The sequence below is a fragment of the Oncorhynchus keta genome, chromosome 11 (assembly GCF_023373465.1).
Source record: "Oncorhynchus keta strain PuntledgeMale-10-30-2019 chromosome 11, Oket_V2, whole genome shotgun sequence".
NCBI classification, from domain to species: Eukaryota; Metazoa; Chordata; class Actinopteri; order Salmoniformes; family Salmonidae; genus Oncorhynchus; species Oncorhynchus keta.
This window is the reverse complement of record NC_068431.1, coordinates 24491227-24703844: the sequence shown is the minus strand read 5'-3', so window position 1 is coordinate 24703844 and position 212618 is coordinate 24491227. Positions and strand designations below refer to the sequence as shown.

General features: G+C 42.8%; 2 protein-coding genes across 4 annotated transcripts; one reads left to right on the top strand and one right to left on the bottom strand.

Moving 5' to 3' along the window:
• The first annotated feature begins 24092 nt into the window (after positions 1-24092).
• Positions 24093-157936, top strand: LOC118389964 (roundabout homolog 3). Its single transcript, XM_035780018.2, has 27 exons — positions 24093-24659; positions 53602-53928; positions 94726-94883; positions 97030-97150; positions 97340-97478; positions 97612-97739; positions 109860-109984; positions 114075-114246; positions 126938-127140; positions 133865-133946; positions 135517-135685; positions 138505-138671; positions 138965-139086; positions 139568-139784; positions 140411-140535; positions 141200-141377; positions 141896-142132; positions 143065-143104; positions 143488-143627; positions 151293-151580; positions 151932-152082; positions 153714-153938; positions 154329-154525; positions 154816-154932; positions 155169-155315; positions 155689-155837; positions 157154-157936. The coding sequence occupies exons 1-27, from the start codon at positions 24596-24598 to the stop codon at positions 157163-157165; spliced, it is 4200 nt and encodes a 1399-aa protein (XP_035635911.1). The 5' UTR covers positions 24093-24595; the 3' UTR covers positions 157166-157936.
• Positions 157937-162918: 4982 nt separating this feature from the next.
• Positions 162919-206830, bottom strand: LOC118390663 (roundabout homolog 1-like). Of its 3 annotated transcripts, none has more exons than XM_052529789.1 (19): positions 206409-206830; positions 185892-186224; positions 183483-183640; positions 182921-183041; positions 182493-182631; positions 181796-181923; positions 181211-181326; positions 179597-179828; positions 179228-179349; positions 178688-178859; positions 173836-174036; positions 172103-172145; positions 171809-171924; positions 171077-171379; positions 170872-170973; positions 170411-170558; positions 168009-168233; positions 167333-167714; positions 162919-164597 (listed from the first exon to the last, which is right to left on the bottom strand). In XM_052529789.1, the coding sequence occupies exons 1-19, from the start codon at positions 206608-206610 to the stop codon at positions 164097-164099; spliced, it is 3744 nt and encodes a 1247-aa protein (XP_052385749.1). In that variant the 5' UTR covers positions 206611-206830; the 3' UTR covers positions 162919-164096. The 3 variants fall into 3 exon arrangements, with proteins under 3 accessions (XP_052385749.1, XP_052385750.1, XP_052385751.1); XM_052529790.1 differs by lacking the exon at positions 206409-206830 and adding an exon at positions 201858-202270; XM_052529791.1 differs by having other exon boundaries at positions 164210-164597; positions 167353-167714.
• Between the last annotated feature and the right edge of the window lie 5788 nt (positions 206831-212618).

Sequence of the window (212618 nt, the reverse complement as noted above, 5' to 3'; positions counted from 1 at the left end):
TGTATTTTCTCTGAAAGAGACAGCACACATTTTTATGATAGAAGACAAAAGCCTACTCCTATGAAAATGTTGTTAATCAGTAGTCCGAACATGTTCCCAAATGAAAGGGAACCAGATTCTTTGTCATCTGTCGCTCCATAGACCACTGAAATCAGACAAAAGGAGCTCAATAACTCAATGCATGCACATAGTCCTATTGAATATGAATTCACCTGTATTGTGAATAGGCTTATGCCAACTTGATTTAACCAGTTGATCAAGAGATTTACCAGTCAAATAAATTATTACCATTATGTTGTTGTGTAGTTAGCTAGCTAATAATATTCACTTATACAAATGTTTTACTTGAACCCAAAATGGTTCTCAGGTAGATTACTAAGAAATGCTCATCCTTTGTTTAAAAGTTCTGGTATTGCCCTAGAAATAGCATTGTTAGGAGATTTGGAGAGACCTGGTCAGTCAATTACTAATATACTAATACTCTTAGTAAAAGTACTTATCTTCAACTCTCAATCTGCGGATTCTATTCAATTAGATAGATTCAAATTGTATGGTAAACATCACAGCATCATTATCTACCTAGAGATATCATCTGTATTTTTCGGAGCTGTCTACATACCACCACAGTTTCACGGTTTTCATATGGTGAAGGAGAGTCGGACCAAACTGCAGCGTGTCGATTGCGTTCCATGTTTATTTAAACAACGTAAACACGAATAAACACAAACACTACAAAACAAACGAAAATCGAAAACAGCCCATACTTGTGTCAACTAACACAGCACAAGGACATCAAGACACTCAGGACAATCACCCACCATACAACCAAAGAATATGGCTGCCTAAATATGGTTCCCAATCAGAGACAACGATAAACACCTGCCTCTGATTGAGAACCACTTCAGACAGTCATAGACTCTCCTAGAACACCCCACTAAGCTACAATCCCACTAAGCTACGCACCACATACAAAAACCCATGTCACACCCTGGCCTGCCCAAATACATAAAGAAAAACACAAAATACTTCGACCAGGGCGTGACAGAACCCCCCCCCCCCCTAAGGTGCGGACTCCCGAACGCACCTCAAATCAATAGGGAGGGTCCAGGTGGGCGTCTGTCCATGGTGGCGGCTCCGGCGCGGGACGTGGACCCCACTCAGTAAATGTCTTAGTCCCCTCTCCTTGCGTCCCTAGATCGTCCACACTTGCCGCCAACCATGGCCTAGTATTCCTCACCCAGAACCCACTAGACTGAGGAGCAGATCGGGACTGAGGTGAAGCTCGGGACTGAGGGGAAGCTCGGGACTGAGGGGAAGCTCGGGACTGAGGGGAAGCTCAGGAGTGAAAGGAAGCTCAGGAGTGAAAGGAAGCTCAGGAGTGAAAAGAAGCTCAGGAGTGAAAAGAAGCTCAGGACAGAGGGGCTCTGGCGCCTCTGGGCTGAGGGGCTCTGGCGCCTCTGGGCTGAGGGGCAGCGGCGCCGGACAGGCGGGAGACTCCGGCAGCGGCGCCGGACAGGCGGGAGAGTCCGGCAGCGGCGCCGGACAGGCGGGAGACTCCGGCAGCGGCGCCGGACAGGCGGGAGACTCCGGCAGCGGCGCCGGACAGGCGGGAGACTCCGGCAGCACAGGAGAGGCGAGGCGCACTATAGGCCTGATGCGTGGTGCTGGCACTGGTGGTACTGGGCCGAGGATACGCACAGGAAGCCTGGTGCGGGGAGCTGCTACCGGAGGGCTGGGGTGTGGAGGTGGTACTGGATAGACCGGACCGTGCAGGCGCACTGGAGCTCTTGAGCACCGAGCCTGCCCAACCTTACCTGGTTGAATACTCTCGGTCGCCCTGCCAGTGCGGCGAGGTGGAATAGCCCGTACTGGGCTATGTAGGCGAACCGGAGACACCGAGCGCAAGGCTGGTGCCATGTAAGCCGGCCCAAGGAGACGCACTGGGGACCAGATGCGTAGAGCCGGCTTCAGGGCATTTGGCTCGACGCTCAATCTAGCCCGGCCGATACGTGGAGGTGGAATATACCGCACCGGGCTATGCACCCGCACTGGGGACACCTTGCACACCACTGCATAACACGGTGCCTGCCCGGTCTCTCTAGCCCCCCGGTAAGCACAGGGAGTTTGCGCAGGTCTCCTACCTGGCGTTGCCATACTCCCTGTAAAAACACAAAATACTTCGACCAGGGCGTGACACACAGACCGATGCTGGCACTAAAACCGCACTCAATGAGATGTATACTCCCTGTTCACTCATGACTGCACGACCAGGCACGACTCCAACACCATCATTAAGTTTACCAATGACACAACAGTGGTAGGCCTGATCATTGATAAAGATGAGATAGTGTATAGGGAGGAGGTCAGAGACCTGACCTTGTGGTGCAAGGACAACAACCTCTCCCTCAATGTGATCAAGACAAAGGAGATGATAGTGTACTACAGGAAAAGGAGGACCGAGCACGTCCCCATTCTCATCGACGGGGCTGTAGTGGAGCAGGTTTGGAGCTTCAAGTTCCTTGGTGTCCACATCACCAACAAACTAACATGGTCCAAGCACACCAACCCAGTCGTGAAGAGGAGATGACCCAACAGGTAACGAGTTCAAACAGGTGCAGTTAATACAGGTAATGAGTGGAGAACAGGAGGGCTTCTTAAAGAAAAACTAACAGGTCTGTGAGAGCCGGAATTCTTACTGGTTGGTAGGTGATCAAATGCTTATGTCATGCAATAAAATGCAAATTAATTACTTAAAAATCATACAATGTGATTTTCTGGATTTTTTTTTGTTTTAGATTCCGTCTCTCACTGTTGAAGTGTACCTATGATACAAAATTTGAGACCTCTAGATGCTTTGTAAGTAGGAAAACCTGCAAAATCGGCAGTGTATCAAATACTTGTTCTCCCCACTGTACATGTACATATTACCTCAATTACCTCGACACTGGTACCCCCTCTATATAGCCCCGCTATTGTTATTTACTGCTGCTCTTTAATTACTTGTTATTCTTTCTTATCTCTTACTTTTTTGGTATTTTCTTAAAACTGCATTGTTGGTTAAGAGCTTGTAAGTAAGCATTTCACGGCACATGTGACAAATAAAATTTTAATTTGTTTTATTTGATCGTTGATAGAAATCTGAAGAGGGTGGCCAGCAAAGATAGGTGGAATGGGCTGAGGTAAACTGAGGGTTGGAAGGTGGAACAGGAGACAAGTGGGAGTGAAGTTGCTGGGCGGGGGGTAGGATGACGGTTAAAGGTATATAAAATGCATTCGGAAAGTATTCAAACCCCTTGACTTTTTCCACTTTTTCGTTATGTTACAGACTTATTCTAAAATGGATTAAGTACTTTTTTCACCTCATCAAACTACACACAATACCCCACAACGAAAAAGCGAATAAAAAACAGAAATATCTTATTTACTCAAGTACTCAGACCAGTTGCTATGAGACTCGAAATTGAGATCAGGTTTCCATTGATCATCCTTGAGATGTTTCTACAACTTGATTGGAGTCCACCTGTCGTAAATTCAGTTGATTGGATATTATTTGGAAAGGCACACACCTGTCTATAATATGGAACCGAGGACAACTAGACCCTTTCTGTATAGACCTGGTTGGATCCGGACCTAGTCCGATCCGAGTGAGGAAAGCAACATTAACCAGAGCTGATAAAGTGTGAGAGGAGGGAGAGACATGGGGAGGAGGGAGGGAGAGACAGCAACTAACAAAGCCGACTTGCTGCCATAGCTGCCAAAGCTAGGTTATTTATCATCAAATATGATTATGCAGTACCTGTCTTAACTGCATCAAACCAGGAGAAGCGGATTACTTAGTTCCTGTCTTGACTGCTTCCAACCAGGAGAAGCGGATTACTTAGTACCTGTCTTGACTGCTTCAAACTGGGATATCTACTTAAGCTAGCTAACATTAGCTAGCTAGGCTAACTGAGGCTGCAGTGCATGCACTTTCTCTTCCTACTGTTACAAATAACTACAACTCCATTCAGAATATTAAGTAGCAGCCTGACTCCCTGTTGGCTCTTGGTCATTGTAGTCTATCCTTTTCCTTTAACTTTTAATTCTGTTTATTCCATCTTCCATTGATTGTGAGGCTCTATTTCTGTACCCTATTGCCACTTTGATTACTTACAATGCATTTGAAAAATATTCTGACCCCTTGACTTCTCCACATTTTGTTAAATTACAGCCTTATTCTAAAATATATATATACTGTATATACAGTGCCTTGCGAAAGTATTCGGCCCCCTTGGACTTTGCGACCTTTTGCCACATTTCAGGCTTCAAACATAAAGATATAAAACTGTATTTTTTGTGAAGAATCAACAACAAGTGGGACACAATCATGAAGTGGAACGACATTTATTGGATATTTCAAACTTTTTTAACAAATCAAAAACTGAAAAATTGGGCGTGCAAAATTATTCAGCCCCTTTACTTTCAGTGCAGCAAACTCTCTCCAGAAGTTCAGTGAGGATCTCTGAATGATCCAATGTTGACCTAAATGACTAATGATGATAAATACAATCCACCTGTGTGTAATCAAGTCTCCGTATCAATGCACCTGCACTGTGATAGTCTCAGAGGTCCGTTAAAAGCGCAGAGAGCATCATGAAGAACAAGGAACACACCAGGCAGGTCCGAGATACTGTTGTGAAGAAGTTTAAAGCCGGATTTGACCAATAACCTGATGGTCATTCTGACAGAGCTCCAGAGTGCCTCTGCGGAGATGGGAGAACCTTCCAGAAGGACAACCATCTCTGCAGCACAACACTAATCAGGGCTTTATGGTAGAGTGGCCAGACAGAAGCCACTCCTCCGTAAAAGGCACATGACAGCTCGCTTGGAGTTTGCCAAAAGGCACCTAAAGGACACTCAGACCATGAGAAACAAGATTCTCTGGTCTGATGAAACCAAGAATGAACTCTTCGGCCTGGCACCATCTCCATGGTGAAGCATGGTGGTGGTAGCATCATGCTGTGGGGATGTTTTTCAGCGGCAGGGACTGGGAGACTAGTCAGGATCGAGGGAAAGATGAACGGAGCAAAGTACTGAGAGATCCTTGATGAAAATTGGCTCCAGAGCGTTCAGGACCTCAGACTGGGGGTGACGATTCACCTTCAAACTGGAGAGCAACCCTAAGCATACAGCCAAGACAACGCAGGAGTGGCTTAATGGCAAGTCTTTGAATGTCCTTGAGTGGCCCAGCCAGAGCCCGGACTTGAACCCGATCGAACATCTCTGGTGAGACCTTAAAATAGCTGTGCAGCGACGCTACGCATCCAACCAGACAGATCTTGAGAGGATCCGCAGAGAAGAATGAGAGAATCTCCTCAAATACAGGTGTGCCATGCGTAGTGTCATACCCAAGAAAACTCGAGGCTGTAATTGCTGGTAAAGGTGCTTCAACAAAGTACCGAGTAAAGGGTCTGAATACCTATGTCAATGTGATATTTTGTTTTTTTGTTTTTAATGCATTTGAAAAACATTTCGAAAACATTTCGAAAAACCTGTTTTTGCTTTGTCATTATTGGGTATTGTGTGTAGATTATTCTAAGATTTAATCAATCTTAGAATAATGCTGTAACGTAATAAAATGTGAAAAAAAGTCAAGGGGTCTGAATACTTTCTCAATGCACTGCACTTTCTCAATGCACTGCTCAAAAAAATAAAGGGAACACTAAAATAACACATCCTAGATCTGAATGAATGAAATATTGTTATTAAATTCTTTTTTCTTTACATAGTTGAATGTGCTGACAACAAAATCACACAAAAATGATCAATGGAAATCAAATTTATCAACACATGGAGGTCTGGATTTGGAGTCACACTCAAAATTAAAGTGGAAAACCACACTATAGGCTGATCCAACTTTGATGTAATGTCCTTAAAACAAGTCAAAATGAGGCTCAGTAGTGTGTGTGGCCTCCACGTGCCTGTATGACCTCCCTACAACGCCTGGGCATGCTCCTGATGAGGTGTCGGATGGTCTCCTGAGGGATCTCCTTCCAGACCTGGACTAAAGCATCCGCCAACTCCTGGACAGTCTGTGGTGCAACGTGGCGTTGGTGGATGGAGCGAGACATGATGTCCCAGATGTGCTCAATTGGATTCAGGTCTGGGTAACGGGCGGGCCAGTCCATAGCATCAATGCCTTCCTCTTGCAGGAACTGCTGACACACTCCAGCCACATGAGGTCTAGCATTGTCTTGCATTAGGAGGAACCCAGGGCCAACCGCACCAGCATATGGTCTCACTAGGGGTCTGAGGATCTCATCTCGGTACCTAATGGCAGTCAGGCTACCTCTGGCAAGCACATGGAGGACTGTGCGCCCCCCCCCCCAAAAAAAATGCCACCCCACACCATGACTGACCCACCGCCAAACCGGTCATGCTGGAGGATGTTGCAGGCAGCAGAACGTTCTCCACGGTGTCTCCAGACTCTGTCACGTCTGGCACGTGCTCAGTGTGAACCTGCTTTAATACGGGAAGAGCACAGGGCGCCAGTGGCGAATTTGCCAATCTTGGTGTTCTCTGGCAAATGCCAAACGTCCTGCATGGTGTTGGGCTGTAAGCACAACCCCCACCTGTGGACGTCGGGCCCTCATACCACCCTCATGGAGTCTGTTTCTGACCGTTTGAGCAGACACATGCACATTTTTGCAGGGCTCTGGCAGTGTTCCTCCTGCTCCTCCTTGCACAAAGGCGGAGGCAGCGGTACTGCTGCTGGGTTGTTGCCCTCCTACGGCCTCCTCCACGTCTCCTGATGTACTGGCCTGTCTCTTGGTAGTGCCTCCATGCTCTGGACACTACGCTGACAGACACAGCAAACCTTCTTGCCACAGCTCGCATTGATGTGCCATCCTGGATGAGCTGCACTACCTGAGCCACTTGACAGACTGACAGACTCTGTCTCATGCTACCACTAGAGTGAAAGCACTGCCAGCATTCAAAAGTGACCAAAACATCAGCCAGGAAGCATAGGAACTGAGAAGTGGTCTGTGTTCACCACCTGCAGAACCACTCCTTTATTGGGGGTGTCTTGCTAATTGCCTATTATATCCATCTGTTGTCTATTCCATTTGCACAACAGAATGTGAAATTTATTGTCAATCAGTGTTGATTCCTAAGTGGACAGTTTGATTTCACAGAAGTGTGATTGACTTGGAGTTACATTGTGTTGTTTAAGTGTTCCCTTTATTTTTTTGAGCAGTGTAGTTGCAGAGAGTCCCTGTAGTCCTAGATTCAGTTCATTCAGGCGAGAAAAAACATCACCCAGATAGGCCAGTCATGTGGGAAACTCATCATCATGCAAGCGGTCAGAAAATTGTCATTAAAGAAAAGGTTAATCTCGTCTCTCAATTAAAAAAAAAACGTGTCAATACTTTGCCCCTTGATAACCAAAGCGTTACATGGTCATTGACCATATCATTGCATAATGCAGAAAATATACCCGGGTTCAGGGGCCTTGCTTCAACAAAGTGAACCATTTTCACTGTACAGTTGTGTCCAAAATGTAATTCAACCTGTCAGGCATTCCCTTGGCAGCAAGAGACTCGGTGGATGCTGCAGTGTACCCAAGTGGCGTCGGGAGAAACTGCTTGCACATGTGTTACCACTCCACTATATCTCCCTGTCTTGGCTTTTGCACCATCAGTACAGATACCAACACATCTTGACTGCCAAAGTCCATTTTATATCAAAAAGCTGTCCAGTAGTTTAAAAATATCCTCTCCTGTTGTCCTGGTTTCCAGTGGTTTGCAGAAGAGGATGTCTTTCTTAATTGACCCCCCCATAAACGTAATGGACATATACCAGGAACTGTGCCAGGCCCACCATGTCTGTTGACTGATCCAGCTATAACGCATGGAATTCACTGGCAGGTATGCGAAGCAGTAATTATTTCAAAACATCTCCTGCCATGTCACTGATGCGTCGTGAAACAATGTTGTTTGATGAAGACATTGTCTGTATAGTTATTTTGGCCTTTTCCCCCAGCATTGTCAGAGCCATATCTGGGGCAGCAGGAATAATTAAGTCCTCCGCAATAGTGTGGGGCTTGCCTGTCCTAGCCACTCGGTAGCTCACCATATAAGACGCTTCTAGGTCGTTCTTATTAATTAACCTGTCTAGGACACAGGTTCCGGTAACGGAACCCCCCCCAACATTCCGCTGAAACGGCAGTGTGGGAAATTCAAAAATATTTTTTTGAAATATTTTACTTTCACGCATTAACAAGTCCAATAAAGCAAATGATAAATAAAAATCTTGTTAATCTACCCATCGTGTCCGATTTTTAAAATGTTATACAGAGAAAACACAACATACAGTATATTTATGTTAGATCACCACCAAATCCAAAAAAACACACAGCCATTTTTCCCAGCCAAAGATAGAGTCACAAAAGGTGAATTAGAGATAAAATTAATCACTAACCTTTGATAATCTTCATCAGATGATACTCATATGACATCATGTTACACAATACATTTATGTTTTGTTCGATAAAATGCATATTTATATCCACAAATCTCAGTTTACATTGGCTCCATGTTCAGAAATGCCTCCAATATATCCGGAGTAATTACAGAGAGCAGATAACAGAAATAGTCATCATAAACTTTGACGAAAGATACATGTTTTACATATAATTATAGATACACGGGTTCTTAATGCAACCGCTGTGTCATATTTTTTTAAAACTTTACGAAAAAAGCATACCATGCAATAATCTGAGACGGCGCTCAGACGTAAATATATTTCTCCACCATGTTGGAGTCAACAGAAATACGAAATTACGTCATAAATATTCCCTTACCTTTGATGATCTTTCATCAGAATGCAGTGCAAGGAATCCTAGTTCCACAATAAATCGTTGTTTTGTTCGATAATGTCCATTACTAGTGTCCAATTAGCTACTTTTGCTAGCACGTTTAGCTCACATGTCCAAAAGCTGGCGCCGGTCCAGGCGAACTCGGACGAAAACTTAAAAAAGTTATATTCCAGGTCGAATAAACTGGTCAAACCTAGTAGAGAATCAATCTCCAGGATGTTATTATCATATATATCCAATAACAGCATTCGTTTTTGTCTAGAGTAATGGAACGCAAGGCGGTATAATAAGTACTGTGTGTAACCAGGAACTGGCATTCTGCCAGACCAGTCACTCAAATAGCTGCCATCCGGTCCCACATCAAACTAGAGGCTTCATTCCACGTTCTACTGACTGTTGATATCTAGTGGAAGGCGTAGGAAGTGCGAACAGATCCATATCTTATTTGGATGTGAATAGGCAATGAGTTGAAAATCAACCAGCCCCAGAATTTACATTTCCTGTTTGGAAGTTTGCCTGCCCTATGAGTTCTGTTATACTCACAGACATAATTCAAACAGTTTTAGAAACTTCAGAGTGTTTTCTATCCAATAGTAATAATAATATGCATATATTAGCATCTGGGGCAGAGTAGGAGGCAGTTCACTATGGGCACGCAATTCATCCAAAGTGAAAATGCTGCCCCCTTGGTATCTGTTGTTTTATACATGTCTTACTAGTCAAAAGTCATCTTATTTCTGCTCAAAAAACTCCTGTGGCTTGCTTGGCTACATACGGACCGTTAGTGGAATTCCCACGAGAGAGTAACGGTTAATGTGATCGGACGTTAATTATTTGACTTGACTACCTGTATTTGACATTGTGTTGTTAATTCGCTTAACACAAGATGGTTTCATTTTATTTTTGGCAGTGAAGCTAGGCTACCTAGGTGAGAAAAAAACTTCACCCAAATGTATAGCCCTGTTGGAAAATATAAATGGACTGTTTGAAAATGTGAAGAAAAAATGTTTTTGAAATGTTATTATTATTTTAGACTTTAAAAAAGTGTGGATCACATTTGTATTTGGCGTACCTACAACGGAATTGCGAGGAACCCCATGAAGAGCACACTTCTCCAGCATGCCTGTGGTCATCGAAGGGGAGTATTTGCCCACTGGAGTTGGTGACGACGCCAAACTGCAGTCAGGTCATGACTGGTGAGGACAACGAGCACGCAGATGAGCTTCCCTGAGACGGTTTCTGACAGTTTGTGCAGAAATGATTTGGTTGTGCAAACCCACAGTTTCATCAGCTTTCTGGGTGGCTGGTTTCAGATGATCCCGCAGGGGAAAAAGACGGATGTGGGGGTCCTGGGCTGGAAGGATTACACGTGGTCTGTGCTTGTGAGGCCGGTTGGACGTACTTCTCTAAAATGGCTTATAGTATAGAAATTAACATTCAATTCTCCGCAGAACAGCTCTGGTGGACATTCCTGCAGTCAGCATGCTAATTGCACGGTCTGAGGGACTTGAGGCATCTGTGGCATTGTGCTGTGTGGAAAAACTGCACATTTTAGAGTGGCCTTTTATTGTCCCCAGCACAAGGTGCACCTGTGTAATGATCATGCTATTTAATCAGCTTCTTGATGTGCCACACCTGTCAGGATTATCATGGCAAAATTTGAGAGAAATAAGCTTTTTGTGCTGATGGAACAATTCTGGGATCTATTATTTCAGCTCATAAAACATGGGACCAACACTTTACATGTTGTGTTCATATTTTTGTTCAGTATAGTTTCTACTTGACTATTGCTTTTCAAATCACCTAGCAGTGCTATTTGAGGTTAGTTTAAGGTAAATGTTGTGATTTTTCAGCCATTCCTGAACCTTCAACCAAAAAAATCTACATATGGGCAGTACCAAAATATCTAATGATTCTGCCTCTTCACAGCAAAGTCTGCAGAGCTGGGATGATTTTATCCCCCATAACATTCTAATTGAAAAACTAAGTTTTTAATCAGGTGTTGTTTTCTGTGTCCGTTCATAAACCATGTGCCATGGAATCGGCACATCGAAAAACTCTTCCCAACTATTTTACAACCGTTATGGCGCTGCTGTCAATTTTTTGGTCCATAAATGGAACTGGTATAATTTTTTATTTATGTTACTTACTTCATGTTTACTTATTAATGTTAGATGTGGACTGGGTCTGGTTATTTTTGGGCTCATTGTGGTTTGATTACTTAGTATTAAAACATTGCATGGTTCGAAATTAAAATATATCTCGATTCATTCCTTAATTTTTGTTTTTTACAATGAAGGTGAATTCATCAGCATTAATAAACAATCAGAGTTCATAGGGAAACCATGTACAAGCCTAGGCTGAGATGACTATTGCTGTGTCATCAATACACTTTTAATTGCCTTGTGGACTGGACTGCAAGACCAAGATGTTTAACATGCTGATTTATGATTTATTAGCAGTAATTAAAGATTCAGGACCGAAGTAGCTCTCTACCAAAGTGCAGAGCTGACTTTTGGTCCAGGACATGAGGAGGGAACATGGGATTTGACGCTTTCCCCTGTGTGGAGGCCTATAGGGAGGAGGTCAGAAACCTGGCAGTGTGGTACCAGGACAATAACCTCTCTCCCTCAACGTCAGCAAGACAAAGGAGCTGATCGTGGACTACAGGACACAGAGGGCCTAGCACGCCCCCATTCACATTGACCGGGCTGTAGTGGATTGGGTCGACAGCTTCATGTTCCTTAGTGTCCACATCACTAAAGACCAATCATGGTCCACATACATCAACACAGTCGTGAAGAGGGCACGGCAATGCCTTTTCCCCCTCAGGAGGCTGAAAAGATTTGGACAAAAGGCCCTCAGACCCTTAAGAAGTTCTACAGCTGCACCATTGACTGACTGCATCACCACTTGGTATGGTAACTGCTTGGCATCCGACCGCAAGGCACAACAGAGGATAGTGCGTACGGCCCAGTACATCACAGGGGCCGAGCTCCTTGCCATCCAGGACCTCTATACCAGGCCGTGTCAGAGGAAGGCCCTAAAAACTGTCAAAGACTCCAGCCACCCTCTCTGCTACCATAAGGCAAGTGCTACTGATGCAAGTCTGGAACCAACAGCACCCTGAACAGCTTTTACCCCCAAGACATAAGACTGCTAAATAGTAGGTCTGGTTAGCTATTTGGTTAACTATTTAACTATCTGCATTGACCCTTTTTGCACTAACTTTTTGGACTCATCACATACGCTACTGCTACTGTTTATTATCTATCCTGTTGCCTAGTCACTTTATTCCTAGTCATATGTGCATATCTACATATCTACATATCAGATAAGATGCACACACAGATGCACACACAGATGCTTACTATATCTTTATCTTTAGTAAATTTATCTTTAGCAGATTTGGTCAAACAGATTTTGACCATTTAATTGTGTCTTGTCAATGAGAATAATTGATTGAAATAAAATACACAGTGTGTCCCTCATTTGTCAATGCAGGTCAGGCTCTCCAGAAAACATAACCCATGTCTAGTGGTTCATTCCATGACCTTCATCACTTGAGCAAAATTCCCCTATGTGCACATACTCATAATGATGAAATGACAGCAATAATTCTAGAGTTTAGGGGGAGATGATGGAGTGGTCTGCACAACAGTTGATAGAACAGGGCAGCTGAAAAGTTAATTTACATCTATGACAAGGCCATTGGTGTTCCACAGGGTTCTGTTCTGGGCCCTACTGGATTTGCCCAGTACTCCACAACAACTACTCCCTAGCGATTGATCTCTATGAACTCTGGCCTGATAGACGCTGACCTTTGATCTCAAGGTTGTACACCTGCTCTAAAACACAGCAAAACAGGTGTGGGGGCCAGTTAGTGTTGCAGCCACTGACAGTCTGTCTGGGTTACAACTCCAATACCCTATTACCTGTTAGACCTTTGCTAGGTACATATCCAAACTTACTAACATATACATTTTTTACTTGCAGTTGCTCTATCATAATATTGTAAATATGTCTGGTGTTTGTTTTTGATATATATCCCATTATCCACCCTGTTGACCATTCATTCAAATCGACAGATGGCGCAAATATTTTAACAAGCATTTATTTCTCACATCATGTTTGATCGGAAGTTAATCCCTCTATCCTCTAACTCAATCAGGAGTACAGACATCCTGCTTTGAGGAACCATTAGTGGTATATATCCCAACAACACCACAGAACAACAATACCCAACATTTGACGCATCCCTGAGGGACTGTGTCAGACAAGCTAGCAACGCTCATTGTCATGCTCAGTGGGCCAACCCTCATGCCCCCAGCCCAGAATGTAACCATTATTCAGTTGAAAGTCCTGATAGACCTTGTGTGCTTTCTCATGATAGACCCATTCACCCTAGGTTCAACCCAGCTGACTCCCTCAGAGTGATAGGCAGGGGCCATTGTCTCCTGAGCAGCCGAAGCCGCGACGCGCTAACCGCTATCCGCTAACTCTGCCTTGGGTTCCCTCCAGGGAGAGACTTTCCCTCTGTCTCCCAAGCCAAGACTGTTCCCTCGGGCACCACACATCCCTGGCTGAGCTGAAGGTATCATAAATACTTCCCCCATCTCCCCCCCTCGTTTCCATTCCTCCCCATAGGCCACTGGGGCCATTGTAAATCAGGGACAAACCCGAGCCGAGGGGAAAAGAAAGGCAAAGCGACATTAAAGTGGGAACCAGGCCCAAGACCTGATGTAATGATTAAAAGGACAGGGGCAAGGACATGGGGAGTGTGGGAGACAAAGGCAGGAAAGGACAAGGATTAAGAGGGAGAGAGAAAGGGATACATATATGTGCACGCACACAGACCTGACAGTCTCAGCTGGGGGTAGGTTTAGCTATGACAACACTAGCACAAAAATTTGGGGAGAAAGGCTAATGAACAGGTGATCTTTTTCATTTCCCCCTGTTGCAGAGGAAACGCAAAGTTATTTGCAGGGACTTTCTGACTATGTGCCATTTCATAGCAACCCCTTACTGTACCTACCCCCACCCACCAACATCCTTGTATTCACAGAAATAAAGGCCCCTCACTCTCCTGCAGTACAATGACAGAAAAATGTATACAAGAGGTGATATGTGAGGTGAAACAGTGATGAGGAATGCTTTGCTATTCTTCTGTGTGTGTGCGTGTGTGACTTATTGGACTCTCCCTGTCCCTCGCTAAGGGATTGTCATACCCTCCATGCACAATTAGCAGTTACACACAAGACTACTGCATGTGTGTGTGTGTGTGTGTGTGTGTGTGTGTGTGTGTGTGTGTGTGTGTGTGTGTGTGTGTGTGTGTGTGTGTGTGTGTGTGTGTGTGTGTGTGTGTGTGTGTGTGTGTGTGTGTGTAAAAACACCAGCCTGCAACATAATTGGCCCAACCGTACCCAGGTGTCCCCTGGTACGCTGTTATCCTAAAACCCTGTTGGACTGGTACAGTATATATACAGTGCCTTTGGAAAGAACTCTTGACTTTTTCCACATTTTGTTACATTACAGCCTTATTCTAAAATGGATTTCATTAAAATCCTCAGCAATCTGCATAGAAAATAAAACATTTGCAAAGCGGAAACAGGTTTTTAGAAATTATTGCAAATATATAAAAAGTTCAAAATAGAAATATCTTATTTACATAAGTATTCAGACCCTTCGCTATGAGACTCAAAATTAAGCTCAGGTGCATCCTGTTTCCATTGACCATCTTTGAGATGTTTCACACACCTGTCACACACCTGTCTATATAAGGTCCCACAGTTGAAAGTGCATGTCGGAGCAAAAACAAAGCCATGAGTTCGAAGGAATTGTCCGTAGAACTCCGAGACAGGATTGTGTCGAGGCACAGATCTGTGGAAGGGTACCAAAACTGTTCTGCAGCAGTAAATGTCCCCAAAAACACAGTGACGTTTGGAACCACAAGACTCTTCCGAGAGCTGGCCGCCCGGCCAATCTGACCAATCAGGGGGGAAGGGCCTTGATCAGGGAGCTGACCAATAACCTCATGGTCACTCTGACAGAGCTCTATTGTTCCTCTGTTGAGATGGGAGAACCTTCCAGAAGGACAACCATCTCTACAGCACTCCACCAATCACCCCGTTATCATAGAGTGGCCAGAGTTTGCCAAAAGGCACAACACGACTCTCTGGTCTAATGAAACAAAGATTGAACACACACACCTAAAGACTGACGTCTGGAGGAAACCTGGCACCATCCCTGCGGTGAAGCATGGTGGTGGCAGCATCATGCTGTGGGATGTTTTTCAGCAGCAGGAACTGGGAGGCTAGTCAGGATCAAGGGAAAGATGAACAGAGCCAAGCATAGAGAGATCCTTGATGAAAACCTGCACCAGAGTGCTCAGGACCTCAGACTGTGGAGAAGTATCACCTTCCAACAGGAAAATGAGCCTAAGCATACAGCCAAGACAATGCAGTAGTGGCTTCGGGACAAGTCTCTGAATGTCCTTGAGTTGCCCAGCCAGAGCCTGAACTTGAACCCGATCGAACATCTCTGGAGAGACCTGAAAATAGCTGTGCAGCAATGCTCCCCATCCAACCTTACAGAGCTTGAGAGGATCTGCAGAGAAGAATGGAAGAAACTCCCCAAGTACAGGTGTGCCACGTTTCTAGCGTCATACCCAAGAAATCTCGATCCTGTAATCGCTGCCAAAGGTGTTCAACAAAGTATTGAGTAAAGGGTCTGAATACTTATGTAAATGTGATATTTAAGTTTGTTCTTGCTTTATGACTATAGGGTATTGTGTGTAGGTTGATGAGAGGAAAAATAACAATTTAATACATTTTAGAATAAATCTGTAACGTAACAAAATGTGAATAAAATCAAGGGGTCTGAATACTTTCCGAAGGCACTGTATATAGCCTAACCTCTCCTCTCACGTTATTAATCCATTCTGCCATGGCAGTTTGACTTAGTAGTAGCTTACTATGCTTTCGCTCTCTCTCTGTGACATTGTTTACCGTCTCTATGATGGTCTCACACACCACTAAACAAGCTTTTGCTATGTTTTGTCCTCCACCCCGGAACAATTCTTACTCGCTCACCCATTATTATTATTATCATCTCACTCATCATCTCACATTTTCCCCCTGAGCGGTTGAAGGGGAATGTTGACAGCCTCAAAAAGAGGTAAGGAGGAGAAATTGTAGTGTTGCTTTCAGAAGACTTGCCACATTCCTACACCTGACATTCAAGTAGAGGGAATGCACTGAGATACCTTTGAAGAATATAGTAGAATAGTTGAAATGATATTCAATTCAATACATAAACCTTGTATGAAAGGGATTTCCCTGTTTGTGCCGAACCCACCCTTTTCAGTGTCCTGTTAAAGATTTGACAATCTCAAAATTCATGAATAGCCTGATAGAACCATCACTGTGTTCACCATAGCCTCCATAAGGGTAATTTACAAAAGCAATGTATTGCTAAAGCAACGGTTTCAAACTATGGTTTGAAATTGCCAGTATTAAAGCCAATGCCAAAAGAAAGACACTTTAAAGGGACCATCTGAGATTGGACAAAGCAAGGCTCCCCTCCACTTGTTTTGGTAAACAGCTGAGGGATGGTGCTGTAGAAATGTACCCGCTTTTAGATGTATAGATACTGTATGTAGAGTTATGGATGCAAGAACTTTCCACCCATGAGACCAAAATTATAGTTTCAAACATGATTTAAAGTTATACAGTGTTGGTTCACAATGACATTATTTACAAACCATGGAGTAAAACCAGCTTATATTTTGGGTTCTGACAGGGTACAACAGTTGAACTCAGTTCATAAGGCATTTCACAATGTGAATTCTTCCAGAATCAATGGCTATACTGTATAGCCTATCATTAATCATTAACCTTGCCATCTTTTTGGAAGGGTTTAAATGACAAAAGTTTAGAGGAAATTGGAGATAAATTAACAGCTATTCCAGTTGATAAAAGCGCTCATTAACTCCTATTGCCTCTTTTTTTTGTATTGAATGGAAAAAAACAGGGTAAGTTTTAATTGAATGCTTAATCACAAAAGCCAGGGTTATGTGCCTGATTCATTTAAGAAACACTTTTATACAAGCAGTATCTAAGAATCATGCAGAGAACAGCTTTGCAGTGGTTTACTACCGAGAGTTCAATAGTTTGGTTTCTATATACTGTTATATACTGTTTTCAATAACCTTTCAAATTCTCCTGGCAAACTCGATGAATGAATTCACGAAAACACTCATTATTCTTTCACACAAATTCCCAAGCATAACTTGTTTTTGTTTATGATAGATTTTCATAAGAAATATCAATGGACAATTTGCATTATTGAGCGTGGCTGAAGTAATAACCGGAATAACCAACATTAGCTCTCTTTCTGCAGTGCGTTAAGAAATGAAAGGGGCTAAATTCAATGTGGGAGAATGCAGCCTCGGTTGCTCGCTTCCAACAATCAGAGCCCAAAACATTCAATTGCCAGATCCACGTGCAGATAATTACTCGCCAAGTGATTGTAATGAACACCAGTGTGTGGGGATGAGTCATGGCTATATGTAATTTCCACTCCGATTTCAGCCTCTTACTGACTGTCTACGTCCCAAATTGCACTCTGTTCCCTATTTAGTGCACTACTTTTGATCAGGGCTATTAGCGCTCTGGTCAAAAGTAGTGCACTACAGTATGTAGGGAATAGGGTACCATTTGCAGCCTCTGTTTGCATATTTCATACTGCTTGACCTGGACCTGAAAATGGTCAGAGATCTACTTTTACTCAAAGTTATCCATAGGAAGCATTGTTGTATAAATTATTGAAAATACTAGTATTAGGTGCAGACATTAGATAAATAGGTGTTGTATGTTATTCTTTGGTGATACTCATGTATACATAATATTATGGAACATTGACATTAGTGCTACATGTACACATTACATATGTGTTGTGGTGACAGAGTGGGTTAGATATAGAAGAATACTCCATATCACTGCTTTTAAAAAAAGGCTACGTTGAGCACCAGCATGCTTTCCTATAGCCTATAGCCCTGTTAAAGGTCTTGAAAGGGCCAACCATCTTGAATGGCTGTGCCCGAATCGCACCCGACATCCCATAATCAGAAGCCTAGGAAACCAGGGCAGCCTGGTTTCAAAATCAAGTCAGGGCCTCAGTGTAGCAGTCAGACAAAACACAGGCAGCTTTGTGGGAGCAACTTTCCCCCATCACTGTTAGGATAGTGTGGGGCTATAATTGCTGTCATCTCGCCTTTCGGAGCCCAGGCACAGACTGTGGGAATTGGAAGAGTCATTTAATCACCAAGGAAACAAAATGATGGGAGCTCCAATTTGGCCAGCAGAAGTTGAGGGAGGGAAAGAGGGGATGTGGAGCGCATCATTAGAGCCTAGGACCTGCACACAGTCTGAGGCCAAATTACTGAGCATGCAGGCGCTTGCTTTGGTCCGAATACCCTCTGTGACTGTGGAACCAGGCAAGGCGTCCATCTTGAGATAGATTGACATTCAGGCTTGACCATCACTGACGTCAAACACAATATAATCAACAACACATGTACTTCCTGTAACCTCAAATACTTTCTGAGGGATATGCACATCTTGAATGGTCTGCTCAGTCATGTACAATCACAAATTAACCAACGCTGTGTTTGCATGCCAAAATGAATCCTTCATTATACAATTAGCAGTTGAAATCAGTTTAATTTCTGCCCTTTTAATGGTTAAATCCCATTGGATCCCATTGAAAGACAAAGACTTAATGTCGCCTTTGGCTCTCAGGTCGTCTGCCATATCATTGTTTGGGTGTCAAACAGAAGGCTGGGGTCTCAGCACCTTTTCTATACACCAATTTCCTTCCTATTCACAGAGAGCACGGGAGAACAGAGGGATGTTCTCGCTTCACAGCCCAACAATTAACGTTGGGGCCTCACAAAAAAGGCTCAAAAAGAGAGCGAGATAAGGAGAGAGAGAGAAAGAGAGAGAGAGACAGAGAGACCAAATCAAGAGAAACAGGAAATTGGACGTCCCCAGAACAGCATCCCTTGCTTTCTCTTATTCTCTACCTCTCCCTTTCTCTCCCTCCCTTAGGGTGGTTGGGTAGCAGCCAATCTAATTGAAAGGCAGATCAATGAAGAGATATATTGTCATTTTCCAGCGCCACCTTCGTAATCAATTAATCTATAATAGAATCCGAGGAGCCCCTTAAAGGGCCAGCGGCTCCATTAACAGGTGCTGACAGATATGGGCTTGATTATTAGAGATGGAATAGTGAGAAACAGAGAGTAAGAGATTTGCACGGGATTCATTTCAAGAAATTTCCATAAATGACCTGGAAATATGTGACTTACAAAACAATACGCTTTGTTATTTTCGTCTTTTACATTGTCCGGTCAATCAGATACTGCACTTAAGAAAAATGACTGGGATTGGTTAATGGCAACATACAGTAGAGGCTTGATGTACTTACTATATGTTGCTGACGTTATCTTAATGCACTTGCAATTTTGTGTTTCCAAGCCATTTAGAGTAGTGCGGTGGCTAAAATAACCACATAATAGACTTCCCATTATGATCTGGAATGCCAGTAGTTTAAAGCTACTTTAAAATAAGAGTCATAAAGCGATAAACTCACTCACACAATAAAATGTGTGTTTGTGAGGAAGAATGGATAAATCAAGGCAACAGCTGGGCGAGTGTCGACTTCCGACCAGGGATCTGTACCTTAAAGGCACTGTGTTCTCTCTGAGGAACCACAGTTCAAAAATAACTACACTTCACAGAGAGATGCTAACTTTACCTCAGAAATGTTGAATAGATGTGCAGTTACCACCTAAAATACAGGTTATTAAGTGTATGTGTGCTTTTGTCCTAAACCACACCAATGTAGGCTCAATTAAAACTTGTATTGTAGTATTTATGCAGTAGCAGTAGCATTTGGACATACCTATTCCCAGAAGTAACATCAAATCCATGAACAGTTTTTTGGTGCTATAAAAACAGCTGGAAGAATCCTCTCACATGCAAAAGCTTTTCAGTTTTCAATATATGACAAGTAGCTAGCATGAAGCGATGGTGTAAACAAAACATTTGTTATATACATGTTACCCTTGCAGAGTCATGTAGTAAACACATAAAGAAAATGGCAGGTCATTTGGAAAATGAAACACTGAAGAGTGGCTCATGACATTTGCATATAATATACTTAACTCAATGGCCTTAACAGCATTTCCAGCAAACGTTTAGAGCAGTTTGTGAAATGCAGTCAAGTACTATTCAGAGGCAGCGTTTTTGATCAGTCTCCATGGCAATCACAGTTTGATTTCTCTGCAATATGTGTGGACACTTGAGTTGTTGGATAGCAGTGAAAAAAATATGAAATGGCAAGGCTTGACAGAGGCAGATTTGCAGTATAAACAACAATGAGGCCCATTGTGTCAACGGGTGTATAAGAGGCGAAGGCAGGTGCAAGAGAGTAGCGTGAGGTAAACAGGCACACTTTTATTTTAGTTCCAAAACGAGAGCATTACATAAATCAAATGCGCTCAAAACACGGAACATTAACAAAAGTAAAGCGCGTAATAAGACACCACAATAACATGACACAATTACACACAAAAAATGATGGGAAACAGAGGGTTAAATACAAGTAGATTGATTGGGGAAATGAAAACTAGGTGTGTATGGAAACAAGACAAGGCAAATTGATAAATGAAAAACGGAGCGGCGATGGCTAGAAAGCCGGTGACGTCGATCACCGAACCCTGCCCGAACAAGGAGAGGAGCGACTTCGGCGGAAGTCGTGACACTTTGTGAAAGGGTGAACATTTGCAAGCTAAAAAGACACAGCTCAAATGAAGATGAAATAGATTGTGCAACAGAACTTCAATAATTAGAATAATTCTGTATTATTGCTGTGTCATGCAAAACAGCTATTTTCCACATTCCACATAGCATGTGATCTTGCTTTGGAGTGCCACAACCAAGGGGCTATATGCTCGAAAGACTTGCTTGGCCAAAGTCCAATTGGAGCTGTCAGCTTTAATGGTGAGTGGTTGATCTGGGGCAATAAATCATGATACACTGGCACATGTTGAAACCCAGTCCACAGTCATTGGATTAATTAGCCATATTAGCCATATTGTTGTAACGGCGTTCTTCGTTTGTCGAAAGAGAGTCGGACCGAAATGCAGCGTGGTGGTTACTCATGACTTTAATGAAAAAAGCGATACATGAAATAACTATACAAATACAAAACAACAAACGGAACGTGAAACCTAATTACAGCCTATCTGGTGAACACTACACAGAGACGGGAACAATCACCCACGAAAAACACAGTGAAACTCCGGCTACCTAAATACGGTTCCCCATCAGAGACAACAAGAATCACCCGACTCTGATTGAGAACCGCCTCAGGCAGCCAAGCCTATACTAGACATACCCCTAATCAACCACAATCCCAATGCCTACAAAAAACCCAATACGACAATACAATAAACCCATGTCACACCCTGGCCTGAACAAATAATTAAAGAAAACACAAAATACTAAGACCAAGGCGTGACAATTGTCACTTCTGAGCCGGGCCATGTGATGGTCATGTGTGTTGTGTGATGTCCTGGGGGTTGTATGGATGGTTCATGTATACGGTTCCAAGTTCTTGTTGACGATGTCTGTCTTTCCAGCAATCATTATGTATGGCTAACCGTGTTGCGCAAAGTAATTAACATTAGTTAAGCTATTTGCATTCTGATCACAGTTGACAATATTCTGAGAAGATCTTTTCCAGTTTACACTTTCAAGGTTAGAATGAACTTTCAACCAGATCTCAGGGCAATTTGTAGGATTTGGTATGTATGACATATATGTTAGGTTAGGATACATCATGAATGGAATAGTGGTTGGACAATATCATACGAATTGGATTACGTAACGTATCATACATCTTGGAGGATGTATAGTATTATTCGTCTAACTCTGTTGCGTCTTTCTCTGTTACCAACAAGAGAGAATTACTGGGAGAATTGGTGGTTTGGAGAACTAACGACAAAGGTTAGGAGAATTTCCATAAAAGGTTAGGAGAATTTCCGTAAAAGGTTAGGAGAATTTCCGTAAAAGGTTAGGAGAATTTCCGTAAAAGGTTAGGAGAATTTCCGTAAAAAGGATGCTAATGGCGAAAAGAAAGGAGAGGAGAGAGAGAGAACCCCCAAAGGCGTCTCGTCAAATATTCCAAAAAGGTCATGCTCATCCGTTTTAGCATTTGTAATCCACAATGATAATTTACTTCAAACAGCAAGGCGTGACAAATGAAGCAGAGGCACAGCAATAGAAAGATCACCCGCTAAAAACTGAAGTACCTCTAGGGCCGAGACACAGCATCCAACCATGTTGATAAGCTGTCAGCCATAATACGACATCTAATGCCGGATAATTCATCTAAATTCATTGACTGCACCATTTCGCTGACAGCTTGGCCAAATGTTTGATGGGGTCCCCAAACTAGCGGCATCCGTCACAGATGAGCTGAAATGTATTTAGGGACTGCATCATCATGTTTTATTCAATTACGCACTGGAGCTCAATGAATCAGTTTTTGCAATTAAGTTAAACATGCACATGCATGAAACATGAGGGCGATATCAAGGGTATTCAAAGTTAGGGTTGCTTTCCTTGGTTTTGTTGTGCTTTAGGAGAAGGATGCATTTCAAGCTAAATGTTGTTAGATTGTTTAGATTGTGTTTGAATGCATGGATTTGTAAGTTAGGAATTTACAACAGAAACACCTTTTTGAGAAATCTACAATGGTGGCCTACACCAGAATAGCAAGGAATCCTGATAACATCGCAGTCCCTATGCACAGGCAGATCAGTAAATGCCATCTCCAGAAGCATTTCTATGAATGTCAAGCACCGCGTTTACTTGGGTATTTTGCAATAAGTCATATTTATTTGGCCAAGCGGCACTCTATCAAATCACTCCGTATTATTGCCCACTGCGGCACTTGATGGGTCCTACTATGTCCTGCTCTGTTGAGTCTTATACTCTGCAGTTTCCCCCTGTTCAAGCACATGTAATATTGCCTTTCGCATTCCATCAAGTCAAGACACAGCCCTCGTTCAGATAGGTATAGTGACATTTTCTCAGCACGGTGGGGTTTGTTAAGATTCTAGAATGGTCTATTTTATTCCCTGCTCTGTGTAAATAACATCACATCGGCCTAATGCCTACTCAATGTGATTGTGAAGCCTGGTGTGTGTCTTTTCATATAAGGCATATGATACGTTTACATTTTAATTCATTCCATGATCACGTGATCATGTTATGGCAGGCTAAATGAAATGCACATGTTGAATAATGTATGCATTTTCATAGGAATATTTTGAATCAACATACCCCATATAGATAGAAAACTATGATTATAGGCCTAGCATTCTGAAAGCATCTTATTTGAACCCTCTAACTGGCAATACAAAATCTCCCTACAACCTTATTAATTAACACAAATTGTTCGACTGATATATGACATTCATAAAATTTCAAGTGAAAATATTATCCTGACACTAACTGACCTATTTTTGTGAAATTAGTTGAGACCAGTACACTCTACTGATCTGTAGACCATATTTTAAAGGTGCAATATGCAGAAATCACTCTGCCATTTCTTGGTTGCTAAAATGTTAATAGTTCACCTAATTTCAGTTTATGTGACAAAACAAGCAGTCATTGTGTAGAGAATCATTGCACCATCTAAACCGCTGTATTTTTAGCTGTTTGAAGCTGGTATACAAAACTGAAAGTAAAAGAAAGTCAAATGTAGACCGGGAAGCACAAAATACTGCACATAGAACAGATATACAGCTTCTTAGACTTGCTTTCAAGTCTGGTTGGGTCATGGAACAGTTTTAAGGTTTTTATTTCCCATACCTGATTGATTTGTATACACTGAATTTTCTTATACAACTATTTGGTCTATTTATTGAAACATTTTTATATAAATGTAGATTGAAGTAAAGGAATTGGCGTAATTATACCTACAGTCTCGAAATGCGCAACATGGTGTGTGCAATTTGTGTGTAATTTTGGTCAGTTCTAAAAAAAGTTATACAAAAAATATTTATTCACTGTCTCTTTAAGTGTTCACTGTTTCGACTACTATACACAGGAGCTAGGGGGTGGGCTTTAGCCACGAGAGCGTTTTGCAGATAACAGGACTTCTGTTCATTCAAGAGTGATGAGGAAATGGGAAACAGAGAAAGGATGAAAGTCTCAATCAATAATTAAGCTGCACATACTCTATCAGAAGAATACCTTTTTTGGTGAGGAAGTTGACTCTCAATACAGAGGGACGGAGTTATGAAAAATTCCCATCAACAATACGGTGACAGTGGCTGAGAAAACTAAGAAAATAGCGCCGACCATATCCAGACGCGTAATTTTGCCATCATTCCGCGCCTGTTGCAGGACATTATCAGAGGAATACATGATATAAGTAGAAGCCGAAAGGAACGAATTCTTCAGAATGTATTATGTAGTTTTTTTTAATCAGTTGTGATGCTGCGAGTGGTTAGGTGGTGGAAATTGTTCGAAAATGTGGGGCTGACTTTCCAAAGTTGTCGGATGCCACTTCTGTAGACTTGACCGACCATACCCACATTTGGATAATTTAGATTTTTGGGGGGATACCTTTGAAGACAACTTTATCATACACCAGAGGGTAATGGAGTTTCGCCTCACGTTGGATACCCTATTGGTTTTTATTGTGCTTATTGGTTTGGTTTTTGGTAAGTTCAATGCATGATACAATTCTACTGTTTCTTATATGTTATGCTCAATGTGTTTGACTATAAATTTGTTATCCATTGTGACGCATTTGTTTTTGGTGACACTCTCGGTCCATTAACCAATTAAATGAAATGTGGGTTTTATTTTTGCGCGCAAGCCTTCTGTGACAGACGCGCATTCACTTACACTCCTCTCGGTATAGGCCAAGTAAAAAAAATATTATGGAGTGATCTTGAATACGAAGATAATATGACAAATTGGTGTATTTTGCTCAAAACATTGACAATTGAGAAAGTTTATTAAGACGTTATAAACAATGCCCTTTGATGCGCATCCGTTTCTCAGCTAAACGCAGACTACTGGCTGTACCTATAAATGAGGGAAATATATCAGTGTACCTTTTTAAATGAGGAAAATATATCAGTGTACATTTTTAAACGAGGAAAAGATATCAGTGTACCTTTTTAAATGAGGAAAATATATCAGTGTACCTTTTTAAATGAGGAAAAGATATCCGTGAGGGGAAAAATGTTTAGGTCTCTGAGGCCACCTTGACAATGCTTGAGCAATCACAGAAATAACTATTCAGTGATGCCACTGGGTTCGACACCACTTTAAATTATGCAAACGAGTTTAAGAGAGGAAAATTGGATGGCATGGGGACCTTGGCAACATGTTGACCTCTGTTGTGACTGTGTCTTCTTGAATAACTAATGAGAGGAGATAGGGCCAGAATTCGAACAGCTGAATGTTGCAGTTGTAAGTAATACAGATAGTAACAGTGTGTCCCAATCACAGTATAATTTCTTATTCGAAGTTTCACTGAGTTTTGTAACAGAAGGTGGATTGTTCTCAAGGGAACTCAGCCTGTTGATTAATACAACTAAGTTACCATAACTCGCTATCCCCATTGCATGTCCTATGGCCACAGGGAGGATTCCCGGTCGTATGCTGGTGCCAATTTAACAGGAATTACTGGGATTTTGTCATTTTCCGACAGCATGGTGTCTGGGACCCTGCCCTATACTGCTGAGCTGGCTTTTACGAGGCTGTAAACATAGGCTATGAACCCAGACCGTGACAGCATCTGCGAAAGCACTCCTTCAATGACTCTAGATGCTCCAATGCGGCCACAAGGCTACATTGAATGCACACTCGTTCACAGCTTTGTCAAATCTTCCTAATTCAATGTTCCCATAACCTCAAATCGAATCAATGTCATTTTCCACCAGATTTTCCAAGTCCAAATATATTTTTTATCCTATGTGTCCATGTTAAGATGCAAGCTGTTTCCCACTGTACATATCACCTTTCAACAAAAAGTCTCGACCAACCATTCCCGCTATGCTCCCATAACCTCAAATCGAATCAATGTCATTTTCCACCAGATTTTCCTCTCTAAGTCCAAATATAATGTTTATCCTATGTGTCCATGTTAAGATGCAAGCTGTTTTCCACTGTACATATCACCTTTCAACAAAAAGTCTCGACCAACCATTCCCGCTATGCGGTAAAGGTCCATCCTGCTATCGCCCATTACTTTTTCACACCTGATAAGAGCCTTAAATGGGGGCCAGGGTTGAGTTTCAAGGTCTGGCTTCAGTTTGTCAGTAAGGTGATGTTCAATCAACCCAGTTGCTAGTTTGTCCACCCTGTTTTCAGTCTCCTGAATGACCGAATGGGAGAGGGCCATGTGTTTGCTCAGCTCCTTTTAAAGTCACTGGAAAATGGCCTCAGAACAGCTGTCAGTTTTCTCATGACTGTCCCCAAACAGGCCTTTAATGAGGCCAAAAAGCCAGGATGAAACCTTTGACGTAATTACAGTACACACATCCCAGAACAGGCCTGGGTGGAGAATGGCTTATGTTATTGGTCTAGAGTGCGTGCAGCTACAATAGAAACCACTAGCTAAGCTATGCATCTCTCTGTCATCACCATTACTCAGTGAGTAATTTCCTAAACGGTGACGTGAATAATGGAGACGTTTGATGGGTAACAGGGATCCCTCACTAGGCTACCATAGACCAGGCTTTTCCTGTTTGTCTGTTGTAAACACTGTCTAAGACGTCTGACTGCCACCAGCCCATAAAACATACAGTAGACAGAGAGCTGCATCCCCAAGTGAGGACACCATACACCTTAATCATCTCGGTTCTGATCTAAAATCGTCACTTTGATAAGATCTAAAAAAAATGTACAGACAGCGAGACACACCAGAGAGACAGACAGACAGACAAACAGGCAGAGAAGACAGAGGGAGAATGTTAGGTAAGACACAGGCAGAACCCTCTCTGTCAGAGGCGTCATGCCCATAGGGCAGGGCACGTGCCCCTCAGATTATTAATATTATATTTTATTTTTGCTTTTGTTGTTTCTCTGTAATAGTACTAGCCACCTAGCAATTTTATGAAGTTGGCTTTAGCTAGCCCAGATAGGTTCTCAATCTCCCAACCTCATAACTAGCTGGCATGCCTGCTGGCAAGGTTGGTAGACTTTAGAAAAGCAAGACATGACTAAATGTACTGAATAAAACTCGCAATCGTTTCAATCTTTTACCCAAGTCAGGAGTAAACAGACAGCTCAAGATGTATGCTTAGATATGCAGACAAATATACTTTTTTTCCCTTCTTTTTCTTACATAGAAATAAGTATAATGATTAAGGCTGTAGATTGCAGGAAAAAGAAAAGCTGTTTCAGGTGTTTGAAAAATGCAACATTCTCCAACTAGGACCGCCCCCCAACCATCCTCACATACTTTGTGCCCCGTTAGATTTTTGCGGTGAATGGCGCCCTTGCTCTCTGTTGCCTCTCAGATAACACACACGCACAAACACACACACACACACCCACACACAGGGTAGTGCGAGAAGGTAGTGCGTACGGCCCAGGTCATCACTGGGGCCAAGCTTCCTTCCATCCAGGACGTCTATACCAGGCAGTGTCAGAGGAAGGCCCCAAAAATTGTCTCCAGCCACCCTAGTCATAGACTGTTCTCTCTGATCCCGCACGGCAAGTGGTACCGGAGCTTCAAGTCCAAAAGGCTCCTTTACAGCTTCTACCCTCAAGCCATTAGACTGCTGAACAGTTCATCAAATGGCTACCTGGATTATTTGCAATGACCCTGCTTTTTTTTACGCTGCTGCTACTCGCTGTTAATTATCTATTCATAGTCACTTTATCCCTACCTACATGTACTGCACATATTACCTCAATTACCTTGACTAATCTGTACCCCAACCCATTGCCTTGGTACCGGGACCCCCTGCATATAACCTCCTTATTGCACACTAAAATACCCATGAAGAGGCACAAAGTAATTTGAAGGTCGGACACATTCTTATTCCGAGGGCTAAAAAGAGGCACCCTAACCTGTTTGCCACTGCCAGATAGGGCTGAGGTATCCAGTTCATCCGGTCATCAAAAGAAACAAACCAAAGCACAGGGGACATTTTTTTAACAGTGACTGCTGACAACACCTCTCTCCAGACTTTGAAGAGTTCCAGCGCGGCTGTCCGAAGTGAAAAGGGGCCACAGGGCCCTCAACAATACCAGCGTGGCATAAATCTGACGGGCCCCTGGGCCCCAAGTCGCAGACGGCTTAATGGCCGGGGGCATTAGTTCCAGTAGTCCAGTGGTTGTATAGAAGTTGATAAAACGTTGCGTGGACGCTGACCCCTAGCGCTGGTCACGCACTAAAATGGACAGAGAAAGAGAGGGAAAAAAAGAGAGCAAAAGTGACAATGTATGACTGTTACGGCTTTGTGTTTCTGTGTTTTTTTTTCAGTTTTACCATAAAATATATTCTATGCATTGTATTTCTATGGCCTGTTGCTGTCGGCATAGGAATATAATTAATAGAATGTATTTTTATCCTGTCACTGTCAACACAAGCTGTCAACAACATTTTCTGCATATTCCGTTAAACTTCTGCTACTCTAAACCTACACCTATAACCCCTAACCTATACCATATGCCCATAACCAATGCAATTTTTCCCCATAGGAGTTGACTTCTCTGTGCCCTTGTTGCCACATCCTTAATGCACTGGCATGTAACACCAAGTGTTTTGAAAATGCCCTTTTATAAGAAAGTGTGTGTGTGTGTGTGTGTGAGCATATGTGAGACACAGGGGGAGTGACATGTGTGGCTGCGCGGCGCTGTGTTGATGAAGACAGTGTGGGCACTGGAACATAGTAGATGAGCTATCCTACTCCTCTCAGGCATCCTGTTCACACAGCCCCCCATTGCCCTGCCCAGACCTCACAAGGTCCCCCTGTCTGCCTGTCTGTCTGTCTGTCTGTCTGTCTGTCTGTCTGTCTGTCTGTCTGTCTGTCTGTCTGTCTGTCTGTCAGGAAGTCACACAAAGAGGCAGCATGTCTAGGGTAGTCAAATGGAAGACAGTTTGTTTGGTGTAGATGTGTCTGAATGCACTGTGTGTTTGCTCTATATGTGTTTGTCCATGAGTGTATGTATGCCAATTTTATGTGGTGTTGTGTGTTTCAAATTCAATCAATACTCTTGGTGTGTTTCAAGTTTTAATGTCACGTGCACAAGTACAGTGAAATTCCTTTCTTGCAAGCTCCAAACCCAACAATGTGGTAATCAATATCAATGTAGCACTAACAATAACATAAGGTAGAACAAAAACACACAAGAAATAGAAATAAGAAGAACACGAGAAGTAAGAAGCCATTTCCAATACCATATTTACAATGTGTAGGGATACTGGAGTGATAGAGGTAGATATGTTTTGGGATAAGGTGACTAGGCATCAGGATATATGATAAACAGCGTACCAGTAGCGTGAATGATGATTGTATGTGACTGTGTGTAGAGTCAGTATAAATGTGTGTGCATGTTATGTGTGTGCTGGAGTGTCAGCATGCATAAGTGTGTAGAGCCTTCTGAGTGTGCAAAGAGAAAGTGCAAAAATAAAATACAAGGGTGAACTCTGATAGTCCGTGTAGCCATTCTGTTAGCTATTTATCATCCTGATGTGTTTGTGTGTGTGGGGTTGTGTTGTCCACCACTTCAGCCCGATATCATCCTGATGTGTTTGTGTATGTGGGGTTGTGTTGTCCACCACTTCAGCCCGATATCATCCTGATGTGTTTGTGTGTGTGGGGTTGTGTTGTCCACCACTTCAGCCCGATATCATCCTGATGTGTTTGTGTGTGTGTGTGTTGTGTGTGTGGGGTTGTGTTGTCCACCACTTCAGCCCGATATCATCCTGATGTGTTTGTGTGTGTGGGGTTGTGTTGTCCACCACTTCAGCCCGATATCATCCTGATGTGTTTGTGTGTGTGGGGTTGTGTTGTCCACCACTTCAGCCCGATATCATCCTGATGTGTTTGTGTATGTGGGGTTGTGTTGTCCACCACTTCAGCCCGATATCATCCTGATGTGTTTGTGTGTGTGGGGTTGTGTTGTCCACCACTTCAGCCCGATATCATCCTGATGTGTTTGTGTGTGTGGGGTTGTGTTGTCCACCACTTCAGCCCGATATCATCCTGATGTGTTTGTGTGTGTGGGGTTGTGTTGTCCACCACTGATGTGTTTGTGTGTGTGGGGTTGTGTTGTCCACCACTTCAGCCCGATATCTTCCTGATGTTATCTCGTGAATTTAATAACTTTGTGAATGTGGGTTCCACTCTTACAAAGAAAATCAGAAGAATATATGGAAATCCCTGTGATCACGTTAAGGGACATTTCCCTTCTGCTTCAGTTTGATCCACCTATTGTAATGGAGGTGATGGAGGTAATTGATCATTTAAAGAGGCAGGTCATGATGAGACTGGTACCTCTTTGGTGAATTCAGTGTGTTCCTCGATTAAAGTACAGAATATCTTCACCAAATCAATGCAAACTGATATCGTTCCTCAAGATTTAAAAAAGAATGCCAAAGTTAACCTCACTATACATCTGGGGATCCAAGATCTTTTACAAATGATTGACTAATATCTGTACTACCATGTTTTTGAGAAACTGGTGTTTGTAAAAAAAACTACACTGATATGGCTCTTTTACAACTTGTAAATAGACCTTTCTCGATGCATCCAAAGTGTTCGACATTGTTGATCATGAAATATTACTTGCTAAATTGCATTATTATTATGATTATACATATAAATGGCTACGTAATTATGTTTATGATTGAGAACAATTTGTATACGCAAATGGTCCTGCATCTACCAGTGCATCTACCATCTACTAAGATATCCTGTGGAGTTCCACAGGGTTAAATCATTGGACCTTTGTTATTCCTAATCTCCCCACTGCCACACCTCACATAGTCAATTCTCTATCAGATACAGAGGATCTATACTCTGGAATTCCTACCTTCATATTGCCAAAACATGATCATCCCTCAATAACTTCAAGCGTAGACTAGGGCCTGATGAACCAAACAACCCAGTAGTCTCCTCCATGTAACCTAACTCTTACACTCACACACAACATGCGCACACACACATATAAAAACACATGTTTTCGGCATTCAGATTTTCATATCGTCATACCGTCCGTCTCACCCTGGAATTTACGGTATTACCTACTTAGTACACAAGGGCGCCAGAAAACACAAAAAAGACCATTGGGCGTCTATTATCAGAATGCTAACAAAAGTAGCGCAAGTATGAGCAAATGTCCATAGAGGCTGCTAGCTACAGTTGAAGTCGGAAGTTTACATACACTTAGGTTGGAGTCATTGGAACTCGTTTTTCAACCACTCCACACATTTCTTGTTAACAAACTATAGTTTTGGCAAGTCAGTTAGGACATCTCCTTTGTGCATGACCCAAGTCATTTTTCCAACATATGTTTACAGACAGATTATTTCACTTATAATTCACTGTATCACAATTCCAGTGGGTCAGAAGTGTACATACACTAAGTTGACTGTGCCTTTAAACAACTTGGAAAATTCCAGAAAATGATGTCATGGCTTTAGAAGCTTCTGACAGGCCAATTGATTAACTCAGTGCCTCTGCTTGACATCATGGGAAAATCAAAAGAAATATTGTAGACCTCCACAATTCTGGTTCATCCTTGGGAGCAATTTCCAAACGCCTGAAGGTACCACATTCATCTGTACAAACAATAGTACGCAAGTTTAAACACCATGGGACCACACAGTCGTCAACCTGCTCAGGAAGGAGACACGTTCTGTCTCCTATAGATGAATGTACGTTGGTGTGAAAAGTGCAAATCAATCCCAGAACAACAGCAAAGGTCCTTGTGAAGATGCTGGACGAAACCGGTACAAAAGTATCTATATCCATAGTAAAATGAGTCCTATATCGACATAACCTGAAAGGCCGCTCAGCAAGGAAGAAGCCACTGCTCCAAAATCGCCATAAAAATTCCAGACTACCGTTTGCAATTGCACATGGGGATAAAGATCATACTTCTTTGAGAAATGTCCTCTGGTCTGATGAAACAAAAATAGAACTGTTTGGCAGTAATGACCATCGTTATGTTTGGAGGAAAAAGGGGGAGGCTTGCAAGCCAAAGAACACCAACCCAACTGTAAAGCATGGATATATTGAAGCAACATCTCAAGTCAGGAAGTTAAAGCTTGGTCGCAAATGGGTCTTCCAAATGGACAATGACCCCAAGCATACTTCCAAAGTTGTGGTTAAAATAGCTGAAGGACCACAAAGTCAAGGTATTGGAGTGGCCATCACAAAGCCCTGACCTCAATCCTATAGAACATTTGTGGGCAGAACTGAAAAAGAATGTGTGAGCACGGAGGCCTACAAACCTGACTCAGTTACACCAGCTCTGCCAGGAGGAATGGGTCAAAATTCACTCAACTTATTGTGGGAAGCTTGTGGAAGCCTACCCAAAACATTTGACCCAAGTTAAACAATTTAAAGGCAATGCTGCCAAATACTAATTGAGTGTATGTAAACCTCTGACCCACTGGGAATGCGATGAAAGAAATAAAAGCTGAAATAAATCTTTCTCTCTACTATTATTTGGACATTTCACATTGTTAAAATAAAGTGGTGATCCTAACTAACCTAAGAAAGGGCATTTTTACTAGGATTAAATGTCAGGAATTGTGAAAAACTGTATTTGACTAAGGTGTATTTAAACTTCCAACTTCAACTGTATTTGCACGTCTCTGATAACTCTATTGAAGGAAAAAAGCACGGTTGACTTTCAATATAAACCGCGACCACTGTCAATACACAGCTGGACTCACCTGCTCCCGCTTTCTCCGGTTGTGCTATTTATAAACAAATATGTGACTGGCTCAACTGCTCTGGGGAATATTTAACCTCTTGGGGCTAGGGGGATGAATTTTCACTTTTGGATAAATAGCATGCCCAATTTCAACTTCCTGCTTCTCATGCCAAGAATATAAGATATGCATATTATTCATAGATTTGGATTGAAAACACTCTGAAGTTTCTAAAACAGTTTGAATCATGTCTGTGAGTATAACAGAACTTATGTAGCAGGCAAAACCCTGAGGACTAACTATTCAGATTTTATTTTGCCTCTCTCTGTTCCCTGGTTTGTCATTGCCAAGGGATATTTCTTAGGGACCTGTTTTCAGTTCCTACCGCTTCCACTGGATGTCACCAATCTTTGGAATTTGGTTGAGGTTATTCCTTTGTGCAATGAAGAAGTAGGCCAACTAGGAACTGGGTACACTTTAGTGAGTTGCGCAAGACGTGAAAAGTGGCGCTGGTTTGTTTTCATTCCTCTATTGAACACAGAAAGACCCGTCTACAATTTGATCGATTATTAACGTTTATAAATACCTAAAGTTGTATTACAAAAGTAGTTTGAACAAACTTTTTTTAAATTACAGTATATTTGTATATTGGTTTTCGTGTCATAGTTTTCATATTATTATTCCAAGATGGCGTAGCAGTCAGACGTCTTTGTCCTTCGTCTTGTCATGTCCCATGTACAGTGGGGCAAAAAAGTATTTAGTCTGCCACCAATTGTGCAAGTTCTCCCACTTAAAAAGATGAGAGAGGCCTATAATTTTCATCATAGGTACACTTCAACTATGACAGACAAAATGAAAAAAAAAATCCAGAAAATCACATTGTAGGATTTTTAATGAATTTATTTTCAAATTATGGTGGAAAATAAGTAGCTTGCTAGCCCCGGTCTGCTAGCTGTCTGAATCGCCGTGTCTCCAACCAGCCCAACCACTCACTGGACCCCTATGATCACTCGGCTACGCATGCCTCTCCCTAATATCAATATGCCTTGTCCATTACTGTCCTGGTTAGTGATTGTTGTCTTATTTCACTGTACAGCCTCTAGCCCTGCTCAATATGCCTTAACCTGTAGTGACACCCAGCCCGTGAATGGGACCGTTATCATCATCTGACACTAATTAGCATAACGCCACGGACATAAATCTTCCTAGAAAATCATCCTATTCATGAAAATCACAAGTGAAATATATTGGAACACAGCTTAGCCTTTTGTTAATCACCCTGTCATCTCAGATTTTCAAAATATGCTTTGGATGAGAAATCGCCCGGAAATTGCGGTCACCACAACGCCGAAAAATATTCCAAATTAGCTCCATAATATCGACAGAAACATGGCAAACGTTGTTTAGAATCCATCCTCAAGGTGTTTTTCTAATATCTATTCGGTGATATATCCGTCGGGACAATTACTTTTTTCTCTAGGACCGATTGGAGTAATGGCTACCTCTGTACTTTACGCGAGAATCTCTCTCGGAGCCACCATGTGACCACTTACGCAATGTGCCCCCATACGGCTATTCTTCAACAGAAATGCATAAAACGTGCACAGTGCTGTAGACACCTTGGGGAATATGTAGAAAGCGTAAGCTCGTTGATGGTACATTCACAGCCATATAGGGAGTCATTGGAACGCAGCGCTTTCAAAACCTGGGGCACCTCCGGATTGGATTTTTCTCAGGCTTTCGCTTGCAACATCAGTTCTGTTATACTCACAGACAATATCTTTACAGTTTTTGAAACGTTAGAATGTTTTCTATCGAAAGCTGTCAATTATATGCATATTCTAGCATCTTTTCCTGACAAAATATCCCGTTTAAAACGGGAACGTTTTTTTTCCCCAAAAATGACAATACTGCCCCTAGAGTTCCAAGAGGATATTATTAAATACATTTTGAAAAATAAATAAATAAATATAAGCCCTTTTGGGTTTCAACCTCACCTGCAGACTGTTTTTTAAATTTTTTTTTATCTGTTCTGATTTGTCTTACATTTGTTTTCTTTGGTGCAAATAAATACAACCTAATCATGGTCTTCTTATATGGTGTTGTATTTGGATAGTTCGCCGCTAAGTAAACTAGTTGCCAACTTAGACCCCTCTGAATGACACTTCAAAAGTGCTAAGCATTGGCCCACTGCCATGTGTACACTCCCATCAGGAGATCTCAGTCTAATGACTTTGAGCACAGACACACTTCCTCACCTCCACTGTTGACTTTGTCATTTAACTAAACTCATACTTTCTATCTCCTTTCACTCTATTACTACTACTACTACTACTATTAGGGAATAGACTCCTAGCTAGTCTTACTTGCCAAGAACAGTAGTCTGTATGTTGTACTGGTAGTAGCTTTATCTTAGTTCCATTTCCATTAACAGCATAGTATTCAGTGGACAGTTATAATTGCTCAGCATTCTGGTGAAGGTCAGATGAAAATGTTACAAATAAACAATACATATATGGCATATGGTAAAGAGGATTGGAGATGAAGTGAAGTTATCAAGCTTCTGTTTCTCTCTTCCCCCTTAGCCATCCTCTGAATTCTGACAACAGAGATTTGGTTTTCATTAGATGAGACAATTTACTTGCGAAAAAGTGTCTATTCATTGACGGACTTGTCTGCCTGTCACGCAGCTTTGAAGCAGCTCAGGTAGTGGTTCCACAAAAGTGCAGCTAAATTTTCAAATTGACTGTCAACAACCAAAATGATATGCGTAGTAAAAGTGTGCGCCCTCCCAAAGTCTAATTGTCACCCGAAGCAGCTGGCAGAATTCTACAAATTGGCAGGGAGACCATTTGATATTTCTCAGGTGCCAGATATTGCAGACTTGAGCACTTCGAAAGGCTCAGGCAATCGTTTGATGATTCATAATTTACCGTCCTCTGTTTCTCAAGGTGACTGGTTTCCTGTCAGTGTAGGGGATAATTTGTCAGCTGCTGTCATCGATTTCTTGACTTTGGCATCTGTCATTAGGATAAGTTCCTGTCAGATTTCCACTGAATATTCCTGTCGTCTCAAATAGGAATGTCAATATGGGAGAGGTAGTGAGAAGTAGGTACAGACTAGAAGGGAAGATCTTTCTCCACATAGAATTCCTCCGCTGGTTGTTTGCTCCATTTCCTGTTGTGTCCTTCCCTTATCACACTAGGACACATCCCTAGTGCCTTGTATTGCCTTCGTTTTGTAAAGCAGTATTGCCAGTTTATAAGAAACTCTAAGGAGTACATCTCTAATGTGAATTTTGCAGAGTGAGTTTAAAACTAGCGATGTTGCATACTTTGCCTTGTTACCTTTTCTTTTGTTGTTCAGGCAGGCGTTAAGCGCCAAATGCACAAAGAGAGGCCTCTGACTGAGCATAGGGATGTTAGCCTGACTTAATCTGCTACGGATAGCAGGAACAGGCTCTGCAGCCAGACATTTGATATCCCCCCTACTACACCATTCAACATATGCCTTGATAATATCCACCAAGTTCACTTTGGGCCCCTTTCCTCTTCTGTGGTGATATGTGGGGTCTGTGGGTCAGACAAGATATGAGTTAGGGGCAGTTTGTGTGTGAACACGTGTATGTCTGTGTCTTCAGTTCCGGTGGGGTCTCTAATCCAGAAGAATGCTGAGACTGTGCCAAATCAAATCAAATCAAATTTATTTATATAGCCCTTCGTACATCAGCTGATATCTCAAAGTGCTGTACAGAAACCCAGCCTAAAACCCCAAACAGCAAACAATGCAGGTGTAAAAGCACGGTGGCTAGGAAAAACTCCCTAGAAAGGCCAAAACCTAGGAAGAAACCTAGAGAGGAACCGGGCTATGTGGGGTGGCCAGTCCTCTTCTGGCTGTGCCGGGTAGAGATTATAACAGAACATGACCAAGATGTTCAAATGTTCATAAATGACCAGCATGGTCGAATAATAATAAGGCAGAACAGTTGAAACTGGAGCAGCAGCACAGTCAGGTGGACTGGGGACAGCAAGGAGCCATCATGTCAGGTAGTCCTGGGGCACGGTCCTAGGGCTCAGGTCCTCCGAGAGAGAGAAAGAAAGAGAGAATTAGAGAGAGCATATGTGGGGTGGCCAGTCCTCTTCTGGCTGTGCCGGGTGGAGATTATAACAGAACGTGGCCAAGATGTTCAAATGTTCATAAATGACCAGCATGGTTGAATAATAGTAAGGCAGAACAGTTGAAACTGGAGCAGGAGCATGGCCAGGTGGACTGGGGACAGCAAGGAGTCCTCATGTCAGGTAGTCCTGGGACATGGTCCTAGGGCCCAGGCCAGTTGAAACAGGAGCAGCAGCATGGCCAGGTGGACTGGGGACAGCAAGGAGTCATCATGTCAGGTAGTCCTGGGGCATGGTCCTAGGGCTCAGGTCCTCCGAGAGAGAGAAAGAGAGAGAAGGAGAGAATTAGAGAACGCACACTTAGATTCACACAGGACACCGAATAGGACAGGAGAAGTACTCCAGATATAACAAACTGACCCTAGCCCCCTGACACATAAACTACTGCAGCATAAATACTGGAGGCTGAGACAGGAGGGGTCAGGAGACACTGTGGCCCCATCCGAGGACACCCCGGACAGGGCCAAACAGGAAGGATATAACCCCACCCACTTTGCCAAAGCACAGCCCCCACACCACTAGAGGGATATCTTCAACCACCAACTTACCATCCTGAGACAAGGCCGAGTATAGCCCACAAAGATCTCCGCCAAGGTACAACCCAAGGGGGGCAACCCAGACAGGCCGACCACAACAGTGAATCAACCCACCCAGGTGACGCACCCCCAGGGACGGCACGAGAGAGCCCCAGCAAGCCAGTGACTCAGCCCCGTAACAGGGTTAGAGGCAGAGAATCCCAGTGGAAAGAGGGGAACCGGCCAGGCAGAGACAGCAAGGGCGGTTCGTTGCTCCAGAGCCTTTCCGTTCACCTTCCCACTCCTGGGCCAGACTACACTCAATCATATGACCCACTGAAGAGATGAGTCTTCAGTAAAGACTTAAAGGTTGAGACCGAGTTTGCGTCTCTGACATGGGTAGGCAGACCGTTCCATAAAAATGGAGCTCTATAGGAGAAAGCCCTGCCTCCAGCTGTTTGCTTAGAAATTCTAGGGACAATTAGGAGGCCTGCGTCTTGTGACCGTAGCGTACGTGTAGGTATGTACGGCAGGACCAAATCAGAGAGGTAGGTAGGAGCAAGCCCATGTAATGCTTTGTAGGTTAGCAGTAAAACCTTGAAATCAGCCCTTGCTTTGACAGGAAGCCAGTGTAGAGAGGCTAGCACTGGAGTAATATGATCAAATTTTTTGGTTCTAGTCAGGATTCTAGCAGCCGTATTTAGCACTAACTGAAGTTTATTTAGTGCTTTATCCGGGTAGCCGGAAAATAGAGCATTGCAGTAGTCTAACCTAGAAGTGACAAAAGCATGGATTAATTTTTCTGCATCATTTTTGGACAGAAAGTTTCTGATTTTTGCAATGTTACGTAGATGGAAAAAGCTGTCCTCGAAATGGTCTTGATATGTTCTTCAAAAGAGAGATCAGGGTCCAGAGTAACGCCGAGGTCCTTCACAGTTTTATTTGAGACGACTGTACAACCATTAAGATTAATTGTCAGATTCAACAGAAGATCTCTTTGTTTCTTGGGACCTAGAACAAGCATCTCTGTTTTGTCCGAGTTTAATAGTAGAAAGTTTGCAGCCATCCACTTCCTTATGTCTGAAACACATGCTTCTAGCGAGGGCAATTTTGGGGCTTCACCATGTTTCATTGAAATGTACAGCTGTGTGTCATCCGCATAGCAGTGAAAGTTTACATTATGTTTTCGAATAACATCCCCAAGAGGTAAAATATATAGTGAAAACAATAGTGGTCCTAAAACAGAACCTTGAGGAACACCGAAATGTACAGTTGATTTGTCAGAGGACAAACCATTCACAGAGACAAACTGATATCTTTCCGACAGATAAGACCTAAACCAGGCCAGAACATGTCCGTGTAGGCCAATTTGGGTTTCCAATCTCTCCAAAAGAATGTGGTGATCGATGGTATCAAAAGCAGCACTAAGGTCTAGGAGCACGAGGACAGATGCAGAGCTCGGTCCGATGCCATTAAAATGTCATTTACCACGTTCACAAGTGCCGTCTCAGTGCTATGATGGGGTCTAAAACCAGACTGAAGCATTTCGTATACATTGTTTGTCTTCAGGAAGGCAGTGAGTTGCTGCGCAACAGCCTTCTCTAAAATCTTTGAGAGGAATGGAAGATTCGATATAGGCCGATAGTTTTTATATTTTCTGGGTCAAGGTTTGGCTTTTTCAAGAGGGCTTTATTACTGCCACTTTTAGTGAGTTTGGTACACATCCAGTGGATAGAGAGCCGTTTATTATGTTCAACATAGGAGGGCCAAGCACAGGAAGCAGCTCTTTCAGTAGTTTAGTTGGAATAGGGTCCAGTATACAGCTTGAAGGTTTAGAGGCCATGATTATTTTCATCATTGTGTCAAGAGATATAGTACTAAAACACTTGAGCGTCTCTCTTGATCCTAGGTCCTGGCAGAGTTGTGCAGACTCAGGACAACTGAGGTTTGGAGGAATACGCAGGTTTAAAGAGGAGTCCGTAATTTGCTTTCTAATAATCATAATCTTTTCCTCAAAGAAGTTCATGAATTTATCACTGCTAAAGTGAAAGTCATCCTCTCTTGGGGAATGCTGCTTTTAGTTAGCTTTGCCACAGTATCAAAAAGGAATTTCGGATTGTTCTTATTTTCCTCAATTAAGTTAGAAAAATAGGACGATCGAGCAGCAGTAAGGGCTCTTCGGTACTGCACGGTACCGTCCTTCCAAGCTAGTCGGAAGACTTCCAGTTTGGTGTGGCGCCATTTCCGTTCCAATTTTCTGGAAGCTTGCTTCAGAGCTCGGGTATTTTCTGTGTACCAGGGAGCTAGTTTCTTATGAGACATTTTTTTTTAGTTTTTAGGGGTGCAACTGCATCTAGGGTATTGCGCAAGGTTAAATTGAGATCCTCAGTTAGGTGGTTAACGGATTTTTGTCCTCTGGCGTCCTTGGGTAGGCAGAGGGAGTCTGGAAGGGCATCAAGGAATCTTTGTGTTGTCTGTGAATTTATAGCACGACTTTTGATGTTCCTTGGTTGGGGTCTGAGCAGATTATTTGTTGCAATTGCAAACGTAATAAAATGGTGGTCCGATAGTCCAGGATTATGAGGAAAACATTAAGATCCACAACATTTATTCCATGGGACAAAACTAGGTCCAGCGTATGACTGTGACAGTGAGTGGGTCCAGAGACATGTTGGACAAAACCCACTGAGTCGATGATGGCTCCAAAAGCCTTTTGGAGTGGGTCTGTGGACTTTTCCATGTGAATATTAAAGTCACCAAAGATTAGAATATTATCTGCAATGACTACAAGGTCTGATAGGAATTCAGGGAACTCAGTGAAACGCTGTATATGGCCCAGGAGGCCTGTAAACAGTAGCTATAAAAAGTGATTGAGTAGGCTGCATAGATTTCATGACTAGAAGCTCAAAAGACAAAACGTCATTTTTTTTTTTTTGTAAATTGAAATTTGCTATCGTAAATGTTAGCAACACCTCCGCCTTTGCGGGATGCACGGGGGGATATGGTCACTAGTGTAGCCAGGAGGTGAGGCCTCATTTAACACAGTAAATTCATCAGGCTTAAGCCATGTTTCAGTCAGGCCAATCACATCAAGATTATGATCAGTGATTAGTTCATTGACTATAATTGCCTTTGAAGTAAGGGATCTAACATTAAGTAGCCCTATTTTGAGATGTGAGGTATCATGATCTCTTTCAGTAATGACAGGAATGGAGGTGGTCTTTATCCTAGTGAGATTGCTAAGGCGAACACCGCCATGTTTAGTTTTGCCCAACCTAGGTCGAGGCACAGACACGGTCTCAATGGTGATAGCTGAGCTGACTACACTGACTATGCTAGTGGCAGACTCCACTATGCTGGCAGGCTGGCTAATAGCCTGCTGCCTGGCCTGCACCCTATTTCATTGTGGAGCTAGAGGAGTTAGAGCCCTGTCTATGTTGGCAGATAAGATGAGAGCACCCCTCCAGCTAGGATGGAGTCCGTCACTCCTCAGCAGGTCAGGCTTGGTCCTGTTTGTGGGTGAGTCCCAGAAAGAGGGCCAATTATCTACAAATTCTATCTTTTGGAGGGGCAGAAAACAGTTTTCAACCAGCGATTGAGTTGTGAGACTCTGCTGTAGAGCTCATCACTCCCCTAACTGGGAGGGGGCCAGAGACAATTACTCGATGCCGACACATCTTTCTAGCTGATATGCACGCAGAAGCTATGTTGCGCTTGGTGATCTCTGACTGTTTCATCCTAACATCGTTGGTGCCGACGTGGATAACAATATCTCTATACTCTACACTCGCCAGTTTTAGCTTTAGCCAGCACCATCTTCAGATTAGCCTTAACGTCGGTAGCCCTGCCCCGGGTAAACAGTGTATGATCGCTGGATGATTCGCTTTAAGTCTAATACTGCGGGTAATGGAGTCGCCAATGACTAGAGTTTTCAATTTGTCAGAGCTAATGGTGGGAAGCTTCGGCGTCTCAGACCCCGTAACGGGAGGAGTAGAGACCAGAGAAGACTCGGCCTCTGACACCGACCCGCTGCTTAATGGGGAGAACCGGTTGAAAGTTTCTGTCTGCTGAATGAGCGACACCGGTTGAGCGTTCCTACAGCATTTCCTTCCAGAAACCGTGAGAAAGTTGTCCGGCTGCGGGGACTGTGCCAGGGGATTTATACTACTATCTGTACTTACTGGTGGCACAGACGCTGTTTCATCCTTTCCTACACTGAAATTACCCTTGCCTAACGATTGCGTCTGAAGCTGGGCTTGCAGTACAGCTATCCTCGCCGTAAGGCGAGCACAGCGGCTGCAATTAGAAGGCATCATGTTAATGTTACTACTTAGCTTCGGATGTTGGAGGTCCTGACGAATCGCGTCCGGAGTGAAAAAGTTGAGGAAAAAATAAATAAATATATGAACGGTAATTAAAAAGTGAAACCCGTAAAGTTGTCAGGTAGCAAAATAGGTTGGCAACAAAACGCACAGCAATTCGAAAACAAGTGCCACTGTGTGTAAACTGCTGCTATCTCCCCCAGCTGTGGTGGTGGGCTGGCCTCAGTGGAACCCCCAAACCAGGAACTCATTCTGGGATACAGTCTCACACGCCCCAGTGATATGATACAGCTAATGTAACAGTATGACTTTTAAACCGTCCCCTCGCCCATACCCGGGCGCGAACCAGGGACCCTCTGCACACATCAACAACAGTCATCCACGAAGCATCGTTACCCATCGCTCCACAAGAGCCGCGGCCCTTGCAGAGCAAGGGGAAATACTACTTCAAGGTCTCAGAGCAAGTGACGTAACCGATTGAAACGCTATTTAGCGCACACCGCTAACTAAGCTAGCCGTTTCACATCCGTTACACTAAGCAGGGGCTCCACTGTTGCACTCACTGACAATTTATTAGTGATCTGCCTTTTACACCCCTGCCTCTACGCTAAGTAAAATTACTGCCTGTAGTCTGAAACCGACCGCTCTTTGTGAAACGTGATCGGTTGCAAAGTTGTTTTCCAGATGTCGCTGTTGTTTGGTTAATGATTATAAAGAAATAAGAAAATACTTGTTAGCATCTCTCTGAATTAGTTTTCAGTGGGATCAAATGTAGAAAGAGTTAAGCACAGGTAAAACTTGAGGGTGGCTTGTGCATCGCTGTAGCCTTCATGCAAAGTGACAACCCCTGGAAAACTCAGCACATGAAGCATCAATATCTCTCTTATGATTCCACTCTCTATTCTCCCACACCTCCTCCTCCTTTCCCTCTCTCATGTACAATTGACAGTGTTAGTAGGGGAGAGTGGGGCATGTTGACCCATTTCTTTTTAACATTCGGCATCACTACTTCAAGGAAAATATAGTATTATTTCTAACAAAGCTGTCTACGTATATTTCAGGATATAATCAGAATTCATGTAAACATTACTGAAAACAAAGTGGTCCCACAACTTACCCCAGGTATGGGGTAAATTGAGAATAAGGATAGGGTAAGTTGAGCCCCCTTGGGGTAACATGTTATACTTCTACTGATTTCTGTACTGAATTGTGTTTATTTCACAAACACAATCACAATAACATTTTTGGCTTTTAGGCAGTGACCCTTGCCAAGGATGTGGCCTGTGGTGTCCAACATGATAGATGTTGCTGTTTCTTGAAAAACTTGAACCAATAAAGCCCTAGAAAAAGGATGATGAGTTTAATTCATGGATGGGGTTGTGGTATATTGTACATCTTAAATGTATGCCTACATTCATATTCTTGCTGTTCAATATCACTTACCCACTCCAATTCGTAGGCAAGCTCTCTGCATTTGAGGCTTCTAAAGGTACGGTAGTGTTGGTAATGCTGGTAGTGTTTGCCGGCCGAGAGTACTTAGCACCTCTGAACAGAGTGCAGGTAATTTGCAAACCAAGTACAAACCGATTCTACATGTCTCTGTGAACGAACAGCAGATGAACGGTAGACCGTCATTAGGTGCAATGTGTTTTCTCCTTAATACTAGAACCGCTGAGCCTCGAGGGACCCCCCCTTCAAGCTAGTGAGCAGTCCTTCTTACTGCAACATTCTAACAATGTAATTAATACATGTAATATTTGCTATCGCAAAAAAATATAATTTGTAAATGTTTAGAATACGATTTGTTATGTTGTTCAACACAATAGTATTTGCCTTAGTTTATGTTACTGTAGGCTATATGTAAAAACAAAACAAAAAATATATAAGTTCAAGTGTTCAATCAATTGTATCCATGGAGTGCATTTGGTACAACTTTGAAACAGAAAGCATATGTTAGAACATGGTAACAGCTTATTTTTTATAATTACAAAATAAAATAAATACCCCAACCACCAATATGCACTGTCAGCAAGACGTGAGGTCAAATTATGCATACGGTAAACTAGTCTTGCTAGCTACATTTTCAGATATTACACATTTCTAATTTTGACAGAAAGTTGTTTTCATTTCAAGTGTACTGTTAGCTCACTAGCTAACATTATGTGTATGATCTTATTATTCGTATCTCAGAGCCATTTTCTTGGCTAGTTATAGCCTAATGTTAGCTAGCTAATATTGAACCTGGTTGGTTAGCTACCTGCAGATTCATGCAGGTTATGGTTCATTGTTTACCTATGTCTTGACGAAAGACTCCACTATGCAAGTAACCATTTCAATAGAATGTCACTGGGACAGCTGTTGATAGACGTAGCTAGTAAATTCGCCCTGTAAATTGTTGCCAGCAGCACAGTTGCAGTCAACAACGCGCTGAATAACATAAAAACAGCCTAACCAGCTCTGCTAGTGTGAGTAAAATGTTAATTGATCTGTTCTCTCATTTGTGTCTGGAAGTAGATAGCAAGCTGTCCAACATTGGCCAGTTAGCTTTGGTACTTGACTGCTGTTGTTAGGACAGAATGCTCAGATCAACCCTTAAAGAGATGGGTGGGGCTAAAGCTTAAGAGGGTGTGAACGAATGGGTCCATTTTCTCAAAATGTGTTACTCAAATGCAGTGTATGATATGCCATTTTGTGTCTCTGCTTTTATCCAATGTAAAAAACACTTTTTCAAATTTTTCGACATAAGACCGAATCAAGGCGTACACTTCCTCAAAATAGTCAGAAGTAATCTAAGATAACTCAAGAAATCTGTCAGTTAATTTTTCCTGAAGAGATCTTAGTCACACAATTTTACATCTAAGTAAGATGTTTGGTGCAGTATTTCTCAAGTGCAAATTTTGGCATGAAAACTGAGTTGTCTATCGTTGAATGAAAACAAACACTTCATTGAAGAAACCCTACTGTTGACCAATGACCAACAAAGGGGAGTATACTTCGGCTACTGACTTCGGCTACCGACTTCGGCTTGCCTCGAAAAAATGTGTGCACGAACAACCCTTGCTGAAGACCAAAACAAACATAACGTCACAAAATGTTTTCATAATAATATGCACAAACTATTTGGAACTGTTTCGGATGGGAAGCATGCAGATGCCTTGCGAAGTCCCCTCTCAAAGACAGAGAGAGAGCCTCCGGTCATGATCCCTCTAGCCCCAAGAGCGAGAAGGGAGAAGGAAACACCAGAGCAATTTCCTTTCCAGAGTTGACCCTGGCTTATTTAGTCACTCACAACCAACAGAAGCTCAATTTTGAAGACCACTTTTTGTTGTACCCCGGGTCAAAGAGTAGGCGGTTGGAGAGAAAGCACCTACTCTCCGCCCCCTTCCCTCTCCCAATTTAACATAGGGAAAGGATTGCCCATTTGCAAATAAATTCCCAGGCTTTGGCGAAAGAGAAGAGGAGGAGGTGGAGGAGGGCTGCTGTAAAACAACACACTTCAGTGTAGAGGGAGGGGAGGGCAGTCTGGTAAAAAGAATTGCAGATGAGGGAGGAATAAGAATGTTGGTGGTTTTCTCTTTCTCTTTCCCCTCATGCCTCTCCTCTTGTCCTAATACCTCTGGTTGATAACCCCCTTTAAACTCTCATATGGCGGTCACTTCTATAGTAGCCACTGTACTGGAATTACAATGTGAATGGCTCCTTCCAGCCATGGAGACTTGAAGTCAGAAGTTTTATTTGAGATAGTTGCGGGGCTGAGTTGAAGCAGGGGGTTGACTTAGCTGTGATTTCAAATGGTAAGCCAGTGCATGGATTAATCTTCTCTTTTTAGACTCACAGTGTGATAAGGATTTGAGGTGCTATGTTCTGATAGGCATCCCATGCCTGATTAAATCTCAAGTTCCTCAGGTGGAAATTAAAGAGATTTTTCACGGTGTCAAAATGTCTGACTCCGACTCAGCTAAGATGTCATCAGTGTTTTATGCTCAGGTTTGCCCCGCAGGGAGATGAAAGCAGGGTCTTCTCACATACTTTACCTCATGTGTCATAACTGCCATGAGAGTACTTTGGAGGTATGTGGGGTGGTGGTTAGCAAGCTAGCTAGTTGTGTGGGGGGATGTTTAGCAAGCTAGCTGTATCAATTAGTCTTCTGTACGTTGGTGAGTGTTGACCTCAAGGATTTCTCATGTGCTTGAATGAAGAAGACAATTATTCAATTGACCTCTAATGTCTTAGGGGGGTTGAGCCTGTTGAAATGAAGATTTGAATTTGAACTTTTTTCCCAGGTCAAACCAAGACAGAATTGCCAAATGCCTCCAGGGACCACATGTTAGTTGATGTGGTGAATTTGTGTGGTAAAAATAGTGTTAATCCATTATTTAATTATATTTTGACTACTAGAAAACACAAAGAAAAGGTTTAATATGATCTTCATTCCATTTGTGAGAAGTTGCGCTAAATTGCTAGTGTCTCTTTTAAATCTTGAACAATGTTAGCCCCGTGCAAATGATTTGTCCCCCTCGGCCCGTCTTTCATCAGAATGTCAGTCAAGTCAGTACTTAAGTGATTTGTGGGAGTTGGGTGACGTGCAGATTGAGTTAACTTCCCCAGAGAAGTTGATCAATCTGCTTAGCGGGTAAAAGCCCACCAGGATAGACATTGTGAAATAAATAGTGGGGGGAGATGGCATGGAGATGGAATCCACTATGGATGCTGGTACTGTCTCTTTTTTCAGATGACAAGGTCAAACCAATCCACTCGCTAACTTGAAGAAGAGAAAAACGCACAGCCACAGCAGTTTTTCATTCTCCAGTATAGAATGATATTTGAAGTCTGAACAAGATTATGTTCCCGTACTAAGGCCATTGTGTTACTTTCTTTCTCTCTCAATTCACTTTATTGGCATGGGAAACATGAAATGGATGTGAAATGGATAAACAAAAGTGAAATAAACAATAAAAAGTTACAAGTAAATATTACACTCACACAAGTTCCAAAAGAATAAAGACATTTCAAATGTCGTATTATGTCTATATACATTGTTGTAGTGATGGGAAAATTCTCTCACTCTCACTCTCACTCACTTAGACTTAGATCTACTCTCCAGCTATGAAAGGTCTGTCTAAGATTTGGAATGAAGTATTTTTTTCTTGTGACTGTGCATTTATGCCTATTTACTCTAATAACATTGACACAGTCCTAATGTTTCGTGCTGATGCTGATCGTGCATCAGTTTATTAGTTTAGCATTTGTCCCTGTCATTTTGAGGCTTACCCGACGAACATGTAATACTCAAATTTACTCTCATCCTTTGCTGTTAATCAGCCATGATAGCTTGCTGTGGAGTCTTAGTGGGTATGACAATATTGTATAGCATGTTCTTCTCATGAGGCTATTTGTATGTTTAAAAAAAAAAGTTTAAAAAAAACAATACACATAGCCTACTTTGCAGTAGCCTACATTGCACTTCAAATGCTCCTCAGGTCAGTTAAGGAAACCCAAACCATTGCACATCTTTCTGCCTTTGGACTAGGGCTGTAGCGGTGACATAAGTCATGACCGCAGTCAAATTCAATGTGACAGTTGAGTCACCGTAATATATATATATATTTTTAATTTTACCTTTATTTAACCAGGCAAGTCAGTTAAGAACATATTCTTATTTTCAATGACGGCCTGGGAACAGTGGGTTAACTGCCTGTTCAGGGGCAGAACGACAGATTTGTACCTTGTCAGCTCGGGGGTTTGAACTCGCAACCTTCCGGTTACTAGTCCAACTGCTCTTACCACTAGGCTACACTGCCGCCCCAAATATATATATCCTATCCTTATATCCTCTTATACACTCTGGACATGCGTTGGTAGTACGCAACTTGCTAATGACGTTGCTAATGGCCTGGTACTAAGCACTCTAATGTCCCTCTAACCACTCTGACATCAATGCAAATGCGATCAAAAATCACATCTAACACTTATCATCAAAACAGAATCATGCTTTTAAAACTCACCTCACTGTGATGATCAATTTGAAGAAAGAAGTTCAACACCAGGTTAAAACTGAGTGGAATAAGCATAGGGCTATATGAGCCCAAGCTCCCCCAAAACAGAAGTGAAATAATGATTGTGTTGTTATACAATACATAGCCTAATAGCCTACAGCATATAATGCATGGCAGAAAAACAAACAAACAACTGATTTAAGATGTCTTTGGTACACAACTGGTATATAATCAAAAATGTAACAAATTCTAGTTGTAGCCTTTGAGTGTGGACTGTATTATTAGGCATACAGGATGGACTGTTACCTTGTGCTACGCTCCAAACTGTCTTTCCTTGAGTCTGGGGGAGAATGTATAAGCCTAGGTGATGCTGTTGGTTCATTGATTGTGCAGGGCGGCTCACAGAGTTAGCCTATCATTATAGTGAGTTTGTACTTGATTTTGAATAGCCTAGTAATAGGGCCTTTTTATATTTTCATAATGAATAGGCTGTCATATTACCGTTAGCTACAGAATATCTCACCACTGTGTGTTTCCTTCGCTTCTCTTCTCTCTCCTCTTCATTCCTTTCTTGAGAGAGGGGCTGTCAACAGTTTAATGAAATATGTTTAGTTGTGACAACATGTTACTTTTGATGTTCCTGAACAGATTTCACTTGGTTTCCCAAATTAAGCACAGTTAGCTGCAGGAACAGGTTTGGCGAGCCCATGTCATACAGAGTTTGGATGGAATATCACCTGCCGCGCAGAGAGAGGCTGCATGTTCCTCAAACAGTGGTTGATTCATGGGGTGAAATATTCAAATTATGATCAAGTTTATTGGTCGCGTACACAGATTTGCAGATGTTATTGCAGAGGCGCATGACAGCCTGCTTGGAGTTTGCCAAAAGGCACCTAAAGGATTACCAGACCATGAGAAACAAGATTCTCTGATCTGATGAAACTCTTTGGCCTGAATGCCAAGTGCCACGTCTGGAGGAAATCTGGCACCATGCCTACGGTGAAGCATGGTAGTGGCAGCATCATGCTGTGGTGATGTTTGTCAGCGGCAGGGACTGGAAGACTATTCAGGATCAAGGGAAAGATGAATGGAGCGGAGAAATCCTTGATGAAAATTTTCACCAGAGCGCTCAGGACCTCAGACTGGGGCGAAGGTTCACCTTCCAACAGGACAACAACAACAACAACACACAGCCAAGACAATTGGGACACGTCTCTGAATGTCCTTGAGTGGTCCAGCCAGAGCCCAGACTTGAACCCGATTGAACATCTCTGGAGAGACCTGAAAATAGCTGTGCAGCGACTCTCCCTATCCGACCTCACAGAGCTTGAGAGGATCTACTGAGAAGAATGGCAGAAACACCCCAAATACAGGTGTGTACTGGCAAAAGGGTCTCATTACTTATGTAAACGTATATTTCAGTTTATTCTTTTTAATAAATTGTCAAACATTTCTAAAAACCAGTTTTTTATTTTTCCATTATGTGTAGATTGATGAGGACAATTAAAAATAAAATGTTGAGTAAGGTTGTAACGTAACTAAATGTGGATAAAGTCAAGGGGTCTGAGTACTTTCTGAATGCACTGTATGTTTAGATTTTTTGACATTCTAAGATTCGTATCATTCAAAACTAAGGTTGCCAGATAACTCTAAATCTAGTGTATAGGACCTATTTCAACATATCACTTTTATGGTCAACATAGCCACATCACATGCGCACTCGCTCTGGAATGTGAAAAATATCCTTTCTGTTTTATTCAGCAATGTTAAATTACGTTTTTCTTACTATAAAATCAAATAATATATACCGTAATATATACTGAACAAAAATATAACGCAAAATGTATAGTCTTGGTCCCATGTTTCATGAGGTGAAATGAAAGATCCCAGAAATGTTCCATAAGCACAAAAAGTGTATTTCTCATGTCTCTTTATACCTGCCTAAAATAAATGATGGATTCATTGTGATTCATTGTGGTGTAATTTTTTTTAGTTAGTGATTTAGTAGACTTTTTTAAATGGAGTTATTCCAAAGGAGAGCATCATCAACTTGTATGTGAAGAGGCCTGGAGATGCTAAACATGTTTATGCTAATTAACAGTCAATTACAGCACTACTACACAAATACAATGCCAGCATAACGTTCAGCCACACAAACACTATCTAGATACTAATACTTTTTTCCCTCACTGTAGCTAATTTAGCTTAATCAACAACCTGACTCAAAAGAGGAATGCTATTTATGATAGCTAGTTGGCTAAGGCTATCCAACATTGGAACTCTTCCAAGTCAAGGTATGCTTTCAGTTTTATTAAAGTATGTGGACACCTGCTTGTCGAAATCATGGACATTAATATGGAGTTGGTACCCCCTTAGCTGCTATAACAGCCTCCACTCTTCCGGGAAAGCTTTCCACTAGGTGTTGGAACATTGCTGCGAGGACTTGCTTCCTTTCAGCCACATGAGCATTAGTTAGGTCGGGTGCTGACGTTGTGCGATTAGGGCTGGCTTGCAGTTGGTGTTCCAAATCATTCCAAAGGTGTTCGATGGGGTTGAGGTCAGGGCTCTGTGTAGGCCAGTCAAGTTTTTTCACACCGATCTCGACGAATGATATCTGTATGGATCTCGCTTTGTATACGGGGCATTGTCATGCTGAAACAGGAAAAGGCATTCCCCAAACTGTTGCCACAAAGTTGGAAGCACATAATCATCTAGAATGTCATTGTATGCTGTAGTTTTAAGATTTCCCTTCACTGGAACTAAGGGGCCTCGCCCGAACCATGAACAGCCCAATACCACTATTCCTCCTCCACCAAACATTACAGTTGGCACTATGCATTGAGGCAGGTAGTTGTCATTGCAGCCGCCAAACCCAGATTCATCCGTCGGACTGCCAGATGGTGAAGGGTGATTCATCACTCCAGAAAACACATTTCCACTGCTCTAGAGTCCAATGGAGGTGAGCTTTACACCACTCAAGCCAACGATTGGTATTGCGCATGGTGATCTTAGGCTTGTGTGCGGCTGCTTGGCCATTGAAACCCATTTCATGAAGCTCCCGAAGAACAGTTATTGTGCTGAAGTTGCTTCCAGAGGCAGTTTGGAACTTGGTAGTGAGTTTTGCAATCGAGACAGACGATCTTTACGTGCTACACACTTCAGCACATTTCCACCTCACAATAACAGCACTTACAGTTGACTGGGGCAGCTTTAGCAGGGCAGAAGTTTGACTCACTAACTTGTTGGAAAGGTGGCATCTTATGACGGTGCCACGTTGAAAGTCACTGAGCTCTTCATTCTACTGCCAATGTTTGTCTATGGAGATAGCATGGAAGTGTGCTCCATTTTATACACCTGTCAGCAACGAGTGTAGCTGAATTAGCCGAAGGGGTGTCCACATACTATATAAGGTGTAGCTATGTTGACTATGATGGTAACAACAATGTAGGCTGTGTGTAGCGGTTAGTGGTTATGGTATGAAGGTTTGGGTTACCAACTCAGTGGCCTCAGCGGTTAGAGTATCCACTCTGAGATTGGAAGCCTGTAAAGATGGGACCTGATGTGTCTCTGCTTGGCAATCAACATTTAGGAGATAGATTGGGGGTAAGACCCTGCGATAGACTAGCGTCCTGTCCAGGGTGTGTATTTCTATGTCAAGCTGCCTCACGCTACAGAAACAAAAGATAGGCTCCTGCCCTATGATTAGTTCCGGATCGCACAAGGGAAGGCTACTTAGGAAGGTTTGGAGAGGTTTTTTCACCTGGTCACAGACTGCACTGAAGTCCACAAGCAAAGGGAAAATGTGAGAGGAGGAGGACGCATAGATGCAAGAAGGAATTTTACAACGAGCAATGTGATGATGCTGTTTGTATGTGGCTGCTATGAAAGTGAACTGTGTGTGCGGGTGATCAGGTGTGTGTTCATTCTGATTCCGATTCTGTTGGAAAAGGTTTCTTAAGTGGTGCAGTGGTCTAAAGCACTACAGACACCCTGGTTCGAATCCAGGTTGTATCACATTTGCCTAATATTTAGCTAATTTCAAGTTGAGCAAAATAATGTATTCTTCTCCTTTAAAAACCTTTGCATAACATTTTGCTCCATTTCCTGTTAGGTGCTTGGTTGCTTTAAAAATGCCCACATAACATTAGCTCAGTCTCAGACCACAGTCCCTTCCCCTTTAAAAACCTTTGCTTAACGTTCCCACATGGGCTGCTCTGACAGGCCCGGCCTGTAATATTTATGAAGGAGCTCTTAAAGCCCGGTCATGCTGGGTTTCCCGACAACCTTCCACCAACCCCCTCAACGTAAATCTGTCCAGCTTTTCTACACCCTAAAAGCTATTAGCTGAGTATCAGTTGGTCCTATACTGTTCTTCTGCAGAGTCTGCCCTAGAGGGAAGACAACTAACACAAACAAATGGAGAGTAGTTTCTTGTTTAGTAGACCGTCAGATTCTGTGTTATACTTGGTTATAGGCATGAGTAGACCAAGCTCTGCTGGAATACGGGTTATTTGTGCTCGTCAAGAGACAGTATTCAAGTTATGATTTAGCAACCAGTTCAAGGATTTGCTTAGAAAGGCTTATCATTCTCTATGATAACGATCCATGATACTCTAAGATATTAGACACTAAATAAGGTCAAGCTATCACATTTGCTGTTTAACATATGATTTGAAATTCCATCTACCAGTTAGTGCATACTTTACATCAAGATTCCACACATTGCTTCCATAAGAAAGTAATAGGTTTGAGCGAGGGTCCATCACTCAACACAATCATCATGTATCGCCTCCATCAACTAAAAGCCATCTACCTTTGACTTGTTAATCCTATAACCCTGGAGGATTCGACCGTGGAGGGAAAGGCATTCGTCCAGTGGATACGAAGCCGCCCTCTTATCGGACATAATTTGAGCCTACATTCTCACACCTAGCTCTGCGGAGAGGTCTTGAGAGCCTCCTCCTCCATCTTGGTTTGCTGACAAGTCAACTCGGCTCAAAAAACTTGGGGCTTCATCAAAAATCGGCATCGGGATGCATCTCCGTAATTATTCTGACAAATACCGTGAGAAAAACACTAAAAATAAAAAATAAACACTCTCGTGCTAGTGTTTCTGCTCCTGTTGCTATTCATCCATAATTGTCCCCTTCAACACACTGTTATTAAAACTTGGGGGAATGACAAGGAAGCCATTTCTAAGCACTACAGCATCAAAACCTGCTGGAGTTATATTCTCTCTCTCTCTCTCTCTCTCTCTCTCTCTCTCTCTCTCTCTCTCTCTCTCTCTCTCTCTCTCTCTCTCTCTCTCTCTCTCTCTCTCTCTCTCTAAAAACCCTTGGCGGTAAATTCTACATATAGAGCATGTAATTTCTCAGCCATCAAGTTGATATGATTACGGAATAGTATCACGAGAACAATAACTCAACATGTCCAGTTTCCTCGGGACCTATGTTGTTGTTGTTTTTTTGGGGGGAAAAATGTTGTTGACATTTGTTTGAGCCAGAATTTAATGTTTATGTTGACTTGTTTATTCTGTTGTTTGCAACCCTCTTCCATCCTCTCCTGTAGGCGTGTGCATACTGATGGAGCCCTATCCCCTCTCCCCTACAGAAAGTTAGTGCATATTCACAACATAGTAGAGTATTCACCCTCTTCACTCTCTCTCCTGCTTTTTCCTACTTACTGACAACAAGTCACACAACACTGTACACTTTTAACCCGTTACCCCCTCTCTTTCTGTTCCAGGATCCCGGCCCAGGTTAGAGGATGCCCCCCCGCGGATTGTGGAGCACCCCTCTGACCTGATCGTGTCCAAGGGCGAACCAGCCACCCTCAACTGCAAGGCCGAGGGGCGTCCCAGCCCCATGGTGGAGTGGTACAAAGATGGCGAACGAGTGGAGACAGACAGGGAAGACCCGCGCTCCCACCGTATGCTGCTGCCCAGCGGCTCCCTCTTCTTCCTGCGTATTGTCCACGGTCGACGGAGCAAGCCTGACGAGGGGGTCTATGTGTGCGTGGCACGCAACTACCTAGGCGAGGCCGTCAGTCGCAATGCATCGCTGGAGGTGGCAAGTAAGTGCCTTTGCTTTTGTCTGCCATTTTGGCTCTTGGTGTCAGCCAAAATGGAAGAGATGGCTGGAGAATAGCACTGTATAGCACTGATAGAAAATAGAGGCAATCTTCCTGGACTGGGTTCATTATTGCGAATAAGTGACAGCTCAAGCGAATAAGTGCCATTGGAAAGGGAAAGTGTAGCAAGAACAGCCAATGGTTCCTGTTTCCAGGTGTTAGCCCCCGAAATCATCTCACACACACGCACCCACTATAGAAAACCCTGTAAGAATGGAAAGCAATGGAAGTTGGCGCCTAGCAACTTTTCACAATAGGACACTGCTGATATCTGTTCTGCTGTAATGAAATGTGGACGGGCCAATTTGATTTCACTATTAGATTAGCCAATGCGCTATTGCATTAGGATTTCATTATGTAATTCCGTTCTACAACAACACGGGTCATTTGAGTATTTCAGTACTTAAGCACTTTTATTACGTACTTCAGTACTTTTATTACGTTTTTCCTGATATGAGTTGAGGATGGTTTCTTTGTATGTATTGTTGCCTGTGAGGCTACAGTTACCCAATTCCTCAGAATCTGTTATAGGATGATGTAAGCAGTTGGTTGTATACAGTATTGATAGCAACATACACATATCTATTAGAGCTAAATTCTTGTGAAGGCTGTCTTTACCCCATGACTAACTGTCCCCCCTCAAATTAGCCCTGAAACACAGAAACTGTTTTTACTAAGGTAGCAGTGAATGTCCAACGCTTTCATCCATCCTTTTGTGGAGTGTATATTGGAGCCAATATTGCTCACCTTAAAACTTGCATACATCTCAGGAATTTCTAAATTCTTCTGCCCTTTGCTCACACCCCCCATAACATGAAACTCACCTCCCGATGCAGTAATAAGAAACAGCTGAAGAGAAGAGTCGATGAAACTCTAGACCCTCTTACAACACCTCAGGTCCTGCGTCCTGTTTTGGAAGGCTCCAGCCCTATAACCTAATCTTCAAGCCTAATTTCACCCTGACTGCTTCCACGGAAACAGTAACATAAATTAGTCCAATGCTTGTTCTTTGGCGGGGTCGTTAAGGCTTACGTCGGTCACCTGAACTGAGAGCATAGCTCCAAGGATTATCTTTTTACTTTGTCTTGCTCTCATATCCCGATGCCTCAAATAGCTACATGTTTTATGGGATTAGCTGTGAGCAAGCAGATTGGAGTTGTGTTCTTGGCCGTTCAGAAGGGTGTACTTTCAGCAGTAAAGCCTGAGGAGGTAATCGTTTGAGCTAGGGGAAATGGAGTAGGCTGCAGAACACAGGACACTTTGGGAGCTGAGGAATAAGGCAATGTGTAGTGGAAATGTTTTTGTTGGAATCATGATTTGTCTGACTAGTATTTTCAGCCTTATATGCCATGATGGTATTTTTGAGGTGGGCTGCTTATGTTAGCTCTAAGACTGGTGCTGGTTTTACAGAAGACATACCCTTCTTTTACCAGGGTAAGTTGATTGAGAAGACATTCTCATTTACACTGTATGGTCTAAGGAAGAGTTGCAATGGAAAGTGGTTGACTGAGCCACAGATGGCTCTCAACTTCTCTCGTCTCTATTTGATGCTGGTCTGGTTTCACTAAGTCAGTGCTATACAGGTTTCTCTCTTGCTTCACTGAGTCACTCCTAATCCAATGGCCCTGAGGTACTGGCATCCTGACCTAGTCTCTGGAGCCCAGTGTCTCCGCTGGTCTCTGAAGCTAGTATCTCTGAGACCAATGCACCCTGCAGCTGGCTTTCGACTGAGAAACACACACACACACACGCAACGAACGCCTGCTCCGACCCTTAGGGAGAGGACACCCCTCCCCCTCACCAACACACACATCCCTTACTATAACACACACCCCCACACACTGCCCATTGTGGATCAGTCGCTCTGCTCATACCTCCCATCTCCTCTCCCCAGAAGATAAGGATCCTATGTTTCCTTTTTCTCTCAGTCTGCAACCTCATGGTTATATGAGTGTGTGTGCGCACACATCTGACTTTTGGATCATTGTCCCCAGGGCTGGCTCATGGCTGGGGTCGCCTAGAGAGGAACTGCTCATCTCCATCAGTGGGCGTGTGCCAATGGTGCCTGCATGATGATGGTGATGCTTGAAATACAACCCTGGATGCCAGGACCCTCTGTGCCGCTTTGCCCATGCCAGGGGCACAGCATGGCATCGGTGTGGCGCGGGTATGGGGCAGGCATGGCAGTAGCCTTTCAATGGCTCTTTTCTAGTTAGTGAGCTGGGGGTAGGAACCAGATTGCTCGGTGGGACGGCTCACTCACAGGTTCAGGGGGTTTAACCTCTAGTTGCTCCATCTGCTACCAGCGGAGAGGCACTGAGCAGCACAGATGAGCGGTGGTCTAGAGACCAGACAGGCACTGTTCATACTGTGAGTGTGTGTGTATGTGTCATTGTATATATAGTACATTAGTGTGTCTGTGTTGAATGTGTTCGCCTGTGTGTGTGTTTCGTGGATGGCATCCACATCAAAGACCATATCACATTTTACGGCTAAAAATGCAAAGTAATAGCCATCGCTGTACAATAGACCCAACTGAAAAGAAACTGTTTGAAATTCAGACTGCCTTTCCCCAGGTCGCCAGTCCATTGTTTGGGGTTTTATATTGCTCTGAAGGTTTTATGACCCTGTCTCTGTCTCTACCGCTGCTTTTATGGTTCATGAATATGTTTGAGGAGACGAGGCATGGAGGTGTACCGGAGGGGGACAGGGTCAGTCCCTGAGATACATTTCAAATAGGATTGCCTGGGGTAACTTGGGAGAGAGGGGGGTCCAAAAAAGAGCCTGAAGGTCATGTGGAGGTCAGCTGTGGTTTCCAGGGGAACTGGTGGGGGCAGGATGGAAGCTGCCGGGGGAATTCTGGGATTCCACAGGTGAGGGGAGGATCTGACGACACTGTCCTCTCTCCTCTATCTGGTGTGTGTGTGGTTCGGTGTGTGTGTGTGTGTGTTTCTGTTTTTTATGTTTGTGTGAGTGTCTGTGTTTGTATGTGTGTGGCAGGAGCAGGGCCAACTTTATCACCCGTCCTAATCCAGGACGGCAGTGTCTGAGAAGCAGCTGAAGCACACACACACACACACACGCACACAAACACACACCCCCACCCATCCTCCAGAAAAAAATATTGAGGTTTTAGGGGATTAGGAACTGGGAGGAAGGGGGGACTTGGCAGATAAGAGTGTCTGAGTTGCCTCCCTCCATTTTGAAATGGCCAAGCTGCTACAGGGCACGCTCTCCTCAGGCAGCTCCAGGATGGTTTCCCTCTTTGTTATTAACCCTGGTCAGGGCCAATATGGGGCACGTTTCTCCATAACTGCTTCACACTCCTGACTGAGCTTTTTCCAACCTCATGTCAAGCTAGGAACAGAAATCCTGAAATATAGGCCTGGGCCCATAGTCGCCAGCAGAGATTAGGGACATCAGTGGTTCCAAGGGAATTTGCCACTGTATTTGAGTCAGACTGTCTCTGAGTTGATCTCTCTTTGAGTTGGTCGGTCTCTGAGTTGGGCAGTCTCTGAGTTGACCTCTCTCTGAGTTGGTCAGTCTCTGAGTTGGTCAGTCTCTGAGTTGACCTCTCTGAGTTGACCTCTCTGAGTTGACCTCTCTGAGTTGACCTCTTTGAGTTGCCCTCTCTGAGTTGACCTCTCTGAGTTGATCTCTCAGAGTTGGACTCTCTCTGAGCCCTCCTGTGTGTCCAGGCTTCACTAATGAGATCAGTGGGCTGGCGACCAGGCTTGTGCAGGCTGAGGACGGGGCAGAGGACAGGACCAAGGGGGCTAAACACAAAAGATGGGGTCAGATGGCCCGAGGTGAGGCTGGGACTCTGGCTGGCCACTCTTGTCCCCCTTCCCTCTGGTGGTCATCGAGCCGGCCTCAACGGCCAAATCTGACCTCCTCATAGGATCATGAATTAATTAGACCAGTTAGGGGCCAAGACCTGTACTGGTGGCCTGGGGCCAGTGATGTGTGTGTTGTGTAGAGAGAGGGATGATGGGGGTCAAGAGGAGATGACAACAGGGGTCTCTCTCTCTATCTCTCTATCTCTCTATCTGCCCCATGCTAATGAGCAGTGGGGCATCTGAAGGGCCATTGTGTGCCCTGGGTTATGGCAGAACCACGCAGACCAATAAAAGCCCGCTCCGACCGTTGTGACTAATCACACTACATAATGTCTCATGGCTACAGATCACTAGCACCGTCGGCTACACCGCCACACTGTCAAATCCACCAGACCCTCCCACTGACCTCCACCGTCTGTCAGATTCTGTTAGTTCCCAAACTGTTATGCAATAGTAGGAGTGCTAATTGGAGTCCTGTAACCTTGTTATACTGTGATCACAGAATTCCTCAAATTAGTTTGGATATATTTCAAAAGCATGTTGTTCGGGAATAAGATGCGGTTCAAAAATAGATAAACTCCCATTCTTGTCCCCAAGGTGACTCCTGTGGGGTCAGGCTCGGTGAATATATTGCTGTTTTTAGGTTCTACCAACGGCTGCTTTATTATTCCGTTCATTTTGTTGCATCGTCCTCTTCCCCGGGAGCCTTCTGCCTGCCAGACGAGAGGCTGATTCAAAGTCAAGTTTTCGCTTAATTGACTCTGTTTTTAACCCACCACAAATGGTAAATGACCGTTTAAACTCTCTAATCTGAAATTCACCTTAAGTTGACCACCGCTTCAGAGTTGGAAAGGTCAGAGAAGAGCTTAAGTCATTCGACTGGATCTAAATGGATTTCATCTCAGATCCATTTTCTTTGGAGTTTGTTGACGTGGGGAAAATGGGTGCATTTGAACTCCACACCCTCCTTTATCTGCCACGCTTGAGCGAGTTGTTTGGGAGTTTTCATGAGCAGGGCACATGAATGGGCACTGGATAAACGACACCCAACACATTTGACAGAGCACTGGGCACCGCGGTTTGCAGAAAGTCAGTAAAAAAAAACCCTCGCCATCTGTTCCTGGACCAATTGTTCATCGGGAGCTCCCACACTGCCCCTACGTCATGAATGGACAGACACAGTTGGACACTTGTCCGCTTAAACACACAGTCTTGACCGTCTCCGAGATGAGACAGAAGTGTCAGCAACCGACAACAACCACACAATGCACAAAATCAGGAAAGTTGACATTGCCAAACTGACTGACCGCCATGTGGGCAGTGAGGACACATGCAATCGTACCCTGTCAAACTCACCGTCCCCAGCCAGAATGAGACAGAAGTGACCGAGGCGTGTATGTGTGTGTTCTCTGTGGAGATTGCTGACACCGAACACACACAAACCGCCTCCTATTCAATTGGCCTCCTATCCTATCTCTATCCAATATAAAGAGCTGATAACATGACTTGTACCTCGATTACAGCAATAGCACAAAAGTGAGAAGGAACCAACAGTGTAATAGTTGGCGCATGCCAGTAGATGCTAGAACAATGTGGTGTCTGGCATTGTCTCCGGCCTTGCCGTGTTTGAGTAAGCATCTATTCTAAATCTCCCGACTTTTCTCCTCTTGTCCAAGACAAGTAAAAAAAAATTGTCAGACAAGAAGAATATAGATTTAATAAGCTGTCCGAATTTACAATTTTGATAAAATCTGACAAATCACAATATCAAACAATTAAGGACTATTCCGATCAGAATTGGATGTTGGTGTTGGTGATGTTGGTTGAGCGAGCAGTGTGTCGAGCAGTGTGTCAAGCAGTGTGTCAAGAAACAGCGCAGGTCATGTTTCAGAGCAAGCAAGACTGTTGGGGAGTTGCAGCGATGAGACAAGATCGTAACTACCAATTAGATGTCACGAAATTGGGGAGAAAAGTGCTTAAAAATATATATATATATTTTTCCATGTACCTCAATTTAAAAAAACACGTGTCAAAGTGTAGGTGATATGCATATTGTCTACAGCCTCATGTCCAGACCGATCCTGTCATGAGGGAGACGCCAGAAAATGTAGCCAAACTTAAATGAGACTTTTAATTTCATAAATATAGGCAAAACGCCAGTCATGTTTGACAAATTGATAATTAGCACCTAAAGACTTGATTCTGTTGACATAGCCTACTGAGGCAACGTTCACCCAGATCAACTGGTCACAAGACCAGAGAGTGAAGGGCCGTCCGTGCCTGTTGCGCACCGCACATCACCCACTTTGAATCTGAGCGGAGGCGGTCAGTATTTTGAAACTATTTAATCATAAACGTAATTGTTTAAAACCTGGACATTTTATGTAATTTTATAAAGCATGTCTTACCTTGTTTCAAAGTAGCCTAGCCAATATATGACCATATAAACACTTAATAGGCCATTGAAACCAGAATTCTTCTCATGTTCTATTGGTTTTCAAATCAACATTATTTTATTGTCTAGCAGCCAAAGACATAATCATAGTGATTTGAGCTTTTGGACAAGTACAAAATCTGTCCTACATGTCCAAAGGACATGGACCTGGAAATCAGCACCAATAAACAGATTGAAAACGGGCCTGGTTTTTATCACCGATGTGTGCACCCAATACAACTCTCTCTCGCTCTTGCTCATTGCCCAGTCCCAGTCCAGAGTTCTGCATTTCAGTCATGTCTCTCTGCTGTTGTGTGTGCATGAGTCATTTCGACTATGTTCAGAACTAACCCCGCATTGGCTCCTGAGGGAAGGTGGATAAAGAGGCGTATGGGATTTGGCAAGCTGTCCCACATTCTAAGGTGGGCACCAATAAAGCTTTTGAGGTGCAAAATAGAATATTTCTCTTCAGGATACTAGATACTAGATAATATATCTACCATTTTGTTTTTTGGCAATGCTGCTGCAAAATTCAATCTTTGTTCAATTAAGCTTTTTATGTTTTGTTATTGTCCATTTTATGGTAATTTTATTGTCATACAGCTTTTAGAGAAAAGGCTGAGATATTTTTATGTTTGACCACTCATCAACTCCTTGTTTGTGTGGAACGACAATGCCTCCGGGCTGCATTCTCAAACTAAACATCACACCGGCTGAACCCTAGCCCCCCTATACCTATTTTACACCATATCTATCCCCAGGCTGTGATGGTTGGTTGGTTGGATGGTTGGTCGTTTTTTTATAAAGCCATAAAACACTCTTCAAGAGATCAGTTGGGAATCTTACTCTTAAGCACCTTTTGAAACCTAATTTTCAATTATTCATCAGACTTCGCTTAGTATTCAGAGATCTTCATTATCGTACTGAGATACGGTACCTTAAAGAGAGGGGTTGGGGGAGGTGGAACCAGAACTACCCATTCTAATTTTCCATTCTCATCTCATTGTGATAGTATGGGGACATAACAGTTTCTCCAGATGGCTGGCGTACAGTAGACAGAATAGAGAGGGTCAGTGGGGGGAATTTGGGAGAATGGCAGGACTCTCCCCCCGTCAGCCCTGCCATCAATACTGCCCAGTCCCCTCGTTCTTCTTGTCCCTCCTCCCTCTCACCATGCTTCCTCTCTTTGTTTTCACCATTCAGTTATTTTGGGTCAGACCTTTATTCCAGTGGCGAAGGGGTGTATACACCGCTCGCAAACATCAAGTGGTATTTTAATATGGCCCCTCTTGACTTGAAGTACTGTATGGCTGTGTTTCAATCAAACTGGCCCACTATGACTGTTGGGGTGGGGTGGAGATGCACGCAAAAGAGGGTGGAGGCCAAGCCAGCCCCTGTATAAACGACCCTCCCCTTCCTCCCTCCAACTCACTGTTATGAAGGAGTTTACTGGCTTTCTCTACACACATATACTGTAGGCTGCACGTTAGGAATTGTATTCATTTTCCACTCTTTGCTGGCCTTTATATAACATAGTCACTCATAAGGAGCTGTTATGAAACAAAGTGTTTTCATTGTTATTCATTGTGGAAAGAAAATATATTATATAAGTTAAGATACTTTTCTTGGACCTATTAGTTATTTAGGTAACATCTAGCCCTCCGTTGGTGTTGTTTTCACATTCTCAGACAGAGACATAGTATGCATCCCAAATGGCACCCTTTTTCCTTTATAGTGCACAACTTTTTATTAGGGCCCATTTGGAACATGGCTTCAAAACTGGCTTCAGTCAGAATGCTCCAGTGTGACGGCAGAGATGTTGGAGAGGGCTTCTTGGCTGGCAGCAGACATGTTTCCCTATCGTACTCTCCTTGAATTATGGTGCTCAGCTAAGCCTAGCTGCCTGGGGGACTGTAGCCCAAATACATACATATGCACACAGGCACCCCCCCCCCCCCCCCCAAAAAAGACACATACAGGAAAGGTGTGTGTGGGGGATTAACCTCTTGCTCCTGGTCGGATGAGCACAGCCAGAGCAGGACCACCGTTATAGGAGATGGGAATGGGCCATGAAGCGAGACACTAGGTGAACACTTCCCATGGTATGGGGGTTTGGAAGGATTTTACACCCCAATGAGGTGTGTGTGTGTCCACAGGCTGCTTCCCAAGGCTGAAAGAGACCAGTGATGCTTTTGTGGGAAGAGGGCTAAGGAGAAGGGGAGCGAGGAAAAGAAAGCTTGAAAAGGCAGAGGGGAGTGTGATAGTGTGATGGTTAGAAGTAGTGGGTCGGACTGGTGTCAGAACATTCCAGCTGTCCAGTATTTTAATAACGCCCCTCTTGACTTGAAATATGTTTGTGTTTCAATCAAACTGGCCCAGTAGGCCTGAGACATGGGGCAGACCTTTGGGGGGCGGAGGTGCATGGAGGAGAGGGTGAAGACCAAGCCAACTACCACATAAACTAACCTCCCTCCCTCCAACTCACTGTTACAAAGGAGTTTACTGGCCTTCCCAACACATATACTGTAGGCTACACATACAGCGGGGAGAACAAGTATTTGATACACTGCCGATTTTGCAGGTTTTCCTACTTACAAAGCATGTAGAGGTCTGTAATTCTTATCATGGGTACACTTCAACTGTGAGAGAAGTCATCTAAAACAAAAATCCAGCAAATCACATTGTATGATATTTAAGTAATTCATTTGCATTATATTGCATGACATAAGTATTTGATACATCAGAAAAGCAGAACTTAATATTTGGTACAGAAACCTTTGTTTGCAATTACAGAGATCATACGTTTCCTGAAGTTCTTGACCAGGTTTGCACACACTGCAGCAGGGATCCTTCTCCTGATCCTTCAGGTTTCAGGGCTGTCGCTGGGCAATACGGACTTTCAGCTCCCTCCAAAGATTTTCTATTGGGTTCAGGTCTGGAGACTGGCTAGGCCACTCCAGGACCTTGAGACGCTTCTTACGGAGCCACTCCTTAGTTGCCCTGGCTGTGTGTTTTGGGTCGTTGTCATGCTGGAAGACCCAGCAATGACCCATCTTCAATGCTCTTACTGAGGGAAGGAGGTTGTTGGGCAAGATCTCGCGATACATGGCCCCATCCATCCTCCCCTCAATACGGCGCAGTCGTCCTGTTCACTTTGCAGAAAAGCATCCCCAAAGAATGATGTTTCCAACTCCATGCTTCACGGTTGGGATGGTGTTCTTGGGGTTGTACTCATCCTTCTTCTTCCTCCAAACACGGCGAGTGGAGTTTAGACCAAAAAGCTCTTTGTCTCATCAGACCACATGACCTTCTCCCATTCCTCCTCTGGATCATCCAGATGGTCATTGGCAAACTTCAGACGGGCCTGGACATGCGCTTGCTTGAGCAGGGGGGGGACCTTGCGTGCGCTGCAGGATTTTAATCCATGACGGCGTAATGTGTTACTAATGGTTTTCTTTGAGACTGTTGTCCCAGCTCTCTTCGGGTCATTGACCAGGTCCTGCCGTGTAGTTCTCGGCTGATCCCTCACCTTCGTCATGATCATTGATGCCGCACGAGGTGAGATCTTGCATGGAGCCCCAGACCAAGGGTGATTGACCGTCAACTTGAACTTCTTCCATTTTCTAATAATTGCGCCAACAGTTGTTGCCTTCTCACCAAGATGCTTGCCTATTGTCCTGTAGCCCATCCCAGCCTTGTGCAGGTCTACAATTTTATCCCTTACACAGCTCTCTGGTATTGGCCATTGTGGAGAGGTTGGAGTCTGTTTGATTGAGTGTGTGGACAGGTGTCTTTTATACAGGTAACGAGTTCAAACAGGTGCAGTTAATACAGGTAATGAGTGGAGAACAGGTGGGCTTCTTAAATAAAAACTAACAGGTCTGTGAGAGCTGGAATTATTACTGGTTGGTAGGTGATCAAATACTTACATGTATGTCATGCAATAAAATGCTAATTAATTACTTAAAAATCATACAATGTGATTTTCTGGATATTTGTTTTAGATTCTGTCTCTCACAGTTGAAGTGTACCTCTGATCAAAATTACAGACCTCTACATGCTTTGTAAGTAGGAAAACCTGCAAAATCGGCAGTGTATCAAATACTTGTTCTCCCCACTGTATACACATACCTATACATGTACAAATATGAACACACACAGGCAAGGTTTCACTCGCTCTCATATGAGGCCCTGCAGGTCACAGTCACCCTCCACATTGAGTAGTGCGGTCGCCACACACTCATTTATTACTCCAATTTGTACCCTGGCACTTCTGTCTGTGAAAGGCTGCTGAGGAGGGCCAGGCATGGCCATTTATGACCACTTAAAAAGGCCTGAAATGTTGCACCTTGACAGCTCACCTCGTCTATCTGTCCCTCCACGTCTATGCTGGCCTCCCCTAACTATTTTCATGGCTGTCTGAGATTTTTATGTCATTTAAGGTTGAATTACGAACGTTACAGTATTTCTACATTGCGTTGTTATGAGTCGTGCTATGAGTTTTTATGAGGTGCTTCGACCAAAGATGATGAGTTTTGAGAAGCTTTAAATAAGTGTATGTTTTCTGTCATGCATCCCTGGGTAGAGTTGGAAAATGGAAGTGAAACCTTATTTGTAAACAATATTACCTCATATAGTTGCCCAAACTGACACACTACTTTAGCAGACATGCAAACATTGTTTGTTTTATTGTTTTATAAAAAATACATTTAATGCAACGCAACAAAGAACAAAGGAAGAATGCTTAAAAAGCAGTATTATAATACATGGTGGTGTATCAGAACTCCAATCAACCTGGAGAGTCCTATGCATTTTCTTTGTCATAAAGGAAATAATTTTCAATGCCCTGTCACCACCACGGTGGGGCCAGCTGCCTTTCACCCATCAGTCGCCCAAAGGCCAGAGAGGTTGGCCTAGAGATGGGGGTCTGTGAGGCGAAGGGGAGGAACCCCCAGCTGTTGTGTGTTAACAGGACTCAGGTGACAGGCCTAACCAGGGGAGACAGCTTCTAAATGAGTGGTGCAACAAGGACAAACACGCATCATAAACAAAAGAGGGGGAGAAAATTAGGAGAAATGAGGGAAGGGGAGAAAGGAGAGGAGAAAACACGCCATCAGGGTCATATGGCTGGGGGGGGGGTGGAACCCTCCTGGACTGTACCCTCCTCCCCCCAACCTCCCCTGCTCCCCCCTTCTCATTTCCCTATCATCCCCAAGGCAATATCTGTCTGGGTCCGTCAGTGGTTGCCTCACCATACCAGTCCCAGTCTTCCCTACCACCATCAACCAGTCTCATTATCCAGAGTGGGCCTTTCTTTGATCCCTATCGGGAGTTTGGAGATGATGAAACGTCAAGGAGAGAGCGTGGAGGGAGGGGTGGGTGTGTGTGTGAGGGGGCTCTGGGTGGGACAGATGTCCTGGCCGCAGGTGTCTCTAAGCACCAAACACCTCCCTCCTCTCTTCGTACACACACACTCACACACAAACCTCCCCTCAAACCACCCGTCCAGCTCATGCCACCAACCCCCCCAACACCAAACACAACACACACACCCTCCATGACAGCTGTGGTTCCAGCAGTAGGACAGACAGTGCTGTCTGTCTGAGTCCCAACACTAATACCCTCTACATTATGAGTATGAGGGGTAACTAGAGATCATCTGCCCCTCAGGTACACATTCTAACACACATGCGTGTGTGTTTTTGTCAATGTCACTCAATGTGTGTATGTGTGGCCACATGTGTGTTCGTGTTTTAAGCGAGAATTTATAGGCCAAACCACAATTTTCTTATCCTAGTCTCATCCTAGGGAAAGTATGGGGCCCCCATGGAGAGGCCCCAAAGGCATACCTCCTCCATCCCCCTACCTCCCCTCCCCTCTGCCAAAAATGAACTTTTATTGATCACCAATTTGGGGACCCACCAAGACACTCAATCCCCCACCCCCTATACATCTGCCTATACATCTGGTGTCCAAGGCAAAATAAATATACAGTCGTGGCCAAAAGTTTTGAGAATGACACAAATATTCATTTTCACAAATTCTGCTGCCTCAGTTTGTATGATGGCAATTTGCATATACTCCAGAATGTTATGAAGAGTGATCAGATGAATTGCAATTAATTGAAAAGTCCCTCTTTGCCATTCAAATTAACTGAATCACCCCAAAATATTTCCACTGCATTTCAGCCCTGCCACAAAAGGACCAGCTGACATCATGTCAGTGATTCTCCCGTGTTGACGAGGACAAGGCTGGAGATCACTCTGTCATGCTGATAGAGGTCGAATAACAGACTGAAAGCTTCAAAGAAGGGTGGTGCTTGGAATCATTCTTCTTCCTCTGTCAACCATGGTTACCAGCAAGAAAACACGTGCTGTCATCATTGCTTTGCACAAAAAGGGCTTCACAGGCAAGGATATTGCTGCCAGTAAGATTGCACCTAAATCTTCCGTTTATCAGATCATCAAGAACTTCAAGGAGAGCGGTTCAATTGTGGTGAAGAAGGCTTTAGGGCGACCAAGAAAGTCCAGCCAGCGCCAGGACCGTCTCCTAAAGTTGATTCAGCTGCGGGATCGGGGCACCACCAGTACAAAGCTTGCTCAGGAATGGCAGCAGGCAGGTGTGAGTGCATCTGCATGCATAGTGAGGCAAAGACTTTTGGAGGATGGCCTGGTGTCAAGAAGGGCAGCAAAGAAGCCACTTCTCTCCAGGAAAAACATCAGGGACAGACTGATATTCTGTAAAACGTACAGGGATTGGACTGCTGAGGACTGGGGTAAAGTCATTTTCTCTGATGAATCCCCTTTCCGATTGTTTGGTCATCCGGAAAAAACCTTGTCCGGAGAAGACAAGGTGAGCGCTACCATCAGTCCTGTGTCATGCCAACAGTAAAGCATCCTGAGACCATTCATGTGTGGGGTTGTGTCTCAGCCAAGGGTCACTCAAAATTTTGCCTAAGAACACAGCCATGAATAAAGAATGGTTCCAACACATCCTCCGAGAGCAACTTCTCCCAACCATCCAGGAACAGCTTGGTGATGAACAATGCCTTTTCCAGCATGATGGAGCACCTTGCCATAAGGCAAAAGTGATAACTAAGTGGCTCGGGGAACAAAACATCGATATTTTGGAAACTCCCCAGACCTTAATCCCATTGAGGACTTGTGTTCAATCATCAAGTGGCGGGTGGACAAACAAAAACCCACAAATTCTGACAAACTCCAAGCATTGATTATGCAAGAATGGGCTGACATCAGTCAGGATGTGGCCCAGAAGTAAATTGACAGCATGCCAGGGCAGATTGCAGAGGTCTTGAAAAAGAAAGGTCAACACTGCAAATATTGACTCTTTGCATCCACTTCGTGTAATTGTCAAATAAAGCCTTTGACACTTATGAAATGCTTGTAATAATACTTCAGTATTCCATAGTAACATTCTACAAAAATATCTGAAGACACTGAAGCAGCAAACTTTGTGGAAATTAATATTTGGCAAAACTTTTGGCCACGACTGTACAACTTCCTCATACAGAAAACGGATATGCAAAACCATAAGGGGGGCTAGGCCTACCTAATACAACACACAGGAGATGAGGCATAGATTGCATACATTGACCTTATCATCATAGGCACTGGCCGCTTTCATTGAATGTCAAACACACGCCATCAATACAGCACACATTCATATTCAGCTATGAATAAATTCAAATTAAATTCTATTTACATAAGTATTCACACCTCTGAGTCAATACATGTTAGAATCACCGTTGGCAGTGATTACAGCTGTGAGTCTTTTGGGGGTAAGTCTAAAAGCTTTGCACACCTGGATTGTACAATATTTTCCCATTATTATTTATACAATTCTTCAAGCTCCGTTATATTGGTGGTTGGTCATTGCTAGACAGCCATTTTCAAGTCTTGTCATAGATTTTCATGCAAATTTAAGTCAAAACTGTAACTAGGCCACTTAGGAACATTCAATGTCACCTTGGTAAGCAACTCCAGTGTATATGTGGCCTTGTGTATTAGGTTATTGCCCTGATGAAAGGTACATTTGTCTCCCAGTGTCTGTTGGAAAGCAAACTGAACCAGGTTTTCCTCTATGATTTTGCATGCACTTTTCTGTTTCTCTTTTATCCTAGAAAATATCCCTAGTCCTTGCTGATGACAAGCAAACCCATAACATGATGCAGCCACCACCACCATATTTTCTATTCCGTACAAGCTTCCTTCTTTTCACTCTGTTATTTAGGAGTAACTACAACGTTGTTGACCGATCCTCAGTTTTCTCCTATCACAGCCATTTTTAACAATGTAACTGTTTTAAAACCTCATGGTGAAATCCCTAAGTGGTTTCCTTCCTCTCTGGCAACTGAGTTAGGAAGGACGCCTGTATGTTTGTAGTGACTGGGTGTATTGATAACCATCCAATGTGTAATTAATAACTACAACATGCTCAAAGAGATATGCAATGTCTGTTTTTACCATCTACCAATAAGTGCTCTTCTGAGGCATTGGGAAACCTCTGTGGTCATTGTGATTGAATCTGTGTTTGAAATTCCCTGCTCGACTTCGGGACCAGAACGATAATGGTCCTGCTTTAAATTATGTTCAGCTTATAAAGGCTTCATAAAGCCTTCATAATGCCTTCATAAGCACTACATAAATGTGTTACAAAGTATCTATGACCATATGTCATGCTTTACAGAGATGTGGACTCAAATCACGTGTCTTGGATGCAAATTGTGCAACTTGAGACTTGACTTGGCAAAAAGAAAAAACACTTGCGACTCGACTTAACCATCTATGACTCGTGACTTAACTTGGACTCGTTTTGTCAACTAGCGCACTATGTACGCCTGTCTGTCTTTTATATCAGCGCTGTAGGTTCTGTGCGTTCTGTATCTTGACCAATCTCATTCATGGAAATCACAGGTTGTGCTGGCATGGCAAATGCATGTCATCTAGCAAAGCGCAAAGTGCGCGCCATGCCACTGTCCTCTGGTATTTATTTAGCAAACTTGATAATACATCACTCCAGACATACAGTATACCAGCAAGAACTCTTTACAGAAATGTTGCAGCAGCCTACACCTAAACTGTATTGAACTTCTCAGTCTGATCAACTAGGCTACTGATAACAACCGTAGCCCACAGCTGCATAGGCTACAGCCAATGCGCCCTGTCCTCTCTTGCCCTCTGGCCAGGGTAATGTTAATAATGCTAATAATGTTATGTAGCCTATTTATAGCACATTTATTTATGTTAGGGGAAAATGTGATAAAATGTAATTTGGCTATATTCAATTTTGGCTGGCTAGGGCTACCTTGACCTTTTCAATCCAAAATTACTGAAATTACTCAAACAATACCGATTACATAAATATACTGTGTGTGTTACTTTTTAATTGCAGTTGCATAGGCCTATACAATGCAAACCTGCATAATGCAAGCTCAGCCCTGTGAGTTATATTGTCCAATTGCAGTGGTTGTGTCTGTGTAAAGGAAAGTCTAGTTTTAAAATATAATTAATATTAACACGTACTAGGTTGCTGCAGTTTGACAGGGTTTTCACCCTCCCTAGAGCCAGATGTTTTACCAGAATAAAAAAAACAACATGTTACCTGTTTAGAAAATATCTGTATACCAGGTAGCCTAGTGGTTAAGAGCGTTCAGCCAGTAACTGAAAGGTCAATGGTTTGAATCCCCGAGCCGACAAGGTCTGTGTTCCCTTGAGCAATGCACTTAACCCCATGAATCTGGTCCCACTCCCACCATTGCCAATATAAATACCATTTTACAACTAGTAACGAATCACTGTCAGACCCAATAGGGTCCTGATTTATACCTGGTAAGGTTACCAAATTAGGAAAAGCTCTGGGCCCCAGGGAAAATAATTTGCCCCACCACTCTGGGACCTGTGGTGTCACCTCTGTATCAGGGCATCATCTGATCCAAAAATCATTGCTATCGGTTTCAATTTCAATGAAATTGGCATAAAACACTTAACAATTGACTTGAGGACTCGAAACACAAAATTACGCACTTCTGACTTGACTCGACCTGAGCTGTGGAACTTAGGACTTTACTTGAGACTTGCCCATTATTACATGGGACTTGAATCGAGACTCGAAGGTTAAGACTTATAAAGGGTTACATGTTGTGTTGAAGGATGACATATAAAGAGTCATACCATGGTGGGCTGGGCCCAGTGGCGTCATCAGGACTTGGTTTCCGGGGCTTCAGCCAGATGTTTTTAATCCAGCACCGAATCTTTTGATGTTATTTGTTTGTTCTTACATTTCAGTCTGATATGATTTTCCATAATCACACATCGCAAGCTGGATTGACCTGCTTGTTAACTTTCTTCCTCTTGAAAAGCTCACTTATGACCTCCACAAGAGACAGCCCAAGTTTGATAGACTCTGGTCTCCACTACTCCATTGCACAAATTGGAAAGAGTGAATGGGCAGATGCATGTGCCACCCTAGTCATAGACTGTTCTCTCTGCTACTGAACGGCAAGCGGTTCCGGAGCGCCAAGTTGCTACTCTCTGTTGTTATTATCTATGCATAGTCCATATTACCTCTATTATCTCAACACCGGTGCCCTCGCACATTGACTCTGTACCGGTACCCCCTGTATATAGCCTCCACATTGACTCTGTACCGGTACCCCCTGTATATAGCCCCCACATTGACTCTGTACCGGTACCCCCTGTATATAGCCTCCACATTGACTCTGTACCGGTACCCACTGTATATAGCCCCCACATTGACTCTGTACCGGTACCCCTGTATATAGCCCTGCTATTGTTATTTACTCCTGCTCTTGAATTATTTGTTATTCTTATCTCTTACTTTTTTTTAAGGTATTTTCTTAAAACTACATTGTTTGTTAAGGGCTTGTAAGTAAGCATTTCACTGTAAGGTGAACCTGTTATATTTGGCGCGTGTGACAAATACAATTTAATTTGATTTACGACTGCACTTGAAGAAACTTTTCAATGTTCTTGACATTTTCCGGATTGACTGACCTTCATGTCTTAAAGTATTGATGGACTGTCATTTCCCTTTGCTTATTTGAGCTGTTCTTCCATAATATGGACTTAGTCTTTTACCAAATAGGGCTATCTTCTGTAGACCACCCCTACCTTGTCACAACACATCTGATTGGCTCGCATTAAGGAGAGAAATTCCACAAATGAACTTTTAACAAGGTACATCTGTTAATTGAAATGCATTCCAGGTGACTACCCCATGAAGCTGGTTGAGAGAATGCCAAGATTGTGCAAAGCTGTGAAGAATCTCAAATATGATTTGTTTGACACTTTTTGGTTACTGCATGATTCCATATGTGTTATTTCATAGTTTTGATGTCTTCACTATTACTCTACAATGTAGAAAATAGTCAAAATAAAGAAAACCCCTTGAATGAGTAGGTGTGTCCAAACTCTTCACTGGTACTGTAAACAAAAGCATTCACTGTGATAGTTGATAGGCTACATGTAGGCCGTTCATATATAGCTTATTCACAGCACTTAGTTAAATTTCTCGAATGAGTTATTGTTTTTATACGCAAACAGAGAGCAACACCTGTCAAACTCAGACATTTCTCTTAAAACAGGATGTCGATTCGCACGGGACTAGTATTATCAGATGACTTTGGAGTTTGCCAAAAAACAGTAGGTTATTGTGGTTGGAATTGTTACACTCCTGCCATTTAAAAAATTACTGAAATGGCATGTTCGGACGGGACAAAAATGACAGATGTAAAACTGATCCCGTCCGAATAGGGCACAATAGGGCTTGACCTATAGTCAGGGTCACTCTTTGCCGTTCTGCTGCCATAGACGAGACCAAAAATGCTGCCCCCCAGCAAAACTAGAATAGTCCCAGTAAGTAAAATTACATTGGAAAGAAGTCTAAAATACGTATTTTCCAGACATTTAAGTTCGGTTCAATTTAGGTTCTGAATGGAAGGTGAAAAGGTATTTTCCGTATGTTTAAAATATATATTTTCCAGGACACTGAACATGCATATTTTCCGGACGTTGAAAAATACGTATTTTCTGGATGTTGAAATCAGGGTCATTTTGTGTTCTGAATAAAAGTTGGAAAGAAGTCATATATAGACATTTATGTTTTTACCAAATGTTTTTACCAGATTAAGGCTGGTCCAGTCCGGATCGGACCAAAAACCAATGTCCGTGGATGTGGAAATCAAGTCCGGATCTGCACCAAAAAAATACGTCTAAAAGGCTTTGGCGTCGGTCCTTGCTTACTGAGGTGTAGCCTACAGTGTTGCCTTAAATTGAATTTTATGAAAGCCCATCTATGTGGTAGGCCTACCGTTTGTAAAACACCAAAAAACTACGCCAGGACAGGACCAAAAAACACGTCCAAAAGACATTGGCTCGTGCTTACTAGGGTGTAGCCTACCATGTCCGCCTGCAATGGGATTTTATGAATGCCCCTGTACAGTATGTGGTAGGCCCACCATTTGTAAAACAGGCCATTGCATTGTCTTTATTAGTCCTGATTCCTGTGACTAATCAATTTGGCTATTTATGCTCTGAATATCAGTTACCCAACTTTATCAGGAGCTATTGCGAGAGTATGTGTTTACACAGTGGGAAATCCAAAAGTATTAACTTTTTCGCTCTATATGATCAGCTTGTGAAAAAATGGTAGGATACAAACTTTCCTTAAGAAAAAAGATGCAGTAAAGGTGCAGTAACTGCAGTTGACCGATGTCAGCACCTTTCAGATGTATTTTTTTGGTGCAGTTCCGGACAGGCCTTTATTTGGATGCAGTAATTGCGGAATAACTGCAGTGTACTGTAGTTGTATTGCACTTTAACTGCAGTTACACTGATAAATTACTCCTGTGAAAAAAACAATGTTATTTTGGATGAAGTATTTTCAGGATACTGCAGTTATATAGCACCCTAACTGGAGTTATACTGCAGTGTACTGCAGTTATACTGCATTTTGACTGCAATCTTTATCGCAAGGGTTGAAACCACTGATCATGACAATGGGTTGAAACTCCTGGATAGCAGTTGTGATTGTCCATCTTACTTTGACCTGTCCTGTTTGAAGGATATGTTGCTTTTCTAACATGACAGCTCCTTTTTTATTTGATTGAGTGGCATTTGGGTTGGGCTATTTGAAACCTGCATGATGTAAAAAGTGTCCATCTCATTACATTGTCATACATTTTATCTCCAGCCTGTAGGCTTCAGAAAAGGCCACATACTCTTTCTACCATATCCTATATCTGTTACATGATGTATGTTAGATATTTTTTTGGGACTGAATGTTGGTGGAGCACTGCAGAAATGCATCTTTCCAACAGCACCCTGGAGAGGAACGCTGGGAATGGACAAGCAAAATATTTTGCAGCCCTGCCTTTGACAAATGGAGCACCTTAAATTTAATTTTGGGCAAAAAGGAAATCTCCTGTCCATCGTTCATTGAATCAGATGGCTCATTCATCACCAAACCTACTGATATTGTCAACTTTCTTTGGCAAGATAAGCTAACTTAGGCATGATATGCCTGCAAAAAACGCTGACACTACACCTCCAAGTATGTCTGACCAAATTATGAAAGATAAGCATTGTAATTTTGAATTCCGTAAAGTAAGTTTGGGAAAGGTGAAAAAAATGATTGTTGTCTATCAACAATGACAAGCCACCGGAGTCTGATGACTTGGATGTAAAATTACTGAGGATAATAGAGGATGATATTGTCACTCCTGTTTGCCATATCTTCAATTTAAGCCTACTAGAAAGTGTGTGCCCTCTGGCCTGGAGGGAAGCCAAAGTTATTCCCCTACCTAAGGATACGTAAAGCCCCCTTTACTGGCTCAAATAGCCGACCAATCAGCCTGTAACCAACCCTTTGTAAACGTTTGGAAAACATTTTTTTGACCAGATATAATGCTATTTTACAGTAAACTAATTGACAACAGACTTTCAGCACACTTATAGAGAAGGACATTCTACAAGCACAGCACACACATGACAGATGATTGGCTGAGAGGAATTGATGATAAAAAGATGTGGGTGATTATTTTGTTCAGGGCGGATTTTGACATTATCGATCATAGTCTGTTGCTGGAAAACATGTGTCATACCTTTACACCCTCTGCTATATTGTGGTGAGCGTACATTTCTTTTTATTAAGAATGTTGCCAACAGAAATAACCACCACGACGACCATGACGCTTACTAGGGCTATACAGGCCACCAAAAAAGTCAACTACCCACTAAGGTGAAAAAAACAGGCTACTTAAGTATGATTCCCAATCAGAGACAACCATAGACAGCTGTCCCTGATTGAGAACCATACCTGGCCAAAACATAGAAACAGAAAACATAGGAATAAAGAAACTAGAATGCCCACCCAAGTCACACCCTGGCCTAACCAAAATAGAGAATAAAAGCCTCTCTATGGCCAGGGCGTGACAGACTGAAATGACTGCAACACTTAACAAACAGCTGCAGTTAGTTTCAGAATGGGTGGCAAGGAATAAGTTAGTCCTAAATATTTCAAAAGCTAAAAGCATTGTATTTGGGACAGATCATTCACTAAATCCTAAACCTCAACTAAAACTTGTAATGAATAATGCGGTAATGTCATGCCCTGACCTGAGTATTTTTTGTTTTCTTTATATATTTTGGTTAGGTCAGTGTGTGACATGGGTGATGTATGTGTTTTTGTACTGTCTAGGTTTATGGGGTTGTTTACCATCTAGGTGTTTATGTATGTCTATGGTTGCTTAGATTGGTTCTCAATTAGAGGCAGCTGTTTATCGTTGTCTCTGATTGGGAACCATATTTAGGCAGCCATCTTCTTTGGGTATTTCGTGGGTCATTGTCTATGTGATGTTGCGTGTTTTTTAAATTTTATAATATGTTTATTATTTTACAATAAAAAATCAAATAAAAAAGACAGTAATACTAACAATGACATTCATTGTACTGTTGAATGGGATGGCCAATTTAGAGGACAAAACAAAACTTAACTCACACATACACAAAATAAAACTAAATCCTATTAGGTGGTGCATGTATAATAAGACAGCATAAAGGCATTACAAGCAGTGTAGTTAAGCCAAAAATAAATATTGAGTGGAGTACAACACAGAGTAGCAGCAGATCGTCAACCCAGTTATGAAGTGGGACTAGACCATTTATCCAGTATCGGCTGCCGTATTTTGTAAAACATTGAACTTCTATTGGAGGTATTGTATCGAATCTTTTCCATATGTATTACATTCCCTAAATCCCGTAACCACATTTCAAAGGTAGGTACACTCTCCAATTTCCAAAATTGCAAAATTGAGCCTTTTGGCTAATAGAGTACAAAGAGAGAGAGCTTTCCCTTCGTGGTTATTCCCATCAACTGTACCAAACAGAGTGGTCAATGGGTGTGGGGCTAGAACTCTATCAAAGGCTCTAGGTAAGTAATCAAAAACGAGAGCCCAGTAAACATGTAACTTGGGACATGTCCAGAATAAGTGGGTCAACGTCCCCTCATCCTGCTTGCACCTCACACACAGTGGTGAGGTGTCCGGGAATATTTTATGCAGTTTCACTTTTGAGTAATGTAACCTGTGTATCACCTTAAACTGTACAAGGTTGTGTCTGGCATTCACTGAACTGTGGTTTATATTCCTGAGAGCTTCTACCCAGTCCTCATCTGAGATTTCTGACCCAAGTTCTTGTTCCCAAGCCCTTTTAATGGTGTCTGTGGATACCTCTATGTGGGCCTGTAGCACATCATACAGTCTAGAGCAGGGGTGTCAAACTCATTTCGCATCGTGGGCCACATACGGCCTAGGGAGATGTCAAGTGGGCCGGACCATTAAAATTATACCATACTCTGCTATAAATAACCAAAATATCATGTCTTTCCTTTGTTTTGGTGTAAAGAAGCACAAGAACATTAGGAAAATATTGAAATTTAATGAACTATCCTTTTACAAAACATTTCATGAAACACCTCATATTTCCTTAGACAAATGTGCAATTTACTTTTATCATTCACAAATATGCATTGCAACTGATCCCACTGATTGTACAAAGGCACAAAACTTTAATTGGTACTGAAAAATATAGTAATGCACTTTAAGATTAAATGAGACTTTTAAAGAAAGGAATTTTTAAACCACTTACACATACGCATATAAAATCTAAATGTAATCCCTGCGTACACCTTACAAACTAAGGAGAGTGATTTTAAATGTGTAATGAAGAAAGTGTTCGCCTGTCCTGTAAATCTGTAAACTTCATACATGAAACATACATACACATACAATACATACTGAAAATTTATGGAGTTGTATGAACAGTAGAATTCCATCACACAACTTTTGTTTTGAAGCTGCTGACTAACATTAAAGTGCACATTTTTTAAATCACCACAGTAAGGATTCATCTTCACAGAGCTGTATTCTTTCAATGCAAACAGTATCTAAGGCAGCATTTTAAGGGTGTTAGTCTAGTCTGGACTTGTATTTGTACCTGAAACTTGGCATCTTTTGGCCTGTACAAGTGCATCAACACCAGGTGTCATGTCCTGACTAGCTGTCACTTTCAGAATGTCATTTAAGTGCTTGTTTGTGAGCCTTGAACACATTTTTGTTTTATTGATATTCATCACTGAGAAAATTTGTTCACAAAGGTAGGTTGTCCCAAACATGCACAAAATTTTAGCAGCCAGGGCTGTTAATTTGGGGTACCCTGGTAGTAGATACTGATAAAATCTGTCCAGACCTACAGAGGCAAATTTGCCCTTCAAATCTGCATCACACTGCAAATCAATTATCTCTAGCTGAATTTCGACCGGCAGATCAGAAGCTTTAACTGTGAAAGGTGAGCGAAAAACTGAAAATTCTGTCTCAAGTTCACCAAATACCTGAAAACGTTTCTCAAACTCCCGCAGTAGTCCTGCAATTTTGTCTTTGTACCGTTTCATGTCCGCATCAGGTCTGGTCACACACACATCTCTCAGACAGGGGAAATGAGCAGGGTTGCCATTTGCCAGTTGCATCTCCCACAAAGTCAGCTTCAACTTAAATGCATGTATGTTGTCAGAAAACTGTGTGACAACTTTTTGCGGCCTTGCAACATTTTGTTCAGATTGTTCAAGTGTTCAGTAATATCAACCAAGAATGCAAGGTCCCGTAGCCATTCCTGAGATTGTAATTCCAACACCGGTTTTCCTTTTTCTCCATGAACTGTCCGATTTCCTCTCGTAGATCAAAGAAATGCCTCAGCACAGCGCCTCGGCTTAACCATCTCACTTCAGTGTGGTATGGCAGGCTGTGGGTAATGTTGCTGTCGCTGAGAAGTTTGTCAAACTGACGATGGTTCAGACCTCTGGACCGGATGAAATTTACAGTGCGAACAACCACCTCCATGACGTGGTCCATTTTCAGCGACTTGCAACACAATGCCTCCTGGTGCAAAATACAGTGAAATGTCCAGAAACGATCTCCTCCATTAAGGGCTTGTACTTTGTCTTTGAACTTTGTCGCGACACCTGCTTTCTTTCCGACCATGGATGGCGCGCCGTCTGTAGCCAGGCTGACAGCGCGGGACCAGTCCACTCCAACTCTGTCCAATGCAGCAAGGACAGAGCCGAAAATGTCCTCGGCTGTTGTGGTGTCCATCATTGGCACCAACTCAAGAAACTCTTCAGTAACAGTCAATGTCTCATCAACTCCTCGAATAAATATGGCCAGTTGGGCCACGTCTGTGATGTCAGTGCTCTCGTCAATTGCCACGGAAAATGCAATAAATGACTTGACTCTCTGTTTCAATTGACTGTCTAAATCTGCCGATAGTTCCGAAATCCTCTCTGCTATAGTATTCCTCGTCATGCTAATATTGGCAAAAGCTTGTCGCTTCTCGGGACATACAAGTTCAGCCGCCTTCATCATGCATCGTTTAACAAAGTCACCGTCGGAATACGGCTTCGATGCTAATGCTATTTCGCTAGCAATTAGGTAGCTGGCTTTTACCGCTGCTTCACTGACTTCTCGGCTCTGGATGAAAGTTGACTGCCGTTTCCTCAGACCCGCCAGCAATTCGTTAATCTTATCTCTTCTCAGTTGTCCTTGCAAGCCGTCATATTTTTCGCTGTGATGAGTCTCGTAGTGGCGTCGAATATTATATTCCTTCAATACCGAAACTTGTTGCAAACACACCAAGCACAAAGGTTTTCCGTGCATCTCTGTAAATAAATAGGACGTGGTCCATTTTTCTTTGAAAATTCTACACTCCTTATCTACTTTTCTCCGTTTGGATAACGACATTTTGGCTAATGAGGGTGTAGTGGAGAGGTAGAGACATTAACAATCTTAACAACGTCGTAACAAGCAGCAGATGGCGCATTGATACCGTCTGCTGTTTTCAGTCTGTCTCAGTGATGCGGCTTGTCTTTAAAAAAAAATATATTAATTCCATGTCTTTTATGCATTTTTTTCCACTTTCAAATTATCCTGCGGGCCTGATCGAACCTCCTTGGGGGCCGGTTCCGGCCCGCGGGCCGTATGTTTGACACCCCTGGTCTAGAGACTGACCCTTTTGAATGGGGTTTGACAAGGATCAAGCTATCTAATGTAGGACTATTTGGTTTCATGCCATACTGTGGGATATGTGTCCTTACGAAATTCCTGATTTGGAGGGATCTGAAAAAATGTGTTGTTGGCATGTTGAACTTTCCCTGTAATTGTTGAAATGAAGCTAACTGACCATCTATGTATAGATTACCAATTGTTGTGAGCCCCTTCTCCCTCCACTGTGAAAACACCACATCATCCAATGCGGGGTGGAAAGCATGATTCAGGCAAATCAGGCTGTCAATGTATACAGTGGATATGTTAAGGAAATGTCATACAGTGTTTGCGGGAGTTTGGCATTTTCTTTGGAGTGTTTAAACATTCGCAACATAAGTGGAGATAGACTGGCACAGTACTTCTTATAGAATTCTATTACATATCCATCGGGCCCAGGGGCCTTGCTGTTTGGAAATTGTGCTATCGCTGTGTTAATTTCCTCTAAAGTTATCCCTGCATCGAGTGCAGAAGCTGCCCCCCTGTCTAGTTTAGGAAGTTCACATTCAGCGAGAAAGCGTTCCATAGTTTGTGGATCAGTAGCATCGCATTTTGATTGCTATAGCTCTGAGTAAAACTGCGCAAAGCATTTATTAATATCCTGCGGATCTGTTACTATTTTACCCTTCTTGTATTTTATTTTGTGAAAAGCTCTAGATGCCTGTACCTGCCTTAGCTGTCTTGCTAATAATTTGTGGTTTGTCACCCAGTTCAAAATAACTTTGTTGCGTTATAGCAAGTAAAGAGCCCACCCGTTTCGAAAGGATGGTATTGAATTCATATTTTAACTTTGTGATCTTCTCAAGGACTGTATACGAGGAATTCGTCCTAAAAACGTTTTCCTCGTCCCCTAACTCTCTTTCAATTTCTCTCAGCCGAGTATTGGCGCGTTTCTTCCTCTCTGATGTGTAAGAAATAATGTAACCTCTAATCACAGCCTTTAGAGATTCCCAAAGAGTGGAGTCGTCAACATCCCCCGTGTCGTTAGTTCCGAGGAAAAAGGCAATGTGCTCCTTCAAATACTGACACAAAGCCTCATCTTTCAGCAGGTATGCGTCTAAGCGCCACGGTCGCCAACCTGTCGACATATTGTCGAGTTTCAGCACCATGGACACAGGAGAGTGGTCCGTAATTAGAATAGGGTGATAGGTAACCGACTCAGCTGCTGAAATTAGTCAATTGTGGAATATGATTTATGAACTGATGAAAAGAAAGAATAATCCCTGTCTGTTGGGTGCGTCAGTCTCCAAATATCAACAATGTTAAGGTTTGTCATCAATGTATTTAGACAGACACTGGCATTTGATTGTTGAAGTGACCTTGATAACTGTTTATCTAAAAGAGGATCTACAGTTAAAGTCCCCTCCAACAATAACACTTGTATCTGAGATATTTGGTATGTCCTTAAATACCCTAAGAAAAGATAATGGATCATCGAAGTTGGGTCCATATAAATTGACTAAGGTTACTGGTTTCGAATTCAGTGTACCAGCCACAAAAATATACCGACCATTAGGATCTGAAATCGAGGATGAATAAACAAAAGGAATGTTTTTCATTATCAGGATTGCTACCCTTCTCGCTTTTGCATCAACGTTAGACTGGTATATCTGACCGATCCAGCCGACTCGTAGCTTGGCCTGAACGGAGCGTTTAATATGAGTTTCTTGAAGAAACACTATTTCAGCACCCAGTGATTTAAGATGAGAAAAAACCTTGTTTCACCACATGCCCTAAGCCATTACAGTTCCAGCTGACTATCTTTATTCCACCTTGTCTACTCTGTGCTCTGTTACTATGTGGCATTTCTTATTTTAGAGCAAATTGTTGCTGTCATACAAAACTCAGAAGAAAAACGTCCCGCCGTGCGGGAGCTTGTCATTCCACCTGTACTAATAATAAACGTGAACATAAAACACATACCCCATCCCCCCTCCCGTCCCTTTACTGAGTGACTTCCCCAAAACGAAGCACTCCTTGGCTAACACACAAACCTTAGGGTGTCTAGACATACAGCTTGAACTAACTCGTCGTCTATAGATGCTCCGCATATACGCTAATATTAAATAACACTTAACACTTAACTCTCCCGTTAGGGGGTGAGTGGCGCTAAAACATGATGTGCTAAACAATGCTATATTAGCCACAACATCTCACCTATCATATAAGTCCCAATTTCTGATCTTCTAATCGAAAAGACATTGGCCGGAAATCCAAACACATTCCTGGCCTTTATTTGGTCATTTAGCCGGCTGACACAGCCGTTCTGTATCCTCAGCCAGGGAACTTGCTTGTCAAGAACAGTTTGGCCTCTTTTGGGTTGTCAAACGTACGTGTTGATCCTTCGACTGTCACCTTAAACCGGGCTGGGAAGAGGAATCCATATCGGATGTTGGCCGCCCTGCATTTGTTGCGTACCTCATCATACACTTTCCATTGGTTCCTCACCTCCAAGGTAAGATCTGGGTAGAAAGCCACCCTGCCTCCATTGAAGTTAAGGGGGAACTTTTGACTAGCCAGCTTGAGGATGAGATCCCTGGTCTGGGGATAGTGCAGCCGTACAATGAATGGCCTTGGTGGCCAGCCCTTGGCCGGCTTCGTTGCCTGAGATCTGTGTGCGTGGACGATCAGGATGGCCGTTTTGAAGTGTTTACTCCCCAGCAATGCCTCTATCAGCTCTGAGACAAATTCAGTGGGTGTCCCTTTCTCAGTGTCCTCCTGGATCCCACATATTCGAATGTTCTGGCGTCTTGAATGCAACTCGAGCATTTCCAGTCGGGCTTTCAGGGTTTTGTTGTCATTTTTGAACATTGCGCACTGTTTCTCTATGTCCTGTAGCCTGGCCTCGTGATCGACTGTCGTTTGCTCAACCTCATGGACCCTTCTCTGAGTTGCCTTCACAGTTTCGGCCAAAGTCCCAATACTCTTTGAGATATCAGCCAGCCTTGTGTCCACCTTCTTGCTTAGCGAATTTATGGCAGCCAGTATGTCACTTTGCGTAGGCTCTGTGGGGATCTCTTGGAAGCTAGCCTCTTCAGCTAACTCCTCGTGGGTTGGCGACGTTGAAATTGGTTCGTTGTCTATCTCATTCAAATGATCTTTTTTTGCGCCTTTTCCCTTTGTCATATTTGTTTGAAGTCGTGAGAGGTTAAGATATATACTAATTTGTTTCAAAATGGAGCGGAGCTCTAGCAAAGCACGTCTACTCCATAGCACGCACTCTAGCGCCCCCTCGATGTTGCATGTTTGAACTCAGTTTTGATAGCGGTCATGTTCGTCTTGTTATTTTGTTTGTTTGTTTAGTGTACTTCGTGTTTTTTCATCTTTCATTAAAAATATGTATTCATTTCACGCTGCGCTTTGGTCTCCTCACTACAACGATTGTGACAGAATAACCCACCAACAATGGACCAAGCAGCGTGGTAACGGCCAGCAGCAGGAGCGGCAAAGAACGTAGGACTCATGGACTTGGGAGGAGATTCTGGACGGCGAAGGACCCTGGGCACAGCCAGGGGAATATCGCCGCCCCAAAGCAGAGCTGGAGACAGCGAAAGCTGGAAGCCCGAGAGGCAGCCACAAAACTTCTTGGGAAGGGGCACACGGGGAGTGTGGTGAAGCCAGGTAGGAGACCTGCGCCAACTTCCCGGGCTTACCGGAGAGAGAGGGACCAGCCAGGACCCGCCAGAGCCATCAGCCTGCCAGGAGCCGCCAGAGCCGTCAGCCAGCCAAGAGCCGCCAGAGCCGTCAGCCAGCCAAGAGTTGGCAGAGCTGTCTGTCAGCCAGGACCCGCCAGAGCCATCAGCCAGCCAGGACCCGCCAGAGCCGGCAGCCAGCCAGGAACCGCCAGAGCCGTCAGCCTGCCAGGAGCCGCCAGAGCCGTCAGTCTGCCAGGAGCTGCCAGAGCCGTCAGCCAGCCAGGACCTGCCAGAGCCGTCACCCAGCCAGGAGCCGCCAGAGCCGTCAGCCAGCCAAGAGTTGGCAGAGCTGTCTGTCAGCCAGGACCTGCCAGAGCCGTCAGCCAGCCAGGAGCTACCAGAGCCGTCAGCCAGCCAGGACCTGCCAGAGCCATCACCCAGCCAGGACCTGCCAGAGCCGTCACCCAGCCAGGAGTTGCCAGAGCCACCTGTCACGCCGGCGATGCCGGAGTCACCCTCCTGTCTGGAGCCGCCAGAGTCTCCCTCCTGTCCAGTGGTGCTCTCTACGATGATCTTCAGTCCAGGGCCTGCTGCGAGGGTGCCCGCTCCTGAGGCGCCACCTAAGTGGGCCAAGACTGAGGTAGAGCGGGGTCCATGTCCCGCACCCGAGCCGCTGCCGTGAAAGAGGCCGACCAGGACCCTCCCCTTTAGATTAGGTTTTGCGGCCGGAGTCTGCACCTTTGTGGGGGGGGTACTGTCACGCCCTGACCTGAGTATTCTTTGTTTTCTTTATATATTTTGGTTAGGTCAGGGTGTGACATGGGTGATGTTTGTGTTTTTGGACTGTCTAGGGGTTTTGTAGGTTTATGGGGTTGTTCGCCATCTAGGTGTTTATGTATGTCTATGGTTGCCTAGATTGGTTCTCAATTAGAGGCAGCTGTTTATCGTTGTCTCTGATTTGGGAACCATATTTAGGCAGCCATCTTCTTTGGATATTTCGTGGGTTATTGTCTATGTGATGTTGCATGTTTGCACTCAGTTTTGATAGCGGTCATGTTCGTCTTGTTATTTTGTTTGTTTGGTGTACTTCGTGTTTTTTCATCTTTCATTAAAAAGCTGTGCTTTGGTCTCCTCACTATGACGATCGTGACAGGTAATTGAGCAAGTTGAGGAGACTAAACTGCTTGGAGTAACCCTGGATTGAAACTGTCGTTGTCCAAAAAATTGATACAACAGTAGCTAGGATGGGGAGAAGTCTGTCCATAATAAAGAGCTGTTCTGCATTCTTAACAGCACGATCAACAAGGCAGGTCCTACAGGCCCTAGGTTTGTCGCACCTGGGCTACTGTTCTGTCTTATGGTTAGGTGCCACAAAGAGGGATTTAGGAATATTGCAATTGGCTCAGAACAGGGCAGCACGGCTGGCCCTTGGATGTACACAGAGAGCTAACATTGAAAATATATGTCTTCATCACATGTTCATTGCACCAAGCTGGCTGTTTGAACTACTGGCATACAGCTCGGACACCCATGCATACCCCGCAAGACATGCCACCAGAGGCCTCTTCACAGTCTCCAAGTCCAGAACAGACTATGGAGGCACACAGTAATACATATAGCCATGACTACATGGAACTCTATTCCACATTACGTAAATCATGCAAGAAGTAAAATTAGATTTAGAAAACATGCATACAAAACACACGATAACATACGCGCTATACACACACATGGATTTTGTGTTGAGGATATGTGGTAGTAGAGTAGGGGCCTGAGGGTAAATTGTTTTGCAGACATTTACTGACAGCGGCCATATTCAACGGCTGTTGTACACAGCCAGCTAACATTAGCTAGTTAAACAACAATGAACAAAGTGGCAATTATGCCACACTGCTGGGAGATAACCAACCAGGTCCAATGTTAGCTAGTTAACATTAGACTCTAACTAGAAAAGCAAACGGCTCTGGGAAATAAATCATATCAGCTAGGGAGCCAGCCAGCTAACGTTAGCTAGCTAGCTAAGAGTGCACTTTAGCTTGAAATGAAACCACTTTCTGTCAAAATGTGAAATGTGTAATATATAAAAATGTACAGTAGCTAGCTAACGCTAGACTATCTCACCTGCATACATCAACATGCATCATGGACGTATCTCCCTGTCAGGAATGCCATACCACAGTTGCCCTTAGTTTGAAGATGTAATTCAGAGACTTTAGCTATCATACTCTAATTCCACTGATTTCAAAACTTGATCCTCCAGAAAATGGAGAGCAACAATTATGCAGCTCCACTACACAATACATTTTTTTTAAAGCCACATTCGATAGGATTACCAACAGACTGACGAGCTCAAATAGACAGATGCCTTCAAAATGGCAGACCAATCCGAACTCCTCTCTCGGCATGTCCAGCCCACTCATCTCAGCCAATCATGGCTAGTGGGGAGGTTGCTGTCTTCTCTGTGGCTTAATTAACAATTGTATTCATATTTACAGATGGCATACACATTTGTTATTAAGAAACATGAAGGTTCACATGGTCGAGAAGGCATTTCTGCCAAAAGAAACGCATTTTGTTAAAAAAAACATTTTTTTACGTTCAAACGGCTCTTGCGACATACGCCTAGTTTCCTGAATTGGGTCACAATTGGGGATCCATAATAAATGCAAATACAACTACAAACTGGCAACAGAGGCAGGATCTGTCTTATTTCTGTAAATATACTGATGATTTATAAAGCCATTTAACAGTTAGGCTATTGATTATAGACCTAATTAAGTTTGGGTTTCCTTTCTCCTCACTTTTCTTAGACAATAAGGCAAGAGCTGTTTTCTCATCTCCTCATTCTGCTAGTGCCTCCGCGGCATTGCTCTCAACAGCTGGTTAACATTCCTAATGTGCACATATCAACATGGTCAAGGAAAAGGTGCCAATTCAACAGCGCACTGATGTGTTTTAGAACCGTGGACAGCAGCCACTATCCAACGAGGGAGAAAGTGCATTTGTTATTAAATAATATAATTTGTATTAGTTTAGTTTTGCACTATTGTTTATGTAATACCACCAAGTTCAGTATCACGTCTTATACTGATGGACTGTGCCATCCCTACGGCCTACAGAATTGATCAGTCCACTCAACGCGAATCAGACTGTGTCTTGTACACCACAATATAAATATATTTTTGGGGGGAGGCTACTGCTCGACTAAAGAAATCTCAGTCGACCAACAGCCTATCGACTAAACAATCGACCAGTTGACTAAATGGGTGTCACGCCCTGACCTTAGTTATCTTTGTTTTCTTTATTATTTTGGTTAGGTCAGGGTGTGACGAGGGTGGTATGTGTGTTTGTCTTGTCTCAGGTTTTTTGTATATCTATGGGGTTTTGGTATTGTCTAGGTAAATGTAGGTCTATGGTGGCCTGAATTGGTTCCCAATCAGAGACAGCTGTTTATCGTTGTCTCTGATTGGGGATCCTATTTAGGTTGCCATTTTCCATTTTGGTTTTGTGGGTTATTTTCTGTGTAGTTGCATGTCAGCACTCGTTATTATTAGCGGCACGGTCATTTTGTTTTAGTGTTCTTCGTAAATAAAGAAGAATGTATTCAAATCACGCTGCGCCTTGGTCTCATCGTTACGACAAACGGGACTTTAGAGATAAGAGAATGTTTTTCTGACTGAAGCACAGCCAAGTGACACAGTGCCCCCCTGTGGACTAAAGCTGAACTTAACAACATTATATTTAACCCTATTTAAAATTAGCAATGTTGAGGTGGTAGAACTGACAGTCTTCTAAGCTATTCCATACTTGGTTCATGTTTGTTATTTCCATATAGACTATGTAACAATTTGTATTAAAAAATATATATATGTAAATAAATGAACTGCTCATTATTAAATTGGTGAAATTACTGAATTAAGCTTTTATATTACTGTTTTTATTTATTTAGCTACATACCTTTCTTTTTGTTGCTGCATTGTCAAGAGGTTAACCTGCAAGTAAGCATTTAATTGCACTGTGTACTCCATGCAAATCATGTGTATATGACAAATAAACAAACTTGAACTTTGAAGGGAAGGGGGAGGGCAGCCAGAAAGAGAGGGTAAAGAATTGCCAGCTTTGTGGTTAGACTGTTGGTGAACAAAACATAGAAAATACGTAATAAGTAATGTTTCCTCAAGTGTTATGTAATCTAAAAACCTCACATTCACTGACAAAATGAATCATAAAGGTCTTATAACTTAATACATTTTTTAGTTTGCAAGCCCTGCCACATCCGACAAGCGTCGGAGCCGGTGCAGTAAGATTCGATCTTAGTCCTGTATTGAAGCTTTGCCTGTTTGATGGTTCGTTGGAGGGCATATATAAGCTTCCGTTTTAAAGTCCCGCTCCTTGAAAGCGGCAGCTCTACCCTTTAGCTCAGTACGGATGTTGCCTGTAATCCCAAAGGTGTTTGATTTAGCTAATTTAGCTTAATCAACAACCTGACTCAAACAGAGAGGAATGCTATTTATGTTAGCTAGTTGGCTAAGGCTATCTAACATTGGAACTTTTCCAAGTCAAGGTATGCTTTCAGTTTTATTAAAGTATGTGGACACCTGCTCGTCGAAATCATGGACATTAATATGGAGTTGGTCCCCCCTCAGCTGCTAATCCTTCTCACCCCCCTTAAGATTTAGATGCACTATTGTAAAGTGACTGTTCTACTGGATGTCATAAGGTGAATGCACCAATTTGTAAGTCGCTCTGGATAAGAGTGTCTGCTAAATGACTTAAATGTAATGTAAATGTAGAACAGCCTCCACTCTTCTGGGAAAGCTTTCCACTAGGTGTTGGAACATTGCTGCGAGGACTTGCTTCCTTTCAGTCACGTGAGCATTAGTTAGGTCGGGCGCTGATGTTGGGCGATTAGGCCTGGCTCGCAGTCTGCGTTCCAATTCATCCCAAAGGTGTTCGATGGTGTTGCGGTCAGGGCTCTGTGCAGGCCACACCGATCTCGACAAAACCATTTCTGTATGGACCTCGCTTTGTGCACGAGGGCCTTCTCCAAACTGTTGCCACAAAGCACAGAATCATATACAATGTCATTGTATGCTGTAGCATTAAGATTTCCCTTCACTGGAACTAAGGGGCCTATCCCGAACCATAAAAAACAGCCGCAGACCAATACTCCTCCTCTACCAAACTTTACAGTTGGCAGGTAGTGTTCTCCTGGCATCCGCTAAACCCAGATTGGTCCATCGGACTGCCAGATGTTGAAGCATGGTTCATCACTCCAGAGAACGTTTCCACTGCTCCAGAGTCCAATGGCGGCGAGCTTTACACCACTCCAGCCACGCTTGGCATGGCACATGGTGATTTTAGGCTTGTGTGCGGCTGATCGGCCATGGAATCCCATTTCATAAAGCTCCATACGAACATATAATGTATTGAAGTTACTTCCAAAGGCAGTTTGGAACTCTGTAGTGAGTGTTTTAACCGAGGACAGATGATTTTCACATGCTACGCGCTTCAGCACTCTGCTGTCCCGTTCTGTTAGTTTCTGTCCTGCCACTTTGCGGTGGAGCCATTGGTGCTGCTAAACATTTCCACTTCACAATACAGCACCTGCAGTTGACCAGGGCAGCTCTAGCAGAACAGAAACTTGACCAATGACTTGTTGGAAAGGTGGCATCCTATGACGGTGCCGATTTGAAAGTCACTGCGCTCTTCAGTAAGGCCATTCTACTGCCAATGTTTGTCTATGGAGATTGCATGGCTGTCTGCTCAATTTTATACACCTGTCAGAAACAGGTGTGGCTGAAGTAGCCGAATCCGCTCATTTGAAGGGGTGTCCACATACTTTTCTATATATAGTGTAACTTTTCTATATACTGTATAGTGTAGCTTCTTATCTGTCATGTTTGTGTAAAGGACATCACGCTGCTTGCTTTGTGAGGACCTTTTCCTCCCAATTTCTCCCATACCTGGCGCAAACTCGGGACCTCTGCCTTGCTAGCACACGTGACCGCCCTCCTGAAGCATCGTACCAGTTGGCTCCACACAAAAAGCTACCTATTTGCTGGAGCAAGTAGGGACAGTTCAGGCTGAGTAGTAAGTTTTACATCCGCATGTGTTACATTTGGAGTTGTGTTGTGCAGACACCTGCATTTTTCTTTACAGTGGAGTTGACCTGGTCATGTCAGTTTACAATAACTTTAAAGAGCAACTGACCCTAAAAACAACTTCTGTAGAAAACAACCTATGTGGCATCGATTTGAGTCAGACACATTTATTCTACTGTCAAATAGGATCATTTTGGTCATAAAATCAATCTCGTGCTAAACTGAGTTTTGTTAGACTTGTGGTTGTGACTGCATCACAACGTAAATGAAGGTTGGGTTTGTTTAAATCCTGCCCATGTAACGGATGTTTTCAAGCATGGTGGTGGCTGCATCATGTTATGGCTATGCTTGTCATCGTCAAGGACTACAGAGTTTTTAAAATTAAAATAAACGGAATAAAGCTAGGCACAGGCAAAATCCTAGAAATGTGTGTGTTATGTTTTGTTGGTTCTAAATCAGATCAATGTTTGAGGTTGATAAAATGCAGCGATTAGTGTGTGGAGGCGTAGATGACCTGTGCGTGCGTGCGCACGTGTGTGTGACAGATTGCCTCACATCAGCTTGAGATGCAAGTGGACAGATTGACAGATGACCGCCGCAAACTCCCACACAATAGAGCCTGAAATGGAGACCTACGTCTCTTTCTCTCTTCCCTCCCCCTTACTCTGTCCCTATCTTTCCCGCTCACTTCTCTTCCCTCTCTCTCTTCATCTCTCTCTTTTTCTCGCTCTCTTTTTACCAGTCTGAGATTATCTGTCATTCTCTGTCTCTCTTTCTCTCTAACTCTCTGTCATCTATATGAAAATGTATTCATGAATAGAGCTGCTGTAAATGACTGACGCTTGTCAGGTGGAAAGAACACACACTAGCCTCTTCCTGAACATCTGATGAATGTGATGAACGTTTGATGAGCATTTGATGATGACAATAAAGTGGACTTTTAATTAAAAGTGAGCCACCTGCCTGCCTCAAGCGTTTACTTAAAATCAGGAGCACAAACGATGCACATATATATTAGTGAGGTCCTGACATTGAAAAGTGTTGTTGTAGTGGGGACATATTAGAAGCATGACATTGCAAGAGTAATTCGCTGGTCACTGGGGAAATGTTTGATTCCGTAAATACACAGCTGATATTGTTGATTATGTTTATATGCGTGGCTTATTATTTTTGTTAGATTCAATGTAATGGACATGTTTGCATGTAGATGACAGAGTGGTAAGCTTAGACTTGCTATTTGTCATTTTGTGTGACTAGTATATTTGTCATTGGTGTAGACAAACAGCTACGTTGGATGAGAGACGCGCATTGACAGCTAACTCAAACAGACGTGCTGCGTGATTGTTGACTCTGTAAAAGAGCTCACTTAAAAACAGAAAAGGCTTCTGAGATGAGAAATTGATTTATGGTAGCTGATAGATGGAATAGGGTTGCCTTCATTAGGGTCTACCTCTCTCATGAGATGTGTTCGTGTGGATCTGTGTGTGTTTATGTGTGTGTGTGTGTATGTAAATAAAAAATATCTGTGTGTGTGCATGTCTCTCTGCATATGTGTGTGTGTGTGTGTGTGTGTGTGTGTGTGTCTCCCCCTCTTATTTGAAGTGGACCATGCAGGCCTGGTGGTAGGGATTATGCCTGGCTTTTTTGAGGAGCTTCCCCCGAGGGGCATCAGCACTGGCGGGTCAAGGTTCACCTGCTTAATCTGGTCCCCCAAGGGCTTTATGGGTAATTGCCAGTGCCTAATCAAGTTTCTGTGGAGCCCCTTTTCTCAAAGATGCTGGCCAGTCAGTGGCTGAGTCCCAAAGGGCACCCTATTCCTTATATAGTGTACTACTTTTGTCCAGATCTCTATGGGCCCCTATCAAATGTAGTGCACTAAATAGGCAATAGGGTACCATTTGTGATGCATCTAGTGAAACAGAGGCAAGTGAGGAGAGGGATCCAGGGACCTAGGATCAAGGGTCCCTTGCATCGGGTGTGACAGGTCAACACAAGCTTTCCTTAACCTTGTGGCACTCCAATCCGGACCCAGGATGTAGCAAGCTAAATAGGTTCCCTGAAACCACATGCCATGACTGGACAGGTCCCTGAGTGATTTTGGTAGTACACTGTTTTGGTCTTGATTAATGGTGGTTGGGGTAAGGTTTGAATGAGGTTTATATAAGGTCAAGGGCTGTGTGTGTGTGTGTGTGTGTGTGTGTGTGTGTGTGTGTGTGTGTGTGTGTGTGTGTGTGTGTGTGTGTGTGTGTGTGTGTGTGTGTGTGTGTGTGTGTGTGTGTGTGTGTGTGTGTGTGTGTGTGTGTGTGTGTGTGTGTGTGTGTGTGTGTGTGTGTGTGTGTGTGCGTGCGTGCGTGTGTGTGTGTGTGTTGTTTCAGGCCCTCAGTTGATGTGCCGATGGGAGAGTGTGGGTCCCAAAGGCTGTGTGGTCCACTCCAATGATTGGAGTCTAGGGAAAGGGGTGGTAGTATGGGATCTAACATATACCGTACGGGCAAGTAAGCACACACATGCCCTAGGCAAGGGCTTAGAAATAGCAATGATATACTCATAACAAAGGCACTACAATTTACTATCCTCAAGAAAACTGAGATGTGGAGCGTTTTAACATCAATTTCAACAGTTCATTTACTGTTCATTCATCCCAAAAAACATCTCTTCCAGCATATACTGTATCTCCGTGATACTGCTACTGCTGAAGGAAATAAAAAAAGATCCCCCATTCTTTCTCAATCAGACACTTCGATCTGGCATGACCTTGCTTATAAACTAAACAGGCTGATGTATGGAGACACAGACACACACACACACTGAACGCCACGCTATCTTGACATTTGGAGAAATGATTACAAACATAAGCGGGATGAGAGGGCCCCATTGACAGAGATAGGGAGAGTGAGTCCTCATAAGGAACGTAACCCATCAGTAGAGATAAGGTGTCCTCATAATGGATGTTAGCCATTGACAGAGATAGGAAGTGCCTTCATAAGTTCCATAAAGGATGGTTATGGTAATGTCCTCAGGTTTTGTTGGCTTTTCTCAACCTTCATTATAGGAGTGAGTTGTCATTAACCAGATAGACTAAGCTCAGAACCACCCTGCTCGGTTGACATTGTGAGGACATTAGCACTGTAATTCAGCCCCTAATGCCCAGTTAAGGGATAGTGGTGCTTTTTGGAGTGTGACAAAGCTTTTCATTGGAATATCTGAATAATAGACAATATAGTGAATCAGTGCTGTTGCAATTAATATAGGGTAAGGACTTCCTTTTTTTGGAGGAAAACCTTTGAGGGAAATCTTTCCTCTTAACATTTGACTGGAAGATTTGAGAGTTTCACACTTTCCATACTCATGAAAGAATGTTCAGTGAGAATGTAGTGAGAATGTCCAAGCATTGATATTACTAATCAGGTCATCATAATATATGCAACACATCCACCCCCATAACACTCTCACACATCAACAAATCATCCGCCATCATTGATGTCCGAATCTCAATTCACTCTAAACTTCAAAGATGAGTGGCCGATTTTGTGTAGAAAGTTGAGTAACTTTAGAAGCCGAAGACACCCAACATTTTCACAAGTTTCCCATTGGCTAACCGTGGGACAGAAGCTGATGTGAAAGGGAATTTTGTGAGGGTACAAATATGGGGCGTTATTTGAGGATAGGATCCTGGGGTTGGACAGTGATCCCTCTCAAATACCAACTCCACTATTCTCATAGTTATTTCTCACGCAATGATACAAGCTACTGCCATTTTCCAACTGACTCCATTCAGTTTAACAGCAGTCTGGTATTACAGTAGATCAGTGCTTAATTTGTAAATCGGGAGGTTCCGGAACAAAAAGTGAGCAGGAGAGGGGGGTGACCTGGGGAGTTCTAAGGTACCGGAAGAAAATCCCCTTCACAATAAAGCATTGCATGAACAGCATCACATTTGTGTAGTGACATAGAGCAGTAGAACAGAGGCCATTAAAAGAAGTTGCACACATTGGGAACATTCTATTAACCTAGGGTCTTTTATAAATGCATTACATGCAATTCTGTCATTTTACATGACTGGAGACTTTTTTAATACATCACAAATTATTAAAATGACAGGCTTTGACATTGACAAACTGAAAATCTGAGCTCAATGAAAACGACCTCGTCTTGAATCCATCAATAGCCTAGGTCTAGGTGTGTGCAGACATATATTGTAGGCTACAATGTGAGGAGGAAATGATAGTCCTAAAAATGCTTTCCAGTTTCTTTGACTCGCCCAATGATGCGCAGCACACTAACTGATGATGGCAAATGTGCTCGTGCCAAAGTATCTCTCTTTCTTTTGTAAAACAATATTTGGAAGCCTAGAGTAAAGAGTCTCTGCTTTTCAGCAGGAGCCATTTGCTTTCCAACCTGTGTTTTCCCTTGATTGTATTTGAAATTTTGAGAATGGCCTGTGTTGTCTACATTATATTCTTTCACTGACAGATTTGCCACCCGTTCCCGGCTGTAGCCTATTCCTTATTATTGGGCTACCATCAACAGCTGGGCTATTTTTTTTAAATAAGCAAATGATCCTCTGGGGCTAAGTTATAGGCCTTCACATGATGTAGTAGGCTATTCTGAACGATTTCATTAACAGACAGCAGGAATTCTATTAATCAGGCAAATGTATTTCAATTGATCAGGGGTGCTGCAGTTCCTTCACAACCCTTCGCGCGGCTATGATTCTATAATGAAATGAATGATGAAGTGCAACACTGGATAGATGACAGTTGCAGGCTCATGTCTATCAGAGCAGAGAGCTCATACAAGTTGAATTCATTCTAGTTATGTGAGAGATACTGGTGCACTTCTCACACAGCCACAGCCTTGCGTTGATCTCGAACATACAGTACATTACAATGTTGAGCAGACCATAAATCCGAGCCTGGCCCAAACCGAATCAGCTCTTAGAATATTGGACCCTGGCCCAATTTTTTTTTTTCACATAACATTTTTTGTGGGGGCAGGATTATTAATGAAGAGGCAACTCGAATGAACTTTGATCGCTTTTATAATAATTTTTACATTGAAAAAAGTTAATTATTTTTCATGCCACAAGAGGTACAGGAGTCCAAAACAGGAGTTCCAGCTCAAATTAAGCACTGCAGTATATTGAATCGAGTGCAAAGCAATATCACAAAGCCCTTCTGCTCATAAACGTAAGGCCATATCCAGGCACCAATTGCAGAGTGGCAGAGAGAGTGAAATAAAGAGGGGGGGTGTGAGAGTGTAAGTGTGTTTGTGCGTGATGTATATCAGTAGGCTTTTGTCTCATGTTCTGTGCGCAACTATGTGTTTTAGTGTACGTCTCTTTAGTATTTTCAAGTGTTTGTATTTCTGTCTCATGTACAGCACGTCTATATCGTGTGTGTGTGTGTGTGTTCGTAGTGTGTGGGTCTGATTGAAGAATTAATCCACTTTGTGCCAGAAAGGAGCCGCAATAACACACACACGAACACACGCAAGAACACACGCACACTGTGTCAATGAAGACCATAGGGAGGAACCAGACGCACACGCACGCGCAAGCAAACACAGTCATTTCATTATCCCAGTATTGAAGGGCTTTGGGTTATAACATTAAATCACACATTGAGAGTTGCTCTTGCTTTCTGAATTTCATCTGTTTTGCATACATCTCTTATTTAGACTTGAGACTTGATAGTGGAGGCAGCACAAAACTTAATGGCATACAGTTCCTACTTACAAATTAAACTTAGCCTACATTATAAGCTACCCTGCACAGTGAAAGATGTGCTAGACTACCCTTACTTTAGAATTTTGATGTGGACTTCCACGGCATCTATGTCTCTCCCTTACAGAGGAAAAGGCTATTACCTATCAAATCATATTACATCAACAAAATGCTTAGGGGGTTAGGGGTTGATTTGGAATTGGGCAGTAGGCGTAGTGCTCTGTATCTCCCTCTCTCTATTCAATTCCATCTGTGATAGTGCTTTTTTGGCAAGAAATACATGTGTAAAATGACCTAGCAAATGATATTGAGGAATCATTGCTGTATAATAACCCCCCTTCACCTCCCTCTCTCCAACCTCTCTCTTACCTCCAGTCCTGAGGGATGACTTCAGGCAGACACCCAGTGACGTTGTGGTGGCGGCAGGGGAGCCAGCTGTCATGGAGTGCATCCCCCCGCGGGGCCACCCGGAGCCCACCATCTCTTGGAAGAGGAACAACATGAAAGTCAACGACCACGACGAGAGAATCACCGTGAGTCCTTCCTGTCTGTCAATAGAAATATGCCTCTGTTGCATCCTTCAATAATTTTATTGTTGTGGCTATCCAAAAAAGACCTGCAGGCCTGCATATTTGTCTATCTATACCTGCAGTACCACTCAAAAGTTTGGACACACCTACTTATTGGATTTTTCTTTATTTTGACTATTTTCTACAATGCAGAATTATAGTGAAAACACCAAAACTATGAAATGTCACATATGCAATCATGTAGTAACAAAAAAGTGTTAAATAAATACAAATTTATTTTAGATTTTAGATTCTTCAAAGTAGCCACCCTTTGACTTGATGACAGCTTTGCACACTCCTGGCATTCTCTCAACCAGCTTCACCTGAAATTACCTGAAATGCTTTTCCAACAGTCTTGAATGAGTTCCCACATATGCTGAGCACTTGTTGACTGCTTTTCCTTCACTCTGCAGTCCAACTCATCCCAAACCAACTCAATTGGGTTGAAGTCGGGTGATTGTGGAGGCCAGGTGATCTGATACCGAACTCCATCACTCTCCTTCTTGGTCAAATAGCCCTTACACAGCCTGGATGTGTGTTGGGTCATTGTCCTGTTTAAAAACAAATGATAGTCCCTCTAAGTGCAAACCAGATGCGATGGCGTATCGCTGCAGAATTCTGTGGAAGCCATGCTGGTTAAGTGTGCCTTGAATTCTAAATAAATCACCAAGAGTGTCACCAGCAAAGCACCCCCACACCACCTCCTCCATGCTTCAGTGGGAACCACATATGTGGAGATCATCCGTTCACCTACTCTGCGTCTCACAAAAACACGGCGGTTGGAACCAAAAATCGCACATTTGGACTCATCAGACCAAAGGACAGATTTCCACCAGTGTAATGTTCATTGCTCGTGTTTCTTTGCTCAAACTGTTTTTTGGCCCAACCAAGCATCTTCTTCTTATTGTTGTCCTTTAGTAGTGGTTTCTTTGCAGCAATTCAACCATGAAGGCTTGATTCATGTAGTGTCCTCTGAACAGTTGATGTTGAGATGTCTACTTGAACTACTTATTTTGGCTGCAATTTCTGAGGCTGGTAACTCTAATGAACATACCGTCTGCAGCAGAGGTAACTCTGGGTCTTCCCTTCCTGTGGCGGTCCTCATGAGAGCCAGTTTCATCATCATGGTTGAAATTTTCTGCATTGACTGACCTTGATGTCTTAAAGTAATGAGCTGTTCTTGCCATAATATGGACTTGGTATTTTATCAAATAGGGCTATCTTCTGTATACCACCTCTGCCTTGTCACAACACAACTGATTGGCTCAAACGCATTAAAAACAAACGAAATTCCACAAATTAACTTTCATTCCAGGTGACTACCTCATGAAGCTGGTTGAGAGAATGCCAATATTTAGCAGGGTGGCCACTTTGAAGAATCTCAAATATAAAATATATTTTGATTTGTTTAACACTTTTTTGGTTACTACATGATTCCATATGTGTTATTTCATAGTTTTGATGTCTTCACTATTATTCTACAATGTAGAAAATAGTCAAAGTAAAGAAAACCCCTTGAATGAGTAGGTGTGTCCAAACTTTTGACTGGTACTGTATATGCAGATAGACAGACGGACGGACAAAAAACTCATTTAATTTAATCTATTTGAAGGTGTAATGACCAAAAACTGAACCCACCAGTACAATAGACCACCTCTCTGCTCTCTCTGAGGCCTAAAGCACTCAGATACACTACACACATAACACAAACTACAGTCACTTATCTGTATAGAAGGTTTTGGGTATATGTATTCCACATCTGTCTATGTGGAGGTTCTCTCAATGTCAAATACAACCACATGAATAAGAGGAATAGTCAGAGGGGGGATGGGAGAGAGAAAGAGGGAGAGTGGAGTGGGGTGAGGTTGGAGAAAGAGAGAGGGACAGAAACAGAAAGAGATAGTGACAATTTGATGCTAGGGGTATGGAGAAAGAGAGATAAACAGACACAGATTCCTAAATGTGTTGGTTGCTTAATAAACAACATGATAGAGTGAATAGGCTTGGGGACATGACAAGCACATCACCATGCTTCCTTCCCCCCTGCTGTGTCTTTAAGGGGACTTAATTATTTAGTCTCTCTCTCTCTCTCTCTCTCTCTCTCTCATAGATTCGAGGAGGCAAGCTGATGATTTCGAACACAAGGAAGAGCGACGCAGGCATGTTTGTGTGTGTGGGCACCAATATGGTGGGGGAAAGGGACAGCGACCCAGCAGAACTAGTGGTGTTTGGTGAGTGGAGTTTACATTCAGATGACCTTGCTTTCCCTGGTTCTGTGTTTTCTCTGGTCCTCTCTATTTTCTACTGTGTATTTATCATATTTTCCCAACTTCTGTCACTCTCCAATCTTGTCCTCCTTTTCTTTTTCTCTCTATCTCTCTCACTGTACGTTGTTTTCTCTCTAACTCTCGGTCTGTCAGAGCGACCCATGTTCGTTAAGCGTCCTGTGAACCAGGTGGTGTTGGCTGATGACACGGTGGACTTCCTGTGTGAGGCCCATGGAGACCCCGCCCCCACCATCCGCTGGAGGAGAGAGGAAGGAGAGCTGCCCCGTGGCAGGTGAGGAGAGAGAGAGAGAGAGAGAGAGAGAGAGAGAGAGAGAGAGAGAGAGAGAGAGAGAGAGAGAGAGAGACCCCATGTACAGTTGGATATCATTCTATATAATCACCCTGGTCTGTTGTTGTTGTTGCAGGTCAGATATCCGCAGTGACCACAGCCTGCGTCTGACCCAGGTTCGGGCTGAGGACGAGGGCACCTACACCTGTGTGTCTGAGAATAGCGTGGGCAAGGCAGAGGCATCGGGCAGCCTGCAGGTCCATGGTAAGACCAGGCACAACACACATGAATATGGGCATGAGTGACACACAGTTTCTTATGTAAAGCTGACAGGCAATTTCGATTTCAGCAGCATTTGACTCCATCAGTAATGACTTAGGTCTCCTGCACTTTTTGACAATTTACTTTTGGAACCCTCCACACACACACATGCGTGTGCGCATACACCCACACAAGTAAAGACACAGGTGCACACACACGCACCAATAGGAGTTTATGGCATGGAATTGCATGGAGATTGTTCTGTGTGAATTATGGCAACATTATTCAGTTTGGAGACCCTCCAACCTGAGCCATACTACATAAAGCATAATCTAATGATGATACACTAAATCTTGAATCTTAGTTCACTGGACTGCACTGCCCATTAAATCAAGTCTCAACTCAACCCATCTCATTTTCATTCATCTCTTTGTTTTTTCTCTCTGCTCAATTTGTATCCATCTCTCCATTCCAGTGGGTCCATTCAGTAAGTACACCATTTCATCTTGTGTGTGTGTGTGTGTGTGTGTGTGTGTGTGTGCGTGCGTGCGTGTCGGGAGGAGGGAAAGGAATTATCTGATTCCATGTGGTTGTCATACAGATGTAGGATCTTAATTTGAGCCAGTTAAACCCCTCGTTTGCTTTTATACTGTATGATTGGGGGGAAAAGTCAATATTCATTAAGTCCCCCTGGCAGACCTGTCAAATCATACTCTGACAATACCATATGTACTGTATGTTGTTGTAGGTGTACAGAAAAGGCTAGCTTTACGTGCATCAATATCATGGACCAGTTTGATCCAATTGCATTTTTTGGCATTTTAATGTTTATGGTTGAGGTGTCAATGGCTGTTGCTGTATTTATAGTGCAGACTATCTATAGTACAGACCATTTTGTAGATGAACTCGAAGCTGATTGGATTGCTGACATTGAGCCACGACTTTCACATTATTGTTCTGAAGCCATTCCAGCGTTGCTTTGGCTGTATGCTTGGGGTTATTGTCCTATTGGAATGTAAATCTCCACCCGAGTCAAAGGTAGTTTGCACTCTGAAGCAGGCTATCAAAGATTAGCCTGTTTTTGCTCCATTCATTGTTACCTCTATCCTTACCAGTCTCCCAGTCCCTGCCACTGAAAAACATCCCCATAACATGATGCTGCCACCGCCATGCTTCACGCTAGGGATGGTGTTAGACGGGTGATGAACTGTGCATGGTTTTCTCCAGGCATAGCACTTAGCATTCAGGCCAAAGAGTTACATATTTGTCCCATCAGAATCTTTTGCAAACTCCAGGAGTGTTTCATGCACCTTTTCCTCAGGAGTGGCTTTTTTTCTGGCCACTCTCCAATAAAGCCCTAATTGGTGAAGTGCTGTAGAGACTGTTTTCCTTCTGTTGTTCTTCCATCTCAGCCAAGGTTGGTCATTGGGGGGCCTCCCGAGTGGCGCAACCGTCTAAGGCATTGTAGTGCTTGAGGCGTCACTACAGACTCGGGCTCGATCCCACAGCCGGACGTGACTGGTAGACCCATGAGGCGGCGCACAATTGGCCCAGCGTCATCTGGGTTTGGGGAGGAATTGGCCAGCTGGGATTTCCATCGCTCTCCAGCGACTCCTTGTGGTGGGCTGGGTGCCTGCAGCTGACCTCGTTTGCTGGACGGTGTTTCCTCCGACACATTGGTGCTTCTGGATTAAGCGAGCAGTGCGGCTTGGCAGGGTGGTGTTTTGGAGGATGGATGGCTCTCGACCTCCCCGCTCCCAAGTCTGTAGGGGAGTTGCAGCGGAGTAAATCAGCTACTTGCATATTACCTCAGTTTACTTGTTGAAATGATACAGGTGAGTTCAGTTATAGGGGCCCTATCTGGGATAGACAAACAATCTCAAATGATATTTTTTTTTATCATGCCCGCAGCACGAATAAAATCATGACATAATCTCAATGTGCTATTTCCTAAACTGCCCTGTGTATTAGCATGACAATAGAGGGATAAATATGCCGATGAGTGAGTGAGTGAGTGAGTGAGTGAGTGAGTGAGTGAGTGAGTGAGTGAGTGAGTGAGTGAGTGAGTGAGTGAGTGAGTGAGTGAGTGAGTGAGTGAGCGAGCGAGCGAGCGAGCGGACGGACCGGTAGCGATTTGGTCTGTTCTATCAGCATCTATTAACATTTTTTTATTTTTTTTATTTTTATAAATGTAAAAGATGGCATCCATTTTATCAGCAAAACATCAGTATGCAATGATAAGTCCACTTTCATCTTTCATAAAATGTGGATAAAACATGTTGTGGACTTCAACATGCAAGGGTTTTTGTATAAACATCTGTTTCAATTGTTTTCTTCTGGGAAATATATTAACAGCGTTTGGGGTGGGTCTACTCCAGCGCATGTGTATGTGTCTGTTGTCTGTCTGCGTCACTGTGTGACTGTGACAGCTGCCTGTCACTCTCTTCCCCTGAGGAGGCTCTCTCCGAGGACACGGCTGTGCTTTGTTACTGTGTCTGTGTGTCTGTGTGTGTGCATATGTAAGACAGCTTGAGAAGGAGAACTGACTGTTCTTGTGTGTATGTGTGTGTGTGTAAGATAGCTTGTTTGCATTTGTCTATTTGAGTTTGTGTATGAACATCACAAGAGCAATGACAAGCGCAGATGACTGCTCGACAGACTATTGTCTAATTCGCTCCACTATGTCCATCTGACTCATGCGGAAAAGGAGGGTGCAGAAAAAGCTGAATCGGCCAAGGTTTGACATCAAAAGTCTGGGTGATGCCAGCAAATGACAACACCTCCAGACTGTTCTAAGTGCAGAACTGTTAGAATAATATCCTAAGGATATTAAAACACACTGGAGCATGCTCAAGTCCACCATCCTTAACGCTTGCAAGGACACCCTCGGCTATAAGACCAAAAAGCAGAAGGACTGGTTTGATGAGAATGACTCTGAAATTGAACAGCTCATTGAGAACCTTCTGTGCCTGGCAGAACGATATCAACGGCAGGGCCACAAGAGAAGCTCATGCCAGAGCGAAGGCAGTTGTCTAACACCAGGTGAAGGAACTAAAAAACAAATGATGGACAGAAAAGGCCCTGGAGATCCAGCAGCTGGCAGACACTGAAGATTCCAGACACTTTGAGGAGCTCCTCAACAGAAGTACAACAGTTGAGATAGAGGTCAATGATCACGGCATTGGAGAACCACCTAGCCTGCAGGAGGTGAAAGATGCCATCAGGAAGAGGAGGAACAACAAAGCCACCGGCCCTGATGGGATTCCAGCAGAAACCCTGAAGGAATACATACAGTACCAGTCAAAAGTTTGGAAACACCTACTCATTCAAGGGTATTTCTTTATTTTGACTATTTGCTACATTGTAGAATAATAGTGAAGACATCAAAGCTATGACATAACACATATGAAATCAGGTAGTAACCAAGAAAGTGTTAAACAAATAAAAATATATTTTATATTTGAAATTCTTCAAAGTAGCCACCCTTTGCCTTGATGACACCTTTGCTAACTCTTAGCATTCTCTCAACCATTTCTTTCCTTTTTAATGCATTTTAGCCAATCAGTTGTGTTGTGAAGGAAGGGTTGGTATACAGAAGATAGCCCTATTTGGTAAAAGACCAAATCCATATTATGGAAAGAACAGCTGAAATAAGCAAAGAGAAACGACAGTCCATCATTACTTTAGAACATGGTCAGTCAATGCGGAACATTTCAAGAACTTTTACATTTCTTCAAGTGTAGTCGCAAAAACCATCAAGCGCTCTGATGACACTGGCTCTCATTAGGACCGCCACAGGAAATAAAGATCCAGAGGTATCTCTGCTGCAGAGGATAAGTACATTAGAGTTAACCTGTTGCGACGAGTTATCCCGTAATCGGGATCTTAAGTATAGCCTCAAGCTCATTAGCATAACGCAACGTTAACTATTCATGAAAATCGCAAATTAAATGAAATAAATGTATTGGCTCTCAAGCTTAGCCTTTTGTTAACAACACTGTCATCTCAGATTGTCAAAATATGCTTTTCAACCATAGCAAAACAAGCATTTGTGTAAGAGTATTTATAGCTAGCATAGCATTAAGCCTAGCATTCAGCAGGCAACATTTTCACAAAAACAAGAAAAGCATTCAAATAAAATCATTTACCTTTGAAGAACTTCGGATGTTTTCAATGAGGAGACTCTCAGTTAGATAGCAAATGTTCAGTTTTTCCAAAAAGATGATTTGTGTAGGAGAAATCGCTCCGTTTTGTTCATCACGTTTGGCTAAGAAAAAAACCCGTATCCGGGAGTGTAATTATAGCCTCAAGCTCATTACCATAACGCAACGTTAACTATTCATGAAAATCGCAAATGAAATGAAATAAATATATTGGCTCTCAAGCTTAGCCTTTTGTTAACAACACTCTCATCTCAGATTTTCAAAATATGCTTTTCAACCAAAGCAAAACAAGCATTTGTGTAAGAGTATTGATAGCTAGCATAGCATTAAGCCTATCATTCAGCAGGCAACATTTTCACAAAAACAAGAAAAGCATTCAAATAAAATCATTTACCTTTGAAGAACTTTGGATGTTTTCAATGAGGAGACTCTCAGTTAGATAGCTAATGTTCAGTTTTTCCAAAAATAATATTTGTGTAGGAGAAATCGCTCCGTTTTTGTTCATCACGTTTGGCTGAGAAAAAAGAAAGAAAATTCAGTCATTAAAACGTTAACTTTTTTCCAAATTAACTCCATAATATCGACAGAAACATGGCAAACGTTGTTTAGAATCAATCCTCAAGGTGTTTTTCACATATCTATTCGATGATAAGTCACTCGTGGCAGTTTAGTTTCTCCTCTCTTCAAAATGGAAACATGCACGCACCTGGAGATTACGCAATAGTTTCGACGGAGGACACCGAGCGGACACCTGGTAAATGTAGTCTCTTATGGTCAATCTTCCAATAATATGCCTAAAAATACGTCACAATGCTGCAGACACCTTGGGGAAACGACAGAAAGTGTATACCCATTCCTTGCGCATTCACAGCCATATAAGGAGACATTGGAACAAAGCGCCTCCAAAATCTGGGGCATTTCCTGTTTGAAATTTCATCTTGGTTTCGCCTGTAGCATCAGTTCTGTGGCACTCACAGTTAATATCTTCGCAGATTTGGAAACGTCAGAGTGTTTTCTTTCCAAAGCTGTCAATTATATGCATAGTCAAGCATTTTTTCGTGACAAAATATCTTGTTTAAAACGGGAACGTTTTTCATCCAAAAAATGTAATAGCGCCCCCTAATGCATAACTGGTTAACTGCACCCCAGATTGCATCCCAAATAAATACTTCACAAAGTTCAAGTAACAGACACATCTCAACATCAACTGTTCAGAGGAGACTGCATGAATCAGGCCTTCATGGTCGAATTGCTGCAAAGAAGCTACTACTAAAGGACACCAATAAGAAAGAATCAAGAACAATGAACATTAGACTGGTGGAAATCTGTCCTTTGGACGAGTGAGTCCAAATTAGACATTTTTTGTTCCAACCACCTTGTCTTTGTGAGACGCAGAGTAGGTGAACAGATGATCTCTGCATGTGTAGTTTCCACCAGGAAGTATGGAGGAGGAAGTGTGATGGTGTATTGCTGGTGACACTGTCTGTGATTTATTTAGAATTAAAGGCACACTTAACCAGCATGGCTACCACAGCATTCCGCAGTGATACGCCATCGCATCTGGTTTACGCTTAGTGGAACTATCATTTGATTTTCAACAGGACAATGACCCAAAACACACCTCCAGGCTGCGTAAATGGCTATTTGACCAAGGAGAGTGATGGAGTGCTGTATCAGATGAACTGGCCTCCACAATCACCCGACCTCAACCCAACTGAGATGGTCCGGGATGAGTTGGACTGCAGAGTGAAGGAAAAGCAGCCAACAAGTGCTCAGCAAATGTGGGAACTCCTTCAAGACCTTTGGAAAAGCATTCCTCATGAAGCTGGCTGAGAGAATGCCAAGGGTGCAAAGCTATCATCAAGGCAAAGGGTGGCTACTTTTAAGAATCTTAAATATAAAATAATAAGATAAAAGTTAAAGAATGGATTTTCAGAAATATATCAATATTAGGATGAGCAATGTTGGAGTCTGGAGTATACAGTGCCTTGCGAAAGTATTCGGCCCCCTTGAACTTTGCAACCTTTTGCCACATTTCAGGCTTCAAACATAAAGATATAAAACTGTATTTTTTTGTGAAGAATCAACAACAAGTGGGACACAATCATGAAGTGGAACGACATTTATTGGATATTTCAAACTTTTTTAACAAATCAAAAACTGAAAAATTGGGCGTGCAAAATTATTCAGCCCCCTTAAGTTAATACTTTGTAGCGCCACCTTTTGCTGCGATTACAGCTGTAAGTCGCTTGGGGGTATGTCTCTATCAGTTTTTCACATCGAGAGACTGAAATTGTTTCCCATTCCTCCTTGCAAAACAGCTCGAGCTCAGTGAGGTTGGATGGAGAGCATTTGTGAACAGCAGTTTTCAGTTCTTTCCACAGATTCTCGATTGGATTCAGGTCTGGACTTTGACTTGGCCATTCTAACACCTGGATATGTTTATTTTTGAACCATTCCATTGTAGATGTTGCTTTATGTTTTGGATCATTGTCTTGGTGGAAGACAAATCTCCGTCCCAGTCTCAGGTCTTTTGCAGGCTCCATCAGGTTTTCTTCCAGAATGGTCCTGTATTTGGCTCCATCCATCTTCCCATCAATTTTAACCATCTTCCCTGCCCCTGCTGAAGAAAAGCAGGCCCAAACCATGATGCTGCCACCACCATGTTTGATAGTGGGGATGTTGTGTTCAGGGTGATGAGCTGTGTTGCTTTTACGCCAAACATAACGTTTTGCATTGTTGCCAAAAAGTTCAATTTTGGTTTCATCTGACCAGAGCACCTTCTTCCACATGTTTGGTGTGTCTCCCAGGTGGCTTGTGGCAAACTTTAAACTATACTTTTTATGGATATCTTTAAGAAATGGCTTTCTTCTTGCCACTCTTCCATAAAGGCCAGATTTGTGCAATTTACGACTGATTGTTGTCCTACGGACAGAGTGTCCCACCTCAGCTGTAGATCTCTGCAGTTCATCCAGAGTGATCATGGGCCTCTTGGCTGCATCTCTGACCAGTCTTCTCCTTTTATGAGCTGAAAGTTTAGAGGGACGGCCAGGTCTTGGTAGATTTGCAGTGGTCTGATACTCCTTCCATTTCAATATTATCGCTTGCACAGTGCTCCTTGGGATGTTTAAAGCTTGGGAAATATTTTTGTATCCAAATCCGGCTTTAAACTTCTTCACAACAGTATCTCGGACCTGCCTGGTGTGTTCCTTGTTCTTCATGATGCTCTCTGCGCTTTTAACGGACCTCTGAGACTATCACAGTGCAGGTGCATTGATACGGAGACTTGATTACACACAGGTGGATTGTATTTATCATCATTAGTCATTTAGGTCAACATTGGATCATTCAGAGATCCTCACTGAACTTCTGGAGAGAGTTTGCTGCACTGAAAGTAAAGGGGCTGAATAATTTTGCACGCCCAATTTTTCAGTTTTTGATTTGTTAAAAAAGTTTGAAATATCCAATAAATGTCGTTCCACTTCATGATTGTGTCCCACTTGTTGTTGATTCTTCACAAAAAAATACAGTTTTATATCTTTATGTTTGAAGCCTGAAATGTGGCAAAAGGTCGCAAAGTTCAAGGGGGCCGAATACTTTCGCAAGGCACTGTATATACAGTATATTGAAGTCGGAAGTTTACATACACTTAGGTTAAAGTCATTAAAACTAGTATTTCAACCACTTCACAAATTTCTTGTTAACAAACTATAGTTTTGGCAATACGGTTAGGGATCTACTTTTTGCATGAAACAAATATTTTTTTTCAACAATTGTTTACAGACAGATTATTTCACTTATAATTCACTGTATCACAATTCCAGTTGGACAGAAGTTTACATACACTAAGTTGACTGTCCCTTTAAACAGCTTGGCTTTAGAAGCTTCTGACAGGCTAATTGACAGAATTTGAGTCAATTGGAGGTGTACCTGTGGATGTATTTCAAGGCCTACCTTCAAACTCAGTGCCTCTTTGCTTGACATCATGGGAAAATTCAAGACCAAGACCTCAGAAAATAAATTGTAGAACTCCACAAGTCTGGTTCATCCTTGGGAGCAATTTCCAAACAACTGAAGGTACAACATTAATCTGTACAAACAGTAGTACGCAAATATTAACACCATGGGACCACGCAGCCGTCATACCCCTCAGGAAGGAGACGCGTTCTGTCTCCTAGAGATGAACATACTTTGGTGCGAAAAGTGCAAATAAATTCCCTAACAACAGCAAAGGACCTTGTGAAGATGCTGGAGGAAACTGGTACAAAAGTATCTATATCCATAGTAAAACGAGTCCTATATTGACATAACCTGAAAGGCCACTCAGCAAGGAAGAAGCCACTGCTCCAAAACGGCCATAAAAAAGCCAGACTACGGTTTGCAACTGCACATAGGGATAAAGATTGTACTTTTTGGAGAAATGTCCTCGGTCTGATGAAACAAAAATAGAACTGTTTGGCCATAATGACCATCGTTATCTTTGGAGGAGAAAGGGGAAGGCTTGCAAGCAGAAGAAGACCATCCCAACCGTGAAGCACAGGGGTGGCAGCATCATGTTGTTGGGGTGCGTTGCTGCAGGAGGGACTTGTGCACTTTACAAAATAGATTGCATCATGAGGAGGGAAGTTTTGGGGATATATTGAAGCAACATCTCAAGACATCAGTCAGGAAGTTAAAGTTTGGTCGCAAATTGGTCTTCCAAATGGACAATGACCCCAAGCATACTTCCAAAGTTGTGGCAAAATGGCTTAAAGACACGAATGTCAAGGCATTGGAGTGGCCATCACAAAGCCCTAACCTCAATCCTATAAAAAATGTGTGTGCAGAAGTGAAAAAGCGTGTGCGAGCAAGGAGGCCTACAAACCTGACTCAGTTACACCAGCCCTGTCAGGAGGAATGGGCTAGAATTCACCCAACTTATTGTGGGAAACTTGTGGAAGGCTACCCGAAACATTTGACCCAAGTTAAACAATTTAAAGGCAATGCTACCAAATACTAAGAGAGTGTATGTAAACTTCTGACCCACTGGGAATGTGATGAAAGAAATAAAAGCTGAAATAAATAATTCTCTCTACTATTATTCTGACATTTCACATTCTTAAAATAAAGTGGTGATCCTAACTGGCCTAAGACAGGGAATTTTTCTAGGATTAAATGTCAGGAATTGTGGAAAAACTGAGTTCAAATGTAGTTGGCTAAGGTGTATGTTAACTTCCAACTTCAACTGTACATGTACTCTAAACAGAGTAGATTGGGGCGGCAGGTAGCCCAGTGGTTAGAGCATTATGCCAGTAACTGTATATGTGTGATTGGATTTTTTTCTACCTTCACTACCTCGGGGCGGCCCGGCCTAGGTCCAGGACCCAGTTGCACAGGGCGGGGTTCAGCCCTAGTGCCCGAACATAATGATGAGCTTCACTATGGTGTTGAAGGCTGAGCTGTAGTCAATGAACAGCATTCTTACATACAGTGGGGCAAAAAAGTATTTAGTTAGCCACCAATTGTGCAAGTTCTCCCTCTTAAAAATATGAGAGAGGCCTGTAATTTTCATCATGGGTACACTTCAACTATGACAGACAAAATGAGATGTTTTTTTCTCCAGAAAATCACATTGTATGAAGAAACGAATGTAAGCATTAGTTTCTTAAAACGTGTAGTCGGCGGAAGGCATTTCTTATTTCTTCCTTATGACACATCTTATACGTTTTGTCAATTCTGGTGTTATGTATATTTTAGATGCACCATTACAGTGTGTTCCCCAATGTGCTATCCCATGTGAGAACATTAAATCTTCTCAATTTTTCCTGCCTCTGAAGCTCAGTGCGGTAGCGCTGTGCCCTTTATGGCTAATTATTTATTGTAGCCATAGGCGATGTGTGAGTGAATGTCTCTTCAAATCAAACATCGCCATTGTTATTCTCAAGATGGAGCTTCGGCGGGGAAAAAGACCCAGTTAAAAAAAAACACTACAACTAGCTGGGTTTGTGCTTAGTCAAGTTGTCTTAATCAAACCCCTTGTCTAGTGTGGACTGGATTTGTTTTGTTGGTATTGTTGTCGATATATATCTTTTTTATTTTATTTATTAACTAGGCAAGTACGTTAAGAACAAATTATTATTTTCAATGACGGCCTAGGAACACTGGGTTAACTGCCTTGTTCAGGGGCAGAACGACAGATTTGTACCTTGTCAGCTTGGATCTTGCAACCTTTCGGTTACTAGTACAACACTCTAACCACTAGGCTACGCTGCCGCCACATACAAGTGTGTTGTCTTTGTGTGTGTGTGCGCACAAGCCTAGGGTGAGGTAGCATAAGATGTGGTTATTACGATGCGTTTCTGCGCTACTTCAGTGCTTTCATCAACCGTGACAATGGGATTTAATCAATAGGAGCGCATGCTCCAGAGATAGCTACGTAGACAGAAAAGAGGGATACATAGATCGTTGTTTTCTGGTGTTAATTTAGTTTGCTAGCTAGCTAGCTCTTCTGCCCCACAGCCCCTAGCTCAAATGACAGACAGTAGGGGATGTGTTTCAGATTTTAACTTGTTGACCTTTGGGGTCAGCATGTGGAGCCTCATTTGACCCCTGAACACGACTCTCATCGACCTCTGCCCGGGGTCTATTTTGCGGGTGATTTATCCGGTTGTTGACATGCCGACCACACCCGTCCCACTATGTGAAGAGCGAGTGTGACAGGAAGAAGGGGTAGCTTTGTCTATGGTGCGTCGATAGGGAAAAATTCAAGCTTGTGGTAGGCCTACACACTTCAGAAATAGAGCAACCATCCTGAAATAAACACACCTCCAATGTGAAAATACTCACAGGGCAGTTAACTAAAGGTGGTAGCTTTTCTGTTAGACTAACTGCTCTAGGTGGGTCGATAATGATTGCTGGGGTCTGGCTCCACTATTGGTTTGATGAATTGAAAGGAAATGAAAGAGGAGATAAATAGGATGCAACCCAAAGGCACTATTAATGTGCTCTGTCAGGACCTGTCTCTAACTCTCTTTTCCTTTCTCTCTTTCTGCCTCTCACTCCCCCAACTCACTCGCTCTACCCCCTCTCCTTCTCTCTACCCATATTCCTCTCTACCCCCCCTTCTCTTTACCCCCTGGCCTTCATCTCTGTCTGCTCTCTAATTGAGAGTGAAATAAGAGAGGTGGATCAGCCAGAGAGATGAGAAATCAATTAGGCACTGCAAGGCCAAAGGTGACATCATTACACAATCAGTCCCTCTGCAATAATAGGCAATAGCTGGTTGTGTGATCAATAGCAATCAAGAAGCTGTGTGTGTGTGTGTGTGTGTGTGTGTGTGTGTGTGTGTGTGTGTGTGTGTGTGTGTGTGTGTGTGTGTGTGTGTGTGTGTGTGTGTGTGTGTGTGTGTGTGTGTGTGTGTGTGTGTGTGTGTGTGTGTGTGTGTGTGTGTGTGTGTGTGTGAGAGAGAGAGAGATTATGAGAATGAAGTCTCATTCTCCTCACCCCCATTGTATTATTTTCCTCCTTCAAAGACATCTGAATACAAGGTTCTAGATCAAGAAGTGACCTCCAAATCTCCAGATGTGTGCCCCAGTTTAAGGTGTACATGACTGGGTAGGATAGAGAGGGAGGGTGGTCTCCTCTATATGCACCACTGAGCATGTAGAAAGCCAAAGAACCCTAAATTATGTAAGTGCTAGACTGGTAGAGTTGTCAAAGTTGTGGTCTGTATTTTATTCACTCTAAACAGAGGTGTGTGTGAGCACAACGTGCTCTGGTGGGCCTCTAAGCATTCCACACATGCACAGTGTCAATGGTGACAGCTTGGTGGACACACACACCGCTTGCAGACACACTCACAAGAAGACAGGATAGCAAGTGCACACCAAACACAGGCATACACACACACACGTGCACACACAAAGAAACACAACATGAACATATTCTGGATGTCCTAACATACTCTTCCCTCTCTCTGCAGTGCCCCCTCAGATTGTGGTTCGGCCCCGGGACCAGATCACAGCCCAGGGTCGCACAGTAAACTTCCTCTGTGGAACCAAGGGCAACCCTCCACCTGCCGTGTTCTGGCAGAAAGAAGGCAGCCAGGTAAGGCACCCACCATAGAATACTGTATCAGGTCAACACAGTTGTTCTGTATACACCAATATGACCACTTCACTGTGGAAACTGATGTTCAGTCAGTGTGGTTCTGGCACAAAATGGCTGCCATGTCAATGGCAGGCCATTGGTCGAAAATGGGTCATTGATGAAAGAGGACAGAGGAGGCTGACATGAATTGTGCAGAGCATCAGACGGGCTACAGTTAGTCAACTAACAGTACAATACAACATTGGTGACCAATTAAAGAATTGGAGTTTACACTACCATTCAAAAGTTTGGGGTCACTTAAAATGTCCTTGTCTTTTAAATAAAAATAAATAAAGTTGTCCATTAAAATAACATCAAATTGATCAGAAATACAGTGTAGACATTGTTAATGTTGTAAATAGTACCCACAAAACACCAGTCTCAACGTCAACAGGGAAGAGACGATTCCGGGAGGCTGGCCTTCTAGGACAGAGTTGCAAAGAAAAAGTAAAAAAATAAAGATTAAGATGGGCAAAAGAACACAGGCATTGGACAGAGGAACTCTGCCTAGAAGGCCAGTATCCCATAGTCGCTTCTTCACTGTTCACTGACGTTGAGACTGGTGTTTTGCGGGTACTATTTAATGAAGCTGCCAGTTGAGGACTTGTGAGGTGTCTGTTTCTCAAACTAGACACTGTAATGTACTTGTCCTCCTAATCAGTTGTGCACTAGGGCCTCCCAATCCTCTTTCTATTCTGGTTAGAGCCCGTTTGCTCTGTTCTGTGAAGGGAGTAGTACACGGCATTGTACCAGATCTTCAGTTTCTTGGAAATTGCGCACATGGAATAGCCTTAATTTCTCAGAACAAGAATAGACTGACGAGTTTCAGAAGAAAGTGCTTTGTTTCTGGCCATTTTGAGCCTGTAATCGAACCTACAAATGCTGATTCTCCAGATACTCAATTAGTCTAAAGAAGGCCTGTTTTATTGCTTCTTTAATCAGAACAACAGTTTTCAGCTGTGCTAACAATTTCAAAAGGGTTTTCTAATGATCAATTAGCCTTTTAAAATGATAAACTTGGATTAACTAACACAACGTGCCATTAGAACACAGGAGTGATGGTTGCTGATAATGGGCCTCTGTACGCGTATGTAGATATTCCATGAAAAATCAGCCCGTTTCCAGCTACAATAGTCATTTACAACATTAGCAATGTCTACACGGTATTTCTAATCAATTGTATGTTGATCAAATGTGCTTTTCTTTCAAAAACAAGGAAATGTCTAAGTGAGCCCAAACGTTTGAACGGTAGTGTATATTATAAGCTCATAGAAAGTAACAAATGTGTTATCCTTTCTATGCGCTTATAATGTAAACTCCAGCGCGAAAGGTACTGTTTCCTTGATCATGTCAACACGATGTAACAGCATTTATTTAAAAAAAAATGTTTTTATTCCTCTCCCCAGTTAACATAAACTGTTTTGCTTTATTTCCCATGGGATTCACCTGAGTACTCCCTAGTGGCTGGAATACAACTGTAATAAGCCCCTTACAACACCAGTATCACCAGCAGTACATTTACCTTTAATTCCCATAACTTCTAATCTACATTTGTTTGGTTACGGTATTTTCCATTAATAATAATGATATATTGAATGTATTACAGTCTTACTGTTGTCAATGAAGTAGTGGACACGTTGTTTGTAGAGCGCACAACCGAGGCTACACATGTTTATTTCATTCCATTTACAAGTTGTCAGTTTATTCATTGTCTTTTGTTTGGAGTGCTCCTGTCAATCTTGAGTAAGGACACACACTTAATTACGTATAGAACTAGGCCTAGGCTACCTGGCCTGCTCGGAAATGTAGGCTTATAAATGTGCCCATTTGGGGATATGATACCATTTCTCATTGTCTTAACTCACCATCACTGTGGAGATTCTCAAACTCATTTTTCTTTGACACAAACAGTAAGTAAACAGTATTTTTTCACATCCATTGAGATTGTCAATAGATCCTCAACGTCGCTCATTGGCACAGGAAACTCTGAGGGCCCAGAATATTTGATACAATGTTGCAAGTTTGTTAGCACCAGCTTCTGGCTGACCAAGTTAATGGTTGATACAATGTTTCAAGTTACTTACAGACAGGCCATGCATAGCCAATGTGGTTTATAGTATTTTTATTTTTATCAGGATATTTTCTACCTGCGGGCTGCAATGTTTATATTTATTGGCTTTATGTAGGCGCTTTTTACCCATTGGCAATGGCAATAGAAGTTACTTTTAGATTTGTATAATTTTCATCTAGATAGTTTTAATTAACCACATGACATTGACTTTGAGATAGGAAGACCTTTTTATAAATAAAATGAAACCGTTCCATGAAAATGTGCATATGAAAATCATAACTGTCATGCAGATCAGTAGAAATGGTACGATAACTTGGCACTCCAAACGGAAAAGGATGCCGACCATTGGTGTAGCCTATTACTGTAACTTCAGGAGTTTAAAGGCAGAATCTGCAAAGTCCAGCAGCAGCGGGCAGCAGGAGGAGGAGGATCGGAAACAGATTTTTTCTTCTGGTTAGGTTATATCGATCTCTGGCTCCCTCTTTAGTAATTTGACCTCACACGCACATGCGCTCAAGTGCACACACACAAGTGTACACACACATTTTGAGGCAGTGGGAGGTGAACCCTGGTGTTAGTCTATGGTGTAAATGTGCAATATACTTCTCATTTTAGAGCAGATCTCACCAGGAGTACACAGGCTTTAAGCAAGACAGAAAATAAGTGTGTGTATGTGTCTGCGAGTCACTGTGAGAATACAGAGAACTCTGTGATGCATCACAGTCTGCGGCAACATGCTGTAAGGCTTGATGGGAGTGTGTGCGTGGGAGCCTGTAGCACCACTCTCAGGGAAAGAAGGAGGGAGGGGGGGGGTGATGGAGAGAGAGATATGAAGAGAAGGTGGATAGAGGGAGAGAGTGGTTGGTATAGTGGGTAGAGGGAGAGATAGAAACCGAAAAGGGAAGATAGAAATGGATAGATGCTAATGTAAAAGAGGGGAGAGGAATGAGAAGTTGATGTAGAGAGCAAAGGATTGTATGTGAGAGTAGGAGGTGCAGAGAGAGAGAGAACCCATTTGTAGCCCTGCCATGGCTGTTAGATAACACCAAACTGCCTGGCTCTAAATAGCACAACAGAGGGCTTCTCTTTGGTTTAACTAACTATTCCCACTATACCTCCCTCTATCCCTCTGCGCCCCTCTCCTCCCTCTTTCCCTCCCTCTGTGCCCCTGTGGCCCTCTCTTTTTTCCTTCTTTGCCCTTTCCCTCTATTTTTCCCTCCCACTGTCCCTCTGTGCCCATTTTCTCCCTCTATCCGTCCCTCAATCCCTCTGTGCCTGTGTCCTCCCTCTCTCTATCACTAAGCGTGACTGTGGCCCTCTCCCTTTTTCACTCTTTCTCTGCCTCTCACGCACACATGATTATCCCTTCATCTTTTACCTCTAGCCATGGGCTGTCCACCAACCAGCTTTAAGCCTCTTAGAGGACAGAGTCAAAGAGCACCGCACCCCTGCAACCCCCCAAAATATACACATTAGAGGTGACGAACACCACACACACATTCATACACTGCATGCATTTAGCAAACAGCCATGCATGCACACACAGGCATTCTCTCTCTCTCTCTCTCTCTCTCTCTCTCTCTCTCTCTCTCTCTCTCTCTCTCTCTCTCTCTCTCTCTCTCTCTCTCTCTCTCTCTCTCTCTCTCTCTCTCTCTCTCTCTCTCTCTCTCTCTCTCTCTCTCTCTCTCTCTCTCTCTCTCTCTCTCTCTCTCTCTCTCTCTCGGCTGAATTATCTTATGTGTATCCACTGCTTTACACTTTCAAAATTCCACTCGCAAAATACTATTCAGTTTTACACAGCCAATTTCTATCAGGGTGGTTAATTGACAACCAAATGACATTCATAATAATGTGGTGTTGTGATATGCTTTACCTATTGTGTGACAACAGTTGATGTAAAGTTTTGTCCCCCTGTGCTGACTGGTTTCAGCCTACTTGTTATGTGACAGTGTGTTGTGTCATTTCCTGCCCCCCCAGATCCTGCTGTTCCCCATCCAGGAAGCTGCCCAGTCGGGACGGTTCTCTGTGTCTCTGAGCGGGGAGCTGACCATCACAGACGTCCACAGTGAGGACTCGGGATACTACATCTGTCAGGCTATCTCTGTAGCTGGGAGCATCCTCACCAAGGCCCTGCTGGAGGTCGAGAGTGGTGAGTGTCTGTGGGAGGAACACAAACTCTAGAGGGCTTCACAGATCCACATATACCCGAGACCTGATCTGGGACACAAGTGGGTCCGAATCCACATATTCCCGCGGGGCGGCAAGTAGCCTAGTGGTTAAAGCGTTGGGCCAATAACCAAAAGGTTGCTGGATTGAATCCCAGAGCTGACAAGGTAAAAATCTGTCATTCTGCCCCTGAACAAGGCAGTTAACCCACTGTTCCAGTTAAGAATATGTTCTTAACTGACTTGACTAGTTAAATAAAGGTTAAATAAAAATCTCTAAATAATGTCACGGGTCTCAGTTGGATCTGATATGATTGTCTGGGGTATGTGTAATTTAAACTGACTTGCCTGGAATGTACAGGTCTGAATGCGATTACTGCAGAAGAGCGTGGCGTGTGTAGCTTGTTGTTGGCCAATCATAGACTTCCTTCGGGAAGTATTCTGATGCCTTGAATTTTCCACGTTTTGTCATAGCCATATTCTAGCCCTAACCCTAACCCTATAATGACAAAGCAAAAACAGGTTTTTTGAATTTTTTTGCTAATTTAAAACCGATATTTCACATGTACACAAGTACTCAGACCCTTTACTCAGTGCTTTGTTGAAGCACCTTTGGCAGTGATTACATCATTGAGTCTTTTTGGGTATGATGCTACAAGTTTTGCACACCTGTATTTGGGAAGTTTCTCCCATTCTTCTCTGCAGATCCTCTCAAGCTCTCTCAGGTTGGATGGGGAGCGTTGCTGCACAGCTATTTTCAGGTCTCTCCAGAGATGTTCGATTGGGTTCAAGACCAGGCTCTGGCTGGGCTGCTCAAGGACAATCAGAGACTTGTCCCGAAGCCACTCCTGCATTGTCTTGGCTGTATGCTTAGGGTCATTGTCCTGTTGGAAGGGGAACCTTCACCCCAGTCTGAAGTCCTGAGCGCTCTGAGACAGGTTTTGGTGGAGTGATGCAGGGATAGTTGTCCTTCTGGAAGGTTCTTCCATCTCTACAGAGGAACTCTAGAGCTCTGTCAGAGTGACCATCGGGTTCTTAGTCACCTCCCTGACCAAGCCCTTAGCCCCCGATTGCTCGGTTTGGCTGAGCGGCCAGCTCTAGTAAGAGTCTTGGTGGTTCCAAACTTCTTCTATTTAAGAATGATGGAGGTCACTGTGTTCCTGGGGACCTTCAATCCTGCAGAATTTATTTTGGTACCCTTCTCCAAATCTGTGCCTCGACATAATCCTGTCTCGGAGCTCTTCGGACAATTTCTTCGACCTCATGGCTTGGTTTTTGCTCTGACATGCACTGTCAACTGTGGGACCTATATAGACAGGTGTGTGCCTTTCCAAATCATACCACAGGTGGACTCCAATCAAGTTGTAGAAACATCTCAAGGATGATCAATGGAAACAGGATACACCTGAGCTCAATTTCGAGTCTCATAGCAATACTTATGTGAATAAGGTATGTGTTTTTTATTTATTTTGAATACGTTTGTAAAACATTCTAAAAACCTTTTTATACTTAATTTTTATGGGGTATTGTGTGTAGATTGCTGAAAAAAATATATATTTGTTCTATTTTAGGATAAGGCTGTAACATAACAAAATGTGGAGAAGTCAAGGGGTCTGAATACTTTCCAAAGGCACTGTAAATAATCAGTGGCAATCGGCTACAGAAATAGAGTCTCACTCCATGTGTGGCAAAAGTTAGGAGATACTGTATCTAATCAATGGAAGATGGAATTAAAATGACAGAATTAAAAGTTAAAGGAAAAGGATAGACTACAATGACCAATAGCCAACAGGGAGTCAGGCTGCTACTTAATATGCTGAATGGAGTTGTTGTTGTTTCTAACAGTAGGATGAGAAAGTGCATGCACTGCAGCCTCAGTTAGCCTAGCTAGCTAACGCTAGCTTCTCTAGCTTCTCCTGGTTTGAAGCAGTCAAGACATGTACTAAGTAATCTGCTTCTCCTGGTTTGAAGCAGTCAAGACAGGTACTGCATAATCATTTTTGATGATAAAAAAACTTTGCCAGCAAGTCGAGTTGGTTAGTTGCTGCTGTCTCTCCCACCCTCCTCCCCATGCCACTCGCTCACAGTATGGCCCTTCTCCCCTGCCTTCTAGAGCGGCACCTCTCTCCCTCCTCTCGAGTTTTATCAGCTCTGGTTAATAAAGTAGCTGAAAAATGTTCCTTTCTGTTGCTTTCCTCACTCGGACCGGGTCTGGATCCAACCAGGTCTATACGGAAAGGGTCTAGTTGTCCTCGGGTCCATTCAGAACAGGTCTCTATAATTAAAAAATGTATGCCTATCGGGTCCGGACGGGTGTGGGGGGGGTCTGTACAGTACTCCAGCACTTTATATTTGAAATGATACAATGACTATGAGGTAAAAGTGCAGCACTTTATATTTGAAATGATACAATGACTATGAGGTAAAAGTGCAGATGTGGATGCTACCATCAGAGACAACGATAGACAGCTGTCCCTGATTGAGAACCCTAACCGGCCAAAACATAGAAATACAAATAATAGAACATAGAATTACCCACCCCAAATCACACCCCGACCAAACCAAAGAGAGACATAAAAAGGATCTCTCAGGTCAGGGCTTCGTGCCATGGATCATCACTGGAGGCTTCTTGCCATGGATCATCACTGGAGGCTTCGTGCCATGGATCATCACTGGAGGCTTCTTGCCATGGATCATCACTGGAGGCTTCGTGCCATGGATCATCACTGGAGGCTTCTTGCCATGGATCATCACTGGAGGCTTCATGCCATGGATCTTCACTGGAGGCTTCGTGCCATGGATCATCACTGGAGGCTTCGTGCCATGGATCATCACTAGAGGCTTCGTGCCATGGATCATCACTAGAGGCTTCGTGCCATGGATCATCACTGGAGGCTTCTTGCCATGGATCATCACTGGAGGCTTCGTGCCATGGATCATCACTGGAGACTTCGTGCCATGGATCATCACTGGAGGCTTCTTGCCATGGATCATCACTGGAGGCTTCGTGCCATGGATCATCACTGGAGGCTTTGTGCCATGGATCATCACTGGAGGCTTCTTGCCATGGATCATCACTGGAGGCTTCGGGCCATGGATCATCACTGGAGGCTTCGGGCCATGGATCATCACTGGAGGCTTCTTGCCATGGATCATCACTGGAGGCTTCGTGCCATGGATCATCACTGGAGGCTTCGTGCCATGGATCATCACAGGAGGCTTCGTGCCATGGATCATCACTGGAGGCTTCGAGCCATGGATCATCAATGGAGGCTTCTTGACATGGATCATCACTGGAGGCTTCTTGCCATGGATCACTGGAGTGGAGAGACACACAGGAGGCCTGGCTCTGGGAGCAGGCACAGGACTCACCAGGCTGGGGAGACATACAGGAGGCTTAGTTCTTGGCAGAGGCACCGGATACACTGGGCCGTGGAGGCGCACTGGCGGTCTTGAGCTGGATGCTCACCCTAGCCCAGCAGATGCAGGGAGCTGGAATGTAGCACACCGGGTTAAGAATGAGTCCTGGAGACACCGTGCGCTCCACCGCATAACACAGTGCCTGACCAGTACGATGTTCGCCACGGTAAGCACGAGGAGTTGGCTCACGTCTCCAACCTGACTCAGCCAATCTCCTCGTGTGCCCCCCCCCCAAAAAAACATTTGGGGAGTGGCCTCCCGGTCTTTAGTGCCAGCCGTGACCCTGTGTAATCCTGGGCCCTCTTTCTCGCTGCCTCCGCCTTCCTCTCTGCTTCCAGCTGCTCCCACGGCAGGCGATCATTTCCCGCCAGGATCTCCTCCCATGTCCAGGATCCCTTGCCATTTAGGATGTCCTCCCATGTCCAGGATCCCTTGCCAGGATCCCTCTTCTGAACAAATCAAATCAATTTTTATTTGTCACATACACATGGTTAGCAGATGTTAATGCGAGTGTAGCGAAATGCTTGTGCTTCTAGTTCCGACAATGCAGTAATAACCAAACACGCTGCTTGGTCAGTTTGTGGTGGTGGGAAGTTCTGCCACGGTTGTTTTCTCGTTTGTTGTTTTGTTGGCTTTATTTTTTATAATAAAATAACATTTACGCTCACCACGCTGCCCCTTGGTCCCTTCCTTCAACAGCCAGACGCACAAATATCCTACCCCTTATAAAAAATTCTAACCTCCCCGGTTATAGTAATGGTGAGAGGTTAGCATGTATTACTATAGACATGTTTAGAAACACATTATATTATTTTTCACCATAAAAGTGTCTTCAAAATGACACAATGGATAACTGTCCATAGATATCTATTGGGTACAAAATAATCTGAAACACATCCTTAAACAAAAAGCAAATGCATCCAACAAGTTTGTAGAGTCACAAGCTTGATATAATCATTGCGTGTTAGGAATATTGGACAAATGATAAACTTTCTACTATTTTAATACACATAAGTGAGTTTGTTCCAATACCTTTGGTCCATTAATATAGGGGGGACTATGTACAAAAAGTGCTGTAATTTCTAAACGGTTCACCCGATATGAATGAAAATACCCTCAAATTAAAGCGGTCCGCACTATAACCTTATTGTTATTGTATAATTTCAAATCCAAAGCGCTGGAGTACAGAGCCAAAATAACAAAACATTTGTCACTGTCCCACTACTTTTGGAGCTTATTGTATATCAGTCCATCCAGGATTCCGCAATCGCATGTTTTTTGGTCAAATCAACAAATCCATGCATATTATGCAAGGCCTTGCAAATTTGACCAATCAATGCACTATTTCCGCATAAAGCAGTCAAATCATTACATTTACATTTTATATTTTTGTAATTTAGCAGAAACTCTTATCCAGGGCAACTTTCAGTAAGTGCATTCATCTTAAGATAGCTAGGTGGGACAACCAAATGTCTCAGTCATGGTAAGTACATTTTTCCTCAATAAAGTAGCTATCAGCAAAGTCAGTGCTAGTGGCGGGGAGTCAAGTGCAAGTGTTAGGAGTGGGTACTGTGAGATTATTTAAGATACTCTTTGAAGACCTAGGGTTGTGTTTTTTGGAAGATGGGCAGGGACTCTGCTGTCCTAGCTTCAGAGGGAAGCTGATTCCATTGGGGTCCCAGGACAGAGAAGAGCTTTGACTGGGCCGAGTGGGAGGTGCCCTCCCGTAGGGATGGGAGGGCCAAGAGACCATAGTTGGCAAATCATATCAATATTATCACATAAAACTGACCCATCACCACAGTACAAAAAGAGGGCTCACAATTTCAACCAATCACTGCACATTTACAGCATTGTATGGTTCAACCAAGCCACACGTCAACAAACGTTTTCCCTCGTCAGAGCATTTTCAGGACAAATTTGACAAAATCAGGGCATATTAACATGCAACATGTCAGATACTGTATATGGTTGCAAAGGGAGATATAGGTTTGCAAACTATCTAAGTTCACCAGTAAACTGCCAGAATGTTGGTATATTTCAAGGATTTTCTATAATCTATCACAAGACATCTAGTGGCCCTTTTGGGTACTTTAGATTATTACAGGTGTCTGTAATTAGCTCTGGCCCTCTGTGTGGCCTTATCAATGTAAAATATATTAAATAATTAAATAATTAAATAAGATGATTTTAAAATAAACTAAAAAAGCATTATCCTAATAATAATTTAGTGAATACCTTTGGTGTTTAATATGAGTTTTCCGGCATGAAAAATCCTTTATTATTACACGTCAATATGTATTTGTTGTCAATGTTTTGGTGACAAACTGGTGGCAGTTGTGAATAAAAGTCAATATTTGGAAGAGTTGCAGAGTTAATTGTTTCATTAATTAGGCTATTTTCTCATTAACCATGTGGTCTATCTACTAGAAACTCATGGACAATATGGACACAGATATAAAAAATGAATACTATATATGAATATTCTTTTGTTAAAGTTATTAGAGTATAAATTACCAAATTTACAATAGATTGCCATATATTTTTTGTTAATTAACACATTTACTGAAGATTCTCGGGACTTGGTAAATTACCAGTACCTTTGCAACCCTAGTCAGAATTGCTAAGAACACGAGCATTTTTTAAAATGCAAATATCCCAAGAAATCACCAGGAAATCCTGTAGGGATGATATACATTGATATATATTGTATATCATGATATACGTGATATATATTGTATATTGTTCATACACAAAAGTCTGGGACAGACACACACATGCTAAACACACACACAAATCAGGAAATCATGGCATATTTTAATCTCCCACCTGCCTGAACATTGTCATTAAAGAATGGATTCCCACCATCCCATAAATTCAGAGGCCTCCAAAATAGTTGTTTGCACCGTCACAGCTTCTTAGTGTGTGTGTGTTTCAGTTTGTTTGTGTGTGTATGTGTATGTATGCGTCAGAGATGGGAGGAGCTGATGGGAGGAGCTATTGGAGGGCTCCTTGTAATGGCTGGAATGGAATTAATGGAACCGAGTCAAACGTGGTTTCCACATGTTTGTGTTTGATACCATTACATTTATTCCATTCCAGCCATTACAATTAGCCCATCCTCCTATAGCTCCTCCCACCAGCCTTCACTGGTGTGTGTGTGTGCTTATGTATTCCTGTGTGAGTGAGTGTGTGCCAGTTTGTGTGTGTATGAAAGCTAATCTGTAAGGATAGAAACCTAGCGTGAGTTTCCCTGGAGTTAGTGATCCCTAGGGGGTTATCAAATCAAATCAAATTCATTTATATAGCCCTTCGTACATCAGCTGACATCTCAAAGTGCTGTACAGAAACCCAGCCTAAAACCCAAAACAGCAAGCAATGCAGGTGTAGAAGCACGGTGGCTAGGAAAAACTCTCTAGAAAGGCCAAAACCTAGGAAGAAACCTAGAGAGGAACCAGGCTATGTGGGGTGGCCAGTCCTCTTCTGGCTGTGCCGGGTGGAGATTATAACAGAACATGGCCAAGATGTTCAAATGTTCATAAATTACCAGCATGGTCCAATAATAATAAGGCAGAACAGTTGAAACTGGAGCAGCAGCACGGCCAGGTGGACTGGGGACAGCAAGCAGTCATCATGTCAGGTAGTCCTGAGGCATGGTCCTAGGGCTCAGGTCCTCCGAGAGAGAGAAAGAAAGAGAGAAAGAAAGAGAGAATTAGAGAGAGCACACTTTAAATTCACACAGGACACAGAATAGGACAGGAGAAGTACTCCAGATATAACGAACTGACCCTAGCCCCCCGACACATAAAATACTGCAGCATAATACTGGAGGCTGGGACAGGAGGGGTCAGGAGACACTGGCCCGATCCAACTATCACACACACAGCCAATAACCAATATCCTAAACCCAACCCAGGGCCATCCTCGTACAAACCCACATTCATATCCCATTACCATCTAACACTTTGGATGCATCCTAAATGGCACTGTAATTGTTTTATAGTGCACTACATTTGAGCAGAGCCCTAGGTCAAATGTAGTGCACTATAAAGGGAAAAGGGTACCATTTGGGATTAGTCTATTTCCGACTACCTAATTATAATTTTTTATGCTGATATGTCATGGACTGCTGTTTTAGCCAATGGACTAGACCCCCAGTAACCCCAACCCCACCCCCGCCCCCCCCTCACCCTCCATCACTTCCTTCACAATTGTTTAAACCCAAATCAATTAAAGATTCTTCAAAGCCATCAAACATAAAACACTGTCACCCCCCCCCCCCCAGTCCCCCAAATGAACAAATAGCAGGAGGTAACGCGAGACGTAGTCAAAAAGCACAAGTCAGAATGGCGCTATGCAAATGAACTTCGCCGGGAACACATGCTCCCATCGTCCCGCCGTGCCAAATAGGGAAGGGGATAAACTGTTGTTTAGATGCATTTGTGCTCCATGTTTGCCTTAAAGCACTGTACCTTAGCTAGAATATCGTAGCTTAGCATACAGACAACAACCTAAATGTACATTATGCTTACAGCTCAATGGTAAATATTTTTTTCACATTTTCCCCTTGTCATAGTTCAGCCATGGTGTTTGAGTTCATAAACCAACAATATCACAAGCTATGGCTTCAGCATAAAAAATTTATTTCTGGGTCCCGTAGAAAGACATTTGTCTCATGATGATACAATAAGTCTGTAGTTTTGATATACATTTTGAGGTACATTTTGTGTTAATGATTTGTTTTGGCGACATTGGCTGGGGTACAATCAAAACACACAATTTAAAAAACTTTTAAAAATGATATATGACTAAATGTCATTGAGCAGACTTCATGTCAATAGACTACACACTGAAAGTGAGGTACAGTGGTACTTAGGTGACGTTGAAACTGTATGTTGTTCTGTAAGATGTCAGCACACACACAGTAATTTACGTGATGGTGTACACACAGACGTACAGAGTTGGCATAGACAGACACATATATGTCCATTGGCTTGCTTCTGTTTGCAGGGCAATGGTGGTTTAGTGAGCCTATAGCCAGGGCCTGTGCCTCACTACAGGATGGACAGTCTATGGAGGGATGGGATTTAGTGCCAAGGGGCAAGGCGTACACTATTGATGTAAACTGCATACTGTACTACTTATGTTCTATATTACTCAATAAGAGTCAATGCAGAGAGTGCCAATGCAATTAAAACGATAATTATACTGTTCATCTGTGGACACTGTTCACTATTCAGGCACAGGCCCACACATATAAACACTCATGCACACAAACACTCCGCTCCTCCTTCCCATATTTCAGCCTCTATGAAGGTAGATTGACATATATCCACTTACGCCATACGGCTATTTAGCACACAAAAAAAGCCACATAGTACCAATGCCACACCAGTACCAACTCCTCTGTAAACTGGTCATCTCTGTATACCCGTCGCAAGACCCACTGATTGATGCTTATTTATAAAACCCTCCTAGCCCCCCCCCCCATCTGAGATATCTACTGCAGCCCTTATCCTCCACAACACCTGTTCTGCCAGTCACATTCTGTTAAAGGTCCCGAAAGCACATACATCTCTGGGTCGCTCCTCTTTCCAGTTCGCTGCAGCTAGCGACTGGAACGAGCTGCAACAAACACTCAAACTGGACAGTTTTATCTCAATATCTTCATTCAAAGACTCAATCATGGACACTCTTACTGACAGTTGTGGCTGCTTTGCGTGATGTATTGTTGTCTGTACCTTCTTGACCTTTGTACTGTTGTCTGTACCCAATAATGTTTGTACCATGTTTTGTGCTGCTACCATGTTGTGTTGCTACAATATTGTTGTCTCTACCATGCTGTGGTGTCATGTGTTGCTGCCTTGCTATGTGTTCTTAGGTCTCTCTTTATGTGGTGTTGTGTTGTCTCTCTTGTCGTAATGTGTGTTTTGTCCTATATTTATATATATTTGTTTAAAAAAAAAAATTATCCCCCGTCCCCGCAGGAGGCCTTTAGCCTTCTGGTAGGCCATCATTGTAAATAAGAATTTGTTCTTAACTGACTTGCCTAGTTAAATAAAGGTTAAATAAATAAATAAAATAAATAATATGTGATGTGGCAAATGCAGGAATTGTGTCCACAATCCTGGTGGTATGTTGTGAATTATTATGTTTCCTTTCCAATATGTTATTTCATAAAAGTATCCCATTGGCCTCTTGGAATGGAGTCCAATATCTCAAACCCAATTTCAGCATGTACTGTACACAATCCCAGCAGTCCAACGTCCTTGGTTTTACCATTAGGACTTTTAGATGCATTGGAGGGGGAATGGTAAATGCCAAAGTAAATGACTCGTCAATGACTTATTCATGGTCCTCCGCCTCCCTCACGCCCCTCGACACAAAAATAGTTTTCCAGGTCTACACAAATTAATATTGAATTATTCAGTGCTACTTTGGCATGTTAAGCCATAACATTGCTGTCTAATGGGAGAAAGCAATATGAAGATTTTTTTGTAAATGTAACCAATCGCCTCGATTCGGTCTTATGTAGCAACATTTGAAATGGTGTTTTTCACATTGAATAAATGTAGCGATTCAGAGCTAGAACATGGTATATCACACACTACAGTTGAAGAACAATGGGAAAGTAATTCTGCTTGTAAAACCTAACTTTTGAGAAAATGGCCTTTGAATGTTTTGGTACACCTATTGGAGAGCTCCTCTTTGTCTACACCCATTCAGCATCGTTCACACCCTCTTAACCCCAACCATCTCTTTAATCCGAGCGTTCTGTCCTAACAACAGCAGTCAAGCACCCAGGCTAACTGGCTAACGTTGGCTAGCTTGCTCGCTACTTCCAGACACAAATGAGAGAACAGCTCACTCTGACCATTTTCTTTGCCCTAGTAGAGCTGATTAGGCTGTTTTTATGTTATCCAGAGCGCTGGTGACTGCTGGCAACATTTTACGGTTTTTGCCAACGTTTACTGACACCGGCCATATTCAACGGGTGTGGAGCGTTCGTAAATTCGTCAGTTATTCTGCACACTCAGACGAGAGTGCTCTGAAAATCGGATTAAAAAGCCAGAGCAAATTTACAAGCTATATCTATCAACAGTTGTTGAGACCACCAATGACATCATTAACATTCTATTGTAATGGTTACCTGCATAGCGGAATCTTTCGCTAAGACATGTAGCTAGCTAGCTAGCTAAACAATGAACCATAATCCCAATTTATGACATTACTACTTTGCATGAATCTGCAGGTAGCTAACCAACCAGTCTCAATGTCAGTTAGCTAACATTAGGCTATAACTAGCAAAGTAAATGGCTCTGAGAAATGAATAATATTACAACACAGATCATACACGTAATGTTAGCTAGTTGACCTAACAACAGCAGTCAAGCATCCAAGCTAACTGGCCAATGTTGGCTAGCTTGCTAGCTATTTCCAGATACAAATGAGAGAACAGCTCACTCTGACCATTTTACTCGCCCTAGCAGAGCTGGTTAGGTTGTTTTTATGTTATCCAGAGCGTTGGTGATTGCAACTGTGCTGCTGGCAACAATTTAATTACGCTTTTTTTGCCAACGTTTATTGACACCGGCCATATTCAACGGGTGTTGAGCGTTCTTAAATTTGACGGTTATTCATACACGTAATGTTAGCTAGTGAGCTAGCCAAGTAACAATAGCTAGTGAGCTAACAGTACACTAACTTGATATGAAAACAACTTTCTGACAAATTTAGAAATGTGTATTATCTGAAAATGTAGCTAGCCAGACTATCTTACCCGTATACATGGATGGACGCTTCTCCCTCTGTCACGGATGCCATGGTTGCCCTTAATTTGAAGATGTAATACGGAGACAGGGCTCCTTAACTATCATACTCTAATTCCACTGATTTCAAAACTCGGTCCTCCAGAAAGTGGAGAGCAACAACACGTATGCAGTTATATTACACGATATATATACACAAATTAGCCAGGTTAGACAGGATTACCTACACATACTGACCAGTTCAAAAAGACAGAAGTGTGCTACATGGCAGACCAATCCGAACTCATCTCTCTGCATGTCCAGCCCACTCATTATCTCAGCCAATCATCGACTTACTGTGAATAAAGTGATTTGAACACACAAATGTATCGAGTAACCGGAGCCCACAGATTTACATCATCATTGCGGCGTATAGCCTGAAACTATGTCTAACCTGGTCCTTGGCCAGTTGAGGAAACTTGATTTGGTGGTTTTCTCCTACCATTGTTCAAACCAAACGGAACCCAACCGCTTTTCGGCATTTTAACTATAAAAGCAGGGTTAGTTATTACCATTAGCTAGTGTGAGTCATCAGGCTACTTATCAGCCTCACAGCAGTCAAGCAATGCATTCCGCCAAGAGTCGTTCACAATCTAGTCCGGTTGCAGCCACAATTAGACCTCATATTTGTTTGCCTAGCAATTATCAAATGTACATTGTTTAATCACACATTTACAAGTCTCAGTCACAATGACAGCTCCAATAAGCCCCCTATGGTGAACGACATGTGAACGAGAGGCTCATAGAACCATGACTCTTTCAAGTTTCCAGTTCATCATTCACCGTTAGGGGGTCCTGCAGTTATACTGCACTGTAACTGCAGTTCAACTGCAAAATTATTGTAGTGAAAAAACAGTTATTTTGGAAACAGTATATTGTATGTTTTGGATATTCAATAAAATAAAATAATAATAAAAAAAGTTTAAAAATCACAGACCAGCTGACGACCGAAGTGACCTTACAGGTGCCCGGCCCACCACAAGGAGTCGCTAGAGTGCAATGGGACAAGGAAATCCCAGCCAGCCAAACCCTCCCCTAACACTGACAATTGTGCGCCCTCATGGGTATGGCCGGCTGTGACACAGCCTGGGATTGAAGTGACGCATCAAAGTGACGCGATGCAGTGCCTTAGACCGCTGCGCCACTCGGGAGGCCCCTGGATTGGAGTATTTTAACAAGGCTGAGTGACTGGCGGCTTCAAGGTTTCTCCATGCTGCAAATGTTTAGGATACATTAACGTAACATGCCATAACTGTTACGTGAATTAACTATTACGATTCATTTATGTATATTACTTTTTCTATGATCTCTAAAACAGCTATCTCATGAATATATAGCAATGTGTTTGTATTCTGTAGCTGGTTGGTGGAGGATGGTCCTCCAAGAGAATACACTCAACTACCCTCTCTCGTAATGTATCTCTCTCTCTCCTTTCCTCCACACACAGCATCCTCCGACCGAGTCCCACCCATCATCCGCCAAGGACCGGCCAATCAAACGCTGGAGCCGGGCTCCACGGCCCATTTACAGTGCCACGTGATGGGCAACCCTCTGCCAAGCATTCAATGGGAGAAGGATGGCCAGAGGATCCTGGGAGATGAGCGTGTCAGCCTGATGGAGAACGGAATGTTCCAGATCACAAACCTGCAGGTACCTGGAAATAATTTAAATAGAACGTTCCCAATAATTCTTAAGAACATAGAAAGAATGATCCCTATAATGCTCATGAATGCTGCAAGAATGTTCCCATTGATTCTCTTTCCATCCTCCTTCGTAAATGCCATCACTCCCTGGATATTAGTAAATGAAATTAAATGCTTCACATTTCCTCTCAATGCACTCCAAGACTCATCATGGCCAATCTTCTGAGCTAATTCTCCTAGGTGATACTAAGCAACCGCATGCAGTCACAACTGAGTGCTGTTTCCAATGCAATCCAATCAACTTCCCAGCCTTAATGGTATTTAGCTTAAATTCATTCATTGTACTATTATGACACACTGCCAGTCACAGCAATAGGCATAGCAGTGTTGAGATGCCACGGCAAAGCAACCTGTCTATTTGATATATTGATATTTACTCATTGAGCGTCATACAGGTCATAGTAGCCGTCCATTCTAAAACACAACACAGCAATCTAATGCAATCTAATTGAGAGGCAGATATTAATATTGGAGTACTGGCAGAGTGGCTTTTTTATGGTTTATGGGTGAGTCAGTGATTTAGTGATTGGTGGTCGAGTTTCTGTGGCGTCATAAAGCTTGGCGGTGATGCAGACTCGCCAAGGTAATGAACGAGTGCAATCTTTAGTGGTAGTATATGCACGGATAATGATATACATTCTACCAAGAGCTCTCTGGGGTTGCAGGCTGCACCTGCAACCCGCAGGTTGTGTGTGTGTGTGGCGAGCTTCGGGACCAGCTGACGCGTTAATTCATTAATTGTTGGGCCCAGAGTGATTAACGATCGCCATGACTTTAATTAAATCCTTGTGGGGGTTTTGAGAGAGGCCAAGAAGGAGAGACCAAGAGAGAAAAAAGATTAAGTCAAGCATCTCAATATACCAATGTAACGGCGTTCTTCGTTTGTCGAAAGAGAGTCGGACCGAAATGCAGCGTGGTTGTTACTCATGTTCTTTAATGAATGAGTCGCGATACATGAAATAACTTAATAAATACAAAACAACAAACGGAACGTGAAACCTAATTACAGCCTATCTGGTGAACACTACACAGAGACAGGAACAATCACCCACGAAATACACAGTGAATCCCCGGCTACCTAAATATGGTTCCCAATCAGAGACAACGAGAATCACCTGACTCTGATTGAGAACCGCCTCAGGCAGCCAACCTAAGCTACACCCATACTCAGCCGCAATCCCAATGCCTACAAAACCCCAATACGAAACACAACATATAAACCCATGTCACACCCTGGCCTGACCAAATATATAACGAAACACAAAACACTATAACTAAGGCGTGACAGAACCCCCCTAAGGTGCGGACTCCCGGACGCACCTCACAACCATAGGGAGGGTCCGGGTGGGCGTCTGTCCATGGTGGCGGTTCCTGCTCGGGACGTGGACCCCACTCCATTAATGTTATAGTTCCTCCCCTTCGCGTCCTGGGATAATCCACCCTCACCGCCGACCATGGCCTAATAGTCCTCACCCAGAACCCCACTGAACTGAGGGGCAGCTCGGGACTGAGGGGCAGCTCGGGACTGAGGGGCTGCCCGGGACTGAGAGAAAGCCCGGGACTGAGAGAAAGCCCGGGACTGAGAGGAAGCCCAGTACTGAGAGGAAGCCCAGTACTGAGAGGAAGCCCAGTACTGAGAAGAAACCCAGTACTGAGAGGAAGCCCAGTACTGAGATGAAGCTCAGGCAGGTAGTAGGCTCCGGTAGATCCTGGCTGGCTGGCGGATCTGGAAGATTCTGGTTGACTGGCAGATTTGGAAGAGACTGGTTGACTGGCAGATCTGGAAGAATCTGGTTGACTGGCAGATCTAGAAGATCATGGCAGACTGACGGATCTAGCTGCTCTATGCAGACTGACAGCTCTGGCTACTCCATGCAGACTGGCATCTCTGGCTGCATCATGCAGACTGACAGCTCTGGCTGCTCCATGCAGGCTGGCAGCACCTTGCAGACTGGCAGCTCCCTGCAGACTGGCAGCTCCTTGCAGACTGACAGCTCTGGCTGCTCCATGCAGGCTGACAGCTCCTTGCAGACTGGCAGCTCCTTGCAGACTGGCAGCTCTGGCTGCTTCATACAGACTGACAGCTCTGACTGCTCCATGCAGGCTGACAGCTCTGACTGCTCCATGCAGGCTCGCAGCACCTTGCAGACTGGCAGCTCCTTGCAGACTGGCAGCTCCTTGCAGACTGGCAGCTCCTTGCAGACTGACAGCTCTGGCTGCTTCATGCAGACTTGCAGCTCAGGCTGCTCTGAACAGGCAGGAGGCTCCGGCAGCGCTGTAGACGAGGAAGGCTCTAGAAGCGCTGAACAGGCGGGAGACTCCGGTAGCGCAGGAGAGGAGAAAGGCTCTGATAGCGCTGAACAGACAGGAGACTCCAGCAGCGCTGTAGAGGAGGAAGGCTCTGATAGCGCTGAACAGGCGGGAGGCTCCGGCAGCGCAGGAGAGGCGAGGCGCACTGTAGGCCTGATGCGTGGTGCTGGCACTGGTGGTACTGGGCCGAGGACACGCACAGGAAGCCTGGTGCGGGGAGCTGCTACCGGAGGACTGGTGTGTGGAGGTGGCTCTGGATAGACCGGACCGTGCAGGCGCACTGGAGCTCTTGAGCACCGAGCCTGCCCAACCTTACCTGGCTCGATGCCCACTCTAGCCCGGCCAATACGTATGAACCGCACCGGGCTATGCACCCGCACTGGAAACACTGTGCGCTCCATAGCATAACACTGTGCCTGCCCGGTCTCTCTAGCCCCCCGGTAAGCACAGGGAGTTTGCGCAGGTCTACTACCTGGCATAGCCATACTCCCTGTAAGCCCCCTCCCCAATAAATATTTTGGGCTGACTCTCAGGCTTCCATCCGCGTCGCCGTGCTGCCTCCTCATACCAGCGCCTCTCCGCTTTTTCCGCCTCCAGTTCTTCCTTGGGACGGCGATATTCTCCAGGCTGAGCCCAGGGTCCTTTTCCGTCTAATATCTCCTCCCAAGTCCAGAAGTCCTTTGATCGCTGCTCCTCACGATTAACAGGGAGAGTTGGCTCAGGTCTGACTCCTGACTTTGCCACTCTCCCTCTGAGCCCCCAATACATTTTTGGGGCTGACTCACGGGCTTTCCTCTGCGCCGTCGTGATTTCCTCTCCAACTCCATTCTCCTATAGCCCTCTTCGCACTGCTCCAGCGAATCCCAGGCGGGCTCCGGCACTCTCTCTGGGTCGACCGCCCACCTGTCTATTTCATCCCACGTCGTATACTCCATGCTTCTGCTGTCCATAACGTTCTCCCTTCGCTGCTCCTGCTGTCGCTGCCTGTAACCACGCCACTCGGTCCGTGTGTGGTGGGTGATTCTGTAACGGCATTCTTCGTTTGTCGAAAGAGAGTCGGACCGAAATGCAGTGTGGTTGTTGCTCATGTTCTTTAATGAATGAATCGCGATACATGAAATAACTTCATAAATACAAAACAACAAACGGAACGTGAAACCTAATTACAGTCTATCTGGTGAACACTACACAGAGGCAGGAACAATCACCCACGAAATACACAGTGAATCCCCGGCTACCTAAATATGGTTCCCAATCAGAGACAACGAGAATCACCTGACTCTGATTGAGAACCGCCTCAGGCAGCCAACCTAAGCTACACCCCTACTCAGCCGCAATCCCAATGCCTACAAAACCCCAATACGAAACACAACATATAAACCCATGTCACACCCTGGCCTGACCAAATATATAACGAAACACAAAATACTATAACCAAGGCGTGACAACCAAAACATTTTTCATGCACTCAATATGTAGAAAACACTCTTTGGTACTTCCTCTAATGACTGTATTAGAGCATTTCTAACATCTCAACTTGATGGACTGTACTTATGGCCAATTCTATCTTTTTGAAACTTGGACACTGTCCCTGTTTGTTTTTAATTTGCTCTCCTTCCGTTTTATCAGGGCTCTCATCTTTTAACTAAAGCAGAGTGGGGCACAGGAAGTTGGAGAAGAGAGGGCAGGGGACCCGACAGATGGTCAGTTTGTTCCTCTCTGTGACTGAAGAGATGCCCATTACCCCGGGACCAGAGCAAGAACGAGGGGGGATGGAAAGAAAATAGATGAGAAAGAAAGACAGGATATTGAGATGAGAGAGAAACAGAACAAGTCAAGGAAGATGCTACAATATAGAGAAAGAGTGCACTTGAGATGATATCAGAACAGCGAGGATGTGGAGAAAATAAAAAACTCTTGCCTCCTTCATACATTTTTAACTATCTGTTTAGGGCAGCACCCAAAGCTGCCAACCATGATTAATAGTTAGATGCCCGGCCATTTACCCCTTCCCACTCCTCTCCTCCAATCACCAGTCACCAACATGGACCTGCCGCCATAGACAGCCACATCCTTGGCTGCCATACAGGTCCGTTCAGGGTCAGCTGGCCTATAGGAAGAGAGAAGGAAGAGTGATGTACTGTTCGACTTGGAGTCACCTCTCCTGTCTCTCTTGGGGCTTTTAGACAGGGCACTTAGACTTGTGTAATGGCATCGCCACTGCAACTGGCCAGCCAGCCACGCACGCACGCACGCACGCACGCACGCACGCACGCACGCACACACACACACACACACACACACACACACACACACACACAGAGAAGTAGTGGAAGGCATCCAAGCACCAACCACATTGCATTATATTGATTGCATTGTGTTGTCTCGCTTTGTGTTTTTGTAGTGTGCTTTGCATAATTAATTTGCTTTGTTTTGAATAAGAGTGGTTTTAAATTAACCAAAAGGTCTGAAAACCTAGTTGTTAGTTTGAAATCTGTGTTTGTGTGATTGTGTAGCCCACTAACCTGCAAGCGGGTGGCCGTGAGCTGTCACCGTCATTAGATCCTTGTCTGCAAATTAAAGTCTCTACATCTTCCACTGTTGTGAGCAATTTCTAGCCCCTGTCTAGCTCTGAGCTTCCCAATGAATTTTTAATGACCCACACTTAGTCTCTCACACACACTCAAAAACACACACACACACACACACACACACACACACACACACACACACACACACACACACACACACACACACACACACACACACACACACACACACACACACACACACACACACACACACACACACACACACACACACACACACACACACACACACACACAACGTTTCCCTTGCTAGAAGCATGGCTATGGATCATCAGCCCGTATTGCTGCTTACTGTTGAGTGCTCAGTATGCAGCACAGTCAGAGCCACAGAAACATGAAGTGCTGTATGAGCCGCAGAAGTTTGCAGACCGCTCTGGTTACATATTCCACCTCTTTTCAATGTCATGTTCATTATGCCCAGCACAATACCATTGTCTACATAATGTGAACAGTCCTTTAACCTCCGTTAAACGTTGGAGTACAACAGTTGAACTAAGCTTATGAGGCATTTATAAGTTAGTGTTCTTTAAAAATCAATTGGTAGATATAATACATTTATAAGTCCAAAAATGTATCTAGCAATGGCAGATTGCCCCTTAAAACTCTCACATTGGTACCAAAGGATCAGGGCCCATATTTATAAAGTCTTTCATAGTAGGAATGCTGATCTATTATCAGTTTTGCCTTTTAGATCTTAATGAATACAATTACATGGACAGTGGGGACCTGATCCTAGATCAGAAACTCTAACCCGAGACGCTTTATGTGCACAGGCTCAGAGGTACTATAGTAAAGAAAACTAAAATAACAGCACATATGCTCCAAACCCTTTTTGAGGAACTGTGGTTTCTCTATTAAGGGACCAGTGTTACAGCTACATGTGTCCATCACGTGGACTAGGACATGTTTCGTATTGCGTCAGATAAAAAATATTGACGAATACGCTGATTCGGTGTGCGAGTTCATTAGAACGTGCGTCGAAGATGTCGTTCCCATAGCAACGATAAAAACATTCCCTAACCAGAAATGTAATACATGTATCACTAGCCACTTTAACTATGTCACTTTGTTTACTTTGTCTACATACTCATCTCATATGTATATACTGTACTCGATACCATCTACTGTATGCTGCTCTGTTTCATCACTCATTCATATATCCTTATGTACATATTCTTTATCCCCTTACACTGTGTATAAGACAGTAGTTTTGGAATTGTTAGTTAGATTACTTGTTGGTTATCACTGCATTGTCGGAACTAGAAGCACAAGCATTTCGCTACACTCGCATTAACATCTGCTAACCATGTGTATGTGACAAATAACATTTGATTTGATTTGATTTGATGTGAGACTTCATTGACAGCAAAGCGTAATGTTACTCTTTATTAATGTTCATGGGACCATATGAGCGCAAATGTACATATCCAACAACTATGTTCCAATAGACCATACTGTAAATAGAATAGTTCCCCATTAACCATTATGAGAATAGTACTTATTAGATCAGAGCAATAAAATATATGGGTATCTTTGGGGAGACACAGAATTGTTATACATAGTCTTTGGAGATACACAGAATTGTTATACACAGTCTTTGGAGACTACAGATAGCCCATAGATTCGAGGTAGATGTTCATGTTGACTTATCTGGAAAGATTTGCTCCAGAACACCTGAATGTGAAAAGGCAAAGGCATTGTGCTTCTGTGCATATACACCGATGTTAACTTGGCCCTCTCTCTTGTTGCCAGGAAACCGACTCTGGGGCCTATACCTGCGTGGCTTCCAGCTCCAGCGGAGAAACGATGTGGAGCGGTGTACTCACTGTTAAAGGTAAATGCCCACACACGTAGACACGCGCGCACACACACACACATGCACACGGACACAGTGAATGGTAAATCTACTGTAATAAACTCCTCCCTACAGTATTAGATTGCCTCTGCCATGTCATTGTCACATTGGCATGAAGGATCGGGAGACAGACGCAGGAATGCGTAATAGTTTTTATTATTAAGCACAAATTACTGCGTGCCGTGTAAAGGCACGGGGGATCCGTGACAGCAGAGCAACGACACCAGCCTCGAGGAAAATCACAGGAATGCATTGCAGGTCGATCAGGACCCGATGCAGCTGCTGAAGTTGCGTTGGACGGGCCAGTTGCTGCTGCCAAAGTTGCGGCGGCATTGGACGGACCAGTAGCAGTGGCGCCGGACAAACTAGTTGCAGCATCGTCGGACGGGCCAGTTGTAGCTGCCGAAGTTGCAGCAACGCCAGATGGACCAGTCGCAGCATTGTCGGATGGGCCATTCCCGCTGTCTCCCTTAATGGTCGATTATTCTGTCACTTTGGTAACAATGATTTGGGAGACAGACACAGGAATGCGTAATATAAAAAAAAAATTAAGCACAAATTCCGGCGTGCCATGTAAAGGCATGGGGACGAAGACCAAACAAACACGTAACAGAAACACAGGGTAGAAACCCAAACAAAAAAACTAGGAGTACCTTGAATAAATAAAACATGCGCACAATGATTAACACATGGGACGAGACCCGTAATCATCTGCTCAATCCACAAGGGCACGAAAGCCCAAAACACACAGCACAGGTACTCACACGCACCAACTGACATTGTAACAATAATCAACCCCCAAATGGAAACCAAAGGGCAAATATATACAAATACAATCAGTGGGAATAGGGGCCAGGTGTGTTCCAGAAAGATCCGTGACAGTCATAGTAATATAATAATAATATATAATAGTAATATATGCCATTTAGCAGACGCTTTTATCCAAAGCGACTTACAGTCATGTGTGCATACATTCTACGTATATTCTACGTCATGCCCATATAAGATCATTGAATCAAGAAATAAGGCAGAGGTCTTGTGATATTGTGGTTGAAATCACACCTAGGGGCGTTGCTTGGCCCATGGCGAAGCAGAGGGATGATGAGTTGGAATAAGTAGTGTCTTATCGCTGTTATGAAATGCTAATGTTTGATGAAGCTTGATAAGATGGTATTTAGTGCCTACTAATGCATCGTAAACCAACCAAACAGAAACTCTGATAATTCACAACTAAACTGTTATTCAGCCAGTCCGTCAAAGTCAGTTACTGTGATCAGGGCTGGGGTGTCGGTTCCATTTCAACTCCTTATTGACAATAATGTTGCTTTTCAATTCGTAATTACAGAATTTAAATGGAATTGACCTTATTGCATGAATTATTTATTCGTAACTCTTTAGACCACAAAAGGGCTTCCAACAACAGTTATATTGAGAATGGTACTACTAAATATAGGATATTCACTACCATCCAGCTACCCTGTCATCCTCTGTCTCTATTGTCTCTTTTTAAATTAATTTAAATAAAGTTTGATTTGATTGTGATTTTCAGAGAGTGGAGGTTCGTCTGTGCCCCAGGCATCAGAACCCTTCCAGCTACCGGGACCTCCCCAGAAACCTGTGGTGACCGACGTGACCCGCAACAGTGTCACCCTCACCTGGCAGCCCAACGCCCATGAGGGGGGGGCTGCCGTCACCTCCTACATCATCGAGGCCTTCAGGTGGGTGGAGTCGACAGTAGAAGATAGACCTGGGCTGCGTTCTGTAGGGCTCAACCTTGTGGTACATTCTGTAGAACAGACAGAAGGACAGATTTGAAAAAAAGTGTTTTCTTAGAAGTAACACGAATCATCTGAAGACACACTTTCCCTAACACACATTTTCTATCCTCCAGCCCACTGCCCTCTCTCTAGCCAGAGGTTGCTGTGTGCAGCCATCCCTCATCGTTTCTTAATGGTGTGTCAGCACATGAGCCGTGTTCGCCGGGCAAGACAGGCAGGAGGGCTCACCCCCCCCCCTGCAGACACACAGACTCTGACACCTTTCACATTCTAATCAACCCTAGCTAGGTTGGCAGCTGGCCCATGCTAAGCCACTCCCCAAATCTCCCAGCTGCCCCCACTTTGCATTTATTCCACATCAAACAAATCAAAATCAAATCACATTTTATTGGTCGCAAACACATATTTAGCAGATGTTATTGCGGGTTTTACGTCCGTCGTTAGATGAATGAGACCAAAGCACAGCGTGGAAAGTGTTCATGATTTTTGAAACTGAACTCCGACAAAACAACAAAATACAAAACGGAACATAAAGTTCTGCAGCGTTCGACAGCAACAATGCAAAAACAAGATCCCACTATCTAAGCTGTGAAAAAGGGCTGCCTAAGTATGATCCCCAATCAGAGACAACAATAGACAGCTGCCTCTGATTGGGAACCCTACCCGGCCAACAAAGAAATAGAAAAACTAGAATGCACACCCAAATCACACCCCGACCGAACCAAATAGAGAAATAAAGAGGCTCTCAGAGGTCAGAGTGTGACAGCGGATGTAGCGAAATGCTTGTGTTCCTAGCTCCAACAGTTCAGTAATATCTAACAATTCACAACAATCTAAAAGTAAAATAAAGAAATTAAGAAATAATTAATACTGGATATATATTATTTAAAATATTAGGACGAGCAATGTCAGTGTATGTGCATGTGCATGCGGCAGGTAGCCTAGTGGTTAGAGCATTGGACTTAATCCCCGAGCTGACAAGGTAAAAATCTGTCGTTCTCCCCCTGAACAAGGCAGTTAACCCACTGTTCCTAGGCCATCATTAAAAATAAGAATTTGTTCTTAACTGACTTGCCTAGTTAAATAAAGGCAAAAATAAAATAAATATATACAGTACCAGTCAAAATTTTGGACACACCTACTCATTCAAGGGTTTTTCTTTATTTGGACTATTTTCTACATTGTAGAATAGTAGTCAAGACATCAAAACTATGAAATAACACATATGGAATCATGAAGTAACTAACAAAGTGTTAAACAAATCAAAATATATTTTATATTTGAGATTCTTCAATGTAGCCACCGTTTGCCTTGATGACAGCTTTGCATACTCTTGGCATTCTCTCAACCAGCTTCATGAGGTAGTCACCTGGAAGGAATGCATTTCAATTAACAGGTGAGCCTTGTAAAAAGTTAAGTTGTAGAATTTATTTCCTTCTTATTGCATTTGAGCCAATCAGTTGTGTTGTGACAAGATAGCGTTGGTATACAGAAGATAGCCCTATTTGGTAAAAGACCAAGACCATATTATGGCAAGAACAGCTCAAAAAAGCAAAGAGAAACAACAGTCCATCATTACTTTAAGACATGAAGGTCAGTCATTTCGGAATATTTCAAGAACTTTTAAAGTTTCCTTGAATGCAGTTGCAAAAACCATCAAGTGGTTTGTAATGACACACACATAAACACACCGTGATCAATTTAGTACGCCTTCATGGAAATTAGTGGGGTAATCTAAAATGGTAATGAATTTAAATGCGGATGGCACAGACAGACAAGTCCTTGGGCTATTGTACGCTGAGAGGAATTTTGCCCCCTCCCAACCTGACTCACTAGCCCCCTCATCCCTCTTCTATCACCTTGCCCCCTGGGCAGTAGTTAGCACCGTGCCAAGTGAGCAAAATTGTGCTGGGGGCTGTGGAAGTGTCCAGGGACAGAGAAGTGGGGATGAGTGTGTGTGTGACAATGGGGAGATGGAATCCTGACACATTGTTACTGTATGAAGAATGGCAGATGTACCATTCTAAAGGACATGCATGTTTATTGGGAAAGAGTGTATGTTTACGTGTGTATCTGTGTTTTCCTGTGTGTGTGTGTGCGTCCCACGCTTCAGCCTCTCCTCCGTCAAAGTGACCTTACATTTATCACTACCAGTATTGGGTGGTCTGCTACAGGAATATTTATGGCTCGCACAGCTTTTATATCTCTGTCGCCTAATTGCGCAGGTTAGCTGTAAAGTCACTAGTCTGCTGCTGTCTCTGGCAAGATGAAGAAAATAAAAAGTGAACGAATGGAGAGAAATGAGAAAAAATAAAAAAGCGAGGGGTGGAGGAGGTTGTCATGTGACCATGCCACTAAATAATAAGAGGTGACATTTCATCTAAATAAGAAGAGTCGGGAGAGGAAAATGCAGGACCGTCAAAGCCAAAGAAGCTCAACATGTTTCCCTCTACCTTCATCAGATGCGTTGTTCACAAGATTTATCACAGAGCGAAATAGTATCATTATGCAAGTGATCTCACAATTTTTCATAAAAACAAGCCATTTTAAAAGGACAAAAAAAAGCAGAAGACTTGACAGAAACACAGCTGGCATTATTGTTATTGTAATCAGAATGAAGACAGTGAATAATAGTTTATCACTATAGAGGAATGACATCGTTGTCACTACAGGGTATAAGGAAGGCTTGCCTTGCACAGTAACTTTACTAACATAAGTGGAAATGACACGACATCATTGTCTGTGGTCTCTTACTCTAGCCAATCAGCAGGCAGTACGTGGCAAACGGTGGCTGACCTGGTAAAGTTGGAGAAACACACTGTCAGCGGTCTCTTTCCCAACACCATCTACCTGTTCATCGTCCGAGCAGTCAACGCCTACGGGCTGAGTGACCCCAGCCCCATCTCTGAGCCCGTCCGCACACAAGGTCAGTACCTGGGAGGGGATATAACAGCTTTACTGGACATTTACTATGAAAGGCAATTGAAAAAAATGTAAGCATTACAAGGTGGGTGTTAGTGTAGAGAGAGAGTGAAAAGTTTGAAAGTAAAAAAAAAAATTCTCAAATTTTGAAGCATTTCATCATGAAAGCATGGCGGTTTGAAGGCTTCATAAAAACTATTTAGATTATTTCAATCAAGTGTATATGAGCTACAGTAAGCATCTACTATAGTTTTACTGTTATTGTCTGTCTGATGTTTGTTAATGTTGTGTTTGCAGATGGGAGTCCTACAGGTCAGGGAGTGGACCACAGGCAGGTCCAGAGAGAGTTGGGAGAGGTGGGTGTTCATCTTCAGGAGCCTGTCACACTCACTGCCTCCAGTGTTCAAGTATCATGGATGGTGAGTACCCTGACCTGAGTTTTTACATATTCTTTCACAGGAGAAATACCATCTGTAACGATGTGCGCTGAGAGTCGGGAAGAAAGTTTAGGTAGTGAGTGTTTAAAAAAAATTTACGGAACATAATACAAAACAAGAAACACTAACAGCACAGACAGGAAACTGAAACAGAAACAATGACGCCTGGGGAAGGAACCAAAGGGAGTGACATATATAGGAAGGTAATCAGGGAAGTGATGAGTCTAGGTGAGTCTGATGACCTGCAGGTGAGCGTAACGACGGTGACAGGTGTGCGCCATAACGAGAAGCCTGCTGACCTAGAGGCCAGAGAGGGAGCACCCCTGACACCATCAGTTGTACTTTCACACTCTGGAATGTTTTTTTTTTTTTACTGTATATCCATTTCCAAGGGCAGTAAAACTGTAATTCATAAATGTCTCGTTTTCCTCTCTTTCCACCCCTTTCTTCTGTCCCTCCCCAGGTAGACCGTCAGTCCCAGTACATCCAGGGCTACCGGCTCCTCTACCGGCCCAGCGGTGGCACCTGGCAGCTGCAGGATATCAAGGCCCCGTCAGAGCGCCTGGCCGTGGTCGCCAACCTGCTCACAGGCACAGAGTATGAGATCAAGATCCGGCCCTACTTCGACGAGTTCCAGGGCAAGGACAGTCGGCTGCTGCTGATCAGAACAGCAGCGGAAGGTAAGACTGGCTTGAAGCTACTGATACTCACAACTTCTGATGAGACTGACACAAGCCCTTTTGAGACCGAGGCTCTCCTAATATGGACATGGTACACTTGAGATCGCCTATGTCCATAATGGAGGGAATGGTGGGTAACAAGGGTTTTAAATTAGGTTTTTCTCAATGGGACTTCCAGGTTCAAATAAAGGCTTTTAAAGTGGTGATTGATTGGTCATACTCAGACGTTGCTGTCAAAGGAAATGTGCCCTCAGTCAATTCACCCAGCAAAATAAGGGTGAAATACAAAATACATTCTAGAAGTGGTTTTTAAATAAAACCTTTTAGTACTTGTCTTGAAACATTTTGAGGACTTTTTGAAAATAGCTAGCTGTTCAGGAGCCTCTAGGAGTCACATCACAGTCGAAGCAATTGGATTGCAATTCCCAACACCTGTGTGACCTTTACATCCTGTTATGAAGACGAAGCACTGTATATAGTTCAATAACCATTTGATGGCATTTGATGGAGTCGGCCATTTTCATCATTCTCAAATCATATTTTCGCTATTTTGCCAAATGCCCCTATTTCATTTTTTCATATCAGTAGTTTTTTTTCACACCTTGCTCGTATCTCTTCTCCTGCAGTCCCGAGCGCCCCTCCCAGAGCAGTCAACGTGGTTACAGTGAAGCTGAGCAACAGCTCCAGTATTAGTGTGTCCTGGGAGCCTCCTCCCTCCGACATGCAGAATGGAATTATCCAGGAGTACAAGGTATGCTGACAGAGAAAATGGCATGCACGTTTTTTGGAATTTTCGTATAAACAAAATGGAAATTACATAATAATAGTTACATAATTACGACATAGTTTATTTGGGATTCATTAAAACAAGTAATGGGAAACAAATGAGTAGCTATGAATTGTTTTGAATTATTTGAAGCAAGTATCAGAAAGTACCCAGTTACCAAATAAGTTATTTTCTAAATAACAAAATATAATGGAAACACCAGCTCAAACAGGACTCTAAAATAAATTGTGTCTATATAATGACTTCCTCAGAGACAACAGGCAGTCCTAATGGCATGTTGACGTTTACTGTCATGAGTCTCGTCCTGGAGGCAGGACTGAGTGATTTCTTCTTAGATAGGCCAGCTACAATGTCAAAATTGGCTATATTGTAAAAATATATATAAAAACTCAAATTCATTTTTTTAAATCTTCATTTAAGGTTAGGGTTAGGTGTTAGGGTTAGCAGTGTGGTTAAGGTTAGTGTTAGGTTAGGTTTAAAATCAGATTTTATGACTTTGTGGCTGTGGAGAGCTGCCTTCAGAACAAGATTCATGACGTAAAAAACGTTAACCTGCGTTCTAATTTTTACACCGCAAATTTGACCTCTTCCATCTCACACCAACTCACCGTCCTCCAACCATCAACAGGTGTGGTGTGTGGGCAATGACACCCAGACCCGCTACCACATCAACACCACCGTAGATGGCACTGTCCTCTCCACCGTACTCAAGGGGCTGCTGCCAGGCATCCTGTACCAGGTGGAGGTGGCAGCGGTGACCAGCGCCAGAGTGGGCATCCACAGCCAGCCTGTGTCCATCCTCATCAGTGAGTCCCCCCAGAACCACAAGCTAGCAGAATTAGACATTTCAGTTCTGCGATATCAAGGACATTTAAAAAAATAAAAACATTTTTTTACCTTTATTTAACCAGGCAAGTCAGTTAAGAACATATTCTTATTTTCAATGACGGCCTAGGAACAGTGGGTTAACTGCCTGTTCAGGGGCAGAACGACAGATTTGTACCTTGTCAGCTCGGGGGTTTGAACTCGCAACCTTCCGGTTACTAGTCCAAAGCTCTAACCACTAGGCTACGCCACATAGTGGGGGTAGCTAAAATTACTGAAATTATTACTCAGCATTTCTTTTATTACATTTAAATGTTTGGTCATTTAGCAGACGCTCTTATCTAGAGCGATTTACAGGAGCAATTAGGATTAAGTTCCTTGCTCAAGGGCATATTGACAGATTGTTCACCTATTCGGTTAAGGGATTCGAGGTTGGTTATAATACTTAACAGGTAAAAGTTAAATATCCCTCCACTAACTACTTGCCGCTCTCCTTCAGAGCTGCCAGTGGAGGCACCGTCAGTGCCCGGTACCGGGGTGGGCGCGGAGGGTGATGAGAGCAGCGTGAGCCTGGCCGAGCAGATTACTGATGTGGTGAAGCAGCCGGCATTCATCGCTGGGATCGGCGGGGCCTGCTGGGTCATCCTCATGGGTTTCAGCGTGTGGATCTACTGCCGCCGCAAGAAGAGGAAGGAGCTTAGTCACTACACTGCATCGTTCAACTACACGCCTGCTGGTACTTTACACTTTATATGATGCAATCTTTACACACCACTAAATGTTACTTTACCACAATATCAAAGAAGTATGTTGTAACCCACCTTACCATATCAAGTATTCCACTGCACTTTACAAAAGGCTACTATTATACCTTAAAGTTACCTAACAAAATATTTACTTATTGCATTCTAATATATTGGCAAACTTGCACTTTACAATGGAGTGCAATGGAGTAGAAACTTCTGTTTTCTCTTTTCAAAACTGGTTGAATGACTATTTTTACCCTGTAGGCACCTGAAACTTACCCAAAGTGACATAGTAAACGAGAATCACCTGCCTCCAACCAAATTCATTTGAATTCTTCTGAATTCATAATACTTTTTTTTTTAAATCTACATTTCAGGTTAGATGTTTTACTTTGTGCAGTTGTAAATCAAACAAATCCTTGCGTGAACACCAAAATAGTCTTTCAATGCATTAAAGGGGCCATCTGCAGTTGCTACATCCATTTTCGGGCTAATAACTTAATGATATGTACCCATGGATTCTTGAAGAATATAACATATACAGTAAATGCCTCGCGAGCTTTGTTCAACTGTCATACCTCATCAGAACCCAAAATATAAGGTTACTTTACTCAAATGTTTGGAACAAAGCAAATGTAAACAAAGACTATACAGCCTGAAAACATGGTTAGAACTATAATTTTGATATCATGGACGGTCAGTCCTTGCATCCATAGCTTTGTCTATAAATTTGAGTGGATACATTTCTCCAGCCCCATCTCTCAGCTTTTTACTGAAACAGAATATGAATGCGCTTTATTCTTTTCAAATGCTGATTCCTGCTTTAGGGTTGCCAATATATTACAGCGAACTGTACCATACTGCACTGTGGAAACCTTACTGTATTTTACCTTGCCATTCACACATTACATTTTTTCTGCAGTTGGCTTTCCACATGGAGAGACATCTGGACTTAGTGGAAGGTAAGGATCCCTGTTTATGTCATTTCAAGTTGATTTTCACATTCTTATATTAGTCCTTTTTTGTAATGTGATGAGAACAAAGTTGTGGATTGACATCAGATATGATCATAGTGTGTGACTACCTACATGTACATATTACCTCAATTACCTTGTCTAACTGGTGGCCCCGCACATAGACTCTGTACCGGTACCCCCTGTGTATAGCCTCACTATTGTTATTTTACTGCTGCTCTTTAATTATTTGGTACCTTTATTTCTTATTTCTTGTAGGTATTTTTCTTAAAACTGCATTGTAAGCGTTTCACTGTAAGGTCTACTACACCTGTTGTATTCGGCGCATGTGACAAATAAAAATGGATTTGATTTGATTAATTGTGTTTTAGGCCTGGCATGCTGGGTGGCAACATGGGCAACTACCCATGGCTGGCAGACTCTTGGCCCACCACCAACCTGGTCCACAGTGGCAAGGAGGCTGTCAAATGTTGCACCTCCAAACATGACACGGCAGAGAGATACTACAATGGTATGAGACACGGCATGATTCTGCTCACAATGGCCATTTTGTTTTGTATAAACATGAATGGTATACTACGGGGCTGCCAACATGCACGCATTTTGCGTACCAACTACGCAATTCTCTGTCCATGTACGCAGGTACGAGTTCCGGGTTAAAAGTATGCAGAAATTAATAGGGTCTGATTTTTTGTTTTTTTGTTTTTACATTTTAATAAAAAATAAATCCACTGAGTAAATCTAACAGCAGTTCACTCGCATTTGCTAGTGAAAGAAAGAATACCCTCTTGCTAGGGACAGAAGTCCCAGGCAGAGCCAGGTAGCGCCTTGCTAACATGGCAACATGAGGGTATATTAACTCTTTGGTCTTCCACCATGTAAGTGGATCAGCATCCAGGGGACTACAGTCCACTTCCCTGTATGAGGTCACCTCCTCCTCTATGACCTTGACCTTTGACTTGGGTCCCTGCTTCTGGGATGTGAACAACTCTCCAAAAAGCTTAGTCATGGCAGACTTCTTTTCTGGAGGAGAACCCCTGTCACCTGCCGTCTCTGGAGAGGGGTTAGCTCCTATGGTATCTGTGGCTTGACCCTGCAGAATTAAATTAGACGAAAATACTATCTCTGAAGTGGCTTTAAAAATATGATTTGTTGTTAGAAATATATATCAGACACTATTATGACCATTACAATTATTACCTTATAATGAATTGTTAAATCACTAATTAATAAAATAATAAATGTCACATGAACAAAATAATTACAATACCTGTTGTATATTGGTCACAATCTCTGCTGTGAGTTCATTGTAGACTCTCAGACGAGCAGCAGCATCCAGGTGTAGCAGGGACTTGAACCGGGGGTCCAAAGCGGTGCTCTTGTGTAAGAAGTCTTGGACCAGGGTCAGCATATCTAGGCTCCAGGTTAACTCTGATAGCAGTCTTGACATCCCTTACTGCGGGTTCATTTTCATCAGATGCCACCATTGATTTCAGGATCATTGTTTTCATAGGCAGGACCATGGAAACTGATGGAATGCTCTCAGTGCAGATCAGTGTTGTGACTGTTTTGAGAGGTTTGCACACTTTGATAACTTCCTCTGCTAGTCTCATGTCATTTTCAGACAGTCACAATATCTTTCACATTCTTCCTCACAGCTTGATCAGTCAGTGTAGAATGCACAGTAACTTTCTGCTCAAGGTGTCTCTCAACCATGTCATGGCTTGAATTCCATCTAGTAGGGACATCTTGGATTAATTTGTGGTTTGGCAGCTCCAGCATCTTCTGATTTGTCTTAAACATGTGCAGCAGTTGTGCTGTTATGACAGAAGGATACCACCGTCCAGATCTTTACTAGGAGGCAAGAGATTGGATTCACTGACATTGCTTTTTGAGATGCTAGATGAATAACGTGAGCAAAGCATCCTATCTGTGGCCCCAATCCAGTTAGTGCAACGGCATTTACAATATTTCTAGCGTTGTCAGTGTTCACAGGAATCGTTACGTTATCCCCCTCCAACTTCCACACGGCAACTACGTGACTCTCAAGGGGACGTGTTTGAAGGAGATGGCTTTTTATCTATCTCCCACTCTGCCGTAATGAAATGAGCCGTTACAGTATGGTAGCTCTAGACATCCAACTGTCTGTTGTTAGAGCAACAGACCTCATTCCTGACAACTTGTTCTCAAGTAGTTTTTTGGGGTTTGAATAAGGCAGGCATTAATGTATGGGCAAGATGTGTACAGGAAGGAAGAGTGAAGCGCGGCTCGACCACTTTAAACATGTTTCTGAACCCTGCATTCTATACCACAGAGAAGGGTCTCATATCTGCCGCTATGAATTTTGCCTTCGCTCCGTTGATTTCTTTAGCCCTACCGGAGTCAGCCGCATATTGTTGCCTGAAGGCTGTGGGGAGAAGGGGTTGCCAGGCTATCAGTAATGAACAGAGCCTACATGTTGTAGATGTTATATCCACCACTCTAATAGGCTATCAGCAATGAACAGAGCCTACATGTTGTAGATGTTATATCCACCACTCTAATAGACTATCAGTAATGAACAGAGCCTACATGTTGTAGATGTTATATCCACCACTCTAATAGGCTATCAGTAATGAACAGAGCCTACATGTTGTAGATGTTATATCCACCACTCTAATAGGCTATCAGCAATGAACAGAGCCTACATGTTGTAGATGTTATACCCACCACTCTAACAGGCTATCAGCAATGAACAGAGCCTACATGTTGTAGATGTTATATCCACCACTCTAATAGGCTATCAGCAATGAACAGAGCCTACATGTTGTAGATGTTATATCCACCACTCTAACAGGCTATCAGCAATGAACAGAGCCTACATGTTGTAGATGTTATATCCACCACTCTAACAGGCTATCAGTAATGAACAGAGCCTACATGTTTTAGATGTTATATCCACCACTCTAACAGGCTATCAGCAATGAACAGAGCCTACATGTTGTAGATGTTATATCCACCACTCTAATAGGCTATCAGTAATGAACAGAGCCTACATGTTGTAGATGTTATATCCACCACTCTAATAGACTATCAGCAATGAACAGAGCCTACATGTTGTAGATGTTATATCCACCACTCTAATAGACTATCAGCAATGAACAGAGCCTACATGTTGTAGATGTTATATCCACCACTCTAACAGGCTATCAGCAATGAACAGAGCCTACATGTTGTAGATGTTATATCCACCACTCTAATAGACTATCAGCAATGAACAGAGCCTACATGTTGTAGATGTTATATCCACCACTCTAATAGACTATCAGCAATGAACAGAGCCTACATGTTGTAGATGTTATATCCACCACTCTAACAGGCTATCAGTAGAGCCTACATGTTGTAGATGTTAACAGAGCCTAACAGGCTATCAGTTGAACAGAGCCTACATTTGTATATATCCACCACTCTAATAGACTATCAGTAATGAACAAAGCCTACATGTTGTAGATGTTATATCCACCACTCTAATAGACTATCAGTAATGAACAAAGCCTACATGTTGTAGATGTTATATCCACCACTCTAATAGACTATCAGTAATGAACAGAGCCTACATGTTGTAGATGTTATATCCACCACTCTAATAGGCTATCAGTAATGAACAGAGCCTACATGTTGTAGATGTTATATCCACCACTCTAATAGGCTATCAGTAATGAACAAAGCCTACATGTTGTAGATGTTATATCCACCACTCTAATAGACTATCAGTAATGAACAGAGCCTACATGTTGTAGATGTTATATCCACCACTCTAATAGACTATCAGTAATGAACAGAGCCTACATGTTGTAGATGTTATATCCACCACTCTAATAGACTATCAGTAATGAACAGAGCCTACATGTTGTAGATGTTATATCCACCACTCTAATAGGCTATCAGTAATGAACAGAGCCTACATGTTGTAGATGTTATATCCACCACTCTAATAGACTATCAGTAATGAACAGAGCCTACATGTTGTAGATGTTATATCCACCACTCTAACAGGCTATCAGTAATGAACAGAGCCTACATGTTTTAGATGTTATATCCACCACTCTAACAGGCTATCAGCAATGAACAGAGCCTACATGTTGTAGATGTTATATCCACCACTCTAATAGACTATCAGCAATGAACAGAGCCTACATGTTGTAGATGTTATATCCACCACTCTAATAGACTATCAGCAATGAACAGAGCCTACATGTTGTAGATGTTATATCCACCACTCTAATAGACTATCAGCAATGAACAGAGCCTACATGTTGTAGATGTTATATCCACCACTCTAATAGACTATCAGCAATGAACAGAGCCTACATGTTGTAGATGTTATATCCACCACTCTAATAGGCTATCAGCAATGAACAGAGCCTACATGTTGTAGATGTTATATCCACCACTCTAATAGACTATCAGTAATGAACAGAGCCTACATGTTGTAGATGTTATATCCACCACTCTAATAGACTATCAGTAATGAACAAAGCCTACATGTTGTAGATGTTATATCCACCACTCTAATAGACTATCAGTAATGAACAAAGCCTACATGTTGTAGATGTTATATCCACCACTCTAATAGACTATCAGCAATACATGTTTTAGATGTTATATCCACCACTCTAATAGGCTATCAGCAATGAACAGAGCCTACATGTTGTAGATGTTATATCCACCACTCTAATAGACTATCAGTAATGAACAAAGAGCCTACATGTTTTAGATGTTATATCCACCACTCTAATAGGCTATCAGTAATGAACAGAGCCTACATGTTTTAGATGTTATATCCACCACTCTAACAGGCTATCAGCAGAGCCTACATGTTGTAGAGCCACCACGTGTAATGAACAGAGCCTGTAGATGTTATATCCACCACTCTAATAGGCTATCAGTAATGAACAAAGCCTACATGTTGTAGATGTTATATCCACCACTCTAATAGACTATCAGTAATGAACAGAGCCTACATGTTGTAGATGTTATATCCACCACTCTAATAGGCTATCAGTAATGAACAAAGCCTACATGTTGTAGATGTTATATCCACCACTCTAACAGGCCATCGGTAATGAACAGAGCCTACATGTTGTAGATGTTATATCCACCACTCTAACAGGCCATCGGTAATGAACAGAGCCTACATGTTGTAGAAGTTTTATCCACCACTCGTTGGCAATCCCCGTTATAGTTTACAGGGAAACTGAAATGTTCCCAGACGGCAGACCTGAATGATACTGGGGCGTCTTCTAGTTCTGGCTCGCCAATGCTTGCCATATTGCTCCTTTGCATTTAGCTAACTGCTAATTCCTTCATAAGATAATTGCTGCTACGACGGTCTCAGCTCTGTTCTCGCTGGACTGAAATAACTAATGAGCTGCAGACAACTATCAACAACTTTATTACTATGTGGATATTTATCCCATGCTAATTTAAACGTCATTGGTTTATGCAGTAATATTCTTTTTACAATGAAATATATATACATATATTTTCCTAGCTATGATATATGATTAATGTATTGTTTGGTTCGCAGTACGTTCTGAACCGTGCACAGTGGACCCTGTACCGAACTGTTCAATACAAATACATGGACCGTTTCACCCCTAACTGTAACTGTAATTATGATCCACGTCACAAAAAGCATTACAAAACTACAATCAAAAATAAATATAAACATCTTGGCATTAAATGGAGTCGGGAGTTTAGAAGACTGCCTGATGAAGAATGGATGACTGTATTAGCTATAGAGGCAATGCTTCTAAAATGGCTTTGGCCTAGATTTGAGATTTTATTCATCTTGAAAATCTGAAATGATGTATGCGCTGCAAAGAAATACAATAGGCACCCTTATATAGTCTGAAACAGCAGACTTTTCTTGGCGTACAGCATTCAGATTCCCTTTGCGGAAGCCTACTTAAGCTTTGTGTAGCCAGTTGGCAGTCTGTGTCGATGCAATCATTTGTTTTTGTTTTAATGTTTTCCAAAATGATTTTGCTTTTGGTGTTGATTAGGAACCGTGTCTAAAAAGCCAATACTTGTGAGCTGGTCCTAGTGATTGGGCCTGTTTGAGAGGCGAAAAGCGTTCCTCTACTATAGAGACTCAACTTGGGGGCATGTGCTAAGAAAAATATTATAGATAAGCCCTCACCTGGCTCCTCTTGAAGCAAAGTCACACCATCCTCCATCAAATGTGGACCTACAGACAAAACCTTCAACATGACTCAGTATCGGTTCAAGCAAAGGGATATCGGGGACATAGGGGCAAAACAAAAGACAGAAAAGAAGGAAAAAGAAGGAACAAAAGATCTTACAAAAATTGAGAAAGTCCTAAAATGTCTCACAGATCCGGTATCAAAAATCCATGCATACTTTTTACAGATTATACACAAATATATCTCTGAACCTCATAGTTATCTATCTAGTTTAAAATGGGCCCAAAGAACCTCAAAAATGTAAAAACACTACATGACCAAGCCATACCAATTTTTGATGCCGGAAATCTGATTCTACAACGAGAGGTGCCGTGCATTCACATATTTTACTGTCAACTTTAGAGATGCAACTGCAGAAACTAATGTCCTACTGCAAGCCAGACACTGTCACTACCATGATGGCAGAAACGAGTAGTGGTGTCAAGCCTACACTCTACCTGGCGAGACAAAACCAGCTTCCTGAGGAGGAGCTGTCCATTGGCCAGGACACCCGCAACTACATAGGAAGCCAAGGCAAGCTGGATCTGAAGACCTATGCAGATGTCAGAAACTTATTTTCTTCTGCAGTAGACTACATGTTGCTGAAATTTACATTTGGAGATGTGCTCCTCCAGCATGCAGTGGTCGCTGACATTGCCAACAGGCTGACTGCCAAGTTCTCATCCCTCAACTTTGTCATGGCACGCTTTCCCTGCATTATTCCTGAGGGAGCCTCTGTTCATCTGTTGGAAGATGAGTTTAGACTCTATCAGTCAACAACATTTGAGCAGAGTCTGGTCAACATGCGCAAGAATCAGGCCTGAAGAGAAATCAGCACAATGATTAGGGGGGGCAACCTTTTGGCTGTGATGCTGGGGATATTGGTCATATTCCACAGCAATGCAGACTGCGAACGAATATTCAGTCTTGTTTCCAAGAACAAAACCTAGTACAGCCTCCCTCAGTACAGACATGCTGAGTGCCCTCGTTACCAAGAAGGTTTCAATGATTGCCAGAGGAACTGTTTGCCACAGAGAAGTCTACCCTGATGCCCTGCTGCGTAAGGCTAAATCTGCTAGCTACCAGGTAAAGCTGTCTAGGAAAGGATTTCCTGAACATTTGAAGGTCTCCAGAAGATTTGTTCTCACCCACTGTTTCCTATCATAGCTTTTTTGTTTTTATTATGGATAACGTGTTTATTTGACACTGATGCACTGCTTCAAACATTTGTTATTCTTATGAGTTAAAAAAATATGTTTGTTTTGTACGTAAATAAATAACTATTGTTTGTTTGATCAAATAAAAAAGAAGAATAAAGGCCCTTTGTGTGTTCGTTCAAATTAGATGGGGTGGCAGGTAACCTAGTGGTTAGAGTGTTGGGCCAGTAACCGAAAGGTTGCTGGATTGACTCCCCAAGCTGACAAGTTAAAAATCTGTCATTCTGCCCCTGAACAAGAATTTGTTCTTAAGTGACTTGCCTAGTAAAATATATTGTTAGTGACTTTTACCATATGTGTAAATGGAATGCTGTCAAGAAAGAAAGTATTCCAAACAAACGAGCGTGCTACACGCGTGAGTTGATTCTTCAATTTCCTGCGTGCGTCTGGTAAAATGCTGGACAGGGTTGGCAGGTCTGAATATCTTCTGCAAACCAAACAGGTTGAATTGTTGTACTTTTATATTTTCTTGTGCTTAACTAACTACTGTATCCTGTATACAGTGCATTCGGAAAAAGACACCTTGACCTTTTCCACATTTTGTTATGTGAATACATTGTATGTCATGGTAACTGTTTTGGGTAATACAAGAATCGCTTAACTCACATAACAATACTAACTCTGCAGTCGAATAACAAATGAATTCTCCTTACCATAAGTCAGTTACCACATAAGTTACCACCTGTCACCTGAATCTGACTTCTCACTTCTTCTGACCGCTCTCACCACCAGAAGCGGGCATCTCTAACTACTTGAACCAGACAGAGAAGTACAGCACGGGCAGCTCCAATGAAGGTCCTATCTACAGCACCATCGACCCCAACGCCGAGGACCTGTGTAGCTTCAACAGCCCCTACTCCTCCACCACGCCCTACGCCAGCACTCCCATCATGCCTTTCACCAATCAGACGCTCCAGGGCTCTCACAGCCCCACAGAGCAAGATGGCAGCCACTGGATCACCCAGCCCGCCGGACCCTCTTCCCAGTACGCCCAGCCCGAGCGCTGCAGGGCGGACTGCGGTAAGACAGTGTTTAAGACAGTGTTTCCATTGGTAAATGGTTCAGGGTGGGGCACCAAGACCCCAAAGCAACATTCACAAAATGTAAACATAATAACTGGAGGCACCTTGACATTTTTGGAGCCATGAAACTGTATTATGGTACCTACTAGCTAGCAACAAGAGAGGTAGCGGTAGCTAACCTACTGTGTAACACTGATTCATGTCTCCAAAAATGACAAGGGATCTCCAGTTATGTTTCCATTTTGCGGTTTGTGACATATACCCTTTTCAAGAATATTAAAATTCATTTAGAGACCTTAGGACCTCCATTGAACAGCACTAAACCAGCTCTTTGTGTGTCTATGTCTAGGTAAACCCAAGCAGAAGTCCATGGGGAAGGCGGTGAAGACCCCCTCTCTAAAATGGACTGAAGCCCTCCCCCCGCCCCCCTCATCTGGGGAGCTGGAGCAGTGTGTGGTAGAGGATATGCCCATGGATGACCATGAGGACATGGAGCTAGGGTAAGCACACAGACACACATGACTACACATAAGCGTGAACACATGTGCACACGCACACTCTTACGATGTCTGGCATAACACACACCAACTAAACATACACATCAGTTACACCATCTTCTTGCTAACTTTGAGGTCAGACTGATTGAGGTATGGTAGCTCTCTCATGTAACCTCTGTGAACAATCTTTAATAGGTCTGTATACTGTCCTATGGACCTTTGACTCGCTCACACTCTTGGCCCATGTCCTTGCACTCTCAGGCACCCACTGACACATAGTGGTGGGCCAGGGCTTTGTATGGAGGTTAATGACGTTAGCCTTACGTTGCCTTTCTGTCTGACAGGACAGTCTCTTCTTTGGTCTCTCTCTGTTAACCCGTTGCTAGCTCTGGACCTCAATGCACCTTTTATTCCAGGTCCCCGCTGAACCACATTACTGTCACACTGCAAAATGGATACACACGCATTCGCCTACATACATAGTCACACATGCATGCACACACACACTTCATATAACACAGTATTGTCAAGGCCAGCAAGTCAGTATTCATAACATTCTGGCAAAGGGAACCATTCACTTATCGCTCCTAAATGCCACTCACTCCTCTAGAATAGGCTAGCAGCTCAACTAAAGCAGCCATGAGGCTTAGAAACTTCGACCTCTAAGCATTTCTGACAGCTAGATTACATTGGCACTATCCAAGAATCTAGCAGGCAGTTAGAAATTTAGCCACCATTCCCAAGTCCCAACCCTCATACACATTGACCCCGTTAGCTAATGACATTAGCCTACGTTAGCCCGTTCCCCTTCTCATGTTCTTTTCTCCTGGTCACCAGAACAAAGTAATCATTCAGCAGCCTTCTCATGCACCGCCCTCCCCAGCGGTTAGCCATAAGCTGTTAGCAGAGATTGGTGATGAACGCACGATAACAGCGTTAACCTATGAGTTAGCCCCTGTGGCTAGCTGAGAGGAACGTTGGCCTGGCATTATGACATTAACTAGCTTACTCCCTGGCCTCGGCCATTTCCTCCATGATGTACACACACATGAACGCACTTGGCACTCACACACGCGCACACACATACTTCTCTGCCAAACACAAATGTATAAATACTGATTCCATGCACACGTATGAAAAACATAGCTGAAAAACATTTCCCATGTTGTGAAGAAGCCAGTTCAGTTTAATGGAAATGCCTTGGGCATAGAAGGACATGGAATGTGATTCTTTTCACCCAGGTGAAGTCTCTTGTTCAGACATGGCCCTCAGCAGACTTGTAGCAGGTATAGTGTTGCCCACAGGGAAGACTGTCTAATAATGCTGTAGAGCAGTGGAAATCAATACGGTGCAGACAAATACTGTAGGCATTAGAGAGGGAGGGCCACCCATAGAATTAGGAATTAGAATAATTAATAATTGAATAGGATCTTATTGGAGCCACCATCGTGACTCTTTTATAATGGTCCAGATTGAAATTGCCCTCAGACACAGATCTAAGAACAGTTTATCCTACCCAATCCTGACCATTAATAAGGAAAATGTAAAAACTGACCACTAATCATTTTCTCTAAGGTCCACGTCATCCTCCTCTGTCTAAAGTGAACCTATGGAATAATTACATTTAATCGCAGGTCTGATGAGGAAGAGTGGTGCCCGCCCCTTCCGGAAAGAACCTATCTGATCGAGGGCTGCGAGGCAGGTCCCGCCACTCCCCTCAGGGGTGACGCCTCGTCCCCCGCAACCTCCTATAGTCACCAGTCCACCGCCACCCTCACGCCGTCGCCCAGAGAGGAGAGCCGCCATCCACCCCACAATACAGCACGCCTTCACCACCTTGATGGGCAGCAGCTAGCATGGTATGACATGACAAAACAGTCAAATTCTAAAAGTCACATAATTTATGTACAAACACATGGTTTGATGCCATTCCATTTGCTCCATTACCAGCCATTATTATGAGCCATGCTCCACTCAGCAGCCTCGACTGATACTAATGGGGATGGCAGTGAATATCTCCTGTTCACATTAATAAGGTGGTAATAACATAGGTATAATCATTGCTTTGGTATGGTAATTGCCCAATGTCATTAACAGCAGATAACACAATGCTCATGATATGAGCAGTAAAATCCCCACTCAAATAAACAAAACAATAATTCAATTGTGTAACACTTTCATCGTCGTAAAATATCAGAAGTATGTCATTGCTATTGCTAACCACCCACTCTTTCTTTGCCGTTATACAGTAGGTTACCTTGCGGTCCCGTCCCAGTGCCCCGGGCGCCCAGCCCGCCCCTCACGCAGTCCAACCCCAACCTCTCAGCCCAGCAACACGGTGAGGGCTCTGAGGTGGGCACACCGCTCCGCAACAGCTTGGCCCACCGCCGTGACCTCAGCCAAGGGGCAGCACTGAGTGCCGACAATGTCAGCTCCAGCACACCTGGTCAGTGATGCTTACCGCTCTGTGCAAACACACACGAGTGAATGCACCACATACGGATGTGCATAAACACATACATTCAAGTCAGAAGTGCACGCACATGCATGTACACACACAGCAAATGTATTACATTTATATCCAGTATGTAATTCATGTTATTCGTAACACCTAAACAATCAGCTGAAATTACATAAAGCATTGCAATGTTGTTATTTATCCATGTATAGTGCTTCAAAGGACCAATGTCCAATTACCTTCTAGTAATGTTTTCTGTCTTTCTGGCTGACCTACAGTGAGAGCTCAGCCCTCCCCAGCTGACAACACACACACTCCCCCCGGCCTGAAGTCTCGAGTGAAAAAGAAGACTTCCAAAAGCGGAGCTTACAGAAGAGAGGTGCTTAACCAAGGAGGTGAGTGTGTGTGTGTGAGCATATATTCCTTGATTTGTTTGTTCACACACACGCACGCACAAACGCAAACACACACACATGTGCGTGTGTGTGTGAGTGAACAAACAATCAATATGTTGGGCATGAGCATGTCTCTGTGTGCGTAAAGCCTACATTATTGCCTATATGTTTATATATTTACTGGTCTTCCAGTGCAGTCCAACCCTTACCTGTTGTCCATGTGTCTTCTCCTCAAGACCTCCCTCCTCCACCAGAGCCACCTCCAGAGAATGGAGCAGTGCGGTGCCCAGCAAGGGCTGTAGACTGTGGCCAAGCATCCCTGGACAGAGAGGGAGAAAGGAGCACCCCTTCCAGGAAGGGATCAGGACAGAGACGCCGAGATGGTGAGTGGTGCAGATACTGAAGATACACATGCACAGTCTCATATTCACAACACACACACAAGCACAGCCAGAGCCTTTGCAGTTGCTTATTAGCACTGACTCCCAAACAGTCACTCTTTCACCCAGAAAATATTAATTCACACAAATAATAATACATAAATCAATTATGCTCATAAACCCGTTCTCACACACACACAATAACATATGAATACATTTAATTTCACAAATCCATCCATTAAAACTCTTATCACTTCCTCTTTCCTTCAAGACCCTCTTTCATCAGTAGAATAGCCATTTGTCTCACTCTCCATTCCCAATATGGAAATCCCTGACCCTAATTCTCCCCTTTCCTCCAATCCCATCTCCTCCACAGATGAGGACCTGATCCCGTACAGCAAGCCCAGCTACCTGGCGGGGCGGGGGTGTCAGATGTCCAGTAACTGCTCCACTACAGGAAGCTCCTCGTCGCGGGGCTCCACGGGGTCACGAGGGGGTCCCGGCTCAGGCAGGAAACGCAACGAGGTGAGACAAGGGTTCTGGTTCTTGGGAGCCACAATACCTGTTGTTTTTTTCTTCTCTCTGGCATTTAGTTTAGGAATAGTGGTAATACAAGGGGACCATGATTGGTTCTATTGGGAGCTACAATGTCTACTGGAGTTCAGTGGTTAATAGAGGGGTGACTGGGGAGCCAGTTGCGGGTTACCCCTCTTTCTGTCATTGTGCTGAGCCTTATGTTTCCACTTGGACAGATCGGTTGAATGGGGTATCTGTGTGATTGGGGAGTGAGTTGTTCTTTATCCCTCCAGTGGGGGATACGTTTTGTGTGACTCCCTCAGATCTTGACTTCCTCGATTAACGGCCAATCCCTCGGGTGATTACAGAGTCAAGTAATCCATGAAGGACGAACCAGAGCTGCTCCCATAGGGCGGTTGACTAGCGTTTGGGTTACAGTGAGATAGATAGAGCTGAATAGGGGTTTTGCCCTGGTTTAGAAACATTTTATGATGGTTATTAGTAAAAATGTGGGTCACTTTTCTCCCAAAAGTGTATGCTTAAAAGCAGCCGAGTAAAGTACTTAAATAAAAAATACTTTAACATACTACCTAAGCTGCTTTTCAGGGTATCTGTACTTTATTTTATCATTTATATTTTTTACAACTTTTGCTTTTACAACATTTTAAAGAACATTTATGTGCTACATTTTCTCTGACTCCCAAAAGTACTATTTTTTTTAACACTTAACGGGACAGGAAAATTATCCAATTTACACACTTATCAAGAGAACATCCCTGGTGAAATTACTGCCTCTGATCTGGCAGACTCACAAAACCCCACATGCTTCGTTTGTAAATTATGACTGACTGTGTACCTGCCTATCTGTAAATTAAAATAACAAGATAATCGTGGTGTCTGGTTTGCTTATTATAAGGAATTTGAAATGATTCATACTTTTACTTTTGATACTTAAGTATATTTTAGCAATTACATTTACTTTTGATACTTAAGTATATTTAAAACCAAATACTATTTTTTATATTAAAGAATCTTTACTTTCACTCAAGTATGACAATTGGGTACTTTTTCCATGACTGCTTAAAAGCCACCTCCTTGGGGTTTTTAAGGTCCTGTCATTTAGTTGTGTATCTGGTTATGGGTTCTGTTTTGAAAATAAATGAACAAATAAATACATGTTGTTATATTCAAAACTAGCGATGTAGACTACCATTTTGATTTATGAGACATGCTTTGTGAGAGCTCCTTAATGTTATGTGCAGATAATCATTTCTGCGTTTCCCCCCTTTGATTCCTATTTTGACACGTCTGTCTGTCTGTTGCAGGAAATGAGATAAGTGGATACCGGAAGACTCGCAGAAAACAAAACACCTTTGTCATTCGACGTTCCTTTGATGCCTCCCATTTTCTTTCTTCGATCAAAGCAAACAGAAATAAATGAAGATCACTTTCTGAAGAACAATGGAATAAGAACAGATTTTCATAAATTGTTTTATATTATTATGATTATTTATGACTCTTGGGCTCGGCCCATATTCATTTGCAAATAGCCATTGCTGTACTGTTTTTACGTGGACTCTGGATAAAGGGAAAGAAAAAGTATATTGTATTTATAAGGAAAAACACATGTATAAAAAGGTCATGTCTTGAATGTGCCAACGTCATTTTGTAGAACTGTATACCGTTCGGAAAGCATAAAGACTATTGCACTCTTGTTGTGGTTCAGAAACAACAAATATGAAGCACAAAGTGTGTTCATGTCAGGCAGCCGGCCGGACAGATGAACCTGCAGGGGTCCTCGTCCACTCAGGACGACTTTGTCTATCTTCTCTGGATACCTATCGCCCGTGGTCCAATGAGAATATTATTTTAAAAGTTTTGTTTTATTTAATTTTTTACAGAGGAAGCTAGTTGTGAACCGACAGACCGACAACGTTGTGAAAAGATTGTAACCATCACTTTTGAAGGACTGTTGCTGCGATTGTGCGATGACTTGCATATTCTGTTAAAAGAACCAAAATAATCTGTTCTGTCAACTAACTTTCTGGTAGTCTTGTTGTTTTGTAATAATACAATAAAATACATTTGTTGACCAATAAATGGGAATGTTTTTGGACTTTACAAGTCATGTTTCATAACAATGTCTTGAAATAAGTTTACTGTGTACGACCCCCCACCACTTCTTTCCAAGTTAAATGAAAATGTAAAAGCTTAGCTGAAGTCATGTTTTCTTTATTTTCTTCCTGAGGCCTCTGACTATTCACAGTACTTTCCACCTGGTTGGATCTGCATGTAGAAGAATGCAATTCCCAGTGTGAGGGGCATTAACCCAGAGCAATAAATAACACGCACCCTCTCCTCTGCCCACCTGAGACATCACACACAACCATGAGGTTCCACACACACACAGACACAGACACACACACACACACACAAGATAGTGTCCTGGGAGTACTCTCATTGTGCCCCAGCAGTGAACTGAAAAAGGGCACGATATGTTGTCTTTGTACTGTACTGTAGCCTACTGTTGTGCCCTGGAAAAACAAGGCATGTTGCAGATCAAGGAGCTGGATCAAGGAGTAATTCAAATGGGAGTGGGAATGGGACTGCTCTCTGTGTAGTTAATTGGGATGCACTACTATGCAATTCAGGTCACAAGGGACACAGACAAAGACAGGAGACACACAGGTCTCCGAATTAACATATTCAGACCAACTCATATACCTATTATAGCTCAGCTCGACAGAGACTACCCTAAACAATGATGTACGACTGATATAAAGCACTTCTATCTTTATGTATCCCTAAACGCTGAATCGACTCGAGAACAAAATATACTGAGCTATCGCTGACAGACTAGCTCACAGGTCCTCTCAACGCACTGTAGACAGGGAAGAGCCTCTAGGACTCGCCCTCAAATCTCACCCCCACTTATCTCCCACCTTCATGGCATCCTGGAAGGCCCCTTTCCCGCCTTAAACCCCCCATTTCTCCCCTGTTGCCATTAATCATCCAGCTCATTCATTAGGCCAGTGTCAAGCCAGAAACGCCCACTAGAGAATGAGAGAATAGCCTGAGAAAGAAAGAGCAAGATGGAAGGATGAGGAGTTGGGGATTGGGTGGGTCATTAAAACCCCTGTCCCATCCAAGATGTCACATTCCAATTTCCATGTTAATTGCATGGCAGAGAAGAAATGGATGCTTTTGACTTTTAGGCAGACGTCTGTATGCAAAATGGGTCGCAAATAAAGCTGTATGCAGTCAAGAGGAAATGTGAGCAGAAGAAAATAATATTTATGTATGAATGTAAACTTTTGGGGATTGAACATTAGTTGATTGAGTTAGTATGTTTCAAGAGAAGAGTAGAGAAAGGAGAAGAGACGAGAGGAAGCTGGAGGGACCCTTCTGTCTCATCTGGTCCAGACCAGATCTGGGTCACAGAAGGCAGGCTCCCATGGGGTCTGACCAATTCACCATAGACTCTGATCACACAATGCACAGGAAACACCACCAACCAGGGCCAACCAAACACCCCCAATATGACACCACCACACAGCACTGAGTGTTGGGGGCAGCAGGTAGAGGCCAGCAGGTAGCCTAGTGATTAGAGCGTTGGACTAGTAACCGAAAGGTTGCAAGATCAAATCCCCAAGCTGACAAGGTAAAAATCTGTCGTTCTGTACCTGAACAAGGAAGTTAACCCACTGTTCCTAGGCTGTGATTGAAAATAAGAATTTGTTCTTAACTGGCTTGCCGAGTTAAATGAAGGTAAAATGAAAAACATTTACAGTTGACGGAAATTGGAAAATAACATAAACAAGTTTTAATGACTCCAACCTAAGTGTTTCAACCACTCCACAAATTTCTTGTTTACAAACTATAGTTTTGGCAAGTCGGTTAGGACATCTACTTGTGCATAACACAATTCATTTTTCCAACAATTGTTTAGAGACAAATTATTTCACTTATAATTCACTATATCACAATTCCAGTGGGTACACTAAGTTGACTGTCCCTTTAAACAGCTTGGAAAATTCCCGAAAATTATGTCATGGCTTTAGAAGCTTCTGATAGGCTAATTGACATAATTTGAGTCAATTGGAGGTGTACCTGTGGATGTATTTCAAGGCCTACCTTCAAACACAGTGCCTCTTTGCTTGACATCATGGGAAAGTCAAAAGAAATCAGCCAAGACCTCAGAAAAAAAATTGTAGACCTCCACAAGTCTGGTTGATCCTTGGGAGCAATTTCCAAATGTCTGAAGGTACCACGTTCATCTGTACAAACAATAGTATGCAAGTATAAACACCATGGGACTACGCAGCTGTCATACCCCTCAAGAAGGAGATACGTTCTGTCTCCTAGAGATTAACGTACTTTGGTACGAAAAGTGCAAATCAATCCCAGAACAACAGCAAAGGACCTTGTGAAGATGCTGGAGGAAACAGGTACAAAAGTATCTATATCCACAGTAAAACAAGTCCTATATCGACATAACCCTGAAAGGCTACTCAGCAAGGAAGAAGTCACTGCTCCAATACTGCCATTTTAAAGCCAGAATACGGTTTGCAACTGCACACGGGAACAAAGATTGTACTTTTTGGAGAATTGTTCTCTGGTCTGATGATACAAAAATAGAACTGTTTGGCCATAATGACAATCATTATGTTTGGAGGAAAAAGGGTGAGGCTTGCAAGCTGAAGAACACCCATCCCAACCGTGAAGCACGGGGTTGGCAGCATCATGTTGTGGGGGTGCTTTGCTGCAGCAGGGACTGGTGCACTTCACAAAATAGATGGCATTATGCGGAAGGAAAATTATGTGGATATATTGAAGCAACATCAAGACATCAGTCAGAAAGTTAAAGCTTGGTCGCAAATGGGTCTTCCCATGGGAAAATGGGATAATGATCCCAAGCATTAGTTGTGGCAAAACGACTTAAGGATAACAAAGTCAAGGTATTGGAGTGGCCATCACACAGCCCTGACCTCAATCCCATTGAAAATTTGTGTGCAGAACTGAAAAAGCGTGTGTGAGCAAGGAGGCCTACAAACCTGACTCAGTTACACCAGCTCTGTCAAGATGCATGGGCCAAAATTCACCCAATTTATTATGGGAAGCTTGTGGAAGGCTACCCGAAACGTTTGACCCAAGTTAAACAATTTAAAGTCAATGCTACCAAATACTAATTGAGTGAATGTAAACTTCTGACCCACCGGGAATGTGATGAAAGAAATAAAAAGCTGAAATAAATAATTCTCTACTATTATTCAGACATTTCACATTCTTAAAATAAAGTGGTGATCTTAACTGACCTAAGAAATTGAATTGTTACTGTGATTAAATGTCAGAAATTGTGAAAAACTGAGTTTACATGTATTTGGCTAACCTGTAGGTAAACTTCCGACTTCAACTGAATGTGGGTTTGTGTGATGGAGGTGAGCTGGTTCCATAGTATTGACAGACATTCAGAGTGGATATGGATTTCCCATGTGTGCCACATGGATTTCCAGTTAGTTAAATCATTGTCACTTTAACACGCAACTGTAAATACATTTGTCACAGTTCAGTGTACAACTTTTAATTGCAATTTTCCCTCTGCCAAGATGGTTGTGGGTGTGCTTTGAAATCAAGGAATCCAACAAAAACACACACAGAAATTATATACAGTTAATACACAGCATTCTCTGCCCAGAGAGGTGGGATGTAAGAAAATGACTTGTCATAAATTCTGTACAAGCAGAGCCACTGAATATTATTGTCCAACGATCCAGTCAAATCTAACTGGACATCCAAGTCCAAATACACAAGGAAGCATTGGATTACTTCTCTCTCATTCAAAGTTATACTCTCTAGAGAAAGCAGTGACCAAACACAAATGGCAAAATATAATTTTTCTCCAAAAATGCCTAATCCCTCTGGTGAAATGGCAGTTATGACATACAAATTGATATGTAAATAAAAACAGACAGAACGTGAGATAAAAAATACAAAACAAGCATCAAAGCAGACCTAGGCTGAAAACTGCAGCTGTGTTTGAGCAAGCATGGTGAAATGGAATCAAAAGAATACTCCCAAATGTATACATCTCGCACATTTGACACTCGAGGCAGGCTAAAGCAAACACTCAAAGTATTTAAAAGATTGCACATTATATTTGAACCCAGGTCTGCTTTGCGGCAGACATTGGAGCACAGTTTCTGTGTTCTCTGTCCGGGCCAATGGATTACCTACAGGCTATAAAAAGCTGCCATTTTGGCACAGGCCAAACCCAGCGGTACCATGTGTTTGTGTGTAGGGGGAGGAAGAGTGTGTGTGTGTGTGTGCAAATGTGCATGAATTAAGTGTGTGCATACGCTTGTATGTGTGTGTGGGTGGAGTGGGGACTGGTAGCTTTTTGTGCTGAGCATATGGCCGTGGGGTAGTGAGCACGGTGATATGAAGGCTAATCCCTCTGGATGTGTAGCCTACACATACGAGGAAAGATGAAGACACTGTTGTGTAATGTCATTTGTTTGTTTGTGGTAGTGGGAAATGGGGATTAACACTAAGTAACAACTCAATACAGACTAAAGCAGCAAACTCTTTCCTTGCCAAAGAAGCTATTGACCAAAGCGTAACACACACACACACTTAACCAAATGTGAGGAGAGGCAATACAGAGCGATCACCAGTGATCTGAGACCAGATAGGCCAAAATGTTAGACATTGACAAATATGATCTTTTCCTTTAGTTTTAATCATATTTTTTAAATGATTATATCACCCTCCTGTTGATCACTGCTGATCCTCTACATTGCAAGGACCGAATCCTTTGTAAAATGCCACTGAATATTACATTTTATTTAAAGGTTTAGTGTCACATTAGGATTGAACTGGATGTAATTTGGAGTTGGATACCAGTTGGTATCAAAATATTTGAATGCGATTGGTAGTCTCAATATATAATTAATTTGTCTTGGTTGGCTGGTCTGTTTTTGCTTAAGCCAACTTGTGGTTGTCTTACCAAACAACTGGCACATTTAGAAAGGCAAGGATGAAACACTAATATCCACTGCTACTTGAGAAAGACTTCCTGGATTAAATATGAATTACTAAAAAGAAGTTATCAGACTGAAATGTATACGTTTTTATTCTCAATAAGGCCACAGTAGAAGACACTTAGTTAGTTATGCTTCAAATAGTATTATTAAGTCATGCATAAACATTTATATCAAATGAATAATTATTCCTCCTCTCCAATAATACACATTAGTCCAGTCCTACTGAACCTATTCTTACAGAAGTTACATCATGAGAAAAACATTCTACTTATTGCTAAATGTATACACATTTCATTTAGGTACACAAGTACATAGGGATACATCCTCACTTCTGACATGGGAGTGTGTTTGTCATGTAGTCATGTATTAATGTCAAAGGGAGAATTGCGGGAGAGAAAAAGTTGAGTGATGCATACACATCTGAAGTCATGACTCAGCCCTTAATGTTTAGCTTGAAGTCAGAGGGAGAATTGCACAAACATCTGAAGTCATGACTCAGCCCTTAATGTTTAGCTTGAAGTCAAAGGGAAGATAAATTAAACTAAATCTGAAACAGAACACAACTACATCGTCCAAATTCTAGTGTAACAACTCATTATAAAATCAATAGAGACAAAAGCACATTTAATAATAATGAAAAACATGATAAAACTTTAGACCGTCTTTTGTGAACAAAGGATGATAAAAAGAAGAGGCAGAAAATGGGTTGGAAAGTCACAGTGTTCATGGTTCATTAAATAAAATCAGTCACGTATATTTACATTCTATTGCAAATGAATGATCAGTGAATGTTCTGTATAAATTATCTCGTGTTGTTTTCAATACACTCTAATATGGTAGGATCATAGCCTGGTTAAACCAGACTGAATGCTACACCCATCATTGTGCTTTCAGTTCAGTCTTTTTTAACCAGCAGGATAATGGCCCATGGAAGATTCTGGAAGAAACTAAATGCACTACATTAAAGTAATAGTGCCACTAAAATCATAACACTCCAAACTTTTTAAAAGTTGTTTTTGGGGCTGGCTGCGGTTAAACTCTTGGAAAGACCATCCCAGGTTAGGACAATGGAGAACACAAATTGGAGGAGGATCCATAGAAATAGAAGATGCCTATTCTAGGAATTCTATTTTCATGGGAGAGACTGCCCTGAGGTATTGTGGGAAACATAGTTCAGGTAACCAATAGTGGTCTGGATGGGAGAGGTTGAATGGTCAACTTAATTTCATTCCCAATTACATCTTCTACTCATGACTTGTTGTAAACCACTCACAGGAAAACAAAGGCCACTTCCTAATTCATGGAGGAAACATAAAATTACTTTGTTTTTCTCCTGATTTTCTATGAGTACTTTACAAATCATGAGTAAATTAAATGCATGTCTTGGCATTGAAATGGACTTCACAAAAAACGTATCATCAATCCAATCATCGCTGTGAGGTTGTCCTTGACCCACCCCCTCGTCCTCGTCCTCAAACCCTACCCCCTCCGGTGGCTCGGCGATCCTCACAGTGACGGTCAGCACGACAATGCCCCCAGGTGTTGCAGGCGGGGGGTGCATCTGCCTGGGAGGTGTACTGGGCGCGGTACTGCGCCTCCATCTCCTCCACCCAGGTTGTACTCCAGTCCCAAACGGGCATGGGATCCAGCTCCCCGAAACACTCCGCTCCTTCATCTGGAGCCGGAGGGAACAGGGCACTGAGGGGCGACGCCGGGGGAGAGAAGTCTGGAGAGGAGAACCAAACTAGATTTATCACACACACAGATGCATGATACCATGACGCACCAGCAAACACCATGTGGAGAGATATATATGATACCATAATACAAATAAATATATGATACCATGATAAAGAGATACATGACAACTGATACCATGATAAAGAGATACATGACAACTGATACCATGATAAAGACAGATATGACAACTGATAGTTTGGACACACCTACTCATTCCAGGGTTTTCTTTATTTTCACTATTTTGTAGAAAAATAGTGAAGAACTCAAAACTATTAAATAACACATAAGGAATCATGTAGTAACCAAAAAAGTGTTCAATAAATTAAATGTTATAGTTGAGATTCTTCAAAGTAGCCACCCTTTGCCTCGATGACAGCTTCACACACTCTTGGCATTCTCTCAAGCAGCTTCATGAGGAATGCTTTTCCAACAATCTTGAAGGAGTTCCCACATATCATGAGAACTTGTTGGCTGCTTTTCCTTTACTCGGTGGTCCAACTTATCCCAAACCATCTCATTTGAGTTGAGGTCAGGTGATTGTGGAGGCCAGGTCGTCTGATGCAGCCCTCCATCACTCTCATTCTTGGTCAAATAGCCCTTACACAGCCTGGAGGTGTGTTTTGGGTCATAGTCCCACTAAGCGCAAACCAGACGGGATGGTGTATCGCTGCAGAATACTGTGGTAGCCATGCTGGTTAAGTGTGCCTTGAACTCTAAATAAATCACTGACAGTGTCACCAGCAAAGCACCCCCACACAATCCCACTTCCTCCTCCATGCTTCACGATCGGAACCACACATGTGGATATCATCCGTTCACCTACTCTATCTCACAAAGACAGTGGTTGGAAACAAAAAAATCTAGGACAGATTTCTACTAGTCTTGTGTTTCTTGGCCCAAACAAGTGTCTTCTTCTTATTGGTGTCCTTTAGTGGTGGTATCTTTGCAGCAATTCGACCATGAAGGCCTTATTCACGCAGTTTCCTCTGAACAGTTGATGTTGAGATGTGTCTGTTACTTGAACTGTGTGAAACATTTATTTGGGCTGCAATTTCTGAGGCTGGTAACTCTAATGAACTTATCCGCAGCAGAGGTAACTCTGGGTCTTCCTTTCCTGTGGCTGTCCTCATGAGAGCCAATTTCATCATAGTGCTTGATGGCTTTTGCGACTGCACTTGGAGAATCTTTCGAAGTTCTTTACATTTTCACTATTGACTGACCTTCATGTCTTAAAGTAATGATGGACTATTGTTTCTCTTTGCTTATTTGAGCAGTTCTTGCCATAATATGGAGTTGGTTTGTTACCAAATAGGGCTATCTTCTGTATACCACCCCTACCTTGTCACAACACAACTGATATGCTGAAACACATTAAGAAAGAAAGAAATTCCACAAAATAACTTTTAACAAGGCATATCTGTTAATTGAATGCATTCCAGGAGACTACCTCATGAAGCTGGTTGAGAGAATGCCAAGAGTCTGCAAGGTTGTAATGGCAAAGGGTGGCTACTTTGAAAAATCTCAAATATAAAATATATTTTATATTTGTTTAACACTTTTTTGGTTACCACATGATTCCATATGTGTTATTTCATAGTTGATGTCTTCACTATTATTCTACAATGTAGAAAATAGTACAAATAAAGAAAAAACCTTGAATGAATAGTTGTGTCCAAACTTGACTGTACTCTATATGACAACTGATACCATGATACCGAGATATGACAAATGACACCACGATAAAGAGAGATATAACTTCTGATACCAGGATAAAGTGAGATATGCTAACTGATACCATGATACAGAGAGATATTACATGACAACTGACATCATGATAAAATAGATATGATAACAGGAAGGTGACACACACACTTAGCAATCCAATTTGTATAGTGCACAATCAGGACTCTTTCACTGTGGCAACACTCCTGTATTAAAAATAACAATTGGGCAAATGGAATAAAGTTGAATCTGCCGTATGCACATTTGGAGAAAGGACAGAGTGATTAATTAAATGACAGTCTGAGAAAGATCACTCGCTAGCGCTTTCAATTTGCTGAGAGCTCCTAAGTAATCGGCAGTTGCCACCCCTGAATCCTGAGTTTACCCCCTACCTCACATACGTGCGTGCGCGCGCACACACACACACACGCAGTCTCCACTGTGTGTGTCTGTGAGATACACTCTCACCTACACTCTCACCTAAATCACATCGATCTGTCCCATAGGTCAGTCTCAGTTGCCACACAAGCACTGACATTTCCCACATGTAGTCCTCCCAGAATACAAGACCACTGCTTAACTCTAGTCTAGGCTACATCCCCAGTGGAAACAGAGCCTGCCGATAAGCTGCACAAAGGAAAACTGGTGACACCTGATCGTGTGGTCAATTGCTTTTCAATTCCTTTACCCGGGGGAATAAACTACAATTCCATTTATGAGTTGTAAAGTGATTGTTAAATACTATAGACAATTTTCAATTAATGAATAAACAACCCTGATGTAGCGTCCACCAAAAAATCATCTTCTTACATAAGTATATCATGACCAAACTATAGAGGCTAGACGTAAAAGAGGAATCTGTTGTAAATCTGACTCCAAGGCACCATTTTAGGATCGTACAGTATGGTAAGAGTTCACCACCTAGTGGTAGTTGGTGACAAGACAGCTCAATCTCAAGTAACCTGTTAAAGTATGAAATATTAATTAATGTGTGAGTACATTTTCTCTAGTAGTCTTGCCTGAGAAAGAGGCTACACTCATGGACTCTGCGGCCACAGTGGCCAGCACGCCGGAAAAGTTGGCATCGTTCATGAATGAGCCGTCCGACGAGCTGATGAAGCTGGTGCGGGCACTGTTAGCCATGTTGCCCTCTGACACAGACCCCCAGCCATTCCACAGCGAGCCCTCCCATTCACTGCAGAGCGACAAGGGTGTGCTCTGGAGCCGGGCCCGTCGAGAGCGCATTGGCTGGGACTCCTGGTCGTCAGTCAACCTGTCCTCCAGTTGGTCGGAGGGGAGGAGCCCACAGATGTAGCCCAAAGTGGGACTGGGGGAGAAAGGGCGGGACAGGGAGGAGGAAGGAGGATTCTCCGGCATTGTGCTGGAAACAGGAAGTGAGGTAAGATGAGAGGTGAATGAAGTAAAAACTACTGATTCCGGTAAAGCAATACTGTACTAAAATAACAAACATTGTAATATCCAACACTATTTTACTAATAAAGAGACTGGCTAGTCAAATATAGAATATTACTGACAATATTTTGTTGTCTTTAAATGCCCTTATCAATCTATGTAGTAGAATAGATAGCGTCAAAGCACAGCCCCTCAATGACTCTGACAGTAACCCTCTCACCCTCCTCTATTTGCCACCCCTTGGTTTCCATGGCAAAACTACCTGCGCCTTTCAGCATCGGGGCTGAGCTCCAGGTACTGGGTGACTTCCTGTGAGGTCATTGTCGTGTCCTGCTCCTTGTCTAATGACAGGCAGTACGAGGCAGTGGACAGGCGGCTGTAGGAGGGGAAGCCCGTAGGGTTGGATGGGGGGCCACAGAGACCGGATGCAGCACACACAGACTGGTGAGACCCGTCATCCACCATCAGTTTAGTGGACCTGCTGGACCTAGGTGTGACAAAAAGCTCAGTTGGTAATTTCCAATAATTCAGACTAAAATCCTGACACATTTTTATAAGTTATATTCTTCAATAATCAACTTGTGAATCATAAATTAATGAACAAAATGGCTAAATCACAGCTATGAGCAATTATTTATATTAGGTATAAGCAAAAGATTAAACCCTAGTGTATGAGAAAATCATGCAGGTATTTATACTTTGTGCTTAGTTGCCTAAATGTAATGTACAGTCGTGGCCAAAAGTTGAGAATGACACAAATATACATTTTCACTAAGTCTGCTGCCTCAGTTTATATGATGGCAATTTGCATATACTCCAGAGTGTTATGAAGAGTAATCAGATGAATTGCAATTAATTGCCAAGTCCCTCTTATTAAGTCCCTCTTATTATTGAATTTTTGTACTTGCTCTGTCAACCATGGTTACCTGTAAGGAAACATGTGCCGTCATCATTGCTTTGCACAAAAAGGGATTCACGGGCAAGGATATTGCTGCCAGTAAGATTTTACCTAAATCAACCGTTTATCAGATCATCAAGAACTTCAGGGAGAGTGGTTCAATTGTTGTGAAGAAGGCTTCAGGGCGCCCAAGAAAGTTCAGCAAGCCCCAGGACCATCTCCTAAAGTTGATTCAGCTGCGGGATCAGGGCACCACCAGTACAGAGCTTGCTCAGGAATGGCAGCAGGCAGGTGTGAGTGCATCTGCATGCACAGGGAGGTGAAGACTTTGAGGATGGCCTGGTGTCTAGAAGGGCAGCAAAGAATGGTACCAACACATCCTCCGAGAGCAACTTCTCCCAACCATCCAGGATCAGTTTGGTGACGAACAATGCCTTTTTCAGCATGATGGAGCACCTTGCCATAAGGCAAAAGTGATAACTCAGTGGCTTTGGGAACAAAACATTGACATTTGAGTCCATGGCCAGGAAACTCCCCAGAACTTAATCCCATTGAGAACTTGTGGTCAATCCTCAAGAGACAGGTGGACAAACAAAAACCTACAAATTCTGACAAACTCCAAGCATTGATTATAAAAGAATGGGCTGCCATCAGTCAGGATGTGGCCCAGAAGTTAATTGACAGCATGCCAGGGCAGATTGCAGAGGTCTTGAAAAAGAAGGGTCAACACTGCAAATATTGACTCTTTACATCACCTTCATGTAATTGTCAATAAAAGCCTTTGACACTTATGAAATGCTTGTAATTATACTTCACTATTCCATAGTATCATCTGACAAAAATATCTAAAGACACTGAGGCAGCAGACTTTATGAAAATTAATATGTGTCATTCTCAAAACTTTTGGCCACGTCTGTAGTTATAAGAAATTCCCATTTATTTTGTGATAATAGTACTATTCCTTGCAAGAGAATATAGTCGTACTATAACTTGAATTTAAACGTTTTCTTTGTTAAAACTGTGGTTACATGTCATTCATGGTCATGTAAATTGGCGCATGTTGGTTGCTGTTCTATGAGCCGTGTCAAGGCCCTGTCATCGAGGCTAAGAACAGGGAGGAAGTACAATCATTTCCCCCAGCGGGAGACATGAAACCAGTTCAGGCCATCCGGTTTGACTATAATGGCAGAGGAAACGGAGGGAAGCGGAGCGCAGTGGCTCATTAGAGAGGAATGGGGAATGGGGAATGGGAGAAACTGTGATAGATTAGTGTCAGGAAGAGGTTAAAAGGAAGTAAACAAGGGAGCCCTGTGGCAGAGCGTGAGAAACACACGGCTCATAGGTGCTCATATGTGCTCAGATGTAGTGTAGATGACTGGTCTTATTGATTCAAGGGGCTAAATACAAGGTCCATAAGGAAGAACCCTTTGATTCTTGGTTATTGTTCAGAAGTATGTCTCTGAGAGCACCAATCATCAACACACTACAGGGGAGTTATTAATATAATGCTACAGCCAATGAAAGATGTAACAGATGGTACATTTATTGAGCTCAGTTTGATGAGTATTCTCTCATGAGTCATGTGTGGTAAGTGGTAAGTGTGTGGTAAGTGTTAGTCAACATCTTGAACAGTGGCACAGAGAGAGGGGGAGCAGGATTGGGGAGTCTTGCCAATGTCTGTGTCTCTGTTTGGATGGGTGGGTGTCTGTCTGTGTGCGTGGGTGTGGTTATGTTTGTGTGTACATGCATGCGTGTGTGTTCCTCACCCTTCCTCTGAGGTGAGGCTGTGTGTGTCAGTGGTGTCGTCCATGGGCAGTGGGGGTGGGGTGGGGAGCATGTCCACCAAGTGCAGTGAGGCTGAGTGGTGCAGGAAGCGGGACGCCGCCAGGGGCTTGACGCACTCGGAGCGCCCACCTGGAGGAAGAATACACACAGGATCCAAGGTCAACACAACAACAACACTGTCAAGGACAGTGGTTCTGTACCATCCATTCCTGGAGGAACCTACGGGGGTGCACATATTTGTTCTAGCCCTGCACTAACACACCTGATTTAAGATAAGCAGCTAATTTCCAAGCCCTTGATTAGTTGAATCAGGTTTGCTAGTGCTGGGATAAAACAAAAACGTACATAAGGGAGGTTCAGTGAAAACACTGGTTCCAATTGTCCCTGAGCATTAAAAGCCTTTAGGGTATGAGTGGTGTAAGATGACAGTACAGTACAGTACCTGATGGGAGATGGCTGAGCCTCTGTTTGTAAGGCACTCCCCTCACAGCCAGCGCCTGGCTCCTCGATGACACCAAGGGGGCGCTGTTCTCTGCATGGAGCTCTGAGGGAGGAGACAAAGTCTGTGATTCAAAAGTAATTACAGATTGATGTTAACCAAGAGCAAGGACATCAAAACCATTTAAGAAGGCCGCATTGACTATCACCTCGTTTGTAATTCTTCTCCCATGACTCCTTGAGCACGCCCATCTTGGGCTGGGCTGGGGGCAGGGCCTGTCCATCCTTGACCAGCATGGTCTTGACAGCGGTACGCACCGCCTCTGTGCCATACTGGGAGTAGTGTGAGGAGGAGGAGGTGGTGTGGCAGTGGGGCCTCTTGGGGCATCGGGTGGGGCTGTTGAAGGTCTTGAGGCCGTTTCCCGTCAGGTCCACGTAGAACGTCCCATAAACACCGCAGCTGTCGGGCACGATGGGGACAGCCGAGTCCAGGGAGCCGGGGTCCTTCTTGGCTGTGATTGGCAATTATGGAATAAGAAGAGGACCACTATCTGTTATCCTCAATGATCTTAAATGCTGTGCATCCACTTGTGTGGATTTTAAATCCTGTGCATACACATGTGTGGCTGGAATTATTTTTGAGTTATCGATCTAAGACTGGAGAAATTCTGAGGCAGAATGGATCAAGTGTATTGTTTAGATAGCAGAGGTGGTTCACTGAGCTTCCATAATGAATAGTAGAGGTAGCAGATGAATAGCCTCAGACCTAAAAAATATATGTTAAAAGCCTACTCTTTTTTAGCACACAGGGCAAACTAACAGAGTACCGAGTTGTATTATCAACTGGTCCAGGGCCAGTCTTTTTATCCATCTCATAATGCTTACATTAAGAACTGTGGTAGGATGAACTGATTCTAGACAAGCTGTAGAGCAAAACTCACTGGTCTTCCTGAAGCCGGGATTCTCCTGGCTCTGAGCCCACATGCCCTGGTACTTCTCGCCACTCTGGGCCGGTCTCCACGCACCCGAGATCCATGGCGAGTCTGGGGCTGCCATTCTGCAGAGACACAGGACAATCAATCAGTCAGTCAGTAAATCAGTCAATCCCATGTATTGTGTATGGTTAAAATGGCAAACCTAGGAGGCACATACAGAGGATCAGATCATATTATAAACATTACAAAACAAAAAAGTTGTGAAATCCTTTTCAATGAGTGACACGGTCTTCCACCTACCGGTGTTTGATGATTAGGTCCTCACTGGCCAACCTGTACAAACCTGCAAAACCCAGAGTAACAGTCACTTGGTTTATTTCACAATGAGGTATCACAGTTTATATAGGAACATTGGAGATGTTAATGGTAATCCTGTCATTCAACAATATCAATCACATTTATAAAGCCCTTTTCACATCAGCTGGTGTCATAAAGTGCTATACAGAAACCCAGCCTAAAACCCCAAACAGCAAGCAATACAGATGTAGAAGCACACGCTTCCAGATCATTATAGCATCACTACAACGATAGATGCTAAAGTGTCCTTAATATAAATTCTCACATAGCATTTTCTTTGAATGATGAGAAAGTCAAATGTAAAAACCAACCTAAGTAAGTAAAAGCATGCCTGCTACTATACAACCTTGTGGTGTAAAACCTCTAATTATACATCATATACAGTGGGGAAAACAAGTATTTAATAACCTGCAAAATCAGCAGTGTTTCCTACTTACAAAGCATGTAGAGGTCTGTAATTTTTATCATAGGTACACAAAAATCCAGAAAATCATATTGTATGATTTTTAAATAATTCATTTGCATTTATTGCATGACATAAGTATTTGATACATCAGAAAAGCAGAACTTAATATTTGGAACAAAAACCTTTGTTTGCAATTACAGAGATCATACGTTTCCCTGAAGTTCTTGATCAGGTTTGCACACACTGCAGAAGGGATTTTGGCCCACTCCTCCATACAGACCTCTTCCAGATCATTCAGGCTTCGGGGCTGTCGCTGGAAAATACAGACATGCGCTGGCTTGAGCAGGGGGACCTTCCGTGAGCTGCAGGATTTTAATCCATGATGGTGTAGTGTGTTACTAATGGTTTTCTTTGAGACTGTGGTCCCAGCTCTCATCAGGTCATTGACCAGGTCCTGTCGTGTAGTTCTGGGCTGATCTCTCACCTGCCTCATGATCATTGATGACCACGAGGTGAGATCTTGCATGGAGCCCCAGACCGAGGGTGATTGACCGTCATCTTGAACTTCTTCCATTTTCAAATGATTGCGCCAACAGTTGTTGCCTTCTCACCAAGCTGCTTGCCTATTGTCCTGTAGCCCATCCCAGCCTTGTGCAGGTCTACAATTTTATCCCTGATGTCCTTACACAGCTGTCTGGTCTTGGCCATTGTGGAGAGGTTGGAGTCTGTTTGATTGAGTGTGTGGACAGGTGTCTTTTATACAGGCAACGAGTTCAAACAGGTGCAGTTAATACAGGTAATGAGTGGAGAACAGGAGGGCTTCTTAAAGAAAAACTAACAGGTCTGTGAGAGCCGGAATTCTTACTGGTTGGTAGGTGATCAAATACTTATGTCATGCAATAAAATGCTAATTAATTACTTAAAAATCATACAATGTGATTTTCTGGATTTTTGTTTTAGATTCCGTCTCTCACAGTTGAAGTGTACCTATGATACAAAATTACAGACCTCTACATGCTTTGTAAGTAGGAAAACCTGCAAAATCGGCAGTGTATCAAATACTTGTTCTCACCACTGTAGCTACAACCTCTCTTGTTTTAGCCAAATAACACTCAAACATTAAAACCTGATTAGCAGCTAACGTTGATTACGTAGCCATTACAACACAGTTGACGAGCATAGCATGACATATCCATGCTAAGATAACCTTGCTAAGCTGTTGCTAAAGATACAACACATAAGCTCGCCCCCACTTCTAGCCCAGACAGACCTTTAGCCTTGCCGTGGCCTCGTCCCAGGTGTTCGCCGGGTTGTGTGTGGCGGCGGTACAGGCAGAAGGCCGTCACCGTTAGGATGCAACACAGGAGGGCGCCAACACTTCCGATGAACACAGGGTTCCTCAGCACAGAAAGGACCCGAGTCAGGTCCCTACTGGGGCTGTCTGACTGGGGGGCCCCGGACCTCCGGGAGTCTGTAAGAGGGAGGGAAGGAAAAGAAAAACAAGACATAAATAAAATAATTAAAACACAGAGAGAGGAAAAGAGACAGACAGAAATAAAATAAGGCAGAGACAGAGAATATGAAAGAGGGAAACAAAATCACACACATGACTGGCAATGTGGGCACACACACACACACACACACACACACACACACACACACACACACACACACACACACACACACACACACACACACACACACACACACACACACACACACACACACTAGTGGATTTGGCTATTTCAGTGCTGTTATTGTGAAGTGGAAACATTTAGGAGCAACAACGGGGAAGCAGCGAAGTGGTAGGCCACACAAGCTCACAGAATGGGACCGCCGAGTGCTGAAGTGTTTAGCATGTAGAATCGTCAGTCCTCGGTTTGCAACACTCGCTACCGATTTCCAAACTGCCTCAAAGCAACGCGGCTGCTCGGCAGCCGCACACCAGCCTAAGATCCACATGTGCGATGCCAAGCATCGGCTGGAGTCGTGTAAAGCTCGCTGCCATTGGACTTGGGAGCAGTGTAAATGCATTCTCTAAAGTAATGAATCACACTTCACCATCTGCCAGTCCAACGGATGAATCTGAATTTAAGGTCATTGAGGTTAAACAGATAGTGGTCCTCTTCTTATTCCAGCATTGCCAATCACAGCCAAGAAGGACCCCGGCTCTATGTTCTTTTGCAAAGAAAAAGCCGTATCTCAGACTGCCAATAAAAATAAAAGATTAAGATGGGCAAAAGAACACAGACACTGGACCGAGGAACTTCCCGGACAGCATCCCGGGGTCGCCTCTTCACTGTTAAAGTTGAGACTGGTGTTTTGCGGGTACTATTTAATGAAGCTGCTAGTTGAGGATTTGTGAGGCATCTGTTTCTCAAACTAGACACTCTAATGTACTTTTCCTCTTGCTCAGTTATGCACCGGGGCTTCCCACTCCTCTTTCTATTCTGGTTAGTGCCAGTTTGCACTGTTCTGTGAAGGTACACAGCGTTGTACGAGATCTTCAGTTTCTTGGCAATTTCTCGCTTGGAATAGCTTTCATTTCTCAGAACATGAATAGACTGACGAGTTTCAGAAGAAAGTTCTTTGTTTCTGGCCATTTTGAGCCTGTAATCGAACCCACAAATTCTGATGCTCCAGATACTCAACTAGTCTAAAGAAGGCTAGTTTTATTGCTTCTTGAAACAGGATAACAGTTTTCAGCTGTGCTAACATAATTGCAAAAGGGTTTTCTAATGATCAGTTAGCCTTTTAAAATTATAAACTTGGATTAGCTAACACAACGTGCCATTGGAACACAGGAGTGATGGTTGCTGATAATGGGCCTCTGTATGCCTATGTAGATATTCCATTTTTTTTTATCTACTGTTTCCAGCTACACTAGTCATTTACAACATTAACAATGTCTACAATATTTCTGATCAATTTTATGTTATTTTAATGGACATAAAATGTGATTTTCTTTCAAAAAGAAGCACATTTCTAAGTGACCCCAAACTTTTGAATGGCAGTGTATATATATATATATATATATATATATATATATATATATATATGCTCAAAAAAATAAAGGGAACACTAAAATAACACATCCTAGATCTGAAATAATGAAATATTATTACATAGTTAAATGTGCTGACAACAAAATCACACAAAAATTAACAATTTATCAACCCATGGAGGTCTGGATTTGGAGCCACACTCAAAATAAAGTGGATAACCACACTACAGGCTGATCCAACTTTGATATAATGTCCTTAAAACAAGTCTAAATGAGGCTCAGCAGTGTGTGTGGCCTCCACGTGCCTGTATGACCTCCCTACAACGCCTGGGCATGCTCCTGATGAGGTGGCAGATGGTCTCCTGAGGGATCTCCTCCCAGACCTGGACTAAAGCATCCGCCAACTCCTGGACAGTCTGTGGTGCAACGTGGCTTTGGTGAATGGAGCGAGACATGATGTCCCAGATGTGCTCAATTGGATTCAGCTCTGGGGAACGGGCGGGCCAGTCCATTGCATCAATGCCTTCCTCTTGCAGGAACTGCTGACACATTCCAGCCACATGAGGTCTAGCATGGTCTTGCATTAGGAGGAACCCTGGGCCAACCGCACCAGCATATGGTCTCCCAAGGGGTCTGAGGATCTCATCTCGGTACCTAATGGCAGTCAGGCTACCTCTGGCGAGCACATGGAGGGCTGTGCGGCCACCCAAAGAAATGCCATCCCACACCATGACTGACCCACCGTCAAATCGGTCATTCTGGAGGATGTTGCAGGCAGCAGAACGTTCTCCACGGCGTCTCCAGACTGTCACATGTGCTCAGTGTGAACCTGCTTTCATCTGTGAAGAGCACAGTGCGCCAGTGGCAAATTTGCCAATCTTGGTGTTCTCTGGCAAATGAAAAACGTCCTGCACGGCGTTGGGCCCTCATACCACCCTCATGGAGTCTGTTTCTGACCGTTTGAGCAGACACATGTACATTTGTGGCCTGCTGGAGGTCATTTTGCAGGGCTCTGGCAGTGCTGCTCCTGCTCCTCCTTGCACAAAGGCGGAGGTAGCTGTCCTGCTGCTGGGTTGTTGCCCTCCTACGGCCTCCTCCACGTCTCCTGATGTATTCGCCTGTCTCCTGGTAGCGCCTCCATGCTCTAGACACTACGCTGACAGACACAGCAAACCTTCTTGCCACACCTCCCATTGATGTGCCATCCTGGATGAACTGCACTACCTGAGCCACTTGTGTGGGTTGTAAACTCCGTCTCATGCTACCACTAGAGTGAAAGCACCGCCAGCATTCAAAAGTGACCAAAACATGAGCCAGGAAGCATAGGAACTGAGAAGTGGTCTGTGGTTCCCACCTGCAGAACCACTCCTTTATTGGAAGTGTCTTGCTAATTGCCTATAATTTCCACCTGTTGTCTATTCCATTTGCACAACAGCATGTGCAATTTATTGTCAATCAGTGTTGCTTCCTAAGCGGACAGTTTGATTTCACAGAAGTGTGATTGACTTGGAGTTACATTGTGTTGTTTCAGTGTTCCCTTAATTTTTTTGAGCAGTATATATATATATATATATATATATATATATATATATATATATATATATATATACACACACACACACACACACACACACACACACACACACACACACACACACACGCAAATACTTTTTCACGGCACTGTACAGCAAAGGCTGCATTTACACAAGCAGTCTAATTATGATATTTTTGACATGAAGTTGTGTTTTAACCAATCAGATCAGATCTTTTGTCAATAATTAGGCAAAATATCAGAATTGTGCCTACAGTATCTATATAAACACTAACCAGTCGTATAAAGTACTTAAGTAAAAATAAATCGTTTTCGGGGGTATTTATATTTTGACAACTTTTACTTCACTACATTCCTGAAGAAAAGAATGTACTTTTTACTCCATACATTTTCCCTGAAACACAAAAGTACTCTTTACATTTCGAATGATTAGCAGGACAGGAAAATGGTCCAATTCATGCACTTCTCAAGAGGACATCCCTGGTCCTCCCTACTACCTCTGATCTGGTGGACTAAACACTAAACACAAATGCTTTGTTTGCAAATTATGTCTGAGTGGAGGAGTGTGCCCCTGGTTATCCGGAAATTTAAAAAACAAGAAAATCGTGCCGTCTGGTTTACTTAATTGTGAAATGATTTATACATTGACATTTAATACTTAAGTATATTTAAAACCAAATACTTTTAGATTTTTACTCAAGTAGTATTTTGCTGGGTGACTTTCACTTGAGTAATCTCTATAAATGTATCTTTACTTTTACTCAAGTATGACAATTGGGGTACATCAAGGCTGGGACCGAGAGACTGAAAAACAGCTTCTATCTCAAGGCCATCAGACTGTTAAACAGCCACCACTAACATTGAGTGGCTGCTGCCAACACACTGTCATTGACACTGACCCAACTCCAGCCACTTTAATAATGGGAATTGATGGGAAATGATGTAAATATATCACTAGCCACTTTAAACAATGCTACCTTATATAATGTTACTTACCCTACATTATTCATCTCATATGCATACGTATATACTGTACTCTATATCATCGACTGCATCCTTATGTAATACATGTATCACTAGCCACTTTAACTATGCCGCTTTGTTTACTTTGTCTACATACTCATCTCATATGTATATACTGTACTCGATACCATCTACTGTATGCTGCCCTGTACCATCACTCATTCATATATCCTTATGTACATATTCTTTATCCCCTTACACTGTGTATAAGACAGTAGTTTTAGAATTGTTAGTTAGATTACTTGTTGGTTATCACTGCATTGTCGGAACTAGAAGCACAAGCATTTCGCTACACTCGCATTAACATCTGCTAACCATGTGTATGTGACAAATAACATTTGATTTGATTTGGGTTGTTTTTCACTACTGACACTAACACATACAGTGTTATACACATCTGTTTCATTCATCTTCAAACCTTCCAACCCACATTGATGCTTTCAATGAACTGGACTGCAAATTGCACAAAACGACTTAGGTTTCGTAACCCTGTGGTGTTTGGTTGACCATACAGATAGATATCTGTGGCGTGTTGTCACTGACCTATGACCAGTCTATGGGGTTCACTCTGCACCCCGACGCCAGCTCCGTTGACTGCTGCCACCTGGACCCAGTACTCTTTGTCTGGGTACAGAGGGTTTATTTCCAGACTGTGGGTCCCACTGTCCACTGTCCAGTTCAAGTACTGCTGCTCCTCCAACTGCACACACCACAACTGGACAGGACAAACGCACACACACAGCTCAAAGAGGGAACCAAGGAAGCATTACAGAGAACTCTGTGTGTGTGTGTGTGTGTGTGTGTGTGTGTGTGTGTGTGTGTGTGTGTGTGTGTGTGTGTGTGTGTGTGTGTGTGTGTGTGTGTGTGTGTGTGTGTGTGTGTGTGTGTGTGTGTGTGTGTGTGATTTTTTCAACACACAACATAATGTCAGGCATATAGAGAAAATAAACTCACCTTGCAATTTCTTGCATGCTCTCAAAGATGTCATAAAACACATTGTGGAGCATACAAGAATGCTAGGTGCTAGATTTTTCAGGCATAGATACAATAAGGTAAAGGTGTAGGTAGCCATCTTATTCTTACCTGGTATCCCTGGATGATGCCGTTGTGAGCTTTGTGGGGTGGAGGCTCCCAGGTCACATAGACCGTGTCATTGTGTTCAGGGGACCTTGTTATGGAGACGGCCTGAGGTGGGGCGCTAGGCACTGCAGGAAGATGGAGTGTCATGAAAATAACAATACATGTGTAAAAAAACACACATATGACCCATCTTGATTCAAATCATAGTTTTTTTCATCTTCATAGTACAGATTCGCGCAAAGGACCACCTTTATTCAATAAAGTCGGACTACTCCTGAGCCACAGTATCCAAAGACACACCTACAGTATATTTTCATACTTTTTGGTTTACAGTTGATAACAGCCTGCTAACTTTTTTGAACCCTTCCTTACCCGTTTCAGGTACACGCAGGTGCCTGGTGTTGCTCTCCCGGCCATACAAGCTGCTGCCGTAGGGACGCACTTTGAAGTCATACTTGTAGCCCCTCTTGAGCGGGCCGACCAGTGTTTGAAAGTTGGGTAGTGGCACTCTCTTAGCAGCCCAGTCCGAACTCGCGGGCAAGAGAGAGCGACAGAGGACCTCGAAACCATCCAGGTATTGAGGCTGGGTTGGGAAAGACTGGAGCTGAAAGAAAAAGGAGAAAAAGGAAAGACAGTTATCAAGCATTAATGAGATTTGCGCTTTTGAGTGTAGAAACCAGGGTTGCAATGGGAGGGTATATTACTGGTAAGATTTGAATTTTACCAGTAAACTACCAGAACTTTGGTAACTTTCAGGTTTGGGGAGAATTTTATCACACGACATCTAGTGTCCATTTTGGGAACTTTAGATTATCACAGGCGTCTTGTTATCTATAGCCTTCCGTGTGGCCTTATCACATGTCAAATATATAAAATAATCAAATACGATTATTTAAAAAAATAACAAATACACTGGCAAAGCTGTAAAACATTCACTTTGTGAATATCATTGGTGTTTAATATGTGAGTTTCAGCATGAAATATATATATATTTTAAAAATTACACAACTTTATTTATTTTACTATGTCAATATGTCTTTTGTTGTAAATATTTTGCAGCCAAACTGGTGGCAGTTATGAAAAAAGTAAATAGTTAGAGGAGTTGCAGAGTTAATTGAAAACAATGCCATTGTTGATTATATTATTTTTTCATTAATTAAGCTATTTCCTCTTTAACCATTTAAATGTAAAAGCATTTTTTATTTAACCTTTATTTAACCAGGCAAGCCATATGGTATATCCACTTGAAACTCATGGATAATATGGACACAGATATACAAAATGAATACTAAATATGAATACATTTTACAAAATGTATTCAGGTATAAATTGCCAATGTTAACATAGATTGCCATTGATTACTTGATAATTACAAAAATTACGGAACATTATGTCAGTTTTGAATTATTTGAATATTATCTGTAGCTAGATTTCCATCCAATTGGCGACAGATTTTCATGTGAATAGTCTAAAATGCGCATAAAGAAAAAAGTGCATTTTGCCACCAGTGGTGTGTTTCCACCAAACAGACTTGTTGCGGATATAAATCAGTGCGTGATGACAGACGATTTTGTGTATATTAATATTTGCTCATGAAGGCATTTCCATTTCTCGCATAACTGATTTTAGAGGCACAGAAAGATCCCACCATGTCAAACGAACAAATGATCTGTCGTCATTTATAAAATTGTACCGAAACTCCCTGTTTCCATCACAGCTGTCATCATTTTTTTTACAAACGGTTTGCCTTTACTCGCATAAAAAAACAGGATGGAAATGTGGTTTTTGACATGAAAATATTGTTCTAAACAAACAAAAAATGTCAGGCCTGAATCTTAGTTTAGCACAAAGGTAAATTCCTTATATTTGGAGTTCACTATTGAAGTGTTAGCTGGGGGATACTCTCTCAACGTCTTGATGCAGTCATCTGTTATGTGAAAACAGTTTTCATAGGAATACATGAACCTCCATGTGACGTGTCTGTACCTTCCACTGCACTTGGGACATGTTGGAGTTTGGAGTCAGCACCGTCACATTCTCCAGAGCTATGCGCAGGTCCGACAACTCTCTGTGAAGGTCCCTCTGTCTGGTGCTTGCAGCTCCTGTGAAGGAGCAAGAAAAATCTTCATAGAAAGTAATGTTGTACACTTTTCTATTCATAAATTGAAATTCCCTACTGGCACTGAAATTGACACAAACTAAACTCCATGTAACAAAAAGTCCCATAGTGCTCCTAAAAACGGTTTACTTTGAACCACACTCATTTCCTTCACCATCTCACAAACATCATACAAAGTAATGTTTTTGTTTGTGTTACATCCTGCAAATATTGTGAATAATATGGTCCTTGTTTAGCATTCCAGTAGAGTTTTCTGTATTCCCCTGGGAGAAAGAAATACATTCTATTCTAGCTGTAAGGAAATAGGATAGGATCAACTTTCATTTCCCTCAGGGGGAAACTGTCTTAGACAAACAGTACTGCTGTATGCAAAATAAACATGGTACATTACACATTCAACAAATACACAACACATAAATGTAGTGGTGAAGGCTCAAGCTAAGTACTCTTACCCTCCACCACAAGCTGTGCGCTGGCGGTGACCACCCCCACGTCGTTGACAGCTGTGCAGGTGTACCTCCCAGAATCCTGTGGTGTCACGTAGTGGATCTGGAGGCTCTGGTCAGGATTCACTAGATACCTACAGACATGACACAGCAACCAACACAACATTCACTATAGAAACTGTATGAAATGATTAGAAATCAAAGAATTACTTATTATTATTAATATTATTGCATACTAATAATGCATGTTATGACACATGTACTGACTGTGCAGAAGAGTAGCTCAAAGAGACACAAAGATTACACCCCCAAGACATTTGTCTACTTTAATACACAAGTGAATTTGTCTAAATAATTTTGGTTCCTTAAAATGGGGGTGACTATGTACAAAAAGTGCTGTAATTTCTAAACGGTTCACCCTCAAATTAAAGCTGACAGTCTGCACTTTAACCTCATAGTCATGGTATCATTTCAAATCCAAAGTGCTGGAGTAAAGAGCCAAAATAATATATATATTGTCACCATCCAAATACTTTTTGACCTCCTGTATATAATAATATAAGCCATTTAGCAGACGCATTTATTCAAAGCGACTTACAGTCATGCATACAAACCACATGTTGTAAACCTCATGTCAAGAACAGTTTCTAGTGTAGATTTAATGGACAATAACGTTTTTTTTTTTTTTAATCAAGAATCAGACCTGCCGTTGGGCAGAGGGCCCTGCACTCGGCTCCACTCCACAGCTGGCATGGGGTCTCCTTTAGCCTCGCAGTAGAACTGGGCAGACTCTCCTGTCCCCACCGACACATCCTGAGGCTTCAGCACCAACACTGGCTTGGCTGGGGATGGAGAAAGCATGGGCAAATACACAAATGATGGTTATTCATATCATATCTCTAAGCATTCAATTCCATGCTATCCCTTATATCAATAGCAAACACTGACATACCTTTTTCACACTGATGTACCGACCCAAACTGTACTATGTGGACTCTGTTCTTTTCACATTTTCATTTCCAGCAACTATGGTGGATGCATAACCAGGCCAGCAAAGTACAGCTTGGCTCAGTATGGTAAAAAAGGTTATTGCTAAAATGGTCCTGTACATGGAGTCAGGGTTCATCTTACCTTGGACAGACAGGCGGGCGGCCCTGCTCTCTCTTACTCCCACAGTGTTGGAGGCCACACAGATGTACAGGCCAGAGTCATTTTTCTGGGCTGGGGCGATTATCAACTTCCCATTCAGTTCCTATAGATCATATGGGGATCATGCACATACAGTTACAAATAAACAAGGATTTTGTGGGGGATAGTTCTTCATCCAAGGTGACATGTCCTCTTTTATTAATAATGGAGGAAAATGTATGAAGCAGCCTGTGGTTTTAATCAAAATGTTTTACAACAGTGCCCTCTGTTGTCAATACCCTGTTACCACCGATTCGATTCGAGAAATAAGTATTCAAAACAGTATGCATTTCAGCTCCTGCCACCTCTGGAAATTAGATCAAAAAATGAATTACAATAATATAGAACATCTGTTCCATATTATGGAAAAACCATAGTGTCTTGAAAATACATTTACTGCACACAAATGCACACTGACAACTGTCCCATTGTCAATTTCTAATTTCAAGAAGCATAGAAAGAAAGCCCTACAAAGCATGTAGCTATGTTATAAAGGAGGTCTCACAGTGTAGTGCGGATTGGTGTTGTTGATGGGGACCCCGTCTTTTCTCCAGGTGGCATTGGGCTCGGGGTGGCCTACCGGCGGGCTGCAGTTCATCACCGCCACCTCCCCCACAGCCACCTCCACGTCACAGGGCTGCACCCGGAAGTCCTCACGTAGAGCTGAAAGAACACACAGAGGTCGTCCATTCATAAACAGTGGGTTTGAGACTAGCTGGTGCACAAGGCCATAACATTACATTGGATAACAAAGTCAAAGTCAGTCTACAAGCCTGTAGTTAATAAACATTGCCTGGGAAACATGTGCCCAGCACCACACGCACCACTGCCTGCTTGACTTGACTTTTGACCACCGAAAATTTGCAAGGCTTATAATAAACTAATCTAATTATTTATCTTATTTCACAGTACCATTACCACACCATATCACACTATACGTTTTGGACCACATCGCACAGCTCTAAATATCCATATATTTTATACACGGAATACACAGTGCTTTTGTCCAGTGTTGCCCCATCAACAACCTCATATATTCCCCAGAGGTCCCAAACAATTCATAGAGCAAATTTCACCCGTCTACATTGATATTAACACAAGTACATGACAGACAAGCCTGACGTCTTTGCAGGGACTTGTCATGTTTACTCAATCGTTAAGAGTCACTGTGAACCATTTCAGTTGATGGTCTAAGGAGCTCCCTTCCATTATATCCAAAAGGACAGAGACAATGGTATTTTCCCCTTGAATGTGTACATTACCACATGTTTAGGATGTCTGTTTAAATCTTCACTGATGTCCTAATGCAATACCTATGTTGTGACACCACATGGAATCATGAGACAAAAAGTATTTGGCGTCTACTTGGTCACATGTATGGTTACAATGGTCTAGTGCCATAAACTACTACTGGAATATCTCCACTCTTCATCCAAGGCTGGACTTCTTTAACATGTATTACGGGTATTCTTGAACTCAATAATTGTCTAGCTATGATAGAGAACTTTAGCACAACTCTTGAATTAACAGTGCTACATGGTTCATGACTGTAGAGGCTACGAACCGAACCAGTTCAACTATTACTTACAAAAGGTCACAATTGCACAATTATCTTATTGAGACTAACCTGGATAAATAAAAGGTTAAACGCAAACTATACTACAATCGATCTGCTTCTATAACTCAATCGAAAGTAAAGTGCCAATGGCTCCATGCCTCCACCACGTACTGCTCCAGGGAAGTCCCCCCAACAAGTCAATCAGCCACTAATTATACCAGCCAGCTCAGGAATCCAGTGCTCTGTGGGTGACCCTATTTTGTGTGCAAACAGAGGCTGGGGGTTAGGGGTAAATTAGCAGTGTTTGTCCCGGGAATGTGGTAAACGTTGATTTTGGACACCCTTTAATTTCAGTTTGCTGCAGCTAGCGACTGGAACGAGCTGCAACAAACACTCAAACTGGACAGTTTTATCTCAATCTCTTCATTCAAAGACAAAGACAATCATGGACACTCTTACTGACAGTTGTGGCTGCTTTGCGTGATGTATTGTTGTCTCTACCTGCTTGTCCTTTGTGCGGTTGTCTGTGCCCAATAATGTTTATACCATGTTTTGTGCTGCTACCATATTGTTACCATGCTGTGTTGTCATGTGTTGCTGCCATGCTGTGTTGTTGTCTTGGGTCTCTCTTTATGTAGAGTTGTGTTGTGTCTTGTCGTAATGTGTGTTTTGACCTATACATATATACATAAAATATATATATTTTTAAATCCCAGCCCCGGTCCCCACAGGAGGCCTTTGGCCTTTTGGTAGGCCATCATTGTAAATAAGAATTTGTTCTTAACTGACTTGCCTAGTTAAATAAAAAATAAATAAAAAATATATATAATAATAATTCTACCCAGCAATCACGCGGACAATCTCAATGTCTCTCGCTTTCTCTCTGGAGCAGGGGTCTGTGGTTACTGCGGGCTTTCTGTGGACCTGAAGGATAATATATCAGCTTGATATCACATTTAAGATCAGCATGGAGGGAGAGAAGTTAATAGGACAGGATGTAGGAGCCACAGAGGGCCATCCAACCAAGACAACAGAATGTATTCTAAGGCCAGATGTTCATATGCATCTGGCATAGTGTTTTTAAATGCTTAGAAGGCAGCTGTGTGTGGCTTTGGTTCCATCTCAGTATGAGCACACCTGAGTCAGCCAATCAAGCCCTTGAGTGGTTTATTAGTTAGTCTGCCCACTGCTGAGACTGATACATAGTCTCTTAACTCACATGATCTATAACAGTGGGACCTCTTTATAACATGGTACCTCTCCATCCTACTGTGCAATTATTTCTGCATGGCATCTTGGAATTTATAACAAGATACGCATGTCCATCTAATTTGAAAGACATACCCACAGTCTTACCTGCGATATAGAGGGAGGCGTTGCGGCTGGTAGCCTTGCCAGCGCTGTTCCTTGCCATGCAGGTATACACACCCTCATGTGACTGACTCCGCCTCCCTGGCACCACGCTGAGGAAAAAAAGGCTGCCCTCCGATAGGACGATGGGCCGCGATTGGCTGTCCAGCTTGTCCATCTCCAGGGGCTGGCCATTGCGGAGCCACTCAATGGAGGGCTCGGGTGTGCCGTCGGCGCGGCAGGAGAGGGTGGCGGGGCTGCCTACCTTGACCACCACATCTGAGGGGTGGTGGACAATCCGCGGGCGCACCTCCACCACATCCGTCCTCAGTCTGGAACCTGGAAGGAACAAGAACAGTGGACGGAGGAAAGATGGAGAAATTCAGGTTGTGTCAAAGTAGGCTATTGCGTCTGTTAATTCACAGAAGATCTGAAAATAGTTTATTACTATTACAATGCATACTATGCATTTCGCATCGAATGGGATCCAAGACGATTAAATCATAGTTGTTTCCCATGAGAAGCAGTAGGCCTATAATTTCCATTGTCAACAAAGTCAAATAGATAGGCCTAAAGCTAACAAATAAAACCAGTAGAAAATATCCTGCTGAAAATGCAGGTTCTTTCAAGTTCAAGTTGTATTAGTCGTATGTACGGGATTGCTTCAATATATCCACATAATTTCCTACCTCATGATGCCATCTATTTTGTGAAGTGCACCAGACCCTCCTGCAGCAAAGGACACCCACAACATGATGCTGCCACCCCTGTGCTTCACGGTTGGGATGGTGTTCTTCAGCTTGCAAGCCTCACCCTTTTTCCTCCAAACATAACGATGGTCATTATGGTCAAACAGTTCTATTTTTGTTTCATCAGACCATAGGACATTTCTCCAAAAAGTACGATCTTTATCCCCATGTGTAGTTGCAAACCGTAGTCTGGCTTTTTTATGGCAGCTTTGGAGCAGTGGCTTCTTCCTTGCTGAGCGGCCTTTCAGGTTATGTCGATATAGGTCTCATTTTACTATGGATATAGATACTTTTGTACGATTTCCTCTAGCATCTTCACAAGGTCCTTTGCTGTTGTTCTGGGATTGACTTGAACTTTTCACACCAAAGTACGTTCATCTCTAGGAGACAGAACGCGTCTCCTTCCTGCGTGGTCCCATGGTGTTTATATTTACGTACTATTGTTTATACAGATGAACGTGGTACCTTCAGGCGTTTGGAAATTGCTCCCAAGGATGAACCAGACTTGTGGAGGTCTACAATTGTTTTCTGGGGTCTTGGCTGATTTCTTTTGATTTTCCCATGATGTCAAGTAAAGAGGCACTGAGTTTGAAGGTAGGCCTTGAAATATATCCACCGGTACACCTCCAATTGACTCAAATTATGTAAATTAGCCTGTCAGAAGCTTTTAAAGCCATGACATAATTTTCTGGAATTTTCCAAGATGTTTTTAAGGCACAGTCAACTTAGTGTATTTATACTTCTGACCCACTGGAATTGTGATACAGTGAATTATAAGTGAAATAAACTGTCTGTAAACAATTGTTGGAAAAATTACTTGTGTCATGCATGAAGTAGATGTCCTAATCGACTTGCCAAAACTATAGTTTGTTAACAAGAAATTTGTAGAGTGGTTGAAAAACGTGTTTTAATGACTCCAACCTAAATGTATGTAAAACTTCTGACTTCAACTGTATATATGGGATCATCAGAACTCAGACATCCCAAATGGGCACTTTCCTAAATTCGCGTGCAGCAGTCCAGGTACTTCAGACGTGCACGTTGCCTGAACATTATCAGGACAGAGAAACCAGACAGAGACATGCTCATTGCTCACGCCAAACAAAAGACAATTGCAAAATGTACAAAACTCATAAATGGTTATGAAAATAAAACTACTGGTTTCTCACAAGGTTTTGAACTATGCAAACTATGTTTCACCTCTAAGAATGAGAACGGTAAATTATTAAATGATACATGCATTAACAGAAATCAATGTAACCAAATGACAGGTATTAACGGTACAATTACTTGGCCTACTGGTGACATACAATACCAGTCAAAGTATGGACACCAACTCAGTTTGGACACCGACTCATTTCAGGGTTTTTCTTTATTTTTACTATTTTGTAGTTTGTAGAATAATAGTAAAGACATCAAAACTATGAAAAAACAAATATGGAATCATGTAGTAACCAAAAAAGTGTTAAACAAATCAGAAATCTGATTTTTTTTCTTCTCACCTTAACCAGCTAGGCCAGTTGAGAAGAAGTTCTCATTTACAACTGCGAGCTGACCAAGATAAAGCAAAGCAGTGAGACAAAATCAACAACACAGAGTTACACATGGGATAAACAAATGTACAGTCAATAACACAATATAAAAACATGTGTACAGTGTGTGCAAATGAAGTAAGGAGGTAAGGCAATACATAGGCCATAGTGGTGAAGTAATTACAATTTAGCAATTAACATTGGAGTGATAGTTGTGCAGATGAGGATGTGCAAGTGGAAATACTGGTGTGCAAAAGAGCAGAAAAACAAACACAAATTTGGGGATGAAGTAGGTGGTTGGTTGGATGTTTTTTTTGCAGATGGGCTATGTACAGCGATCGGTAAGCTGCTCTGACAGTTAGTGAGGGAGATATAATTCTCCAACTTCAGTGATTTTTGCAAACCGTTCCAGTCATTGGCAGCAGAGAACTGGAAGAAAAGGAGTCCAAAGGAGGTGTTAGGTTTGGGGATGACCAGAGAAATATACCTGCTGGAGTGCGTGCTACGGGTGGGTGTTATTATGGTGACCAATGAGCTGAGTTAAGGCAGAGCTTTGCCTAGCAAAGACTTATAGATGACCTTTAGCCAGTGGGTCTGGCGACGAATATGTAGCGATGACCAGCCATCGAGAGCATACAGGTCGCAGTGGTGGGTAGTATATGGGGCTTTGTTGACAAAACGGATGGCACTGTGATAGACTGCATTCAATTTGCTGAGCAGAGTGTTGGAGGCTATTTTGTAAATGGCATCGCATAAGTCAAGGATCGGTAGGATAGTCCGTTTTACAAGGGTATATTTGGCAGCATGAGTGAATGAGGCTTTGTTTGCGAAATAGGTAGCTGATTTTAGATTTTATTTTGGATTGAAGATCCTTAATATGTGTCTGGAAGGAGAGTTTACAGTCTAGCCAGACACCTAGGTATTTATAGTTGTCCGCATATTCTAAGTCAGAATCGTCCAAAGTAGTGATGCTGGTGCAGGCAGTGATCGGTTGAAGAGCATGCATTTAGTTTTAATAGCATTTAAGAGCAGATTGAGGCCACGGAAGGAGTGTTGTATGGCATTGAAGCTCGTTTGGAGGTTTGTTATCACCGTGTCCAAAGACAGGCCAGATGTATAAAGAACGGTGTCATCTGCGAAGAGGTGGATCAAAGAATCACCTGCAGCAAGAGTGACATCATTGATATATACAGAGAAGAGTCAGCCCAATGAAACTGGCTCTCATGAGGACCACCACAGGAAAGGAAGACCCAGAGTTACCTCTGCTGCAGAGGATACGTTCATTAGAGTTACCAGTCTCAGAAATAGCAGCCCAAATAAACACTTCACAGAGTTCAAGTAACAGATACATCTCAACATCAACTGTTCAGAGGAGACTGCTTGAATCAAACCTTCATGGTCAAATTGCTGCAAAGAAACCACTACTAAAGGACACCAATAAGAAGAAAAAACTTGATTGGGCCAAAAAACAGGAGCAATAAACATGATTCTTTTTTTAGGTATTTTTCTTAAAAATCCATTGTTGGTTAAGGGCTTGTAAGTTAGCATTTCACTGTAAGGTCTACACCTGTTGTAATCAATGCATGTGACAAATAACATTTCATTTGATTTGATTAGACCAGTGGAAATCTGTCCTTTGGTCTGATGACTACAAATTTGCGATTTTTGGTTCCATCCGCCGTGTCTTTGTGAGACACAGAGTAGGTAAACGGATGATCTCTGCATGTGTGGCTCCTACCGTGAGGCATGGAGGAGGTGTGATGGTGCTTTGCTGTTGACACTGTCAGTGATTTACTTAGAATTCAAGGCACACTTAACCAGCATGGCTACCACAGAATTCTGCAGCGATGTGCCATCCCATCTGGTATGCGATTAGTGGGACTATAATTTGTTTTTCAACAGGACAATGACCCAACACACCTCAAGGCTGTGTAAGGGCTATTTTTTTATTTAACCTTTAGGCAAGTCAGTTAAGAACAAATTCTTATTTACAATGACGGCCTACCCCGACCAAACCCGGACGACGTTGGGCCAATTGTGTGCCGCGCTATTGCGCGCCGCACTATCAAACAAATTGAAATGGTTTGGGATGAGTTGGACGGCAGAGTAAAGGAAAAGCAGCCAACAAATGCTCAGCATATGTGGGAACTCCTTTAAGACTGTTGGAAAAGCATTCTAGGTAAAGCTAGCTAGCTACAGTATTGCAGGCAGGCTAGCTCAAATGAACTGCTAACATAGCTAGCTATCTAGCCACCTTTACATACTGTATAGCTAGCTAGCTATGTGAATTAAATAAATCACCAGATAGCTACCTAACTTCATATTAGCTAGCTATCTTGTAAATAAATGTAAAACCCACACTCTAAATATATTTGTAGGTAGGTAGCTAGCTAGATAGCTAACAGCAATGGAAGAGGGTGAAAGGATTAGCAGCTCAAGCTGTCAAAGAAGGGAGAGAGTAGGCTACTCTGGATAGGGCAGGTACTTTTGTGTAGTTTCAGTCCTTCGAGAGAAAAACTGAGGACAGAGATAATAGCAACATAATATTCAGTGCTTTCTAATTTCAGTATACTGAAGCCTGTTTCTTTGTGATGTTTTCTGTCCTCAGATACAGAGAGCTGTGAAAACCTGTCTGCGGATGAAGAGGTCCCAATGAATGTCCCAAGAGCAGTGGTTCTCAAACCTGGTCCTGGAGACCCAAAGAGGTGCACATTTTGGTTTTTGCCATAGCACCACACATCTGATTCAAACTCACCATCAAGCTTCAAGTGATATTTATGTATTAATTTGCGATGCCATCCTTGATATGATCCTTCTGTTGTCACATGCACGTGTGCGCACATGCATCTATCTATCGATCTATCTATCCAATGTTACCATTTGTAATGAGAGATATTTCCCAACCAAGGGACAGGCATGAATTCCTCCATGGTCATGGCCTCCTGGACCTTCCCGAAGACAGCCTGATTCTAGGAGCAGAGCACCCGGGACCCCAGCCCCATGTCTTCATGGGAGATGAGGCTCCTTTTCAGGAGGAACATGGTCTTCAACTACCGCCTCTCCCGAGCCAGGCTGACAGTCGAGTGCACCTTCGGCATTCTTGCGTCCCAGTGGCGGAGGTACCAACGAGTCATCGGGGTCCACCCTACTAACGCAGAGGCGTGTGAAGGCTACATGTGTCCTGCATCCTGTAACTTCATGAGGATGGCCACGAGGACTCAGTGCTGTGTGCGAGAGGAGATGTCTGCTACTCTGCAGGATGATGCAAGGATGGGGGCCTACAACGCAGCACGGGAGGCAATCCCTGTGCGGGAGACCGTCACCTCCTACTTCTACTAGGAGGGTGCCATTTCCCAGGCAACATCTTTTGCGATAGACTACACATTGCACAACCAAAGGCTCTTTTAAGAGCAACGCACATTGCAATAAGAGTATTCTTCCATTTACTTAGCAATTCCCAGTTTCCCTCCTTTTGATTTCTACTTCTCTCTTAGCATACAGTTCAAAACAGGCTATTTTACGAGTTACCCATATTGAAAAAATGTAGAACACTAAGATGCCCTACAACCCATACCTGCATCAATCTGATGAATTGATTGTGTTCTGCAGTAAGAAGGCTCAGGTGTATAACTGTGTGGGCTGTGGCTCCTTCCATTTTAGTTATTTAGCAGATGCTCTTATCCAGAACACCTTACAATAGTGAGTACATACATTTTCTTTCTGGTCCTCCTTGGGAATCAAACCCACAACCCTGGAATTGCAAGTGCCTTGCTCTACCAACTGAGCCACAGGGGACACCCAATCAAAAGATCAGAGAATTAACCAAGCACTGAAAGCATAAGGTACAGCTAGCTAGCACTGCAGTGCATAAAATGTTTGCCACAAAGAGAAAGACAATAGTTCAACAGCTTTGAACAAATTAATTTCTCAAAAAATGAAGCGAAAAAGCGAGAGAGCAATAGAGAGAGCTAGCCATATTTTTTCACTTTCATTTTCACTTAATTAGCTAGCGACTGCAGCTAGCTGGTTTAGCCTACTCAAACACCCGTTTATTATACAAAATGTACACAAACACTTGAATGAGAAAAGGCTGATCTGAGAACTGGTAAACTAAACACTGACTATGGGTGAATATCTACCTATTGTAAAATATGTACAGTGTCTCCCCCTTTGGGAGTAAGAATACTTTGGTAACTGTATGACCAGTATGTGTTTGTTTTTTGTTGGAGGTTAATAATGGGATGGAAATCCTTTTGAGATACTTATACTTAGGGAAAGCTTATATTGGCATAACAAGGTTGTTGGTTGAAGTTTATGTCTTTATCTCTTTGATCAATTAATGTCAGGGGTATTCGTTATTTACTTAAACATAAGGCTATTTTCCTGTATTGCAAACAGTTTAATGCAGACTTTTACTTTCTATAAGAGACTCATGCTTGTTCCTCCGATCTAGCTTTTTGGAAAAATAAATGGGGTAACAATATCTGGTTATCATATGACAACAACCACTCTGCAGGTGCAGCAGTGTTAAAACTTCTTGATGCACCCATCCCGTTAGGGGTATCATTTTCATCCACCACCACTGAATTGCAGAGCGCCAAATTTCAAATTAATTCACTAAAAATATTTAATTTTCATGAAATCACAAGTGCAATATAGCAAAACACTGCTAAGCTTGTTGTTAATCCACCTAGCGTGTCAGATTTCAATAAAGCTTTTCGGCGAAGGCTATCCAAGCGTTTATGTGAGCACATCTCTCTCAGTCGACAAAATATTACAAACAGCTAGCAGCCAAGTAGATTCTGACTTTTGTGACCAAAAGCAATAAATTAAATCACTTACCTTTGATGATCTTCGGATATTTGCACTTACGAGACTCCCAGTTACACAATAAATGTTCCTTTTGTTCCATAAAGATTATTTTTATATCCAAAATAACGCGCCAAACAAATGGAGGTATGTTCAGAAATCAACAGGCTCGAGCGGTCACGACATCGCAGACGAAAATTCCAAATAGTATCCGTAATGATCGAGGAAACATGTCAAACGTATTTTTGAAAAGCAATCAAATTAATAGTTTACCTTTGGTGATCTTCGGATGTTTTCACTCACGAGACTCCCAGTTAGACAGCAAATGTTCCTTTTTTTCCATAAAGATATTTTTTTAATCCAAATACCTCCGTTAGTTTGATTTTTTTATTTTATTTTTATTTCACCTTTATTTAACCAGGTAGGCTAGTTGAGAACAAGTTCTCATTTGCAACTGCGACCTGGCCAAGATAAAGCATAGCAGTGTGAACAGACAACACAGAGTTACACATGGAGTAAACAATTAGCAAGTCAATAACACAGTAGAAAAAAATGGGCAGTCTATATACAATGTGTGCAAAAGGCATGAGGAGGTAGGCGAATAATACAATTTTGCAGATTAACACTGGAGTGATAAATGATCAGATGGGCATGTACAGGTAGAGATATTGGTGTGCAAAAGAGCAGAAAAGTAAATAAATAAAAACAGTATAAAAACAGTATGGGAATGAGGTAGGTGAAAAGGGTGAGCTATTTACCTATAGACTATGTACAGCTGCAGCGATAATAGCTGATGTTTGAAGTTGGAGAGGAGATAAAAGTCTCCAACTTCAGCGATTTTACAATCCCAGTCAAGGCAGCAGAGTACTGGAACGAAAGGCGTTGAGGTGTTGGCTTTAGGGATGATCAGTGAGATACACCTGCTGGAGCGCGTGCTACGGATGGGAGTTGCCATCGTGACCAGTGAACTGAGATAAGGTGGAGCTTTACCTAGCATGGACTTGTAGATGACCTGGAGCCAGTGGGTCTGGCGACGAATATGTAGTGAGGGCCAGCCGACTAGAGCATACAAGTCGCAGTGGTGGGTGGTATAAGGTGCTTTAGTGACAAATCACTGTGATAGACTGCATCCAGTTTGCTGAGTAGAGTGTTGGAAGCCATTTTGTAGATGACATCGCCGAAGTCGAGGATCGGTAGGATAGTCAGTTTTACTAGGGTAAGCTTGGCAGCGTGAGTGAAGGAGGCTTTGTTGCGGAATAGAAAGCCGACTCTGGATTTGATTTTTGATTGGAGATGTTTGATGTGAGTCTGGAAGGAGAGTTTGCAGTCTAGCCAGACACCTAGGTACTTATAGATGTCCACATATTCAAGGTTGGAACCATCCAGGGTGGTGATGCTAGTCGGGCATGCGGGTGCAGGCAGCGATCGGTTGAAAAGCATGCATTTGGTTTTACTCGCGTTTAAGAGCAGTTGGAGGCCACGGAAGGAGTGCTGTATGGCATTGAAGCTCGTTTGGAGGTTGGATAGCACAGTGTCCAATGACGGGCCGAAAGTATATAGAATGGTGTCGTCTGCGTAGAGGTGGATCAGGGAATCGCCCGCAGCAAGAGCAACATCATTGATATATACAGAGAAAAGAGTCGGCCCGAGAATTGAACATGCATTATGATGCATTATGCCCAGGAATCCACCGGAAATAGCGGTCACGACAACGCGGTCACGACAAAAATTCCTAATTATGTCCATAATATCGACAGAAACATGGCAAACGTTTTCTATCATCAATCCGCAAGGTATTTTTCAAATATGTATTCGATAATATATCAACCGGGACAGTTGGCTTTTCACTAGGACAGGGAGGAAAAATGGCTACCTCTCTGTTTTGCGCAAAAATCACACAGAGCCAACAACTGACCACTTATGCAATGTGGACGTTTACGCTCATTCTTCAAAATAAAGGCCTGAAACTACATCTAAAGGCTGTAGACACCTTAGGGAAGCCACAGACAAAGGAATCTGGTTGATATCCCTTTCAATTGGCAATAGGGATGCATAGAAAGACAGGGGTTTCAAAATAAGAGTCACTTCCTGATTGGATTTTTCTCAGGCTTTCGCCTGCAATATCAGTTCTGTTATACTCACAGACAATATTTTTACAGTTTTGGAAACATTAGAGTGTTTTCTATCCTAAGCTGTCAATTATATGCATAATCTAACATCTGGTCCTGAGAAATAGGCTGTTTACTTTGAGAGCGTTATTTTTCCAAAAATAAAAATAGTGCCCCCTAGCTTCAAGAGATTTTAAGGAAGAGTGTTTTGAATACTGATGTTAACCTTTCTGGAAAACAGATCATCCAAAGGTGGGGGAGTGGCAATATTTACCAAGGATCCCCTTCAGTGCTCAGTTGTCTCCACCAAGTTTGTCCCCAAATAATTTGATTTGCTGGTTTTAAGCATTAAACTTTCAAATAGCTCTTTGTTGACTGTTGCTGGGTGCTATCATCCTCCATCAGAACCAGCCCATACCTTACCTGCCCTAAGCTCTCTCCTGACCCCTTACACTAAGTCTGAATTTGTCCTGCTAGGTGACTTAAACCTGGACATGCTTAAACCATCTGACCAAGTCCTAAAGCAATGGGACTCCCTAAATAGTTCTCACATTATTACCAATCCCACAAGGTATGACTCCAAACACCCCAAAAAAAGGCTAGTCTCCTCGAAGTTATCCTCAGAAATAATCCTGATAGGTATCAGTCTGGAGTTTTCTGTAATGACCTTAGTGATCACTGTTTTACAGTCTGTGTTCGCAATGGCTGCTCAGTGAAAGGACCTGTCCTGATTTGTCATAGATGCTTGCTAAAAAACTTGAATGAGCAAGCCTTCCTTCATGAACTGGCCTCTGTAAAATGGTATAGAATCAGTTTGATCAGCTCTGTCGATGATGCTTGGACCTTCTTTTTTATATTTTCAGTGGTATTGTTAACAAACACACCCCCATAAAGAAAATGTGAATTCAAAACTGGTTCAGCCCCTGGTTCGACCGTGATCTTGCAGAGTTACTCCACCTTAAGAATTACATTTGACGAAAGGCTCAGCACACGCATACTCAGGTTGACTGGCTATCGTTCAGGCAAATGAGAAATAAGTGCACTCAGGCCAAAGGCCAAAGTTAGTTATTTTAAGGAGCAGTTCTCTCTCTGTAACCCCAAGAAGTTATGTAAAACGGTTAAAGACCTGGATAATAAAGCCTCCCCGTGTCACAGCTGCCCATGTCCCTTAATGTTGATGATGTGGTTGTTACTGACAAGAAGCACATGACTAAGCTCTTTAATCACCACTTCATTAAGTCAGGATTCCTATTTGACTCAGCCAACCCTCCTTGCCCATCCAACATTTCCTCATCTCCCACCTTTTCTAATGCGACTATCCCCGATGCTTCTCCCTCGTTTTCACCTGCCCCGCTACAAAGTTTCTCCCTGCAGGCAGTGACTGAGTCCGAAGTGCTAAAGGAGCTCCTTAAACTTGAACCCCAAAAAACATCTGGGTCAGATGGTTTAGACCCTTTCTTCTTTAAGGTTGCTGCCCCTATCATCACCAAGCCTGTATATCCTTTCTGGGGAGGTTCCCATTGCTTGGAAGGCAGCCACAGTTTGTCCTTTATTTAAAGGGGAGTTCCAGCTGATTCTAAATGTTATAGGCCTATTTCTATTTTGCCCTGTTTATCAAAAGTATTAGAAAAACTTGTCAATAATCAACTGACTGGCTTTCTTGATGTCTATAGTATTATCTCGGGTATGCAATCTGGTTTCCACTCAGGTTAGGGATGTGTCACTGCAACCTTAAAGGTCCTCAATGAGGTCACCATTGCCCTTGATTCTAAGCAATATTGTGCTGCTTTTTTTATTGACTTGGCCAAAGCTTTTGATACGGTAGACCATCCCATTATTCTGGGCCGGCTAAGGAGTATTGGTGTCTCTGAGGGGTCAGTCAGAAAATCTGCCATCTCAGCCACTGCCTGTACCCAAGGGAGTACCCCAAGGCTCGATCCTAGGCCCCACAATCTTCTCAATTTACATCAACAACATAGCTCAGGCAGTAGGAAGCTCTCATTCATTTATATGCAGATGATAGTCTTACACTCAACTGGCCCCTCCCTGGATTTTGTGTTAAATGCTCTACAACAAAGCTGTCTTAGTGTCCAACAAGCTTTCTCTACCCTTAACCTTGTTCTGAACACCTCCAAAACAAAGGTAATGTGGCTTGGTAAGAAGAATGCCCCTATTTCCACAGGTGTTATTACTACCTCTGAGGGTTTAGAGCTTGAGGTAGTCACCTCATACAAGTACTTGGGAGTATGGCTAGACGGTGCACTGTTCTTCTCTCAGCACATATCAAAGCTGCAGGCTAAAGTTAAATCTAGACTTGGTTACCTCTATCGTAATCGCTCCTCTTTCATCCTAGCTGCCAAACTAACCCTGATTCAGATGACCATCCTACCCATGGTAGATTACGGAGACATAATTTATAGATCGGCAGGTAAGGGTGGTCTCGGGCAGCTAGATGTTCTTAACCATTCGGCCATCAGATTTACCCCCAATGCTCCTTATAGGACACATCACTGCACTCTATACTCCTCTGTTAACTGGTCATCTATGTATACCTGTCGCAAGACCCACTGGTTGATGCACATTTATAAAACCCTCTTAGGCATCACTCCTATCTGAGATATCTACTGCAGCCCTCATCCTCCACATACAACACCCGTTCTGCCAGTCACATTCTGTTAAAGGTCCCCAAAGCACACACATCCCTGGGTCACTCCCTCTTTTCAGCAGCTAGTGACTGGAATGAGCTGCAACAAACACTAGCTGCTTTGTGTAATGTATTGTTGTCTCTACCTTATTGCCCTTTGTGCTGTTGTCTGTGCCCAATAATGTTTGTACCATGTTTTGTGCTGCTATGATGTTTTGTTGCTACCATGTTGTTGATGTTATGTTGCTACCATGCTGTGTTGTCATGTGTTGCTGCCTTGCTATGTTGTCTTCTTCGGTCTCTCTTTATGGAGTGGAGTCTTGTCTCTTGTTGTGATGTGTGTTTTGTCCTATATTTGTATTGTATTAATTTTTAATTCCAGGCCCCCATCCCCGCAGGAGGCCTTTTTCCTTCTGGTAGGCCATCATTGTAAATAAGAATTTGTTCTTAACTGACTTGCCTAATTAAATAACGGTTAAATAAAATAAAAATATAAACATACCTGAATTTGTCCAATAGAAACTCTTGTTTGCAACTGACTAATGATTACAGCCTAGATCAGATAGATACAGGCAAGATTGTGCAAGGCAGTATTGAATGTGTCAATGACCGTTACCTTGATTACTCAAATTTCTCTCGACCTGTGCACCTACGTTTTAAACTTTCATTCATAGGCTAGGTTGTAGCAACCTCATGATAGGTATAGGGAAAATGAGTGTCATGTAGAAGCCTAAACCTATTGATGTTACCTTGAGCTGGGTGAATGGAATATGAATGACAGTCATCCAATATGCTGTAATAGAAATAAGGCCATGTTCATAACAATAACAATTGTCCTCCCTAATCTTAAAAGGCACCGACCGCCACTGATGTGAGTGTGTGTGTCCGTTTTTCAGTATAAAGTACTCTGTAGCCACTTAGTGTGGACACTGTGGACCCCAGGTGGGGACACTGACACACAGAGATTCCTGTTGAACACTTTGTGTTTAACAACCTTATTTTGTCAATAACAGTCTCCCTCCCTCACTTCATCTTTCTCCCCCCTTCTCCCTATATCAGCTGTGTCGGTGAACCCCTCCCGCATCCGAACTGCCTGCCTTACTTTTACCCATACCCACATGTACACTGAACAAAAATGTAAATGCAATGAGCATTAGTGAGCATTTTTCCATTGCCAAGATAATCCATCCACCTGATAGGTGTGGCATATTAAGAAGCGGATTAAACAGCATGACCATTATACAGGTGCACCTTGTGCTGGGGAAAATAAAAGGCCACTCTAAAATGTGCAGTTTTGACATACAACTAAATGCCACAGATGTCTCAAGTTGAGGAAGTGTGTAACTGGCATGCTGACTGCAAGAATATCCACCAGACCTGTTGGCAGAGAAATTAATGTTAATTTCTCTACCATAAGCTGCCTCCAATGTTGTTTTAGAGAATTTGGAAATATTTCCAACTGGACTCACAACCGCAGACCAAGTGTAACCACGCAAGCCCGGGACCTCCACATCTGGCTTCACTTGCGGGATCGTCAGAGACCAGCAAACCGGACAGCTGATGAAACTGTGGGTTCACAAACAAGGAATTTCTGCACAAACACAAAGGGAACCTCAGGATTTTGATCTGACTGCAGTTCGGTGTCATAACCAACTTCAGTGGGCAAATTATCACTGATCCACGCCCCTACCTTTTCTTTTAAGGTATATGTGACCAACAGGTGCATATCTGGATTCCTAGGTCATGTGAAATCCATAGATTAGAGCCTCCAGGGTTTAGTCGGGGAAGATGAGAACCTTTTGGCGTTTGTATTCCATAGCTCGTTGTCGTCCAAGTCGTAGAATGAGCTCCTTTTCCTGAAAGCGATGTACCCTTGCAATTATGGTGCGTGGCTTGGCACCGGGTGAGGGATTCGCCTGTAGAGACCAGTGTGCACGGTCAATGATGAGAGGTTTTGGGAAGTTGTCGTCACCCAGCAGCTTAGGAATGAGCTATGACATGAACTCTGTGGGTTAACCTTGTTCTTCATCCTCCAAAATCCCCACAAGTTTTATGTTCAGCCTGCAACTGCTGCCTTCTAAATCGAGAACCTTGGCTTGGAGCGCCTTGTTGTTCTTTCTAAGCTGTGCGCAGGTGGTTTCCAGGCCTCCGATCCGGGTGTCATGGTCAGACAAGTCCTAATTGGCTGTGTCCATGCGGCTCTTCAGTTCGGCCTGTGCTGTCTTTAGAGACTCAAACTTTGTTTCGAGCCTGTCAAAATGATCGTTGATAGATTTATTACAGCCTCTTTCATTTGTTGACACATTGAATCTTGTTGCTGGGTATTTGGAGAGTTGTCACCTTCAGTACTCAAATGGAGCTAGCTGCTGCTTGTTGGGCCTGTGTAGATTTTGTGTTAGCTGTTCTGTTGGTTTTCGTCACAATATTTAACTTTTTTTGCTGCTAGTTAGTGCCTGGGAAACATACTAAACAATGTGTATATATTTTTTTGCAAACTTGAAACTAAAATGGTAACAATTAAAGATTTTAAAATAAGTGGAGAGGAGATTTGAAGGAACGCTTCTACTCCATACGCATGAGCACTAGCGCCCCCGATCTTGGGTCAGTTTTGAAGGCTAGATACAACAAGAGCCTCCATTGGGAGGCTCCCCAATGCTTTTCATACCATAAGCAACTCCCACCTTCAAAAATGAGTTTTATTGTGATGGAGACTACATTGTGGTACAGTATGACTCAGAGGCTAATGGCAGATGAAGAGATGAACAAACTCAAAGTGGAGCAAGAGTCAGTAATAGTGAACTTTTACAGTACAGAGACACCACACCCAGAGGGTGCCCCTAGTCCAGGGTCAGCTCACACACTTAAGTAAGAACACCCAACACAAACAAGCAGAGACTCCGGCTAAGCTAAACCAGTCGAAAGGCCGCCCCCCCTCCCCCAATAAATTATGCAACAAAAGCGCATTCACACAAACAAAATCAAGAGGGCTCAAAGGGAAATCTGTCACCTGTGCGCTGAGCGTTGGGCAGTGGCAGTGTACACCATGCTATTACTGGCCTGTCAACAATGCCCTTATTGAATGGCAATGTCAAAACATGTCAATCACATGGGCCAATGGGAGAGACTTAGGAGGATGATACCCTATTGTTTCTAAGGCTTAATTGCAGATATGTACTATTGGATAAAAATCACAAACTTTGGCCATTGATCTGTGATGGGCTATATGTGCCTGTGTTGATTTTTATATTAAAATATTGCAACTAGAACAGCTATCTGATGGATGCTTTCATCATGCATGAGATGACATGCTTTCAAAGACTGTCAAGATCTTTTTCATAGGTTTTCAGATGTAATTTGCAACACTAGGCTAGCCATAGGCCTACTCCTGATCATAGGATAAGATAATCTTGTCTGTGGCTTGCCATGTAAAGTCTATATTCTTTCGGACAGAGCTATTTCGTGAGGAAGAAACATCTCAAAATCCTACAACTATTTTTTGAAATCGAATATTATATTTTTACATGTTTATTATTTTCAAAATCTCTAGAGTAGTCTAATAAATCTTTCCTAAATTGTCACTTCCATATTGATTGGAATAACAATAGTGTGTCACACAGATGGGCTGACTAGGCAGGTGCTGTAGGTTAGATCAAGTGTTGATTATTTACTAAACAACAAAGTGCAATTGAAAAGAAGGACAATTAAATGTAAAAATACATTTGTTCCTCTCTTGTTGAAAAAAGTAGGGGATTAAAAAAGAAATCAGTAACAGGAGATAACTATATTAACTATTGATCATACAGTTAAGCCTAAAGTCTGGCTTTAAAAAGCTACGCCTGTCAATGAACAAATGGGGGCTCTGATACCACTGGAGTCTCTGTTTGTAAACTGTTATTTTGTTGAGAGAGAAACTTCTGTTGAGAATGAGTTCAATTCATTCAATAGCTCACAAACCAAGCAACAATAACCTAGCCAATATAGGCTACAACTACGGTATTACAAACTTTATTTATTTCATTTATAGCAATAATGAGAATTAACACTAAATGCATTATCAGATATGGCATACAATCGATGTTTACCATAGATAGGCCTACATTACATATATCATATCAAAATAAAAGCCTTACCTGCAAGGTTGCCAAGAGTTGCGAAAAATACCAACAGTCTTGTAAACACCTGTTCCGTCATTTTAAATGTTAGGTCACCAAAACACAGCATGTAAACAAATTCTTAGTGCATCGTTGACCTATCTGGTGCATATTATTTCACTTGAGGACGTTCGTTTCCTTTCAACTTTTACGCACGAACCAAATTTCAATTTGAGAAATTTCTTATCAAGAATGAATAAAATTGTTCAGATATTTCAATGTTTGTTTCGTTTGCCATTCCGTCACACAATGACGACCGCTTTATCTAGATCCAACAAAGCGCCAACGCAATTAGGAATAGTCCCTCGTGACTATGATACGGACAGAATTGAGGTAGGCGAAGCCGCAACAAGTCACCGCTTTAGAAAAGCGACACTCCCACGTTAACTCCCTTGCTGGAAATGACTTTAATCGCATGAGGGGCTTATGCCACCGTTTTAACACCTGCTAAGCATTACAAACATAAATGGCAAGAAATAAAAAGGACTGCCACTGCATACATAGGCTAAACAGGATATATTGTGGTCCTCTTTGAACATAAATTGTTTCCTGAAACGCAATAATAAGATAATTTGCTTCTGGGGCACTTTAAAGCCTACCTTATTCGTTTACATTTATTTACATGTTCCCTTATTTTAAGTGCCAATTTCAGGGTTATAAATTCTGGTACCCTACAGCAATATTGATCCTCATAAGCTATATTGGTTGCCTATATGTTTGGTTTCCAGCATTCTTAGAAGCTTATAATACAAACAGCCGTGTGGACTGGTCTTCAATTTCCATGTTTTCTTCCATGGTTTCTTATTTGTAGCAGCAGTTCTGTCAACCCTACATGGTGAGGCAGGAAATGTGGAGGCTCCCATGTTTCTTAACAATAGATGTAAATGATATGATCTCATCTCTAATGAACTGAAGAGATTTTACAGTTCTTGCAATCATGTCATATCTCATGGTTTATCATCATATTATTTCATCTAAACCGAAAAGATGTTGCACAACAAGGAATTGGAAATGCAAGGAGTTGTTTTGTAGAGAGATGCAATCACAATAATATCTGCTCATATCGACAGCCTTATTTCTCAACTGAATTTAAATTACTTATGGAGAGGTTTGACTTGCTCTAGCCTACAGATTCACACAGAGTATCTCTAAAGAATAACATATGCATTCAAATGTTCTTTTAGTATTTAGAGTTTTAATTGAGACAAAATGGATCTCTCTTTTTTCCATCCTGCTACAAATCCACTCAGATGTCATCACCAAGTGATACATTACAGCAGAAACAACAAGGAGGTCCTGCTAGAGCATAGCTGTGAAGAGAAAAGAAAAACAACTTCAGGAGCTAATAGTTACTTATCCCAATTACCCAAGATCCCCTGTGCAAACAGGGCTCTCGGAGGGAGAAAAGAGAGATAAAAGGGGGAAACTGCCACTGGTAGTTAATTCCCTCCCAAATACCACATAGATAAAGTGTTGTTTAGTGAACCTGCCATTGTGTCGGTCTAGAAAGGCCCAGTCGAGGTGATGGACGCTTATATTGATCCAAGAACTCGGGCTAGATGGCTGTGGCATTGGCCAGATGGCCGTGGCATTGGCCAGATTTCAGCCATGAACAAAAGGTTTGGAGAGGCTGAAGGAAGATGGCTAGCCCTAAACACAATGCATGAAAATGGTGGTGGGTTAAAGATGTGCTGAGGGATGGCTTTAAAATTGACCTCTTTTAATGTTATGAAGTCTCAACGGTCAAGGAGGTGTTGGAATGGGAGAGAGAGATTAATGGAATGAGAAAAATAATGTGTTTAAAAAGAGGGACTTAATGCTAAAAGCTTTTGAAGTGTTTTTTAAAATTTTATTTCAAGCAAGCTAGAAAGCAATATATATACTTGCAACAGGTGCCTTTTAAGATGAGGATGATAATTTTTTCATGAGCATGGCCTTATTTATATTACAGCATATTGGATGACTGTCATTCATATTCCATTCACAGAGCTCAAATGTAACATCAATAGGTTTAGGCTTCTACATGACACTAACATTTTCCCTATACTCACGAGGTCGCTCCAACCTAGCCTTTGAATGAACGTTTACAATGTAGATGCACAGATTGAAAGAAAAATTGGAGAAATCAATGTGACAGACAGTGACACATTCAATACTGCCTTGCACACTTTTGCCTGCGTCTAGCTGATCTAGGGTGTATCATTAGTCCAACCGTTGCAAACAAGAGGACAAATCCATGTATGTTTTTCCCAGTTTCATTTAATTTAAGAAATGTTTTTCAACAGAATCGGCGGAATGAATACACCCCTGATCACACGGTAAAGACAGGTCTCTTTCATAGTAGCCACATACAAACAGCATGAACATTTGGCTCGTTGTGTAATTCCTTTTCGCATCTATGCACTCTTCAGTGACAACACATCATCTCTCTTTGACCAGACGAAAAAACCTTTCCAAGCCAAACCTTCACATCATAACCGCTAAACATCGTTGTCACCATATTAGCTAACAACGTTAGTAACGTCATAGTCAACCTAGCTACTAAAGTAACGCGTTAGTAAACCCGCTACAATCATGCAGTACAGTGTACATTCAACAAGCAGCTTAGCAGTTACACCGGCAGGCCCTGGTGGCAATAAATTAATAAAACCAAAAGCTTACCTTGACTTGGAAGAGTTCCAGTGTTGGGTAGCCATAGCCAGCTAGTGAAACGTGAAAAAAATACAACAAAATATAGCTAGCTCTAACTCCCTCTCTTTCTTTCTTCTCCTTAATTTTTAAAGAAATTAATTTGTTCTAAATGGTTAAACTATTGTCTTTCTCTCTGTTTGAGTCAACTACTCACTACATTTTATGCACTGCAGTGCTAGATAGTTGTAGCTTATGCTTTCAGTACTAGATTATTTCTCTGATCCTTTGATTGGGTGGACAACATGTCAGTTCATGCTGCAAGAGCTCTGATATGTTTGGAGGACATCCTCCGGAAGCTGTCATAATTACTGTGTAAGTCTATGGAAGGGGATGAGAACCATGAGACCCCTAGGTTTTGTATTGAAGTCAACGTAACCAAAGGAGAACGGAAACTAGCTGTTCTCCAGCTACACAATGGTGCTACCCTACCCAGTGCTGTTGAGGCTTCAGTAGACCTTCATTGCAACACAGTGTGTTTTAATCAATTATATATTTACTATAGTTTTATCTAAAAAGGATAACTTTAATGTTTCACTATTTTTCTGAAATTCTCTGAGTTGTTGGTCCTCCCCTCCCTCCTCTGAGGAGCCCCCACTGACTTGCAATCTCTTTTGAAGGACCACTACACAAATGTATCTTAAAACAGAAGCAATCCAGTGCTACATCATTTTTATAGTTATACACTGAAAATCAGGTCAATGATCACAAAAAGTAATTCGATTGAGGATATATTATTGTTTCATCAAAGGTACACTGTAAATCCCAATGTGCTGTTATTACTCAAAACCTTTGTGGAAACCTGTTGCACTACCATAGCAGAGTACAGTTACAGTTGATTTTGTAGGGGGTCCAGATTTGAGTTGTGTCAGGTTAAACATTTTGAGTAAGTCAAGAAATGTTTGAAGTACATTGATCTTTAAGCTCATTGTTAATTACATGCTAAACTTAGTGTATTGAATGCTAAACAGATGTGTTAAGAAATTGTTAATAAAAATATTTTGTAAATCAATATATTTTGTTACACAAACATAAATAAATGTTTATTTTCACGCTGCTGCTAATAACACGTTAGTAGATTCATTTCTAAACATGAAGAGATTCCAAGTCATCTGTTTGAGCAACACTTGTTCCTTAAAACAAGTTGAAAGAAGAACGACATTCCAAACTTTTTGGCTGCAGTTTGAGGTTTTCAACAATATTGATGCAAATACAGCAACAAGAGTCAACGCCGGTGAATCTGACCCAAGTCATCTCATACTGGTTTTCCATCAATCGTCCAATACATTTCTCAGTGTTTTCCATCTTAAAGATGTCACGCATTGGTCCTCACACTGGGACACATGCTGAGTGCAATGTTTCTCATGACAGCTTGGCGCAGGCATAGCGGTCTCAGGCTACGATTAAATAATACACCAAACATGCAAATGACAACCTTAAATAATTCACATATAACTGATAATTTTTCATATGCATTTACATTTTCATTAGTAATTGGATAGAAAATATGTATGCATATTGACCAACATTAATTTGACTTTGTATGCAAACTTGATGTCTTTCTGTACTGTTATATAATTAGTCAATAGATTATAAAATATCAAATATATTACTTAATCAGTAATGCATTATAAATTAAGACACCAAATTGCATTATTAACTAATTATGTAGCCTAACTCCACAACTTCTATCCTGCACATGGAGAACATGGAGAACTGTCTAGGCTATTAGCATCAGCACTCCACAACTCCAATGAACTCATCAATCATTCTTTGCTATGGTACAGGTTTCCCTCAAAAGATGTCTGAGGTAGGTCAGGGGGAAGGAAGGGGGGTGCTTACCTTTTCTCCGGTGTGGCTTGTCCCTGTGTGGCCGATGCTGCCGGTGTTCCAATCGATGACGGACATGCTCCTTGACCGGTGTCTTTGACCCCTCGGCCAGTCCCGGCTCAGGTATACAGGTACATTGGCATTGACACTGGCGTGACCCTTCCGCCCAGATATAGAGCCAGGTCACCCAGAGCAGCCACCTGCCAACTTGCATCTTCTAGCCTCCGTGTCTTCCCTATCTGGATGACACAGCGCTACACTGAAGCTCCTAGCCTAAGGCACCATGCCTTACCATGATAGACTTTAAGTCCAAACAGGCACAACTCAACTAGTCTCTCCCCTGACAACTCTTGGACCTCCCTGCGTTAAATTATTGGAGATTGTTATAAAGAATGTTTTTTCTTTATATTCCTTCCACCCCAGCTTTGTGATGCCCTTCCCTCCCTCCCTCTTTCTTTTTTGCCTCTCTCCTTGCTCTCTCACTCTCACCCTCCTCTTTCTCTGTGCTTCTTTTTTCTTTGGGGGGTAAAAGAAGTTGGGGGGGAAACAATGATTGAAAAACAAGTTTCAGGCCCCATGCTGGGAGAGGAGGGCACGGAAGGGGACCAAATGGGTCCTGTCTTCTCCAACAACATCTGTGCCATTCGTTCTGCACGGAGCGGGGAGACCGAAAACAAGGCCTGGAGGGGGAGGAAGAGGGGAAACGAGTTTGGGGAGGGAGTTAGGGAGATACAGAGAAGCCTGTTTCACCTAAGCTATACTGAACAAAAACATACGCAACATATAACTATTTCAAAGATTTTACTGAGTTACAGTTCATATAAAGAAATCAGTCAATTTAAATAAATTCATTAGGCCCTTATCTATGAATTTCACATGACTGGGAATACAGATATACATCTGTTTGTCACAGATACCTTAAAAAAGGTAGGGCCGTGGATCAGAAAACCAGTCAGTATCTGGTGGGACCACCATTTGCCTCATGCAGCGTGACACATCTCATTCTCATGGAGTTGTCCAGGCTGTTGATTGTGGCCTGTGGAACTGAACACGCCGTCATACACGTCAATCCAGAGCATGCCAAACATGCTCAATGGGTGCCATGTCTCGTGAGTATGCAGGCCAATGGAAGAGCTGAGACATTTTCAGCTTCCAGGAATTGCGTACAGATCCTTGCGATATTGGGCCGTGTATTATCATGCTGAAGCATGAAGTGATGGCGGCAGATGAATGGCACGACAATGGGCCTCAGGTTCTCAGCACGGTATTTCTGTGCATTCAAATTGCCATCGATAAAATGCAATTGTATTCGTTGTCCGTAGCATATGCCTGCCCATACCATAACCCCGTCGCCACCATGGGGCACTCTGTTCACAACGTTGACATCAGCAAACCCCTCACCCACACAATGCCATACACATGGTCTGCAGTTGTGAGGTTGTTTGGACGTACTGCCACATTCTCTAAAACGTTGTTGGAGGCGGCTTATGGTAGAGAAATTAACATTCAATTCTCTGGCAACGGCTCTTGTGAACATTCCTGCAGTCTGCATGCCAATTGCACACTCTCACAAAACTTGAGACATTGGTGGCATTGTGGTGTGTGATAAAACTGCACATTTTAGATTGGCTTTTTATTGTCCACAGCACAAGGTGCACCTGATCATGCTGTTTAATCAGCTTCTTGATATGCCACACCTGTCAGGTGGATGGATTATCTTGGCAAAGGAGGAATGCTCACTAACAGGGATATAAACACATTTGTGCACAACATTTATTTCATCTCATGAAACATGGCACCAACATTTTACATGTCGTTTATATTTTTGTTCAGTGTAGATCAGTTCCATTAATAAAGTGTCTACCAGCTGACTGATCACGTCCAGCACAATACCAGACAATACCACTTTCTCCACTCCATCAAAGGAATTTGATATGCATTGCTTCCCCACACCCATTGGTTTGTGTTCTGAGATTATTTCTTCAAGGGTGACTCACTGAAGTAGGCAGGCGGTATCTGTTGCTGTGTGCCCCCCTTTCTTGCCCATAGTGTTTTAGACTGAATACTGGAGAGGGAGTGTTTCCAAACAAGTCTGACCCTCTCTGATAACTCTAAATGCATTAATGCCAAGAAAGGGAAAGCCTTTGTTGGAGGATATTCAAGCTTTTCCGACAAGGAATATTACAATATGCCACGAAAAGTCAAATGCAAGATGAAAAAAAACTAGACATCAAGCCTGCAGCATTCTCATTTGTTGAGGTGGAGATAATTCATTTTCACTGGTGACAATTTACATTTTCGGAGCTCATGTATCAATTATCTGGCTGCAAGACAGCCAGTTCTCTTTGATGAGGAATACGTAAAAGGGAAAAAGGACCACAAAGGGTTCTTTTTTCGCCTCTCGGTCTTCCTTTAACAAGGCAACTCAAACCCCCATTGCCCACCCCCCACTAGCGCAACTAGCCAGGCAAATTTGTAGCTGCCTGCACACACAGTATGAGCCCTCATACATCATCTTGGCTCAGCAATCACAATCAGACAAAAGTTTTTTACAACGACCTTGTCGAAACATTCTAGTCCGATGTTTCACTATTCAGTCTAGCTGGTTGGATACTAGAGAGGCCTTGGGGGGAAATAGGTAACAGAGGTACCGTGCTGGGCTAACACATCAGACCTGATCTTGGGTTTAACCCAACAACCTCGACTGTTTTTCACTTTGTGCCGTGTAACTGCTAATGGACAATGACAGACTTGACTTTGATGAACTAAAAGTCACTATGACTGGTCTCTTCTGCTGTATGCATCTCTTCCAGCAGTGAGCAGTACACATTAGAACACATAGCTAGTTGGATAGGAGACCAGATGCTGCTGGAAGTGGTGTTGGAGGAACTCATTCCTCTGGTCAAAAAAATAATATCCCAATGCCCCAGGGCAGTGATTAGGGACATTGCCCTGTGTAGAGTGTCATCTTTTAGATGGGATTTTGAAACGGGTGTCCTCACTCTCTGTGGTCACTAAAGATCCCATGGCACATCATACGAGTAGGGGTGTTAACCCTGGTGTCTTATCTAAATTCCCAATCATCGTGGCCACCTAATCATCCCCAGCTTCCAATTGTCTCCTTCCTCCCATCTGTAACTATTCCCCAGGGCATTGCTGTAAATGTGAATGTGTTCTCAGTCAACTTACCGGGTAAAATCAAATTAGATTTTAATATCTGGTTGGCTACAACATCTCCCTAGTGTGAATTCAGCTCCAAAGTCATATTATTGAGTTGAATGAGCTATCACTATTCTATTTCAGGAGCATTTCTATGCCAAGTCAATAGTACAAACACCTCGTTCATCATTAGCCATTTCTTCAACACATACATTGAGCATGTGATACTATTTAAATTAAAATCACTCTTTGACTCTTATTGATACAAAGAGCAAGACCAACAGGTGTGTCCTGTGACAGTCCTCCCTGTGTATGAACTAAAAACAGACCACCACGCAAACATTTTATCCTATGTATCAGATATTTTTTGGGGTCCAGTGACCACCCACTACAGACAACCCATCTCTATCTCCATAATTTTGACCACAATCTTTCTAAAGCCTGACACTGTAGCCCCTTCCCCGGGAAGTGGCCCGTGTTCGGACATCTTTCCCCCACAGGGACGCCCAAAGAGCCACGCTTCGCCCGCGATGGGGCGTCGGGTCCTAGCTGCCAGTGGGCAATTGGAGAGCACTCTGACCTCTAAATTGGGCCTTCATCTTCCCCCCGGGAGGAGCGGCTTTGGGGTAATCCCCTCCTGAGAAAGGAGTAAGAGGCAGAGGCGACGCCTGGTCCTGGGACTCGAGATTTGTCCCCGGGTGTGTGGGGCACTGACAGCACCCTCTGGCCTCGCACAAAGGGGGTAATGGAGCGAGACCAGGGCGGCAGTGAGAAAATCCACACTCCTCGGCCCCAAAAATACATCAGCTGTTACCGGGGCAACCCGGCATCAAGCTAATTTCTACCCCCACACATTTCCCAGCTCTGGTGAAGCAGCCAGTCAAGCCAGGGTAGTGAGAGGACTCACTGGAGGTTCGGATGTTCCCACAGTTCCACTCGTTGGGCAGGGAGTCCTAGTTCAAATTAAAGATTAAAGAAGCAGCTCACACATTTTTTGACGTTCCCCTGTATAAGCCCTCGTCAAAAAATGTCTTACGTTTTGAAACCTATACCAAATTAGCAATGGAGGCCTGCTGAAAACTTGCTAGCTGAGTGGATCTAAGATCTATCGTCAATACTGCCACTGCTAAACAATGGGCTCTTGTCTCCTACGAAACAGCATGGATAGGATGCTCTAACCTTGGGTCAGGATATTGGAGTACTGATAGAGGGTCTTCAGGGTTAGCTTGAGTGAGAGCAGAAAGGCTTGGTGAAACTGGCCATATCGCACAAGGAAGAGAGAGGGTGGGGGTGTGAAAGGCAGGAGTTCTGCTTGAGTGGATCTCAATGAGGATCTAGTGAGGAGGAGCACCCTCCCCTGCTTCAAAACCAAGCACCCACTCCCACATCCTGAGCTTTGCACACACCTCTTTGCCCCCACATCTCTCTCCCTCTTTTTTTCTCTCTCTCCAGTCTCCCCATCTCTTTGTATGTCCAGCTGGCTGCTACACAAAGGCTCTGGATCGAGGATCCAAATGAACCTCAAACCCCCAGACACTTTGTTCTGCCCATTTTCCCACTCCCTATTCAGAATTTGTAAACAAAATTGAAAATGAAGGAGGGATAAAGCAAAAAGAAAGAGTGAGAAAGAGTTATGTTTTTTAAAAGGTAAAGCATGGAAATGCACTGGGATCGGCTGGAGCAAAGAAGTTTGGGCTTGCATTTTGCACAGGCCTTGTAACTGTCAGATTTAGAGCCTGAGGCATCTGAAAGATGTGGTGGTAATCAGTGGCATCTGCTGCATCGCGACCTTGAAATACCAACTGCTGTTGCAGGAAAAACCTTTCAAAACGGACCATTTCAACGACAAGTCCCACACATCTGAAAATAAATGAGTCACTGATTACATTTCATCGCGTATGCCACATTTGTTGACTACACTAAGAGGTAAATCCTACACAACAAGTGTCACTATGCTTCAAAACATTCTACCTCTCTATAACATTCTTCGGTAACACTTTACTTGACACCCAGCGTCATAACACGTTATGGTTATTTTATGTTTGGTTATGACACCTAGAGAGTGTCAAAACCCACATTTTATCAAATGTATTTTTTCCTTGCTTTCGTTTGAAAGTCCTAGTTAAATAAAGGTTCAATAAAAAAATGTAAAAGTCCATTGTTGATGCTGGAAGGAATTCTTTACAGTCACTTATTTTTTACCATTATATTTTAAATAACTTGTAAAAATACACTGTCAAGAAGCATTATGACCATCATAATCATATAAACCAGATAAGCCTATCACGTACATTCCCTTCTCCTGATATCTGCTCCTGCATTCAACTCAGCCATCAGAAACAGAGGTGGTAGGTGCATGTCTGACATCAATGTGTGCGCAATAACAATGATAATTGAATACTGTCCATTTAAGAAAATGTTATATAACATCAACATACTGTTGACAAGTAGGCTGTGGTGGAATGGAATGTTTTGCCTTGTAGGTGTCATAACCTGCCTTAAAATAATGCAATATAGATATGTCACAACAGGTCTAAATATATGTGTCATGACCACATTATGACAGCTGTTATGACATATGACATGGTTATGACCGTGTCATAAGGTGTTATGTCGCTGGGTGTCAAGTAAAGTGTTACCCGTTCTTCTACCCCTCTATGGCTAAGATCATGTTTTGTGGAAATCACACACTCAAGTACAGGCAAGGAGCCCCCCTTGGGTTGGCCTCAGATCCATCCCAGGCCAGGCTCAATGAGCACCCGTTTCCCAGCCTGTGTGAGAGGGACCGTTCGTAGTAGATGGGCCTGACCGTGTAAAAAAAAAAAAAAGCCTGTGTGGGGAAACATGGGCCGGAACTAATAGGATTGGTTTTGATTCATTAGATTCACTTTCATCATCCTGGTTGGAATTTCACTGCACGTCCCGTCGGGCTTCACACTTTAAATGGGGGGGGGCTGCAAGGTTCCAAAAGGGGGGCTGAGCACTTGTAATTGAGCCCCTACATTGCAAAAAGCTTCATACTATGTGGAATCATTAGCAGTGCTATAATAATGTCAATGTGCA

What these genes read in the sequence shown, in the direction of transcription:
- LOC118390663 (XM_052529789.1), bottom strand. Translation starts at nt 206,610, where the DNA reads ATGCAAGTTGGCAGGTGGCTGCTCTGGGTGACCTGGCTCTATATCTGG. An exon ending in CCTGCGTGTACCTGAAACGG is followed by an intron (nt 179,350 to 179,596) that starts GTAAGGAAGGGT and finishes ATCTTCCTGCAG; the next exon opens with TGCCTAGCGCCCCACCTCAG. An exon ending in GACCTAATCATCAAACACCG is followed by an intron (nt 171,925 to 172,102) that starts GTAGGTGGAAGA and finishes GTGTCTCTGCAG; the next exon opens with AATGGCAGCCCCAGACTCGC.
- LOC118389964 (XM_035780018.2), top strand. Translation starts at nt 24,596, where the DNA reads ATGGAGTTTCGCCTCACGTTGGATACCCTATTGGTTTTTATTGTGCTT. An exon ending in ACATCTGGACTTAGTGGAAG is followed by an intron (nt 143,105 to 143,487) that starts GTAAGGATCCCT and finishes ATTGTGTTTTAG; the next exon opens with GCCTGGCATGCTGGGTGGCA. An exon ending in GATGGGCAGCAGCTAGCATG is followed by an intron (nt 153,939 to 154,328) that starts GTATGACATGAC and finishes GCCGTTATACAG; the next exon opens with TAGGTTACCTTGCGGTCCCG.